Source organism: Oncorhynchus tshawytscha, linkage group LG33, assembly GCF_018296145.1.
Source record: "Oncorhynchus tshawytscha isolate Ot180627B linkage group LG33, Otsh_v2.0, whole genome shotgun sequence".
Taxonomy (NCBI): Eukaryota; Metazoa; Chordata; class Actinopteri; order Salmoniformes; family Salmonidae; genus Oncorhynchus; species Oncorhynchus tshawytscha.
The window spans coordinates 27,724,644-28,013,001 of NC_056461.1; the positions used below are offsets into that span (position 1 = coordinate 27,724,644).

The 288,358-nt window shown below is 42.5% G+C and overlaps 1 protein-coding gene across 4 annotated transcripts; it reads left to right on the forward strand.

Annotated features, from left to right (window-relative positions):
• The first annotated feature begins 5,998 nt into the window (after positions 1 to 5,998).
• On the forward strand, positions 5,999 to 140,494 carry LOC112231060 (leucine-rich repeat transmembrane neuronal protein 4-like). Of its 4 annotated transcripts, none has more exons than XM_024397589.2 (4): positions 5,999 to 6,761; positions 10,989 to 11,112; positions 18,150 to 19,711; positions 134,754 to 140,494. In XM_024397589.2, exons 3-4 carry the CDS (start codon positions 18,158 to 18,160, stop codon positions 135,054 to 135,056), a joined length of 1,857 nt encoding a protein of 618 aa, XP_024253357.1. In that variant the 5' UTR covers positions 5,999 to 6,761; positions 10,989 to 11,112; positions 18,150 to 18,157; the 3' UTR covers positions 135,057 to 140,494. The 4 variants fall into 4 exon arrangements, with proteins under 4 accessions (XP_024253357.1, XP_042167481.1, XP_024253356.1 ...); XM_042311547.1 differs by having other exon boundaries at positions 5,999 to 6,192; XM_024397588.2 differs by lacking the exon at positions 10,989 to 11,112.
• The last annotated feature ends 147,864 nt before the right edge of the window (positions 140,495 to 288,358 follow it).

The following is a 288,358-nucleotide window of genomic DNA, read 5'->3' on the forward strand; positions in this document are numbered from 1 at the left end:
AGCATGCTATCCCTAACTAGATCAACTGTGAGCTTTTGCTCGTTTTTCCCTATACAGTTACAGTCAAACCTGAAAGACTGTGATTGAGTATCATGTACATTTACAATTGAAGTTGCAAGATATACACTGAACAAAATGTAAACGCAACATGTAAAGTGTTGGTCTGGTTTCATGAGCTCAAATAAATAGTCCCAGAAATGTTCCATATGCACAAAAAGCTTATTTCTCTCAGTCTGTGCACAAATTTGTTTACTTTCCTGTTAGTGAGCATTTCTACTTTGCCAAGATAATCGCTCCACCTTACAGGTGTGGCACATCAAGAAGCTGATTAAACGGCATGATCATTACACAGGTGCACCTTGTGCTGGGGACAATAAAAGGCCATTTTAAAATGTGTAGTTTTGTCACACAACACAATGCTACAGAGCATGCAATTGGCATGCTGACTGCAGGAATGTCCAACAGAGCTGTTGCCAGATAATTTAAACTTAATTTCTCTACCTTAAGCTGCCTCCAATGCCGTTTTAGAGAATTTGGCAGTGTATCCAACCGGTTTCACAACCTCAGACTACATGTAACCACACCAGCCCAGGAATTCCACATCCGTCTTCTTCACCTGCGGGATCGTCTGAGGAGGGGTGAGGAGTATTTCTCTCCATAATAAAGTCCTTTTGTGGGGAAAAACGTATGCTGATTGGCTGAGCCTGGCTCCCCAGTGTGTGGGCCTGTCTTCCAAGTGGGTGGGCCTATTCCCATAGCTGAAACCATGGCTGCCCAGTCATGTGAAACCCATAGATTAGGGCCTAATGAATCTCTTTCAATTTGACTGATTTCCTATGAACTATAACAATATATAAAAAAGATATATAAAATCTTTGAAATTGTTGCATGTTGCATTGATATTTTTGTTCAGCATATACAGTACCAGTCAAAAGTTTGGACACACCAACTAATTCAAGAGTTTTTCTTAATTTTCTACATTGCAGAATAATAGTGAAGACATCAAAACTATGAAATAACACATATGGAATCATGTAGTAACCAAACAAGTGTTATTTAAATCCAAATTAATGTTATATTTGACATTCTTCAAAGTAGCCACCCTTTGCCTTGATGACAGCTTTGCACACTCTTGGCATTGTCTCAAGCAGTTTCACTTGGAATGCTTTTCTAACAGTCTTGAAGGAGTTCCCACATATGTTGAGCACTTGTTGGCTGCTTTTCCTTCACTCTGCGGTCCAACTCATCCCAAACCATCTCAATTGGGTTGAGGTCAGGTAATTGCAGATAATAGTAAAAATAATATACAGTTGAAATCGGAAGTTGACATACACCTTAGCCAAATACATTTAAACTCAGTTTTTCACTATTCCTGACATTTAATCAGAGTAAAAAATCTCTGTCTTAGGCTAGTTAGCATCACCACTTTATTTTAAGAATGTGAAATGTCAGAATAATAGTAGAGAATGATTTATTTCAGATTTAAAAAATTTTCATCACATTCCCAGTGGGTCAGAAGTTTACATACATACTCAGTTAGTATTAGGTAGCATTGCCTTTAAATTGTTTAACTTGGGTCAAACGTTTCGGGAAGCCTTCCACAAGCTTCCCACAATAAGTTGGGTGAATTTTGGCCCATTCCTCCTGACAGGGCAGGTGTAACTGAGTCAGGTTTGTAGGCATTCTTGCTCGCACACGCCTTTTCAGTTCTGCCCACAAATCTTCTATGTGATTGAGGTCAGGGCCATTCCAATACCTTGACTTTGTTGTCTTTAAGCCATTTTGCCACAACTTTGGAAGTATGATTGGGGTCATTTTCCATTTGGAAGACCCATTTGCGACCAAAATGTAACTTCCTGACTGATGTCTTGAGATGTTGCTTCAATATATCCATGTAATTTTCCATCCTCATGATGCCATCTATTTTGTGAAGTGCACCAGACCCTCCTGCAGCAAAGCACCCCCACAACATGATGCTGCCACCCCCGTGCTTCATGGTTGGGATGGTGTTCATTGGCTTGCAAGCCTCCCCCTTTTTCCTCCAAACATAACTATGGTCATTATGGCCAAACAGTTTTATTATTATTTCATCAGACCAGAGGATCTTTCTCCAGAAGTACGATCTTTGTACCCATGTGCAGTTGCAAACCATAATCTGTCTTTTTTATTGTGGTTTTGGAGAAGTGGCATTTTCCTTGCTGAGCGGCTTTTCAGGTTTGTCAATATAGGACTCGTTTTACTGGGGATATAGATACTTTTGTACCTGTTTCCTCCAGCGTCTTCACAAGGTCCTTTGCTGTTGTACTGGGATTGATTTGCACTTTCCGCACCAAAGTACGTTAATCTCTAGGAGACAGAACACGTCTCCTTCCTGAGCAGAATGACGGCTGCGCGGTCCCATGATGTTTATACTTGCGTACTATTGTTTGTACAGATGAACGTGGTACCTTCAGGAATTTGGAAATTGCTCCCAAGGATGAACCAGGCTTGTGGGGGGTCTACAATGTTTTTTCTGAGGTTTTGGAGGATTTCCTTTGATTTTCCCATGATGTCAAGCAAAGATGCACTGAGTTTGAAGGTAGGCCTTGAAATACATCCACAGGTACACCTCCATTTGACTCAAATGATGTCAATTAGCCTATCAGAAGCTTCTAAAGCCCTGCCATTATTTTCTGGAATTTTCCAAGCTGTTTAAAGGCACAGTCAACTTAGTATATGTAAACTTCTGACCCACTGGAATTATGATACAGTGATTTACAGGTGAAATAACCTGTCTGTAAAGAATTGTTGGAAAAATGACTTGTGTCATTCACAAAGTAGATGTCCTAACCGACTTGCCAAAACTATAGTTTGTTAACAAGAAATTTGTGGAGTGGTTGAAAGACGAGTTTTAATGACTCCAAACTATGTGTATGTAAACTTCCGACTTCAACTGTACATATATATACTCTACTGTTCTAACAAGGACGGTAGCGTATATGTCCATGTATTTGAAAGAAAAGCACATTGTTTGTCCATTAAAATAACATCAAATTGATAAGAAATACAGTGTAGACATTGCTAATTAGCTAACACTGTGTACCATTGGAACACAGGAGTGATGGTTGCTGATAATGGGCCTCTGTACGCCTGTGTAGATCAGCCGTTTCCAGCTAAAATAGTAATTTACAACACTAACAATGTCCTCACTTTATTTCTGATCAGTTTGATGTTATTTTAATGGACAATTTACAATTTCTTTCAAAAACTTGGACATTTCTAAGTAACCCCAAACTTTTGAACCGTAGTGTATATATATACACACACACACACTGGTCAAAAGTTTTAAAACACCTACTCATTCAATGGTTTTTCTTTATATTTACTATTTTCTACATTGTAGAATAATATTGAAGACATCAAAACTATGAAATAACACGTATGGAATCATGCAGTAACCAAAAAGGTGTTAGATAAATCAAATAAGATTTTATATTTTGAGATTCTTCAAATAGCCACCCTTCGCCTCAATGACAGCTTTGCACACTCTTGGCATTCTCTCAACCAGCGTCACCTGGATTGCTTTTCCAACAGATGCTGAACACTTGTTGGCTGCTTTTCCTTCACTCTGACTCATCATAAACCATCTCAATTTGGTTGAGGTTGGGGGATTGTGGAGGCCAGGTCATGTGATGCAGCACTTCATCACTCTCCTTCTTGGTCAAATAGCCCTTACACATCCTGGAGGTGTGTTGGGTCATTGTCCTGTTGAAAAACAAATGATAGTCCCATTAAGTCCAAACCAGATGGGATGGCGTATCGCTGGTTAATTGTGCCTTGAATTCTAAATAAATCACCAACAGTGTCACCAGCAAAGCACACCCACACCATAACACCTCCTCTTCCATGCTTCACGGTGGGAAATACACATGCAGAGATCGTCGTGTCTCACAAAGACACGGCGGTTGGCACCAAAAATCTCCAATTTGCATTACAGACCAAAGACAAATTTCCACAGGTCTAATGTCCATTGCTCGTGTTTCTTTGCCCAAGCAAGTGTCTTCTTCTTATTGGTGTCCTTTAGTAGTGGTTTCTTTGCTGCAATTCGATCATGAAGGCCTGATTCACGCAGTCTCCTCTGAACAGTTGATGTTGAGATGTGTCTGTTACTTGAACTCCGTGAAGCATTTATTTGGGCTGCAATTTCTGAGGCTGGTAACACTAATGAACTTATCCTCTGCAGCAGAGGGAACTCTGGGTCTTCCTTTCCTGTTGCGGTCCTCAAGAAAGTTAGTTTCATCATAGCACTTGATGGTTTTTGCGACTGCACTTGAAGACACGTTCAAAGTTCTTGAAATGTTCCATATTGACTGACCTTCATGTCTTAAAGTAATGATGTACTGTCGTTTCTCTTTGCTTATTTGAGCTGTTCTTGTCATTATATGGACTTGATCTTTTACCAAATAGGGCTATCTTTTGTATAGCCCCTCTACCTTGTCACAACACAACTGATTTACTAAAACGCATTGAGAAGGAAAGAAATTCCACAAATGAACTTTTTAGAAGGCACACCTGTGAATTGAAATGCATTCCAGGTGACTACCTCATGAAGCTGGTTGAGAGAAGGCCAAGAGTGTACAAAGGTGTCATCAAGGCAAATATAACAATTATTTTGATTTGTTTAACACTATTTTGGTTTCTACATGATTCCATGTGTGTTATTTCATAGTTTTGATATCTTCACTATTATTCTACAATGTAGAAAAATTTCATAAAATAAAGAAAAACCCTTGAATGAGCAGGCGTTCCAACATTTTTGATCTTTAGTGTTTATATAAGCATCCAGTTTATGTTTCCAGTGAGGCTCATGATTATTATCTTGTATGTAAATCAATTATCTTGTATGTGTCTAATCAGCATCACTCTGTAGTCAGTTACACATGGTTCCAGCGATAATAAATGCAACGCAGGATCTCAGTAAATTCCCTCAACGTACATTGGAGACTGGCAACAACAGCCAGCCAGTTCAGCACCTGAACAGCGATCAGGACGAGCTGCTCGTGCACTCCATTGCACTTCAATGCGCCCTGCTTCCATTTCAGCACTGGACAGCGACATCTGGTCATGCATGCTGTTTGAGTTATTTGCACAATAGTGAAACCTGATAAAACCGAGGTACGGCAAATACGCTATATTAACTTGTTTCTTTCTTTGGGTTAATGTTGTATTCCCAAAACAAAAGTGGCATACAAACTCTGCTGCAAAGGTTCAGATATGATTTGATTTAACAATCCATCAAACAAACAGCTTTACAGCACAGAGTTGTTTATTACTCTCATTGCATGAGAATACAACCAACAGCACGGGCCAACTGTAGGTTTCTGCATTAAAGGCGGGAGGTAAAGTGAACATTATCCGTAATTAGTTCTGCGACGAGGAGCCGCGAGAGACACGTCCGATAAAAATGACAGCCATGACCGGGCATCTTGTTTTATTTTAAGTGTCGTTGTGCGCAACCCCTATTTATGCTTGAAACCTTCAGAGACTAAATGCGCCGCAGCCAGCCATCCAATGTGACACGCTCAAATTAACGTCATTCCCCAACCAACCCAAGTTCTGGGTTGCTTGTTTCATCGCAAATAAAATTGAGGACTGGTGCATGCTATTTCCTGGTTTCTATTCTCTGTGGTATCTAGGCTAATGCGTTTTCTCTCTCGTACATTAGGCTACGGTAAAAACACAATCTCAAATCGCACAATCAAACAATTGAAAACGGTGAAAGTACATGTAGCCTTTCATTGGGCATAAATCTAGGCTAGTGTGCTAATTGCTATCGTGCAAGAGCGTGTCAATTGTCAGCATCAGAGAATGTCCCTTTCTCTCTGTCAATATTTTTGCTACATGCTACTTTCAACATATACACAGCCTGCAGAGACGTGTACTGTATGCTGAGGGAGAGCCGAGGGAAATATATATTTATGCGGGGGGGGTACTCTCTCACCAGAAGAGGGCATTCCGATTCTGCCTGAAAAAGTTGCCGTGATACACGCGGAAGTGTTAACTACTCAAACGCTTGCATTTATGTTCTATTTGGTTTCAGCGACGAGGAGAGATAATAGAGGTGAAAGGGGGAATGTTCATCCTGAATGATTTTGGTTTGTTTAACGAGTTAAACTACCGTTAGCAGACCCTTTTGAATTTTCCTCTGATCAGGTAAAGATTCTTTAGGTGTGAATTCCCTGTCAGTCATCGCAAGATTTATATGTCGCTTTTCACTGGGGGATCTTCTGGTGTTCACAAAGCCTCTTGGGCAAATCGTTGTTTGCGCTTTATGCGATAATGGATGGATAGAGAGTGACGAGAAAGTATCAACTGGAATCGTTCAACTGTCATGCTTATTTTTGAATTGTCATTTATGACTTGGATGTGGCATTGTTTACTCTCTGTGGCGCTGTTGATATTGGACCCAACAATTTTACGCGGGAATTATATGCACGGATATGATAGAAAACTAGATCGGGATTTTCGTCTGTCGTTGGGAATAGTGAGATATGTTCCATGGTGAAACTAAGGGATTGACACACGGATACCCCTCTGTCTCGCTTAAATTCCGGGGTCAGCGACGGGCAGGTGCGTGTTGGAATCGGCGGCTGCGCGCAGTGACTGGGGTCGTGGATTAGAACCACACCGTTTGAGGAGAGCGCGTGTCATGCGGACTCGGGTGTCGCACGCTGGAAGGCTTTAAAACCTGTGGTCAGGAGCTGACAAATAAGCGGATATGGGTAAGTAGGTTATATGTGCATGTAAATGTACCATATCTGCTTCATGTAGGGAAAACGAGAGTAAGCTAATGCGTCTTTTCCCTAAAATTCACTCACACAATGCCGGTAACACGAAAAGATCTGGGATGTTCAGATAAAAAAAACTATTATTGCAATTTCGAGATTTCACAAAATATTGTTAATTTGTAAGTGTTATGAAACAAATTCAGCACACTCTTATCGTTTTGAATAGCCATGATGTGCCCAAAACAGTCAACAATCACAGAGCTGCAATATGGTTCGTTTTTTCTATCTCCTTGCGGTATTACATGCGATGAATGTCTTTGTGAGATTAAGAATTGGACACATAACAAATATGCAAATATGCCGTTCTAGTTTAGCCTGTGATTGCATCTGAAATAACTGTTCCGTTTACAAAAAGCTCTATAGTCGAATGCATCCGTTCATTAGCTTATGTCTGGAGCCTCCTATTTCTTCTTTACTGCTTTAAGAAGCAGACTGAATCCGGATCATTGATTGGGACTGGAATGCTAATCAAGTTTTATGCTGGATGCAAGTCAACTTCACAAAGCGTGGTCCTGCATAATTATCGACAACCCGGTCATGGCTGTGTTTTCTTTCATTTAATGATCTAACGTGTCAGTGGTAGCCTATGTACAACAACACCCGAGAACAGATCATTTGAGTTTCATGAGTATATATGCGTTTTGTATTTTGTATTTACTGCTTTGCAGCAGCTACTCTGCCTGGGGTCCTGCAAAATTAAGGCAGTTATTTACAATTAAAAACATTGCATTACATTTCACAACTGATTTCACAACAGATTAAGTGTGTGCACACAGGCCGCTACTCTACCACTACATACTACAACACAAAATGCATGTACGTGTGTATAGTGCGTATGTTATCATGTGTGAGTGTGTATGCGTGTGTCTGTGTTTCTCTTCACAGTCCCCGCTGATCCATAAGGTGCATTTTTATCTGTTATAAACTGTACTTTTTTATCTGTAGTTCGATACATTAAGCTACATGCAGATTAATTACGCAGATAAACTTTACTCATGAGATCATCATTTTGCTTTGCTACATCAAATCATACATATAGGCTAGTGTCATGTGTGCACCTGCTCTTTGTTAAGCGGTGAAGACAGTCTGTTATGTTCTCTCTTGCTCTTTGGTCGTTGAGAGCCGATTGGGAAGCATTTCTGTTATTTGACCTGGCATCTACAATAGGCTTAATGAATGCAATTTGGAGCGCGAACAGACTGCAAATCGTGCATCATATTGTGTGAGCATGTTCGCTCAAGTGTGTGTGTGTGTGTGTGTGTCTATGCATGTGGTTGCTTGAGTTTCTGACTATTTAAATCATCAGTATGTTTGTGTTGACAGTTCATTTAGGCCTACGTGTTTTTCTCTCTGTCTTTGCTACCTCTGTTATTGTCGCCCGAGGTATAGCCTAATCTCCACAGCCTTTATTTAACTTACACAGATGGCCAAGTGCACTGGCTATGCAGTGCCATTAATTGTAAGGTGGCACGATGTATCGACCTACAGTAGGCTACTGCACTGCATCGATACATTGTTTACCTAAAAGAACATTGGAATCAAAGAGCCAATGAAATGTATATGGGCTCAGTTTTAAATTGTACACTTGCTCTGAAATAATAATAATTCTAAATGCTCACATATAAATATGACTGCACATTATTTAATAGTTAGTTTTGCACTAGCCTGTCCACTCTTAGGAAAAAAAAGATTTTGGATAGAACCAATAAGGGTTATATTGCTTGCTTCATATATGGCACCCCTAAAGGTTCTATATAGGACCCTTTTATAGGGTGCTTTGATCAGAACCCCAGGGGTTCCTCACTGAACCATGATTGGTTCCATATAGAAGCCTTGGGTAGCATATAGGGTTTTCTATGGAACCCATTTCAGTTCTATATTGAACCTTTAGGGGTGCCATATATGAAGCAAGCATTGAACCCTTTTTGGTTATATCTAGAATATTTTCTCTAAGAGTTTAGTCTATATAGATATAGCTTGAGCACTTGGAATTGCTAATGACAATGCAGGATGGATTGCATTGATCGTGCTTTTTCTCTCTTCCTTAGGCAACAGGCAAAATACTCGTATACTTGTATTTTAATGCATTGTTTCCTGTTTGTTTGTTTGTTTTCTTTTCTATGAATAAGCTTTTCAATACAACCTGGTCTCAGAGCATTTCATATTATTCTGTATGTAAATCCGCGACACTCCATTTAGTGTGATATGTCACGTTTCATACGGTATGTATTCATTTGTGGATGTCCATCACCCGTTTCGTATGACTTGTTACTAATTACAACTCACATTATATGTTCCGAATTTGCATAACGTACAATATTTGACACATTTGCAAAACATACTATACAAATTAGCGAAACCTTTTGATATCTTACTAATTTTAACTAGGTGGCTAACATTAGCTAGCTGGCTAACATTAGCTAGACTAGGGATTAGGGTTAGAGGTTAGGGTTAAGTTTAGGAGTTAGGTTAAGGTGTTAGGGTTAGGGGAAGGATTAGCTAAAAGGGTTAATATTAGGGTTATCTAAAAGGGTTAAGGTTAGGGTTAGGGAAAGGGTTAGCTAAAAGGGTTAAGGTTAGGGGAAGGGTTAGCTAACATGCTAAGTAATTGCAAAATAGCTAAGAAGTAGTTGAAAAGTTGCTAATTAACAAAAATGTTAAAGTTGTCCGCGATGAGATTCGACCTCGCAACCTTTATATTGCTAGACATTCCCAATATATCCCTGACCATCCACCCTACTTTCACCCTACTTTCATTTTTGACTTAAGTAACCATCTGTCTTATGTAACCATACCAAACAATCTAGTCTATGAGACCAGGCTGTTTCATCATATCCCCCATTTGCACAACATACTTGCCAGCTTGCAATACAATATTTCAACCTCTAGCAGATGCATATGTATGGTCTAAAGTTTATGGGGTGGAGAGCACATTCTCACATCAAGTACATTTTTTATCAATGCCAACTTTTGTGTGAACTGGCGCACGCACATTTTGGGGTAAATTTTGTATGTATACTCGGTTGAGGCCTCTGGGGCATCATTTATCAAAGGGGTGTGGGCACATAAAATACTCTAAAACTTGTGTGTGCCAGTTTTCCCACAAAGGTTTTGAACTTGATGGGAAGTGTGCGTATCTCCACGCAAATCTCAAACCATGAGTGCACACAACTTCTAGAAGGTTGATCTTCTGTATTGCAAGAAATAGGCTTGTTTGGGGAAATGGTAGGTGTTTGATGCACTGGAATTATAATAATGGTAGGAAAAGCATTAGATATAGACCTGATGATAAAACAGATGCATTTGCCATTGGTAAAGAGATTGCATAGCAGCATGTCATCTAATGTGTTTATTTAACTTTTATTATAGGCCTAAATCATAATCATATTGCAGGACATGTCTCTCCTTTTCTGACATAACTGGTTTAAATTATTCCCACTACAGAAATAGTAGGCTACCATTTATCAATCGCTCATTCAATAGCAAAGCATGCTCGAAAGTACTGTACACTGAACGGGAATATAAATGCAACATGTTACAATTTCAAAGTTTTAACTGAGTTACAGTTCATATAAGGAAATCAGTCAATTGGAATATATTCATTAGGCCTAAATCTATGGATTTCACATGCCTGGGACTACAGATATGCATCTGTTGGTCACAGACACCTTAAAAAAAAATAGGGGCGTAGATCAGAAAACCAGTCAGTATCTGGTGTGACCACCATTTGCCTAATGCAGCGCGACACAGCTCCTTCACATAGAGTTGATCAGGTGGTTGATTGTGGCCTGTGGAATGTTGTCCCACTCCTCTTCAATGGCTGTGTGAAGTTGCTGGATATTGACGGGAACTGGAACACGCTGTCATACATGTCAATCCAGAGCATCCCACACATGCTCAATGGGTGGCATGTGTGGTGAGTTTGCAGTGGAAGAACTGGGACATTTTCAGCTTCCAGGAATTGTGTATAGATCCTTGTGACATGCATTGTCATACTGAAACATGAGGTGACATCGGCAGATGAATGGCACGAAAATGGGTCTCAGGATCTCGTCACGGTATCTCTGTCCATTCAAAATGCCATCAATAAAATGCAATTATGTTCATTGTCCATAGCTTATGCCTTCCCATACCATAACCCGTGGGGTACTCTGTTCACAGCGATGACAGCAAACCGATCGCCCACACGACGCCATACATGCTGCCTGCCATCTGCCCAGTAAAGTTGAAACCGGAATTCATTCGTGAAGAGCACACTTCTCCAGCGTGCCAGTGGCCATCGAAGGTGAGTATTTGCCGACTGAAGTTGGTTACGATAGTCAGGTCAAGACCCTGGTGAGGACAACGAGCATGCAGATGAGATTCTCTGAGACAATTTCTGACAGTTTGTGCAGAAGTTATTAGGTTGTGCAAACTCACATTTTCATCTGCTGTCCCTCTGGCTGGTCTCAGATGATCCCGCAGTGGCCATCGAAGGTGAGCATTTGCCCACTGAAGTTGGTTACGACGCCAAACTGCAGTCAGGTCAAGACCCTGATGAGGACGATGAGCATGTAGATGAGCTTCCTTGAAATGGTTTCTGACAGTTTAGTGCAGAAATGATTCGGTTGTGCAAACCCACATTTTCTAATGCTGTCTGGGTGGCTGGTCTCAGACGATCCCACAGGAGGTCCTGGGCTTGTTACACGTGGTCTGCGGCTGTAAGGCGTGTTGGACGTACTGCCACATTCTCTAAAACAATGTTGGAGGTGGCTTATGGTAGAGAAGAAAACATTAAATTCTCTAGCAACTGCTCTGGAGGACATTCCTGCAGTGAGTATGCTAATTGAAAGCTACCTCAAAACTTGAGACATCTTTGTTCCAAGTATCTTGGCAAAGGAGAAATGCTCACTCTCAGGGATGTAATAAATTTGAGCGCAAAATATAAGAGAAATAAGCCATTTGTGCGTATGGAACATCTTTTATTTCAGCTCATGAAACATGGGACCAACACTTTACATGTTGCGTTAATATTTTTGTTCAGTGTAAATAGAACAGTAAATTGACAGTATGGGATGGCTACTGTTTTGCTGTGCGATAGGTTTAGGAGCACGACATCAAAGTCTATTTAATTTCAGAGCCTATAGGCTACAAAGGCAGTATAGAAAAACTCAATCATGTATTGATAAACAAAATGTTGAATAACAATTTGTCTTTTGCATAGAGGTGTGGGTTGTAGCATTTACTTTTAATTTGTTTGAAAGGACAATCAATCTTGTAGAATGAACAGCCACTGTTTGGAACTCGCTAAGCAGCAAGCATTTTTTATTTGGATAAGTCACTAGAACGTTCTGCCCACACCTCTACAGAAATCACATTTTCCATTTTTTTTTTTTTTGGGGGCTTTCATGGCCCAGTTCCACATCTCCAAATCATACAGCAAAGAAGTAGTTTTTTTATTAACAAAAAAGGTGAATGGAGGGCGTTTTCCAGTCGAGGTTGTAGCACTCGTTTTACGACCGCACATATAATATGGTTCTGGTTTATCAATGAAAACATGCCTGTATGTTGCATGTGACAGTTTGATAAATAACAATAATTTGTTGCGCACGCAAATCCTAGAACCTCCACGTACGCCAGAATTTAGTAAGAAATGTACGCATGGTTGATAAATGAGGCCCCTCGAGAGGGCAGCAGGGCAGGGGTGGCTCTGAGAGAGGATGTGACAGAGTCATCAATAGTGCTGGAGGTTGATTGGTTATTCTCAGTCACTCCAACCTGACGGAACCCTTCCCGCCAGGGGAAATCAGAAAACAGACACAAGGACAAAACAACTCTACACACATCTCTGTGTGCGTGCATGCGCTTTTGGATACTGGTGTATTGAGGAGAATCCACCACAAACTTTCTCTTCATCCAGTTGCCCTTGTTTGTACTGTAGACCACCTACTTCAGTAACTGCAAATAGCCAATGTATCTGCTCTGCATTTCTATGATTACACAAAGACATCTGCGTATCCTCAGAACATTGAGGCAATACACACAGGACAGGAAGTGCTGGTTCCCAAGCACCAGGGAAATTGGACTGCATCGGCTGGCTAGTACTCATCTCAATGTTAATTGGAGACTAATAGGATGGCTTAGGCTGGTCTGAGGGGACGTCCTTCCCTAAGCATTAGGCTCGTATCCAGACACAATGTGGGCATGGCTGCGCCTGATAGGAGTTTTGTTAATGGCAAAAAACACAGCAATGAGCCACTTGGGTGTTCAAAGATCATAGCGTAGTGTATATTTGCCAAGCTATGATTTATTTATCTTGACAGTGGGTCAGCTTTGTGCTCTTCCTCTCATTCTTTGTTAAAGTTTAAAAACAAAAGGATCCATATCCCTGCAATCTTAGTAGTAGTGGTAGTAGTATTGGTAGTAGGAGTAGCAGAAGCAGAGATATTCTGTTATTATAAGGGGATAAGTAGTAAATTGACTTATACAGTTAATCCTAGCATGGTAATCACAATAAAAAGCAAAGGTGTACCAAGGATATGGGGAACAAACCAATGATTGGAACATGGATGATTATGGCTATGCAGTTTAAGGGGAAACAATAAGTCTAATAACAACTGAAGTGGTAATAGGGGAGTGTTAGGAATGAAGAGGTGATATATAGTTAATCGGCTGATATGGTGACCAAATGGTAATGATTAGGGAAGTATGGTAGAGAGGTGGTAATCGATACACACAGCTCATGAGTGACACCACTGAAGGCAACCTATTTTCTTCTCTGAATAAGATAAGAGTTATATGAGGAGAGGAAGATGGCTAAGTGAATCATTAGTGCACAGGGTGCTCATTAAACCACACATAGTGTCAGTCAGGGCATAAAGGTGCCTAATGAAGAAGGCTCAAGCTAAAGTATGTATCTCACAAGCTATGTTAATAAAGCTACACATCTCTTAGGAGGATGTGTAAATGTACACTAAATCTGATGAACACACAATTTGTTTAAGCTGCCCACAATGCATCACATGAAAGACATGGAAAAACATGAAATCAGCATTTTCCTGTTAGTAATTTATCTACTAGAGACTAACTAAAGACTAACTAAAGACTAACTAAAGAAAACGAAATAATTGATGGACCTGGTTCAATCAAAAACTGTCATACATTATCTTTAGAATCCCAAGGTTTTCCACACACACACACACACACACACACACACACACACACACACACACACACACACACACACACACACACACACTCACACACACACACACACACACACACACACACACACACACACACACACACACACACACAGAGAATCAATCAATAAAATGTATTTTATAAAGCCCTTTTTACATCAGCAGTTATCACAAAGTGCTTACACTGCATTGGGAAAGTATTCAGATCCTTTTACCATATTTGATTACGTTACAGCCTTATTCAAACAAAAAGTTGTGTATCAATCTACACACAATGACCCATAAAGCCAAATAATTTTTTGGGCAAATTCATAAAAAATGTTATTTTTTAAATATCACATTTACATAAGTGTTCAGCCCCGTTACTCATTACTTTGGCAGCGATTACAGCCTTGCGTCTTCTTGGGTATGATGCTACTATGGGGAGCTTCTCCCATTCTTCTCTGCAGATCCTCTCAATCTCTGTTAGGTTGGATGTGGAGCGTTGCTGCAGGTTTCTCCAGAGATGTTCGATCGGGTTCAAGTCCGGGCTCTGGCTGGGCCACTCAAGGACATTCAGAGTCTTGTCCCGTTGTCTCGGCTGTGTGCTTAGGGTCATTGTCCTGTTGGAAGGTGAACCTTCGCCACAGTCTGAGCACTCTGGAGCAGATTTTCATCAAGGAATAAGGATGCTTGCTCTTTGGGGTTTTAAGCCGGGTATCTGTATACTGTACATTAATACTATATGCCTATGGATTCTTGAAGAGTAAATACATTATGTGTGCATCATAGGCTTAGTTCAAATGTCTTACCTCATCAGAACCCCAAATATAAGCTTGTTTTACTCCAGTGTTTGTAATAACAAACAAATGGAAACAAACACTGTAGGCTCAAAACATGGTTAAAACTATACATTTGATATCATGGATGATCATGTCTATCCATTACTCATGTCATGGATATCTCACTGATACTCTGGGTTCATAATTTGTTCAGTTTTGCAACACATCTGAAATGTTAGCATGCATACACCATCACTGTCACATTTCCCATCATAGAGGAACATCTAGGATGTTTGGAGTGTCACACTAACCACGTTTCCATCCACGGTTTTTATGTGAGTAAAGTCATACTGTGTCAAAAAAATCACAACAGCTGTAATGGAAACTTTCGCTACAGTTTGATAAATGCTGATATACACTGTAATTTGTTCTTTTGACATGGTGGGATATTTTTGTGTCAATAAAAACAATTATGCAAGAAATGGGTGTGGAAATGCCTTTATGTGCAAATATTGATATAATAACCATTATATTGAAGTTAACTTGGAGTCTAGTGATGATAGGGTTTCTGGTCCTCCTACTACGACTGGGGAAACCATGCAGTTTATTAGGCGACAGATGAAATAAATTATGATGAACTTCACAGGGTGGTGACAGTGCATGGTGATGAGCTTGATGCTCCTTTACAATAAATATATCGTAAAGATATTATTCTGGTTACATGATGATTGATGCTTAATATTCTCACTCTTATCCATAATAATTTCCTCATGTAGACTAGCCTATCCACACAGCCTACTTGCCCTGTATCTGTGAGCTGTTGTCTAGAGCACACGTGTCAAGACGAGAGTAGGCGAATTTGCTATTTTTTTTATTTAACTAGGCAACTTTTAACACAGCAGTTCCTGTGGCAAAACTATAGAGTTCAAAATGCAATGGACATGCGTTGAACTTTAGATTTTTATTAGGTACCTGAAAACTTAAGCTGAAAAGTACAATTTATGTGCATTATCTCAGCGCGCACAGATTTCTCTCCTGAACAAGTCTGTTTGGTGGAAAATTACGCATGTTTTCTTTATGCTGATTTTCTTTCATATTCGCATGGAAATCTGTCGCCAACCTAGCTTATGACACCCTAGCTTATGACACCCTAGCTTATGACACCCTAGCTTATGACACCCTAGCTTATGACACCCTAGCTTATGACATACATATGATAACCAATTTAAAAACAACTATGGGCTATATTAAACCACACATTCATCCTACCTTTGGATTAAAGGATGTTAACCAGGTATTACAGGGGTTTAGCCCAGAGAAAAGAGCATACAACCAGTGGATGCACTCCTCAAGAGGAAATCAATGCATCTTAATGACAGATCGTTAGTGACTCTGTAAGGGGAGTGCTTTTAATGGAAACAGCTCACTCTCACCTACGGACAAAGACCGATTGCACTGGGCACACACTGGTTGAATCAACGTTGTTTCCATGTCATTTCAATGAAATTACGTTGAACCCACATGGAATAGACATTGAATTGACGTCTAGGCCCAGTGGGATATCAAACCTGGCTACATACTGACCAATTCTCATTATCACCATCAGTGGTTCAATAGTCTGCATCTGCAGTATTTCTTCTGTATCATTTCTTGTCCCAAGTAGCAGTAACATTATATCTAAGGACACAGCACAGCATGATCAGATAACTGTTTTTGTCTGTACTTATATTCAAATGCTTAGTGTTCATGTACAGGTAACTACCAACATAAAGTGTCTTAATAGGGAGTTGGGCCAAAACGAGCCAGAACAGCTTCAATGCACCTTGGCATAGATACTACAAGTGTCTGGAACTATATTGGAGTGATGCAACACCATTTTTCCAGGAGGAATTCCATCATTTTGGTGTTTAGTTGATGGTGGTAGAAAACTCTGTCTAAGGGCCACTCCAGAATCTCCCATAAGTGTTCAGTTGGGTTGAGATCTGATGACTGAGAAGGCCATGGCATATGGTTTACATAATTTGAATGCTCATCAAACCATTCAGTGACCAATTGTGCCCTGTTGATGGGGGCATTGCCATGGTAGCCAAAATAATGGCCTGCCCAGCATTTTTATACATCAAATAAATTAAAACGTTATTTGTCACATGCGCCAAATACAACAGGTATAGACTTTACCGTGTAACGCTTACTTATGAGCCCTTTTCTGGAGTGGCCCTTAGACAGCGTTATACAAGGAGTACCAGTACTGAGTACTGAGTCAATGTGCATGGGTACGAGATAGTTGAGGTAATATATAGAGTACATGTACTGTAGGTAGGGGTAAAAGTGACAAGTCATTCAGGATAGATAATAATGTGAAGAGTGTGAAAGAGTGTGAAAGAGTGTGAGTGTGTGGGGCATCAATATGCACATGTCTGAGAGTATGTAGGGTGTGTGTGTGTGTGTATTGGAGTATCGGTGTGGTGTGTGTGTGTGAGTGTATGGGTAGAGTCCAGTGAGTATGCATAGAGCCAGTGCAAGTGGGTCAGTGCAAATAAAAAGGGGGTCATTGTAAATAGTCCAGATGGCCATTTGATTAACTGTTCAGCAGTCTTATTGCTTGGTAGTATAAGCTGTTCAGGAGCCTTTTGTTCCCAGACTTGGCGTTCCGGTACCGCGGTAGCAGAGAGAACAATCTATGACTTGGGTGGCTGAAGTATTTGACTTTTTCTTTTACGTGACATTTTTGTACCTTAATCATGGTGGGATGTTAAATATCTCAGGAACCACACCTGTGTGGAAGCACCTGCTTTCAATCCCCTTTGTATCCCTCAAGTGTTTCTATTATTTTGGCACTAACAGAACATTTATATATGTTGCTTGTGCACAGCAGAATTGTTTAACTCCATAGAGTTTCTAGAGAACTGACTATTTATTTGAACTTGGTGGAAGTGAACACCATGATTTACTCAGACCTCTTAACTACTCTGTTATGGTTCAATGTGAAGTGGCTAAATTCTAAATTGATACTCCTCTGGATTTGTATACACAACCGCCAGCTCCTGAATGTTAATTTGCTGGGAGCCGGGTTGCTTTTATGACTTCTCTTGTTTGCCTTAAGCACTGTGGCGGCTTGTGGGAAGACTCAATTCAGACAGAGACAGGTTGCAGTTAAAACCAAATTAAAACCACAATTTTCTTCACCTGTTGAATACATTATATCTGAACAGTAAGCAGGTAGTGGTAGTCTTGGGTGCTGAGGAATAATTGACCCACATGTTTGATAATAACATGGACCATCATTGCCACCCACATTTAACGTGACAGATGGGTTGTTGTTAGATGCTTTAAGTAAAAAGTGATATTCTCTCTCTCTCTCAATCTGTCCCTCTCTGCAGGCTCTGCTATGCGGCGCCGCTGGCTGATGGTACCGCTGCTCATGCAGGTGTGGCTGGCTGCATCTCCATCCCTCAGCGAGCGCCCATGCCCCAAAAGCTGTCGCTGCGATGGGAAAATCGTCTACTGTGAGTCAAGCGCCTTTCGTGATGTCCCCAAGAACCTCTCAGGGGGCTGCCAAGGCCTGTCCTTACGTTACAACAGTCTGGCGAGTCTCAGAGCCGGACAGTTTGTGGGCCTAAACCAGCTCATCTGGCTCTACTTGGACCACAACTACATTGCCTCTGTGGACGTACTGGCTTTCCAAGGCGTTCGGAGGCTCAAGGAGCTGATCCTGAGTTCCAACAAGATCACAATGCTCCACAACACCACTTTCCACCCTATACCCAACCTCCGCAACCTGGACCTGTCTTACAACAAACTGGCGGCCCTGCAGCCGGGCCAGTTCCAGGGCCTCCGCAAGCTCCTCAGCCTGCACATGCGCTCCAACTCCTTGAAGAGCATCCCTGTGCGTCTGTTCCAGGACTGCAGAAACCTGGAGTTCCTGGACCTGGGCTACAACCGCCTGCGCAGCATCACCCGCAACGCCTTTTCAGGCCTGCTGAAACTGACTGAGCTGCACCTGGAGCACAACCAGTTCTCCAAGATCAACTTCTCCCACTTCCCACGCCTCTACAACCTGCGGGCGCTGTACCTGCAGTGGAACCGCATCCGCTCCATGAGCCAGGGCCTAACCTGGACCTGGACCTCCCTGCAGAAGCTGGACCTGTCTGGCAATGATCTGCAAGAGGTGGATGCTACTGTCTACCAATGCCTGCCCAACCTTCAAACACTCAATCTGGATTCCAACAAACTGACCAACGTGTCCCAGGAGACCGTGTCGGCCTGGATCTCCCTGACCACCATCAGCCTGGCGGGGAATGTGTGGGACTGTGGCCCTGTGATCTGCCCCTTGGTGGTCTGGCTGAGGAACTTCAAGGGGAACAAGGAGACCACCATGATCTGCGCCGCCCCCAAGGAGGCCCAAGGTGAGAAGGTCATGGATGCCATAGACACCCACGGTGTATGTCGGGCTACCGCCATCACACCCCTCACAGCCAGCACCCGGCCCACCCCCTCTAAAGGCCCAGACCAGACAGAACACCACCCAGCCTACCCCACGCCCCACACCGGAGCTGGGAAGAGGGGAGAGGGATCTAGAGGTGGCCCTACATCTTCAGCTGTCACCCCACCCATGGAACCACCACCTGAGCATGAGTTTGAGCCTGTGTCCTTTCACAAGATTGTGGCGGGGAGCGTTGCCCTGTTTTTGTCTGTGGCGATGATCCTGTTGGTGATCTATGTGTCGTGGAAGCGCTATCCCAGCAGCGTCAAGCAGTTGCAGGAGCACTCTGCCGCGGCTCGCAAACGGCGGAAAAAAGCTAGAGAGACAGAGCACACGCTGAGCTCCCCACTGCAGGAGTACTATGTGGACTACAAGCCCACCAATTCGGAGGCCATGGACGTGCTTGTCAACGGGACTGGCTCCTGCACCTGCACCATCTCAGGCTCCAGGGAATGCGAGGTATGAACCACACCACCCGCCACCCCTTCTAAACAAATCTCTTCCACAGCGAGGCTATCTGAGGTAAATTCTTACACTGCTTTTGATAGATATTAACATCTGTGGCTTTTACTTTAGTATCTCCCCTCTTGGATTGACTGTATCGCTTTTTTAGAGGTTAGGAATGGTGTGTTGTGACGGGTAGAAGTTACGCGTCGCTTTAGGATCGCTTTGGGATTTCCTTGAGTAGTTTTCATTGTGTTCAAAGAAGAGTTTCGGTATTCGCTTACACCCTTGTCTCTGTTGAGAGGAAAACGTTGTTTGATGTAAAATTGATAAGTACAAACAAATAAGTACAAACAATTACATTTACGATCCTAAATAATATCACTAGCTCAAAGTGTGCTGCTGGCTTTTTGTGATAAGTGATAGCTTTTTTCCATGAATTCTGAGAGGTAGTTTCAATTGCTTATTTTGGTGCAGGTTTTTTTTCTCCAAAATGGCAAAGGCATTGTTTTGTGTGTGTTTACCTTTATCTCGGGTCTGTTTTTGATGAGCCACTTTCTTCGGATTCGTCCCTAGACACATGTTCGTGATGCTAATGGTCACTGTTGTGACAGCAAATAGGTTCAAACTCCATTGATGACTTCATCTTATTCCTGATATAGCAATGACTCACAATTCCACCTTTGCCTCTCTTTCTTCATCTTACATTCATAATTACAGGTGTAAGTTACACACACTCACACAGACCGTGGCCGTAGTCTTGCCTACTACTTACTAAAATGGCATGCTGTGTGCTAATGCTTTTTAAAAGGCACTGTTTAGTTTAACAAATGCAGTAAGCAACACATCTCAGCATACTGTACTAGGCTCATCTACACTGATAATGAGTCATCTAATGCACAAGTTGCGTTTATTCCAGCCGTTAGTTCATTTTGGTACAGCATGTCACCTTATGTGATTATCAGCTGTTGTCAAACACGCTTGGGTCTAGAAGGACGATTCTCTTCCTCAATAGTGAACAGCAAATTCTAGTGGATGAAAGCCGAAATGAGTATGACATCCTGGCAATTAAAGCATACAACATTTTCTAAATGTCACATACTACAAGACGTTCTATTTTCACAAACCCCACATGCCTGCTATTTAGAACACAAGTGCAGGTTTCAGACATGGCCACACACGGCCTCACAGCCACACACGGCCTCACAGCCACACACGGCCTCACAGCCACACACGGCCTCACAGCCACACACGGCCACACACACACACAGCCACACACACACACACACACACACACACACACACACACACACACACACACACACACACACACACACACACACCTCTCAAACCCCTCCCCACAAACAAACACACACACACATTATAGTGAAAACAAAAAAAGGGACCAACCCAGCTCTGAAATGTCACAAAGCATTTTAACCTTACTATAAGATGCTAACCTTATTCTAAAATGATTAGCTAGCTGCTCTATAGTATGAGTCACTAACGATGTCCAAAGTATGATGTAGGACTGCAACATTTCCATTTACAGCAACATGTCCTCTAAACAAAATAGACAAACACACACCACACACCACACAGTGGTACATGTACTACTGCAAAGATGCAGTGTCTGAAACTCCCAGAAGGAGTGCCACTGCTTGGGAATGTTTAAAATTAAAATAAACAAATGTCCAGTTCTTTTTTGACAACATGGCAGAGTCTCAACAGAGATAAACTAAGCGTATACATTTCATTGTAATGTAAAAGTTTCCATGTCCTCCTGTCTGTTTTGTCCTCTAAGTTGCACCATCTAAAAAAGGTTGGTTGATTTTTAGGATTGTATTATATATAATGTGTTGTTTCTCTCAGATACATGTAACTTGCATATGGCCTCAAATACGGATCTGAATAAACTGGTCTAAGATCAGTGTTCTCTGTGTTCAATGTGACTGTTAAGCTTTGATAATGCTAAGTGTCTTTTTGTATTCTGACTCTTGCCTTTGAAAACTGTCTGTCTGTCTGTCTGTCTGTCTGTCTGTCTGTCTGTCTGTCTGTCTGTCTGTCTGTCTGTCTGTCTGTCTGTCTGTCTGTCTGTCTGTCTGTCTGTCTGTCTGTCTGTCTGTCTGTCTGTCTGTCTGTCTGTCTGTCTGTCTGTCTGTCTGTCTGTCTGTCTGTCTGGATTTTGTGGCTTTGGTGAGTTGGCCCTCTCATATGCTTTTTTAAATACTTTGTTCCTCAAACTGTTAGCCTTACATGGAAGGTAATTGCTCAAAATGGTTCTTCAGCAAGTACAAAGGTAAAAGATACATTAATATTCCACTGCAATTTCAGGTTATTTTCCCCTTCTCCTTTTGGCAACTCTCATATTTATTCAGGCCTGAAAATGTGACAAGCAAAACAGTGTCTGCTAAAAGGATACAAAAACTTCACATTAAAATAAAATGATACTTTTTTGTAATGACATCAGGGTCTTCCCTGAGGTAATTGTATATTTATTTATTATCAATATCAAGGTCATAAAGTCAGATTGGGAATTGCTTGAAAGCCAATACACCTCAAACACTCTGAGGCTTGACGGGGGCAAAAATATTATAGAAAAACGTATAGATGCTAGTGTCTTCGGTCGACAATTAGGCATGCGTGAGACTTCAAACATTCACTGCTAGTGAGAGAACAACTCTGTCATCCTCCTAATCCTGTCTCTTACACACTGCGGTTCGGTGCGTCGCCTTTCGCAGCTCTGTTTGATCCGTTCTTAATGAGGGTGTTAGATCACCGGTATAGCAATCACATTACCTGGAAAGGAAGCAAAGACTGCTCTCCTACTTGGCACTCTGCACTTATACTCTCTACCTGGCTATCTCTCCTTCTTTATTTCTCTCCTTGTCCTGCTCATGTTATTATCTCTACATCTTCCGTTCTTATTCTCTGGCCTTATCTCCTCTTTTTCCTTTTAAAATATACTTATACTTATTTAACTTAAGCCTCTACAGTTATTTTATAACATGATTGGCCACTATTCTCTGGTAATGTATATCCAACCCCAGGGTATGTGTGTGTCCTGAATTTGTTTATTCCTACTGCGGCATAGAGAATTGTAGCATATAGGTTTACTTGTATTTCAGTATTTATAAAAGACTATGTGTGTTTTCAGGTACTTTATGTTAATGGTTGCTGTGTCAATTCATGTATGCGTTACTTGCATGTGTTAGACTTTTTGTTGCAGTTCCGTATCTGGATGCTTGCGATTGTAATGCAGACCTTTTTCTCCTACGGACAAAAATAACCTTGTCAGGTTATTGTGGCTGACGGTGCCATTAGAGGCATCCTGTGCTGGAGGCACAGCAGCCTGGAGAGCTGGGAGGCAGGCACAACAGACAGGCAGACAGGCAAGCTGGCAGGTAGGCAGATAGACAGCTGGAGATACTGGCAGAGGTAGGCTGGCAGGTAGGCAGAGAGATAGGCAGAGAGGCAGGTATAACAGTAGGCTGGCAGCAAGACAGGTGAAAGCAGATAAGTTTGCAGGGCAGGATACATAGATGGTAGGGAACGTGGACACACAGACAGAAAAGGCAGTTAGGCAGGCCGAGAAATCGGAAGCCATCCAGACTAGAAGATGGATCCACAGACGGCTGTCCATCCTGTGATCACTGCCGCATTTTTTTAGGGAGATCAGAGGTCTGTAGAGCAAAGTCCAGCAGATTGACCTGTTTTCCTCTCTGGCTGGACCAAACTGCAAGGCAAAAGTGGAAACAACAGAGAAGAAGTATCCTATCAAACCAATATCAAATCCTTTAACCTAATTAAGACCGAGTCAATTAGTATGTCTGTAACTTATTGAGGCAAGCTGTGCTGAATATATCATGATGTGACACACTACTACTCATAGATTCACTTTTGAGGAATGCACTATATATTCACAAGTGTGTGGACTTCCCTTCAAATTAGTGTATTCGGCTTTTTCAGCCACACGTGTTGCTGACACGTGTAGAAAATCAAGCACACAGCCATGCAATCTCCATAAACAAACAATGGCAGTAGAATGGCCTTACTGAAGAGCTCAGGGACTTTCAACGTGGCACCTTCATAGGATGTGGCACATTCCAACAAGTCAGTTTGTCAAATGTCTGCCCTGCTAGAGCAGCGGTCAACTGTAGGTGCTGTTATTGTGATGTGAAAACGTCTAGGAGCAACAATGGCTCAGCCGCGAAGTGGTAGGCCACGCAAGCTCACAGAACAGGACCACTGAGTGCTGAAGTGCCAAACAGCCAAACACAGGCCGAGCAGCCAAACACAGGCCTAAGATCACCATGCGCATTGCCAAGCGTCGGCTGGAGTGGTGTACGGCTCGCTGCCATTGGACTCTGGAGCAGTGGAAACGTGTTCTCTGGAGTGATGAATTACGCTTCACCATATGGCAGTCTGACAGATGAATCTGGGTTCGGCGGATATCAGGACAACGCTACCTTCCCCAATGCATAGTACCAACTGTAAAGTTTGGTGGAAGAAGAATAATAGTCTGGGGCTGTTTTTCATGGTTCGGGCTAGGCCCTTAAGTCCCAGTGAAGGGAAATCTTAATGCTACAGCACACACTTACATTCTAGGCCGATTCTGTACTTCCAACTATGTGGCAACCATTTGCGGAAGGCCCTTTCCTGTTTCAGAATGACAATGCCACCGTGCACAAAACGAGGTCCATACAGAAATGGTTTGTCGAGGGGCCTCTCGAGTGTTGCAGCGGTCTAAGGCACTGCTTCGCTGACCTCGGTCGTCAGTTGAATGGTGTTTCCTCTGACACGTTGGTGCGGCTGGCTTCTGGGTTAAGCATGTGGGTATTAAGATGCGCCGTTTGGCGGGTCATGTTTTGGAGGATGCATGCCTTGACCTTTGCCTCCCGACACCATTGAAATTGGGGGGAAATAAATAAATGGTTGGTCTAGATCGGTATGGAAGAACTTCACTGGCCTGCACAGAGCCCTGACCTCAACCCCATCGAACACCTTTCTGATGAATTCGAACGCAGACTCCGAGCCAGGCCCAATTGCCTAACATCAGTGCCCGACCTCAAGAAAGCTATTGTGGCTGAATGGAAGCAGGTCCCCGCAGCAACATCTAGTGGAAAACCTTCCCAGAAGAGTGAAGGCTGTTATAGCAGCAAAGGGGGGACCAAGTCCATATTAATGCCGATGATTTTGGAATGAGATGTTCGACAAACAGGTGCCCGCATATTTTTGGTCATGTAGTGTATATAGTTGAATTCATGCTTTCCTGCTTATGGCGTACGACACAGTTTCACAGTTCATATACCTTCTTCCTGTGCTTAAGTGCGTGTCTCTGCTTGACTGCATGTGCAGGATATGTACATGTGGGCACATACAACTAACCTTTGGCTCATGCTAGGCTATTCTTCGAGTTCTCATATATTAGTTAATTTTTTTACCCTTTTCCCATGCTTCTTCAAGCACACATCATGTTTAGTTAATTATCTATCTATCTTTAGCCTCAGCCAGGCTCCTGCTCTATGGCAGTACTGCTACTGTTGCTGCTGCATAGACTCTAATGCTGTTTGGCTGCATTCCACTGCAGGAAAATGCATGCCACTCATGATTGATGAGCTCTATTCTCCCATGCCGTGGTTTAGTATTCCACCCTCACATGTCCAGCGTACAGCCTTTTCACTTCAGAGGGACAGGATAGATTCAAACACGTGTTTGAAGTCGTTTACCGTCTCAACAACCTGTGTTTTCATCAATGTCATGCATACCAAGTGTTGACTGGCATGAATGGGTACAAGAGAGAGAGATATGGGGGAGGGAGGGAGGTAGAGAGAAGCAATGGAGGCATGACTGAGAGACAGAGCGAGAGAGAGCATGAGAGAGAGGGTTCGATGAGGGAGCGTGGGCACTCACCCACATACCTTCTCTAGAGTTATCTGGCCCATGAAGCAACCCTGAGAGCACAGCTTGCCATAAATGTTATATATACTATGTCCGTCTTTCACTTTGAAATATAATGTTCCCTTTCATCGATTAGATTAGCAAGGTAATAAAAGGTCTTCATTGACAAAATCAGCAGTGGATATGTTTGGGATTGATTGTGCCATGACGCCAGCAAGGACACTTATGGACCAGAGCCCCTACATCCAACTCATTGATCGCCTCTTGGAAGATCATAATTATTGATTACAATAAAAGAGAGGATACATAATGCAGAATTCCACTCAGCCTCTCTTCATGATTTCAATCACATATATCATTGTGGGACAGAAATGACGGTAACTATACTTGGAAATCTGTCCAGAACCAGCGATTCGTAACCATGGTTGTGACTCCACTTTCTGAGGGTGCTTCACGGGGAGGTGGGATATGCAAAAAACAGATTGTCCATTTCACACATGCATGTAATATGCACTTATACATGTGTGAAACAGGACAAATATAAGCACCCACCAAATGATGATGGTGATGATTATTATAACTCACGGGAATGTATGTGGAGATTTTCTTAAAATGAGCCTTCATACCCTCTGACCTCTATGGGGAATATATCCCACAATGCCCCTCATGGTGTCATCTGGTACTTTCTGATTGTTTTTGCATCAGTGGCCAATCAATCATGCTTCATTTCCAGTGATAGAGATATAATACCAACAGCTGTTTAGCCTTTGATGGCTGCATCTGTAGAGGGTATAGAGTTTTTAGAGTCTCAAACTGAAGGGATGGGGCTTCTGCTTTCTATTTCAGACCATTCATCAGTCCATTCAAGTTACAGTACTGCATGTCCTGTTAAGATCAGTGGACATGTTGCCTTTTGCTTTGGGTTGTTACTATCTGAAGTGGGAAGCTTTCCAAAATGCAGCGTAATCAGTGCAAAGGGGGGCTGCACTTTTAATCAGACTATGCCACACACTACTTTGAGTCCATTTCTCTTAGGCTTAAATCTCTCTCTCATTTAATGCATTTCTGAATTGCTACTGTAGCTTCTCTCCGCTGACACATTTCAGCTGACTCCCATTTTTACAAGATAGTGAGATTCATATGGTCATAATGCCTTGAGTTATGTCTTTGCACACTCAGGAGGGTAAGAGAAACGGCTATTTTCTAATGTAAGCCTGTGACTAGTGTGGATGTCCTTGTGGTTTGACCCAAGGATGTGGCCCAGTGGCAGCTACGCTGGCATTTCCATGTCAGAGCAGAGATAAACCAACCACTTTCACATTAAAGGATTAGGCAGATAATACTGTTAGTTTTTTCTATTGTTTTAATCAAGGCCCACTACTTCCATTTGCACATAATAATGGGCATGTTAAAGGCAGTAATCAACAGTCAGTGGAATACCAGATTTAGTTTGACCGCTATAGATGATGAAAGTGGATTAATCCGTGCGGTAGACAGTGCAGTGCTTGAGTGAGATTAAAACTGGCGACTTCAATCTGGCTATCAGTTGAAGCGTGAATTACATCAATAATAAATAAAAAAAACACCCCCCCAAAATACATACAGTAGGTCAGCATGGATAGAATGTAGGACAGAGAAAGGAAAATGTATTTTCATTGGTAAATGGTGAGTGCCAATAGTTTAATTAGTTAAAACCTCCTTCTTGCAAACGTTTTAAATCCTGTCTCACAGAAATACCGGTAGAACACTTTCCAAATCATTTTTTAACATGTTTTAGCTGTTGTATCTGCATTTCTGGTAAAAAAATAATAATTTAACTTTGAAAACTTTTAAAGTGATTATGTTTACCAGTTCATTCATTCTACTTCGAAGAGGAGATAAAGGAGAAGTGCAGTTAGGTAGAAGTAATACCAACTGAGCTGAAATATACACAGTTAAATAGAACTATGCAAGGGAAGGGCAAAAGCCAGAGAGCAGGGAAGAGGTGAAGAGTTATTGAAAGAGAGACAGACAGATGGATAGTTGTAGGGAGAGATGTGGACAGAGACAGGCTGCCTGGCTGCACATAGTTCTCACTCTGACCTGAGAGGTACAGCCTGCTTTATTTAGTGCCAATCACAGTTTTTATTGTCTGCGTGGCGCATCATAATTTATTAGGATTATCATAAATTTGTGCTGGGAGCCGGTGCAAGGACACTTGTGCTTCCCCCTCAAAATGAATTACTTGCTGCCAGGCCGGGCGTCAATCAGCCAGAAATGGACTTCTCCAGGTTTTTCCACTTTGTTTTTCCCCAACCTTTCCCTGGAGCTTGGCAAAGCCAAGACCCTGATGAATATTAATCTTGTCATACTCCACCATGGAGAGGGCCAAGGATGTTAGGTGGGGAAGGGCTGAAGGGGCTTGGCTGTTCTCTGTGTCTGTGTGGGGAGTAGAATGAACCAAAGGAACACTCAGCAAAGCCTTCTCCCTCTGTTTTGATTATGCAGGGTGATGCAAGAGCCATTGAAAGTGTCTTCTTGAATGCAGTGGGGAGGCTATATTCTGTCTTTACAAGTAGTAAGGGCCCCCTCTCCCTGGTACTTGCATAAACTAGATTTTGATCCATTGATAATAAATTAAATTACTTGCAGTAGGGTTGGCAGATGAGTGTGTAGGCAGGGGAACAAAGGGCAGGATTATTGAGGAAGCTTTGAAGTTTGTAACCCAAGAATACCTTTTGGAGAGACCTGAAGTATTCTTGGAGCACTCAACAAAAAGTTTTTTTTTAACCTAATAAAGGGATTTTAATTTGATTGCTTTGTCAAAGCCCTGCCCTCTGACTCATTGCACTTCACGTGGGTGTAAGTGTCTTAGCACTGCAAACACTCACCCTCAGCCTATACCCCTTCAGTGCTCAGTGAGTGAGCTCATGACTTCGTGTTTTCTTGCCTATATGATGGGTTCTGGCAGTGCATCTGGTGAGGAGAGAGTATTAAGTTAGACGTGTTTATTTCCTCTTCAAATGAAGTGCTCATTTATGTGACCTCGATTCTCCTCCTAGTCTCCCGTAGGCTGACAGCCATGCAGTTAGTGTTAACTTGTTTTTCTGCTGAGATTATTGGCCTTTACCTTGTGTTTACCTAGTGTAAAGCTCCCACGCCCCATTGTGCAAGCTAAGGCATGACGAGGAACATGCAGCACATTACAACGAATGAAGCAGGCAAATCCATGTAACAATATGCAGACGTAGGGGTGTGGGGGAGAGCTGGCACTGAGCTCAGTGGGAGTATGAGAGGCAGTCAGACTGAAAGCCTAATTAATCCAGCCTCCCTTAATTAGCCTATGTCCCCTCTCTTATGCAAGTTCCAGTGCTCTCTCTCTTTCTCTCTATGTCTCTCTGTCTCTGTCTGTTTTGCCATCTTTCTACCTCGGCCTGTGAGGACGGTGACAATATGCTGCAAGGTGATAAACAAGCTCTTTTCGCTGTGGAGGGCAGCTTAGGCGGAGGGTGTAGGTGTCTGAGCTGTCGCCTGTGTCGCGGCGAGAGGACGAGACAAAAGCCCAGCTGTAGGGCTGCGGGTGTTTTGGTCTTACATTGTTTTGGGGGAGATCTGCGGCGTGTCTTGCGAGGCAGGTGGTCATTGTGTTGCGTGATGGCACAGAGCCCCGAACACTGCACCTCCCTCCGTGTTTGTGTCGATTACTAATGCATCACTTTGGTGGACCACAGCCCATGCCATTGGTGAACACAGAGAGAGTGGCCTCCAGCTAGACTGGAATGTCAGGCTGTGGCTCTAGCTGCTGTGGCTGGTGCTGCTGCTGCTAAACCATGCCAGCTATGCTGGGAGGCAAGATGTCGGCATGACTGACGTTTCCCTCTCTATGTCCCAGGCGTTCTGTCTGTTACCAGCATAATGATGGCTTAAGTCTGTTATTCCATAGCAGCCCTCCCTGGCCTGACCAATCATTCAGAGTGTACTGCTGATCATGACTAACATTCTCTAGCGCCATGCTGCTATTTTGATGAACTTCATGATTAATTTGGGTTTTGATCCGGGTTTCTCCTTGTCAAATGTCTTCAGTGAAGTTTGATGCCAGATTAAGGATAACAAAAGTGATAAAAGTGTTGATATAAGAATGACTTGGCTATTTAATGCTAAAAGAAAAACATGTACAGGCTCACTTTAATTGAAAAGATTTTGACCTTTATCAACATGAACTCATTTATCAGCATAGCACTTCATCGTATTAATGATAATACCACATTGTGGAATTAACTTTCATCTCAGTTTATTATGACACATAACCAGTTCTTTATGGTTATTATTGAAAGTGCAGGCATTAAGGAAAAGTTTACCAATGTAAAACTTGGCTGTTCCTCAATGGTGTTTAATTGCTCACATGCATGTAAAAGACAACTCCCAACCCCCTTTGGATATATAATAAAGACTGAAAAATGATGCTGAATAGATTAAGATAATTATTTTTTCTAAAGATGGTCTATTTGCATATCAAGGTCATAGTTCTCTCCCACTGCGTTTCAACAGGACACTCGCCAGATCTTTTTCTCTTTCTCTTTTATCATCACCCACTCTTTTTCATCTGTGACCTCTCATTTCCATGGGGGAGGACACACTTTGTTGGATTATGGGTAATGGAGGAGTGGAGGTAATGGTCAAGGGATGGATAGAGGTGAAGCTCTCTCTTTGAGTCATGAAATGTAAACATCTCTTTACTTTCTGCCCTTGGATAATGTGATCATGGCATCCAATGTGTTTGATCTCTCGCATGTTGAGTCGGAATCTAAGTACAGTGGTGCAAAAAAGTATTTAGTCAGCCACCAATTGTGCAAGTTCTCCCACTTAAAAAGATGAGAGAGGCCTGTAATTTTCATCATAGGTACACTTCAACTATGACAGACAAAATGAGAAAAGAAATCCAGAAAATCACATTGTAGGATTTTTAATGAATTTATTTGCAAATTATGGTGGAAAATAAGTATTTGGTCAATAACAAAAGTTTCTCAATACTTTGTTATGTACCCTTTGTTGGCAATGACAGAGGTCAAATGTTTTCTGTAAGTCTTCACAAGGTCTTCACACACTGTTGCTGGTATTTTGGCCCATTCCTCCATGCAGATCTCCTCTAGAGCAGTGATGTTTTGGGGCTGTTGCTGGGCAACACGGACTTTCAACTCCCTCCAAAGATTTTCTATGGGGTTGAGATCTGGAGACTGGCTAGGCCACTCCAGGACCTTGAAATGCTTCTTACGAGCCACTCCTTCGTTGCCCGGGCGGTGTGTTTGGGATCATTGTCATGCTGAAAGACACAGCCACGTTTCATCTTCAATGCCCTTGCTGATGGAAGGAGGTTTTCACTCAAAATCTCACGATATATGGCCCCATTCATTCTTTCCTTTACATGGATCAGTCGTCCTGGTCCCTTTGCAGAAAAACAGCTCCAAAGCATGATGTTTCCACCCCCATGCTTCACAGTAGGTATGGTGTTCTTTGGATGCAACTGAGCATTCTTTGTCCTCCAAACACGACGAGTTGAATTTTTACCAAAAAGTTATATTTTGGTTTCATCTGACCATATGACATTCTCCCAATCTTCTTCTGGATCATCCAAATGCTCTCTAGCAAACTTCAGACGGGCCTGGACATGTACTGGCTTAAGCAGGGGGACACATCTGGCACTGCAGGATTTGAGTCCCTGGCGGCGTAGTGTGTTACTGATGGTAGGCTTTGTTACTTTGGCCCCAGCTCTCTGCAGGTCATTCACTAGGTCCCCCCTGTGTGGTTCTGGGATTTTTGCTCACCGTTCTTCTGATCAGTTTGACCCCACGGGGTACGTGGAGCCCCAGATCGAGGGAGATTGTCAGTGGTCTTTTATGTCTTCCATTTCCTAATAATTGCTCCCACAGTTGATTTCTTTAAACCAAGCTGCTTACCTATTGCAGATTCAGTCTTCCCAGCCTGGTGTAGGTCTACAATTTTGTTTCTGGTGTCCTTTGACAGCTCTTCGGTCTTGGCCATAGTGGAGTTTGGAGTGTGACTGTTTGAGGTTGTGGACAGGTGTCTTTTATACTGATAACAAGTTCAAACAGGTGCCATTAATACAGGTAACGAGTGGAGGACAGAGGAGCCTCTTAAAGAAGAAGTTACAGGTCTGTCAGAGCCAGAAATCTTGCTTGTTTGTAGGTGACCAAATATGTATTTTCCACCATAATTTGCAAATAAATTCATGAAAAATCCTACAATGTGATTTTCTGGATTTTTTTCTCTCATTTTGTCTATCATAGTTGAATTGTACCTATGATGAAAATTACAGGCCTCTCTCATCTTTTTAAGTGGGAGAACTTGCACAATTGGTGGATGACTAAATACTTTTTTGCCCCACTGTATATGCACCACTGAAATGCTTATAAGCTAGTTATTTATAATGTATACTTTAAGATGTTCATATTGAGGGTATTTTATGATGAATATGTTTCAGGTACATGCCTTTGAAAACCTTGGACCACTTTAAAGGTTTGATTGAACTTCTATACTGTGTAATGTCATGCCCATTTCGATACAGGCTAGAGTTTCACTTTGTGAAATGTTGCCTCGTCAGGCAGAGATGTCCTCAAGGTAAAGCATGGTCCTGCAAAGAGCAACCTCCAATCTCACCTCGAGCAATGACAGGTCAGGGTGTAACACTGCACCTGTACCCTGTAGAAAGCAACATGTCATGCCAGAAATAGAGCTGCTGCTTTCAGAGATGGTGTCTTTCTGCCTTACATGTTCCAGTGTTTCTTGGTTTGCTTGGTTCTCTCTAGTTGGTCTGTAAAAGCCTGGAGAGTTTGCATCTCTCCCTCCTGTGCCAGCTGACCTCCGCTCAGTCTATGAAGGCTCTACAGTATGTGAGGCTCTGTGGCTCTGCGGTGTAGCTGGTGTCAGCGGTGGTGGCTCACCGTGGTGTGGCTGCAGACTTAACGACCGTAACCCTCATGCTCCATCATAAGTCTTTAATTGGAAAACTATCTACTTTTTTCTTTTTTGTGACCAACTTATTATTTAGTTTTATAATGCCTCCAACCCCTTACCATTCCACCCAGCAAACCGAGGTTACCCATCAGTCCCCCTTCCACCTATCCATCCCCTGAGTCTCCCCCGACACCCTCCCCCATACCACTGCTTATATATTTGTCCAGGCCTGAATTCTTCCTTCACTAGCACCATTCATTCTCTCTGTGGATAATTCTGATGTTTGAACTTCTAACAGAAACTGATGGGAGAGAGTGGGGTGGTTGGCGTCTTAAAGCCAACATTTGTTTTGCAACAGTGCTGCCTGCCAGCAGTAATCTTCTCTAATTGATTGAGAGATTCAAGGGGCTATCATCATAATAGTTGCAAAGCATTGAATATTTAAATTCATGCACTTCTAAATTAGTTTTGTAACTTTTCCACAAAAGCTTTTAACTGCAGTGCAATCCCACATAATATGAAGGAATGTGCCTAACTGGTTTAGGGGACACAGTGAACAGTTTGTACTGTAGATGGGTCCAATTTCATCGTAAAATGTATCCATGGTGTTAAATACAGTTTGGATCTAACTTAAAAGGTGCTACACAAAGGATTTAATTGAATTATTGTATAGAAATTTCAGAAAAGGTCCATAATATATCTGGCGCTAATAGTGGAATGATAGCTACTTAACTACTTAACCGCCAATGTTGTGATTGGATGTGATATTTGCCTATTGATTTTTTCATCTGTTGTTATCGAGTGGAAATCGCTAATTTCCTAGTTCTACACTGTTTGCTCAATTTCAGTTTATGTGAGAAAACAAGAACTTAATAGTATAGGGAATCATTGATGCAGCACTCCATCTCTCTCCTTAGTAAAATAACCCTTACACCACCTGGAGGTATGTTGGGTCATTGTCCTGTTGAAAAACAAATATTGTCCCACTAAGCCCATACCAGATGGGATGGCTTATCACTGCAGAATGCTGTGGTAGCCATGCTGATTAAGTGTACCTTGAATACTAAATAAATCACAAACAGTGTCACCAGTAAAGCACCCCCACTCCATAACACCTCCTCCTCTATGTTTTACAGTGGGAAATACACATGTGGAGATCATCCCACACCGCGTCTCACAAAGACATAGCGGTTGGAACAAAAAAATCGCACATTTGGACTCCAGACCAAAGGACAAATTTCCACCAGTCTAATGTTCATTGCTCGTGTTTCTTTGCCCAAGCAAGTCTCTTCTTATTATTGGAGTCCTTCAGTAGTGGTTTCTTTGCAGCAGGGGATCGGGGTTCAATAGTCCGGGTGGCCATTTGATGAATTTTTTCGTAGTCTCATATAAGGGGTAGAAGCTGTTAAAGAGCCTTTTGGAACCAGACTTGAAACTCCTGTACCGCTTGCCATGCAGTAGCAGAGAGAACAGTCTATGACTTCGGTTAGTGGAGTCCTTGATAATTTTTTGGGCCTTCCTCTGACACCGCCTAGTATATAGGTCCTGGATCAAATCAAATTTTATTTGTCACATACACATGGTTAGCAGATGTTAATGCGAGTGTAGCGAAATGCTTGTGCTTCTAGTTCCGACCATGCAGTAATATCTAACAAGTAATCTAATATTTTCATAACAACTACCTAATACACACAAGTGTAAAGGAATGAATAAGAAAATGTACATAAAATTATATGGGTGAGCGATGGCCGAACGGCATAGGCAAGATGCAGTAGATGGTGTAGAGTACAGTATATACGTATGAGATGAGTAATGTCGGGTATGTAAACATTATATAAAGTGGCATTGTTTAAAGTGGATAGTGATACATCTATTACATCCTATTTTTAATTATTAAAGTGGCTAGAGATGAGTCAGCATGTTGGCAGCAGCCACTCAATGTTAGTGATGGCTGTTTGACAGTCTGATGGCCTTGAGATAGAAGCTGTTTTCAGTCTTTCGGTCCCCGCTTTGATGCACCTGTACTGACCTCGCCTTCTGGATGATAGCGGGGTGAACAGGCAGTGGCTTAGGTGGTTGTTGTTCTTGATTATCTTTTTGGCCTTCCTGTGACATCGGGTGGTGTAGGTGTCCTGGAGGGCAGGTAGTTTGCCCCCGGTGATGCGTTGTGCAGATCTCACTACCCTCTGGAGAGCCTTACGGCTGTGGGCGGAGCATTTGCCATACCAGGCATTGATTCAGCCCGACAGGATGCTCCCGATCGTGCATCTGTAGAAGTTTGGGAGTGTTTTTGGTGACAAGCCAAATTTCTTCAGCCTCCTGAGGTTGAAGAGGCGCTACTTTCCCGTCGATGTGGATAGGGGGGTGCTCCATCTGCTGTTTCCCGAAGTCCACGATCATCTCCTTTGTTTTGTTGAAATTGAGTGTGAAGTTATTTTCCTGACACCACACAGAGGGCACTCACCTCCTCCCTGTAGGCTGTCTCGTTGTTGTTGTTAATCAAGCCTACAACTGTAGTGCCGCCTGCAAACTTGATGATTGAGTTGGAGGCGTGCATGGCCATGCAGTCATTGGTGAACAGGGAGTACAGCAGAAGAAACCAGGTGGCTGTATCCAGTTGCAGAGGGAGGTGTGTGGTCACAGGTTCCTTAGCTTAGTGATGAGCTTTGTGGGCACTATGGTGTTGAACGCTGAGCTGTAGTCAATGAACAGCATTCTCACGTATGTGCTCCTTTTGTCCAGGTGGGAAAGGGAAGTGAGGAGTGCGATTGAGATTGCATCATCTGTGGATCTGTTAGGGCGGTATGTGAATTGGAGTGGGTCTAGGTTTTCCCGGGATGATGGTGTTGATGTAACCAGCCATAACCAGCCTTTCAAAGAACTTCATGGCTACCGACGTGAGTGCTACAGGACTGTAGTCATGTAGGTAGGTTACTTTCACTTTCTTGGGCACAGGCACAATGGTGGTTTGCTTGAAACATGTAGGTATTACAGACTCGGTTAGGGAGAGGTTGAAAATGTCATTGAAGACACTTGCCAGTTGGTTAGCGCATGCTCTGATTACACGTTCTAGTGATCCGTCTGGCCACACGGCCTTGTGAATGTTGACCTGTTTAAAGGTCTTGCTTACATTGGCTACGGAGAGCGTGATCACATAGTCGTCCGGAACAGCTGGTGCTCTCATGCATGCGTCAGTGTTGCTTGCATCGAACGGAGCATAAAAGGCATTTAGCTCGTCTGGTGGGCTCGTGTCACTGGGCAGCTCACAGCTGGGTTTGCCTTTGTAGTCCATAGTGGTTTGCAAGCCCTGCCTCATCCGTCAAAGCCAGTGTAGTAGGATTCACTCCTAGTCCTGTATTGACGCTTTGCCTGTTTGATGTTTCGTCTGAGGGCGTAGCGTAATTTCTTTATAAGTGTCTGGATTAGTGTCCCACTCGTTGAATGCCACAGCTCTAGCGTTTAGCTCAGTGCGGATGTTACCTGTAACCCATGGCCTCTGGTTGGGGTATGTACGTACGGTCAATTTGGGGATGGCGTCGTCGATGCAGTTATTGATGAAGCCGGTGACTGATGTGGTATACTCCGCAATACCATTGGATGAATCCCGGAACATATTCCAGTCTGTGCTAGCAAAACAGTTCTGTAGCGTGGCATCCGCATCATCTGACCACTTCTGTATTGAGCGAGTCACTGATACTTCCTGCTTGAGTTTTTGCTTGTATACAGGAATCAGGAGGTTAGAATTATGGTCAGATTTGCCAAGTGGAGGTTGAGGGAAAGCTTTGTATCTGTCTCTGTGTGTGGAGTAAAGGTGGTCCAGAGTTTTTTTCCCCCTCTGGTTGGACATGTGACATGCTGGTAGAAATGATTTAAAACGGATTTAAGTTTACCTGCATTAAAGTCCCCAGCCACTAGGAGCTCCATTCCTGGATTAGCATTTTCTTGTTTGCTTATGGCCTTTTACAGCTTGTTGAGTTCTGTCTTAATGCCAGCATCGGTTTGTGGTGGTAAACAGACGACTATGAAAATTATAAATTGAAACACTTGGTAAATAGTGTGGTCTGTAGCTTATCATGTACTCGATCTCTATTGTGCAATACCTCGAGATGTCCTTAATATTAGACATCGTACACCAGGTGTTATTGACAAATATACACACACCCACACCCCTTGTCCTACCAGATGTAGCTGTTCTGTCCTGCCGCTGCACGAAAAAAAATGAATATTACAGTTAATGTTCTGTTGGTAGGATAGTCTCGAAAGGATATCATCCAGTTTATTCTCCAGTGATTACACATTGGCCAATAGAACGGATGGTAGAGGCGTGTTACCCACTCACTGACGAATTCTCACAAGGCACCCCGATCTCCGCCCCCTGTATTTCCGTCTTTTCTTCACACAAATTACAGGGATTTGGGCCTGGTCTCAGAGAAGCAGTATTTCCTTCACGTTGGACTCATTAAAGATTAAAGTGTGAGGTGAGTAATCGCTGTTCTGCTATCCAGAAGCTCTTTTCGGCCGTAAGAGATGGTCGCAGCACTTTTTGTACAAAATAAGTTACAAACAATGCCGTTTTCAGGATGCCATATTCTGTTCCAGGTAGCCCATTCCTGCAGTCAAATGACCAACTCGCCCTCTAGGGGTCTCATGGGTGAAATGTAATTCATATGTGTATTAACTATATAATTTCATATTTAAAAAAATGCTGAAAATAAAGTGTTTCTATGTCAAACGGTTTGGTTATATTTCAGTCTTCTGTGGTGTATTTAAAGTGTATTATTGGGATGCAAACTAAAAATGGAATACATCTTACATTTTTTTAAGCCCATAACGATGTGTGAGGGGTATACTTTTGTTTCAAAGTAGATTTGTTTTAAATCTACCAATAAACACTCTGTGTGACCATGATTTAGCCCACTGCAGTAAAAGGTTATAGGGTTGTTCAGATTCAATTTGATCTATTGACCATACTTTAATGGCTAGCTTAGAATATGAGCTTTCCAAAAAATATATATATATTATAGAGCTCAGTCCTTTCGGGAATCCAGATAATTTATAAATCCCATAATTGGAGGGCTCACTAGTTGGGTTTCCCACGGGACTCCATAGGCCAGCATAACTGACCTAAATTGTAAAAATACAGTTGAAGTCGGAAGTTTACATACACCTTAGCCAAATACATTTACACTCAGTTTTTCACAATTCCTGACATTTCATCCTCGTAAATTTTAATCCTGTTTTAAACCTAAGTGTATGTAAACTTCTGACATCAACTGTAGCTACAAGGGTAAGCCATGGAAAACATTTAACTACAGAAATGTAGTCGTGACAATATATACATTTTGACAAGAGGTATTCTGCCAGATATTAGTTCATCAACTGAGGTCAGATTGAATTGATTTGTGCGTTCTGTTAAGGTTTCCGGCTATTGTTTTATCTCAGGAAGGAAATATATAACCTGCCCTTGTGCTTGTCTCCACCCCCCTCCAGTTGTCACCCCTGTTTTCAATTATCCCCTGTATATGTAATACCTGTGTTCTGTCTGTTTGTTTCCAGTTCGTCTTGTTCATTCAAGCTAACCAGCGTTTTCCCTGTCAGCTCCTATCGTTTTCCAGCCTCTCTTTCCTCGTCTTTCTGGTTTTGACCTTTGCCTGTCCTGACACTGTACCCGCCCACCTGATCTCTCTGCCTGACTCTGAGCCTGTCTGCCGTCCTGTACCTTTGCTCCACCCCTGGATTATTGAACTCTGCCTGTCCCTGAGTTTGCCTGCCATCCTGTACCTTTGTTACACCTCTGGATTACTGAACTCTGCTTGTCCCTGACCCTGAGTCCGCCTGCCATCCTGTACCTTTGAATGGCCTGGATTTTTGACCCCTGCCTGCCTTGACCTGTCTTGCCTGCCCGGTTGCTACAATAAACATTGTTACTTCGACAGTCTTCATCTGGGTCTTACCTTGATCACTGATAGATGTTGTCCTCCATCGGGGTCTTGCGATGCAGTAAGGCTGATTTTGAAATTAGTGCTGTATTCACATCTCTTTGTGAATGGCTGTATTATTCATTTTTAGTAATAGTGGACCTAATTGATTCCAAAATGTTAAATAGGCCAAGAAGAATACCTCACGTCCAGGTGATTTGCCTTTATTCATGCTATCCAATGCCCTTTTGAGTGCATTGAGAGAGATTTGGAAAGGACTTAGTCTGGCTTGATTTACAATCAGTGGTGTATAGTTCTTTATCGAAGTGGGAAAATCTTTGATTGATTCATTTGGTGTCTGATAACTCCCCTGTTTCAGATTCCATAGTTGCTATATCTGCTAATTGACAATTACTGCATAGCTTTTTGGCCAGTAAAAGACTGGGACGATTACCATGGAAGTAATGGTTAAGTCTTACTCGATGGATGGCAAATTCTGCTCTCTGTCTTATCAATAAATTAAGTTCTGTCTTGACTTAAGAGCAATAGCTACCTGGTCTGATAAGAGTGTTTGTTGAGAACACTAACACAGTTAACAAGAATTCTTTAATTGTGAGAACGGTCTACTTTTTATGTACTTGTTCATTCATTTTTTGTTTATCTTCTACATTTTTGCACTCTATCTTTTTCTTTCTCTCTTGTTCTCTCTCTTGCTCTCTCACCCCCTCTGTTCGTTCACCTATTTACTTTTTGATGACTTGCATCTTACTTTGTTCTGTCTCTTCCTGTATTGTTCAATCTTCTCTCACTCCTCTTGCTCCTCTAAAACTCATGAACTCAATGTGTTTGTCCCTGTTCTCGCATGTTCCTTGTATTGTGTTGTTAGGTTGGATAAAGCTCCCAGCCACTCTTCCTCTGCTCTGGTGAACAAATCCATTTCTTCCGTGTGATTCTGTCTGCACTCCCTTTCCCTCTTCCCAAGCCTCTCCCTCTCCCCAATCCTCTCCTTTCCCTCTCAGTCCGTGCTTGGTATGATTTGCATGGCCTACTTTCTGTTCTGTGTGGGGTTCAGTTAATACCCCCATCGAGGGGCTCCTGAGCAGTAAACACTTTACATGCTGTGAGTGCCAGCGGGCCCTCCCCAATGAAATGATACACTTAAGGCCCACTTGGCCTGTGCCCTCCGCATCCTCAGGAGCCAAATTCCTCCCACCCGTTTCTCTCGGAGCCAATCACACATCTGTGTGTCCAGATAATGCTGGGCTCTAGCCCTCTAAGCCAATCAATCACCAGTATGAGCCGATAGTAAATTCACCACAGACAATCATGTGTAGTACCCTTAGGTTTGTCCTCAATATCATAGATTAATGTCTTTCTCACACAAACAAACTATTCGGCAGCTATTTCACTCTTCTTTCCACATATTGCATTGACAAACTTATAGCTGAGAGTACGGTACACTATTGAATTTCTGAGAAGTTTGTTGTGTCAGTCTTCCATCATCTCGCCGTAGACACTATATTTAGGTTGGAGTTGTGTGCGTGCATGTGTGCTCATCAAGAACAAAGAATGTCGGAAAGTTAATCTCCCTCTACGTAGCATTTTGCAAGGCATTCTGGGACAGGAGTTCCCCATGAGGGAACGACTGCCCTATAAACAACTTCTCCGAGTTTTGTGTCTGATTTTATTTGAAGGAACAGAAGAGAGACAGAACATGGTTAACCTAGATAGGGGAGGAGATTCACATAATGAAACCTCCCCCCAAAAAATAAAATAATGGAGAAGTCGAGAGAGATGAAGTAGGGAGAGAAGGGGAAGTCTAGTTAACGGGAGACTGACAAAGAAAGACAAGAGAGTTCTTGTTTCACCTGTCACTGGTGCCGGATTGCCTGTCACAACAAGGGCAATTTCACCATGACCCAGGTGTTGCCATGGCAACACAGTCCTTCCCCTTTCGTTTCGTCGTTACTATAGGGACCCTCGCTGTGACTGCCCCTCGCTGAACTAACTCAACTGAAAAGTGGAATACGGCCTTGTTCTCCCTGTGCTGCGAGGGCCTTGTTTTATTACTCCGTCTCATTCCCCCTTCAGATTTTTATTTTTTTATTTGCGTTTTATCTTTGTCTAATCAAACCGCTCCTCTTGATTGCCAAGCGACTTTATCCCACATCAAATGATGCCGGAGGGAGTCAATTCATAATCAGGCGAGCCCCGCCCATCTAATGTCATATTTTTCATCCTGACCAAAGTCAAACAATCAAGTCATCATCTCTGAAAGCCTACACTCTTCGAAAAAAGGGTTCCAAAAGGGTTCTTGACTGTCCCCATAGGTTCCATGTAGAGCTCTCTGTGGAAAGAGTTCTACATGGAACTCAAAAGAGTTCTACCTGGAACCAAAAATGTTTCTTCAAAGGGTTCTCCTATGGGGACAGCCGAAGAACCCTTATAGGACATTTTTTTCTAAGAGTGTAGGCTTTGCTAGCCGCCCACTAAGCCAGAAGAAGGATTGCAGATCAGAAAGAACAAAGAGTTCACAGGTTTAGATCCCAAGGTGAATGTATCCTTGAGCAGGGTGCTTGTCCTGGATCTCCTTAGTGATACTCTTTATCTATCGACATTGATGGATACTGTGTGAAAATATAAAATAGCCTATGTATATTGTATCGTCCTATGGAGAATGTATAGGTTATTATCTAGTGGAAGACTTTATATATTCAGTGTAATAAACACACAAATGTTGCCATATCATTATACGATCCTTGAACCTACCAACAGTAAATGGTAATGATTATTTGGCAAGATAAATGTTTTGGCCATCAACACATTTAACCAAATCCCTTAAATCAGAGAGGTGGTTTGAAAAGTTGCATATTTTACTGAAGAAAAGTATAGAGCACTTCTAAGCAGTGAGATGGTGAGCCACTCTCTCCCATGCATGCAGAGAGGTCTCCTGCGGACTGATCTGTAGGCAGGTCATTGATGTGCTATTCGATCTGTCCAGCGTCTATGTGACCGTTTCTTTATTATTAGAGCAGCAGGTGGGCCACACTCTGGGCTGACTCTGACTATCCAATGTTCTCCAGACAACTGAGTCATTGTCACAAACAGAAGGTGTTGGCTTCAAAGTGCACTTAGGTAACCTGACCTGCATAGAACGTGAATGATTTGCTCCCATCTGATTTTGTGTGTTGAGGTTCTCTCTGTAGCATTGGCCCCTAGTGTCTTAAATGCACTATTTATTTATTATTTCTTTCTTTTTTATTTAACCTCTATTTTACAATGACGACCTGGTCACTACCAGGGGAGTTTATCATCATGAATTATGGGCCTATTAAATGCCAATATGTCCATGTTAGTTTCATGGTGTGGTGAACCTCATAGAAACACAAGATGAGACATTGGCCTTCAGAATGAGTGTCAGGGGTGAAACATGAGTCTAAATTAGTCCTTCTGGAGGGAACATTAGCACAGCGAGTCCCTCAGTTCAGTTTGATGGAAGCGCATTGAAAAGTGTGCATTGATTTTCCCATCATGTGAAGAGTTTCAGCACCGCCAAAGTCCTCCCCAGTCATCCCCAATTAGCTTTCAGCCCGGGGAGCTCTGTCCATCCCCATCTGCTCATCTGCCTATCAGTGGCTTCACTCCACTAAAAAAGGGGAGCGAGTGAGGGACGGCAGAGAGGGAGTGAGTGAGGGATAAGTCTCAGTTTGACTCTATGGACGAGGAGCTTGGCAGAGCAGGGTCAGGTAAAAGCCAGTAAGGGGGTATGGGAAGCGGATGCCCTCCCTCTGGGAAAGAGGGACATTTGGATGATAGAGCGAGGAACGAATCCCACTCCCTCTCCCTGCACCCGTTTATCAATGAAAACACAGGACTCGTTTCCATACCCACTCTGCCAAGTTGGGATGCAGTTTGAATTTTTCCTCTGGCAGCAAGACTTTCTGGGTGTCTGTCTGTGTGTTTGTATTTCTGTCCGTTGGGCTGTGATGTCACCACAGTGCCCTGGAGGTGCAGGATCCCATTCCAGATAAGGGTCTGCACTGAGGGGAACCATCCTAGTCCTCCAGAATCCCAGAAGGCCTTGGCGTCTCGACCATTCAGAGCCAGATGGACTGTGTGTATGATCGCTGTGTCTTCTTCCCAGTCTCTTCTCCCTGCCATTTCCCCTCTATATGAGATATGATGTACTTGGCCTATGTTTTTGGATAGAGGAGATTGGACCCTCTCAATAATAGAACAAATTTAATCTTACCCTGTATGAATGTAGCCCCTCTCCAACTCAAATAGCCATGAAATGCCACTGTTGTCAACTGGGAAAAACAGAAGGAGAAATCCAGAGTCAGTAGATAAAGTACACATTATATTTGACAACCAGTGTGCTCCTTCTGAGGGTCGCTTCCACTCTGTTTTCCATTCTTTACTTTGTAATTGAATTTCTATGGAATAGCTGTTATATGCCATCCCCAGCGAGTGGTGTCATCCATCCGTAGTAGTGGCCCCGTGCTTCAGAGGAGGAAGCTGAGGCCATGAATGGATGAATGAGTGTATATGCTGTCACGGCTGCTTTGTTGTCCTCCCTCCCTCTGTCTCATGTTGGTATTCGTCTGTGAGGCTCCATCCTGATGGGTGGTGTAATTACTAAACCACAGGGAAGCCAGGGAGGTTTGCACGGGTTAGAGGGCCTGCTGGGTGATGCTCACTAGTGGTGAGGCAGAGAAGTACACTAACCTAATGCTCTTGCTACTCTCAGTACAAAAATCACATCAGACAACTGACACATGCATATAAAGACAAGGCATGTGCATGGACACATGCATTGATGCATCGACACAGGTACACATGCTTTGACAGTGATATCAGCACACACACACACACACACACACACACACAACACCAATACTAGGAAACTCATATATATTCACCCTCACGCAGCGGGGACTTACACACACTCTGTCAAAATGGACCTGTCCGCCCCTGTGCACAAACACATAAAGTCACCATGGGCCAAGCTCAGAGCCTATTAATTTCCCACATCCTTTTATGATTTGTGCTTTTATTTTGCAGCACTGTTTTATATGAGGGTATATGAGCTGCATCCACACAGCCCAGCCATCCCTGGGCACTGCAGGGACTTCGCCCACAGTGCTTTAGCTCTCACAAGAAGGATGAGTTCTGTGATGAAATGACCCACCACTCACATTCCTTATGGAACACAACCCATCGAGACGGGTTTACCCACAAAGATCTAATCCACTGGAGGGAGGGAGAGAGGGAGCGAGAGACAGAGATCTGACTTCAGAGTCTGGAAAGGCTGTTTTGATGTTGTCGGCATGATGCATTGATAATGAAGGGGGCTGTGCTTTTACTGGTTTGTTCTCCTCCATGTCGTTCTCATTCAAACACCCACACACAAAGCCACACACCACCCCCTTCCATTACAGCTGTTGGATTTTCAAGTCCAAACAACGATAGGTCTCAACCCCCCAGGAAAAAAATACTTTTGAGAGAACCAATCACTGCATAGTCGCAATATCTGAACGAATACTGGTACCGTGGCCTCCTGTCCAGACCAGTGTGTCACAGTTCTCCCTGCGATGTAAGTAGGGGCAGCTAGGCTAGATGATAGGGGGGACAGAGAACGAAAGATACATTCAGAGACAGTGAAAGGGATCTCCATTAGAGAGAGAGAGAGAGAGAGAGAGAGAGAGAGCGAGAGAGAGCGAGAGAGAGTGTGTGTGTGTGTGTGTGTGTTTTTTGCAGGTCTGTGTAGGTCTGTGTATATCTAGATCACCCAGCTTGCAGGTATAGAATCTGGCCCCAGGGAGGAGGATTATGTGGCCTGGCAGGGCAATGGAGTGTGCTGTATATGTGTAGTGTTGTGCTGTGTGTGAGGTTTGCCTGGCAGGTAAATAACTTGTTGCATAGAGAAAAAGTGAGAACAAACATCAATAACACCAGTAGCAGTAGTGGTCAACTGCCTTCTGCTTCTACATATAACCCCAGCAGTGGTCCCAGTGAAGATATGGAGGCTGCATTCATGTGCATGTGAGTGAGTCACTGGAGGGCCATAATGACCACCGACGACCATTAGATTAGCAAGGTGTAAGGTGAACTGTGGTGAGCTATGGTGAGCTGTGGGCTCCCAGTTTTGTGGAGGTGTACACTGCCCAGCTTTGACAGATTCAAACCTGATGTTCGTCTAATGAGCCCCCTGGTAAATATTGTTGCTGTATTGCTGCTTCCCTCCTCTTCACCTCCACGTCTGTTGGAGATAGGAGGAGTATGGATGCTGCGGAAAACACCCCAGGACCAGTCAACAACCTGCATGGGAAGTCTCACAAATCTACATTTCACAAATCCTCAATCCACTTCTTCGTCTTTGGTACTTAGCTCCTTCCCCGGTACACAGGTGTGGTCCAACATGATAACCTAGACTGCCATTCAATCCTCAGGGATGTGAAGAGCTACAAAAAAATCACTTTGGAAATCAGCTAATACTGTATTTTATCAAAGAGGCATGTAAGGTAACTTGAGTCGGAAAATGCTGCAGTTTCTGGCAGTTTATTTATTTTAAACACATACTGCACTGTAATTGCAGATGAGACAGTCTTGGGTCTACCTGTGGTTTCAGACAAACAACAATCCAGCAATTATACCCCTGGCCTCTCTTACTATTTATCTTTCCATATCGCTCTCTCACATTCTCTCTCTCAGCATCGTCTGAAATCTAGTTTATTTCAAGCAGCCTCCTCCCTCTCCCCTTCCTCCCCCTCTCCTCCACCCTTCACTTCTTCCTCCTCCTCCCCTACCTGTCGTTATGCTTGGAGAGGTTTACTGTGCCACCCTGGCATGGCGGGGCCCACCTCGGAAGAGCTCTTATTCCCCCAGTGCTAGCTCTGTCTCTGTTTGACTGGAGGGAGAACCACTAAGCCCCTCTCCTGGGGAAAGGGTGCTCAGAAGCAGAGGGAGACCGAAGACTGTGGAAATGAGCTTCACTGGTCCTCTATCCCTCTCTCTCTATTTTCTACCCCCCTCCTTGTTTCTCTTCCCCTTTCTTCCTCTCTAAGCTGGTTTAGATTCCATCACAGCTAAGCTGAACAAATCCGCCAATATTTCCCAGAAAATTGCCTAGTGGAAGTAGGGGCTGCGAATCAGCTTCTTATTTAAAAAAGGATGTCGTAGAAGGAGAGGAGGAGACTATTATAGAACATGAAGTTAAAATGGTGTATTAATGTGTTTGTTTACCTTTTATTTACATGGAGTGTTTCTCACCCAGCCCAGATCTGTAGGACTTGTGGTCCTGTGTGCTTCGCAGGTGGGAGATGAAGCGTGTGTGTGTGTGTGGACCAAAAGCCTTAGCGTTATCATTTTACTTACCTAAAGCAGAATTTTGTTTGTTTATCCTCTCTTAATTACAATTTGTGTTGTGTAAAGATAAGTAAAGTTAACCTAACTTTAGGTTTTCATCATTTTAAACACACTTTATCCTTTGGATTCTTCTATCGATCAGTAATCTCAGCCGAAACAAACTTCTTATCTCTGAGCCTGCTTCTTTGTGGCCAGGTCTTGAGTGTCCTTTATGGTTCTTCACGGTCCTGCATGGTGGATCAGGCAAGTGATGGGGCAGCTTTAGTTGGGCTCAGCTGGTGGTCATCTCCCAACCCTCTCTCTAAAGTGGCCGAACAGAGGACAGGCTGAGGCAGGGACGTCTGCAGCACAGCTGGAGAAAATGAATGAAAGGGCGACCAAATCGAATTTAGCAGAGCTGACTGTGAATCAGCTGAGCTGTGGGCTGTGGTGGGCTGTGGGCTAGCCAGAAACCACCAGGCATCAGACCCTGGCCCTAGACATGCCGCCACAGTGCCACTCCATTTCAGACCGGTCACACTTGCTTGAACCCAGCGGGGCTTCTATGGCACTTTCTTTATTTTTCATTGACTCTCTATATGATTGACAGGTATCTGCATTGATTGATGCTTTGCCTCAGACCCTCTTGGCAGGGTGGAGAGAGGGGAGGGTGGGGGCTAATTGACTGTCCTCCAGCTGGTCGATGTATGACTGCATTCAGAAGAAACTGCAGACCAGGGGGCATCCAACGACCAACGCCATGTTTCCCTGCAGCCGCAAATGACAAATTCATTGTTTCACTGGAGACCAATGAATTACGGTAGTCTATTATCACTTTGTCTGTTTCAATAGCATACATATGGATATGTAGAGGTGAGTCATCGTTGTCCAGGGTTTGGGTATTTTTCCTAGCCGTTATAGATATCGTTGTCGTGCCTCTCCAGAGACAGAAATATGAATTAGACAGAGCCAGGGGGTCTACTAAATAAGGCATTTGGGCGGTTGAATTATTGAACAAACAGAGATGTATACCTGCAGCGAAATAGCAGTTCCTTACGGTCTTTCTGAGCACAGTGGCAGAGGCAGCCATGTATTAAATTACGTGTTCCAATGCGGTGCTCCAGCCTCCCCACTGCACTGAAGTGTTAGATTTTTCTGAACAAACCTGTGATTTGTAAATAATGTATATGACTTAGCTAGCTACCTAAAACATAAGCCGGTTCCCCAAAATGAAAAGCCCGACTCTGCCAGCTCCAACAGATAGACTGTAGGCCAGTTCCACATCAACTAATGGAGGGGGAAGAACATGTATACTGTAATGTATGATTTAAATGGTCGTATATAAACATGGAGGCACACGCTCAGTTATTTAACTTTGGATGCAACCTAAAGTACGCATACCTTTTCTATCATGCAAACATACAGGCTACATTACCATTCACAATTCATTTACCATTTTATGTACTTATGTACAAAGTTACATTTGAAATATAATAGCTTCATTAAAAAGCTGAAATGGGAACATGGAAATCTGATTGATCCGTATCTCGCATTGAACCTGTTAGCTAACACTTTCCTTTTTGAGTGAAGCAAAAAACAGTTTTAGGTCATGTAAGCAAAAAACAGTTTTAGGTCATGTAAGCAAAAGCTTGGTGCTCCTTTGCCACACTAACTTGACATTACAAACACCAAAGCATACATTGTCTGATTCACATCCAAATAGAAACCACTACTTATGACGATAAACACCTATTGTTTTTATCACTCTCTTTGACATTTTTCCTACTGCTCAAACATGATTTAGCTGTTGCCATGAAAGGTTATGTGATGAAGCAAAGGACTGGTGAACAATACAAAAGGTTCTTATCAGCCGTTATGAGTTTCACTTGTCATTGTAATTATCAACTCAAGAGTGACAGGGCCTTTACTGTAGGCTATAGAGAGACCTCTTTGAATACGGGAAAGTGGCCAGTGTGGAATTTGGATTGGCTATTAATACATTTTCCGCTTCAGTAGGTGCATGTGTGTGGAGGTGATCATGTGTGTAGAAGGTTTGGGTGGTTACCCTAGACTAGAGAAATCCAGAGCTCTCAGCGAGTCACGTAAATACACTGCTCAAAAAAATAAAGGGAACACTTAAACAACACAATGTAACTCCAAGTCAATCACACTTCTGTGAAATCAAACTGTCCACTTAGGAAGCAACACTGATTGACAATAAATGTTGCATGCTGTTGTGCAAATGGAATAGACAACAGGTGGAAATTATAGGCAATTAGCAAGACACCCCCAATAAAGGAGTGGTTCTGCAGGTGGTGACCACAGACCACTTCTCAGTTCCTATGCTTCCTGGCTGATGTTTTGGTCACTTTTGCATGCTGGCTGTGTTTTGATGCTATGGACTGGCCCGCCCGTTCCCCAGACCTGAATCCAATTGAGCACATCTGGGACATCATGTCTCGCTCCATTCACCACAGACTGTGCAGGAGTTGGCGGATGCTTTAGTCCAGGTCTGGGAGGAGATCCCTCAGGAGACCATCCGCCACCTCATCAGGAGCATGCCCAGGCGTTGTAGGGAGGTCATACAGGCATGTGGAGGCCACACACACTACTGAGCCTCATTTTGACTTGTTTTAAGGACATTACATCAAAGTTGGATCAGCCTGTAGTGTGGTTTTCCACTTTAATTTTGAGTGTGACTCCAAATCCAGGCTTCCATGGGTTGATAAATTTGATTTCCATTGATAATTTGTGATTTTGTTGTCAGCACATTCAACTATGTAAAGAAAAATGTATTTAATGAGTGTTTCATTCATTCAGATCTAGGATGTGTTATTTTAGTGTTCCCTTTATTTTTTTGAGCAGTGTACATAAATATAAATATATAAATATATATATATAATATATATATATATATATATATATATATATATATATACACACATATGGAAATTAATACATAAATAATTAAATACTTATAATAAAATATTAATGTAACTGCAGGTAACTGCCAAAATAAAAAATAAACAACATACCAGCCAGAACAGCTTCAATACACCTTGGCTTTGATTCTACAAGTGTCTGGAATTTGTGGAAGCCCTGAAGCCCAAGGCAAAAACACACACAAAAAAACAGATTCTTTGAAGTATCTCGTTTGAACAACTTAGCATCTTATATATACACACATTTATTTTACTAAGTCGTTCAAACGAGATAAGACATTCAAAATAAATACTAAGCTTTTTGAATGACTTATCTCCTTTGAACAGCTTAATTGTTCTTTTGTCTAATTAGGCTTAATTTGTGATGCAACTTGACAGACCATGTAATGGTCACTGCAGCCATTCATTCACTGATGCCATCCATTTATATTATTATGCATTGAGAGTTTGTCACATTCGTTGAATGGAGGAGAGCAAGGCGCAGCGTGATATGAATATATCTTTGATAAGACAAAGAACACTTATACAAACTCTACAAAACAACCGTGAAGCTAAACATTGTGTTGACACAGGCAACTAACACAGACAATAACCCACAAAATACCCAAAGAAGATGGCTGCCTAAATATGGTTCCCAATCAGAAACAACAATAAACAGCTGCCTCTAATTGAGAACAAATCTAGGCAACCATAGACATACATAAACACCTAGATGGTAAACAACCCCATAAACTTACAAAACCCCTAGACAGTGCAAAAAAACACATACATCACCCATGTCACACCCTGACCTAACCAAAACAATAAAGAAAACAAAGAATACTAAGGTCAGGGCGTGACAGAGTTATTTGATAGCCTAAAACAAGGCTGCTTTTAAATGCTAGAGCATGTAAGTGAGCAAGTGTGGAGTGAGGAGCAGATTTAAAAAACAATGTCTCTCTCCCGCTCCAATTTCGCTCTGGTACTGCTTCGCCACAAGCTCTGGGCATGCTCTGCCTTTTCATTTCCTTTATCACTATTCATTTAATTACTGTGACCCCACCCACATTAGTCTCGATTCGTTCTTATGTAGCAACATTTTGAAATGGTGACTTATAGATAATGTAGTCTTGTACAGTAACAGCGTCTCCCTTGTCCGCTGGGCAGATGACTATAGAGGTGTCATTCTGGAGATTTAAGGGCTTGTTTCTCAGACCGGGCGACGTTATTCCTGACATAGGGGATAGAGGGCTCTAGCTTGGATATGTCTTTATGCACCAGTCTGTAGTACGTATCCACTGCTCGGTCAATAGACCCAGGTGGAATGAACATACAGTAGATGGAGCCGTAGACACACTTTGATTTGCTCCTGTATGTCTTTTGTCTATATTTTCTGTAAATAGTTCAAAGTTTATTGCGCCGTACTGACTGCCTAATTGTTTTCTTTCGACAATCAATATTAAATAAATGACTACAATAGACACTAAGAATTATTGTTTTTTAAATGAAAACCATCCACATATGGGGGCAGTTTCATTTCAATGTATTATAAAATGTTTGGCTTTTCAAAAATATTCCATTCTCTTTCTCTTGTTTATATTATGGCTATAATATACCTTTATGTAACTAAGCTTTAACATATGTATGTTTGTCTTTATAATAAATGTTTAATTTGTTGAGCACATTTTCCAAGTTTAATGCACATCTGCAAAATGTTTATGCTTGCTTCTGTGCGCAGATCATTTGACCGTGTCACGTTGGCATGAAGGATCGGGAGACAGATGCAGGAATGCGTAATATTTTTTTTTTAAATGACCCAAATTACGGCGTGCCATGAAAAAGCACGGGGACGAAGACCAAACAAACACGTAACAAAAACACAGGGTTGAAATCCAAACAAAAGAGCGAGGAGTATCTCGAATAAATAACACACGTGCACAATGATTAACACACGGGACGAGACCCATAATCATCTGTGCAATCCACAATGGCACAATAGCCAAAACACACAGCACAGGTACTCATGGCCCAATGGAAACCAAAGGGCACATTTATACAAATACTAATCAGTGGGAATAGGGGACAGGTGTGCGTAATGAAAGTTTTGGAGGGATCCGGGACAGACTACTGAAGGTTTCCTTTTCCGATTTTGCATGTGCTTAGCTATATTCTGTTACTTTTTATCCCCCCCCAAAAAACTCCTTGCCGATGACAAGCATAACATGATGCAGCCACCACCATTCTTGAACACATGAATAGTGGTATGCAGTGATGTTGTTACTGTTGTGTTGGATTTTCTCCAAACATAACGCTTTGTATTCAGGATTTTTTTTGCAGTATTACTTTAGTGCTTATTACAAACAGGATGCATGTTGTGAAGTAACTACAATGTTCTTGATCCATCCTCGGTTATCTCCTATCCCAGCCATTTAAAAAACTGTGACTATATTAAAATCACCATTGGCCTCGAGGTGAAATCCCTGAGCAGTTTCCTACCTTTCCGGCAACTTAGGAAGGAATCCCATATCTTTGTCGTGACTGGGTGCATTGACTCACCATCCAAAGTGTAATTAAAAGGGATATTCAATGTCAGCTTTTTTTTACCCATCTACCAATAAGTGCCCTTCTTTGTGAATGATTGTAAAACCTCCCTGGTCTTTGTGTTCTTTGTGTCTTTGTGAATCTGTGTTTGCAATGTACTGCTTCAATGAGATACCTTACAGATAGTTATAGTGGGGTACAGATATAAGGTAGTCATTCAAAAATCACGTTAAACACTATTATTGCACACATAGTGATCCATGCAACTTATTATGTGACCTGTTAACTTCTTGACGCTACCCATCCCTGTCGCTGGATCATTTTCGTCAGCAACCGCTGAATAGCATAGCGAAACAGTCAAATAATATTACAAAAAAATATTAATATTCATGAAATCACAAGTGCAATATTGCAAAACACAGCTTAGACTTTTGTTAATCCACCTGTCGTCTCAGATTTTGAAATTATGCTTTACAGCGAAAGCAATCCAAGCATTTGTGTAAGTTTATCGATAGCCTAGCATAGCATTATGTACACTTAGCATCAGGAAGCTTGGTCACGAAAATCAAAAAAGCAATCAAATGAACCGTTTACCTTTGATGATCTTCGGATGTTTTCACTCACGAGACTCCCAGTTACACAACAAATGTTCCTTTTGTTCCATAAAGATTATTTTTATACCCAAAATACCGACGTTTGTTTGTCGCGTTATGTTCAGAAATCCACAGGAAAGAGTGGTCACGACAACGCAGACGGAAATTCCAAATAGTCTTCATAATGTCCACAGAAACATGTCAAACGTTTTTTTATAATCAATCCTCAGGTAGTTTAAAATTATATGTATATTCGATAATATATCAACCGAGTGTGTAGGTGTTTCAGTAACAGCGGGAGAAACAATGGTGGCTTTACTCTGTAGCGCAAAAACTCACTCTGAGAGCCCCCACCTATCCACTTATGCAATGTGATCTTTCACGCTCATTTTTCAAAATAAAAGCCTGAAAGTATGTCTAAAGACTGACACCTTAGGGAAGCCAGAGAAAAATCTAGTTGAATCTGGTTGATATCCCTTTAAATGGAGGATAGGCATGTAAAGGAACAGAAGGGTTTCAAAATAAGAGGCACTTCCTGATTGGATTTTCCTCTGTGTTTCACCTGCAATATCAGTTTTGTTATACTCACAGACAATATTTGGACAGTTTTGGAAACTTTAGTGTTTTCTATCCTAATCTGTCAATTATATGCATATTCTAGCATCTGGTTCTGAGAAATAGGCCGTTTACTTTGGGAACGTTATTTTTCCAAACATAAAATAGTGCCCCCTAGCTTCAAGAGGTTAAGCAAATCTTTACTTCTGAATTAATTTAGGCTTGCCTTAACAAATAGTTTGAATACTTATTGTCTCAAGACATTTCTTTTTTTTATCCCTTTTTCTCCCCAATTTCATGGTATCCAATTGTTAGTAGCTACTATCTTGTCTCATCGCTACAACTCCCGTACGGGCTCGGGATAGACAAAGGTTGAAAGTCATGTGTCCTCCGATACACAACCCAACCAAACCGCACTGCTTCTTAACACAGCGCGCATCCAACCCAGAAGCCAGGTGCACCAATGTGTCAGAGGAAACACCGTGCACTTGGCAAACTTGGTTAGCGCGCACTGCGCCCGGCACAGGAGTTGCTGGTGCGCGATGAGACAAGGATATCCCTACTGGCCAAACCCTCCCTAACCCGGATGACGCTAGGCCAATTGTGCGTCGCCGGATGGACCTCCCAGTCGCGGCCGGTTACGACAGAGCCTGGGCGCGAATCCAGAGTATCTGGTGGCACAGCTGGCGCTGCAGTACAGCGCCCTTAGCCACTGCGCCACCCAGGAGGCCCGACTCAAGACATTTCAGTTTTTCATTTTTCATTAATTCAAAAAATTCTACAAATAATTCTAAAAATAATTCCACTTTGATAATATGGGGAATTGTGTGTAGGCCAGTGACACAACTAATCAAATGTAATACATTTTAAATTCAGGCTGTAAGGCAAGAAGATTTGAAAAATTCAAGGGGTGTACTTCTGAAGGCACTGTATATTTTTCTATGTCATTCAAACAAGATACTAAGCTATTGAAATGAGATACTATGTTGTTCAAACGAGATAATTCCAAGAGTTTACCTTTCAAGTTTGCCTTGGGCTTCAGGGCTTCCGTAGGAACTCTATTGAAGATATTCCATCATTTGGTGTTTTGTTGAGGAAGGTGTCTCAGGAGCCGCTCCAATCTCTGAAAAAAATATTAATTTGGGTTGAGATTTGGTGACTAAGACGTCCATGACAAATGGTTAACATCGTTTTCATGCTCATCAAACTCTTCAGTGACCACTGGTGCCCTATGGATGGGGGCATTTTCATCCTATGGGGACAGCCATTGCAGCCAAAATAATGGCCTGCCCAGCATTTTGTTACGTTTATTATTATTATTTTTATTTAACCTTTATTTCATGAGGCAAGTCAGTTAAGAACAAATTCTTATTTACAATGGCAAAAGGCCTCCTGCGGGGACCGGGGCCTGGGTTAAAAAAATATAATAAATACAATATCAATAGAAGATAAAACAAACATCACAACAAGACAGACATCACAACACCACATAAAGAGAAACCTAAGACAACAATATAGCAAGGCAGCAACACATGACAACACAGCATGGTAGCAACATGGTTGCAGCACAACACATGGTACAAATATTACTGGGCACAGACAACAGCACAAAGGGCAAGAAGGTAGAGACAACAATACAACACGCAAAGCAGCCACAACTGTCAGTAAGATTGTCCATGATTGAGTCCTTGAATTAATAGATTGAGATAAAACTTCCAGATTGAGTGTTTGTTACAGCTCGTTCCAGTCGCTAGCTGCAGCAAACTGAAAAGAGGAGCAACTCAGGGATGTGTGCGCTTTGGGGACCTTTAACAAAATGTGACTAGCATTGTTGTATGTGGAGGATGAGGGCTGCAGTAGATATCTCAGATAGGGGTGAGTGAGTCCAAAGAGGGTTTTATAAATAAGCATTGTGACCCTAAGCGTGATGGCATGTTAATTGCTTAATTAATTAACTCAAGAATCACACCTGTGTGGAAGCACCTGCTTTCAATATACCGTACACTGAACAAAAAATATAGACGCAACATGTAAAGTGTTTCATGAGCTGAAATGAAAGATCCCTGAAATGTTTCATACGCACACAAATCTTATTCTTCTCAAATTTTGTTCACAAATGTAGTTACATCCCTGTTAGTGAGCATTTCTCCTTTGCCAAGATAATCCATCCACCTGACAGATGGATGGAAGAAGCTTAATAAACAGCATGATCATTACACAGGTGCACCTTGTTCCGGAGACAATAAAAGCCACTCTAAAATGTGCCGTTTAGTCACACAACACAATGCAACAGATGTCTCAAGTTTGAGGGCGTGTGCAATTGGCATACTGATTATAGAAATGTCAACCAGAGCTGTTTCATATGCCTTTCTCTACCATAAGTTTTAGCGAATTTGGCAGTATGTCCAACCAGCCTCACAACGGCAGTGGTGTCGTGTGGGTGAGCTGTTTACTGATGTCAACATTGTGAACAGAGTGCCCCATGGTGGCGGTGGGGTTATGGTATGGACAGACATAAGCTACGGACAACGAACACAATTGCATTTTAAAAGTGAAAATTTGAATGCACATAGATACCATGACGAGATCCTGAGGCCCATTGTCATGTCATTCATCCTCCGCCATCACCTCATATTTCAGCATGATGGGACAACATTCCACAGGCCACAATCAACAGCCTGATCAACTCTATTCAAAGTAGATGTGTCGCGCTGCATGAGGCAAATGGTGGTCAAACCAGATACTTACTGGTTTTCTGATACACACCTCTACCTTTTTTATTTTAGTTATCTGTGACAGATGTATTCCCAGTCATGTGAAATATATAGATTTGGTCCTAATGAATTTATTTCAATTGACTGATTTCCTTATATGAACTGTAACAGTAAAAGCTTTGAAATTGTTGCATGTCGCATTTATATTTTTGTTCAGTATGTAATGTGTACAAAACATTAAGAACACCTTCCTAATATTGAGGTGCACCCCCACCTTTTGCACTCTGAACAGCTTCAATTCGTTGGAGCATGGACTCTACAAGGTGTTGAAAGCGTGCTACAGGGATGCTGGACCATGTTGACTCCAATGCTTCCCATAGTTGTGACACAAACTGGCACCTACTACCATACCCCGTTAAAGACACTTAAACATTTTGTCTTGTCCATTTCTCTCTCTGAATGAAACACATACGCAATCCATGTCTCAAGGCTTAAAAATCATTCTTTAACCTGTTTCCTCCCCTACATCTATACTGATTGAAGTGGATTTAACTAGTGACATCAATAAGGGATCATAACAACACCTGGATTCACCTGGTTGTCTTTGTCATGGAAAGAGCAGGTGTCCTTAATGTTTTGTACACTCAGTGTTTCAATTATTTTGGCAGTTACCTGTATATATAGAGGTAGAAATAAATACATAGTGGTCCAGAGATTTAGAGTATGGCACTGACATGGCCGACCTAATGAAAGGAGTGTGGTGTTTTTCCAGAGCAAGGGCCCTGGCCTTGGCATTGACAAGCTGTCCACATTGCACTGTAATTTAGAGACCTTCCCCCAGAGAGCAGGCCTGAGTTATAACATTTCTTTCCATCCTCCTCCCTCCCTCCTGACTCTACCCGTTACCTCTCCCTCTCCCACCATCCACTCACTCTATCACAACCTCTACCTTTTCTTACACTCCCTCTCTCAGATTTTTGGTTTACCCCCTCTCCCCTAATTCCTTACAGTGTTCCATTCTCTTTCTCATTCTCTCACCCATTCTATTTTATTTTCTATCTCTCGTCTCCCTGCCCTCCCTCCCCACTCCCCGGTGCTTTCCCATCTCCCTCTCTTCCTCTTATTCAGACTGCTCATGACTCACCCCTGGCCTCTATTACCCCCTGCATGTGGCCACGACCCATGGCTCCCTAGCTGGCTTCAGGCCACTCTACTGGCTCTAGGACAAGCCTGCAGGGAGGCCTATTGGGAGGCCTGCCACAAACCCACAGAGCACGTAGACCAGGCCTTCCATAGACCTACAGAGCACGAATGCCTAGCCTGCCACAGACCCACAGGATATAGCCTCAAAGGGGCTGCTCTGATCGATAACAAGATGGAGCCATATAGATGTGTGTGTCTATATTATTACATTCAACAGATGCTCTCTGTACTATATGTGTTGTTTGTTGCACAGTTAGAGAGTTGTATAGGATTTTATTGCACAGTACTGTATTATACTGCCATTGTGCATACTGCCATTATGCAACTAGCCATATGTTCCAAAACAGTTATTTGCTTATAACAAAGAGGATGTCTCCAACCAGAGCCAGTCCTTGATCTGACGCCCCAGCAGAGTGGTTACCAGTGTGTTCCTCTATACATGAGTGATAAACAATTACAGCCAATTAAATCGGCCATCCCTGTGGACATTCAAAGGGTAGTCTCCCATCCAATCTCCCATCCAATTTTTATCTCCCATCCAATTTTGCACAGCCAAATTACACTTGCACAACAGATGCTTCTGATTGGGCTTTAGAAAGATACCAAAATCTACAAAATAGCAGAAGAGTGCTCAGCGTACCAAAGAGAAGCGTTTTCTCTAGAGGAGGGTCTTTTACCTCAACGATGTTGTTATTTCCCTCCGATTTGTGGAAATTAAGACTGCCAGCTTTAGATGCTAATTTAACGGCTTGGCTCATGATTTCCCCTTCCAACTCAAGCCGGCTTCTTCCCAAAAACCCGTGGATATGTGTTCACTTAAACAAAATATGTTAAAAAACACTGCAGAACTCAATACCCACTCCAAGAGGCATGACCGCCTTCATTACGTTGGGTTTTAATCACTTAATTTCCGCTCTAATATATAAGTAAACAAATCAAACATCTAAATAAATTATTGGTTGGAGTCGTTCTGTAATAGCATGTCAATCTTTCAAAGCTAATAATCAGCTACTCTCTCCATCGGGCTTGGGAAGCAAAAATCGAGAGCCGAATGTGTCATGCCCTGATCTGTTTCACCTGTCCTTGTGATTGTATCCCTGTGTTTCCTGTCTCTCTGTGCCAGTTTGTCTTGTTTGTTTCCAAGTCAACCAGCGGTTTACCCGGTCTCCTGCTTTTTGCATTTTCCTTTTTCTAGTCCTCCTGGTTTTGACCCTTGACTATTTCTGGACTTTGTACCCGCCTGCCTGACCATTCTGCCTGCCTTGATCATGAGCCTGTCTGCCACTTTGTACCTCCTGGACTCTGATTTGGTTTTAACCTTTTTGCCTGTCCACGAGCATTCTCTTGCCTACCCCTTTGTATTAATAAACATTGTAAGACTCCATCCATCTGCCTCCTGTGTCTGCATTTGGGTCTCGCCTTGTGCCTTTATAGAAGGCATAACAACGCAGTCTCTGACTTCCAACTCGAATGAGGTGCCATAGAGAAGCTAGGAGAATTGGAGGTTTTGTTTGGTAGAGTTGTGTTAATCCATCTGTACGTCATAGTCCCCTTGCTCCCGTGCAAATTAAGGAATAGTCTTTCTTTTTTTCCCTTTCAAATTTAAGTTGAATGTGTTTTTTCTAAGTCTCATGAAGTCCTTTCAATATCTTTTCTGCCACAGTCAGTCACAAAAAGCCATGTCAGAAGGACGCAAAAGAAAGCATAAAAACTGCAGTTAAAAAAACTCCTCAAAAGCAATCATACTCCGTTATGTCCTTGACTTCATCTTGCTGTTGACCAGAGCACCGAGTTCATCTTTTCACTGCATCTGAAATCATCCATTTGAATTCAAACAATAAGGGTCGTTTAGCTGACTGACTGTCCCTGCATGGTCTCTAGGCAACAAGAAAATCCACATTCCAATAGCCGCCCTCTCGATCCCCCCCTCTCCCACCCTTAAATACACTCATTTGAGAACAAGTTGTGAAGATGTTTTTGAAATCCACATCTTTTGTGGGCTTTGCTCTTGGATATCAAACTATGAGCCCCTCATCACAGGGCTAGGGGGTTAGTGAAGGGAAGGCAGGCAGGTAGGCTGCCTCACTCCCACAGAGAAAGAGCAGGGATTGAGGGATGGAGACTGCAGAGGAGGGGGGATATATGGAGGTGGAGTTCAGTGTCAGCTAGTCACCACACCTTTTATATAAATCAAAGAAGAGAGCGAGGTTAGTTAGAGTGAAGTGTGTACGTGTGCGTGTATGTGTGTAAGAGAGCGAGAGGGAAAAATAGTGTGTGAGAGAGAGCGAGAGAGATAGAGAAGGTGTGTTTCATTTGCAATTGGATTGCATGTTTGCATCATGATCTGTATTTGCTATAGTGTAAACCATGTCAATTACTTCTAAAGGTAAATGTTACCAGTCCATAACCAGTCCACTCATTTCATAGCATTAATGGCAGAGTTAGCACGGAAATGCTTTGGTGTCATTTTCCCCAAAGAATAGTGATGAGGAAACTTTACAACCCACTAATTCTTTATTCAGCAGAGAGCAATTAATAGTGCAGAACATTATGATATGTAATAGATAACCCTGGTAATAACTAATAGCCATACATTAGCAATTTGCCTTATCAAAGTGGACTGGAAAGGGTGAGGAGAATTACTCTTGAAGTCATATATGCATTTAAATACTTTTCAATTAAACAGATGATTTATAGCCTTGCATTTTTAATTGAGGACCATATCAACATTTGTCTTAATTTATACTCTTAAGAAGCAGTCTTTGCTGAACCCCAAAGCTCAATGAAGACTTCATAACAAAATAAAGCATTAGGACTCTCTCTGGCTTCTGTCTTTTAAAACGTATTGGATTTTCTGGGATCTTACAAGCTGAGGCTGATGCCCAAAACGAAATAAAGGTTAGAGAACACATTTTTCAGTACTAGAGTTTAATTTCCTTCTTTTTAAAAAAGTAAGAAAATCTCGTTGAAAGGCTTTCTCAAAGAAAGGCGTTTTAGCTTGCTTGCAACAGTGCAGATGTGCCTTTTAAAGGTTCTGCTTTGATGTACAGGCTAAATTAGGCGATTGCAGAGTTAGCTGTGGTCTGTCTTGACTTGGGGATGTAGTTCAGAGCGCTCACCAGGGTAGGCCCGTAATGTACTTCCAATTCCACATCCAACTGAAACAGTACCACAGTGTTTCATCCCGTTAATCTGTTCCAGTGAAATGAGAATGGGACACACAGTGAAGCAACATAATGCTAGTCTAGGTCAGATAGTGTGACTCGGGTATACACTGAGTGTATAAAACATTAGGAACACCTGCTCTTTCCATGTCACAGACTGACCGACACCTTCCGACACTTTGTAGAGACCATGCCCCGATGAATTGAGGCTGTTCTGAGGGTTGAAGGGGCTGCAACTCAATATTAGGAAGGTATACACTCAGTGTACGTTGCTATCAGTAAGCATCACAAAAGTGTCACAGTAAGCAATCACAGTTTCAATTTCCAGGTGGTGGACATGCATATTTCCAAGCAAAGCATTTGGTGGAAGAGTAAACATTGGCATGACTTTCCATTAATTGTTACAACACACCTAGCATTATGTCAAAAGACACGCATACCCAGGCAACAGTCAGGAGAGTGGAAGTTCAATATTGCTGTGTAACCTTATGGGCTATGAAGTCCCTCAGCTTCTCAAATCATCAAATCAAATTGTATTTGTGACATGCTTTGTCACAACAAATGCTTTGTCTACAACAAATGTAGATGAACAGTGAAATGCTTCGCAACAATGCAGAGGGGAAAAAAATGAAAGAATAGAAAAAGAATAGCACTAGGAATAAATACACAATGAGTAAGGATAACTTGACTATATACACGGGGTACCAGTACTGAGTCGATGTGCAGAGGTACGAGGTAATTGAGGTAGATATGTACATATACTGTAGGTAGGGATAAAGTGACTAGGCAACAGGATACATAGTAAACAGTAGCAGCAGCGTATGTGATAAGTCAAAAGAGTTAGTGCAAAAAGGGTCAAGTCATATAGTTAAATAGATAACCAATAGCTAGATGGACTAACTATTTAGCAGACTTGTGGCGTGGGGGTAGAAGATGTCCAGGGTCCTGTTGGTTCCAGACTTGATGCATCAGTACGGCTTCCCGTGCTGTAGCAGAAAGAACAGTCTATGACTTGGGTGGCTGTAGTCTTTTACAATTTCTACGGCCTTCCTCTGACACCACCTGGCACAGAGGTCCTGGATGACAGGGAACTAGGCCCGCCAGAGTGCTGTACTGGGTCGTATGCACTACTGTAGCACTTTGCAGTCGGATGCCAAGCAGTTGCCATATCAAGCGGTGATGCAGCCAGTCAAAATGCTCTCAATGGTGCAGCTGTAGAACTTTGAGGATCTGAGGGCCCGTGACAAATCTTTTCAGCCTCCTGAGGGGGAAGATGCGTTGTCGTGCCTTCTTCACGACTGTGTTGATGTGGACACAGAGGAACTTGAAGCTCTCGACTCGCTCCCCTACGACCCCGTTGAAGTACATAGGGCATGCTCGACCCTCCGTTTCCTGTAGTCCACGATCAGCTCCTTTGTCTTGCTGATGTTGAGGGAGAGGTTGTTGTCCTGGCAACACACTGCCAGGTCACTGACCTCCTTCCTATAGGCTGTCTCATCGTCGCCGTTATCCCATCTGGTCATGATAAAACTGAGGGTGTAAATCCCTTGTGGATGAACCAAGGAACATGGATATAGCTGGAGGGGTGAGATACTGGAAAACGTTGATGACTGCGGGCTCACTGGTGACAATTCACAATGACCTCTCCAGTGACATTGCCCTGCTTTCTGCACAGAGCCGTCAACCTCAAGCCCTCCATTGGGATGCTGCTGTACCATCCACCTACATCACACTACTTTGCACTTTCCCACCACGACCTCCACCACATGACTCAACAGTGTAACTGCTGAATGAGTGGGAAGACGTTGAAATGTCTTTTCCCCATGTGTTTTATGTTTTATTTTGATTGAACCTTTATTTAACTAGGCAAGTCAGTCAAGAACAAATTCTTATTTACAATGACTGCCTACCCCGGCCAAACCCGGATGACGCTGGGCCAATTGTGCGCCGCCCTATGGGACTCCCAATCACAGACGGATGTGATACAGCCTGATATAGTGGGCTGGCCCATGGGTTCATTCTATTTCATTATTGCTTGGTGGAGTGGAGCTCCTGGCAGGATGTGAGAAGAGAGATGTGTTGCTGCTCTTACTGCTGCTGCTGGGCCAGCTGTTAATTAGGTGCATGGAGACTGTCAGGGCGTCTGTCTGTATGAGTCTCTATGAGCCATGCTTTTCAGAATCGCTAGTGAGAGCTGCACTCTAATCCACTAGCTATATATGGGCACCTGAAGTGGAGTACTACTGTGTACAGCTCATACCCTCGGTCAAACTGAAGAGAATGTCATATGCATTTTGCACTCTGTTATTATTCTCACCCACACTCTGACTCACACACAGAAAACATATGTGCATCTACATCATAAAAAAACAAAACACGTCTGAGTTTTGAAGCATGAATAAAATTTCTATGCTGTAATTTACACCTGATCAATGCTTAGAAGAAGAGAATAGTGCCAGTGGGGAAAATAAACGTAGCTTTTGTTGCGGTTTGTGTTGTTTTTTCCAGAAGGACTTCTTATCTTAATCCCCTTCTCCTCGGGGGGCAAGGAACATCTGAGCCACGAAACATCCTCTCTTCTTTTCCCTGCTCTTTAATACCTCTTTCTACTACTATTATAGCCACAAAGCTAATTGCTTTTTTTCTTTCATGGAGGATATGCAGGAAATCAAGCAGTGCAGTTACCCCTTTTCAATTTTCCCTCTTTATAAATTGTTCTTTTTTCCTCCTCGTTCCAATATAATGGCAAATTAGAATTCATTGAATTCCAATGTGTTCATTAGCTTCTGAAGTTTAGCTCTCTTCCAGAGAATGGGATTCTTTAGTCACCTTGTCAGTTCCTGGATGAGAGAGAGAGAGAGAGAGAGAGAGAGAGAGAGAGAGAGAACAATGGCAAGATAGAAGGCATATCTGGAAAGTTAAGCGCATATCCCTTGGGTTGAACATTTTAATTTTGGGAAATTTCAGTTATGCTATAGTGAAATATAGTCCGAATGTTTATTTTTCATGTAAACGAATAAAGAGTAACATACAAAGACAGTGTGATCTTCAGAGTGTTTGTTAGATACAGAGAAATGAAGAAGTCCTTTAGAAGTCATAGAAGAAGAAGTCACCCTGCAACAACAATGAGTTGTTAGGACGTCCCCAGTATGTCACGAAATGGTTGCCCACGTACAGGGAATTAGACAAAGGTCCCTCAGAGAATGTTGCCTTGGGACCATCACGTGACATTCTTAGAACGTTCTCAGAATGTCAGTGGGATAACATCGCACATTAAAGAGTGATTGCCTTTAAAAAACAATTCATCCCTTTGAAAACAGCCAATGTGGCATCAAGATGAGTCAGAAACAGTTGACTTCAAAGTGTAAACAGGATACATTTTGGTCATAAAGTCAGTCTCATCTAAAACGAGTTTGGAACATCTGTGTGTTACTACGGGTAAATGGAGGTTGGATTTTGATTTTGACCACTAATATGGGGTGAACAGCTGTGGTGATTACTCTCTATCCAATAGCCTAGACAGTGAGACAGACCTGCCCAGCAGTGCCGACTTGGTCTACATAAGACAACACGTCGTACATTTAAAAAAATATATGTACATCTTAGTTAGATGTAAAATGTATCAAATAAAATATCTTCTGCAAAAGGTCAAAATTACAGATTTCTTGAGTAATCTGAGATTCATTCATGGGATTTTGACAAAGTAAAATTGGCTTCCGTGTCTGCAGTGTCTCATTCGGAACAAACATAATTAATCAAATGTGGAATCGGTCAGGAAACACACCTCCAAGACTGATGTCTCATTGTGGGTCATGTTCAGCAAGGGAGAGGAGGCCTTGGGCTAACTAGCCGTGCTGCTTGGAGTAAGGCCACTGCACCCGAGCGGCGGAAGATGGTAGTGCAGGAAGTACGCCATCAGGAGGAGGCTGCAAGGTGGGCCAAGGCAGTCTCTCTTGCCAAACAGGGACAGTGGACTCGATGGGATAGTGTGGAGAAGAGGAAGATCAGCTGGAAGGATCTGTGGGCCATGGAAGCGAGGCAGTTGAGCTTTTCCATCAGAGCAACATATGACGTCCTTCCAACACCAGTTAATCTTCACCAATGGTATGGTGAAGATCCGGACTGTGCCCTCTGTTCCATGCCAGCCAACCTCAGGGACATTCTCACAGGGTGTAAAACAAGCCTCACCCAAGGACGTTACACTTGGCGTCACAACCAAGTCCTTAAAAACCTTGCGTCCGCCCTGGAGGACAAGCGAGCTGCCACCAACTCCCTACCACCCACAGCAGCATCACACTCCTTACGGACAAACTTTGTCCGCGAAGGGGCTAAATCACCGAAGAGCGGCTCTACACCATTAGAGCGAGACCAGCTGTGCTTGGCCCGCGACTGGAAAATGCTAGCTGACATTGGCCGGCAACTTGTGTTTCCTCCGGAGATCGCAACCACCACCCTAAGACCTGACATGGTGCTCTGGTCCCGTTCGCTCAATAAGGGCTTCATCATTGAGCTCACAGTACCCTGGGAGGACTCAGTAGATGAGGCTTATGAGCGAAAACATCTGCGCTATGCTGATCTAGCTGCCGAAGCACGGCATCATGGCTGGAACACAGAAGTCCGACCAGTGGAGGTTGGCTGCAGAGGTTTTGTGGCAACATCTACAACCAGACTGCTTAGAGACCTGGGAATTAAGGGCCAGAGCCAGCGTTCAGCAATCAAAGCTGTATCGGAGGCGGCAGAAGGCAGCAGTCAGTGGCTCTGGATGAAGAGGAAAGACCCCAGCTGGGCCCCGAAGTGAGAGGGCCAGGAGGTATGCGGTCAACAATGCTTGACTCAGGGAGGAGGATGCCCCTGCCATGCATAGTCCCATGGGATGTTGGCTATCAACAACAAGGCAACTCCTATGACTAATTGGGAATGGGACGCAAGCATAGGATTGATCACCCTGTCGCTGGCCGCCTTTGGGGAGGGTGTATAGTGTGAAAGGCCGAAACACCCTAGGAACCAAAGGTACACTACTGACTATGCGCTCCCCAAATTTCCCCACGCTCACTGTTCATTAACTCTTGGAAGTGCTTGCACAAAGGATAGTAACATCTCATCCTGTGTTCTTGGAATCTAATCAAATGTGGAATCGGTCAGGAAACACACCTCCAAGACTGATGTCTCCTTTGTGTAATGAGCAACAGAAAAACACAAGTTCCAATTGCAGTTTTTAGTCGCTCTTTAAGGGACCTAATGGAAACGTCGCTGAATGCCCTCAGGGTGTCCCAAGTTTGCTGGGGAGCCTCAAAGGGATGAGTAAATAGCAGTCCCTTCTGTGTTGAGGGCTCCTTTTGAAAACACTAGTCATGAAACAGTCATGCAGTGCCATGGACACGCATAGCAACACTCCATGCCCTCCAATTAGCCTGCCACTCTGTTGTATTGGGTGGTGGTTAGAATAGTCTGTGTGCTTAGTTTTGCTCTTCCAATTGCAAGACAAAGTTAAATCCTCTGTCTAAACTGATAGATAAACAATGTTAATTATTACTGCCTCCATAGACAGTAATGGATTTATAAATACCCAAAACATACAGTAGGGTAGTCTATATAGCATGCATTAAAAAAGACAGTCTACTGCCTCATTTGACTGTGGTGGCTGTGTAATTATGTAAAGTCCCTCCTTCTAGTCTTCTCATCCTGTCTTTAGGCAGCCTTCAAAGAGGGAGAGGGAGGGATGAGAGACAGCGAGAGAGAGAGAGGAAGAGAGAATTCAGCAGGTCTTGGGCTGCAGTTCAGGGTGGTAAAGCAAGGACAGCTATCTCTGCCTTCCCTCCCGGACTCTGTGAAACCAGGTCAGGACTGGCATTTTAATGCCCTTGTGAGTAGCACTGCTTCATCCCACAGGGGTCAGCCACATACCACACACACAGACATTAACACGCCACACGCAGACTGCATGTGCCCACACACGCAGACTACACTTGTTTTTCAGTCCTTCTATCCCTAACCCATAACCCTAACCTTAACCCAGAACTCCAATCCAAACCCAAACCTAAAATGAAACTTAACTCTAACCCCTAATTCTAACCCTAACACTAAATGATTTCTGCAACTGTTAGCTTACCTGTGAAATATTGAACCAGTTGTGTATCAATTGCTGTGCTGATCAATGGACAGTTCATTACCTCTATCAAAATAATATGTAGTTTAAAGTTATGTTTGTTTTTATTTTTGCAATAAAGATGGCGACGCGATGCATAATTTTAATAGCAAGACACAATAAAGTCCATTATCCCTCTGAAGAATATGAATTAGGCTGTTTGAGAAGTTTTGAATCCTAAGCAACCTGCCTACACATAGTTTGAACTACAATACCAACATAGCTACTGTAGTAGGTCAAAGCTGTGTGCTGGAAAACCTTGGTAAAACATGGGTGGAATAGGCATTGTGGTGCTCATGTGAATTTCCTTTCTTCTTCATCTTCAGACCAATGCCTATTCCTTATTCTAAAATGTATTAAATTAAAACATTTTCCTTATCAATCTACACACAATACCCCATAATGACTAAGCGGAAACAGAAATTAAAGCAAATGTATATATGTTTAAAATTTTACTAGGCAAGTCAGTTAAGAACAAATTCTTATTTTCAATGATGGCCTAGGAACAGTGGATTAATAAATCCTCTCTGGGATAGGCATCCCGCTAGCGGGACACTTGTAATAAATATTATACATTTTTTTAATACATTAAACATTTTGGTACATACAAGTATCTTATATCACTTAAAAGCTTAAATTATTGTTAATCTAACTGTATTATCCGATTTACAATAGGCTTTTCAGCGAAAGCATACCATGCGATTGTTTGAGGGAGGCGCCCCACATCAACATATTTTTCAACCAGCACAGGCTTCATAAAATCACAAATAGCGATGAAATAATCACTTACTTTTTGAAAATCTTCCTCAGTTTGCAATCCAAAGGGTCCCAGTTACAACATGCATGGTCGTTTTGTTAGATAAAATCCTTATTTATATCCTAAAAAGTCAGTTTAGTTGGCCACTTGTTCAACTTGAAGACAAAGGAATCCAAAAAGCTACCGCTAAACTTTGTTAAAACAAGTCAAACTACATTTCTATTCAATCCTCAGGTACCCTAAAATGCAATTAAACTATAATATTTCATACGGAAAGAATGTTCAATAGAAAACTAAAATTAGCAGGCGCACTGACTGTTTCCAAATTCTTCCTTGTTTGGGAAGAAACAAGCCTGAAACCTTGAACAAAGACTGTTGACATCTAGTGGAAGCCATTGGAATTGTAATCAGGGAGCCGGATTTAACATTTTCCCAACACGTTTTAATGGAAGAGCATTGGATCTCCCCAAAAAATGTATTCTGGTTGGCTTTTGTCCTACCATATCAATTGTGTTATAGTCTAATGCATTATTTAAAACATTTCTATAAACTTCAAAGTGTTTCCTATCCAATTATATGCATATCCTGGCTTCTGGGCCTGAGTAACAGGCAGTTTACTTTGGGCACGTCAGTCAGACAGGAAGTGGAGAAAATAGGGGCCTAGCCCTAAGAATGCCTTGTTCAGGGGCAGAACAACAGCTTTTTATCTTGTTAGCTCAGGGATTTGATCTTGCAACCTTTCGGTTACTAGGCTACACTGTAACCACTAGGCTACCTGCTGCCCATATGTATAAAAAAAATGAAATACCTTATTGACATAAGTATTCAGATCCTATAATATGAGACTCAAAATTTAGCTTAGGTGCATCCTGTTTTCACTGATTATCCTTGAGATGTTTCTACATCTTGAATGGAGTCCACCTGTGGTAAATGCAATTGATTGGACATGATTTGTAAAGGCACACACCTGGCTATAGAAGGTCCTACAGTCAACATTGCATGTCAGAGCAAAAACCAAGCCATGAGATCGAAGGAATTGTCCATAGAGCTCCGAGACAGGATTGTGTCAAGGCACAGATCTGGGGAAGGGTACTTTAAAATATATGCAACATTGAAGGTCCCCGAGAACACAGTGGCCTCTATCATTCTTAAATGGAAGAAGCTTGTAACCACCAACACTCTTCCTAGAGCTGGCCTCCCGGCCAAACTGAGCATTCAGGGGAGAAGGGCATTGGTCAGGGAGGTGACCAAGAACCCAATGGTCACTCTGACAGAGCTCCAGACTTCCTCTATGGAGATAGGATAACTTTCCAGAAGGACAATCATCTCTGCAGCACTCCATAAATCAGGCCTTTATGGTACAGTGGCCAGATGGAAAAAACTCATCGGTAAAAGGCACATGACAGCCCTCTTGGAGTTTGCAAAAATACACCTAAATGACTCTCAGACCATGAGAAACAAGAATCTCTGGTCTGATGAAACCAAGATTGAACTCTTTGGCTCTTCTGGATGAAACCTGGCACTATCCCTACGGTGAAACATGTTGGCGTCAGCATCAATGTGTGGGGATGTTTTTCAGGTGCAGGGACTTGGAGACTAGTCAGGATTGAGGGAAAGATGAACGGAGAAAAGTACAGAGAGATCCTTAATGAAAACATGCTCCAGAGTGCTTAGGACCTCAGACTGGGGCAAAGGTTCACCTTCCAACATGACAACGACCTTAAGCACACAACCAAGACAACACAGGAGTGGCTTCGGGACAAGTCTCTGAATGTTCTTGAGTGGCCCAGCCAGAGTCTGGACTTGAACCTGATCGAACATCTATGGATAAACCTGAAAATAGCTGTGCAGAGCTTGAGAGGATCTGCAGAGAAGAAACTCCCCAAATACAGGTGTGCTATGCTTGTAGCGTCATACACAAGAAGATTCAAGGCTGTATTCGCTGCCAAAGGTGCTTCAGCAAAGTACTGAGTAAAGGGTCTGAATACTTATGTAAATATGATATTTCAGTTTTTATTTCTAAAAACCTGTATATATACACATACTGAACAAAAATATAAATGCAACATGCAACAATTTCAAAGTTTTTCTGAGTTACAGTTCATATGAGGAAATCAGTAATTTAAATAAATTAATTGAGCCCTAATCTATGGATTTCACATGACTGGTCACAGATCCCTTAAAAACAAAAGGGGCCTCACAATGGGCATCAGGATCTTATCACGGTATTTCTGTACATTCAAATTGCCATCGATAAAATGCAATTGTGTTTGTTGTCCGTAGCTTATTGCTACCCATACCATAACCCCCACCGCCACCATGGGGCTGTTCACAGCGTTGACATCAGCAAACCGCTCGCCCACATGACGCCATACGGTTGGGAGGCCAGTTGGACGTACTGCCAAATTCTCTAAAACAGTGGTTCCCAAACTTTGTATAGTCCCATACCCCTTCAAACATTCAACCTCCAGCTGAGTACTCCCTCTAGAATTAGGGTCAGCGCACTCTCAAATGTCAAATGTTGTTTTTTGCCATCATTGTAAGCCTGCCACACACACACTATATGATACATTAATTAATCATAGCCTCAATTTTGTCCTTCACATTGAATATTGTTGCGGAGAGTCCCTGTAATCCTAGATTCAGTTTATTCAGGCGAGAAAAAACATCACCTAGATAGGCCAGTCGTTTGAGAAACTCGTCATCATGCAAGCAGTCAGAAAAGTAAAGAAAACTTTAATCTCGTCTCTCAGTTAGCTTGGCTAACAGAATTACTGATGCTAGCATTGGATGTGGTCATGGACAGTTGCAGGTGTAGTACTGCTGGTGGTAGCATTATTACTTGTAGAGCTGGTATGTGTCTCTATGGACACAGGCCTTTCTTTTTTTTAACCATTTATCAATTTTCGAGCAAACGGAATGAGCAGCAGCTACATTTGGCTACATAAGGACCGTTAGTGGAATTCCAGCGAGAGAGTAACGGTTAATGTGATTGGATGTTAATTATTTGACTAGGCTACCTGTATTTGACATTGTTGTTATTTTGCTGAACACTAGATGGTTTCATTTTATTTTTGGCAGTCAAACGAGGCCACTCAAATGAGAGAAAAAACTCATCCAAAATGTATAGCCCAGTTGGAAAATATAAATGGACTTGTCACGTGTCCTCCCTCTTCTGCCTCTAGGTCATCAGGCTGCTCATTATGGTGCACACCTGTCACCATTGTTACACGCACCTGCGCTTCATCAGACTCTCCTGAACTCCATCACCTCCCTGATTACCTTCCCTATATACAGTTGAAGTTTTAAGTTTACATAAACTTTGGTTGGAGTCATTTAAAATCACTCCAGAAATGTCTTGCTAACAAACTATATTTATGGCAAGTCTGTTAAAATATTACAGTCTACAGTCTACTTTGTGCATGACACAAGGAATTTTTCCAACAATTGTTTACAGACATATTATTTTACTTATAATTCACTGTATCACAATTCCAGTAGGTCAAACGTTTACATACATAAGTTTTTATTTTATACATGTATTTTACATACACTAAGTTGACTGTGCCTATAAACAGCTTGGAAAATTCCAGAAAAGGATGTCATGGCTTTAGAAGCTTCTGATAGACTAATTGACATAATTTGAGGCAATTGGAGGTGTACCTGTGGATGTATTTCAAGGCCTACCTTCAAACTCAGTGCCTCTATGCTTGACATCATGGGAAAATCAAAAGAAAGCAGCCAAGACCTCAGAAAATAAATTGTAGACCTCCACAAGTCTGGTTCATCCTTGGGAGCAATTTCCAAATGCCTGATGGTACCACGTTCATCTGTACAAACAATAGTACGCAAGTATAAACACCAAGGGACCACGTAGCTCTCATAACGTTCAGGAAGGAGACGTGTTCTGTCTCCTAGAGATTAACGTACTTTGGTGTGAAAAGTGCAAATCAATCCCAGAACAACAGCCAAGGACATTGTGAAGATGCTGGAGGAAACAGGTACAGAAGTATCTATATCCACACTAAAACGAGTCCTATATTGACATAACCTGAAAGGCCGCTCAGCAAGGAAGAAGCCACTGCTCCAAAACCACATTAAAAAGCCTGACTACGGTTTGTAAATGCACATGGGGGACAAATAGAACTGTTTGGCCATAATGACCATCGTTATGTTTGGAAGAAAAAGGGGGAGGCTTGCAAGCCAAAGAACACCATCCCGACCGTGAAGCATGGGGTGGCAGCATCATGTTGTGGGGGTGCTTCACAAAATAGACAGCATCATGAGGCAGGAAAATTATGGTGATATATTGAAGCAACATCTCATGACATCAGTCAGGAAGTTAATGCTTAGTGGCAAATTGGTCTTCCAAATGGACAATGACCCCAAGCATACTTCCGAAGTTATGGCTTAAGGACAACAAAGTCGAGGTATTGGAGTGGCCATCAAAAAGCCCTGAGCTCAATCCAATAGAAAGTTTGTGGGAAGACCTGAAAAAGCAAGGAGGCCTACAAACCTGACTCAGTTATACCAGCTCTGTCAGGAGGAATGGGCCAAAATTCACCCAACTTATTGTGGGAAGCTTCCTGAAATCTTTGACCCAAGTTAAACAATTTAAAGGCAATGCTACCAAATACTAATTGAGTGCATGTAAACTTCTGACCCACTGGGAATGTGATGAAAGAAATAAAAGCTGAAATAAATCTTTCTCTCTACTATTATTCTGACGTTTCACATTCTTAAAATGAAGTGGTTATCCTACCTGACCTAAGACAGGGAATTTTTACTTGGATTAAATGTCAGGAATAGTGAAAAACTGAGTTTAAATGTATTTGTCTAAGGTGTATGTAAACATCCAACTGTATGTCACTCCCTTTGGTTCCTTCCCCAGGCGTTGTTGTTTCTGTTCCTGTGTCTTGTCTGTGCGTTGTTCGTGATTATTATGTTTTGTTTATTTATTAAAACACTCACTCCCTGAACTTGCTTCCCAACTCTCAACGCACATCGTTACAGAATAACGCCTCACCTAAGGGAAGCATCAGGGTGTTTTTATTTGTTATTTTTGGGGGGTTTTGGTGGGAATGTCTTCGGGTCCGGGAGCCGCTACAGGCTCTTACGCCTCAGACAGATTGCCAGGCTCCCCTGCAACCGGATTGCCAGGCCCCCCTGCCTCAGCCGGTCTGTCTGGTTCCCGCGCCCCAGCCGGCGACAGATTCCCGCGCATCAGCAGGGTTGACCGGTCCGCTCCTGATCCCTGGGATTGTCATTTTGGTCTACCTCCTGCGGCTGGAGCCGTGCGTTGGAGAGGGGGTACTGTCACTTCTGCTCCCTCTCCCCGGCCTCTAGGTCACCAGACTGCTCATTATTGCGCACACCTGTCACCATCGCTACGTTCACCTGCGCGTCATCAGACTCACCTGGACTCCATTGCCTCCCTGATTACCTTCTCTATATATGTCACTTCCTTTGGTTCCTTCTCCAGGGGTTATTGTTTATATTCCTGTGTCATGTCTGTGTGTTGTTCTTGTTTCTTATTTTGTATAATGTTTTGTTTATTTATTAAAACACTCACTCCCTGAAATTGCATCCCAACACATCGTTACAGGACTGTTGGTGGTACGCACAATTTGGGAATACCTGCTCTATAACAACGTTGGAGTCGGATTATGGTAGAGAAATGAATATAAAATTATTTGGCAACTGCTCTGCTGAACATTCCTGCAGTCAGCATGCCAATTGCACACTCCCTAAAACGTGAGATATCTGTGGCATTGTGTTGTGTGACAAAACTGCAGTTTTGTGTGACAAAACTTCTAGAGTGGTCTTTTATTGTCCCCAGCACAAGGGGAACCTGTGTAATGATCATGTTGTTTATCCAGCTTCTTGATATGCCACACATGTAAGGTGGATGGATTATCCTGGCAAGGGGAAATGCTCACTAACAGGGATATAAACAAATTTCTGCACAGAATTTGAGAGAAATAATCTTCTAGTGCTTCTGGAAAAATTCTGTGATACATTAATTCAGCTCATGAAACATGGGACCGACACGTTACATGTTGCATTTCTACTTTTTTGTCAGTGTATATAAACATATTTTAGGCAGGGACACACGTCTGCAGAAGCCTGGCAGAGATGTTTCTGTGGGCAGATGATTAAATTACTGCCGTGGTTAAACTATAAACTGCAAATGAAGTGGCTGGCAGAGGCTGCCACAAGGGAAGGCCCTCACCAGCAGCCAAATGCCATTCCTGTCCAGGCCCAAGCAGGAGCAGCACAGGAGGGCATAGAGGAGTGTACACGAGGAGAGAGGAGAGGAGCATACAGGAAGCTTCACATTCCATCTAGCCAAGCAGCCACACATCTGGGTGACAATGACGAGTAGGAGGGAATTGTGGGATTGCATTGATTGCAATACACTGCATTGGAATAGGATTAAATATTCTCTGCCTATAGAACATAGGGATGTATCATGCAGAGCTAGCTAGTGCAGCAGAGACTGGAGAGTATCTGTGAGGAGTGAACAGAATTGGATAGATGGGAGCTGCTAGCAACTAATGCAGATGGGCTTACAATGCACACAAACACCCAGTGCAGGTTTAAGTTATTAACCAAAGCTCTCAGTGTGGATATTTTTTTATTTTTTTTAGTCATTAGGGTAAAGTGCCTTGCTCGAGCACATCTACAAATGTTTCACCTAGTCAGCTCTGGGATTCATTCAATCCAGCAATCTTTTGGTCACTGGTCCGACACTCTTAACAGCTAGTCTACTTGCCTAGAGTAGATCAGTGCGGATGCAGTGGAGTAGATCCGTGTGGATTCAGTCAAGTGTCCTCCCTCTGTGTTGGATGGTTGAAGTCCCGATTCCTCATTCACACATATCCGTCTATGTAGGTTTGTCACATTGGTCTGTGGCTATCCGCTTGGATGCATATGGCCACATTATAATATCATCCTCTACTCATATTCACTCAGACCACTGGGGATAAAGAGAGGAAGTAGGATGTGATCCAATCGTTTATACACTGAAACGTTCTTCCCTTCGCTGTCCTTTTTCCTCTTCAGAGACATGTTCAGTTATTTTTTCTCCTTTTCGTAACAAGAGCGGAACATTTTGTGTAAGATGGGGCGAGTATAGAAACAGCAGCTGGAGAAGAGACCAAACTAATATGTTGACCTTTTAAACTGACAAGTGTATAATATGATTGCATTCACAGAGCCCCAGCGTTTTCTGGATATTCTTTCTTCACACTGCAGGATAAGGGCTTGAGAGGGGGATCATGGCGATTTGGATATCTTTCACCCTTTAAGCAGGCCAGAGATTGAACAGTCCAATGTCTCATTGCAGATAAATCCATTCTGATTAGCTTTGCTGTCTACATGTGGCAGTTTTCACATATTCCCTGTTTCTGGTCTCTGTTGCCATCCTCTCTGAAGTGTATGTAATAGAATGCTGGTTGGTTGAGGAGGTGTGTGGAATTGATTTACAGATGTAGGATATCAATTTGATCACCCTGTTGCAGGAGAACTTTCCTGCAATGCAGGACATTTACATTTTGTATTTTAGTTTTTTAAATGTCTCTCCACCTGGCACTGCCAGAAGAGGACTGGCCAACCCTGAAAGCCTGGTTCCTCTCCAAGTTTCATCCTAGGTTCCTGCCTTTCTAGGGTGTTTTTCCTAGCCACCGTGCTTCTACAGCTGCATTGCTTGCCATTTGGGGTTTTAGGCTGGGTTTCTGTATAAGCACTTTGTGGCATCTGATAATATAAATAGGACTTCATCAATACATTTTATTTTATTTCAGAATTTAGATATTTCCATTTAGAAATTTCAGACTTCATTTTCCTTACGAAAAATATATCAACCCCTACGTAAATGTCAATTAATTAAAAATCCACATAATAATTCCCATTTCCTGTTGCTGCAGGATTCTTTTCCTGCTGTAGCAAACTGAATCAAATTAAGATCCTACATCTATACATCATTTTACATCAAAGGAAATGTGATGAGCCTCTTTGTGTATTCATTTAGCATGTCATGTCTCATCATATACCTCCACAAGCACTTACAGATTCACACACACATACACACACCCACACAAACATTAAACCACACAAATAGAGAAAATCTATCTGTTTATCTTCATCTCTTCTGTCGTTAATTACATTCAATTTGATAAGCATAAGGTTTTGATAGCCCATTTACAATTATATCATTATACCGCATATACTCATTATCCAAAAAATGTCTGATTCACAAATAATTAGATTGAGCATAATTTATTCAAAACCAAAATTATTTCCCCATTTTATACCAGTATTGGAACTCTCAGAGTATCCTTTTTCACTGTACATGTAACCACTGATACAATAAAGTATTTATTTTCCCCCTCGTATCCAGTATTTGCCCACACGTATCCAGTGGGCAAAACCTGTTTGAAAATACGTGTTTTTATGAAGTCAAATTCTGGTGGCAAACTGATTGAAAACATTTTTTTTTTTACTGATCAGAATATGACTTAGATAGATCATATGACTTTGAAATAGTTCATGCAATGGCAAAAACATATTCATGTCAGGTAAAATAACAACCCAATGTTCATTTCCCAGGACAAACTTGCTAACAACAGTTAGCTAGCTAAATGTCCATTTCCCAGGACAAACTAGCTAACAACAGTTAGCTAGCTAAATGTCCATGAATGTCTCGTGTGTTTCAACCTGCCCCCAAATTGATATAGCTGGTTCACAATTGGTTTTAATATTTTAACCTGCATGTCATGATCGCGTCTGGTGTGGATGGACAAAATCTTTGAGTGAGCAACAGAGAGAGTGAGCAAGACAGAAATGGGAGAAACTTTACATGACTTACAAAGACAAGTTAAAGTAGGATTTGATTTGCTTAACAAACTTATATTTTTAGAAGTGGTGCTCTTTCAATTAGTTCTACTAAGATCTGGCGATCAGGGGCAGCTAAAAAACATATCTCTTGGGGAATCCAGTCTCAGTGGGACCTGATGCAGAGAAAAGACGTTCATGATCGTCAGCATACCTAGTACGAATCAATACACATTGAAAATCTAAGTATCAAAGTTTTAAAAAATACAACATTTAGCACACAAAACTTATTGTCAATAGTCATGTTTCCATCCACAGTTTGTAAATATAAAATCATGACAGCTTTGACGGAAACAGGACGTTTCGGTAAAAAATGATAAATGCAGACAGATCATTTCTTTGCACGACATGGTAGGATAACATTATGCAAAAATGGCAGTGACAATGCCTTTATGGGCAAATATTGATATAATAACCATGATATTGAAGTAAACTTGGAGTCATGAAATGATATGTTGTGTGGTCCACCCACTACGACTCAGGAAACCATGCAGTTTTTTTGGGCTACAGATGAAATAAATGATGATGTACTTCGCAGGGTGGTAAAAGTGTATGGTGATGAGCTTGATGCGGCATTCCAATAAATAATGAGGGTCTTATTCTGGTGACATTATGATCGATGCTTGACTACCATTTGACAAATAAAAATGTTCTCGCTCTTTTCCATAATAATCTCATCATGTAGATTTGCTGTTTAACACAACAGTTTTTGTGACAAAACTATCTCTAGAGTAGAAAATGCAATGGAAAGTCATTGGGACTTAAAAAAATAAAAACATTTTGTGTGCACTATGTCATCATGCACTGAAGACAGTTTGGTGGAAACACACCGCTGGTGGGAAAATATGTATATTTTCTTTATGAGGATTGTTTTATATTCACATGAAAATCTGTTGCCAAATGGATGAAAACCTAGCTAATGACTATGGATTCAAGGAAGGATGGTTCTGCTCTCTCCTTTCCCTGGTATTCGGCAGAATAGGTCACTGGTAAATGAGTGGGTGGCCAAGCACTGCTGTAGAGACCATGCATCAAGTCATTGATGTGTTTGAGGAACAGTAAAGACAGAGACAAGTCATGATTAACAGTTAGCTAAGGTCTTCACTAACTTAGACTTAGCCTAGCCAAGTACATTGACTATGTTTCCCCTCAGTAATCTGGCAGTCAGGTATACAGAGATAGACTGCAAAATGGTTTGTGTAAATAACTGCAATGCTGATTGGTTGGAATGCTTTCAACACCTTGTAGAATTGAGTCTGTTTATGAGGGCAAAATGAAGGAGGGTGTTCAATATTAGGAAGGTGTTCTTAATGTTTGGTACACTCAGTGTACTGTAAATGTATTAATCTCTCTCTCTCTCTCTCTCTCTCTCTCTCTCTCTCTCTCTCTCTCTCTCTCTCTCTCTCTCTCTCTCTCTCTCTCTCTCTCTCTCTCTCATTAACTGAACAAATATCAATATGACAAAACATTAGCTTGCCAACAGGTAAAAATGCTACAACAGGTAAAAATGAAAATGTACCATTTCGATGGAGGAGTAGCCAGAGCTAACTTTAGCTAGCTAGCAAATCTTTCCTTGACGTTCTTCTCCCCAACAAACTGCCGCTTTACTTACAAAAGTAAAACAAGAATTGGGGAGAACAGTCAAATCTTCTGAAATGTTTGTGTGTAAATTTAGAGAAACTTTACCAGCTGTGTTGTTGTGTAGCCTACTGGGCGCTCTGTCTCAATGGCAGCATGGAATGTTGATGCTCGAGCAAGCAGGCAACCTGCGCGTAGAGATCTATTTCTGTGCACAAGGCACATATTCCATTCCAAGTTTTAGCTGGAACTGATATGCAGTGCCTCCCTATTTAGCTACTGAAATTAAAATAAAATGAATGCACACATTATGTTAATTGCATAAAAGCTTTAAGTGAAAATATAATAGTCGTATTTTCAGGGTCAAATTCAGGTTGGGGCGGCAGGTAGCCTAGTGGTTAGAGCTTTGGTTACCGGAAGGTTGCAAATTCAAATCCCTGAGCTGACAAGGTACAAGTCTGTCATTCTGCCCCTGAACAAGGCACTGTTCCTAGGCTGTCATTGAAAGCGAGAATTTGTTCTTAACTGACTTGCCTAGTTAAATAAAAGGTGCAATAATGTTTTACTCATTATAGATGGAAAATAAATTTGATTAGGATATTGAAATAATCTACATAGGCCTACGTGATATTTGTTAAATTCTGAAAACCTGACTTTGCATATTCAATGACTTAGAGGTGAAATATAGCACATTTCTTTGTTTTTAAAAATGGCCATTTAATCACCTGTGGAATAAAAACCTCAAATGGCCCTACTCCTGAAAAAGTCAAATCGGGCTGGATGAGCTGAAGTGGACTCGCTGAAGCACCATTAACTCGAGCCCAAAGTAGTATGATTCTGCCTGACTCTGGAAGAGCTCAGCAAGCATGATGCCCCCCCAAGTCCAATTCCATGCCTAGTCTCCTGAGTCTCTAATGGAATAGGCCCGAGCCCAGCGGTTTTACTGGATACAGTATGCCATGAGAGCCTGAGCCACTTTGATGCGCTCTGCCAGCTGTTGTTTGCCAATTGTGCTAAGCTGAGTCATGCAAACCTTGCTGAAAAATCAAATGTATTCTATTTTAATAATTTTAATGGTTCTAGTTTCTTATATCCAAATGGGTGCATGGCCCACAAACACTATGCACTTGTTTATCTAGACGAGTGACTATTAAGGGCAAGGGAAAGGATTAATTGAGTAGCATTTAGATAACTAGTCAGTAGTCATCCAAAAAACAGATATCAACCAAAATAAGACAGATTTTTCATGATGTCTATAGACGGCATGAAAAACAAGTGTTCATCTAGTTGTGTCACACAGCCAAGAGTGGTGGGTGCAAGCGCAGTCAAGCGAGTCAAGCGCAGTGATCAGAGGAAAACGGGGGAAACCAAACTTTATTGTGGTATCCACAATTAACTGAGAAGACAAAAGTGTCCAACCCAAAACTGGGCACAAACAGACAGGAAACACCACACGCAACCAACCTAGACTAACAGAAAACAAGCCCACGCAAAAGCAGGCGGGCCTAACAGGCTTAAATAGTCCTGAACCAAAACTCAAACAAGAAACAGGTGCAACCAATAAGACATAACAAACAGAAAAGGGGATCGGTGGCAGCTAGTAGACCAGCGCGCCGCCGCCAGCCTCGAGGGCGATCCGGATGGAGGCGGTGGAACTCCCTCAGTAGTAATGGATCCAATATGTCCTCCACTGGTACCCAGCACCTCTCCTCCAGACCATACACCTCCCAGTCCACGGGGTACTGTAGGCCCCTCACCTGGCGTCTAGAGTCCAGAATGGAACGTACAGTGTACACCGGGAACCCCTCGATGTCCAGAGGGGGCGGAGGGACCTCTGGACTTTAAATGGCCCCACACACACTGATCTCTGCTTCCGGCAGGGCAGGCGGAGGGGCAGGTTTTGGGTCGAGAGCCAGACCCGGTCCCCAGGTGCGAACACGGGGGCCTCACTGCAGTGACGGTCAGCGCTCCTCTTCTGTCGTCCACCAGCTTGTTTAAGTGATTCCTGGACTGCTCTCCAGGTCTCCTTTGAGTGCTGCACCCACTCATCCGCCGCAGGAGCTTCGGTCTGGCTCTGATGCCATGGGGCAAGGACCGGCCGGTAGCCCAACACGCACTGGAAAGGTGACATGTTAATGGAGGAGTGGCGGTGTGAATTCTGAGCCTTCTCCGCCCATGGGACGTACCTCGCCCATTCACCTGGCCGGTCCTGGCAATACAAGCGCTGCACCCACTCCTCCGCCGCAGGAGCTTCGGTCTGGCTCTGATGCCATGGGACCAGGACCGGCTGGTAGCCCAACACGCACTGGAAAGGTGACATGTTAGTGGAGCAGTGGCGGAGTGAATTCTGAGCCACCTCCGCCCATGGGACGTACCTTGCCCATTCACCTGGTCGGTTCTGGCAATACGACCACAGAAACCTACCCACATCCTGCTTCACTCTCTCCATTACTCTCGGGGTGAAAACCCGAGGTCAGGCTGATCGAGACCCCCAGACACTCCATAAATGCCCTCCAAACTCTGGACGTGAACTGGGGACCCCGATCAGAAACAATGTCCTCAGGCACCCCGTAGTGCCGGAAGACGTGGGTAAACATGGCCTCCGCAGTCTGTAGGGCCGTAGGGAGACCGGGCAACGGGATGAGATGGCAGGACTTTGAAAACCGATCCACAACGACCAGGATCGTGGTGTTCCCCTGAGACGGGGGATGGTCGATGAGACCGACAAATGAGACCACGGCCATTGTGGAACGGGGAGGGGATGTAACTTCCCTCTAGGCAGGTGTCTAGTAGCCTTGCTCTGAGCGCACACCGAGCAGGAGGAGACATAAAACCTCACATCCTTGGCCAAAGTGGGCCACCAGTACCTCCCCCTAAGACCCCGCACTGTCCTCTCAATACAAGGATGACCCGAAAAGAGTAACGTATGGGCCCATCAAATCAAACGATCACGAACACCAAGCGGCACGTACTGAACACCCGCTGGACACTGAGGAGGTGCAGGTTCCAACCGTAACACAGGCTCGATTTCCGCATCCACCTCCCATACCACCGGTGCTACCTGACATGAAGCTGGAAGGATGGGAGTAGGATCGATGGACCGCTCCTCTGTGTCATAGAGACGGGACAGTTCATTGGCCTTAGTATTAAGGGAGCCTGGCCTATAGGAGATTGTGAACCGAAATCTGGTAAAAAACATGGCCCACCTTCCTGACGAGGATTCAATCTCCTTGCTGCCCGGATATACTCCAGATTACGATGGTCAGTCCAGATGAGGAAAGGGTGCTTGGCCCCCTCAAGCCAATGTCTCCACACCTTCAGAGCTTTGACCACAGCTAACAACTCCCGGTCCCCCACGTCGTAGTTCCGCTCCGCCGGACCTTGCTTCCTCAAAAAGAAAGCGCAGGGGCGGAGCTTCGGTGGCGTGTCCGAGCGCTGTGACAGCACGGCTCCAACCCCAGCCTCGGACGCGTCCACCTCCACTATGAACGCCAAAGAGGGGTCCGGATGAGCCAGCACGGGAGCGTCAGTGAACAGCTCCTTCAGATGGTTGAAGGCTCTGTCCGCTGACCACCTCAAACGCGCCAGCCCCCACTTCAGCAGTGAGGTAATGGGAGCAGCCACCTGACCAAAACCCCGGATATAAAAACCGCTGCACCTCCTTTACCGTGGTCGGAGTCGGCCAATTACGCATGGCTGTAACGCAGTCACACTCCATTACCACCCCAGAGGTGGAAATGCGATAACCCAGGAAGGAAACGGCTTGTTTGGAGAACACACATTTCTTAGCCTTGACGTACAGGTCATGCTCCAGCAGTCGCCCAAGTACTTTACTCACCAGAGACACATGCGCGACGTGTGTGGCAGAATAGATCAGTATATCATCGATATACACCACCACACCCTGCCCGTGTAGGTCTCTGAGAATCTCTCCTACGAAAGAATGAAAGACGGCTGGAGCATTTTCAACCCCATACGGCATGACGAGGTACTCATAATGGCCAGATGTGGTACTAAACGCGGTCTTCCACTCATCTCCCTCCCAGATATGCACCAAATTATACGCACTCCTAAGGTCCAATTTTGTGAAAAAACACACTCTCTGAAATGATTCTACCGCCGTGGCGATGAGAGGTAGGGGGTAACTAAACCCCACTGTGAGGGAATTTAGACCTCTATAATCAATGCACGGACACAGACCTCCCTCCCTTTTCTTCACAAAAAATAAACTTGAGGAGATGGGTGACGTAGAGGGCCGAATGTACCCGTCCCAGAGATTCAGTGACATATGTCTCCATAGCCACTGTCTCCTCCTGGGACAACGGGTACACGTGACTCCTGGGAAGTGAAGCATTTACCAAGAGGTTTATCGCGCAATCCCCTCGTCGATGAGGTGGTAATTGCGTCGCCTTCTTTTTACAGAAAGCGACAGCCAAATCAGCATATTCAGAGGGAATGCGCATAGTGGAAACATGGTCTGGACTCTCCACCATCGTCGCACCGATGGAAACTCCTCTGCACATACCTGAACATTCCTCTGACCACCCTTGGAGACCCCTTGTTTCCATGAAATCTCAGGATTGTGATTAGCCAGCCAGGGAATCCCCAGCACCACTGGAAACGCAGGTGAATCAATAAGGAAGAGACTAATCCGCTCCTTATGATCCCCCTGCGTTACCATGTCCAGTGGAACCGTGGCCTGCCTGACCAGCCCTGACCCTAATGGTCTGCTATCTAAGGAGTGCACGGGGAAGGGTTGGTCTAGCGGCACCAGCGGAATCCCTAGCCTTAATGCGAGTCCACGATCCACAAATTTCCCAGCTGCGCCTGAATAGCCTCCTCCTCAGGTCCCCCTCGATTCGCCCACACTAACTCCATAGGGATTGGAGTGGGAGGGCCAGGAGGTGGAACTAACAGGGCCCGTTCTGGACGCCTGCGGGCAGCCAGCAGGTTGTCCAGTCGGAACGACATGTCAATGAGTTCGTCGAGGGAGAGGGTGGCGTCCCGACAAGCTACTGCTCCCTGTGGACGTCCTCCCGGAGGCTACATCAGTAGTGGTCCATCAGAGCCCTGTTGTTCCACCCCACTCCAACGGCCAAGGTCCGGAACTCCAGCGCGAAGTCCTGCGCACTCTTCGTCTCCTGTCGAAGGTCAAACAGCCGTTCACCCGCCGCTCGGCCCTCTGGTGGGTGGTGGAACACGGCCCGGAACCGGTGGGTGAACTCTGGATAGTGGTCCCTCGCAGAGTCTGGGCCATTCCACACTGCATTGGCCCACTCCAGGGCTCGAGGGAGTTAGACGAACGGTAGCCAGGTACAGCTCAAGCTGTAGTAAAAACCCCTGGCACCCAGCCGCCGTTCCATCTTACTCCCTGGGGAGCGCCAGACGCAGAGCACTGGATCCGGACGCCGCCGGAGGAGTAGGTTGAGCCGGCGGAGGAGGAGCTGGGGGTGAGGTAGGGAGACCACTCCTCTCCCATCTGTCCATTCTCTCCATAATTTGATCCATTGCTGACCCCATTCGGTGGAGAATGGCCGTATGATGGAAGACACGCTCTTCCCTGGATGGGAGAGGGGATGCAGCTGCTCTTGCTGACTCCATGGGTAATGGTGCGGGCTTCTGTCACACAACCAGGAGTGGTGGGTGCGGAGTCAAGCATAGAGAGCAGAGGAAAATGGGGGAAACCAAACTTTATTACGGTATCCACAATTAACGGCAAAAACAACAGGCGAAGACAAAAGTGTCCAACCCAAAAACTGGGCACAAACAGACAGGGAACACCACACGCAACCAACCTAGACTAACAGAAAACAAGCTCGCACAAAAGCAGGTGGGCCTAAAAGGCTTAAATAGTCCTGAACCAAAACTCAAACAAGAAACAGGTGCAACCAATAAGACATAACAAACAGAAAAGGAAAAGGGGATCGGTGGAAGCTAGTAGACCAGCGACAACGACCGCCGAGCTCCACCCGAACAGGTAGGGGAGCCACCTTCGGTGGAAGTTGTGACAAGTTGTGATCTGGTTATGACTTCCCGACCAGATTTCAACCAGAAAAATAAGTCTTTATCACGTCGTATGCCCACTGGGTATACATTAAACCCCTATGTGTGTAGGCTCTGGCTCGTCCCCTTAGATTATTGGAATTGCCCAAGGGGCATTGACAGAGGAGGTTTAATGAATTAAAGTGGACATAGCTGACTCAGTGCAATCGATACCTGGTCCGCCGTGGAGCCCTCTACTCACTGTGCCAACAGCAGTAGCAGGAGACAGAGGAGGAGAGAGGGATGAGAAGAGAAGGATGTGGAGAGATAGGGGTAAAGGTAGAGGGGGCTAAGAGGAGATGAATGAGAAGAGCGGGTTGAAGAAGAGCGTTGTGAAGAATGAAGAAAACAAGTGGGGAAATGAGACCAAGGAAATGAAAGGGTGGAGAGGAGGAGAGAGGAGGAGAGAGGAGGAGAGGAGTAGTTAACCACCTCTATGACTGATGGAGTTTATACTCCAGGGATGTTCACTAGATCCCAGGGGATCCTAACTAATAACACAGGATTCTATTCGCCTGGAAACAATAAGGCCTTTGAGACACATGGCCCTATTCAATCTAAACTGGTTATAAATAACATATGTATTACTCTCCAAGATAGCATATGTGAATTAAAATGATGTCTTAAACCGTAAACTCTATTTTAACTGAGTCCTTGAATCCAAACATGTATTCCCGCATCTGAAGAGCATAATGTTTTCTTATACCCCAGAAACCAAGTAAATGGTTTCTATTGAGTTGGGGCCACAGTTTATGAAAAATACTGAGAAAGAACAGCATCTCAAGGAGCATCCCTAAATCGTCAATTCTCAACTCGTGGGTTTTATGAGAAAATACTCCAGCTTGAACTTAAATGATTTAAACCAGGTAGAAAGTGCGTAGAAATTATAATGAATTTACATTTTCAAATAATTGAATCTCGGAAAATTGTTTATTAAATCACAGTATTTTCAATGAAGAGCTATTAGCAGCACCATTTTGGTTGATTTTGTCGTCTTGCTATGCTGAGGTCAAAGCTTCATTCTAGAGGGGGCAGGTGAGCCTGGTCAAGGTTGCAGCTCTCTGCTCCGTTTGACGCAAGACCACAGTGAAGTGAGGATTCATTGTGGCGATGGATGTCATGTGAGACAGAATGTCAGAATAGGGTAAACAGAATCATACAGTTCAAGATGGGGCTCTTCTCTCTGGTGTTCTCCTTCTCCCTCCTCTATCCTTCTGTCTCACTCTCTCTCTCTATTCACCCCACCCCGTACCTTGTGTCTGTTTTTTTCTGCTGAGACGATGAGAGTGGTTTTAGCTGTCATGTCACACGTGTCTGCGTGTGTGATGGATGGTACTATATGCAGGTTTACGCTCGCATCTGTTTAAGGTTGCACAGCATGGCTCCATCTCGTCTCCCTCCCGCCTGTCACTCGACTCACCATCACCATATTCACGTCTACCTGCATTACCTAGTCTCACTCGATCTTTTCCTCTCTCAAGCCCAACCTTTTTATGTTTCCCCACCTTTCATTTCCTTGACCTATCTGCCCTGTCGGTTTATTTCAATATTTCCCTTTTAACATACCATTCAGTTCCATTTATACCTTACCATATATTTGTCTTACGATAAGGGCATTGTAATGTATTGATGCCCCTACTCTTTGCTTTTTTCACTCTCCGTCCATACTCTCCCTCCTCCTCATTCTCTTTCTCCCTGCAGCCGCCTTTCACTTAGCAGGCTAATCACACTCCATGTCAATGACAAAGTGTTGAAATTGTGTTATGCCAACAAGGAAGAGGAAGGAAAAAGCAGGCTTTTTATAAAATGTTTCCGTAATGGGCCCTTGATTGATTGACAGGCTCATTCTCTGCCTCCTCTGAGTGACAAGTCCACAGTCACCGTGGCGATACAGGAAATGAGAGTGGAATTCTCCAACCCTGTCACCTCCTCAGGGGACAGGAGAAAAGGGAAATACAATCACACTCTCCAACAAAAACCCACACCCACAAACGCACAGGAACACACTCTGTCGCAGCATTTGTACCTGTTATTCTACCGCTGCCTCCATCCGGCTTTAATCTGTTGTCTTACATGGCCTCCACAGCACCTATTATGGAAATATAAAGGACTTGTGCAGTTGAATGCCTCAATGTAGGAAATTACTGAATGCTGCTTTTTGGCAGTGAACCTTCAACCCGTGGGTCAAGACTGGTTTTATTCACTTTGCGTAAGAAAGCCTCTGCACACTTAGTGTCCATGTAAATTCAGATTTATTGTGCAAAGCTTTCAGTCGATGTGACCTTTGTCAGAGCTTACAAAACACAGTGAAAGGCTACATAACAGGCCAGAGTGTAAAGGTGCAACTAAGGCACAGAACATACGTGCGTGCGTCAGTGTGTGTGTGTGTGTGTGTGTGTGTGTGTGTGTGTGTGTGTGTGTGTGTGTGTGTGTGTGTGTGTGTGTGTGTGTGTGTGTGTTGAGGTGGAAGCACTCTTTGTTTCCTCAGGAGATTAGTCTGCCCTGACCCTGGCCTGTAGAAAGGTGACAGAATCCACAGTGTCAATCTTCCCCAAATTAACCAGTAGGCACCAACAGCACTGCTATTGTCCAAGCTCAACACCACGTCACTTCTCCTTCTCTATACCACGTGTCTTGTGTCCTCACAGTCTTTACTAGGCCTGTTTAATAGGATGCTTGGATAGATTAAGGTCTAAGAGGGGACATTTTCCATTAAAACACTTCTATTATACATGTTTTTACTTGCAGATAGCTAGTGTTCCAGCTTGTGTTTGTGCCGCGTTTACTGCCGCAATTCACCTCCTTCCAGCCTTCTTTTTAATGCTTGCGGTGCTAGTGGGGGTGTTTACGAGTTTATAAAGACTCATGACGCATCATCTCCCTTTTATAAATTCGGGTATGAACCCCCCCCCCCACGCCCACCGCCTCATACCACCACCGCCACTGCACACTCATTTAACCTTGTTAAACCCTTTAAAGTGGGCCGCTCAAGGGCTGTTACACGCCACAGTAATCCCGAACAGGAGATTAATTTCCTGTGCCATTAAAGGCAAAAGGTTTACATCAGCCCTATATAGTTCTCAGGGCCCATGGATCCATTGTAGTGGCGTTTGATGAGGCTGTGGCCTGGGGAGTCAATGACAGAGGCACATAGAGGCAGCCAAGCTGAGGCAGCTTAGAGATAGCAGGGAGAATACATGGCAGAGTTAACTGTTAAAAGTAGCCCAGGCTGTAGCAGTGTCAGGAGAGGACAGCCAGGGTACTTGGGGCTGTTGAAGGGAGAAGGCAGCTAGGGTACTTGGAGTTGTAGAAGGGAGAGGACAGGGCCATATTAGTAGTAGCCCATGCTGCAGTGTCAGCAGAACGAAAGAGAAACCAGGTGGTTAGGCCTGTAGGAGAGCAGGGGACATGGCATTGAGGGCAGAGAAGACATCCAGCTCCATGTCTTTAAGGTTGAAGAGGGCAGCTGCTGGGGCACTGGCACTGGCCACTCTGATAAACTCTATTGATGTTTTGCAGAAGGGGAGGCAGGTGGCTGGTGGCTGGCCATTCACACGTGGCTCAAAAGCAATCAGCTCTGTGGCATTGTGTGGAAGGGAATCAGTTGGAGGATGGAATTGGGTACATCATGGAGTGATCCTTTCAAGAGGGTTGGAGTGCTGCTGGTGGATTGGATGGTATTGTACTGTAGGCTTCACAGAAGCTATTTGAAAAGCCCCCACTGTCTTCATTATAGTTAGAATAGGGCTTTGGTGTTGTTTTGTAAAAAAAAAAACTTCAGTAATTCTATTCTGACAATTGACGGCTTGAAACCCAGGTAGTCTTTGTCAAATTATATGTCCGTGGTTGAGGAAAAATGGTTATAGAAAATGGTTTCAATAAAGGCATATGTTTTTTCTCCACTCTTGTACATCTTGTACACCAACAGTTGTACAAGTTCCCATCCTGACAGACACCTCATCAAGTTCGCTAATGACACTCCCTTGCTCAGCCTGTTGCATGATGATGAGGAAGACCGTGGGCCAGTCCTAAATTACTTTGTAGAGTGGTGTGATGAATCCCACTTGGTCTTCATTACCAACAAGACCAAAGAGATGTGCATAGGCCTCAGGAAGCGAACAACAGCCACCTCTGCAACATCTATCAGAGGGCAGAATATAGAGACTAGTCAAGGATCATATCACCTGTCACCCTAGATCCACTTTCATTTGCTTACCGCCCCAATAGGTCCAGAGACGATGCAATTGCCATCACACTGCACACTGCCCTATCCCACCTGGACAAGAGGAATACCTATGTAATAATGCTAGTCATTGACTATAGCTCAGCATTCAACACCATAATACCCTCCAAACTCATCATTAGGCTTGAGGCCCTGGGTCTCAACCGCGACCTGTGCAATTGGGTCCTGGACTTCCTGGTGGGCTGCCCCCAGGTGGTGAAGGTAGGAAACAACATCTCCACTTCGCTGATCCTCGACACTGGGGCCCCACAAGGGAGACAGCCTACAGGGAAGAGGTGGGGGCACTCATAGTGTGGTGTCAGGACACCAACCTCTCACTCAACGTCAACAAAACAAAGGAAATTATCGTGAACTTCAGGAAACAGCAGAGAGAGCACCCACCAATCCACATCGATGGAACAACAGTGGAGAATTTGGAACGTTTTAAGTTCCTCGGCGTACACATCACAGACAAACTGAAATGGTCCACCCACACAGACAGTATAATGAAGAAGGAGCAACAGTGCTTCTTCAACCTCAGGAGGCTGAAGAAATTTGGCTTGTCACCTAAAACCCTCACAAACTTTAACTTCTTCGATATAGGGGGCGCTCTTTTAATTTTTGGATAAAAAAACGTTCCTGTTTTAAACAAGATATTTTGTCACGAAAAGATGCTCGACTATGCATATAATTGACACCCTTGGAAAGAAAACATTCTGACGTTTCCAAAACTGCAAAGATATTTTCTGTGAGTGCCACAGAACTGATGCTACAGGCGAAACCAAGATGAAATTTCAAACAGGAAATGCCCCAGATTTTGAAGGCGCTGAGTTCCAATGTCTCCTTATATGGCTGTGAATGCGCCAGGAATGAGCTTACACTTTATGTCGTTTCCCCAAGGTGTCTGCAGCATAGTGACGTATTTGTAGGCATATCATTGGAAGATTGACCATAAGAGACTACATTTACCAGGTGCTCGCTTGGTGTCCTCCGTCGAAATTATTGCGTAATCTCCAGCTGCGTGTATTTTTCCATTTGCGTCAGAGGAGAAACCAAACTGCCACGAATGATTTATCATCGAATAGATATGTGAAAAACACCTTGAGGATTGATTCTAAACAACGTTTGCCATGTTTCTGTCGATATTATGGAGTTAATTTGGAAAAAAGTTCGGCATTGTAATGACTGAATTTTCGTTTTTTTTTCTTAGCCAAACGTGATGAACAAAACGGAGCGATTTCTCCTACACAAATAATATTTTTGGAAAAACGGAACATTTGCTATCTAACTGAGAGTCTCCTCATTGAAAACATCCGAAGTTCTTCAAAGGTAAATGATTTTATTTGAATGCTTTTCTTGTTTTTGTGAAAATGATGCCTGCTGAATGCTAGGCTTAATGCTATGCTAGCTATCAATACTCTTACACAAATGCTTGTGTAGCTATGGTTGAAAAGCATATTTTGAAAATCTGAGATGACAGTGTTGTTAACAAAAGGCTAAGCTTGTGAGTGAATATATTTCTTTCATTTCATTTGCGATTTTCATGAATAGTTAACGTTGCGTTATGGTAATGAGCTTGAGGCTATGATTACGCTCCCGGATACGGGATTGCTCGATGCAAGAAGTTAACAGATGCACAATTGACAGCATCCTGTTGGGCTGTATCACCGCCTGGTATGGCAATTGCACCACCCACAATCACAAGGCTCTCCAGAGGGTGATGCGGTCTGCACAACGCGTCCCCGGGGGAACACTACCTGTCCTCTAGGACACCTACAGCACCCGATGTCACAGGAAGGCCAAACAGATCATCAAGGACAACAACCACCCGAGCCACTGCCTGTTCACCCCGCTACCATCCATAAGGCGAGGTGCATCAAAACTGGGACGAGAGACTGAAAAACAGCTTCTATCTCCAGGCCATCAGACTGTTAAACAGCCATCACTAACACAGAGAGGCTGCTGCCTACATACCGACTTGAAATCATTGGCCACTTTATTAAATGGATCACTAGTCACTTTTATAATGCCACTAATAATGTTTAAATATTTTGCATTACTCATCTCATACTGTATATATATACTGTATTTTATGCCATCTATTGCATCTTGCCTATGCCGCTCTGTCATTACTCATCCATATATTTAAATGCATATATTCTCATTCCATTCCTTTACTTAGATCTGTGTGTATTAGGTAGTTCTTGTGGAATTGTTAGATTATATTTTAGATATTGCTGCACTGTCGGAACTAGAAGCACAAGCATTTCACTACACTCGCAATAACATCTGCTAACCATGTGACCAATAATATTGTATTTCTGGGTGTCCTCTTGGACAATAAAACTTCAGTGGATTAAATGCACAGACGTAATCTACAAAAAGGGTCAGCAGAGACTGTATTTTCTGAAAAAGGTGGGATCTATTCATGTTAAGTACCATACACAGTCTGTTAATCATATACTGCAGTTTAGGTGCAATGGGAAAATAATTCTGCTTTGAAAGTGGATAAACTTGTTATCCCACTTTTGAGAAAATGGCCTGTTTTGGTACACCTACTGGGGAGCTCTTTTTTGTCCACACCCATTCAGCTTCACCCTCGTAAGCCTTAGCCCCACCCATCTTTTTAAGGATTCACAGAGTAGTAACAAAACTAAGATTTCAAGACTAAATGTGGTGAAAGTAGTAGCAAAAAGTAGTAGTAAAAATATGCTTAATCTAGTCCTTGACCTATATCCTAATTTGATTTTGGTGCAGGTCATGTAGTTCTTCATATTACTGTCTCTAGCAAACACACCCTATAACAAATAAATCAACGATTATTTGTCACATGCACAGGATACAGAAGGTGTAAACGGTACAGTGAAATAGTCACATTCTTTTGTTTAGACATGTATCACTGATGTCATGATTTGACCTTCTATTTTTCTGACTTCCCAGTTGTTTTGAAAGCGGCAATACTACCATGCATGAATCTGCAGGTAGTTAAAGTGAACCAACTAGGTTCAATGTCAGATAACTAGCTAATATTAGGCTATAACCAGCATTGCAAATGACTTTCTGAGATACAAGTAATATTATTACACAGACCATACACGTAATGTTAGCTAGCTAGCCAGCCAGCTAACATTAGCTACCTAGCTAAAAGTATGCTTTAACTTGCAATGAAAACTTATTTCTGCCAAAATTAGAAATGTATAATATCTGAAAATGTAGCTACTCTTACCCGTATACATGAATTAATGTTTCTCCCGCTCTGGCATGGATGCCATGGTTGCCCTTAATTTGAAGATGTAAACCGGTGACAGGTGCGTTATACAGTAGCATTCTTTCTATGTTCTATTTTTGGACTCTACGCATTTGGCAATCCTCTCTTTTCATCCACTGGGCATTCCAGTGATTTTAAAACTCGGTCAACTTTTTTTCCGTGACAAAGACACTGTTTCTTCCCCACCATTGTCATCAGAAGACTCTACAATGTCTAGTTCAATGAATATGTTTTTACCTAAATCAGGGATTTCCTCATTGTCTGGTTCATTTTCAGAGTCCGAGAGAGTCAGCATGGCACAATCATCCTCTAGAAAGTTGTCAAACACAACGTTTTCCCACGATAGCGCTACAAACTTCAGGGCAGCAATACTGAGAGCAGTAGCAAACCTTTTTCAGTTCTCCATGACATATTTAAAAAAAAGCTGTGTTAGACAGGATTATCCACACATTCTGAGGAGCTCATTTTATAGACAGAAACATGCTACAGTACAGGGCAGACCAATCCAAACTCATCTCTTGGCATGTCCAGCTCATCCATTACCTCAGCCACTCATGGCTAGCGGGAAGGTTCCTGTACTTTTCCATCGCTAAACCAACTAGGCTCATAATTTAACAGTTTTATTCATATTTACAGATGACATACACATTTGTTATTAAGGCACATGAAAGTTTACATGTTCCAGAAGGCATTTCTGCCAAAAGAATATATATAAAATACATTTAAATGTCTCTCCTGTGAGGTAGAGACGTGCAACATAAGCCTCGTTTCTTGAAACGGTTCACAAATATTCTGAGAAGGATTATCGCCACAGCAAAAAAGGTGGATGAGATCTTTAAGGTCAGGGCCCTCAGCAAGGCTCACAAAATCCTTTTAGACGCAAGCCACCCCATGTACCTGGACTTTGATCTATTCCCCTCTGGGTGCAAGTGTGATATCCCTCCTAAACAGCTCAGGTTAATGTTTCTATCCACCCACTAATATCAGGCTGGTGGGTGTAGCTGGTGTAGAAAGTCAGGCGCAGGAGAGCAGACATGAGTGAAACAACGCACTTTACTTGACAGCACAAAGTAAACAATTTACAAAGTGCAAAAAGAACGGTTGCCACAAAACATGGGTGATAAACAGCACCCGGTACAAACCAGCCGGAACATTCCGACCAAATAACAATCACACACAAAGACATGGGGGAAACAGAGGGTTAAATACATGACCAGTAATTGGGAAATGTAAACCAGGTGTGTGGAAAAACGAGACAAAAACAAATGGAAAATGACAAATGGATTGGCGATGGCTAGAAGACCGGTGACGTCAACCGCCGAACACCACCCGAACAGGGAAAGGCATCAACTTCGGCCGAAGTCGTGATAACTAAGGCCACCAGGCTGGTGTATATACTGTATATACAGTATGTAACTGATATCAATTTTGTGTTGTCAATTTGTTGTCTACTGTATTTAAATGGCACTTTAAACATTCACGTAATACCACAGAAAAAGTGGTATTAAAGTTAAAGCTTCCAATCTACAATAAGGATTCTTATATTTAATTGTACTCAGTAAGACCAACTCTCCTGTAGAGTATAGATACTGGCTTACCTGTGCAACTATATGAACAAGGAGTGTGAGTCTCTATGTCATGCTGATTAGGAGTATAATGTAGGTGTAAAATGGAAAAGTAATGGTTCCACCTAGATATGTACTCCTAAACACTCCCAACATGCAGTCTGTATTCTAGGTAAAGCTCCAGATGTTTGAGCGTCGTAAAAAACACGAATAAATCTCCTCAACTTCAGCAACAACCGAGGAAGCTAGCATGAGAGCACAGTCAAATAGCACTTTGTAATGGCAACCCACGATTTTGCTATCTTAATGAGCCCCATTGATTATTACCCTTCCCCTCTCTCCTCCATCTAATTCCAATGCCGCTCACTTTCAGCTCCTATCGAAGGCAGCTATATTTCAAACTGCATTGCTTCCCAGTGCTAATGCATTTAGTATCAATGGCTAATTAGAACTGTGAGATGGCTTTGGCAAAACATCTGTTCCACTCTAAACAGGCAGGGTTGTCTTGAAGCGTTAAGTGTCATTAAGTACTGATCAAACGATGCTGGCCGGTGAATGGCGGTAAACGCCACTGACTGCTGAGGAGTGCGTGCCCTGAATGGTAATACATCCACAAAGAACACACACACCATCCCATTACCCACTATCCGCTAGCCGAATCCAATGACCTCCTGTCTTTTTCATCTTTTCCTTTTTAGACTTCATCCGGTCTCCAAGTATCAAATTCAACTGACTGTTGCATTTATTGTTTAATCATTTATTTTATGGCGCAATGTAAGCTAATTTAAGATAATTCATGTTGAATTTGTCCTCTTTTGCATGATTTGGGCGTATACAGACTGGTTTCATAGACTAGTAAATGTAACATAGTAACTGTAAATCCAGGACACTCAAATTTCTATAATATGCTATGTTTGGTATGGTTATTTAAGGCAAAAACAAAAGTAGGGTGGTTGGCCAGAGTGGATGAGTGGGCGTATAACACGAATGTCTAGCCACCCAAAGGTTGCGTGTTCAAATCTCATCATGGACAACAATTAGAAACTAAGCTAAACTAAACTACCCTAAGCCCTAATCTTTAGCCTAGCTAATGTTAGCCACCTAGCCACCTAGCTAGAATTTGTAACATATCATAAGTTTAGCAAATTCTTAATATATTGTATGTTTTGCAAATTCGTAACATATAATATGAATCATAATTCATAATATATCATACGAAATGGGTGATGGACATCCACAAATTAAAACATACTACACAAAATGTAACATATCATATTAATTGGAGTGTCTTGGATTTATATACCGAATAATACGAAATTCTCTGAGACCAGGTGGGCGTATAAAATTACAGGTACTACCCAGTCAACAACAAATGTTCCCACGTTTTCATAGGAATGTTCCAGTGAAGTGCAAGGACTGTTTCCAAGAGATAATTCCCTTAATGCCAAACAGAACTTACCTAGAACATGGTTACCATGTTCTCAGAATATTCCAGATGAATGTTCTAGGCACGTTTCATGGGAATGTTGAAGAACGTTTTTGTTCTGGAGAACATGGCAAATTTGGTGGGACATTGATGGAATATTCTCCTAATCATCAGAAAACAGGACACAAGAATGTTCATGCAACGTTCTCATGAAAAGTTGTGAGTGGTTGTTATGATGGTATGTAAGCATCAGGTTATTGCATGATTGTGCCGGTTATGGGCATACCTGATCGACTAAGCTAACTTAATTTTGTCGTCTTCGTTTTCATGACAAGCAGTTAAGATGATGGCTTTAATGTCCATGGTTGACTCTCTCCGGCGGGATGAAAATGACTACATCGACCATGATCCTTTGCTAGTTATGGCCCTTTTCACCATGATCCTTAGTGACTTTTTTTTGTTGCCATTCAGCCCCATTAAGCAATATGGTGCGCATCAAATTCGAATTATTCCGGCTTCATGCGCCATCAGGAGTTTGCATTAGGAATATGTGGATGACGTCAGCGCTATCACTATCTAACGTTACTGGTTTTAATGTCTATGCATGAAACGTGTCGAGAACATTAATATCTATTCTGAGAACATGGCAAGTTGAAATAATATTCTCCTAACCTTCAGAAAACTGGACGCGAACGTTCCCATGTAACGTGTATAGAACATTAATGTTGTATATTCTGAGAAAAAGGTAACCACGTTCTGGGTTTGTTCTGTTTGACATTAATGGATGTTCTCCTAACTCTTTAATGCAAAAACATGCTAAAAAGATTTTCGAAAGGTTTTGCTAAACATAGATAGAATGTTCCCGTAACTGATGGAAAACTGGACACTCAAACATTAGAGGAATATTACAAAAAAGTTCTCTCACCCTAGAAATGTTAGCTGGGTACCGAACACTATATATCTGTTTATCTCAATTACCATGAATAGAGAAACTCAGTCAAGTTTTGTTAGCTTTGTAAGTACATATCTGCAGATACAGCAGCGCTAGCTTTCGAAGCTTTTCTCCTTGTTATCTAGTGTACCCATTTACATACAGACAAAAAGAAGGGGAAGAAAAGAAAAGAGCGATACATGGAAATGATCACTTTTAAAGTCAGAAAAAGGAAGCAGGAGAGCCTTGAGAGGGAGGGTTGTTGAGAGAGACTGATAACACGTTCCTTAACTAGCTCACAGAGGGCAAACACAGAGATCTGACTCACCTTAATGGAGCATTCGTTAGCCTCATAGAAAACACTTCTAACTTTGTCGAGCTCTTGTTAATCTGCTCCAGAGGCCTGGTAACGACAGGAATCAAAGGAAATGAGGGGAGTAGTCATAGGTCTTGAGGTTGACAAATTGTCCACGCCAGCAGCCTCACCAGGTTTAAACGATATGATGGACGAGAGAGGACATTAGTCAAGGCTGTGGCCTCTAAAATACAGTAGGCTAGACAGTCAGTGCACAGCACATTTCTGGACAGCATGACTGTGCCTTTTGACTGTGAAAGTGTCAAGTCACAAGTGTATGACTACAGGAATTGCTCTTGTTAATATGTTGAATACATTTAAAAAATATATATATGAGGAATTGTGAGGCTTTCTGTTGAATAATGGTCTCTGTGCATAGGGGAGCCTTAGTTCAAAGGCCTCTGAATTCACTCTGCTTCCAGAGAGAGCCCAAGGTGCATAGAGAAACAAAATCTATATTTGATACATACGATTATCCATTCAGATACTATAACGTTTCCTCTAAAGAGTGTCTGGAGGCTAGCTTGATGCCCTTTGTTTGATAATAAAAACTAAAGAGAGAATGTTGTCAATATATATGGAGTCCATGTCAAGTTTACTGGCCTTACAATGGACCTTTATTAAAAGTTAATGGGTTGGCTTTGCCAGACAAATGTCTGAGCTTCTTGTTTCAAACCATTCTCTATTTTTCACTAGACATTTTGTTTTTTCCTCCTTCCCTTTACCCCTCTGTCCTCTTTCTGGCTCCCCATTCCTTTCATTTACCTATTCCTATTCTATTTTTGTTTGTAGTTCATCCCCACATCTAGTCTAAGGGGGAGTCTCGACAGTTATATTGAGTAAAGCATTGGTGTGCATTGCTGAACTAATAGCTTTTAAGATGTCAAAAATGAAATGTAGTGAAAGAAAAAAAAATCCTTGGCCTCTGTGGGTTTTCAACCGGAATTGGTTTATGTAGAATACTGGATGACTGACATTTACGGCACTATGACTATTCTCTGTTCTCTCCGAGGGTATTTATTAGCAGGCACCTGCAATGTCAAGTCAGGTCTGTACATACATATTCTAGCCTTTTAAGCCTACTGTATATGAACAAAGCCTTTCAGACACACCCACGGGCACATAAATGCATGCACTACATACAACATGTGAATTTCAATCTACACATGTAACTGTCTTTGTTTAATCTCTGGTGCCTCGTCAAAAGAGGACCATCACATTCTCCCAAAAGTTTGGTTTGCACACAGAGAATATTGGGCCAAGACGCTAGCCTGCTGCTGCAATTTCACAGGCAAACAGACCAGGGCAACCATGCACTAACCAAACTTTTGGGAGAATGTGACGGTCCTCTTTTGACAAGTCACCAGAGATTATTCTGAATTATTTGTTCATATACAGTAGGCTTAAAAGGCTAGAATATGTATGTACAGACCTGACTTGACATTGCAGGTGACTGCTAATAACTACCCTCGGAGAGAACAGAGAATGGTCATAGTGCTATAAATGTGAGCCCAATCCATTCTTAGGTGTGGAAGGACATTTTCCATAATAAATCGGTGCTCCATCAGCTGTCTCATATAGATTGTTACTTTGCTCATGCAATCTTTTAATCGACAAATCAACGTCTGGATTAGAATTGTATAATTTTATCAACTCCACCATCCCCAGACTCTGATTAGGCAATATGGTGGAGAGTGGTTGTGGTATAGGTCTGTGCTCTGTCTGCTGTTGCTACGGACAACACAACATGTTCTGTTCTGGATGCTTCCTCTCAGGATATGGAGCAGGACGAGAGTGTTTCTATGCGTCGGATGATGTAGTTGAACACATTGGGGTATTACCCTCTGATAGATTCAGAATAAGACATCTGCCAAACTGTTTAGAGAGTCACTTCTCTCTCCGGTGCTTCACAGGAGAGTGGAAGCTATTTGATGCCTAGATCGGTATGGTTAGGAAGTTACTGTTCTCGTGCTTTTATCAGAGCAATGTAGTAAAATGGGTTACAGTTGTACAAGAAAGCCATTCACAGAGGCAATTGATGATAAAAGGCTAGGGGGAAAAGCAATACAACAGGTTTTGTCCTATATACTGTACCAGTGGAGGCTGGTGGGTGAAGCAATAGGAGGATGGCCTCATTGTAATGGCTTGAATGGAATAAATGGAATGGTATCAAAGACATCATGCATATAGAAACCACATTTGACTCCGCTCCATTTATTGCATTCCAGCCATTACAATGACCCTGTCCTCCCATAGCTCCTCCCACCAGCCTCCACTGTATTGTACACAGGATAAAGTCATAAGTAAAGGATTCAAACTCTGTTGTTGAGGGGTATAAAGTCACAGATGCTAGAAGTTGATGGAATATATTCCTTTATTCGGGAAAAACAAGCATTAACAGCAGCGTCAAGGTCATGAGCCTAGTGGTGTAGCTAAAGGGAATTTCTATTCATGCCTGTTAAAAAAGTTAATTATTTTAAAGAATGTTGCATGATTTGGGCTTGAGTCAATGAGCTACAGGCTTCTCGTCTTCAACTAAGTGTTAATGATTTAACTGGGTAGGCTACCTCTCGCGTGCATTACTTGCATGTCAATTATTCAACTATGTTCCCTTACACGCAGTACCGTACTCACTAACGAGAGGCAGGTAGCCTATCGGTTAGAGTGTGGGGCCAGTAACCAAAAGGTTACATGTTTGAATCCCTGAGCCGACAAGGTCGATGTGCCCTTAAGCAAGGCACTTAACCCTAATTGCTCCAGGGTAGCCAATGATAATAGTTTGACCCTGGCTGTGTGACCCCACTCTCCGAGGGTGTCTTGAGGATATGCAAAAAAAACATGACCAATAATACCACAAATTCAAGCACCCACCATATTATTATTTTAAATCACAGTGTGAATAAACTCTTCTCTTAAATGCGCTAATCATTCTTATATCTTTGTTATTAGTGATATTAAGGCTGTTCTCTTCTGGACCAATGTCTCTGCTTTTTCAAAAGATGTCCTTCAGTCGACTATATGCTAATGAAGTTCATTTTGAAAATCAACCTGCAGGCTTTGAAGCTCTTCTTCTCGCTCCATTTCGTGTGCTTTGTTTGTTTGTTTGCCTTTTTTTTTTTTACAGAGTCTTCAGTGAGATGTTTCCTGAAGCTTTCTCTTTTTTTCTCCCCTCCTATTTCCCCAGACATTGCCGCTGTAAATAGCTTTGCCTTTCCCGATAGCAAAGTCCTTCCTGCATCTTTTCGCTGCTCCGCAATCCACACTTTCATCCGTGACTTTAGCACTCGCTCTCTCTCTCTTCATGCCCCACTGTGAACTCTACAGATGGGACGGATAGATTCAAGGTTTCACGTTAATAACAGCCCCCCTCTGCCATTCCCACATTAACCACAAGAAGATAGCTTCATTAATTTTTACTTCCCAAATCAGCGTGCATATGGCGTAGTGTTTACTTTGTCCCTAGTCAATTGCTCACTCTTTTCCATCTTATTGAAAAGAAAGTATATAGATCAATATTAAAATGTGAAATGTGTCCTTGGGCAGAATATTTCAACTTTGGAAATTCTCTTATTGAGAATACCTGTTTGTCCTGCTGCTGAGAATACCTGTTTGTCATAAACACACTAAAACAGCCCACCCTGCTGGGTCTACATAACATCTTGGTCTACATAACATCTAGGTCTACATAGCATCTTGGTCTACATAACATTGTTATACCCATGACATTGTGCGTCCCTCCCTAGCAAGCCCATTGTTGTTTGTCTATATCCTCCTCCCTGTGACCTCTTCACATATATGCCATTAGAAGGAGGAGCTATATGGTGAAAACAACAGTAGCTACAGTAATAAATCCTCTCAGTGATTGCTCTAACCACCTCAGTGTCTTTACTTCCAGTGGCAGACAACATGACGCAGTGTGACAGATGTCATACATAAGTCATCCTTGTCGGCAGTCGTGAGATGTTATGCATCTTTAATAATGTCTCCGTCAGGCTTCAGGAAACCCTGTCGTATCATGATGGCGGCAACATGTTGCTCGTCTACCACAATGTCTCTCCAAAACAAATACAACATCAATTTCATGCCGAGAAAAAGATGCAAGTCTTAGAGCTGTTAAATGCACAGGGTGACTAAACCTGACATTTTTAATTCTTAATCTTTTCCATTGATATTCATACACAGTATCTCATTAAAACAGCAAAGCCCTCTAGTATCTCACAGTGTCTGGTTCACCCTGGCTAAATGCCAATCTCCAACAATTCCCACCCTCTGTGTTCAGGGTGATGTCTCACGCTGTGCCACGTTGCCCATGGTTACCCCGGTCCATGTCCAACGGTAGGCGGGAAAACACGCGGCTCGTTTGTCCACAGTGTTTCCTTTTCCACATGGTTTCTGCCGAGCCACTGAGATATACAGGGTCTTGCAAAGGTATTCACCCCCTTGGCATTTTTCCTATTTTGTTACATTATAACCTGTAATTTAAATTGATTTTATTTGGATTTCAAGCAATGGGCATACACAAAATAGTCCAAAATTGTCCAAAATTCTAAAACGGAAAAGTGGTGCATGCATATGTATTCACCCCCTTTGATATGAAGCCCCTAAATATGATCTGGAGTAACCAAATACCTTCAGAAGTCTCATAATTAGTTCAATAAAGTCCACTTTTGAGCAATCTAAGTGTCACATGATCTCATATATACACCTGTTCTGAAAGGCCCCAGAGTCTGCAACGTCACTAAGCAAGGGGCACCACCAAGCAAGCGGCACTATGAAGACCAAGAAGCTCTCCAAACAGGTCAGGGATGAAGTTGTGGAGAAGTACAGATCAGGGTTGGGTTATAAAAAATATCAGAAACTTTGAACATCCCACGGAGCACCATTATATCCATTATTTAAAAAATTAAGAATATGGCACCACAACAAACCTGCCTAGAGAGAGCACAGCCCACCAAAACTCATGGACCAAGCAAGGAGGGCATTAATCAGAGAGACCAAAGATAACCCTGAAGGAGCTGCAAAGCTCCACAGCGGCGATTGGAGTATCTGTCCATAGGACCACTTTAAGCCATACACCCCACAGAGCTGGGCTTTACAGAAGAGTGGCCAGATAAAAATAAGCACACATGTTTGGTGTTCACCAAAAGGAATATGGGAGACTACCCAAACATATGAAAGAAAGGACGCTGGTCAGATGAGACTAAAATTAAAAGCTTTTTGGCCATCAAGGAAAATGCTATGTCTGGCAGAAACCCAACAGCTCTCATCACCCTGAGAACACCATCCCCACAGTGAAGCATGGTGGTGGCAGCATTATTCTGTGGGGATGTTATTCATCGGCAGGGACTGGGAAACTAGTCAGAATTGAAGGAATGATGGATGGCGCTAAAGACAGGGAAATTCTTGAGGGAAATCTGTTTCAGTCTTCCAGAGATTTGAGACTGGGACAGAGATTCACCTTCCAGAAGGACAATGACCCTAAGCAGAATGCTAAAGCAACAGTTGAGTGGTTTAAGGGGAAATATTTAATTGTCTTGGAATGGCCAAGTCAAAGCCCATACCTCAATCCAACTGGGAGTCTGTAGTATGACTTAAAGTTTGCTGTACACCAGAATAACCCATCCAACTTGAAGGAGCTGCAGCAGTTTTGCCTTGAAGAATGGGCAAAAATCACAGTGGCTAGATGTGCCAAGCTTACAGAGACATACCCCAAGAGACTTGCAGCTGTAATTGCTGCAACAGATGGCTCTACAAAGTATTGACTTTGAGGGGGTGAATGCACGCTCCAAAAACATGTTTTTGTCTAATTTCTTCTGCTTCACAAGAAAAAATATTTTGTATCTTCAAAGTGGTAGGCATATTGTGTAAATCAAATGATACAACCCCCCCCAAAATCAATTATAATTCCTGGTTGTAAAGGCAACAAAATAGGGAAATTCCAAGGGGAGTGAATACTTTTGCAAGCCACTGTAATCCCATGCCTTGCTCAACAGTGCGCTGCGAGTGCCGGAAACTCCTTCCAAACAGTCTAGAGGAAAAAAGAGGAGGGAAGGGAAGGAGAGAAAATGGAAGACAAGACAAAGTAATTCTCTTTGAGGATGATCTGGCTTCTGAACTCGCTGAGCAAATATCGGCTGCCAAAATCCACTAAAATGAAATGCAGCCTAATGAATGGGAATAGAGAGCGAGGGACTGGCATACACAAACACAGGGCGTCTGAATTATTCCATTAGAAAACAGTCAATGTTCATTTGGACTATAATAAGGGCCTCTCTCCCAAAGACATGCTGGACTGATTGATAGTCAAATTGAGGCAGATTGGATTTGCTCTTTCATCCTTTCTTTGCAGGTTTTTCTCTTGTCCTCTCCTTCATTCTTCTCCTCCCCCTATCGTCTGTTTCTTCATGAATAAACCAACAGAAGGGCCGGAAGTTTTGAAACAGGAATCAAAATTACCGGAAACTCAAGGTACAACTCTCCAAAGGAAGCGTGGAGAGGCTGTGGAAGATGTGCCTTATCATGCTGGCAGCATGCCCAAACATGTTTAGCTTAACATTGTGTTTTTGTTTGTCTGTGAAAGAGATAGTGAAAGTGAGAGTAGGAAAGACTGTCGCACAAACACATTCTGTAAGCCACACGCTCTCAGAGCCATTCGTTGAGAGTGGAGTGGATAGTGGCATAGTAGGGCCAGCCCAGAGTTGGGAATATGCCTTGGCATCAGTCTGATCTGATGTCACCCCAGCTACCCAGAATGTGGCAGACATACAGCTGCTGATGCTTCTTCTGCTGCAGCATGGCACAGCTCTCAAGCACTGGGTCACAAGTCCTCCATCCCCTGCATTTCATTAATCTCCCTTCCATCCCAGCTCAATACAATCCTACATGGGTATACAATGAACTGTTGTATGGTCAACAACCTGAAGAGGGCACCTTTCCCCTGTACTGTACAACAAAGCTGCATATACTCTACAGTTGAAGTCGGAAGTTTATATACACTTAGGTTAAAACTCGTTTTTCAACCACTCCACAAATGTCTTGTTAACAAACTACAGTCTACTTTGTGCATGACACAAGTCATTTTTCCAACAATTTTTTACAGACAGATTATTTCACTTATAATTCACTGTATCACAATTCCAGTGGGTCAGAAGTTTACATACACTAAGTTGACTGTGCCTTTAAACAGCTTGGAAAACTCCAGAAAATGATGTCATGGCTTTAGAAGCTTTTGATAGGCTAATTAACATAATTTGAGTTAATTGAAGGTGTACCTGTGGATGTATTTCAAGGCCTACCTTTAAACTCTGTGCCCCTTTGCTTGACATCATGGGAAAATCAAAAGAAATCCGCCAAGACCTCAGAAAAAAAATGTAGACCTCCACAAGTCTGGTTCATCCTTGGGAGCAATTTCCAAATGCCTGAAGCTACCGCGTTCATCTGTACAAACAATAGTATGCAAGTATAAACACCATGGGACCATGCAGCCATCATACCGCTTAGCAAGGAGATGTGTTCTGTCTCCTAGAGATGAAGGTACTTTGGTGCGAAAAGTACAATGCAATCCCAGATCAACAGCAAAGGACCTTGTGAAGATGCTGGAGGAAACAGGTACAGAAATGTCTATATCCACAGTAAAACGAGTCCTATATCGACATAACCTGAAAGGCTGCTCAGCAAGGAAGAAGCCACTGCTCCAAACCCGCCATATAAAAGCCAGACTATGGTTTGCAACTACACATAGGGATAAAAATCGTACTTTTTGGAGAAATGTCCTCTGGTCTGATGAAACAAAAATAGAACTGTTTGGCCGTAATGACCATCGATATGTTTGGAGGAAAAAAGGGGGATGCTTGCAAGCCGAAATACACCATCCCAACTGTGAAGCACGGGGGTGGCAGCATCATGTTGTCGGGATGCTTTGCTGCAGGAGGGGCTGTTGCACTTCACAAAATAGATGGCTTCATGAGGCAGGAAAATGATGTGGATATATTGAAGCAACATCTCAAGACATCAGTCAGGAAGTTAAAGCTTGGTCGCAAATGGGTCTTCCAAATGGACAATGACCCCAAGTATACTTCCAAAGTTGTGGAAAATGGCTTAAGGATAACAAAGTCAAGGTTTTGGAGTGGCCATCACAAAGCCCTGACCTTCATCCTGTAGAAGATTTGTGGGCAGAACTGAAAAAGTGTGTGTGAGCAAGGATGCCTACAAACCTGACTCAGTTACACCAGCTCTGTCAGGAGGAATGGGCCAAAATTATTGTGGGAAGCTTGTGGAAGGCTACCCAAAACATTTGACCCAAGTTAAACAATTTAAAGGCAATGCTACCAAATACTAATTGAGTGTAAGTACACGTCTGACCCACTGGGAATGTGATGAAAGAAATAAAAGCTGAAATAAATCATTCTCTCTACTATTATTCTGACATTTCACATTCTTTTTCATTTTTAATTTGTAAAAATTGTACCCCTTTTTCTCCCCAATTTCGTGGTATCCAATTGTTAGTAGCTACTATCTTGTCTCATCGCTACAACTCCTGTACGGGCTCAGGAGAGACGAAGGTCAAAAGCCATGCGTCCTCCGAAACACAACACAACCCAACCAAGCCGCACTGCTTCTTTAACACAGCGCGCATCCAACCCGGAAGCCAGCTGCACCAATGTGTCGGAGGAAACACTGTGCACCTGGTTAGCGCGCACTGAACCCGGTCTCCCACAGGAGTCGCTGGTGCTCGATGAAACAAGGATATCTCTACCAGCCAAACCCTCCCTAACCCGGACGACGGTAGGCCAATTGTGCATCGCCCCACGGTCCTCCCGGACGGGGCCAACTGCGAACCCAGAGTCTCTGGTGGCACAGCCCTAGACCACTGCGCCACCTGGGAGGACATTTCACGTTCTTAAAATAAAGTGGTGATCCTAACTGAGAGAGGGATTTTTTACTAGGATTAAATGTCAGGAATTGTGAAAAACTGAGTTTAAATGTATTTGGCTAAGGTGTATGTAAACTTCCGACTTCAACTGTATCTCTGAACTATACTTTCAGTTCAGAAAATAGAATAGAAACATCACAAAGACCATGGATACATGATAGTGTACAAGAGTGCAATGTCTCTCTGTTAAACTACACTTCTATTACAATAGTATTTGCCTTGAACTCCCCCCTGACAATTGAATATAATTTGTGAGCATTTTTAATGGGTGCTTTTCTAATAATTGGGGTTGAAATGAATAAGACATCTCATAGACATTATTAAGATGGACTAGGACTATCAACAACCCGCTGTCATTATCAGAGTCAGACCAATTGCTCCCAGTCTTTAATGAGTCCAGAAAGAGACGTCAGCCCCACAGAGCATCAGTGATGAGACACATAGTCTGTACGGCCCTGTTCTGTCTCCAATCACTCAAACACACTATGTGTTGATGTTTAATTGACTTGGCCCCTACTGGAATAACTCCTCTGTGTTTCTGAGGCTAAAGCTGCTTGTCAGTATCATAAGTGCGACCTGTGAGACCTCAGGATAGAACAATGTTCTCAGACAAAGATTCCGGGGAGGAATTATTGTTCCCAGGAGCTGACTCCCAGTCCCAGCTCAGCATAGCCATAGGCAGACGAAGGAACATTTGGATGATTAAAAGGATTTGGTGGTGCGCTGTGTCATGTTCCTATAATCTCAGTCAGATAAAGGATTAGGGGTTTGCCGTGTCATACTCCCCTAATCTGCCTGGATGGGATGACATCTCCATGAGGAGTCCCGGTCCCAACCCGGCCTTGCCCCAACCCCGGACTCGTTGCCCACGCCGCCCTACCAGCAGCCCTTGCTGCCTCCTGAGAGGCAGCGGAAGTAAGACCCAGTCAACCATGTCACACCACAATGGAGGGCCATGAGCTGCCAACTGTCACAGAGCATCTTAATCTAGAGCATTTATCTCAGCCAGCCGTGTGCCTGTGGTAAATCGGCCGTGTGCCGGTGGCAAATCGGCCGTGTGTGCCGCTGGTAAATCGTCCGTGTGCCGCTGGTAAATCGGCCTTGTGTGCCAGTGGGAACCGGCCGTGTGCCGGTGGTAACACAGTGGACTGTAATGCACAGATTGTTTTTTGAAAATTACACAAGGCCTGTGAGGGTTGAATTGATGTCTTTGCTCTTGATGTTGATCTCCTGGGAAACGCCTAATCTTTCATATGTAAATGAGCACTCATGTTAAAGACAGCAGGGTTTTATAAGGCCCCAGAAATATGCACCGTGATTTGTCACTTATACTCTTAATTTGCAGAGGATCGCACTGTCTATTTCCCCAGATAATAAGGAGTTTATTTTGCAGTGTGGGAGGGGTGTGGGGGCGCAATGAGATACCAAATGGTTGCCTGTCTCATCATAAGTAAGGAAATGAGTATATGGATGGGCATGGAGAGAGAAGAGGTGTATATATATTCGGGGGAATTACACATTCTGCATTCCAGGGGCACATACTGCAAAGCCGAAGGGATTTGTCATCCTTACTATCTGACATAATACCCATTCTCACCTGCTATCCGTACCATCATGATTGTCTCACATTACCCTGTGAGATTTGGAATATATGGAAGTTTGACTATTGCAATAATACTATTAGGAAAGGTGAAAAGAGAACAAGTGTGTTCCTTGCCGCTTTATTCATGGCCTGGATAGCAGGAATAGCAAGAGGTCACTGACTCAACACCTGAGAGAAAGTAGACACCTGTCTTTATCTGGCTGTCTTCATGCATATAATGAAGAGCGAAAAGGGATAAAAGGGTCCAGGGAGGTACTGGAGATGGGCACCCAACAGTCGTCATGTCACCCCTCTCAAAAGAGCAGACGGCCTAGTGACATCTCAAGTGAAATGTCAGGGGGAAAATAATTATCCCGTCCAATTTGTGAGGTAGGTGAACTTTAAACTTGCTCTCGATGACAAAGGGGAACAGAAAATCACTGACAGGTCTATGTGGAGATATTCTTTCTTACCTCCTTGACATTACATTTTTTATTTACTGGTCCTGAGGATGCACTCAGCCGAATCAGGAGGAAAAGCAGAAAATAAACTAACCTGTGCAAATATCATTTGGAGAAGTGGCTGCATAGGGCAGTGCACAATTGGCCCAGCGTTGTCCAGGTTTGCCCGATGTAGGTAATCATTATAAATAATAATGTGTTCTTAACTGACTTGCCTAGTTAAATAAAGGTTAAATAAAAACAATTTAAAAGTGTGAAATGTATAATTTTAAAACCTAGCTCAAAGGCCTGCTGATCAGCTTCCTGTGTTTTGAAGCAGGATTCTATGAAAGGACAGCTGTAAATACTCCTTTGAGCGGCTGGAACAGAAAGCTGCATTACCTATTTGCTGAACAAACACCCGACCCAGCACACCCCTTTTCCATTACACACATCTGCAGCACACAGTGTGACATTTACCACAACCACGCAGGAGGTATGGGGACGATGAGGGCCCTCGGCACCGAGGGTAGCAAATTAGAAGTGGTGATGAAGGTTACTGCTCTACTGTTAGTCACTGGAATATATTCTACACAAAACCATCAAGACACTGTATAAGCCATCAAGTCACCCAGTACCCAGTACAGCATGTTCTTACACTGTAATACCAGCCTAGCAGGCACGAAGAATCTGTTGTTCATGAGTTCTATAGTGACTCCGGGATATAGAAAAAAACACATTTTAACACATGGGGTTAAAAAACATCATGATTCAGTCAATCAAGCACCAGAATAAGTACCTCTCCTTTTATATACCCCCAAAAGGAGCTGGAACGTAGGCAGAAGTGGAGGCTGGTGGGAGGAGCTATAGGAGGATGGGCTCATTGTAAATGCCTGAAATTGAATAAATGGAACGGAGTCAAACGTGGTTTCCAAATGTTTGATGTGTTTTGTACAGTTCCATTTATTCCATTACAGCAATTACAATGAACCTGTCTTCTTGTAGCTCCTCCCACCAGCCTCCAGTGGTAGGCAGGGACAAAGAATATGGGATCTAGCGCATGTGTCACCTATTGACGTTTCACTTAATGCCAAACAAAGCCATTAACACCCTTCAAAGGATCTGAAGAAATAACCTGAAATCCAACACAAGCAATTACTGCTGAGCAGGATAAGGGAGAGAGCAAGACCACAGAAAGCCTCCACATCTAGCCTGCCTTTCATACTTATCCATGTCTCTCTCCCTGTAGCTCCTTGTTTGTGTGTGTGTGTGTGTGTGTGTGTGTGTTGGAAGGGGGGATTGGAAGGTGCAGTGCAGTTACACAGCATTTCAAGCCTTGTCTTTCTGCGGTTGTAATTATAGCTGAGTGGTTCACACTGAAGGAGGGATCACCTACTAGTTTGATTGCTATCTGACCCCCATTCTGATGACTTGTAGACAGTGGATGGAAGCTGTGATGCTTAGCGTGCAAACAGCTTGAAATGTTTAGATTGTAATTCTCATTTATTGGTATAAATAGGAAAGCAAATGTCAAATCAGTATATATACTGTATGACATTCTGTTTCATTTTGAAAGTACATATGGGAGTTAAAGCTGCAATATGTAACTTTCTGGGCAACCTGACCAAATTCACATAGAAAAGGACATTATAGATCTGTCATTTTCATTGAAAACAAGTCTATGTGGGCTATTTCTATGACTTCCATTCTTAGGTTTCGTTTTTACGTCTTTTACTTTCGGTTTTGTACACCAGCTTCAAACAGCTGACAATACAATATTTGTGGTTATGGAAGATAGATGGTACAATGATTCTCTACACTATACTTGCTTGTTTTGTTAGGAACTGAAACTATTTGAATTTTAGCAACCAGGAAATGGCGGAGCGATCTTTAACACAGATCTTTATGACAGAGGTTCAAAGTTCACAGCGGGTCCATGTGTTGTAAACATCCCATTCGTGTTCATCTTCTCCCGTGCCCTCTCTCAGACTCAGCCTTGCTGTATGTAGTTTCCCTGCCCTGCCCCAGGGAGCATGCCCAGTAACATCATGGCAGTAGCACATTCAGTGTGTTGGATCTGCAGTGCCAGTCCAAGTCTATTTGGGTCTGTGTTATTGCACTGTGTTTTTAGGCCTGTCCTCAGCTTGATGACAGCCAAAGCTGGCTAGTGTTGGAGAGCAGCTACGATGGCAGCTGCCAGGGCTTATAGCAGGCAGCCTATTCTCTTCAGTCTAATGAGACTCCACAGCCACATCACCTACCTGTACCAGCTCAGCACATCACTATGCGCATAAAACATAAGGTTGCATCACTATACAAATGGTATGCTGTCCCTCCAACTGAGGTGGAATTATTATGTGCATATATTTTACTAAGAATTGATACTGATGTATTCTATGCATACCGCGAGCACACTCAGGGGCGGACTAGGACAAGAATTTGGCCCTGGCATTTTATCTACACCAGCCTATGTCACTGCGCACCGCCAAGTTAATGACTCACATGGAACTCAAACCAGCTGCGCGTGTGCGCCATCGTGCATAAATGTATTTTGTCCGCCCACACCAAACGCGATCATGACACGTAGGTTAAAATATCAAAACAAACTCTCAACCAAATATAATAATTTGGGGACTTGAAAAGCATTAAACATTTATGGCAATTTAGCTAGCTGGCTTGCACTTGCTAGCTAATTTGTCCTATTTAGCTAGCTTGCTGTTGCTAGCTAATTTGTCCTGGGATATAAACATTGAATTGTTATTTTACCTGAAATGCACAAGGTCCTCTACTCCGCCAATTAATCCACACATAAAATGGTCAACCGAATCGTTTCTGGTCATCTCTCCTCCTTCCAGGCATTTTCTTCTCTGGACTTTATATTGCGATTGGCACCTTTCATAAATTAGGTGCATTACTACTACCACCGACCTTGTTCGTCTTTCAGTCACCCACGTGGGTATAACCAATGACGAGATGGCACGTGGGTACCTGCTTCTATAAACCAATGAAGAGATGGGAGAGGCAGGACTTGCAGCGCGATCTGCGTCACAAATAGAACTGACTTCTATTTTAGCCCTTGACAACGCAGACGCTTGTTGGCCCGCCCGAGCAGTGTGGGTGCAATAATTGAATAATATAGATTTTGAAATGTATTTTGTAACACTCGCTTCCCCTGAATCTACACCTACCCTACAGTAGGTGTTAAATACTATTACATGGCTCCAGACTAACATTTTCACCATGTGTCACTAACTTTAAGAGTTGTGTTGCACAAGCTCATGATTTGGTCGAACCCAAATCATGAGTAATCATCTTATAAAGTCATTCATAGTGCTTTACTAAATGTCCAATGCTGCCGTTTTTATCTTATTATCAAATCATTTCTCGATATCAATCAAAGTACCTTACTGTGATTGTTTTCAATAAAATGGTTTAAAAAAATAGCAATTTCTCAAGCAATCATTTTTCTGGGACTGTCTGGGAGGGGTTTGAGTATGGAAGGGAAAACTGGCTGTTGTTTGCAACTCTCTTTCTTATTTATTTAACTAGGCAAGTCAGTTAAGAACAGATTCTTATTTACAAGGACAGCCTACACCAGCCAAACCCTGACGAAGCTGGGCCAATTGTGCGCCGCCCTATGGGACTCCCAATCACGGCCAGTTGTGATACAGCCTGGATTCGAACCAGGTTGTCTGTAGTGATGCCTCTAGCACTGAGATGCAGTGGCTTAGACCGCTGCGCCACTCGGTTATCCCTTTAACCGCCTATATGCACATATTGACTGATTTACTGCATGATGATGATGTCACCATGTAAGGCCAAAACCCACTCCCACCAAAACAAGCAGACATTTCAGGCAGTATTTTCCAACAGCTCTTACACTAAAAGGGTATTATAATCAATGTCACACTATTATTCCGACATTATAGTGTGGAAATACACTGAGTGTACAAAACATTAAGGATACCTGCTCTTTCCATGACATAGACTGACCAGGTGAATCCAGGTGTTGCTATGATCCCTTATTGATGTTAAATCCACCTCAATTAGTGTAGATGACAGGCACACTGCCAACTGGTTTGAGTGTGTCAAGAACTGCAATGCTGCAGGGTTTTTCATGCTCAACAGTTTCCCTTGTGCATCAAGAATGGTCCACCAACCAAAGGACATCCAGCCAACTTTAGCTCAACTGTGGGAAGTGTTGGAGTCAACATGGGGCCAGCATCCTCGTGGAATGCTTTCAACACCTTGTAGTCCATGCCCTGACTCAATATGAGGAAGGTGTTCCGATTGTTTTGTATGCTCAGTGTATTTTTAAAACCCAGGAGAATATTGTTTTTGGCTGCACTGGACCTTTATAATCAATAGACTGGTGTAATCAATAGACTGGTGTAATCAATAGACTGGTGTAATCAATAGACTGCTAAGGTATTACAGAAAAAAGTTGTCCAAGCAGGAATACATAATTCAAGATATTTTGATGTGCATACTAATCCAGTGGTTGTCATGAATTGTCGGTTAACAATTGGACTATAGTTGTTATTTTACTGTCAAACTAGGACTCCAGAATTACCTTTTTTGTGTTCAATAGATATGAATTACATACATCTTTATGTGCAACTAATATCATAGTCCAATTAATTTGGGGTTCAACACCTGAGGAAGTGGAAACTCAAAACACATTAAATAGACCACTAACTCTAAATGTAATTCCCCAACGCTTTTAGCAATATAAAACGTAGCATATAATGCTCAGGAAGTTGATTTAGAAGACACTTCGTTATTTTACCTTCTGTTATTCGTGACAAAGACACTCAAGGAACTGTCCTGTTACACAGGCTGACATAAATGTCAGTAAGCAGTGAGCACTTTTCTTTGCCAAAGCACATACTGTACATCCCCCTTAAGTTCCCCATAGGTGAACATGTATATGCAGCACAGTGTTGAGTTTTGGCATTGTGGGATTTTGTTTCAACTCTAAGAGATTTAGATTGCTTTAGATGGAGACAAACAGTCATCATGGGCACAGGCTGACATCGCTATGGAAACAGAGGATAAGTAAGGAGAAGGTTGATGGCAGGCGGGCGGTTGGGGGTGACATCCTGGAGCAACGGGGACCGATGGATGGTGTGACGGCGTGACACTCAGATGCAGCTGGGGTTTTCATGAAGTCGCAGCGAAAGCTCAGTGGCACGTCACCGTAACTGGCTTTCAAAGAGTGGAAATGACACTGCCTGTGGGCTGCCAGACACCGAGAGAAAGACTAAGAGAGAGAGACCCACTGTTGAGCATCAGCCTATGTTAGTCTCAAACAGAGGGGAAAGGCTGGTTAGTAATGCAGTCATTTCAGTTTGTCCCAACTAAAACCAAGCTGGGGGAAAAAAAACATGAACGCTCACTTGACAGCCCATGTCATTGGTCCTAACTGGCCTAACATGCATTGTTCATGTTTCATAGCATGATACAGATATAAGAATCAAAGCAACATACAAAAAGGAAATCTAACATTCCGCTCACAGCATAATGATATTGTTCTGTTATTGTTCTCCCCATAGCCTGTAGCAGAGCGCTAGATTAAGCTCCCCTCTTACTGCTGAGTGGGTTCTGCAGCCACAGAGCCCTTGGCTTCACAGAGTCTTTGACTTCTCTGATTAGGCCTGCACCCTGAGTCACAGTTAAATTAAAATGATTATAGAGTTAGCCTTGAAAAACGTCCGCAGAAGCCATTCAATTATGCACCAATCAGCCAAAAGGAGCCCTGCTTTTAGCCCAGCTGATTTGTATCCCACTAGCAGGAAGTGGAGAGGCCAGTAGACACACACCCCCTCCATCCAACAAAGAGTTTGATGCAACTTAAATAGTTTCCCTGCTTTTATATTGTTAGTGTGGATGGTTTAGGGAATCATACAGTACACCAGTATAATGCAATTTTTGTTTTAACACAAAAACACAGCAAACTACTCCGGAGGTGTAGAATCTGAAAGGACCTGTTGGCTGGAACCTGTCTCTGATGTTTATAGGAATAAATATGTGCAGCTAACTGTGGTGACAAATCATAGCTAATATGTTAGGAAATATCACAGCACTCTCCTAGATACAGTACATGTACCAACAGTGGCTAGAAGCAGTGGTTAGAAGGAGAAAGTACTTCCTATAATAGGCCTAGAGTGACACACAGGAACAGTTGTGTCCTTTCAGACATCTGACTTGCTGTGAATAAACACACTGATAATGATGCCTGCCCCTGTGAGCCTTCCTTAATGACTCCAAATAGTCTCCAACAGCTACAAAGGAGATACATCAACTTAGCATAATGGAAGTATAAGGCAACTTTTGCTGCACATGCGAAGCAGGACAACAAGAGACTACATTTCTGAAAGCTATAATGAGAAAACATGCATGGAATATTTTTATTTTCTCCTCATACTCTCCTAATGCATGTGCTGCATGCTGATTTTTGTTTCACTGTCCTGTCACTTGAAATTCAGTCTCATTACATTTATTATGTCATGTTTAGGACAATATATTATGGTACTTTTATGACGTATACTTCAAGTAAAGTGTTACCGGTTTTATAACTAAGCAGCCTCCCTGTGAGAGGTTTTGAACCAGCTTTTTTGAACCAGCAGTTGCGACCTGTTCCCATTTGTCAGTGCCAGATGTTCACAATGTATTGACATATTCAGATCACTTATATCGGGGAGCATAAAGGAGTACTGTGAATCTGGGCTTCCTTTGATATCAACTTTTTCTTATTATACCGAACAAAAATATAATCGCTACATGCAACAATTTCAAGATTTTATTGAGTTACAGTTCGAATAAGGAAATCAGTTCATTTAAATACGTTCATGGGGTCCTAATCTATGGATCTCACATGACTGGCAATACAAATATGCATCTGTTGGTCACAGACTCCTAAAAAGAAAGGTACCGAAAACCAGTCAGTATCTGGTGTGACCACTATTTGCCTCATGTAGCGCAGCAGATCTCCTTCACATAGGCTTGATCAGGCTGTTGATTGTGGCCTGTAGAATGTTGTCCCACTCCTCTTCAATAGCAGTGTGAAGTTGCTGGATATTGGCGGGAACTGGAACATGCTGTTGTACACGTCAATCCAGAGCATCCCAAACGTGCTCAATGGGAGACCATGGGGCACTCTGTTCATAACGTTGACATCAGCAAACAGCTCACCCACATGATGCCATACATGTGGTCTGCGGTTGTGAAGCCGCTTGGGCGGACTGCCAAGTTCTCTAAAATGACGTTGGAGGTGGCTTATGGTAGAGAAATGGACATTTAGACATCTGTTGCATTGTTGTGTGAAAAAAAATCACATTTTAGAGTGGCTTTTTATTATCCCCAGCACAAGGTGCACTTAGGTAATGATCATGCTGGTTAATCAGCTTCTTGATATGCCTCACCTGTCAAGTGGATGGATTATCTTGGCAAAGGAGAAAGGGTCACTAACAGGGATATAAACAAATGTGCACAAAAGTGTAGAGAAATAAACGGTTTGTGCATATGGAACATTTCTAGGATATTGTATTTCAGCTCATGAAACATGGGACTAACATGTTGTGTTTATATTTTGATTCAAGCAGTTTCCTCTGAAACTTATCTTCCGTAGCAGAGGTAACTCTGGGTCTTCCTTTCCTGTGGCGATCCTCATGAGAGCCAGTTTCATCATAGTTATCTCCATCATGGTTTTGCGACTGCACTTGAAGAAACTTTCAAAGTTCTTGAAATGTTCTGGATTGACTGACCTTCATATCTTAAAGTAATGATGGACTGTCATTTCTCTTTGCTTATTTGTGCTGTTCTTGCCATAATATGGACTTGGTATTTTACCAAATAGGGCTATCTTCTGTATAACACCCCTACCTTATGACAACACAACTGATTGGCTCAAACGCATTAAGAAGGAAAGAAATTCCACAAATGAACTTTTAACAAGGTGCACCTGTTAATTGAAATGCATGCCAGGTTACTTCCTCATGAAGATGGTTGAGAGAATGCTAAGAGTTTGCAAAGCAGTCATCAAGGCAAAGGGTGTCTACTTTGAAGAATCTCAAATCTAAAATACATTTTGATTTGTTTAATACTTTTTTGGTTACTACTACTTTTTGGTTACTACATAATTCCATATGTGTTACTTCATAGTTTCATAGATGTCTTCACTATTTTTCTACAATGTAGAACAGAATAAAACCAAAGAAAAAACCTTGAATGATTAGGTGTGTGCAAACTGTTGACTGTATATAGACGGTGCTGCTTGGGTTACCTCAAGGCTGTCATTTAGCTCAGGCAGCCTGACTGAGGAACTATCACAGACACCAGGAAACAGCAATTACCTCAGGAAGATGGCAACATGGGAGAACCACCGACCCTCTTTTAAGTCTTAACTGAAACTGTATGTGCTACATGATTGAAGGGGAGAAGTGAGGAAAAGAGGTCTCCAATCTTCAAGGTCTCCAATGTCTCACCTTTCAGAAGAATTCAGATCTTCATATTTTAGACATGTGAATACTTCTTAGTCCTAATCTGCATATGCTAATATTTACATATTCTGATCTTCTATTCCCTTTATTCATAACCTATTCTGGGATGTGGTGGAATGTGTTGGTGCGTGTTGCTATACAGCCAGCAAGGTTGTTATTTGGCAACAAGGCCATTCCTTATTGGTATGTAAACACATCTTTGTGTGTGTGTGCCTGTGTGTGTTTAATATGTCTGTTGTTATGTCCAGCACAAGCATGTGTCATTACTGTTGTGAGCAAGTATTTCATACAGTGGTTTCAGAAAGTGTTCATACCCCATGACTTATGTCACATTTTGTTGGGTTTCAGCCTGAATTCAAAATGGATTAAATATTTTTTTCACCTATCTACACACAATATCCCATAATGAAAACATGTTTTTAGATTTTTTTGCAAATGTATTGAAAATTGCATATAGAAATATCTAATTTACATAGGTTTTCACACCCCTTTGCTATAACACTCTAAATTGAGCTCAGGTATATCCAATTTCCTTTTGATCATCCTTGAGATGTCACTACTACTTGATTGGATTCAATTATTTGGACATGATTTTGAAAGAAAGACATCTGACTATATAAGGTCCCACAGTTGACAGAGCATGTCAGAGCAGAAACTAAACCATGTCCAAGGAACTGTCTGTAGATCACAGATAATTGTGATGAGGTATATATCTAGGGAAAACCATTTCTAGAGTGTTAAAGTTTCCAAGAGCACAGTGGTTTCCATCATTGGAAAATGGAAGGAACTACCCAGACTCTGCCTAGAGCTGGCCGACTAACCAAACTGAGCCACCGGGCAAGAAGGACCTTGGTCAGTGTGGTGACCAAGAACCCAATGACCACTCTGACAGAACTACAGAGTGACTTGGCAGAGATAGGAGAACCTGCCAGGATACCATTCTATACAGTACTTCACCAATCTGGGCTTTATAGGAGAGTGGCGAGAGGGAAGCTGCTCCTGAGAAAAAGGCACATGTCAGCACGACTGGAGTTTGCAAAAAAGTAAGGCAAAATATTCTATGGTCTGATGACTAGGGGCGGTGATTGTCAAGAAATTAACTGCCAGTCTCACGGTAATTGACCGTTAATGAACATAAACATGTTTAGCATCTTCTGGCTTCCACACAGCCTACAAACCACTGATGCAGACCTTTGGAACACCTACATTTAAAAAAGTCTGATAAATCCATTTAATATAGTCTACACCATTACAATAAATGCATTTATTGTAGACCACTCTAAAGAAACATGATATGAAGAAAATGTAGTCTATTTCAGAAGAACGGAATAGCATACTCTGAGTTGTCCCTATGTTAGGCCCTGATATGGATATGCCATATGGCTGTAGGCTACACTAGTTATTTTACCAGACCAGATTTGCTCAGAATTCCGTGGCATTATTTTTTATTATTATTTTATAGTATGAAGAATTCAATTGAACAAAGCTTAATGAAATAGAAAGGATATTTTCTCTGAACGATTTCAAAGGAAGTGTGCACGTGGCTATTCTGTGTTAAGCGGCTTAGAAAGAATCAGTTCTTCCTATATGCTTAATTTAGAGTTATTTATGCATCTTTAGTTGTGATAAACATTGGGCTATATGTTTATATTTTTAATACATTCTCAGGCTGCATGATGGAACTCTAATGATGAAGTCTCAAGCTGCACACACTTCATCAGTCTTTCATTCACAATTTGACAAGCACTTGACAATATTCTCACTAGGCCTCGAATTTTCCGGCATCCCCCTTGTGTGGCTGTAATGCCCACTAAAAATCCATGCCTTTTGCGGCCGAAATGGCCGTTGTGCCCTTGGGCTGAATATAATGATTATAATTCCCTTCTCCCGGCTGCCGTGCTATGAAGCACCAATCACTCACATGGCTGTCTCAGATGTAGCCAATACCCGTCATGTGATTGGGTCCTTATCACAGTCATTTCAGCAAAGAAGTAGGCTACAAGTTAATGAAGACGGACAGATGTTGGAACTGTCCACATTTAACCTACTTTTTGTCTGCCAACAAGATGAGTAGGCCTTACGAACAGCAAAAGCACTAGCCTGTCAAGAGAGAGAGAGAGAGAGAGAGAGAGAGAGAGAGAGAGAGAGAGAGAGAGATGAGTGGAAGAGAGAGAGATGAGAGAGAGAAAGTAAAGCCCTTAAATTGAACTGAGAGAGTAAAAGTAATTGTAAGGAAAAGCTTTATATGGGAGACGGCTGTGCCATTTCCATCTGCTGCATTGTGTTATCTAGGTCTAGGGATGTTGCATTGTGGTATCTACGTCTAGGGATGTTGCATTGTGGTATCTAGGTCTAGGGATGTTGCATTGTGGTATCTACGTCTAGGGATGTTGCATTGTGGTATCTAGGTCTAGGGATGTTGCATTGTGGTATCTACGTCTAGGGATGTTGCATTGTGGTATCTAGGTCTAGGGATGTTGCATTGTGGTATCTACGTCTAGGGATGTTGCATTGTGTTATCTAGGTCTAGGGATGTTGCATTGTGTTATCTAGGTCTAGGGATGTTGCATTGTGTTATCTAGGTCTAGGGATGTTGCATTGTGGTATCTACGTCTAGGGATGTTGCATTGTGGTATCTAGGTCTAGGGATGTTTCCCAGTTTGTTCACTAATTACCTGGCCCTACACTGTCTGAATAGAGCCTAACTCTTCCTGCCTAGCAGTCCTGGCCTGTATGCATCACCTCTGATTGATATTCAGTGCTGTGATGCACACGCCTCAGAGCTGCTGCCTGGTCAAGGTTTCTCAGTGAAAGGTTATGTTTGATTGTGAGCTGTGATCACGATGTAAGCTGCGTGTATGCAAACAACATGTCTCTTTAGGGACTGTTTGTAACTACCTGGGTTATTGTTTCCCCCATTACTTTAGCCCCCATGGTTAATTATTTTTGCAGATGAAAACATACGCCCCCTCATTAATTCCACACTCCACAATCTATCATAATTACAGCCAAATATGTTGTTGTTATCGCTTTCATTTAAATTAGTGGCTGTGATGCTCACTCATAAGAACACCCAGTATCATGCATGCACACCTTCACACACACACTCACATACACACACACTCATTCAAACACATACAGCCTAATCACACAAAGAAAACTAAGTAAAACTAAACGATACCACACACACCGACATACTGTACACACGCACACACTATCAAATAAGCTACCCATCGTTGCACCGAGGCTGCTTCACACACTGAGGTACATTCTCGCTAATGCAATCACACAGAGAGTGGTGGGTGATGAGAGAGGAGTGGCATTACATCAAACTAATTACAGCCTGGCATTTCACAGAAAACTCCCCATCTCATCTGTGTAAGCCCTAAACGAAATTCTGTTGATCCAGGAAATCAACGTTAAGAGTAAAAACACTGTTGAATCTGCTGCACCTGCATTATACTAGAGAAAATAGCGACGACAGATAGAGCTGCCATGCTTCTAGCTCTTAGGAAACTCTGCAGTATTTAGTTTTTTTGTGTGTTATTTCTAGCCCAGAAAATGTTTTGTGTTGTTACATACAGTCGGGAAGAACATTGGATATCAGAACGGTGGTAACTCACTAGCATTACCAGCATTATGACCAGAATTACAACTTTCCCAAATCGGATCCTTTGTTCGTACCCCCCAGGGCAATTGATCTGATTCCAGAGGCTGACCCAAAACACAGCGGGTGGAGGAGAGGTACTCGGAGTGGACTACAAGTCCAACTCAGGAGGCGCACACACCACCCACCGCTTCCGAAGACACATTTTATTGTACCTGGGGATTTTAACGAAGCACATTTCTATCAACACATTGACTGTAGTTCTCACGGTGCTAAAACACTCAACCACTGCTACTCCAACTTCCGGGATGCCTACAAGGCCCTTCCCCGCCCTCCATTCGGCATATCTGATCACGACTCCATTTTGCTCCTCCCTTCCAATAGACAGAAATTCAAAAAGAAGTACCCATGCTGAGGATTATTCAATGCTGGTCTGACCAATCGGAATCCATGCTTCAAGATTGTTTTTATCACGTGGACTGGGATATGTTCCGAGTAGCCTCCGAGAATAACATTGACAACTGTGTTTTTCAGGAAGTGTATAGGAGATGTTGTACCCACTGTGACTATTAAACCTACCCTGACCAGAGACCTTGGATAGATGGCAGCATTTGCACAAAACTGAAAGCCCGAAACATTGCATTTAAACATGGTAAGGTGACAGAGAATATGGCCGAAAACAAACAGTGTTGTTAATCCCTCAGTAAAGCAATCAAACAGGCAAAACGTAAGTATACAGACAAAGTGGAGTCGCAATTCAACGGCTCAGACATAAGACGTATGTGGCAGGGTCTACAGACAATCACAGACTACAAAGGGAAATTAGCCACATCGTGGACACCTTCTTCGCCTGCATTGAGGATAGCACAGTGCCACTGACGCAGGCCACTACTAAGGACTGTGGGCTCTCCTTTTTCGTGGCCATCGTGAGAAAGACATTAAAGCGTATTAATTAACCCTTGCAAGGCTGCCGGCCCAGACGGCATCCCTAGCCGCATCCTCAGAGCATGCGCAGACCAGCTGGCTGGAGTGTTTACGGACATATTCAATCTCTCCCTATCAGTCTGCTGTCCCCCTTTGATTTCTTGGGTACAGAAAGCAAAGGTAACTGAAGTAAATGACTATCGCCCCGTAACACTCACTTCTGTCATCGTGAAGTGCTTTGAGAGACTGGTCAAGGATTATATCACCTCTACCTTACCTGACACCCTAGACCAGTGGTCACCAACCTTTTCTGAGTCAAGATCACTTTCGTAGTCAAAAAGAGGGCTGAGATTTACTGCTCAGATTGTTTTAATTTTAAATGAACCTGACACAAACAGTTTTGTAGGAATGAGGTTTGGGCAGTTGGCCTAATATATTATCACAGCATATTGGCTATATGATCGGCCTGCCAATATTGTTAATCAGACAATAATCTATTTAAAAACGAGCTTTGATAACAAAATAGGTCAGTTGGTTTAACACTTGTGAGGCACTGTGGAGCATGCATTGAAATAATTAGCTTTTTTATTTTACTGGACTGATGGTCAGCAAGGTCAAATCACGACGTCAGTGATCTTCAGGTCGATAAGTCGGAGCTCTAGAAAGATGCCCAACTTGGAATTCAGAGTTGGATGACTGTTCAACACCATTTTTCCCAACCGCCTCTCACGGTCCCTGCTCTCTTCTTTCTTTCCTCTGGTGAGACTGACCAGGGAGAGGGGACACCGTCTTCCACCTGATGGTGAAACCCGAGTCGCGCTGCATCTGCCTCATGCACAAATTCATGTTGTTCCTATGACCAGAGAAAGTTAAATATTCCTTAATATTAAAATGGACACGTTGAGCTGCTAATAATAGTAAAATGCAGGGCTATCAATACTACTCATTCATTGCAGATACAGCCTGAGCGGAAGTACGGAGAAGCGCGTTTTGTAATAGTGTTGAATAAAAACAGTGACAGTGCTGAATATTAACTTAAACATGAACTCATAAAAACAGCAGCTATTTTTTGTATTCATTGACAGTCTCTCTGTGGTCATGGTTTTAAAAGTTATTAAATCTTACGTAGGCAAGTAGCCTATTAAACTTGGCTGTGGCCAGGGTCATGGAAGCTCTGTAACCACGGTGATTTGAGCTATCCGATTGGGCAGCTCAGTAGGTGCACTCGATTTAGTCACAGATTTGTCTCATGGCAACACTTTGCTTACCCGGTGCGCAGGACTTTGAAGTCAAGTGCACCTACTGGCAACAGCTCAACATGATTTTAAAAAAAGGGCGACCACTGCCCTAGACCCACTTCAATTTGCTTACCGCCCCAATAGATCCACAGACGATGCAATCATCATCGCACTGCACACTGCCCTATCCCATCTGGACAAAAGGATGACCTATTTAAGAATGCTGTTCATAGCTCAGCATTCAACACCATAGTACCCTCCAAGCTCATCATTAAGCTCGAGGCCCTCGGTGAGAAGCCACCCTGTGCAACTGGGTCCTGGACTTCCTGACAGCCGACCAAAGCTTCAAGTTCCATGGCATACACATCACTGACAAACGGAAATGGTCCACCTACACAGACAGCGTGGTGAAGAAGGCTGAAGGATGAAGAAATTTGGCTTGGCACCTAAAACCTTCACAAACCTTTACAGATGCACAATTGAGAGCTTCCTGTGGGGCTGTATCCCCCCCTGGTTTGGCAACTGCACCCCCCGCAACCGCAGGGCTCTCCAGAGGGTGCTGCGGTCTGCCCAACACATCATCACTACCTGCCCTCCAGGACACCTACAGCACCCGATGTCACAGAAAGATAAAAAATATCATCAAGGACAACAACCACCCGAGCCACTGTCTGTTCACCTCGCTATCATTCAGAAGGCGAGGTCAGTACAGGTGCATCAAAGCTGGGCTCGAGAGACTGAAAAACAGCTTCTATCTCAAGGCCATCAAACCGTTAAATAGCCATCACTAGCACATTAGAGGCTGCTGCTCTATATACATAGACTTGAAATCACTGGCCACTTTAATAATGGAACACTAGTCCCTTTAACTTGTTATGGCTGCAATCCCACTATCGGGATAAGTGTCATCAACAACCGCTGAATAGCATAGCGCTAATTTCAATAAATATTACTACAAATATTTTTATTCGTGAAATCACACGTGCAATATAGGAAAACACAGCTTAGCCTTTTGTTAACCCACCTGTCAAATCAGATTTTGAAATTATGCTTTACAGCGAAAGCAATCCAAGCGTTTGTGTAAGTTTATCGATTGCACGACAAAACAGTAAGTACACTTAGCATCAGGAAGCTTGGTCACGAAAATCAGAAAAACAATCAAATTAATCATTTACCTTTGATCTTCAGATGTTTTCACTCACGAGACTCCCAGTTACACCACAAATGTTCCTTTTGTTCCATAAAGAGTATTTTTATATCCAAAATACCTCCGTTAGTTTGTCTCGTTATGTTCAGAAATCCACAGGAAAGAGCGGTCACAACAACGCAGACGAAAATTCCAAATAGTTTCCGTAATGTCCACAGAAACATGTCAAACGCTTTTTTATAATCAATCCTCAGGTTGTTTTTAAAATATATAATCGATAATATATCAACTGCAAATGTCTGTCACAGTGGGAGACGGAAAAGCAATACCTATCCAAACTCTGTTGCGCAAGCAAAACTCATGTGACCACTTGACACAATGTTATCGTTCTAGCTCATTTTTCAAAATAAAAGCCTGAAACTATGTCTGAAGACTGACACCTTGAGGAAGCGATAGGAAAGGGAATCTGGTTCATATCCCTTTAAATCCAGCAAAGGGAGGCTATGGAACATGGAGTTTTCAAAATAGAAGCCACTTCCTGTTTAGATGTTCCTCAGGGTTTCGCCTGCAATATCAGTTCTGTTATACTCACAGACAATATTTTGACAGTTTGAAACTTTAGAGTGTTTTCTATCCAATACTAATAATAATATGCATATATTAGCAACTGAGACTGAGGAGCTGGCTGTTTACAATGGGCACCTTTTCATCCAAGCTACTGAATACTGCCCCTGCAGCCATATGAAGTTAATAATGTTTACATATTTTGCATTACTCTGTATTCTATCCTGTTCTACTGTGTCTTAGTCCATGTTGCTCTGACACTGCTCGCCCAAATATTTATATACTCTTAATTTATTCCATTATTTTACTTTAGATTTGTGTGTATTGTTGTGGAATTATTAGATATTACTTGTTAGGTATTACTGCACTGTTGGAACTTGAGAAAAAAGCATTTTGCTACACCAGTAATAACATCTGCTAAACACATGTGACAAATAAAATTTGATTTGTACACTTACCTTTTGTCTGGTACTTACCAGCAAAAGCACCCAATGCTTTTACTGTCTAAGAACGGCATGTCTGAAAATTAAGTGAACTCAAAGTTCTGCCCATCTTTTAAATTATTTTTGTTCGTATTACCTTTGGAGAGAAGAAGAGACAGGGATGGAAAGAGCTATGGTAAAGGTATATATTGGGCTGGTCTTCACCCAGGGCGTCCTGACATGTGTTATTAGTCAGGTCTTTAAAGCCTGGGCCTGGGTACACAGACAGGCACACTCCTTCCCAATATCTTTGATTAAAGTCAGACAGATGCAGCCCAGCATCGAGCCAAGACTGGCCACACAGCGCTTAATTTGGGCTGCGCTCATCACTCAGACACACAGCCAATGGTCCTCCTTGACAGAGCACCACAAGAGACAGCCATTTTAGGCCAAGTGAAAAGTGAAAACTGGAAAGTTTCAATTCACAAAGAACAGCAGAAAAATATGAAAAAGAATGGTATCCCTTTGACACAAAAAGCACCTCACGGTAACATTTTTTTATGCATCTTAGTGCATTGCCACAGACACACCTGATTCAGAGCGGAGGTTTTTAGCTGTTGCTGTTAGTGTTTGCATCAGATTAAGACAGTCAAAAACAGCGTTTTACTCCTAATTAAAGTACGTGAAAGATGTGTTTACAGCCTTTAGTCAATATAGCATTAGCACGATGAACTATAGATGACTCACTCTACAAGGTATAGCCCCATGCTGTAGTGATGGGAAGTTCGGGTCTTTTCTCTACTCATTCAGTCAAAAGAACAAATCTTTCAACTCATTTTGTTCAATTCAGTCAGTAATGCATGCAGGACTCCCTACCGGCGAACGAAGAACAGAGCATTTGAAAGAGTCGTCATGTTTCTACAATCCTCTAGTTCACGTCATTCACCATAGGGGGCTTATTGAAGCTGAAAGTGTGCTTTAAACAATGTACATTTGTTGATTGCTAGGCATACAAATAAGATTATTTCTTGATACATTTGAAATGAGGTCTAGATGTGGCCGCAACCGGACTAGATTGTGAATGACTCTTGGGGAGTGCATTGCTTGACTACCTTGAGGGTGATAAGCATAATATCATTGCAAACATCAGCCCCCTAAATTGTACATTTTTGTTGAGCAGAGGGTGTGTATGTTTTGGTTCTACAAAGCTGTGTCATTCATCACATTCAATAATACATTAATTGCAGTCATTCTTTCACCATGCAATCAATTATCAGTTATATACATCTATTTTTCTTCTCTATGCTGCCTGCCTGCAGCATTGTCTATTTTTCTGTGCACATTTCTGATAGACAGTTGTAGGTTGGAGCACGTCTCTGGGGCCGCTGATCCAGAGGAGCGTGTATCAATCCTGCTGTAGGACTAATTGCGGCCAGCGAGTCAAACAAACAACTCAAATGAAGAAGTCACTCAGAAAAATGAATCATGAAATAATCACTACCATGCTGACTTCAACTAAATGAAAGCCGTATGAAGTATAGTACCCACAAAGACACTCTGTTGTCTTTTTATGGTCATTCTCATCCACTTTGTTTGAGTTAACTGAATAAGCCCCATCCGCTGCCTTATTCATGAGGGATGCTTGGTGATGACCTTGAATGAGCAAATACGCTAAGCTCTCCTATTGACTAAAAAAAGACACCATAAAGGAGTTTATGGACAGATTCCCTGATGAATATATCTAAGGTCTTCGACCCCTATGTCATGTCAGTGCAGACAGAGATTTGTCCTTGAACGATGCAGGGAACTATGGACTGAGAGAGCAGCAGATTAAATGTTACAACACAATCTCTTATTCCCACTCGGAGTACAGGAAAAGCAAAGGTTTTATATTCCTTAACAGCAGCAAGGTGTGAGACAGCTGGAGCCTGTCAGACTGCGAGAGATGGGTTAGAGTTGTTTGCCATCTTAGACTTACCTTTTCTATAGGCAGCTGCAGAAAGTCAGCAGAGAAATCATTAGCACCGGTAATTATGCACTGTGTTGAACGTGTAAGAAAAATACTTCGGCATGCCGCACAGGAAAGCGACTTGGGCAGGCAGTACAGGAGAACTAGTGTTGAGCATTGAGTAACATTTCACGTCCCATTTGCTGTCTGTCTGTAGAACCTCCTCTGGTGTCTGTACAGTGTGAGAGCAGAGTGATAAGCCAACGGTGGGCAGGCGCTGGAGCGTGAAGGGGGCAACGCTCCAATTTTTTTGAATTGGGCGTATGAGTGTGCACGCGTGCGTGCGTGTGTGCAAACGACGAGCGTGTGTGTGTACTTGTGTGTGTGTGTCTATGTAGAATGGAGTGAGGCAGGATTATCGGTGGGGTGTCAGAGACCTGTAATCAACACTGCAGTGCATATAAAGGGAGGGGCGGTCATTAAGGAATTAGCAGGAGGGTAGCAGCTTGTTTAGAGAAACAGGTGGATAACACACTCAGGGCTCGATTTTAACAAACTTAACACCATGGTAAATCTAAGGTAGCGCTATAGGTACATCATTGCGGCGCGTGTACAGAGCGAAGCTCGGCATCTACCCAGATTTTGCGAATTAGCTGTAATTTACTTAATAGTTCTTAGTTTATTCACTCAGTACAGCCTGACGTACACTTTATATAGCTGACAAGAACTCCTGGATATTGGAACACAATGCACAAAGAGAGTTTTTGACAACTTACAACTTCCACTGGAGATCGCAAAGACGCCCCGAGAGACTGAAACATCGCCAAGAGGAAGTGCCCGGAAGCGGCGTAGAGATCGCAAACAAAGGCGAGGGGAGTGGGTTGGCCTCCAGGCTAGGCAAAAGCTAACCACACATCATCTTCCACTACCTAGCTTTTTCCTTGCTAAAATCCGGTCACTGATGAACAAAATGGACGAAATACGACCAAGAATCATCTCACAAAAAAGGATTATGGATTGCAGCGGCATGATTTTTGACGGAAACGTGTCTAAACAACAGCATACCCGACAATGCTATTGGGCTAGAGGGGCGCGACGTCTTCAGGGCTGATCGTACGGCAGAGGACTCTGGTAAGACCTGAGGAGGTGGTTTGTGCATTTATGTAAACAAAGCATGGTGTACAGACAGTAACATAACCGGGAGTCACTGCTCAACCAATCTGGAGTACCTGATGATTTGGTGCAGGCCTTTCTACTTGCCTCTGGAGCTTACATCCATTGTTGTTACTGCAGGCTACGTACCTCTGGATGCTAATGCTAAACTAGCAATGAAAGACCTGCAGGTTGCTATTAGCAAACAGCAAACTGCACATCCTGATGGAGCTTCTGTTGCAGGGGATTTTAACCACTCAATCCTGAAAACAGTTTTTCCCAGATTCCACCAAAATGTCTCCTGCCCCACTAGAGGAGACAATACACTAGACCACGTCTATACAAACATTCCGGAGGCTTACAAAGCCATTCCCCTCCCCCACATGGGACAGTCTGATCACCTTTCACTCTTCCTACTCCCCAAGTATTTACTCCTCATTAAACACATGAAACCATCAGTGAGGACAGTCAAAGTGTGTCCAGAGGGGTCAGACTCATTACTACAGCACCAGTTTCAACACACAGACTGGAGATTGTTTGCCCCTCAACCACGCTTGACTCCCAGAAGGACATTGAAACATATGGTTCTTCCATTCTGGATTACATCAACATCTGCATCAACAATGTCACCACCCATAACCTAATAAAGACCTTCCCCAACCGGAAGCCTTGGATGAACCGAGAGGTCCGACTACTACTAAAGACACGCAAAGCTGCATTCAGATCTGGCGATGCAGAAGCCTACAGCTCATCCAGGGCTAACCTGAAAAAGGGCATCAAGATGGCTAAACATGACCAAAAACTGACGATTGAGGAGCACTTCAACAACTCCGACCCTCGACACATGTGGCAGGGCATCCAAGCCATCACAGACTACCCTGCCCCCACAGCCAACGATATCTCCATTGCCGACGAGTTAAACAGGTTCTATGCTCGCTTCGATAGGGACAACAAAGGTCCAGCCATCAAAGCTGAGCTCCCCCCAGACGACTTCCCTCTCAGACTATCCATCGCAGATGTGTTGCCTGCACTGAGCAGGGTGAATGCACGCAAGGCTGTTGGTCCTGATGACGTCCCCGGTCGTGTGATCTGAGCATGTGCTGGGCAGCTGGCCGAGGTCTTCACTGACATTTTCAACCTGTCATTGGCCCAGGCCTGTCATTGGCCCAAACTCTATGACCTAGGGATAATCCCTTCTCTCTGTAACTGGATTTTGTACTTCCTAACCAACAGACCCCAGTCTGTCAGGTTAGGCAACTTCACCTCCTCAACCCTGAACCTGAACACCTGTGTGCCACAGGGCTGCATGCTGAGCCCCCTCCTTAACTCCCTCTTCACCTACAACTGCATTCCTATACACGGTTCCAACACCATCGTCAAGTTCACAAACGACACCACGGTGGTAGGCTTGATCAGTGACAATGACGAGTCAGCCTGCAGGGAGGTCAAGCATCTGGTTGCATGGTGCGCTGACAACATCCTGGCCCTCAATGCAAAGAAAACCAAGGAGCTCATTGAGGATTACAGGAAGTCTAAAAGCTGCAGCCAAGCCCCAGTTCTCATTGATGGCACTGAGGTGGAGCGTTTGCCCAGATTCAAATTCCTGGGTGTCTACATCCCCGAGGACCTCTCCTGGACCCTCAACACCTCAACCCTGATCAAAAAGGCGCAGCAGCGCCTGTTCTTTTTGAGGAGGCTGAAGAAGGCCCGCCTGTCTCCCAAGATCCTGGTGAACTTCTACCGCTGCCCGGTCGAGAGCATTCTGACAAACTACGCCACAGTATGGTTTGGTAGATGCTCCGTGGCCGAAAGGAAGACCCTGCAACGGTTGGTGAAAACCGCCCAGCACATCATTGGTGACCAGCTCCCTCTCATCGTAGACCTCCAGCGCAAGCGGTGTCTGCATAGGGCGTGGCATCATCAGGGACCCTTCACATCCATGCCACAAACTGTCCTCCTACCATCAGGCAGGCGGTACAGGTCTCTACGTTCCTGCATTAGCAGGCTCAAGAGTTTCTTTCCAGCTACTGTAACCCTGCTGAACTCTGTGGCACCGCACTAGCCATATCCACCTGCCCTCCGCTTAGTACTGCCTCTCAGGGACCTTGTTGTATTACTCTCTTTGCACTCCTCATGGTACTACTGGACTCTGATATTGCTTTGCAAAATCTGATGAAGGACATTATTCAGTTGTACATGTACATGTCTACCTTGGTAACCTCATTGCTGCTATTCCTGCATTTCAGTTGTGTGCCCCCTTGCACTTTCAATTTGCCTTCACTAAACATTTGTACTTCCCATTTAATAACATACATTGTACTTAATTGTTTCACTTGTACATTTTTTGCACTCTTTTATTTGCACTTCTGTTTAGATGCTAACTGCATTTCATTGTACTGTACTTGTACTTGTTCAATGACAAAGTTGAATCTAATCTAGGTTCAGGGGTGTGTCAGAAATATTTTTTGTATTTGCACGATCTCAGTTATCGGTGGACTTGCTGGGGTTTGTACGGAAGGGTTGGGTTTTGATGAATAAACAAGTTGTTGGTGTCTCCAGGTTTGGCCCCTCACTGGCCAATCAGAATGTTCTCCTTGGCAAAATATGTGATTGCTTCAAGTTGTGTATTTGGGGTCTTTTATGTATTGCCTTGGAATTAACTCCAATTCCAATGTTAGTCCGTTATAGTTTGTTAAATAGCTTACAGAAACAAAATAACAAAATATAGACCTATCTTTGCTAAATACCGTTAACGTAAACCCATTTGCAGTCCACATTGTTCAAAGTAATTGCATGGGTTCAATAGCCTTCGCACTGATATAGGGGCTAGCCGAACATTGTCAATAAGCAAGATTACATTAATTATTGATAAGGCCTAAAAAGAGAAATAATAATTAAAACAAATTCTAATCAAAATGAAACTACAAATAGACCATGTCACATTTTCAGGACCCATAATTAAAACATACAATATTAAAACAATGCAGACTATGGAGAGTTTTTTTTAACGCACATCCATACTTTTCACAGTAGCTGGAAAAAGATCATATACAAATAGAAAGGGAGAATGTCCACTCACTGTTATACTGCTCCCAAATAGGCCTTTGTTTTATGAACATAATCGGAACCATCTTACAGATCAGATAGCATTCATTCACACATCTCCAGAAGTTGCATTGCCAGCGTGCCACAGATGTTGTCACTTAAAACCAGGAAGGTGAATCATTCTAATCAGGTTGGCTGTAATCAAATTGAACGAAATTGAAAACCGTTTCTTTGAAATTGTTGCAAATGTATTAAAAATAAAAAAGGTATTCAGACCCTTTGCTATCAGACTCGAAATTGAGCTCAGGTGCATCCTGTTTCCATTGATCATCCTTGACATGTTTTTCAACTTGATTGGAGTCCAGGTGAAGGTGACCAATGGTAGGACTTGAGATCAGCTGTGCGGGCGGATTTAGCACGCAATGATGGTTTAATGAGACTCGCTGATGATAATCTAGTGCCAGCAATGACTGCAACAGGCCCCTGTTATCAAATTAAATTTTATTGGTCACATACACATGGTTAGCAGATGTTAATGCGAGTGTAGCGAAATGTTTGTCCTTCTAGTTCCGACCATGCAGTAATATCTAACAAGTAATCTAACAATTTCACAACAACTACCTTATACACACAAGTGTAAAGGAATGAATATGATTATGTACATATAACTATATGAATGAGCGATGGCCGAACGGCATAGGCAAGATGCGGTAGATGGTATAGAGTACAGTATATACATATGAGATGAGTAATGTAGGGTATGTAAACATTATATAAAGTGGCATTGTTTAAAGTGACGAGTGATACATTTATTTAATCCAATGTATTATTATTTATTATTAAAGTGGCTAGAGATTTGAGTCAGTATGTTGGCAGCAGCTACTCAATGTTAGTGATGGCTGTTTAACAGTCTGATGGCCTTGAGATAGAAGCTGTTATTCAGCCTCTCGGTCCCAGCTTTGATGCACCTGTACTGACCTCGCCTTCTGGATGATAGCGGGGTGAACATGCAGTGGTTCGGGTGGTTGTTGTCCTTGATGATCTTATTGGCCTTCCTGTGACATCGGGTGGTATAGGTGTCCTGGAGGGCAGGTAGTTTGCCCCCGGTGATGCGATGGGCAGACCTCACTACCCTCTGGAGAGTATTGCGGATGTGGGCTGAGCAGTTGCTGTACCAGGCTGTGATACAGCCCAACAGGATGTTCTCGATTATGCATCTGTAAAGGTTTGAGTGTTTTTAGTGACAAGACAAATTTGTTCAGCCTCCTGAGGTTGTAGAGGCGCTGTTGCGCCTTCTTCACCACGCTGTCTGTGTGGGTGGACCATTTCAGTTTGTCCATGATGTGTACGCCGAGGAACTTAAAACTTTCCACCTTCTCCACTACTGTCCCGTCGATGTGGAAAGGGGGGTGCTCCCTCTGCTGTTTCCTGAAGTCCACAATCATCTCCTTTGATTTGTTGACGTCGAGTGTGAGGATATTTTCCTGACACCACATTCCGAGGACCTTCACCTCCTCCCTGTAGGCCGTCTCATTGTTCTTGGTAATCAAGCCTACCACTGTAGTGTCATCTGCAAACTTGATGATTGATTTGGAGGCGTGCATGGGAACACAGTCATGGGTGAACAGGGAGTACAGGAGAGGTCTGAGAACGCACCCTTGTGGGGTCCCAGTGTTCAGGATCAGCAGGGTGGAGATGTTGTTTCCTATCCTCACCACCTGGGGGTGGCCCGTCAGAATGTCCAGGACCCAGTTGCACAGGGTGGGGTCGAGACCCAGGGTCTCAAGCTTAATGACGAGTTTGGAGGGTACTATAGTGTTAAATGCTGAGCTGTAGTTGATGAACAGCATTCTTGTATAGGTATTCCTCTTGTCCAGATGGGTCAGGGCAGTGTGATTGCGATTGCGTCGTCTGTGGACCTATTGGGGCAGTAAGAAAATTGGAGTGGGATCTAGGGTTTCAGGTAGGGTGGAGGTGATATGAACCTTGTCAAGTTTTCAAAACACTTCATGATGACGAAGTGAGTGCTACGGGGCGGTAGTCGTTTAGCTCAGTTACCTTAGCTTTCTCTGCATCTGGTAAGACAAGGGGCGGCGGTGCACGTGTTATTTGATTATATTCCAATAGGCTACATTCCGTAGGCTTCCCAATTAGCCTATCCATTGTCACAAAGTTAAAGCTGTGGGAACTGATAATAGGCTACAGATTTGTGTTTCCCTGACTGAGTTGATGAGCTGATTTGGGCCATCAGTTGACTGACAGATGTAGGCCTACTGTAAAACAATAAACTTTCCTCCAGTTTGGATGCTCGTCCACGTTTTATAGTTAGGCTATGTATAATCTGTCAATATAGTTACGATCTTTGGTGTGGATGGCCCTTACAGTGGGTAAGATTTTCATTGCTAAATTGTGCGCCGGCTAAAGTAGCATCGGCCTACTGTACTTTCATTTTGATGCCAACATTTGAAGTCATCTTTGTTGTCAGTGTTGGGGAGTAGTGAACTCCATGTAGCTCATAGGTACCAGAGCACCAAGTCTAGGTCCAAGAGGCAGCTTCTACCCCCAAGCCATAAGACTGCTGAATATCTAGTCAAATGGCTACCCAGACTATTTGCAGTGCCTCCCCCCCACCCCCTCTTTACACCACTGCTACTCTCTGTTGTCGTCTATGCATAGTCACTTTAATAACTCTACCTACATACTACCTCAGCTAACCGGTGCCACCGCACATTGACTCTGTATCGGTAACCACCTGTATATAGTCTTGCTATTGTTATTTTACTGCTGCTCTTTAATTACTTGTTACTTTTATCTCTTATTCTTATCCATATTTTTAAATGTTTTATTAACTGCATTGTTGGTTAGGGGCTTGTTAGTAAGCAGTACACTGTAAGGTCTACACCTGTTTTATTAACTGCACTGTTGGTTAGGGGCTTGTTAGTAAGCAGTTCACTGTAAGGACACCTGTTTTATTCGGCGCATGTAACTGATACAATTGCATTTGATTTTCAGTAGTTAATTACTTGCTTGCCATGTCACGGTGTAGCTAACTATTAGAACTACTCTACACACTACTTTTTGTGCAAAAATGTTTATAAAATATGGGCGAAGAAGGCAAGAATTTCCTTTTATTATTATTTATTTTTTACAAAAGACCTCCCTAATTCTCACTTGATGCATTATTTTTGTGTTTAATAGGCTAAATTACACATTATGTTACCATATGATGCCAATGTGATGTCGTGCAATTTGTAGTCTACAACATTTCAGATTTACATATGATATTTTTAGTTTGGATGATTTACAACATTTTCTAAAAAATTACAATTTTCACAAACGAAAAATAAGTCTAAACCCCAACAAATATGTCAATTGATTACAATAATTCACATGAGACGTGCTGTAGCCTTTACGTAGCCTAAAGAGGCGACTTTAACTGGTGCCTAAGGTAAAATTTGGGATGGCAGGTAGGCTAGTGGTTAGAGCGTTGGGCCAGTAATTGAAACTTTGCTTGATCGCATCCTTGAGCTGACAAGGTAAAAAAATATATAATTCTGCCCCTGAACAAGGCAGTTAGAACCCACTGTTCCTAGGCTGTCATTGTAAATAAGAATTAGTTCTTAACTGACTTGCCTAGTTAAATAAAGGTTAAATAAATAATGTAGGTAATGTACTGCATTGTATTCAAACACTACTTTTAGCTGCCCCCTGACAGAGATTCTAAATATTTTTCAGATATTCAAATTTTCGGGTCATATTAAGATGGAACCTGGTTCGCTTTCCTCTGGGGCCATGCTTTGTTTTTGTAAATCTGATGTAAATTTGGCTAAACTCCCCCTCAGACAGTTCTGTGTGTTTTCTCTGGGCTGAATGCTTGTCTGGTGGGCTCCATGTGATGGATGCCCCCAGTTCGATATCTGTGCCCGACTACGCATGCACGCTAGGAAAGGACAACATTCAATATGAAGACTCACGGACAAACAAAGTGAAACACACATGGCAGTATAAGTACTCTACCAAAACAGTTCTCTGGGACACAATGCTTAACTATTTCCATGACAAGTGAATACCATTGCATTAAATATAGAAATCCTGTTTAAATACATTATGGTAATGTATTCCACACTGTATTGTATTCTAGCAGTTGTAAATGACAGTGTGTTTCTGTTCTCCACAGCACAGAGTATAAGAGGCCCTGAATGCCTCTCACCTCCAGCTTCCTGAGAGACTAACTGGAAACATAAGGTCACATTGCCCATGTATGAGTGTGGGTATGCTCTCCTCCTCTCCCCTTTGCTACAGTATCCTAGTGCCCAGACAGACCGACGAGGCAGAGCTGAGAGGACAAACTGAAGTTTTTTTGTCAAAGTGATCCAAGTTTCCCTAAAGCCAAGGAGAAACATTTCCCAGAAAAGAAACACCACGTCCCAGCTGCAGAGAAACTCAGTAAAACTGCATTTTATGGAGTGTGTGACTGGGGATTTATTGCGTGGGGCACTGGCGGCTCCTCATAGCTATATCTCTGTGGGATTATGTACAGGGTAAGAACATAATGTTGCTACAGTGAAAATATATTTCTGACAAATCTTGAATATCAATTAATGGGGATTTTTTTAACCTCCTTAGAGACAGACAAAAATAACAATGTAAGCCTATTAATCTGGTTCATCACACCAAATGTATCAGTCTGAGATTTACACCTAATTCTATTAAAATCCACCTCTCTGAGGAGACAATTCAATCACAAAACGCTGAGGCCAGAGACTACTGTGGATATGCTGCTAGACCGCCAGGTGTGTGTTATGTCCTCTCTCTCTCACGCACACACTCATTCCTACACACACACACACGTTCCCAGCACACGGGCCAGATGAATGCCCCAGCACTAGGACAGAATCCGCTGAAACTGTTAGGAGTTAATATCCGTTAATTAATTCGTAGGACCTGGGCAAGCAGGGAGCTGTGAGTAGCAGAGGGGTCAGGGGGAAGGGTGGGGGGCTCAACAGAGAGGGAGGGGAGTAATCCGCTGAGTGCCCATAATGTAATGAATAGAGGTCTAGCTTAATGGAGTCCATTTGAGAGAGAGGGGGGAGGGTCTATTATAAGGGAGAGGGACACATTTGTGAAAAGAGGTCTGATATAAAGAGTATCTTTATCCTACTTTTTCGGTAGTGTGTACAGTGTTTGTTTGTTAGCTGTATTTATTGACATAGCCCAATATGTTCCCAGTCAGGTTAGTGTATTGATACTTTACAACCTAGCCAGGAATGGGAACCCATAACACCTCACTCCTTAGCAACCATATTAACTTAGCTCAGCGGGACAATATTTTATGTACTCTATGTTCTCTTTAACCTTCCTCAAGGTTACATATAGATTGTTCTTCTAGACATAGGGGTTATTTTGCTTGTGGCAAGTCTTCTGTCTGAACGACTGATCTTACTCCACTGACTGGGTCCATGAATTCTACTCTTGCATAGACCTTGAATCTCGGGTACCCAAAGTGGAGCCTTGTTTCGTTTTTGCTCTGTCAGCCAACAGACTATAGCCTATAGGAGGGCTGAATTGATGAGCCGTGCCCAGTTCCCATCATCCACCCAGACAGCACCCTTGTCGTTATTTATCTCTCCGTTTTCTTTCTTGGTCTCCTATTTGTTGTTTGTTTTTTTGTTTTTTCTTATCTTGAGCGCCATTGTAAGATCTGATTGTCTGTCAACCCTGTCAAGCACTTCATTCCCGACGACTGCCATCTCTCCCCACTTTTTTCTGGGCCCCTTTCAACCTTCGCTAATTGGTCTTTGTTAAGGCAATGAACTCAGGTAGTGAGTTGGGGAAAACGCCTGGAAGTCGCTCATCTGTTTGTTTGGAAAAGCGGTGTGTGTATGTGTGTGTGTGTGTGTGTGTGGGAGGGTGGGTGATTTAGTCTCATCGTGGTTGTCTAGACTCTATGGAACTCTGCTTAAGTTTACACTGATCCTCCCTTTATACTAGTAAATGGACACATTTATATACGTGCACGGCTGCACGCCTATTTGAACATGTGAATGAGCATGTTGTAGTGCATTGCGCAATTTGAGTGTGTATTATGAGTCACTGGCAAGTGGAGTTCACACTGTATGACCAGACAGGCGTACGCTCACGTTGGGTAGAAATATCTCTGTTGTCTTATTGCATACATATCCATGAACCTGGCACTGAGATGACAGCCCAGTGGTAATGGTTGGATTAGTGGGTACATTTTAACATCACATTTAGGCAGTTGATACACATTGCTGTTGTTTTTCTGACAAAATAATCACTGTTTGACAAAAACATTTGTTTTAATTGCAGATATTAGTTTAATTATTGATGATTATTTGTTCCCATCTGCTAGTTGGTATCTAGAGGGCTTATCAGAACAATCAACAGATTGAGATTGACATCTCTAATGTATATTTCTCTGTTTTTTTTCTCCCCCTCTCCCTCTCCCACCTACATATAAATTCCCTTAATTACTCACACATTCTCTCTCCCTCTGTCACTCTCATTCCCTGTCACCCTCCATCCCTCCCTGCTCGACACAGGTCCCGCACCAGATGGGCACGCTGGCGTATTACCGGTACGAGCAGCCTATCGTGGACTACTGCCAGGCCCATCAGCCCCTGCGGCTCAACATGGGTTATGAGGGTCCCCCGCAGGGCCTGGAGGAGCTGGGGCCACGTGAGAGAACCACCATACAGACTGTATCGCTGCCCTCTGTGCCCTCTGCTGCCACAGTGGGGGCCGGGCCCCGCTCACCGCCCTCTATCCTCAGAGCCCCGTCCCAGGTCCCCGGTGGCTCCTTCCCTCCCCAAGAGCGCACCACCACGCTCACCTTTGGACGCTAACAACTGGAGCGAGAGTCTGTCGTTTGAGGTGGGGGGGATGCCACAGATCCACCATGACTCTTGAATAGAGGGCAAGGGAGCAGGGGGGTTCTGTGGGGCCTTTTTCGGCACATTGGCATGGGATGGCCACAAGGGGGCAGAGGTAAAAAGAGGAGAACAAAAATGATACATTTAAAAACATGGCTAGAGGCCATTGGCAACTGGAATGTGACCATTATGAAGGCTGATGCATCCTGGGAGTTCTGCTATTATCTCTTTTTCTTTTTCCAAACACTTCAAAGTGGACCTGCTGCTCCCCTCCTCTTGGCTCCTGGGAAATAGAAACGTGATGCAACGTGCATGACACGTTAAAGCATCCATTTGGTTATAGCTCTGGCCAATGTGGCGACAATGCTGTATGGTGCCTGTTCCAAGGAATGGATCATGGCGGTTCTCTCATGTTGTGTTAGGAGTGAGAAAGGAATGTGCAATAAACTATGTGTCTGGAGGACAAGAAAAGAAAGAGAGCAACGTCATGAAACAAAATAATGTTTACCAGAACTCAAAGGCTCGCTCTTTTTCCCATTCAAATTGCCAGTCAAGGGTCATAATGCCATGGAAATCATTATTTCATTCAAATGAGTAAATTCTCAAAAAAGAAGAATGTTGTTGTGAGAGAACAAGTAGATTATTGTATTGTTTCCATACTGTGTTGTCAGTATGTTCAACTATGGAGGTCAAGGTCTGAGTTTTATTCATGTGCTCATGTCGTACCAAAGATGTATTATTTTTATGTACAATAATACCATTTGTTTTCTTTATACTTTTTGTTTCTGAAAACATAACTGGTACACATTAAATACATGCATTAGATGGTTTACCTTTTTATAAATGTACGTCTGCCATCTACATACGGTATGTACAACCAAACCACATAATAATCTACAGAGGCTGCCGAGTCCTGTGTCTGTAAATGGATGAGAGAGCCTACTCAGTTATCATTACAAAAATACAATTTTATGGAGTCCGATAGAAAATGTAGAAAGCATGTGCAATGGGGTGTCAAGATTTGGCAGCTGGCTCGTGTTGGCCCACCAGATTATACTATCTATGGTCTGACTAATTCATGAGATGTATATCTATTTCATTAAATACTTTTAAATGGAATTGCTGGATGTGAAGTGTTTGGGCAGAATTAAGGTATTTTACATGCTGATGCTTTGTAATGCTCAATTTGATCAAATTGGGCAAAGCAATGAACAAGGAGGTATGTAGGTCCTTCGAGGGCCGAACTAAAGGCCGAACTAACCATTTTATATATTTGATTTCTAAAAACAATGCTTGATTTTCTTGTAACTGGCCTGTCTGTGAGGTGAGCGGCAGGTATGCCGGTGGATTGGTGATGCACTGCTCCTGTGCTGCCCTCTCCTCTCTACTCCCTTAGAAACACAGCAGACAAAGAGCCCAGTGCCTCACGGGGGCTTGTTGGGCTGACTGACTGGCACGTTGGTGCGTCTTTGACATCCAGAAAAACTCATTGACTGTGGTGGACTACCACTTGGGATGGATATTGCCTGTTAATAATACAGCCCTTTGCCAGTAAGTGTGCCTGACTGTGTTTGAACTCCAACCAGATGAATGTGGACACTGTCTCTGTTACCCATGAGCACTATTGGACATCCTTTACCGTCAATTGATGGAGTTGAAGATGGACTGGATCCTTTGTTGTGGTGGCTTTTCAACGGAGATTCCCCACCCCTCACTCCCCATGTCCAAATCAATCAAACACACTGCGGTCCTTTTTTATCTGTCAAGTTCAACACCCTGAGGTCTGTATAATGGAGGAGGGAGCACATCAAGCCACCTATGTATATGACTCCCCATGAAGGAGAAAGCCTGAGAGGGCAAAGAGAAGGGAGGGCCAGGAGACTGCCGGCCGGGGGGGGGGTGTGCTTTTTTTGTATGTTTCTTGATCGGAAGCAAAAGTGTACATTTTTGAGATGATCAATGATGTCAAGCAATTCTATAAAAAGGACAAAATCCTTTGGGACTTATTTATCTTGTAAATAGAGAATCTTTAAAAAGGAAAAAGTTACGTATTTTGCTTCTTCTGAAACACAAACTGCTTGTGGCCAGAAGAGGAGCCTTATCCACGAGCCGGAGTGAGGGAGGGAGTCTGTCCAGAAGATGGCTTTGGGAGGGCGATGATGATGATTCCCACCATATCCTCTCCTCTCCTTGTTTTAATTCTAAATATTTTTCTACCTGCTCCCACCTCCCTCCAGCATGTCACTATTCCTGCAAACATTGTCCATCACTGAGGTTTTTACTAATGTCTTAAAGACACACCCCTACCAGAACCACACATGATAAGGAATTTGGTCGTAAAATCATTAAGATTTGAAGTGTCAAAGGTACAAAGGGATAGTATATTATTCAATTCTGGCCTGTAGTAGAGTATTTCAAATAAATCAAATGAATAGAATTTTATTGGTCACATGCACCCCCCCAAAAAAGTATTGTTCACATTACAGTGAAATGCTTACGAGCCTATTCCCAATAGTGAGGAATTTTAAAGTCAGACAAATATTTGCTAAATAAAAAAAGGAAATAGTAACACAATAAAAAGAATAATGAAGCTACAAGGACTACCAGTACCAAGTCAATGTGCAGGGGTACAAGGTAGTTGAGGTAATACAGTATGTACATGTGGGTAGGAGTAAAAGTGACTAGGCAATCAGGATATATAATAAACAGAGTAGCAGCTGTTCAGGCCGCTGTTACTATTATTATTATTTTTATCAACCCATGTTCTTGTGTATGACTCGTTTTCAGTATGAGATACAGTATGTTGAGATACAGTATGTTATTTCTACTAAAGCCGTGATAACTTAGTTTCATTGAATAATTGACCAACCCCCAAGCAAAAACACACCGATATTGCTCTGATAATTATATCATGATCTAGAAGAGTTTTGAGATACTGTATGCCCCACATATTACATACAAACTGTTGGTTTACTCGAAATGGTTTCTGACTACAGTGCTGGTTTTAGTTGACCTTGTAATAAATGTTGTGCCAATGTCTTCACAAATGGGACATCCCACTCTCAGTTCTAGCAATGTCTTGTCTTGCCTTGCTCTTTAAACCTCCCCTGCCCCCTGCCATCTCCTGGCCTGGATATCATGTCTGCCTTTGGTGACCCTTTTTTATAATGTTCTATTTCTGTCCGCATGCTGACGATTGGGCAAACCACGTCAAAATATAAGGGTGTGCACTGAACGAGAAACAGATAGTATAGAGCTAGACTATTTCCTGTCTGACATGCCCTAGAACCACAAGCATGTGTTTCCACACACACGCTGGCTACTTTGGTGTCTCTCAAGCAAGCTGTTCACTGACCCCTCTGTAGCCCATCCTCTCCAGAGTAGATGTCTCCCGCCCCATGGGCCCTCCAGTCTCCATGCTGTCTTTATGCACATTGCAGAAAGAGATGCTTGTGTTGGACGAGGCTATTACTCCAGAGAGAGGCTTCCCTTTTCTATTATGGTAACACATTTCCAGACTAATTATCATTATTTAGTTTCTTCATTAATATGTTTCCTTGAGCAGTAATCACTCAACAGCAGTCCAACAACGATCAAAACAATATGTAATTGGAAGTTTAAATGGAGTCATGGTGAACACAATTAAATTAGCAGCTAATAAGTCATTGGTTTACCATGATCTACATCCCTGATAAGGCCATTGGAATAAAGGGACCCTGCTGTCTTCCATGAACAAGTCTTTTGTCCCATTTTTATAATGTTGTACTGTACGGGGCTTTCAGCACAGAGGATTCATACAACTTGTGCAAGTTTAAGCTGAAATTCAGGAACGTCTGTGCTAGCCCAGAAACGCCGGCAGGCTTTGTTTTTTTCCTCGGCCTTGTTTGTTTTGGGATCTGTTCCCCCCTCTACCCCAATCCTCTGAGTTTGGGATCAAATCCCTTTTGGGAACAGATTTAGCTGAAGGGAGGGTGAATGAAGGTCTGAAGTATTGCAAGAAAGCCTTTCATATTTCCGTGTCTATGCTCAGAGGAATGGCTAAATGCAAATCTCTAGGGGAAAGAGAGATGAGGCAAGAGAGATGGGGGGGAAGAGAAATCGAGAAAATGGGAAACAAATAACAGAAATGAAGAAAAGGGGTAAGAACAAGAGAATTGCATTGTATTTGCTTAAAACAAAGGTTTTGCATCCCATGCACACCAAGGGATGCTATCCTAACACCTTGGTAGACATGTACAGTACCTCATTAACACATTGAATGGGGCACACAGACACCTGCATCCTCCTAAATCTCCCAAATCCTACTTCCACACCCTGGCTGTATGCAGTCTGATCACACCTAATGCACATGGCTGAGGATGCAGGAGGGTATAGTGAGTGAACACATCATCGTGAACTGCATCCCCCCCACAGGGTGTAACATCTGCTGCTGATGAATCGTGGCTTTTGTTGTCTAGGCTCTGTCACTGCTGGTGCACACCTAGTTTATGCTGTCTCAAACCTGGCCCTTACATCTCACCACGGCTCTGGACTCTGCAGCGCCTCACCTCCCTGCCATCAACACAACACATTTCTCCTTCCAGTTCACCTGAAGCCAACCGCAGAGATTCAATGACTATGTCATTACCTGATAAATACGTTTGACAAATTAATTCCCAGCCAGATGTGGCTTTGCGTCATCTTCTCTATTCCCTCCTGAACTGAGGCATTATACAGTTACAGTATAGGGCCTCTGTAGGGCCCAGAGCATGTGGAGACCTGAGGCATACAGGACAGTAGGAGAAGCTCTAACATCATTAGCTGGAGGTTTTTGCCCTTTGGCATGAGCAATGGTTACAAACCAGGGTCAAGACAATAGGGGTTCTAAGCATAACCATGAACCTCTGTCAGAGATATAAACTATTCTGGTCTAACAAAGCATGTTTAAACCACTAATTGGATTTATGTGAACAGAATAAGAAAAGGAACACTAATTTCATATAGAATCAATTTTGCTGCTAGAGGCGATGTAGAGATGTGAACAAGCAGTAAAACTGACAGAAAGCAATATTATCATATTCTTTAAGAATTCCTTATTTGATCCAAGCTTCTCCACATTCTCCCCTCCCACCAATACCACTTGTTCTTTCCCATGATATTTCCATGTGAATTTCTGCTTTTCCCTCATCTATCTCCTACTGACGGCATTGATTTCTGTGGGATGTAAATATGAGCTGCATTGTTTATTCTGTAGTTGGTTTGTTGTTGTTTTTGGTTTTAATTCTTATTTTCTGTGCTCAGACCTAAAGCGGTGTTGTGGAAACCTGGTCCAAACGCAAAATATGGCTTCTCTTTGAGTATATTATTGTCAGAAAATGTTTTGTAAAAATTTTGACGACGAAATCAAAAATAAAGAAATTTAAAGGTTAATATTTGTGATGCCATGTTCCTCTGTGTTGTTATTGTTGTGTAACTGCAAGTTGTTGTGTAACTCCAAATCATATAACCAACCACTGTCTCAATACCATGTTCTATACAGTAGAAGTCAGAGGTTTACATACACCTCAGGCAAATACATTTAAACTCAGTTTTTCACAATTCCTGACATAATTTTTTTTTTATCCATTATTTTACCAGGTAAGTTGACTGAGAACACATTCTCATTTACAGCAACAACCTGGGGAATAGTTGCAGGGGAGAGGAATGAGCCAATTGTAAACTGGGGATTCTTAGGTGACTATGATGGTTACAGGGCCAGATTGGGAATTTAGCCAGGCCACCAGGGTTAACACCCCTACTCTTACAATAAGTGCCATGGGATCTTCAATGACCTCAGAGAGTCAGGACACCTGTTTAATGTCCCATCTGAAAGACAGCACCATATCCAGGGCAGTGTCCCCAATCACTGCCCTGGGGCACTGGGATATTTTTTAGACCAGAGGAAAGAGTGCCTCCTACTGGCCCTCCAACACCACTTCCAGCAGCATCTGGTCTCCCATCGAGGGACTGACCAGGACCAACCCTGCTTAACTTCAGAAGCAAACCAGCAGTGGTATGCAGGGTGGTATGCCACTGGCTCATATGCTGCTGGCTCATTTAATCCTAGTAAAGGTTACCTGTCTTAGGTCAGTTAAGATCACCACTTTATTTTAAGAATGTGAAATGTCAGAATAATTAATAGAGAGAATGATTTATTTGAGCTTTCATCACATTCCCAGTGGGTCAGAAGTTTACATACACTCAATTAGTATTTTGTAGAGTTGTGTTTAAATTGTTTAAATTGGGTCAAGAGTTTCAGGTAGCCTTCCACAAGCTTCCCACAAGAAGTTGGGTGAATTTTGGCCCATTCCTCCTGACAGAGCTGGTGTAACTGAGTCAGGTTTGTAGGCCTCGTTGCTCCCACACGCTTTTTCAGTTCTGCCCACAAATCTTCAATCGGATTGAGCTCAGGGCTTTGTGATGGCCACTCCAATACCTTGACTTTGTAGTCCTTAAGCCATTTTGCCACAACTTTGGAAGTATGCTTGGGGTCATTGTCCATTTGGAAGACCCATTTGTGACCAAGCTTTAACTTTAAGCTTTAACTGATGTCTTGAGATGTTGCTTCAATATACCCACATAATTTTCCTGTCTCATGAGGCCATCTATTTTGTGAAGTGCACCAGTCCCTCCTTCAGCAAAGCACCCCCACAACATGATGCTGCCAACCCCGTGCTTCCTGGTTGGGATGGTGTTCTTTGGCTGGCAAGCCTTCCCCATCAGACCAGAGGACATTTCTCAAAAAAGTACGATCTTTGTCCCCATGTGCAGTTGCAAACCGTAGTCTGGCTTTTATATGGTGGTTTTGGAGCAGTGGCTTCTTCCTTGCTGAGCGGCCTTTCGGGTTATGTCAATATATGGACTAATTTTACTGTGGATATAGATACCTTTGTTTCCACCAGACTTGTGGAGGTCTACAATTTTTTTTCTCAGGTCTTGGCTGAGTTCTTTTGATTTTCCCATGATGCCAAGCGAAGAGGCACTGAGTTTGAAGGTAGGCGTTCATCCACAGCTACACCTCCAATGGACTCAAATGATGTCAATTAGCCTATCAGAAGCTTCTAAAGCCATGACATCATTTTCTGGATTTTTCCAATCTGTTTAAAGGCACAGTCAACTTAGTGTATGTAAACTTCTGACCCATTGGAATTGTGGAATTGTGGAATTATAAGTAAAGTAATCTGTCTGTAAACAATTGTTGGAAAAAGGACTTGAGTCATGCACAATGTAGATGTCCTAACCGACTTGCCAAAACTATTGTTTGTTAATTAACAAGAAATGTCTGGAGTGGTTGAAAAACAAGTTTTAATGACTCCAACCTAAGTGTATGTAAACTTCCAACTTCAACTGTTTCTCAGTCATAGTAAGTACATTTTTCTTCAATAAAAATGTGTCAGGACAAAGAACAGCTTTGACTAGGCTGAGGACAGCAAATAGCGTCAGTTCCAATACCCTGACAGTGCATTACTAAAACTAGACCCAGGCATAGGGTTCTATGAATCAAAGGCTGAACTGAAATATAACAATACCGCTCCAAGTATCATCTTATTAACCATTTATTTTACCCATTTAACCGTTACTTTTACACTTCCATTCTGACCTTGAAAACGTTGTGTGAAAAAAAATAAACACCTATGCAAGACAAACCTTGTGGTCATGTGATTAGCCAAATTCCAATGATCACAAGAATTCAATAGGAGTTTCACTTTTCCTTATCCCATGATTGACCAGGCCACTTTGCCCTAAAGAGTGGATATGGAAGCAGGTCCATGCCAGATCCCCCAAATACATGTCCTCAAAGATGGAACGCAGGCGGGAGAAGGCAAGATCAGGTGGGACCAATCTAGCCAATGAGAGGGCAGATATGCATGTGAACAAGAAGCTCTGAACTCTGATATAAAGATGAGGGGTGTTGTCGTCAACTGCCTGAATTCTATGGCGAAAGTTTTTGAAATTCATCGACCTCATGAATATGCATAGCCCATCTTGAATTGCAACAGGAACAATTCTGATATAAAGTGTTTCATCTCAATGTTTCTGGGATGTTACATGCATCACTCGTAATAACCTAAGACTCACGTATCGAAATAGCAATTCATGTTCATCTTGATTAAATGAAATACTCTCATTGCCCCCCATACAAAAACTGTTCACCTAATTATTAAGGATCTGCTTAATGTGGACATATATGGCTCTCGATTCACCTCCCTCTCTCTGGTATGGTTCAGTTCATTCTACAACTCAGTTCCCAGCAAGCAGGGAATGTCCTAAGGACATTTGATAACATTCCCATTAGGTCCCTTTAAGGGTTTCAGCAAGAAGTTATCCCAGTCTAGGAACATTAAAACATGATGTTAACCTCAGAACCATAAGAGGACACTCAGGACAGGTCCCGGTTTGGTCGCAGCATAACATTATAATAAGATATTTTGATGTCCATTAAGGAACGTTTCCAGTTGGTTCTGATAGAACGTTATCAATGGACATTCAATGACCACAGTTTTCTGTAAGTTACCAGGACATCACTGAGGACCATATCAGAACCATGTCAGGATCTTTGTAGGACGTTCTCAGATTTTTTATGTTACTAGTCATTATCCCAAGGGAACGTCTTTGCAAACAACAATGTGTCTTTAGGAAGTCCCCGACACGTCACAAATTGGTTGCCTAAAGTGGACAAACATATAATAGTTATTCTTGAGTATTTTTAATGGAGCTGAGATTTACTTTGAAGTGCAAAGTGTAGGAATACAAGACATTGACACAGACATTGAAGATCGGAAGAGGTTGTGACTTGAAATCCCAGGTGAGGACATGTAATAATTACTGTATGAATAAGTAACAATGATTACACAATGTAATCATGTACAGTATGTCAAAGTGTGCCAAATATGTACTTTTAAAAAGCACTGTGTGTGTGCATGTGTGTTTTTGTGTGTCTGTCTAACTAACATTGCCAAAAGACAAAGAGCTGTGAAAGGATCAGTGGTTCACCAATCAGGGCCTTGGCAACAGTAACAAGGGGTGATGTGTAATGAAACTAGGCTGTGTGTGTCCTGGTAGATAGTAATTATTTAGGATTAAACTATTTCATTATGACCATCAGGTGTCGACCATCAGGTGTTGTCCCTGGAACAATCCGGGTACCAGACAAAAACCTTCAGGTGGACCGTGACACAACTTCCCAAGACTGTCCTAAAAACATCCTACGGGACGCCACAAGACAAACCGGGAACTACACAAAAAACCTCCAAGGGACCATGAAACAACGTCCCAAGAATGACCTACAAAATGTTCTGGGGGACATCCAATACTTCCAGTGCTGCTTCTGGATTCACTTCCTCATATACATCAGACCAAAATTTTAAAAAATGACATCTTCAAACAAAGAGTGCTGAGAACCTTTGTATGATCTCTTAGAAGCAACCTTTGGGACTTTGGCTTTTCTTGTTATTGCCACAATGTTAAACTAGTCACTCATTTATGTAATCCCTTCTGTAATCCCTTGAGCCACAATATACTGTCAGAGAGGGACACGGTCCTGCTTGAGAGGCCTGTCAGTTCATATGCACACATCAACATATCAGCATGTTGGAGGAATATGACAGCACCGTTTACAGTGTAGCTTGCAGTGGCTGTCATGGCACGAGGCATGACATCTTTTGCCTCTCAATCCAATGATCTTACCCTGAGAGATGTTAAAATGCTTTAAATATGGAGTAATTGCATGGTTAATACGTCATTCACAAGAGGGCTGATGTATTTTTTTGTCACATTAAAGCTATTCAGGCATTATCAATAGAATGACAACATAACCACCAAAACAGGTGTTAATAACATTGGCAGCACTTTCAAACAACTTTTAACAGCCTATGTGAATGTATATCCCAGTAAATGCATCTATAATGCACTGCCTAGAATCTGATATACACTACATTACCAAAAGTATGTGGACAAATTAGTGGACTCCGGTAATTTCAACCACAGCCGTAGCTGACAGGTGTATATAATCGTGCACACAGCCATGTAATCTCAAAAGACAAACATTGGCAGTAGAATGGCATTGCTGAAGAGCTCAATGACTTTTAACGTGGCACCGTCATAAGATACTACCTTTCTAACAAGTCAGTTCGTAAAATTTCTGTCCTGCTAGAGCTGCCCCGGTCCACTGTAGGTGCTGTTATTGTGAAGTGGAAAGGTCTAGGAGCAACAACCGCTCAGTCGTGAAGTGGTAGGCCACACAAGCTCACAGAACGGGACTGCTGAGTGCTGAAGTTAGTAGCGCACACAAGCTTAAGATCACCATGCGCAATGGCAAGCATCGGCTGGTGGGGTGTAAAGCTTGCCGTCATTGGACTCTGGAGCAGTGGAAACATGTTGTCTGGAGTGATGATTCACACTTCACCATCTGGCAGTCCAACAGACAAATCTGGGTTGGGAGGATGCCAGGAGAACGCTACCTGCCCCAATGCATAATGCCAACTGTAAAGTTTGGAAGAGGAGGAATAATGGTCTGGGGCTGTTTTTCATGGTTAAGGCTAGGCCCCTTAGTTCCAGTGAAGGGAAATCTTAATGCTACACCATACAATGACATTTTAGATAATTATGTGCTTCCAACATTGTGGCAACAGTTTGGGGAAGGCCCTTTCCTGTTTCATCATGACAATGCCCCCGTGCACAAAGCGAGGTTCATACAGAAATGGTTAATTGAGATCGGTGTGGAAGAATTTGACTGGCCTGCAAAAAGCCCTGACCTTAACCCCTTCAAACACCTTTTGATTAGTTGGAACGGAGTGGCATTAAAAGTTTGCCAGGCCTAATTGCCCAACGTCAGTGCCCGACCTCACTAATGCTCCTGTGGCTGAATGGAAGCCAGTCCCCGCAGCAATGTTCCAACAGTATGAAATGGTCCACCCACACAGTCAGTGTGGTGAAGAAGGCACATCTTGGCACCTAAGACCCTGACAAACTTTTACAAATGCACAATTGAGAGCATTCTGTATCAACGTCTGGTAAGGCACCTGCACCGCCCGTAACCGCAGGGCTCCCCAGAGGGTGGTGCGGTCCAGCCAACGCATCACCGGGGGCACACTGCCTGCCCTCCAGGACACCTACAGCACCTGATATCACAGGAAGGTTAAAAAGATCATCAAGGACATCGACCAGCCGAGCCAAGCCCTGTTCACACCGATATCCTCCAGAAGGTGAGGTCAATACAGGTGCATCAAAGCTAGGAACAAAAGACTGAAAACAGCTTCTATCTCAAGGCTCAAGACTGTTAAATAGTCATCACTAGCCGGCTACCACACTGTTACTCAACCCTGTACATAGAGATGGAATCACTGGTCACTAATGGAACACAAGTAACTTTAATAATGTTTGCATAATGCTTTACTCATTTCATTTGTGTATGTACTGTATTTTAGTCAATGCCACTCCGACATTGCTCGTCCTAATATTTATATATTTCTTAATTCCATTATTTTACTTGTAGATTTGTGGGTATTGCTGTGGAGCTAGGAACACAAGCATTTCGCTACACCCGCAATAACATCTGCTAATATGGGTATGTGAACAAATACATTTTCAGTTGACTTGATCTAGTGGAAAGCCTTCCCAGAAGAGTGGAGGCTTTTATAGCAGCAAAGGCGTGACCAACTCCATATTAATGCCCCTGATTTTGGAATTAGATTTTCGATGAGCAGGTGTCCACATAGTTTTGGTCATGTAGTGTATGTGTAGGCCTGCTTACAGTAAAATTATTTTAAAGTCACCATGAGATTTACCAGTCTGTTTGGCCTTCAATTACCCACACAAACAAATCAAAATACTTTTAGCAGAAGAAAAATATTAATTTCACATTAATTCCAATTAAGTTTTGAGGTGTGTGTCTGATTCTATTGAAACCCAGCACTGGATATGGCCTCCAAAACAATGAAGTCATTAAATTCCTAGCACTAAACAGACTGTAAACCCCAAAACATAAAAGGGTATTGTTTAGCCGCCTGCAGTTGCCTGCCAGGTCAGTCTCTCTCACCTGACACCTTCTTCATTTTAATCTGGAGCAAATGGCACACAGCTTGTGGCTGATTGGTCAGATGCCTCCTCTGTATTTGGAGAGTGATTTTCTCCTGACCTTTTCCTCTGTGTGATGCTGCTGAGAGGCAAAAAAACAAGAGGAGAAAGTGCTGGGGTGGAGAGTTGAGCGGTTAGGGATGCTCTCTTGCATACATGGTGATTTATTGTGTTGTCCAGGTTTTAAACAACTGGCAATGCAGTCAATTATTCTGTTGCAACATGGTAACATCAGGTCAAGTAATGAATTGAATGTGCAGGGAGAGAGGAAACTATTGTACATGGTTAGGGCCACCATCACACTACTGTTTGAACCTCTTATATATCTCAGTACAGTCTGAACCTCTTGTATTAACCATCTCAGTACAGTCTGAACCTCTTATATATCTCAATACCAGTGGTGGTCAGTGCCGTTTAAGATGAGGAAGGACAAAAACATTTTTTATTTATGAGCATGGCCTTATTTCTATTACAACATATTGGATTACTGTCATTCATATTCCATTCACCCAGTTCAATGTAACATAGATAGGTTCAGGCTACTACATCATACTCCAATTTTTCCTATACCCATCATGAGGTTGCTACAACCTAGCCTAAGAATGAAATTTTACAACTTAGATGCACAAAGGTAGAGAGAAAAATTTGAGGTGACAGAGTGACACATGGACAGACAGTAACACATTCAATACTGCCTTGCACACTCTTGCCTGCATCTACAGTAGCTGATATGGGGTGTAATCATTTATCCATCACTTGCAATTGAGAGTTTTTAATGGACAAATTAAGATGTTTTGTTTCGTCTAAGATACATTTTTCAACAGATTCAGCAGAATGAATACAACCCTGATCACACGTAAAAACAGTTCACTCACAACAGCCACATTGTATTCCTTCTCACATCTATGCGCTCTCCTCCTCTCACCTTTTCCCTTCATCGCTTGTGGATGTCAATGAACAACACATCAGATGTATGTGACCAGGCAAAAAAAAAAATATTTCCAAGCTAAACCATATCATAATTGCCACTCACGGCCTCCATCGCTGTCACCATATCAGCTAAAGTAACATAATTGTCAACATAGCTAATAGAATAACTGCGTTAGTAAACCTAATACAATCATACAGTAACGTTACAGTGTACAGTCAGTGAGCAGTTTAGTACTTACACCGGAGGGCCCCCGGTGGCAATAAATTAATAAAACCAATAGCTTTCCTTGACTTCCAATGTTGTGTTGGATAGTCAGCTAGCTATAACATAGCATCCCTCTGTTTGAGTAGGCTGGACAATGGAACGAATAAAAATTCACCCAAGGCTGAAAATTGCCCAAAAATGTTGGCTAAGCTGGAACACCTGCGCAGAGGCTGTTTTGACTGGAGTGATGCTTTAGAATTACATTTTGCCTAAATGGAACCAAAAAATGTATCCCTTTTTTATTTTACCACTACAATCTGTTCTTAGGACGAAACTGAAAAATAACAACTTGTGTAGAAAGTTAACATCCGCACCTCAATGGTGCCAGGTGTGCTTATGTCTGCATAACGAGGAATTAGGAAAAAAAGTCAAATTCGGAATATTTCTGGTCTAGCATTTGATGAAGGCGAGATACACTGCCCAGCCTTACATAATTAGAGATAGGAGATTCTCATGATTAAAATGGTGTCCGAAATGGAAAAAAAAGAAATCGAAATATACACATTGCGAGATATTTTGGCAAAATATACCAGCATGCTTCACCATAGGAAAACAATGGGGGGAGATCAGCGTTCCAAGGGCAAAAGGTATTTTGGGGCTAGCGTTTGATGACAGCGAGATACACTGCACAGCCTTACATAATTAGAAAGAGGAGATTCTCCTGATTAAAATGGTGTCCAATTGAGAAAAAAAATGTAAATGTACACATTGCGAGATATTTGGCAAAATAGACAGACAGACCTATATTTTTGTTAAGGTTTTCTGTTGAAAGAGAGGAGAACCAAAATGCAGCGTGGTTATCTTATACATCTTTAATAAAAGATGAACAATGTGCAAAACAAGTGAAAACCCAAAACAGCCCTATTTGGTGCAACAAACACAAAGACAGGAACAATCACCCACGAAACACTCAAAGAATATGGCTGCCTAAATATGGTTCCCAATCAGAGACAACGATAAACACCTGCCTCTGATTGAGAACCACTCTAGGCAACCATAGACTTACCTAGACTACTTCACCACAATCCCATAACCTACAAAAAAAACCTAGACAAAACACACCACATAAATACCCATGTCACACCCTGGCCTGACCAACATAATAAAGAAAACACGAAATACTAAGGCCAGGGCATGACAATTTTCATTTAGTAAGCAATGGGATGACCTCAGAGTTCCATGAGTGATTTTTTGTTGTTTACATTTTAACTATAAACAACACTGTGGCACCAACAATAGCAAAGCGGGCGTTGTGACATTGTACAATAAACTGGGATCGGAATGTTCGGAAGGTGAGTTGGTGCCAGTGTGTTCAATAGAACTAATATGAGCTGGCAGGGTGAAAAAGGCCCTAAAATAAGGCTTGTTTTTGTGTGATTACTTCAAAACTACGTCAGGCAACTGGGACATATGGTAATATTATGAAACTGGGCACCACCGTGGACGCAATAAACTAGTTTGTATTAGAAAAACATTGTTAAAAATGTAATGTGCCAACTTAGCTTGAGCATGGTGTTTTAGTAGGCTAAACTAGCTAGCTGCATAGGCTAGATAAGTAAGTGAAACTGAAAGTGAAAAAAATGAAATCTCTATCTCTCTCTTGCTTCTCCTTCATTTTGGAAGAAATTAACTTGTTAAAAACTGTTTAACTATTGTTTTTCTCTCTCTTTGAGTCAACTACTTACCACATTGTATGCACTGCAGTGCTAACTAGCTGTATCTTATGCTTTCAGTACAAAATTCATTCTCTGATCCTTTAATTGGGTGGACAACATGTCTGTTCATGCTGCAACAGCTCTGATAGGTTGGAAGATGTCCTCCGGAAGTTGTCATAATTACTAAGTAAGTCTATGGAAGGAGGTGAGAACCATGACCCTCCTAAGTTTTGTATTGAAGTCTATGCATCCAAAGGAGGACGGAAGCTAGCTGTCCTCCGTCTACACCATTGTGCTACCTTACAGAGTGCTGTTGAGGCAACTGTAGATCTTCAGCCAAAATATGATGTTTTAATGAATTATTTGGTGCCGTGATTATATTTATACACAGTTTTATTTAAAAATGATAACTTTTTAAATGTTGAACTTTTTTTCTGAAAATCACTGATGAGGATGGTCCTCCCCTTCCCCCTCCGAGGAGCCTTCACTGCTCAATACAGTCTGAACTTGTTGTATTCACCATCTCAGTACAGTCTGAACCTCTTGTACTCACCATCTCAATACTGTCTGAACCTTGTGTATTTGAGGAGCTGAGGAGCTGGCTCTTCTCCATGTTCCCCTCGGCAGAATCCTCCAACATCCCATGTCCTCCTGCTGACCCTATGTTCACACACACAAACTACTACTGTATATCAGAGGTTGGCCACAAGGGCCATTTATTTCCAGGTCAACATTTAATATTGCACAGTGTTGTTCTGGTTTATATTGTCTCTTCTTTTACTCTCTCGCTCTCTGTTTCTCTCCGGATGTTTACCCAATGCAAATGGCTTTTTGTAATTGCCTTAGAGGATTCTCGGTGGTAAATAATACAGGATTATAGTATGCTTACCGGTATGAACTCTTACTGCAGTACATAATGGATTACAGACTCAGGATGTAAGAGCAAAACCAATGAGGATGGGGAGAATATGGTGAGATTGCAGTCAATCACATGTCATGTACTGTGCAAAATTGGAAAATAAAAATAGATTGAAAACTAACAACCCCAATGTCAATTATTTTAGTTGACAATATACTGTAAGTGCCCTCACGATGGAATCCACATTTTGCATACAATACAAAATGACATATTTTTTATTTAATTAATAGACTACACATGATGAGAGGCAGTGTGAATGAAATAAACAGAAGGCAGGCAGAAGGAAATTCATAATACTCTTTTTTATCCCATATGGATAGTGAAAATAAATGGCACCCTGCTTGGTAAAGTCTTGCAGGATGTAACGTTACAGTCTTGCAAGTGTATTTCCTATTTTTCACATCTCATATCAACATATCCAATGTCCATGTCAGCATATGGCTGCGGATGTCAATCTGATTTACTCTGTAAATGTTGTTTTATCTTCCCTTGCTATTTTATGTTTAGATAAAATGGCTTTTAGTTGGGCTAATGAAAGGCGCCTTGACCCCAGTCACCAGTAACAGAGCACTGCAGAAAGCTTAGACGAGACAGCAATTTATCAAAATAATAGGGCAAATTTATCAAGCCACATTGGTCTCTGCAGGGTTTGGAATGAGCTGGCAGGAGTCTAATGGCTGGAGGGGGAAATAATAATCATCAAGGTGAAGAGAGACGGCCAAAGAATAGGAGGGATCCATAACCTTCGACCTCCAGCTCCTGCAAATTTGGGAGAGAGAAGGATTATGGGAGATGCAGGGAAGCAACGTTTTGTAGCGGGGTATTATTTGGCTTTGGTCCCTGGGAGGAGAGCAGGTGGCACAGTTAGAAGTCTCATTTATATACAGTACCAGTCAAAAGTTTGGACACACCTACTCATTCAATGGTTTTTCTTTATTGTTACTATTTTCTACATTGTAGAATAATAGTGAAGACATCAAAACTATGAAATAACACATATGGAATCATGCAGCAACCCAAAAATGTGTAAAAAAAAAAATAGATATATATGAGATTCTTCAAAATAGCCTCCCTTTGCCTTGATGACAGCCTTGCACACTCTTGGCATTCTCTCAACCAGCTTCATAAGGTAGTCACTTGGAATGCATTTCAATTAACAGGTGTGCCTTGTTAAAAGTTCATTTGTGGAATGTCTTAATGCGTTTGAGCTAATTAGCTGTGTTGTGAAAAGATAGGGATAGAATACAGAAGATAGCCCTATTTAGTAAAATACCAAGTCGATAGTATGGCAAGAACAGCTCAAATAAGCAAAGAGAAATTACAATCCGTCATTTCTTTAAGACATGAAGGTCAGTCAATTCAGAAAATTTCAAGAACTTTGAAAGTTTCTTGAAGGGCAGTCGCAAAAACCATCAAGCGCTATGATGAAATTGGCTCTCATGAGGACCGCCACAGGAAAGGAAGACCCAATGTTACCTCTGCTACAGAGGATAAGTTCCTTAGAGTTAACTGCACCTCAGATTGCAATCCAAACAAATGCTTCACAGAGTTCAAGTAACAGACACTTCTCAATATCAATTGTTCAGAGAAGAATGCGTGAATCAGGCCTTCATAGACAAATTGCTGCAAAGAAACCATTACTGAAGGACACCAATAAGAGATTTTTGGTTCCAACCACCATGTCTTTGTGAGACGCAGAGAAGGTGAACGGATGATCCCCGCATGTGTGGTTCCCACCGTGAAGAATGGAGGAGGAGTTGTAATGGTTTGGGGGTGCTTTGCTGGTGATACTGTCGGGGATTTATTTTAATGATTTATTTTGATGCACACTTGACCAGTATGGCTACCACAGCATTCTGCAGTGATACACCATCCCATCTGGTTTGCGCATAGTGGAACTATAATTTGCTTTTTTTTACAGGACAATGACCCAAAACACACCTCCAGGCTGTGTTCTCTCTGCTACCGCACCGCAAGTGGTACCGGAGCACCAAGTCTATGTACAAGAGGCTTCTTAACAGCTTCTACCCCCAAGCCATAAGACTCCTGAACAGCTAATCAAAAGCCTACCCAGACCCCTCTTTTACACTGCTGCTACTCTCTGTTTATTATCTATGCATAGTCACTTTAATACTACCTACATGTACAGTACATATTACCTCAATTACCTCGACAAACCGATGCTCCCCGCACATTGACTCTGTACCGGTACCCCCTGTATATTGCCTGCTATTGTTGTTTTACTGCTGCTGTTTATTACTTTTTTACTTTAATTTTCTATTTTTTACTCATCTATTTTTTACTTAACACTTATTTTTCTTAAAACTTCTTAAAGCATTGTTGACTAAAGGCTTGTAAGTAAGCATTTCACTGTTGTATTCGGCACATGTGACAAATACAATTTGATTTGACCAAGAAGGAGAGTGATGGATTGCTGCATCAGATGACCGGGCCTCCACAATCACCCGACCTCAAAAGATGGTTTGGAATGAGTTGGACCGCAGAGTTAAGGGAAAGCAGCCAACAAGCGTTCAGCATATGTGGGAACTCTTTCAAGACTGTTCCAGGTGAAGCTGGTTGAGAGAATTCCAAGACTGTGCAAAGCTGTCATCAAAAGGCAAAGGTAGGCTACTTTGAAGAATCTATAATATTTTTTGTTTACTACATGATTCCATTTGTGTTATTTCATAGTGTTGATGTCTTCACTATTATGCTACAATGTATCCAGACTTTTGACTGGTACTATATGTTTGAACTTTGCCTATGAGGAAAGGGTTGAAGCTCTATGGGTATATTGTGTTTGGGTTTGCGGTAAATCATTATAGTAAGTAGCTAATGGAATAAGTCTGAGAGTCATTGATGTTTGAAGAGAAACAGTTAAACCTTTTGTCACCAGCCTGTAGACATACAGTACTTTGACCATCACATTCATTCAAAGACAAATAAGTAAACAGTTCTGCTGTTTTGAAATCCTTCCTCTCAGACTCCCAACTTCAATCTCTAACTCTACCTGTGGTCATCTGTAATGTCAGGGAGTCCAAACCTTATCGTCCCGAATCTGTCTCAGCCAGAGAGCTCAACAGTATAAAAAAAAAAGAAAAATACAAAAATAACTGTATTTTCCAGCATCAACAACAACAAAACAGGAACAATATTTATCCTACATTTCGTCTTTGAAAATGTCTTGCGTGTTATTTTTAGTTGGCATCAATGCTGCTGTCTCGTAAAGAGATGCATTGCACCACAGCGATAAGAGCAACAGGCATAAACCAGCTCCCATCACTCTGTCCTTTACAACACTTTGATAGAGCATCATCCTGAGACAGGGCTTGTCCTAGACGACACAATTTGTCCTGTTCAAAAAGACATAACGCTTTAAAAAAAAACTATACCTGCTCATAGAAAATAGGTATTACACTTTTATCTAGGTTTATTGTATTCCTGGAGAAAATATAAAATATAGTAAAGCACAGAAGAGTCATTTCGGCATCTCTGAAAACATTACGTGAATAATTTATACTAGTTATTTTAACTAAGGCAATAACTCCCTTGGAGGAGCAACAGAGGAACCCAACCGTCCATAATGCCCTCTCTTGGAAATCACTCCTCCTGCCAGCTCCATGGAAGAGCACAGAATGTGTACTCAGCTAGTAGCACACTGTTCCGTTACAGCTTAAAGATAAGTCATCCTGATTCCTATTACAATACAATCACTGCTGTTTCTTATTTATTACTCTGTTTGAGGTATCTAGGCAATGTAAGCCCTTAAGCTATGTTGTGTACATGTGTATTCTGTTCATTTGCATAATCATGTATTTACTTTGATTTAACTAGGCAGACATCAAGCTTTACTTAGAAGGTTTCCCAAGGAAATAAATATGATTCTCCTTATCTGAACATGTGTGTATGTTCAAACAAATTTGCCTAACTATGGTATGGTATGCAGCAGCTATAACACTTAACTCCCTGAAGGAAAAGAAGGATGAAGAGAGATCCTGTGAAGGTGAGTATTAAACTTCTTTACAAAGAGCTGCGAAAACATTTCTCAATCAACCCGTAATGCTTCAATGGCAACCACATCAATGCCAGCATTTAATGAAAAGCCTTTTGAGTTGTAATGGCCTTGCTCTGAAACAATACATCAATAAGTAGGCCGCTTCTATGCAGAATACAATGTTGAAAACACAATTTGTTTATTTGTTTTGTTTCAAAGATGATAAATATAACGTATTAGCAGTCTAGCTACCTCAGAAGGAGCCAGCAATGACAGATATTCTTGTGTATCCATCTTAATTTACGTAATTTTCTGTCTGACTTCTGTCTCTGTGTAACAGCAAAAATACTCAGACAGAGTGTAGAGTAGATGACAGAGTAAATGAGCTATCTGACAGTTTGAATAATTGGTTCTCAAAAATACATAGCTGTGCTTCAATAAGTGTTGTGGTGAGGCATCGTTGGCCGGAAGTTGTTCTTTGCCACTCTTTGCCTGAGAAGTGAGCGAATGTGAGAGATCTATAGGGAATGGAGGAAGACTAAGACACCCAGCTGTTGGCTTTGAATCCAAACACAATGCAAGGACTGGAAAAGTGTTCATTTGAACAAAGATGCGAGGTCAGCAGTATATAATGATTGTTGAACATAATGATTTTTATACATTTTAAACATTGTACCTGTACATAATTAAAATGTAGCCCGCATACACATTGCTGTGCACTTCAAGAACAATAAATATTGATATAATGTCCTATCACCCACTGTTTGGCCTTACTTTTGATGTTTCTTCCATGTTGAAATGATCAATAATCATTCATTTAACCCTTTAGAATTCATAGCGGCCGTCAACTGGCTTTCTTTAATTTACTATAGCGGCCGCGAACGAGCTTATTTAAAAAATATATATATCTTTGTCAATATTGAAAAATGAACCTGCTAACAACCTGTTGTCATATTTGCGTGGCTGTTGTCATCAACCAGAAACCAGGAAAACAGGGTATGCTGTCAGTTCAATTCAGTATTCAAAATCAAAGTGGTAAAACAGACATGACTTTTCACTGTGAAAGAGGCTTTATCTATGTTGGTTGGTGATACAGATTCACATATGTTCTTGTACTTGACAATGATGTCTAGGTTAGTGAAATCAGTAAACAGCAGATATTGATTGATTGCTCTCTGTCTCATGGAAATAGTTGCAGTGTTATTTTTATTTTTGTATTTTTTAGGGGTTATATCAGCTTTAATATTGCATATAGATTGTAGCTTCCATCAATGTAATTGTCTGCATCATTTCCAATTCCCCATATATTTTTTGATAAATTTTATATATATATATATATATATATATATATATATATATATATATATATATATATATATATATATATTTACACAGTACCAGTCAAAATTTTGGACACACCTACTCATTCAAGTGTTTTTCTTTATTTGTTCTATTTTCTACATTGCTGTGGCAGCCATGCTGGTTAAGTGTGCCTTTAAATTCTAAATAAATCACAGACAGTGTCACCAGCATAGCACACCCACACCATCACTCCTCCTCCATGCTTCAAGATGGGAACCACACATGCGGTGATCATCTGTTCACCATCTGTTCATCTGACACAGCGGTTTGAACCAAACATCTCAAATTTGGACTCATCAGATCAAAGGACATATTTCCACTGGTCTAATGTCCATTGCTCGTGTTTCTTGGCCCAAGCAAGTCTCTTCTTATTATTGGTGTCCTTTAGTAGTGGTTTCATTGAAGCAATTCGACCATAAAGGCCTGATTCATGCAGTCTCCTCTGAACAGTTGATGTTGAGATGTGTCTTTTACTTGTACTCTGTGATTCATTTATTTTGGCTGCAATTTCTGACGCTGGTAACTCTAATGAACTTATACTCCGCAATAGAGGTAACTCTGGGTTTTCCTTTCCTGTGATGGTCCTCATAAGAGACAGTTTCATCATTGCGCTTGATGGTTTTTGCCACAGCAACTTTCAAAGTACTTGAAATATTTTCCAGATATTATATAAACAATCAAACAAAACAAACACATGTATCAATATAAAAATCCCTAGCCTTTCTCCTAAACTGGCCCAGAGACAACAACACATCCAAATTAAACATTACTTGGAGATCATTCCACATGATTAGGGCCTGGTAGGAAAAGGCAGGTTTACACAACCTGTGAATACATGTGGAGTCTCCATCATTCACCAATCCTATGAGATAGCGTTGTAATCTGAGTTTCTATATTTCAACAATGATGTTAAGTAAATTGGCAGTTTATTGAGTTAGGCTTTATAAACAAAAACACAATAATGAAGTGACCTGTGTGTTTTTATCGACGTCCAACCAACTTTATGATAAAGGATTCAGTGGTGAGTGGAGTGTCAAAACTGTCAGATGTTATAAAACAAACATAATCTGTCACAGGAATGAATGTAGACGGAATGATCTGTTTTATACTATTTAATGAAAGACAAGCCCTATTCCTATAGAAGAAGACCAATTTAATTCTTAATTTCTAGACTAACTTGTCACCACGCTTTTTAAAAGATAGCTTTTCATCTTCGGCTTTTCGTCCAGATGCCCAAATATTTCTAGGCGGGGACACGATCAATGAGGGCACCATCTAACGTACTTATGCACAAATCATTAGTTACATTATTACATGATTTGGAAAATAACATGTACTTGGTTTTACCAGCATTTAGTACCAACTTCACGTTAACCAAGGCTTTCTGCAAGGTTGTAAAAGCAGACTGAAGAGGCACCAGAGACTGAGCAGCCGTAGGGGCAGTAGCATATACAAAAGTGGCATCTGAGTCCAGATGAAAGTTGCAGTTTTGTACAAATAGACCAATGCTATTAATATATATATAGTGAAAAGTACTGGACCAAGAACCGAACCCTGTGCGACACCTTTTGTTTTGTCTAGAAATCCTGATTTAACGCCACCAGTAAGTGCACACTGTGTTCTGTCTTTTAAATCATTATCAAACCAGCTACAAGCAGCCCGATCTAAATCAACCGTAGAGAGTTTCTGAATAAGTAAGGTGTGATCCACAGTGTCGAATGCCTTGGACATGTCAATGACTCGGGCAGGACAGTGTTTCTTCGTATCTAAACAATTTATGACATCATTTAAAACCATACAAGTAGCAGAGATGGTACTATGACCTGGTCTGAACCCTGACTGTTTTACATTCAGAAAAGATGTAGCAGTTAAAAGGGATCTAAGCTGAGTATTAATCAATGATTCCAGGAGTTTTGCTAGGCAAGAGTGTTTGAAAATGGGACGGTAATTTTTTAGATCACTTGGGTCGACACCTTTATGTAGAGGAAGTACATGGGCAGCTTTCCAAAGTCTAGGGATAGTACTTGATATAATTGTCAAGTTAAAAATATGTGTTAATGCTTCCACAGTCAATGGAGCAGAAAGCTGTAATAAGAAGGGATCAAGCATATCAGCCCCAGTAGATTGTTTTTACATCAGTCATAAGTAGTTGTTCCAATACATCAGAAGTAGACAGTTGCTCCATAAAGTACAAGGATTCACTGGGGGTTCACTGTATTAAACCAAGATTTCTTTCAAACAAAAAACCAGTGGACATAAAATGTTGATTAAAAGCATGACTAATCCATGTTTTTTTTAAATAATGATGTCAGAGTTCAGTATAACTTGCTTGGGTAGGGAATGAGAGGAATTTCCACACTCTAGCGGCATTAACTGTTTTCTAAAATGTAGATGGATCACCAGCAGTGTCAGCGATAGAACTTTGGAAGTAACTTGATTTAGCCTTTTTAACTAAGGACATGCATTTATTTCTCAGTTGCCTGAAAATCTGCCAGTCCACAACAGCATCAGTTAGTCTAGCTCTTGCCCAGGCATGTTTACTTGTTCTAAAGGTATCTGAAAGTTCTATAAAATACAGGGATTTTTATCAATTTTTTTGTCTATAGCATTTTAAAGAAGCATGTTTATCTGCCAGTGATATAAAAATAGATGAGAAATGCTCAAGAGCTAATTTAGGGTCAGGTATACACTTGGAGGAAAGTTCAGAAAAGTAGAAGTCATGCATAAATGCTTGGAGAGACGTTTTAAAAAATCTCTCCCTAATACAGTTTCTCAATTGCCTAGACACAATTCCTGGAACAACTCACCATTTTCTCAAATCTTCACACCCAATGGCATAAACATCTAACTTCTGTGTCCCAATTAAAACGTTGTCCACAGACAACACACACAAGCTGTCAAACACAGACTACATGACTGTTAGTTACACACTGGAGGGATTCATTCAAACCACTGCTACCAAAATGTTTAGAATAGGTTTTCAGAGAAATGATTTGGAACTTTGTAAAATCACAGCACTGTCTATCCAGATTTCCCTTTCAGGAAACCCTGGTGAGAGAAATTCACAACAGTACGGTAATAAATACCTCTTACATTAGTGGATGAAGAGAATACTACTGTAAATGTTGTTTTGGTCAAAAGCCTGACCTTTGAAATATCACACTGACAAAACATGTAAGGAAGAGTCTATGCATGGTAAAATACCCAATTTCCAAAAGTTTTAATTCCAAATCAGCAAATGTACAGATTACTCAGCATCAGCATTCTTATCATCTCATCTCAGGTCTGGGTTAGGCCATAATATCTCATCAACGTCACACATTATGTTTGCTCTTGCCAGGCAGCGTGGGAAAAATGCCCCTGTGTGCCTTAGAAAACTCTAGATAGACTCCACAGACACATCACCACAGGCGTCCATCATTGCCTCAGGAAGTGTTGATGTGCGTAGGGGTTGAGGTCATACACTCTCCACTGCAATGCTGAGAATCGGATTTAGAAATGGGGAATATGCTGGCAAAAAAGAACGGTGAACCTGGGATGGTCATTGAACCAGGCACAAACCAGAGCAGCCCGATGGAAACTCACGTTATCCCAAATGACAACAGTGAAGAGGCGACTCCGGGATGCTGCCTTCTAGGTAGAGTTCCCCTGTCTAGTGTCTGTGTTATTTCGCCCATCTTTTCCTTTTCTTGGACAGTCCGAGATATGGCTTTTTCTTTGCAACACCCGGAGTTGCGTCTTCACTGTTGACGTCATTATTTTCCACTAACCCTTTCACCTGTCCTCTAATTGGAGTAAAATAATGAATAACAGCACTTAGGCTTCTACTTCCAGCTTATACATACTAAATACATTTTACGGACAGAATCTATTTTACAATAGTTACATTTTCTTTGTTTTTGGTCCTGTCCTTCCTCTGACCTCAAACTCTCCCATCTATTTCTAATGTCCATCCAATTTGATTTCTATTTGCCATATAGTTTTAGCTCTGCTGTTTCACAAACATTCTGAACGCATGTACATTTTACAGACAAAGTATATTTTACATTAGTTATCTTGCAGATATTAGTCCCACCCCTCAGCTCAATTCAACCCCTCCCATCAATCTCTTAACATTATCCATATTGGATTTCTATTTGCCATATATTTTTCCACTGTGCTGTGAGGTTTCACAAAAGTACTGAACCTTTCTACTGTCATAGTTTCAACAGGTTGTTAATTAAAGGTAAACATTTTTGCTAAAAGTATTATTATATTATTGATCGATTGTGTATGACTTTTCAAATCACCCATTAGTGCTTTCTGCAGAGTGAGCTGCAGGTAAATGTTGCAATTCTTCAACCAATCCTGGACCTGTGAACAAAAACAAGCTACTTATTGACAGTTCCAAAATGAATGATCTAATGACTCTGTCTCTTCAGCTGCAAACTCTGCAGAGCTGGGAAGGTTGTATCCCCCATATAAACTCAGCGAAAATGAAACGTCCCTTTTTGAGGACCCTGTCTTTCAAAGAGAATTAGTAAAAATCCAAATAACTTCACAGATCTTCATTGTAAAGGGTTCAAACACTGTTTCCCATGCTTGTTCAATGAATAATAAACAATTAATGAACATGCACCTGTGGAACGGTCGTTAAACCTCTTGATCCTACTTGAGACGCAGACGTCCCAACTAGAGCTCTGGAAATGCAAATGCGCTACGCTAAACGCTAATAGTATTAGTTAAAACGCAAACGTTCATTAAAATACACATGCTTGGTATTGAAATAAAGCTACACTCGTTGTGAATCTAGCCACCGAGTCAGATTTTTAAAATGCTTTTCGGCGAAAGCATGAGAAGCTATTATCTGATAGCATGCAACACCCCAAAAGACCCGTAGGGGATGTAAACAAAATAATTAGCATAGTCGGCGCTACACAAACCGCACAATAAAATATAAAACATTCATTACCTTTGACCATCTTCTTTCTTGGCACACCTTGATGTCCCATAATCAATACTGGGTCTTTTTTGGATTAAATCGGTCCATATATAGCCTAGATATCGATCTATGAAGACTGTGTGATAAACGGAAAAAAATAGCGTTTCATAACGTAACGTCATTTTTTAAAAGTTAAAAAGTCGACGATAAACTTTCACAAAACACTTCGAAATACCTTTCTAATGCAACTTTAGGTATTACTACACGTTAATAAGCTATAAAAATCATCAGGAGGCGATGTAAATTCGATAGCTGGTCGTGTGGAAAAAATGTCCGGAAAAACACAGAGACAATGCATCAAGTTGGTGGTCGGAGGGAATCGGTTCCCTTTGGTCGGATCTACCAAGAATCAAATCAGAATCAAATGAGAAGACTCTATACATCCTGTGGAAGCTGTAGGTACTGCAACCTCGGCCTCATTTAATACGGTTCACCTTTAACAATGGGTTGAAGTGGCGCATGGATATTTTTTTCCATCTCCAGTGATCAGATTTTCCTGCGCTTTTCGATGAAACAGACGTTCTGTTATAGTCACAGCCGTGATTTAAACAGTTTTGGAAACGTCTGAGTGTTTTCTATCCACACATACTAATCATATGCATATACTATATTCCTGGCCTGAGTAGCAGGACGTCAAAATGTTGCGCGATTTTTAACAGAATTTTCGAAAAAGTAGGGGGGAGGCTTAACAGGTTTTAAGACACTAACAGCTTACAAACGGTAGGCAATTAAGGTCACAGTTATGAAAACTTAGGACACTAAAGAGGCCTTTCTAATCACTCTGAAAAACACCAAAAGAAAGATGCCCACGGTCCCTGCTCATCTGCATGCTGCAAGGAGGCATGAGGACTGCAGATGTGGCCAGGGCAATACATTGCAATGTCCATACCATGAGAAGCCTAAGACATCGCTACAGGGAGACAGGACGGACAGCTGATTGTCCTCGCAGTGGCAGACGACGTGTAACAACACCTGCACAGGATCTGTGCAGCCGAACATCACACCTGTGAGACAGGTACAGGATGGCAACAACAACTGCCCAAGTTACACCAGGAATGCACAATCCCTCCATCAGTGCTCAGACTGTCCTCAATAGACTGAGGTCTTGTAGGCCTGTTGTAAAACAAGTCCTTACCAGATATCACCGGCAATGACGTCACCTATGGGCACAAACCCAAACTCGCTTGACCCGACAGGACTGGCAAATAGTGCTCTTCACTGGCGAGTCGCGGTCTTGTTTCACCGGGGGTGATGGTCAGATTCACGTTTATTGTCGAAGGAATGAGCGTTACACCGAAGCCTGTACTCTGGAGCGGGATCGATTTGGAGGTGGAGAGTCCGTCATGGTCTGGAGCAGTGTGTCACACCATCATCGGACTGAGCTTGTTGTTATTGCAGGCAATCTCAACGCTGTGTGTCACAGGCAAGACATCCTCCTCCCTCATGTGGTACCCTTCCTGCAGGCTCATCCTGACATGACCCTCCAGCATGACAATGCCAACAGCCATACTGCTCATTTTGTGCATGATTTCCTGCAAGACAGGAATGTCAGTGTTCTGCCATGGCCAGTGAAGAGCCCGGATCTCAATCCCATTAAGCACGTCTGGGACCTGTTGGGTCGGAGGGTGAGGGCTAGGGCCATTCGACCCAGAAATGTCCGGAAACTTGCAGGAACCTTGGTGGAAGAGTGGGGTAACATCTCACAGCATGAACTGGCAAATCTAGTGCAGTCCATGAGAAGGAGATACACTGCAGTACTTAATGCAGCTGGTGACCACACCAGATACTGACTGTTACTTTTGATTTTGACCCCTCCTTTGTTCAGGGACACATTATTCCATTTCTTTTAATCTCTGTGGAACTTGTTCAGTTTATGTCTCAATTGTCGAATCTTGTAATGTTCATACAAATATTTACACATGTTTGCTGAAAATAAAGTTTATTTAACATTTTATTGGTTGCTAGAATTTTGTATAATCATTTTAATTGAGAAATCGTTTTATTTATCAGTTCATAAACCACGTGACACAGAATAGATAGATTGAAAACCTGTTCCCAACTATTTTGCAATCTATATGGAACAGCGGCCAATTTTTGGGTCGTTAAGTGAAGCTGGTATACTTTTTTATTTATCACAATTTAAAAAAAATCAATTTTGGTGTTCAATGCAGGGCCTACCGACACGTTCCTCTACTTTTTCCCACTTCCACTTCCATTTTTGTGGCAAATATTTGGTTATAATTTTGGGTGGAACAGACATTTCCATTTATTTTTGTTAGCTGCATGTGTGACATAACTCCACCAGTCCTATTTATGATAGAATTTACAAAGATTATACCCTTTTAATGTTTTTTTAATCAATTAGTATATTTGAGTTTAACAATAATATTTGTTGTATTATTTGTTCTGTCTTTTCTGGTGGATTAAAATGAAATTGTAACCAACCTTCTATGGCTTGTTGAAAAAATAGCAAGAGTTTGGAGATTATTTCATTTTCAAATATCTGAAAGTGAGAGGTTGAAGTCTGAATAAAGGGAAAAAGGCCATTCTGAACATGGGGTGAGACATTCTTACTAATTTGCTAGAGAACCAGTTCGGAATTAAGTATAACTTTTGTATGACTGATGCCTTTAGTGAGAGGTCTAATGCTTTAATATTTAATAATTTCTGCATCCAAATTCATTTTCACTATGTAAATAGGCCTTTTTCATTTTGTCTGGCTTGCCATTCTAAATAAAATTGAATATTTTTTCATTATATAATTTTTTAAAAACTGTTCACTAGGTGTAGGCAAGACCATAATCAAATAGGTAAACTGGGATATGACCAAAGAGTTAATCAGGGGAATTTTTCCACAAATAGGCAGGTATTTTCCTTTCCATGGTAGCATGATCTTATCTATTTTCACTAAATTTCTATTAAAATGAATCAGAGTGAAATAATTTCTCTCTTTTGGGAGTGTTTAGCTTTATATAGTCAGATAACTTGTTAGTTATTTAGTCTTGTTACCTCTGATGCAATTCATACTGAAACGGCCCAAGCTGCTTGATACTGCTAGCTAGCTAACTAGTTAGTCTATCAGGCAACAAAAGTTGTGTGTTGCGGTAAATTTGGGTAGTGCTTACGAAGCCTCAACCTCAGCTGTCACTTTCACTAGCCAGCTATACAAACAACCTGCTAACTAGCCACCGAAATGAAGGCTAGAGTACTTCATGTTAATCGGTTACGGTTTGTCATGTTTGCTAGGTGCAGAAATTCATAGGCTATACATTGTCTAATTTTCCTATTATTTGACAGCTTAGATGTTGTGTTATGGTAGTAGATGCCCGCTCTGTGGAGCTTATATGATGATTTGAATATTTGTTTGCATAGCTAGCTAACAAGTGTGTGTGTGTGTGTGTGTGTGTGTGTGTGTGTGGAATAGGATGCGTGTAACTGTATCACACAATTTATTATGGAAACCTCTTATTAGGAAGAGAGTATGTGTATGGTTGAGAAAAGAAAGAGGAAGGAAGAGAGAGTGTGTGCGAGAGAGAGAGAGAGAGAGAGAGAGAGAGAGATTATGTTCCTGACTACAACTAGCCTATCTGTTGCTCCTCTCCCTCTGTTACTCTGTTCCTCTAGGTCAGTGAAAACGAAGGAAGTGATGTGGAGAGTCAGGACTCAGCAGCAAAAGGCAGGGAGGAAGAGGAGTTAGAGATGATTGGAGGGATAGAGATGTGGAGCGAGGAGGGAGGAGTGGAGTGAGAGGAGAATGAAGGGAGAGAGGAAGAGGAGAGTGAAGAGGAGGGAGAGGGAGAGGGGAAGGAGGAGGAGGAAGAGGAGGGAGAGGACAAAGCAGAGGGAGAGGACAAAGCAGAGGGAGAGGACGAAGCAGAGGGAGAGGACAATGCAAAGGGAGAGGACGAAGCAGAGGGAGAGGACAAAGCAGAGGGAGAGGACGATGCAAAGGGAGAGGACGAAGCAGAGGGAGAGGACAATGCAAAGGGAGAGGACGAAGCAGAGGGAGAGGACAATGCAAAGGGAGAGGACGAAGCAGAGGGAGAGGACAAAGCAGAGGGAGAGGACAAAGCAGAGGGAGAGGACAAAGCAGAGGGAGAGGACAAAGCAGAGGGAGAGGACAATGCAAAGGGAGAGGAAGAAGGAGAGCACACCTGAGAGGGGAGCCTACGTTTCCTTGGCGTGAGTCTTCCCTAAGTCCTACCATTCACTGTTGTATCACACAACCTGGGCCTAAAATGACAGCGGCAGTTGTTTCTAGAAGTGGTAGGAACATGATCTATTCCAGAGCTTGTAATGGATTACACCAAGAGAATGTGTGGGGTTGACCATCTTGACCAACTGAGGAGCTATTACAATGTTGGACGCACAGGCATAATATGGTGGGAGTGTGTGTTTTCGGGGATGCTCTGGTGGTTAGATCGTTGGACTTGTAACCAAAGCTTGCCAGATCCAATCCCTGAGCTGACAAGGTAAAAATCTGTCGTTCTACCCCTGAATAAGGCAGTTAACACACTATTCCTAGGCTGCCATTGAAAATATGAATTTGTTAAATGACTTGCCTAGTTGAGTAAAGGTAAAAACAAATGTGTACATTGTGTTGGGGTCCCTTCGCAGAAATTCCAGGCGCTGTTCCCTGAAGGCACTCATTTGAATGCAGGTGAAGTTTGAAGGGTATGAGAGTGTGTGTGGTGTGCATCTGGAGTCGAGGCAGGACAAAGAGTGAGGGATGAGTAGAAACTTCCTTTGGGTGCTCTATGTGTTCTGTGCCACTTTGCAGGAAGGGGCCATGCTTCCAGAAGTTCCATGACATGCTGTAGTTTAAATGCATACACTCGTACACAGTGTGAAATATGAATTTGTACTACAATGCTTTTATTTTCTCTGAATAGTTATGGAGTTTGTATGTGGTGTCATTAAAGAAGAGGTTGTGCTCAAAACTAAGTTGTCATTTGTTCTTTGTTTTTGAGCTACAGTTGAAGTCGGAAGTTTAAATACACCTTAGACAAATACATTTAAACTCAGTTTTTCACAATTCCTGATATTTAATCTGAGTAAAAATCCCTGTCTTAGGTCAGTTAGGATCACCACTTTATTTTAAGAATGTGAAATGTCAGAATAATAGTAGACAGAATGATTTATTCAGCTTGTATTTCTTTCATCACATTCCCAGTGGGTCAGAAGTTTACAAAAACACAATTGGTATTTGGTAGCATTGCCTTTAAATTGTTTAACTTGGGTCAAACGTTTTGGGTAACCTTCCACAAGCTTCCCACAATAAGTTGGGGGAATTTTGGCCCATTCCTCCCGACAGAGCTGTTGTAACTGCGTCAGGTTTGTAGGCCTCCTTGCTCGCACATGCTTTTCAGTTCTGCTCACAAATGTTCTATAGGTTTGAGGTCAGGGCTTTGTTATGGCCACTCCAATAACTTGACTTTGTTGTCCTTCAGCCATTTTGCTACAACTTTGGAAGTATGCTTGGGGTCATTGTCCATTTGGAAGACCCATTTGCAACCAAGCTTTAACTTGGCCTTGACTGGCCAAGGCTTTCGACTCTGTCAATCACCACATTCTTATTGGCAGACTCGACAGCCTTGGTTTCTCAAATGATTGCCTAGCCTGGTTTACCAAATAATTATCTGATAGAGTTCAGTGTGACTGTAACGGGCGTCGCATGAAGGAGAGGACCAAAGCGCAGCATGGTAAGTGTTCATCTTGGTTTTTAATAAGAATAGTGAACACTGAAACAAAAACAATAAAACGACAAACGAACAATCCTGAACGGTGAAATAAAACACAGAACAGAAAATAATCACCCACAACTCAAAAGTGAAACCAGGCTACCTAATTATGGTTCTCAATCAGGGACAACGATTGACAGCTGCCTCTGATTGAGAAACATACAGGCCAAACACAGAAATCCCAAATTATAGAAAAAAGAACATAGACAACCCACCCTACTCACACCCTGACCATAGTAAAACAATGACATAACAAAAGAACTAAGGTCAGAACGTGACAGTGTCAAATCGGAGGGCCTGTTGTCTGGACCTCTAGCAGTCTCTATGGGGGTGCCACAGGGTTAGATTCTCGGGCCGACTCTCTTCTCTGTATACATCAATGATGTCGCTCTTGCTGCTCTTAAATGCAAGTAAAACTAAATGCATGCTATTCAATCGATCGCTGCTCGCACCTGCTCGCCCGTCCAGCATCACTACTCTGGACGGCTCTGACTTAGAATTCGTGGACAACTACAAATACCTAGGTGTCTGGCTAGACTGTAAACTCTCCTTCCTGACTCACATTAAGCATCTCCAATCCAAAATTAAATCTAGAATCGGCTTCCTATATCGCAAAAAAGCATCCTTCACTCATGGTGAAAAACATACCTCGTAAAACTGACCATCCTACTGAGCCTCGACTTCGGCGATGTCATCTATAAAACAGCCTCTGACGCTCTACTCAACAAATTGGCTGCAGTCTATCACAGTGCCATCCGTTTTGTCACCAAAGACCCATATACTACCCACCACTGCGACCTGTACGCTCTCGTTGGTTGGACCTCGCTTCATACTCGTCGCCAAACCCACTGGCTACAGGTTATCTACAAGTCTCTGCTAGGTAAAGCCCCGCCTTATCTCAGCTCACTTGTCACCATAGCAGCACTCACCCAAAGCACGCGCTCCAGCAGGTACAGTATATCTCACTGGTCACCCCCAAAGCCAATTCCTGTTTGGTCGCCTTTCCTTCCAGTTCTCTGCTGCCAATGACTGGAACGAATTGTTAAAATCACTGGAGACTCATATCTCCCTCACTCTCTTTAAGCACCAGCTGTCAGAGCAGCTCACAGATCACTGCACCTGTACATAGCCCATCTGTAAACAGCCCATCTATCTACCTCATCCGCATACTGTATTTATTTATTTAACTTGCTCCTTTGCACCTCAGTATCTCTACTTACACAGTCATCTTCTGAACATCTACCATTCCAGTGTTTAGTTGCCATATTGTAATTACTTCACCACCATGGCCTATTTATTGCCTTAACTCCCTTATCTTACCTCATTTGCACTCACTGTATATAGACTTTCTGTTTACTTTTCTCTACTGTATTATTGACTGTGTTTTGTTTATTCCTTGTGTAACTCTGTGTTGTTGTATGTGTCAAACTTCTATGCTTTACCTTGGCCAGGTCGCAGTTGCAAATGAGAACTTGTTCTCAACTAGCTTACCTGGTTAAATAAAGGTGAAATAAATGAAAAAAATTCAAATATCTTGAGATGTTGCTTCAATATATCCACATCATTTTCCTCAGTCATGATGCCATCTATTTTGTGATGTGCACCAGTCCCTCCTGCAGCAAAGCACCCCCACAACATGATGCTGCCACCCCCGTGCTTCACGGTTGGAATGGTGTTCTTCAGCTTGCAAGCCTCCCCATAATGATGGTCATTATGGCCAAGCAGTTCTATTTTCGCATCATCAATCCAGAGGACATTTATCCAAAAAGTATGATCTTTGTCCCCATGTGCAGTTGCAAACCATACCTTTTTAATGGCAGTTTTGGAGCAGTGGCATCTTCCTTGCCGAGTGGCCTTTCAGGTTATGTTGATATAAGACTCGTTTTACTGTGGATATAGATACATTTGTACCTGTTTCCTCCAGCATCTTCACAAGGTCCTTTGCTGTTGTTCTGGGATTATTTGCACTTTTCGCACCAAAGTAAGTTCATCTCTAGGAGACAGAATGCGTCTCCTTCCTGAGCAGTATAACGGCTGCATGGTCCCATGGTGTTTATACTTGCATACTATTGTTTGTACAGATGAACGTGGTACCTTCAGGTGTTTGGAAATTGATTCCAAGAATAAACCAGACTTGTGGAGATCTACAATTGTTTTGCTGAGGTCTTGGCTGATTTCTTTTGATTTTCTCATGTCAAGCAAAGAGGCACTGAGTTTGAAGGTAGGCCTTGAAATACATCTACAGGTCCACCTCAAATTATGTCAATTAGCCTATCAGAAGCTTCTAAAGCCATGACATCATTTTCTGGAATTCTCCAAGCTTTTTAAAGGCACAGTCAACTTAGTGTATGTAAACTTCTGACCCACTGGAATTGTGATCCAGTGAAATATAAGTAATATAATCTGTCTGTTAACAATTGTTGGAAAAATTACTTGTCATGCGCAAAGTAGATGTCGTAACCAAACTATAGTTTGTTAACAAGACATTTGTGGAGTTGTTGAAAAAAATAGTTTTATTGACTCCAACCTAAGTGTATGTAAACTTCCAACTTCAACTGTGTGTCTGTTTGTTTGATATGTATGAGAACATTTTCTTTATCTTGAAAATTCTCAGTAATCTACTGCAGCATTCTATAACTCTATTCGGATCTAAATTAGTTGATAGTGAAAGATACACTTTAAAAAGAGTCAGATGCATTGCACAATCATATAGCTTACGCTGATTCCCAACATCAGTCCTTAGAACTAACAATTTGACATGCAATTAATAGGGATATGAATGGCAGACAAACAACGTAGCTGTAGCAGCAAGGGTGTACTGTGAATATATTATAATGCACACAAAGCTAAATGGACATTAAACCAGGCTCCAGTTCAAAGCCAATGCTTTGATCATATCATTGTGCATATATCTGTTTGGTGTAGGTGTCTTCTGAAGGGAGAGATATAGGGAGAGGGTGTATACCAGGCACATGATACCTGTCTCCACCTAATTGCAAGATCAGTATCTTAATTACCATCTGTAATCAGCCAGCGGGATTACTGTTCTTTCTGCACATTACATGAAGTGCTAGTGTCACAATAGACTTCCCATGGCTGCAACAGCTATTTGGCTATGCCAAATTAAATCTACGTCAATTTCCCTTGCTTAGGTAAACTTCAACTGTAACTTGAAATAGCCCTGCGCGAGGGGAAGGAGTAGAAGAGAAGAGTTAGCTAGAGCGAAATAAACTAATTGGCAAATTGCTTTGAGATGAAGCTGACACAAATCATTTAGATGAGCTGTCGGTGGATGTGTCCTGTCTGTTTACGTTTCAGTAGTGACTGTCGTGTTTCTCCATCAGTAGGCCTGAGGCCTGGGGCTAGGTTAGGGAAGGAAGGCACTCTGGTCCTAGATGACTGACAGCAAGCCCTCAGGCTGGAGAACATGTATAGGCTACAAACACTTACCACCTGGGGTCATGAGATGAGAGGACTGGACTGAACACATGTTAGAGTGAGCAGCTTTGGTCATGTTTCTGTTCCTCTCACATGTGGTCTCTCTGGTGCCTAGTCTCTTGATGTAGAACAGACTGCTGTCCACAGTAGAAGACTTCACAGGTCTATCCGAATCCGATTACCCGGGTCCGCCCTGAAACTTTAGTAGATGACTCTCGGATCCAGGTCGGTTCTGATTTGATTGTCACTGGTCTCAGGTATGTGTAATTATAACTTATTTGCCGGGAAGGACACGTGCAGACCCAATGCGACTGCTGCAGTAGAGAGAGTGCGAGAGAGTGAGAGAGAGAGAGAAATGTCTCATTCATGCTGGTTTTCAGGCTTTTCACGAGAGTGACACGTGTAGTTTGTTGTTGTCGGCCAATCACAAAACATCAAAGCTGCACTAACTTCATGGCTCTGTGTGTGCTGCGGCAAGCAAGTTAGGACATCAATGGAAGATGGAATGAAAATTATGGAATTAAAAGTTAAATGAGGTGGATAGCCCCCATAAAAAAACTTAAGCAATAAGGCATGAGTGGCGTGGCATATGGCCAATATACCACGGCTAAGGGCTAGTCTTATGAATGACGCAATGCGGAGGTATATTGCCTATATACCACAAAACCCAGAGCTGCCTTATTGCTATTATAAACTGGTTACCAACATAATTAGAACAATAAAGAAATGTTTGGTCATACCCGTGGTATGTGGTCTGATATACCATGGCTTAACCACCCAGTTAATAATATTGTATAAAAACTATAGTATTCACTGTAGTATTTAGCTAATTTTACTGCAGTATTCACCATAATGTTTACTCTAGTATACTGTACTATAAATACTAAATAAATAAAAGATAACTGTAGTATATACTATAGCAATTAATGTAGTTTATTTGCGGATTGTAGTATACTGTAGTATTTACAGTGGTGTTTTTGCAGACATTACTGTAGTATTTACTATAGTGTTTTTGTTTTATTATCTTTGACATAGCAGTGGGGGCTTATGGACTAGGGTAGTTCAGAGCTTCTTCTCTTTTCGATAACCTGTAGGGAACACAATATATGGTCTATACTTGGCATGAGGGTTTCTCACTTATGGGTGTCACATATTATGGTATGGGGAGGGGAATGGGCATGGTATATGTTATTAAAATAATTTGTGTGTTTTTGGGGACAATACTGTAGTGTTTAATACAGTTCTTTTTTTACGTATAACACCAAAGATTTTACTATTGTATTCTACAACATTCTATAGTGAGTACTGCACATGATCGAGGCATACTAACGTGTGTAGTATAGTATTCCACAGTATACTACAGTTTTCTATTGAATTATACAGTAAGTACTGTAGAATTTTTTTATTATAATTTATTTTTTATTTCACCTTTATTTAACCAGGTAGGCCAGTTGAGAACAAGTTCTCATTTACAACTGCGACCTGGCCAAGATAAAGCAAAGCAATGCAACACAAACAACAGAGTTACACATGGGATAAACAAACATAGAGTTAATAACACAATAGAAAATCTACACACAGTGTGTGCAAATGTAGTAAAATTAATGGGGTAAGGCAATAAATAGGCCATGGTGGCGAAATAATTACAATTTAGCAATTAAATACTGGAGTGACAGATGTGTAGAAGATGAAGAATATGCATGTAGAGATACTGGGGTGCAAAGGACCAAAAAAATAAATAATAATATGGGGATGAGGTCGTTGGGTGGGCTATTTACATATTGGCTATGTACAGGTGCAATGATCGGTAAGCTGCTCTGACAGCTGATTCTTAAATTAGTGAGGGAGATATAAGACTCCAGCTTCAGTGATTTTTGCAATTCCTTCCAGTCATTGGCAGCAGAGAACTGGAAGGAAAGGCGGCCAAATGAGGACTTGGCTTTGGAGATGACCAGTGAAATTTATCTGCTGGAGCGCGTGCTATGGATGGGTGCTGCTATGGTGACCAGTGAGCTGAGATAAGGCGGGGCTTTACCTAGTAAATACTTATAGATGACCTGGAGCCAGTGCATTTGGCGACGAATATGAAGTGAGGGCCAACCAACGAGAGCATACAGTTCGCAGTGGCTGGGTATTATATGGGGCTTTGGTGACAAAACGGATGGCACTGTGATAGACTACATCTAATTTAATGAGTAGAGTGTTGGAAATAGGATGCTAATTCTATATTTAATTTTGGATTGGAGATGCTTAATGTGAGTCTGGAAGGAGAGTTTACAGTCTAGCCAGACACCTAGGTATTTGTAGTTGTCCACATGTTCTAAGTCAGAGCCGTCCAGAGTAGTGTTGCTAGACGGGCAGGCAGGTGCGGGCAGCGATCGGTTGAAGAACATGCAGTTTTACTTGCATTTAAGAGCAGTTGGAGGCCACGAAAGGAGTGTTGTATGGCATTGATGCTCATCAGGAGGTTAGTTAACACAGTGTCCAAAGAAGGGCCAGAAGTATACGGGATGGTGTAGAGGTGGATCAGAGAATCACCAGCAGCATGAGTGACATCATTGATGTATACAGAGAAAAGAGTCGGCCTGAGAATTGAACCCTGTGGCACACCCATAAAGACTGCCAGAGGTCCGGACAACTGACCCTCAGATTTGACATATTGAACTCTATCTGAGAAGTAGTTGGTGAACCAGGCGAGGCAGTCATTTGAGAAACCAAGGCTTTTGAGTCTGCCGATAAGAATGCAGGGATTGACAGAGTCGATGAAGAAGGCTGCACAGTATTGTCTTTTATCGATGGCGGTTATGATATAATTTAGTACCTTGAACGTGGCTGAGGTGCACCCATGACCAGCTCGGAAACCAGATTGCATAGCAGAGAAGGAATGGTGGGATTCGAAATAGTCGGTGATCTGTTTGTTAACTTTAGAAAAGTTCAAAGTTAATTTTAGAATAGAAGGGCAGGATGGATATATAGGTCTGTAACAGTTTGAGTCTGGAGTGTATCCCCCTTTGTAAAGGGGGATGACCGCAGCAGCTTTCCAATCTTTGGGGATCTCAGATGATACGAAAGAGAGGTTGAACAGATTAGTAATAGGGGTTGCAATGATTTCAACTGATAATTTTAGAAAGAGAGGGTCCAGATTGTCTAGCCCAGCTTATTTGTAGGGATCCAGATTTTTCAGCTCTTTCAGAACATCAGTTTTCTGGATTTGGGTGAAGGAGAAGAGAAGTGGAGGGGACTTGGGCAAGTTTCTGCGGGGGTGCAGAGCTGTTGGCCGGGGTAGGGGTTGCCAGGTGGAATGCATGGCCAGCCATAGAAAAATGCTTCTTGATATGATCAATTAACATAGATTTATCGGTGGTGACAGTGTTTCCTAGCCTCAGTGCAGTGGGCAACTTGGAGGAGGTGCTCTTATTCTCCATGGACTTCACAGTGTCCCAAAACTTTTTGGAATTAGTGCTACAGGATGCAAATTTATGTTTGAATAAGCTAACCTTAGCTTTCCTAACTTCCCTGAAAAGTTGCATATCGCGGGGGCTATTCGATGTTAATGCAGTATGCCAAAGGATGTTTTTGTGCTGGTCCAGGGCAGTCAAGTTTGGGGTGAACCAAGGGCTATATCTGTTCTTAGTTGGGCATGCTTATTTAAGATGGTGAGGAAAGCACTTTAAAAGAGCAACCAGGCATCCTGTACTGAAAGTAATGTGGTCAATATCCTTCCAGGATAACCGGGCCAGGTCTATTAGAAAGTATTTTAGGGAGCGTTTGACAGTGATGAGGGGTGGTCATTTGACAGCGGACCCATTACGGATGCAGGCAATGAGGCAGTGATCCTTGAGATCCTGGTTGAAGACAGCAAAGGTGTATTTAGAGGGCAAGTTGGTCAGGATAATATCTATGAGGGTGCCCATGGTTACTGATTTAGGGTTGTACCTGGTAGATTCCTTGATCATTTGTGTGAGATTGAGGGCATCTAGCTTAGATTTTAGGATGGCCGGGGTGTTAAGCATATCCCAGTTTTGTTCACCAGTACGAACTCTGAAGACAGATGGCGGGGCAATCAATTCACATATGGTATCCAAGGCACAGCTGGGTGCTGAGTGGGGTCTATAACAAGCGGCATCAGTGAGAGACATATTTCTGAAAAGGTGGATTTTTAAAAGTAGACGCTCAAATTGTTTGGGCACAGACCTGGATAGTATAACAGAACTCTGCAGGCTATCTCTGCAGTAGATTGACACTCCACCCCCTTTGGCATTTCTATCTTGTCGGGAAATTGTTGTAGTTGGGGTGGATTTTTGGTAGCTTTCCTAATCCAGGATTCAGACATGGCTAGGACATCAGGGTTGGCGGAGGGTGCTAAAACAGTGAATAAAACAAACTTATGGAGGAGGTTCCCTATGTTAACATGCATGAAACCAAAGCTTTTATGTTTACAGAAGTCAACAAATGAGAGTGCCTGGGGAATAGGTGTGGTGCGGGAGGATACAGGGCCTTGGTTAATATCTGCATCACCAGAGGAACAGAGGAGTAGGATAAGGGTACGACTAAAGGCTATAAGAACTGGTCGTCTAGTGCGTTGGGACCAGAGAATAAAATGAGCAGATTTCTGGGCATGGTAGAATAGATTCAGGGCATAACGGACAGACAAGATTATGGTAGGATGAGCTAAACCTAGGCATTGAGTAATGATGAGAGCGGTTGTGTCACTTGAGACACCAGTTAAGCCAGGTGAGGTCTCCGCATGTGTGGGGGGTGGGACAAAAGAGCTATCTAAGGCATTTTGGGCCGGGCTGGGGGCTCTACATTGAAATAAAACAATAATAACTAACCTAAACAACAGTAGACAAGGCATATTGACATTAGGGAGAGGCATGTGTAGCCGAGTGATCATAGGGTCCAATAAACAGCAATAGGTGTGTCAGGGAGCTTTTCGGTAGTTGCTACTATGCTAGGCGTGCTGGAGTTACGGCGATTCAGAAAGCTAGCAGGCCGGGGCTAGCAGATTGTCTTTGGCGACGGAAAAGCCTTTTGAAACATTCTTGGACGATTATGTTGGCAGACCAGACATGATGGATCGGCGGGGCTCTGTGTCGGCAATAAAGGGTCCAGGCCAATTGGCAAAAGAGGTATTGTAGCCCAAGAATTAGCTGGTAGACCTCTTCGGCTAGCCGGGAGATGGGCCTAGCTCGGGGCTAGCTCAAGGCTAACTGGTGCTTGCTTCGGGACAGAGGCGTTAGCGAGCAGTTGCAGCTAGCTAAATGCTATGATCCGGTGTAATGGTCCAGAGCTTGCGGTAGGAATCCGGTGATGTGGTAGAGAAAAAAGCAGTCCGATATGCTCTGGGTTGATATCGCGCTGTTCAGACTGGCAGGTATTGACCGAGCTGAAGCTGGCTGGTGTTCGAGTTAACGGTGAAGACCGCTAGCAGTGGCTAACTGACTACTAGCAAGTAGCTAGTTAGCTGGCTAGCTTCTGATGGGGGATTCCGGTTCTAAACTATAAAAATAGAAGATCCGTACCACGTTGGATGAGGCGGGTTGCATGAAAGTATATTCAGTCCGTAGATGGAAAGTGAGATTAAAATATACACTAAATATATACCAGAAAACGAGGAGAATGACTATTTACATGGGACAAGACGGGACAAGACAAACACACATTGGACTGCTACGCAATCTTGGATATATGAATTCTATAGTAAACTGTAATATTTATTTATGTGGGAGGCTACAATGACCAAGATGCAACAGGTAGGCTGCCACTTAAAACTCTGAATGGAGTTTGAGTTGTTGTTATGATTGTCTAACACAGCGTAAAGCAAAACCTATGTAGCATTAATTAGCCTACCAAGCTAGCATTCAAAACAGGTACTATGAAATCAGATTGGATGATAAGCTAGCTTTGGCAGCTAGAAGTTAGTAACTGGTGGGAGTCTGTTTGGTTGCTGCTGTCGCTCTCTCCCTCCTTACCGCAAGTCACACACCGCACAGCCCCTCCACCTGCAGCTAGAGCTCCTTTGTGTCTTTCTTCCTCAGCTTGTGCAAAAACAGCTTCAGTTAATAGCATAGTTAAAAAATGGCTTTCGGCTGCTTCCCTCACATGGATCAGATCAGACCGGGTCTGGACGCGAATGGGTCTATGCGGGAAATGGTCTCTTTGTACAGTGCCTTGCGAAAGTATTCGGCCCCCTTGAACTTTGCGACCTTTTGCCACATTTCAGGCTTCAAACATAAAGATATAAAACTGTATTTTTTTGTGAAGAATCAACAACAAGTGGGACACAATCATGAAGTGGAACGACATTTATTGGATATTTCAAACTTTTTTAACAAATCAAAAACTGAAAAATTGGGCGTGCAAAATTATTCAGCCCCCTTAAGTTAATACTTTGTAGCGCCACCTTTTGCTGCGATTACAGCTGTAAGTCGCTTGGGGTATGTCTCTATCAGTTTTGCACATCGAGAGACTGAAATTTTTTCCTATTCCTCCTTGCAAAACAGCTCGAGCTCAGTGAGGTTGGATGGAGAGCATTTGTGAACAGCAGTTTTCAGTTCTTTCCACAGATTCTCGATTGGATTCAGGTCTGGACTTTGACTTGGCCATTCTAACACCTGGATATGTTTATTTTTGAACCATTCCATTGTAGATTTTGCTTTATGTTTTGGATCATTGTCTTGTTGGAAGACAAATCTCCGTCCCAGTCTCAGGTCTTTTGCAGACTCCATCAGGTTTTCTTCCAGAATGGTCCTGTATTTGGCTCCATCCATCTTCCCATCAATTTTAACCATCATCCCTGTCCCTGCTGAAGGAAAGCAGGCCCAAACCACGATGCTGCCACCACCATGTTTGACAGTGGGGATGGTGTATTCAGGGTGATGAGCTGTGTTGCTTTTACGCCAAACATAACGTTTTGCATTGTTGCCAAAAAGTTCCATTTTGGTTTCATCTGACCAGAGCACCTTCTTCCACATGTTTGGTGTGTCTCCCAGGTGGCTTGTGGCAAACTTTAAACGACACTTTTATGGATATCTTTAAGAAATGGCTTTCTTCTTGCCACTCTTCCATAAAGGCCAGATTTGTGCAATATACGACTGATTGTTGTCCTATGGACAGAGTCTCCCACCTCAGCTGTAGATCTCTGCAGTTCATCCAGAGTGATCATGGGCCTCTTGGCTGCATCTCTGATCAGTCTTCTCCTTGTATGAGCTGAAAGTTTACAGGGACGGCCAGGTCTTGGTAGATTTGCAGTGGTCTGATACTCCTTCCATTTCAATATTATCGCTTGCACAGTGCTCCTTGGGATGTTTAAAGCTTGAGAAATCTTTTTGTATCCAAATCCGTCTTTAAACTTCTTCACAACAGTATCTCGGACCTGCCTGGTGTGTTCCTTGTTCTTCATGATGCTCTCTGCGCTTTTAACGGACCTCTGAGACTATAACAGTGCAGGTGCATTTATACGGAGACTTGATTACACACAGGTGGATTGTATTTATCATCATTAGTCATTTAGGTCAACATTGGATCATTCAGAGATCCTCACTGAACTTCTGGAGAGAGTTTGCTGCACTGAAAGTAAAGGGGCTGAATAAATTTGCACGCCCAATTTTTCAGTTTTTGATTTGTTAAAAAAGTTTGAAATATCCAATAAATGTCGTTCCACTTCATGATTGTGTCCCACTTGTTGTTGATTCTTCACAAAAAAATACAGTTTTATATCTTTATGTTTGAAGCCTGAAATGTGGCAAAAGGTCGCAAAGTTCAAGGGGGCCGAATACTTTCGCAAGGCACTGTACTTGCGTCCGTTTGGACCTGGGTCTCCATATTAAAACAATTGGAGATACAGGGTGAATGGGTAGGATCTGGGGAGGAAAGCCCCGGGTCCATTTCAGAGAAGACCTCTAGTCCATAGGGAACCTCACAGGCTTTAGTAGCCATTACAAGGTGCTGCAGTCATGACCTTTTGTTTTAGAGTGACCGCTTTTGTCAGAGCTTGTCGCCCCACTAGCCTGTTGCTGTGGGCTTATTCTCCACCTTAGCAACAGATCCATGCCCACGCTGCACAAAGACAATAGAGAACAGTCATCCAGGACACAACGCCACCGCAACTGCCGCTGCCACCATGCCAAGCTGCACAGTTAATTACCTTCGCTTTGTTGCCGTGGCACCCAAATGATATATCCAGCCAACTGTAGAATTCAGTCACTGTAACATTCATCCTCCTTCACTTCCATCAATAAATCAAACAGTCAAATGTGTCTTTACTTGAATCACAGCAATTCGAAAACATACTTTTGACGATCTATAAAAACATGTGTATATATACAGTTTTGAAACATGAAATGGATGTATTTGATTGCTGAGGGAGCAGTAAGGTGTGCACACAATTCCCCTCCTTATGATTCCCTAGGTAAACAATTACATATCATATTTTGGACTCCTAGCACTGTTTAATTTTCTGTGAACATGGCTGTTTAGGAACAAAATAATAGAGACATTTTGCAAATTGAGTACCCATGGGAGGAAGTGCGAGAGGAATAACGAAAGTGGGCCCATTATTTTCCATTTGCAATTATTTCAGATACAAGACCAAAAGCAATTTCTGTCTCATTTTAAGTGCTACACAAAACCAACTTTCCCATGAACAAAATGTTTCCCCATCCTCTCCCACACACGACTCATGTTCTATTTGCTATTCAAAGTCATACAGTGGAGAGAGGAAAACACCTGTTCAAACCTTCAGTGGTCAGGTAGACATGCAGGGGCCTTAGAGGCATAACTAAGGGCCAACTTGTGTTTGGAATCTTTAACAATGTTGGCTGTTTTTGTCTCTTCTCCATGGTTCTCGTGGATTTGGGTAATTAGTTGCAGACAGGTGTTAATTAGCCCATGCGAGGGGGGATTCAGGGGATTTGATTCTGATCCATCCTCTACTGTATATCTTCAGGAGCTCAGTGTTTCTTTGATCTCACCTGCAGGGCTGAATGCGCCACAGCGCTTGTCATTTCCAATTAGGATGTTAAACAGATCTCCCAATGATATCCTAAATGTTTCTATCTTTTTCCCTTCCCAATCAGGTGGGAGGAACAGTATAGACGAAACATCTGTGAAGAGCTGGGGGGTTTCTGCTAGCATATTTCTCTTTCAGCTTTCCGGCGGGAAACTGTAGCTGGTGGTTGGAGAGACACAGGAGCTTCATGGTGAAGAAGAGAAAGCAAAGTCAAAGAGGCCTGGAAACACTATTCATCTGGGTTGGAATATACTATATGAGTGCATAAATTATATTTGTCATTGCTGCTATTTCAATGACAGCTTTGAGAGGGCCTAATAAAGTTCTACTGGCCTACTTTGTCAGCTGCTCTTGATATGTAATTCAATGCCTCCTATTAAAATGCGTTTTGAGAAAGAACTTCAACACAGCCCTCTCTTAACCTTGGGAATAGCAATGGCATACCTTTTCCAATAGATCTGTATTGAGAAAGACATTTTGGATAACATTGGTAGTTTATTATGAAAACAATCATCTAAATATAGTATTATTCTAAACATACATTCTATCTCTCTGCAGCTCTCTGACATAGCCCTGAGGAATCATGGTTCCTACATTTCTTTCTCACATAGTGCCTTCAGAAAGTATTCACACTCCTTAACCTTTTTTAAAAAATTTGGTTTTACCACCTGTATACGAAATGGATTCAATTGAGATTTTGTGTCACTGGCCTTACATAATACCCCATAATGTCATTATATATATATATATATATTCATTTTTTTTGTTTTTTTTTGTATAAATTAATAAAAAATGGAAAGTTGAAATGTCTTGAGTCAATAAGTATTCAACCCCTTTGTTATGGCAAACCTAAATAAGTTCAAGAGTAAAAATATGCTTTACAAGTCACATAATAAGTTGCATTTACTCACTCTGTGTGCAATAATAGTGTTTAACATGATTTTTGAATGACTACCTCATCTCTGTACACCACACATACAATTATCTGTAAGGTCCCTCAGTCGAGCACTGAATTTCAAACACCGATTCAACCACAAAGACCAGGGAGATTTTCCAATGCCTCGGAAAGGAGGGCACCTATTGGTAGATGTGTAAAAAAAAAAAAAAGCAGACATTGAATATCCCTTTGAGCATGGTGAACGTGTTAATTACACTTTGGATGGTGTATCAATACACCCAGTCACTACAAAGATACAGGCTTCCATCCTAACTCAGTTGCCAGAGAGGAAGGAAACCGCTCAGGGATTTCACCATGAGGCCAACGTTGACTTTAAAACAGTTTCAAGGTTTGATTCACTAAAGTAAAACTGCAAGAAATGTGGCAAAGAAGTTAACTTTATGTCCTGAAAACAAAGCTTTATGTTTGTGGCAAATCCAACTCAACACATCACTGAGTACCACTCTTTATATTTTCGAACATGGTGGTGGATGCATGCTTGTCATCGGTAAGAACTAGGTGTTTTTTTGTTGATTAAAAATTAACGGAATTGAGCTAAGCACAGGCAAAATCTTAAAGGAAAACCAGTGTCTGCTTTCCAACAGACACTGGGATTCAAATTCACCTTTCAGCAGGACAACAACCTAAAACACAAGGCCAAATGTACACTGGAGTTGCTTAACAAAACTAGATTGAATGTTCCTGAGTAGCCTAATTACAGTTTGACTTAAATCATCTTGAAAATATATTGCAAGACTTGAAAATGGCTGTCTAGCAATGATGAACATCCGAATTGACAGAGCTTGAAGAATTTAAAAATAATAATGTGTAAATATTGTACATTCTAGGTGTGCAAACTCTCAGAGACTTACCCAGAAAGACTCACAGCTGTAATCGCTGCCAATAACAGTCAGGGGTGTGAATACTTATGTAAATTATATATTTCTGTATTTCAATTTCAATCAAGTAGAAAAAAAATCTAAAAACGTGTTTTCACTTTGTCATTATGGGTTATTTTGTGTAGATGGGTGAGAAAAAAATAAATATTTAATCCATTTTTGAATTCAGGCTGTAACACAACAAATAAGTCAAGGGGTATGAATACTTTCTGAAGGCACTGTAATTTTCCCTAATGAAATTGTGATTTATGAAAGAGACTACTCCATGGGAAGTAAGGCCTGGAAATAGATTAGAGGTTACAGTCTCATTTGCATGTGCACAGACTCAAGTCATGTTCCTCATTTGCTACAGTGAATCATGTAAGGACCTTTGTTTTGTAAGTGATGAGGGATAGGTAGGGCGTTCCCAAATCCTCTGAAGCGCATGTAAATAGAGAATAATGGAGGATTAAAGAGTAGAATTTGCATATGAACTAGCAATTACCTTATGGGAAGTGCTTGCCTTGAAACTGTAATGTCTGAACACTACAGCCAGTAATGTGCCTTGTGCATGAACATGTGCAGAAATAGCTCATATTTTTTGCCCTCATTAAGGTCCTATTGATGGGTTTAAACAGAATTATCAGGTCTTTGCAATATAGCATTTGGCATTACTGAAATGTTGACAGGTCACTTAGCAGCTGTTGCCATGCTCTGGAGTAATGTGATCAATGTTTGTTTATGTAAATTTGAGTCTCTATGTGCAGTTCGGCACCATTTCAACAGCAAAATTATATTAACAATTCACATAGGAAAGGGCCACATAACAAATGTCCTACTATTTAGCTGAATGACTCTGTAATGTACTGTCAGGGGTAACAAAACATTTTATAAGTAACAGAACAAAGTAACGTGTTACTTTTTCAAATTGGGAAATATTATTAGTTACTTTGTCAACTAACGTGTGTGTTACTTTCAGAATCAAATCTCTACAGTGTTTCCATAATCCAATCGTAACTTGTTTCCTCATTTAGTTCTCAAGCAAGTGTCACACCCTGATCGGTTTCACCTGTCTTTGTGCTTGTCTCTACACCCCTCCTTCCCCATTATCCCCAGTGTATTTATACCTGTGTTCTCTAGGCAGAGCTAGGCTGTCTCCAGCTGAACTGCTATACAGGACTCACACTAAGTGTTGCCTGTACTGCAGGACTAATGGTCATTTCGTCTCCACCTGTCCACTAAAAAACCAGGCTCACCGGTAGGAGGGAATACTCTGGTGGGCCATACGGAGAACTTTTCCTCTCCCCTTACTCGATCCCTTTTCATGCCATTTTGTTGTGGGGAAACCAGTCGAAATCTCTCCGTGTACTCATCAACTCTGGCGCCGATGAGAGCTTCATGGACCATACCCTGGCACCCGAAGTAGGCATCCCCACTCAGCCCCTCTCCATTCCCATGGACTTAGAGAGCTGGATGGGTGCTCTATAGGCTGGGTCACCCACTCCTCCAGGCTTGCCTCCCACCTGGGCTCCGTCAGTCCCTGGCCTTTGTGCGACAATGCTTTTGGTGGTCTTTCATGATTCCTGATGTCTCCGCATTCGTTTCCGCATGCATGGTCTGTGCGCAGAACAAGACTCCTTGACAAGCTCCAACCTCTGCCTGTCCCTCACCGTCCCTGGTCTCACATATCCCTGGACTTTGTCACGGGTCTCCCCCATCTGATGGCAACACCGCTATCCTGAGAGTAGTGGATCGGTTTTCCAAAGCCGCTCACTTCATTCCTCTCCCAGAGCTACCCTCTGCCAAAGAGACAGCCCAGCTCATGGTGCAGCACATCTTCCGGATCCATGGACCCAGGTGACATGGTCTCCGATCGGGGTCCTCAGTTCTCGTCCCGATTCTGGAAGGTGTTCTGCACTCTCATTGGGTTGTCGGCCATCCTGTCCCCCGGGTTCCATCCCCAGTCTAATGGCCAGTTGGAGTGAGACAAGCAAGACTTGAAAACGACTCTTCGCTGACAGGTCCCCACAAACCCCACCACCTGTAGCCAGCAACTAGTGTGGGTCGAATACTCCCGCAACACCCTTCCTTGCTCTGCCACGGGTCTCTCGCCCTTTGAGTGTTCCCTGGGCTATCGATGGCCAACCGACATACACAGTGAGGCATCTCCTGAACGTTCGGCCTCTGGGCATGGGATTCCAGTACCTGGTTGACTGGTAGGGTTATGGCCTGGAGGAGAGGTGCTGGGTCCCTGCTAAGAACATCCTGGACCCAGGCCTCATTGCTGATTTCCAACGCCGGCACCCCGGTCAACCAGATATGTGCCCAGGTAGGACGCCAGGTGGCGCCCCTAAGGTGGAGGTACTGTCACACCCTGATTTGTTTCACTTGTCTTTGTGCTTGTATCCACCCCCCTCCAGGTGTCGCCTATCTTCCCCATTATACCCAGTGTATTCGTGCCTGTGTTCTCTGTTTCTGTTGACAGTTTGTTTTGTCCGTCAAGCCTATCAGCATTTTTCCCCTTGCTTCTGTCTTTTTCTTTAGTTCCTGTTTTCTAGTTTTCCTTGTTTTGACCATTCTGCCTGCCTTGACCCTGAGACTGCCTGCCGTTCTGTACTTTTTGACTCGATCTGGATTACTGACCTCTGCCTGTCCTTGACCTGTCATTTTGCCTGCCGCTGTTCTAGTAATAAACTTGTGTTACTTCGACACTGTCTGCATCTGGGTCTTCCCTAAAACGTGATAGTGAGGGGAGAAATGTTGTTGGGAAAAATATCATGACAGCTGTCTCCATAGACATGTATGGAGGGCACACCTCTGATCTTTGGCATTGAAAGCTTCTGTGATAGCAAAGTCCGTAGCGGTCTTTCCCTTCTAGTGTCAAGGTCTGTGTACGTTCAGTCTATAACCAGAACTGGTGGCTCTAGAGAAAGATTTTTAATTAAAAGATAGGAAATCTATACAGATATTTGATTTACAGTATAGCTAATTAAGCAACCCATACGATAGATTAGCACAGGAAAGGAGAAGGTTGTAATTGTGACGCACAATTCAGGACATTCCTGCATGTGGGCATTCCGGGCATCTGCAGGAACCCCTCTTTATACTTCTATTGGTCCATTTTTAAGCTAGGACTCTGCTACCCAGGCAAGAGGCGGGTAAGCTCGAGTACAGTAGGTGGCGGTAATGCACCATAACGTTGGATACCATCTGCCAATAAACCCCACAGAAGAAGAAGAAGATGTGGTTTCACAACGTTAGTAACCAATGGCGTGCAAGGGGGGGGGCACATGCAGGAATGCCTTGAATTGCCGGCTGCAATCACACAGTATTGCAGGAAAGCAACACCACAGATGAAATGAGAAACTAGTGATCAAACCTGAGTTAGTAAGTACTCGCCTTGCTCCCTCCAATAGTCAAATGGTGAGATGTTTTCATGAAGGTAATGTAGAGTAATATAACATGTTACTTTCCACACAAAGTAATTTTGCAAAGTAACATGTCAGAGAGAGAGAGAATGGTTGGATGAGAGGGGGAAATCCATCAGAGACAAAGAGACATGTCACTCAACAGACAAAATCAGACAGCTTTATTCCCGGAGAGAGAGAGAGAGAGAGAGAGAGAGAGAGAGAGAGAGAGAGAGAGAGAGAGAGAGAGAGTGAGAGAGTGAGCAGGAGAAAGAGGAATCAAAAGAGGCGGGTGGAAGAGGGGTAGAGAGACAGGGCTAGACGAAGGTTTTAAAATAAAGATCTTCAAATAAAGAAAAGAGAGAAGTGGGGTGCAAAGAGAGACAGTGAGAGAGGTTGCCAAGACTACTGCAGAGTGTTGAAAGAAAGACTTACACAAGAGAAGAGAAAAATATGAAATTGCTTTAATTGAGAGTAACATATAACGTCCCTGGAGGATTTTTATCGCCATAGGTTTGTTTGTTTCCGCTTTCAACCCTACTCAAGTTCAGTGTTACATATTTGAAGCAAATACTTTCAGTAAAGTACAAAAGAAAACATATGAGAGAGCATACACACAGTAAAGTCAGCATCTGTGTCACCCTTCCCCATGGCCCCCAACTCCATATGGTCCCACCATACTATGCATCCTGCTTGAACCCTATACTCGTCTGCATGTGAGGGCCTATTCATTTTTTATTTATCTTTTATTTAACCAGGAAAGTCAGTTAAGAACAAATTCTTATATACAATGGCGGCCTAACCCGGCCGAACACTAACCCAGAAGATGCTGGGCCAATTGTGCACCGCCTTATGGGACTTCCAATCACAGCCATATGATACAGCCTAGAATCAAACCAGAGTCTGTAGTGATGCCTCTAGCATTGAGATACAGTGCCTTAGACTGCTACACCACTCGGGAGTCCATGTGATGTCTTTGCCACTTCATGACCCCTCTCTGTCAAACACAGCCTGTCAGTCTTAGGAGACTTTATGTGAATGCAAAAGCCATTTTGGTTAAGCAAAGCATAGATAGCATTTTAGCACCATCTCAGACCACTGGCGCTCTCTGCCAATAGAATGGCACCCGCCTCAAAGCATGCACGCAAGCTCTGTCCAAAACCTGTCTTCTGGAGTGGTCATGGCAACATGACGGCTTTTTTCAATCAATTTTCTCTGCAGAAAAAATTATGCCGAGATCCACTTCTAAACCCAAATAATCTCGATGCGTCGTCTTCATGGAAATGTTAAGTGGCAAGGCTGCCATTCAATGGCAGAAATTGAAAAACACGCTGCCGCGCGTGAAGGACGGTTGAATGGATTTGATAACAGAGGACCGGAAAATACTTTATTTCTACCACTCACATCATCTGCACATCAGCTAATTGAGATGGGCTGAAATGTTCTCGATATAAAACACTAAAGATTTCTCTCCACAAAAGAACTTTCAATGATACATGAGATGAGTGTATGTGTATGAGACCCTGAAATAATATATCTCCCATGGGTTTAATTCCAAGTGGTTAATAAGCATAGGGCATTTCTCTCGCTCCCGCTCTCGCTGAAAATAACATGGATTCCTCTATATCATTCTCCCCACTTCATTCACTCCCTCCATTCCTTCATCCCTTCTTTCCTTCCTCCCTCCCTCCTTCTCTTCCTTCCTCCATTTCTCCTTTCCTCTCCTCAATATGCAGTGGAAATCAAAGAGTGCTGAGCCAGGGAGAAACGATTCCATCAATCTCAACTTGTCGCTAACAGTCACATTTGCCTGACAGAGTTAGACAGCAGTCTCAGAGATGCGGATCTCTCCTCCCTTCCCAAGCCTTGAATTGTTAGCCTCTGTTAGGAACCTTCTCATGTTATCCAGCACTTTCAATTTAAACACACACCATTGATGGGAGAACTCACACAGCGGCCTTATCTTTACATAACCCTTATCTGTGTATACCATGACTGACTCATATTTGACATAATAGAAACCATGTGAAAATGTATTAATACACTCCAGTTGCTGAATCACATATGGGAGGAATTGTGTGAGTAAAGATGTCTTTTTTGCAGGGACTCTCCAAAGTTGGAAAAAAATCTGTTGTCATTGTTCTATTACGACATACTGTTCCCCCTATGACAGATCAGTCTGCAAAGCAGATCTTAGCCTCTCTGATAGGCTTAAATAACATGTTTTTTCACCCTGCTAGTAGAAGTGTCATGCCCATAGGGGTTACAGGTGTCATGACGTGGCCCTCTTTGGGTATAGCTAGTGGCTTCCCGCTCTCTCCCTCCTACACCCAGGTTCTGTTATCTCAGGTCTTAAATACCTGGAGGAGACGCTCTCCTCCTGAGCATGCAGTATATAGAGAGAGAGTTTCACAGTAGAACAAAGGAACTTCTTCTACATCACAGAACTTGAGAACTGAACAATATCCATGTTTTGGAGAATGTGTAAACGGTCAGTGGAGAAGCCAGCTACGACCTGGTCCGTTTTGTTTCATGTATGTGACCTCATGAAAGACAATACAGCCACATTACCATAACTCTGTTTATACAGGTGCCTCTGTTATGAGGTTTGCATCTAATTATTGTATAAAATGAATGAGTAAAGATGAAACTATTTGTGAAATGACATAATGCTAGGTTTAACCGTTAAAGTGAGAGAATTGTATTCCCTTTCAAGTTTAACTAAGTCATTGGCCCGCCCCCATGAGCACAGACATGATCTGGCTCATGGGACAGCCCTTTTCTACGATTACGAATAAATAACCCTCCTGAAGAAATCATCTTCAGACCACGCATACCTCGATGGACACCGAGGGGGCACAGATTGAGTTCAGACCACAAAAACCTCAGTATAAGCTAAGGTTGTAATGGTTGTTGAATTCCTAACCATACCACGTGGAGCATCGGCTACATGGCGGAAAATGGTTCAACTCTGAGACTATCGATCCCGACAGAATAAGAGCAAATCTTAGATACTAATTACTAGTCTGCAGCTAGAAATGATGTCAACCTGGGATGCGAAGACTGACAACATCTATTCTATAAAAACATTTCTGAATGGTACTCTGAAGTATCCATACTAACCACGAAAGATTTCAGGGAAGCAGAGAGAGATGCTCAGATGAACTTTCCAACAGAGAGAAGGATGATTCCAACAGAGATCACGATGACACACTGACCGTAAATATATATTGATTGCAATTATTCCTGAATGAGTGTGCGCTCATGTGGAAAGGATTAGCATTTCAATTAATGTAATTATCAACTGTGTAGTGACTCCTTTTTGTCTTTCCCACCCTTCTCAGTCCACACCCACTTCCCTTTGTCCACCAAGCCGTCATATTTGCTTAGCCCACTAGGTAACCTCTCCTATCATTTCCTTTTAACCACATCTACTGTTTGTTTGTTAATGCATTTCTGTGATTATTGATTTCGCTAATGATTAAGACAATTGGTGTATGGATGATTCATAGTAAAGGCTGGGTTTGTGTAGATAACCAACAAATTACAAATGACATTTGGAATGAGACTAACCTGAGATAAAGATTCATTAATGAATTAGAAGACCCTTTGATCAGATATTAAAATATCTGAAGAGCTATATTAGGAAAATGATAACTTTGTAATCTGAAGATTTTCCTTGGTGTCCCAACTTCCCAGTTAATTACATTTACATGATTAGTTTAATCACATAATAATAATTACAGAGAATTGATTTGATAAAATATGTCTTCAATTTAATGATGCCAAAGACATGACATATTATGACGCCCCATGCGAGGAATCTAAGATAGAATTAGACTTTGCTGTTGAATTATATATATATCAATTGTGCAAACAGAATTGTACAAACAGACTGCTTTGTATACAAATTGGTTGTGTGTGTTTCAGTTTCAACTGTTCTGCCTGCGGCTATGATATCCTGACCTGTTCACCGGACGTGCTACCTGTCCCAGCAGGAGTGGTACAGATACTCTTAATGATCGGCTATGAAAAGCCAACTGACATTTACTCCTGAGGTGCTGACTTGCTGCACCCTCGACAACTACTGTGATTATTATTATTTGACCATGCTGGTCATTTATGAACATTTGAACATCTTGGCCATGTTCTGTTATAATCTCCACCCGGCACAGGCAGAAGAGGACTGTCCACCCCTCATAGCCTGGTTCCTCTCTAGGTTTCTTCTTAGGTTTTGGCCTTTCTAGGGAGTTTTTCCTAACCACTGTGCTTCTACACCTGCATTGCGTGCTGTTTGGGGTTATAGGCTGGGTTTCTGTACAGCACTTTGAGATATCAGGAGATGTACAAAGGGCTATATGAATCAATTTGATTTGATTTGATTTGTGTGTGTTTCCATTTGAACAAGGTACAGAGAGTGCCTCCGGATTCCAGATTTAGTCTGTTAGGCCAAACGGTACGATTTCTGTTGGTCAATACTAATTTCTAGAGCAAGGGCATTGAGCCAGTAAGGTTAGAAATTAGAGGATAGATCTGTTCGGTGACCGAGCCAAAGTATTCTGTCCGCCTACTGCGCTAAGCCAGTGTGGGTAGGCCAGTGTGGGTATCTGTATTTATGTACCGTGTTGCTCCGGTCAACGTAATACTAGCAAAGTATGCAGAATGGTTTAATGTGAGACGTTACTTGTAAAACCCCCCTTTCCATGGTGAAGCGGACCCTATTTTGTGCTTGGAAGTTAGATTTCTGAACGAAGTAGGATTAGCTTGCCTGAGATGCTAAGCTAACAAAGGGAAACTGTATTTTTCCTTTTCCTGTGTCCCGTTGAAATTCCTCTGCCTTGCGCGGCGGAAGTCCCGCCCTTTGTACTTCTGTTTGATTTCAGCTTCCTGCGATTGCTGATGGTGTAGAATTGCCAGTACATTTCTTGAAAAATAATTAGGTGACACCCAAACGTGGATCACGTTAAGATATTTTGCTAATTGCAATTGACTGGATATCGATGTCTCGTTCAATTTAACTAACAAGTAAAATTGCCAGATTTACTTTTCAAGTGGAATCTTTTAAATAATATCCAAATTGATTGGTTTTCTGCAATGTGAGAATTTAAACTTTTCACATTAACCTAGATCAACAAGGTTCAGGTTAATTTAACATTTAATACCCAAATCGCCTATACAGGTTTGATTAATCAGCAAAATGTGCTTTTGCAAAGCACATTCAGTAAACCCCAGCACTGACGGAAGTCCTGCCTCCAGCGAGAATCGTATGTGGTGTCGTGTCTTTGGCTATACCGGATTACTTGATAAAAGATGCTATTCTATAAAATCATTTCTCCGTAATTAATATCACCTGATTGAGCTAATCATGTAAATGTAATTAAACAGAGAGTCGGGCACCACAAAGGAATATTAATAGAGCAGTTATCTTCCAAATAAACTCTTAAAGAACTAGCAATATTTTACGTCAATAGCAATCAACATTAATCTTAATCTTACTTCAGTCTCTTGGTTCAGTTCTTGGTTATCTGCAAGAACCCTGGCTAACAATTTTGAATCACCAATACAAAATTGGGTTTAATTATTCATTTACTAAATACCTAACCAATCACACAGAACTACATATACAAAGAATGAATTATACCTGGATAATTCTTTCCGTCATAAAGGAAAAAGTCCCTAGCGGGTGGAGCAGACATGACAGCTTGTTACACAAAGGAAAAGGGGCTGGGTTGAGTGAAAGAGCGGGAAGACAGGAACAAAGGTGAAGCTGTGCTATTGTAAATACAGTATCTTATGCATTCTAAATTACCGCCCGTTTGGAAAAGGAAAATGCTATAAATATTTACTCTGAGCTGCACTTCAGTAGGTTGGTGGTAGATGGAAGACCTTGTTGGCAAACCAAGTCCTCTGTCCTTTGAAGAATGTCTCTGGTGGTCACTTGGATAAGTTGTAGTAATGTCGTTGTGTGGTAGATGGGATACTCTGTCTGTTCCTTCCTAACCTGCGTTCGCAGCTGCGGTCGCTAACTCAACGGCTAGGAGGTATCACTTTTGTCGTGAATAAGAGTTCAAAGTTCATACCATTCACAACCAAAGTTCATGCTTATGTTGGCTTGGTTCTGTAGTTTTATCTGAACCATTCTGACATAGGATCGTCATCCTACCTCATTGAAACAGGAAGTTATGTTGTCGTCAAGGCTTAATATAGGAAGGGAGAGGAGGGTGTGTTTTATAGCCCTTGTCCCTTCACAGAGGCGGGCCACTGAGTGAGCAGCCCTAAATTATAAAAACCCACATCTCACATTTTAGAAGCTAAAATCACATTTCATCCCGTCACAAATAATTTAATATTCAAAAATTTAAATTGACAACAATTCCATGTGAATCCGATAACTCTGATGTGTAGATTGTAGAGTTTATGTCATCTTATCATTGATGAGAACGTCTCAGATGACAACCAAACTGACATCATATTCATTAAGTACCACTGCATATGTTCAATTGTTCGGATTACCAGAATATAGTTCATTTCCCCCCACATTCTGACGTTCCCAGAATCTCTATGTTAACCAAGGGTTATGCAAGTGTAACCTTAGTAGGGTAGAGAGAGGAAAAAGGGTGGAAGAGGTATTTATGACTGTCATAAACCAACCCCCCAAGCCAACGTCATGACAGTGGCTTTGGTCTTAGCGAGAAGTGAACCTAGTGGTGAATTTACCCTAACATTTAAAATACTGCTTACTTTTATGATAATCCAAGCAATCCCACTTGTTTGGATATCATTTCCACATTCAATTTAATAAGTTAAATTGTCGAACATAACTTTCCAGGTTCTTCCAATGAAATAAGACATTTTCAACTATGCAATAGTAACCTAGATGAACCAACTTCCCAGGTTAAGTAAAGTTTAATTCCCAGATAGCCTATCCAGGTATGATTAATCATTGATTAATTAATTCTATTTGCTTTTGAAAATTCATTCACGTCCAGCTCCCACGGTACTGGTACAGTACTGATGGTTCATTAACATCTATAAATAGTTTAAAATCATCTTTGCAGCTAACAAGGTATTCCAAAACCAAACTTTAGTAAACCTAGTAAAGGTTCTCTCCAGTCTAGCCCTGATATCTTGCCATCCGAGATCCGTCAGCATCTGTCCAATATCGCAGTGCACAGCTGAAGCACGAGCAGGTAATGGTAGACAAAAAGGGACAGGTGGAGAGAACTGGGAAACCAATGACAAATGCAGAAAAGGGGAAAATTCTGCTAGCTATGGAACTGCTTTTGAAACTGAACAATTAAATGTCATTGCAAAAAATTATGACAATGAACAAGCACAAAGTCTACAAACAAAATCATAAGCTACAGGAACAACACGATTTAGCCAAAACTAAATATGATTATGTCCACGCCAAACTAGATCATTTTGACGAGTTATCTACGAACAGGAGCTCAACTTGATAACATGCATGCAGTTTTGTTGAACGTTACTCAAAGTAACACGGTTCTACTCAAAATGCTGCAGACCAAAGACGATAAGTTAACCTCTCTTAGGTAGGGCAGTATTTAGCCAGTATTTTCACGTCCGGATGAAAACCATCCCCAAAGTAAACTGCCTGTTACTCAGGCCCAGAAGCGAGGATATGCATATAATTGGATAGAAAGCACTCCAAAGATTCTAAAACTGTTAAAATCATGTCTGTGAGTATAACAGAACTGATATTGCAGGCGAAACCCAGAGGACATACCATCCCTTCCAACAACAACAAAAAATCAGCCTACCACTGTTTTCAATGGCTGTCACTTTTATTAAGGCGAAATCATCCCAGATTGCAGTTCCTAGGGCTTCCACTAGATGTCAACAGTCTTTAGAAAGAGTTTCATGCTGATTTTTGGAAAAATGAGCCACAAATTGTAGTTTTTCTAGGTTTCCATTTTGGCTGTAGTGTTTCCAAGCGAGTGGAAGGGAGCCTGTTCTTTGGTATTTTTCTCCAGTAAAGACAATAACGATTCTCCGTGTTAAATGTTATCTTATATGTACGTATTAGTGTACCTAAGGATTGATTAGAAACGTTGTTTGACTTGTTTGGAAAAGTTTCTTAGTAACGTTTGGGATTTATTTTGTATGCAATTTTGATGGAGAGAAACTGGGTGGATTATTAACTGAAGTGCCCTAGCTAAACTGAGTTTTTATGGATATAAAGAAGGACATTATCGAACAAAAGGACCATTTGTGATGTATCTGGGACCTTTTGGAGTGCCAACAGACGAAGATCATTAAAGGTAAGGCATTTATTATATCGCTATTTCTGACATTCGTGGCGCACCTGCCTGGTTGAAATATGTTTTTCATGCTTTTGTATGCGGGGCGCTGTCCTCAGATAATCGCATGGTGTGCTTTTGCCATAAAGTCTTTTTGAAATCTGACACAGTGGCTGGATTAACAAGAAGTTAAGCTTTATGTTGATGTATTACACTTGTGATTTTAAATATTTATAATTCTGTAGTTTGAATTTCACCGGATGTTGTCCAGGTGGGACGTTACCGTAAGAAGCTAATGAACACAATGACTAAGTTTGATGACAAATCAGCAGAACTCATTGAAGTCGCTGACCAAATGAATGATTAGAGAACACAGGTGATGAAGATGGAAATATTGATTTCTAAGCAAGCGGAGGAAATCTCATCACTGAATACCTCTATCTGCAAACCATGACAGATAAGTTTGAGACCGAAAGGAGCAAGTGCGACACTCACTTGTCCAAAATCAGTACTCTAAGTGTTCAAGTGGACTTTGCAATGCAGCAGAATACTACCCTTTGGGTACCATCTGGAGGAAGTCCAGAATGGTCACGCTCTACAGGGTGACTACCTATCCAAGCAACCAGAGCCCTGTACTCATGGGAGTAAAGACGATAGGTTTCAGACTTTGCCTCCCTCATGTGTCCCTCAGTCTTCTCCTCTTGTAATATGGCGCCTCTTGGCCAACAAAGCCAAAGCTTGGCTTCTCCTCTTGGCCTTTCGGCCCCAATTTCTCAATAGGATGAAGCCAACCCTCTCCGCCCGCTTGGCGCGGAATACCTTGACAAACTTGTCAAGAATTTCCCCACCTTTGGACGCATTGGAGTGCTACCCGAATGCTACTGGTTCTGACAGGGTTTACCTGTTGAAGCAAATGTCAAATAGACACGTGATGAGGTTCATTCATCTACAACAGCAACGTGCTAAATGACTACGCTAAACTTGCCACAGCTTTGAAATTAGAATTCAGTGGTCCTGCGACTCGGAAACACGATAGCTCACTGGCTAACACTGTCAAACAAGCTCGCAATGAACACCCACAAGCTTACTACCGTAGGCTTTGTTCATCTTACTTTGGCCTACTCACTGAAACAGGAATGGAAGAGCTGTTACCATTCAAACAAATGTTTCTGTCGAACATTTATCCCACCTTCATTGCCTACTTGGGCCCTGCAGCCCACATCTTGGGCCCTGCAGCCCACATTGGCTTGCCTATCTTACAACTCAGAGAGCTTGCAAGCACAGCTTTTGAGGCATCAAAAGTTCACAACGCTAAGAGCCCTGACCACTCGGTTTTGAAGTTTGACCAGGAGCACTCACTCCAGTTAGACGGTGCATTATCAGGTATTGGAACATTAAGAGATGACGTACAACAACGGTTTCCCACTGAACCACGATTCCAATAACCTCCGCGGTCTAAATAACTGTAAAGTACGTCTCCAACAAAACGACTACCGCTACAATCGACCTGTTCGCTGTGTTCCTACACCCAATCCACAAAAAGTGTCAGAGCACAAGGGTAACAAAGGGTTGAAGGATGATCAAAACGTAGACCAATGTTCTCCAGAAGTTCCACTAAGTAAAGAACTAAAGTGAGACATTTTTGAGAAAAGGGTAAAAGATAAATCAGAAGGACTAGACAGGGAATTACCGGACACCAGGTCTGCAGGAATTAACGCCCATAGCAAGGATGTTAAAATTTTAATTACTCCCGCTATCACTTGAGACCCTATCCAGAGCCCACTTGATCAAGAAACAAGCCCACGGGCTTTGTCTATAGACTCTGATACAAAGGTTGCGAAGAAAAAGGTCAAACGCTTCGTTAAAGCCAACCCCACTCAAAATCCGAAAAGTCGACCTTGAACAGAAATGGCACATCATGTCATTTCGAACGACCACTCCACTTTGTGGGGAATATGTCCACTAAACACAAATCTAAATGCCTATACCTGGAAACAGTCCTGGAGGATTGCTTAACTTGACTTGCGCTAATTTGGTTTGGGTGCGACAATATCACTCATCTCTCAAACGGGCTTTGAAGCCAACATTTCGTTGGTTAAAAGTGGAACGATGCAACACTACACTTTGAGGGGTCACTCAGACTACCTTGCCTCTCACATTGAGAGTCATGCTGAAACTACACTTCCAGGACGTATCGCTCGTTCACCCTGTGTATGTTACCAGCCTCGAATCTGTACCCCTGCTACTTGGAGCAGACATGGATCGGTTACTCCCACTGATGGATTGGAAAACAAAGCAGTTATGGTCACAGGCCACAGTGCCTTCTCCACTGACCACACTGTCTTCCTCTAATGCTAGCTGCAACGCAATCATTCACGAAGCGTGTCTGTCGAAAGCACCCACTGGAAAAAATACGTTTAGAAACCTCTTGGGGCAGAATCCGATCCAAGAAGATATTACTACGATCCAAGAAGATATCCCGACACATTCTATGAGCAAACCTGATTGACCATTCTTTTCATGATTTCGAGCCTGCTATCTCTGTGAATGAACAACTTCCCTCCTCCTTGCAGTCGTGCAATATGGTAGTTGAGATGAACATCTCTTGCCCTTCAGACACTTCCACCAGCACTGCGGCTGTCTCAGCAAGAAAAACATTGATGCACAGAGTGCACTCTGCTTCCGATGATACACCTTCCGCTTTGTGGGGAACTGTCACCCCTTACAATGACACTAATGGCATCAGTCCAGCAACTGACCCAATGACTCCCACTGGTGAAACACTCTGCAATATCACAGACCGATATCCTTGTCTCAGTTCGCAGATAATGAATAGGTTGCCACACACGGACGGTGTGGTGACTGACAGCCCTCAACAGCCACTGAGCGTTTTGAAGCACAAACACCAGTAGATTTGGTTGAAAGGTTACAACCATTCTCATAACAATGCGGCCACTGACAACTCGTACATAGGGTCCTACCTTTTCGTTTGAGCCTCGGTGACCAACACCACACCCTGGTGGGGGAGTCCCTAGACACATCGGGGGGAATAGTAGCCCAGACCCAGCCTCGATGAGGCTCATCGAGACTACAGGCAACACCGTACAAAGCCGCCAGAGCATAAAACAAATCTAGTTGTAAACTCCCGTATGAGAACAGTGAGGAGCAGACAAGCCCCTCGATGGGGGTAATCTTAAAACACATCTAAGATATTACTGAGGTGGACCACACTGGTCGTAGAAGTCCAGTGGACTTCCACCTCAAACAAATGGCAAGGCATGACAATAAAAACATTTTTCTGCCATGTGTAGGTTCAACTGCAATACAACTAGTAAAATGCTCTAATCATGTGTTCTGGTAAGATAATTTTTCAGAATAAATCGGTAGGATAACTGGTCCCCTTGGGTACCAGTACCAATACCAGCAACAGTCAGTCCAGCTATAATCAGTAAGAAGGTCAGAGACCTAAACAATCAAATTACCCTTGACAAAAGCGTGATAGGAGTCCCTCAGAGTGCAACACGGGAAAGGGAATCTCCAGTGCACTCTTCCAATGGTTAATGAATTATTTTTTACCTCAAGCTAGTCTCGACACATTCCGTCAGCAAACCTAATTGACCATTCTTTTCATGATTTTGAGCCTTCTATCTCTGTGCTGACGTCCAAACGACGTAAATTGTTGGTTATCTGCACAAACCCAGCCTTTACTATGAATCATCCATACACCAATTGTCTTAATCATTTTTTACTAACTAAATAAATAATCACAGAAATGCATAAACAAACAAACAGTAGATATGGTTACAAGGAAATTATAGGGGGGGTTCCCTAGTGGGCTAAGCTGATATGACGGCTTGGTGGACAAAGGGAAGTAGGTGTGGACTTAGAAGGACGGGAAAGACAAAAAGGAGTCACTTAACAGTTGATAATTATATTAATTGAAATGCTAATCCTTTGCACATGAGCGCACACTCATTCGGGAATAATTGCAATCAATATATATTTATGTTCAGTGTGTCATCGTGATATCTGTTGGAATCATCCGTCTTTCTGTTGGAAAGTTCATCTGAGCGTCTCTCTCTGCTTCCCTGAAGTCTGTCGTGGTTAGAATGGATACTTCAGAGTACTATTCAGAAATGTTCAAATAGAATAGATGTTTCGGCAGTTGTCAGTCTTCGCATCCCAGGTTGACATCATTTCTAGCTGCAGAATAGTAATTAGTATCTAAGATTTGCTCTTATTCTGTCGGGATCGATAGTCTCAGAGTTGAACCATTTCCCATTGTGTACCCAATGCTCCACATGGTATGGTTAGGAATTCAACAACCATTACAACCTTAGCTTATACTGAGGTTTTTGTGGTCTGAACTCAACCTGTGCCCCCTCGGTGTCCATCGAGGTACGCGTGGTCTGAAGAGGATTTCTTCAGGAGGGGTTTTTGTTCATAACAGTAGAAAAGGGCTGTCCCATGAGCCAGATCATACAGATCATACAGTTCCCTCACATTAACGGTTAAACCTAGTATTACGTCATTTCACAAATAGTTTCATCTTTACTCATTCATTTTATACAATAATTATAAGCAAACTTCACAACTGAGGTACCTGTATAAACAGAGTTATGGTCATCTGTCTGTATTGTCTTTCATGAAGTCACAAACATGAAACAAAATGGACCGTGTTGTAGCTGGCTTCTCCACCGACCATTTACACATTCTCCAAAACATGGATATTGTTCAGTTCTCAACTTCTGTGACGTAGAAGTGTCTTTGTTCTACTGTGAAACTCTCTAGCTCTATACTGCATGGCCAGAAGGAGAGATTCTCCTCCAGGAATAACAGAACCTGGGTGTAGGAGGGAGAGAAGGAGAAGCCACTAGCTATACCCAAAGAGGGCCACATGATGACAGTCCCCCCTGGTGGTTTGGATCTTGTGATTATTCTGCAAGTTACAAATCAACAAAAAAAATATTACCACATGATGTCCTGTTTGTAGATCATCATTGCAGTCCCCCTCTGGTGGTTGAACCTGGTAGACTCTCTGATAGCGGAGCAGTACACTACAAGGATAGACAGTTGATGTCCGTTTGGAGATCGTCGTTGCGGTCCCCCTCTAGTGGTTTACCTTGGTAGGTTTCCTGGAAGCTACAAAGTACCACAGTAAGGGCCAGGGGATGTCCTTGTTGGTGATCGCCATTGCGGTCCCTCACTCTGGTGGTTTACCTTGGTAGGCTTTCTGACAGCGGGGCAGTCCACCACAAGGATGGCCAGTGGGTGTACGGAATTGGAATCGCCGTTTCGGACCCGTCGTCTGACCGTCCAGACTGGAAGATCTGGGCAGTAACTTAGGCAGATGTTAACAATGCAGCCACACTCACAAACTATATGTATAATTACATTAATTCCCCAATGAGCGGCGTTGTGGCACTAAGTGATGGTTGTATGGGGACTTTGTTTATGGCTCTATCACTTACTAAGTGTCAAAGGAACTGAACCGAAAGGAATGAAAGCATACACAAAATATAGATCTCCCACCAAAATCATCTAATTGGACGGTATTCTATATATGTCCAATGTCCTTGCTAAATGACTATCATGGCATTGTCTCTAAAGTCATGTCTAGGATTTTCCGACTTGGTGTGTTGCTTAGGCACTCTCTTAAGTTGATAACTACAGTGGGGCAAAAAAGTATTTAGTCAGTCACCAATTGTGCAAGTTCTCCCACTAAAAAAGATGAGAGAGGCCTGGGGTGCGTGCTCAGTCCCCTCCTGTACTCCCTGTTCACCCACGACTGCATTTCCAGGCACAACTCCAACACCATCATTGAGTTTGCTGACGACACAACAGTGGTAGGCCTGATCACCGTCAACGACGAGACAGCCTACAGGGAGGAGGTCAGAGACCTGGCCGGGTGGTGCCAGAATAACAACCTATCCCTCAACTTAACCAAGACTACGGAGGAAATTATTGTGGACTACAGGAAAAGGAGCACCGAGCAATTCCCCATTCTCATCGACGGGGCTGTAGTGGAGCAGGTTGAGAGCTTGAAATTCCTTGGTGTCCACATCAACAACAAACTAGAATGGTCCAAACAAACCAAGACAGTCGTGAAGATGGCACAACAAAGCCTATTCCCACTCAGGAAACTAAAAAGATTTGCCATGGGTCCTGAGATCCTCCAAAGGTTCTACAGCTGCAACATCGAGAGCATCCTGACCGGTTGCATCACTGCTTGGTACTGGCAATTGCTCGGCCTCTGACCGCAAGGCACTTCAGAGGGTAGTGCGTACGGCCCAGTACATCACTGGGGCAAAGCTGCCTGCCATCCAGGACCTCTACAGCAGGCGATGTCAGAGGAAGGCCCTGAAAATTGTCAAAGACCCCGCCACCCCAGTCATAGACTGTTCTCTCTACTACCTCATAGCAAGAGGTACCAGAGTGCCAAGTCTAGGACAAAAAGGCTTCTCAACAGTTTTTACCCCCAAGCCATAAGACTCCTGAACAGGTAACCAAATGGTTACCCGGATTATTTGCATTGTGTGCCCCCCCAACCCCTCTTTTACGCTGCTGCTACTCTCTGTTTATCTTATATGCATAGTCACTTTAACTCTACATTCATGTACATACTACCTCAATTGGCCAGACCAACCAGTGCTCCCGCACATTGGCTGTTCGAGCTATCTGCATTGAGTCCCACCACCCACCAACCCCTCTTTTTACGCTACTGCTACTCTCTGTTCATCATATATGCATAGTCACTTTAACCATACCCACATGTACATACTACCTCAATAAGCCTGACTAACCGGTGTCTGTATATAGCCTTGCTACTCTTATTTTCAAATGTCTTTTTGCTGTTGTTTTATTTCTTTACTTACCTACACACACACACACACATTTTTTTTCTTTCTCCGCACTGTTGGTTAGAGCCTGTAAGTAAGCATTTCACTGTAAGGTGAACCTGTTGTATTCGGTGCACGTGACAAATACACTTTGATTTGATTTGAATACCAGCTGACTGCTTTTTCCCTAAATAGTTATTGCATAGTTTGGAGCTGTGCTTTGGGTCATTGTCCTGTTGTAGGAGGAAATTGGCTCCAATTAAGCGCTGTCCACAGGGTGTGGCATGGCAGTGCAAAATGGAGTGATAGCCTTCCTGCTTCAAGATCCATTTTACCCTGTACAAATCTCCCACTTTACCACCACCAAAGCACCCCAGACCATCACAAAGCCTCCACCATGCTTGACAGATGGCATCAAGCACTCCTCTTGCATATTTTCATTGTTTCTGCATCTCACAAATGTTCTTCCATGTGGTCTGAACAGCGCAAATTTAGATTTGTCTGTCCATAACACTTTTTTCCAATCTTCCTCTGTCCAGTGTCTGTTATTTTGCCCATCTTAGTCTTTTTTTTGGACGGTTTGAGAAATAGCTTTTTCTTTGCAACTCTGCCTAGAAGAAAAGAATAGCATCCCGGAGTTGCCTCTTCACTGTTGACGTTGAGACTGGTGTTTTGTGGGTACTATTTAATGAAGCTGCCAGTTGAGGACTTGTGAGGCGTCTGTTTCTCAAACAAGACACTCTAATGTACTTGTTCTCTTGCTCAGTTGTGCACCGGAGCCTCCCACTCCTCTTTCTATTCTGGTTAAAGCCAGTTTGTGCTGTTCTGAGAAGAGAGTTGTACACAGTATTGTACGAGATCTTCAGTTTCTTGGCAATTTCTCGCATGGAATAGCCTTCATTTCTCAGAACAAGAATAGACTGACAAGTTTCAGAAGAAAGTTATTTGTTTCTGGCCATTTTGATTCTGTAATCGAATCAACAAATGCTGATGCTCCAGATACCAAACTAGTCTAAAGAAGGCCCATTTTATTGTTTCTTTAATCAGGACAACAGTGTTCAGCTAGCTGTACTAACATCATTTCAAAAGGGTTTACTAATGATCAATTAGCCTTTTAAAATTATAAACTTGGATTAGCTAACACAATATTTCATTGGAACACAGAGGAGTGATGGTTGCTGATAATGGGCCTCTGTGTGCCTATGTAGATATTCCATTAAAAAAATTGCTGTTTCCAGCTACAATAGTCATTTACAACATTAACAATATCTACACTGTATTTCTGATCAATTTGACGTTATTTTAATGGACAAAAAAAGTTATTTTCTTTCAAAAACGAGGAGATTTCTAAGTGACCCCAAACTTTTGAATCGTGGTGTAAATATACATATTTGTTACGAATATTTTTAAGATATGAAAAAATATGGACATTTTTTTACATAGAATTAAGCATAATGACTATGGCTCTAGATTACAGGAAAAAGCTGTTTCAGGTGTTAGAAAAAGGCAAAATTCTCCAACTTCCCAATGCCATCCTCACATACTTTGTGCCCCCTCTGATTTTTGAGGTACATGACACCCATGCCTGCTAGGGTAATGCTATTTCAGATATTTTATGATGATCTTTATAAGTATAGAGAGTGTATTTGCAGAAAGAATTGCTTCTGTGCCACATGGCAGGACTGTCCAGGACAGGTGTATGTTGGGCCGAGACACAAATTATGCATTTTATTGACCAGATACTCAAGACGCCGCTAACAATGAAAATACATTTCTTTGAAAATGGAAGGCAGTCGGGGGGAGGCAAGATCAGGTGGGAACATTCTAGCCAATGAGAGAACAGATACATGTGTGAATAACCTTTACTCCTGCTATGTTAGGTTAGTGAGCAACTAGGCACAACTCCGATATAAAAATAAAAAAATCTGAAAATTGCTGTGATGTCAAGTGTCCTAATTATATCAGTACACTCATAACAACTTAAGCATTACGAAGCTTCTAACTGATCAAATAAACCTCACGTAGCAAATAAGCCCTTGAAAATGATGCTGACCAACTTCGACACTCTCATTGACCTCCATACAAAAACTCCTCACTTGGTGAGGAGGTGGAATTGATTTTGAACCATCAAATTGCTGAGCAGCTGCTCTTGCGATAATTGTCAGGAAGCCACACCGTCCCTCTCAGGTTAGAAGTTCAGAACGAGAAATAATGATGCTCAAATTTGAAAATTATTAAACTAAATAATGAATATTTCTGTCATCCCACATTCCAGTGTTCAAACTTATAGACAAGGCTGCATGGGATTTATTTTAATTCGACTCTGTGTAGCCAATGGCAATGTCCGCTGTAGGTATAATGCCAGGAGACGCTTGTGGTTTTGACAGCTCTAACGCAGTTCCACCTCCGACACGGCCAAAACAACCACTATGCGGATGTCAGCTAAAGCAGATCTGATTGAATAGAGACCTTGCTCGTAAAATTATGTAACATCAGGAGTCTGCCGAGCAGAACATTGCAAGTCTAGCATAGCTATGGTCTGTTGGGCATTTGAAATATCCCCCTCTCGCTGTGGCTCTAGGCGGGATGAGACACAGTTGTTTTGTGTAGGTGTTTCTGTCATGAGATGACTGGAGCTGGCTGAGGCACTTCTTGTGTTTACAAAGAGATTAGCGGTATTTTCCACACAACTGCACATAGGTGATAAAAGCCAGTTAGTTTGATGAGCAACATCTATTTTAATCACAATAGCCCATCTTAATATTGAAGGAAACAACTATGTTGCCTAGAAACAGTATATCAACCGATTTGGAAAGACTGGCAGGGTCTAATGGTGTTCCCAAGTCCCATTAATAGATTATGAACACAGTTCAAAGTGTGATTATGATAGATTGACAAAACCTGTGAACCTCTGGGGAGAAAACTGAAAAAGCACTTTCTGATATCTGTACGGTACTTATTTTCTGAAGTTGTTAAAAGATTGAGGCTACTCAAAGGGCTTTGTGTGAAAAGCTCATGGCAGACTCCTTGTCTCCAAGGCCCTCCTCTATTCTTCCTCATTGTGAGCTTCAATGGCAACGCCTTTACTCTAACCACAACCAAGGAACAGTGAGAGACTGAGAAGAGAGAAATTACATGTGAAATGAGCTATTTGAGATGGGAGACCAACTACAGCCATTATCATCATGGGTTGTGAGGGGCATGAGAGAGAGAGAGAGAGAGAGAGAGAGAGAGAGAGAGAGAGAGAGAGAGAGAGAGAGAGAGAGTGTGTCACGCCCTGACCTTAGAGAGCCTTTTTTTTCTCTATTTTGGTTTGGTCAGGGTTTGATTTGGGTGGGCAGTCTATGTTCTGATTTCTATGTTTTGTGTTTCTATGTTTTGGCCGGGTATGGTTCTCAATCAGGGACAGCTATCAGTCTATCGTTGTCTCTGATTGGGAATCATACTTAGGCAGCCTTTTTCCCTTTTGCTATTGTGGGAAGTTGTCTTTGTTAGTGGCACTATAGCCCTCGTATGCTTCATGGTCGTTTCTTTGTTTCTTGTTTTGTTGGTGACATTTATATAAATAAAGTAATGTACGCTCAACACGCTGCGCTTTGGTCCACTTCTTCAGACGACCGTGACAGAGAGAGACTGAGAGAGACTGAGACTGAGAGAGAGAGAGACTGAGAGAAAGAGAAAGTAAAAGTGAGGTTGGCACTGGCCCTCTGCAACTTCTGTGGTAAATTATAATGCATTAGGAGAAGTGGCCTCTTTTTCCAAATGAGAACATAAACAAATGATGGACAGTAGTAGTCTGAGCAGTCAGCAGAGCACATTGAAAGTCTCAGCGCCCACACGGCCATGTTGAGGGAGGAGATAGACGGGGAGGGAACCAGGGAACCAAATTGGATGTTAAAAATAGCCCCTCTTCCAGGGTCAACATTAGAATCCCTCCAGTATTCCAAACAGAGCAATGACACTGAAGACATGCCACAGCCTCTGAGCTTAAATACAGTATGCATATACAGCTGCGAGCTGAGAGGAAATGTTTTCACTGCAGCTCTGTTCAAATGCTAACCATGCCATGTAGTACTCTGGGCCAACAGTGAGTGTGAAGCAGAAAGGTTAGATCTATTCCCCCTCAGTGTCTATCCATACAACAGAACACAACAGAACTTAACCTTACCCGCTCCCTCACCTTGGTATGACCGGACCATGTGTACTGTGATGTACTGTGTGGTTTCAGAAAGTTTAAGCCATGTCAGCTGGCTTAAATAATGCCATCACCCATACAAGTAGGCATCAGCAGTGCAGTGCAGTGGGGGAGGATTAGCCATGTGGATGCTGGCTGCTTCTTGTCTCGCCTGCTGAAGGGCAGATGGAAATTGCTTCTGGGAAAAATAATTTTATCACCAATGTCAATATTAATATTAATCACTCTGAGAGCAATTGTGTGAACAAAACGCAGCCCAGGGTTGGCGAGGCAAAAAGACACCACACAAGAACCTCCTCACACACACACACACACAAACATATTGTCTTGCTAGAAGATCCACTTGAGGCCAAGTCTCAGCCTCCTAGCAGAGGCAACCAGGTTTTTGGCAAAAATATTGTCCAAAGTTCATGATGCCGTTGATCTTAACAAGGGCCAAAGAGCTCTATTTTCCTGTCGTCTGACCAAAGCACCATTTCCAGTTCAAGTACCAATGGTGTTTATCAAACCAGGCATTTACATTTTTTGGATGATATGAAAATTGATCTTTTTGGCCATGGAGACCAGTGGTGGGTTTGTCTTTGAAATGAGAATGCATGGGCAGGAAGGACCCCATAGCTACTGTAAAATATGGTGGTGGATCTATAATGTTATGGGGCTATGTTGATTCTACTGGTCCTGAGGCCCTTGTTAAGGTCAACAGCATCATGAACTTTACCCAGGACCAGAATATGTTTGCCAAAAAACCTGGTTGCCTGCCAGGAGGCCCGAAACGTAGCTGCAAGTGGATCTTCTAGCAAGACAATAACACCAAATGCACATCAAAATGCTTAATAGGCCATCTCAGTTTCCGGACTTGAAACCCATTGAAACCCTGTGGGCATTCCATAAGCACAGGTGAAGGATGTCAAAGATCTGGAGGATTCTGTATGGAGGAATGGTCTAAGATCCCTCACAATGTGTTCTCCAACTCATAAAACATTTTAGTAGACGGTTCAGTACCTTTATCCTCGGCAAGGTTTTGAAAGGTTTTGAAAACAGAAAAAAATATTTTACTTGTTAAAGAAAATCTCTTTCTCTGAGCGACTGTATTAGTATAAAATAATTGTAATTTCCCAAAAATGCTTAGCATACTATATAGTTATAGTATTTCAATTAGTTATTTTATTCCAAACATTTTGCTCATCTTTATCAAGGGTTTCAATAATCTTGTACCCCACCGTACCTTTCACCTTCAGTGTGTCAGTGCAAGTCATTTATGCATGACCACCCCAAACAAATATAGCCAGGAAAGCTCCTACACTTTCTGTCACAATTGCATTTTGAACTTCTGTTGACAGTATTCTACAAGTAACTGCCAAAATAAAGGAAACACTTGAGTAAATTAGGGATGCAAAGTATAGTGAAAGCAGGTGCTTCCACGCAGGTGTGATTCCTGAGTTAAATTAAGCAATTAACATCCCATCATGCATGCATAAAAATGGCCAGTCACCCATTATTTTGACTACTATGGCTAGAAGAAGAGATGTCAGTGACTCTGAAAGAGGGGTCTCAAATGAGTTAGGGGGTTTAAAGGGTGTGTGTGTGTGTGTGTGTGTGTGTGTGTGTGTGTGTGTGTGTGTGTGTGTGTGTGTGTGTGTGTGTGTGTGTGTGTGTGTGTGCGTGCGTGCGTGCGCATGTGGGTGCGCGCATGTGGGTGTGCGTGTGCATGTGTCTCAGTCACCAGATCTCAACACAACTGAGGGTCTCAATCTCAACCCAATGCGCCTGAGACAGCATTTTCCACCACCATCAAAAAAATACGAAATGATGGAATTTCTCATGGAAGAAGGGTGTTGCATACCTCCAACAGAGTTCCAGACACTTATAGAATCTATGACAAGGTGCATTGAAGCTGTTCTGGCTCGTGGTGGCCCAACAATACCCTATTAAGACACTTTATGTCGGTGTTTCCTTTACTTTGACAGTCACCTGTATATTCTATACAAACAGTATATTCTATTCAAACAGTATATTCTATACAAACAGTATATTCCATACAAACACTATATTCTATACAAACAGTGAGTCAGTTTCCAGGACATGGTATAAAAAAAAGACAGCATGTTTGAATTCATGCATTTGTTTCCTGCAGTAGACATTTTATATCTGGGCTATCTAAAGGGATGAAGAGATCTAATGCATTGGGACATTACCATTGTTTGGTCCAGTACATGGCCACCGGTATGTACAGTAGAGGGGATGGTAAAAGCACAGTTTTAAAATAAAATGTATCTCATTACCCCCTGGCTGTTGTTGTGGTAAACGGACAGGGAGGCGGCATAATCTCCAAAGATATATGGCAGATGGCAGGATGTCTGAGAGGGCTGCTTTGGGGGGAGAGGGAACTAAGGAGTGGGAGAGGGAGAGACTCTCCCTCCCCTATCTCTTCTCCTCTTCTCGCGCCTCAAAGGATCCATCAGTAAGTTAAAATCAATTCAGCACTCTGTGGCACATTAGAATGCAAGTCATCTGAATCCATCCATTCATTTGGCCTCTCGATATTCCAACAGGGGTCAGGCCAGAGAATGAGTCAGCGTGGAGGAAAGGAGATGAGAGAAGAGGGGCTTCTCCATTTGAATGTGCAGAGAGAACAGTTACACCTGCTGCTGGATACACTTTCCCTTTACTTTTTGTTACTCATCATCTCCCTACTCTCTCAGTTGCTGTACTGTATAACTTACATGTAGAATTCAGAATAACAGTTTTAACATAGCTACATTTCTTCAAATCACAACCAACATCACAATTGATTTCTGCCTGTAATGACAAATTCTCTGGGTAGGAGAGGTTGCTTGAGTAATAACTTGTGTAGTAACCCCTATAATATGGTAGTAGTAAACAGTATTGCTACTCTAGCTCTCTTTTTCTTTCAAGTGTAATGTTTTCTTGAAATATGATATTACATTCTTGTCCTTGTCATAACAAACAAAACCAGGTAGGAGACTTTATTGCTTCAACTCAGCAATTGTAACCATCAAAGCAGCCCTCGTAATGTCTCTGAATCTCCTCTCCTTCATGCTCTCTCTTTTTCTTTTTCTCTCTATTTTTCCTCTTTCTCCATATGTCTTCTCCTCACATTCTATAAGCCTCTGTCTGAAAAGCAGTACTGATGGGCAGTAGAATCACCCCCCACACTTGTTGTTGTTGTTATTGTTATTAGTTAGATGTCTCTTTCTGACCCTTGTACTCCCGTCTGTCAACCGGCGCTGTGCCTGCAGGACACAAGAGAAAAGGACTGGCATCCTCAATGAGGAGGAAGCAGCAAGTCGCCCTCACGCTCCACTGCCCACACAAAACCAGGGGAGCACAAGGAGAGGGGAAGGTGGAGATTGACAGGCCCCTATAACACTCTGCTTTCGCTTTCACAAACGTATCATGTGTGCACACATGCACGCATAAATGTGCACATACACGCTCGCACACAAGCAAGCACACACGTGCGTGCATGCGCACACACACGCACACATACATACACGCACACAGAACATGCAAAGAATATTCTGCAGTTTACATTTGGAGGGATGAAGCCTGACCAATGCTCAATGCATATTGCTTATTTTGAGTCATGAGCAATATGTCCAGTCCAGTTCCTTACATAATCCTGTTTGAAACCTAGCTTTTTCCATGGACATCAAGCCAACCTCACAGATTGACGAGGTGTCACATTTCTCAAGGAAGACATGTTGTGAGCAAATGAACAGATTGCTGTTGCCCATCACAGCAAGTTGCCCCTTTGGTTCTCATTGCTGTAATTCTGGCTCAGTGAAGTGAAAAACATGATGACAAATGGTTAGGAACAAATTAACAGAGGTGTAGGGTCCTTTTAACATACAATTACTTCAGCAGATTGTGGATTATGATATATACAGGAAGAATCATACTCTAGGATAGATGGAATATGTTAAAAAGGAGATGTGTGCGCAGGAGGAACCAGAAATAAAGCAAGAATGACCTCAGGATATGAAAAGAGGTGTCAGCTCCAGGAGGGGGAGCAGGAGAGGGGACAGTGTCTCTTGCGCTTGACTGCGTCCCGCCATTTTACAGGAGAGAAGGCGCAGGGTGGACATCCTCTCTCTTCCCCTCTCCCCCTCCTCTCTCTCCCTCTCACTCTGTGCCATGTCTTCCAGGCCTATTCCAAGCTGCTCTCTTCCTGTCAGGCACTGTTAGACTCAGAGACATTCCAGGTATTTTTCCCCTGCAGAAAACCATTCCGTGCTGCTGCCTCCAACCCCCCAGTCTGACATCCCACCCACTTTATGATGCTGCAATTTAACTATGGGCCATATAAACTCAGCAAAAAAAGAAACATCCCCTTTTCAGGACCCTGTCTTTCAAATATAATTTGTAATAATCCAAATAACTTCACAGATATTCGTTGTAAAGGGTTCAAACACTGTTTCCCAAGCTTGAATCATAAACAATTAATGAACATGCACCTGTGGAACAGTCGTTAAGACACTAACAGCTTACAGACGATAGGCAATTAAGGTCACATTTATGAAAACATAGGACACTAAAAGATGGCAAGGGTCCCTGCTCATCTGCGTGAACGTGCCTTAGGCATGCCGCAAGGAGGCATGAGGACTGCAGATGTGGCCAGGGCAAAGAATTGCAATGTCTGTACTGTGAGACGCCTAAGACAGCGCTACAGGGAGACAGGACTGCCAGCTGATCGTTCTCGCAGTGGCAGACCACGTGTAACAACATCTGCACAGCATCGGTACATCCGAACATCACCCGCGGGACAGGTGCAGGATGGCAACAACAACTGCCCGAGTTACACCAGGAACGCACAATCCCTCCATCAGTGCTCAGACTGTCCGCAATAGGCTGAGAGAGGCTGGACTGAGGGCTTGTAGGCCTGTTATAAGGCTGGTCCTCACCAGAAATCACCGGCAACAACGTAGCCTATGGGCACAAACCCACTGTCGCTTGACCAGACAGGACTGGCAAAAAATGCTCTCCACTGACAAGTCACGGTTTTGTCTCACCAGGGGTGATGGTCGGATTCACGTTTATCGTCGAAGCGTTACACCGAGGCCTGTACTCTGGAGCGGGATCGATTTGGAGGTGGAGAGTCCGTCATGGTCAGGGGCGGTGTGTCATAGCATCATCAGACTGAGCTTGTTGTCATTGCAGGCAATCTCAACGCTGTGCGTCACAAGGAAGACATCCTCCCTCATGTGGTACCCTTCCTGCAGGTTCATCCTGACATGACCCTCCAGCATGACAATGCCACCAGCCATGTTCTGTGCATTATTTCCTGCAAGACAGGAATGTCAGTGTTCTGCCATGGCCAGTGAAGAGTCCGGATCTCAACCCCATTGAGCACATCTGGGACCGGTTGGATCGGAGGGTGAGGGCTAGGGCCATTCGCCCCAGAAATGTCCGGGAACTTGCAGGTGCCTTGGTGGAAGAATGGGGTAACATCTCACAGCAAGAACTGGCAAATCTGGTGAAGTCCATGAGGAGGAGATGCACTGCAGTACTTAATGCAGCTGGTGACCACACCAGATACTGACTGTTACTTTTGATTTTGACCCCCCCTTTTTTCAGGGACACATTATTCATTTTCTGTTAGTCACATGTCTGTGGAACTTGTTCAGTTTATGTCTCAGTTGTTGAATCTTGTTATGTTCATACAAATATTTACACATAATAAGTTTGCTGAAAATAAACGCAGTTGACAGCGAGAGGACGTTTCTTTTTATGCTGAGTTTAGTATGTACTGTATATATAAAGTCTCACAGTTATCCTATTTATCATATGCACCTCCATACTATTTCAGAGCCATGATTAACTACCAATCTTCCAGCTGCCTACATACTGTACATAGACCTGCAATGAAGCACCCTACATTCATATGCTGTTTTAGTGATTGAGATATTATGCATTTGGCAAACTGTGATTATGTCGTCTACTTTTCCTCAGGCAGGTTTTTCCATATGGGAAATATACTTCTTGCTGAATGTTATTTTTGATCTTGCATAGTGAGATTGCTAGGTGTTTCTGCTGCAAATCCATACTGTGTGTGTACCCTGGCAGCTGGTATCAGTGAATAGCAGCGTCCTTTCTCAGCATGGTGAAATGACTGGCTCACAAGCCCCTGTGCCAGACTCCGTTCTCTCCAGACGCTAGTTAAAAAAGCAATGTTGACCTGTGCATGGCTCCAGGACTGTATATCTCAGACAGAACAGTACAGAGGAAATAATCTGCCTATTTTGAATTATTATGTATTGCTGAGTCCCTACATGGAATTTCTTTTGAGCAACGTACTGTAGCTGTGGCAGTAGGACATCAGAGTATTTTGCATTGATTTAGTATTGTAGCTATACTTCCATGATACCACACATTTAATTGGATTTCTGTACAGTTTTTCTTTGATATAGGAAAAAAATGACTAATCTGATTTGGACATACAGTATGTTGGAGATGAATTAGGCACGTATTTAGACTCTAACAATGGGATGCTTCGTATGCACATTCAAGGGAAAAGGTTAACCTTTTTTATTTCAACAACCTACATGAGTTTAATTTCACTGCCATACAGTGTCTGTCTGACTCGAGGGTATTTGTTTTGTTGAGTGACCACGGTTAGGGTTTCTGAGTGTGTTTTATGACTGAAGCTTTAATTTGTGAGTATAATCTGATACAGACATGACATTTCCAGATGTAGCCTTCTCATTTCAAGAGCTCCATGTTTCAAAGGTATATTGGGCTCTGGGAAACAGGTGATAGTGTGTCTGGTCACATCCTCCCAATCTCTCAAAGGTCAGGCTGGACATCGCTCAGGCTCTCATTATGTCTCTGTGAAAACTAGTGTCTGGGGAGCAACAGTTGAGCTTTTCTTTCATTGCAGCACTATCAGGGTATTAGTTTCTGTTGGGGTTGTGGGTGGGAGTTCACCGCTAAAATTGCATCACTCTCTCTGTGGTCAAGAAGTGACCCCACTCCTCCGACAGACAGAATGCCTTGAGAGTACATGTTTGATTGCCTCCCTCTATCTTGTGCCTCTTCCAATTGATGGTATCAATTGTTGCCTGCTGTGATGGATAAACTTTCATCAAATATACAACTTTGAAAAAGCTTTAAAATCCTGAAAGCTGCTTTTTTATATACCTCTCTTTGCTTTTGATGTCTTGTTGTCTCCCCATTGGAAAATATGAAAGTGTCTCCTCTTCTCCCTGAAGGCAAGGCAGCCACAAAAAAAGCAAAAGCACCAAGAAAATCAATATAGAAATGCTTCAAAGAGGACACCTGGGAGACAAAGGAGGAAAAGCTCAAAATACGTCTAAAAAAAAGTCTGAGATTGATCGTCCATAATCTTCCTCTTTACTTCAATTTTTCATAATTGGGGGAGGGTCAGAAGACTTCAGCTATGTTCTGCTGATCGAGGTCACCTCCAAATACTTTGCGTATCGCAATTAAACTTTACAACGTTGAACAACTACGGTAAACAACACCTGTGGATGTAGTGTAGAATCAAACCAGCAACACCTCATGTATGTCTAGCAACTCTTTTCAATAAATAATAGATATCCATACTATCTCGCATGCATACACTCACACACAAGGATCTGTTTACAGATTTGATAGGTAAGAGCGGGGGATGGAGATATATAGTTAGAGAGAGGCATCTATTCACATTCAATCCTCTGTAGCTCAGAGCATGGTGCTTACAACACCAGGATAGTGGGTTCAATTCATGGGACCAGCTGATTCTAAAATGTATTAATGCATGACTGTAAGTCACTTTGGATAAAAGTGTCTACTAAACACTTCTATGAAATCTGAGTAAATAAGTGAGTGAAAGAGGGTAAGCAAAGGAGAGTATGATCATCTTGAAACGTTTTTTTTTGTCAAAAGACCATCCTAAAATCCTTAGAAGCCTACTGTCAGACCAACTTCAGTGACGAATGTCTGGCAGCCTCTATCCCCAACATGGTAATGGCAGGGAAGGTGACCTCCACTCAACAAGTGTCTGAACTCCGGCTTACCTTACCTGCATCTCTCTACTTCCACATGGGCAATCAGGGAGCCAGGCACAATCCTCCATATCTAAATTGCTCTCCCTTAATGGAACACTTTGACTTCCTCCCCACATATATATAAATAGCTCTGGGGAAATGAGCCCCTCAAACATCAGTGACAGCGGTGGAAAATTGGACTCGTCAAACAACACTTTTCCAGAATTGCTTGACAGATGCTTTCTCCTGGAAATCTTTGCTGAGAGGAAAATTAAGTTACCTGTTTGACATGGGGTGTAATAGTACCTCGTCTTTCACAGTCTTTTCCAGACAATGTGTATGTCAACAGTTTCTGTAGCATTGCTCTTCAGGGGAGCTAAGGAGGCTCCTGTGTCTTGTTTCATAACTATTATTAACTGCTTCTCAGTTAACTCCGGTAAGACCTGTAGGCATTTTTTTTCCTTTTCCCTTTTCCAAGAGCAAGCCTATACAGTATATCCTCCTTACAATAACTGGTTTTATGGAATTGAACAACAATTGAACAATTCCGCAGGCACTCTTGTTGCAATTTCCAGCAGGTGGTCTGTAGGCGCTGAAAGCACACATATCCCTTCAGATTAAAGAAAGGCCTGAGTCAATCTGATAAAGCTGCACAATTCAAAAAAAGCTGCACAAATCAGAGACATTGGAAGAAATAACATTTGAAACTCTCATGGAGACCAAGTCATGATATAGCTGGCCAAATACGGGCCAATGAAACTGTATAAGGGTACATATGAGGGGTAAGAGGGGGATATACAGGTTACATTAGTCACACTTTTACCACTTTATATTTATAGAATAGGTATTTAACTTTCCTTAAAATACTTAAAATATAGCTATTTTCTACTTTTTCACTGATTTCTGACGCAATCCATACTGTTAGAGAAGGGAACTCTTCATTTAGTTTTGTAGAAGAGTAGGGCAAGCAGGAGATTGTATATAGCAAGCATTAGGGATTGGCTAAATAGCAGAAAATGAAGGCTAAGTATTATCAATGCCTTCATCTGACTGACCTGCCATGAGATTTGTATGCTATCCATGTCCCCAAATGACATGATGGGATGTACATTCAATGCACACTAGTCCCGCCAAGTTCAGTTGGAAAACCTGAGAGAGCACTGAGCACTGTAAGGCTTCCACCCACACTAAATCATGCCAGATAGAATCTAATTAATAATGATCGCTGACTTTAGTGACAACTTATGCGACACAGAGGGACATATTTGCCAAATGCAGGGAGATTAAATACATTAGGATTAGGAATCATTCCCATCAGCTGGCTCAGTGGCAAAAGTCACCTTAATTAGCAATAATAAGTATTTGACAAGTAGATATTTAACTACATTTTTTACATCATAATATCCCAAATGACTCTTAGGTAATGGGAATATGGCCTCCCAATGCATCATGGGCCTGATTCAGACTTAGGAAATCAGATAAAATCCTATTTTATTTGTCACGTGCCGAATACAACCGTGAAAAGCTTTACTTACAAGCAATGCAGTTTTAAGGGGTGGGGGGTGGGGTCAATGCAAATAGTCCGGGTAGCCATTTGATGAGCTGTTCAGCAGTCTTATGGCTTGGAAGGGGAAGCTGTTAAGAAGACCCAGAATTGGCACTCCTGTACCGCTTGCCATGCGGTAAATGAGAAAATAGTCTATTACTAGGGTGGCTGGAGTCTTTGGCAATATTTAGGCCATTTTTAGGCCCGTACATTCCCTCTTCACAACCGTCTTGGTATGTTTGGACCATGATAGTTTGTTGGTGACATGGACAAATAGGAACTTTAAGCTCTCAACATGCTCCACTACAGCCCCGTCGATGAGAATGGGGGCGTGCTCGGCCCTCCTTTTCCTGTAGACCACTGTAGACCACGATCATCTCTTTTGTCTTGATCACGTTGAGGAAGAGGTTGTTGTCCTAGCACCACACTTCTATGTCTCCAACCTCCTTTCTACAGGCTGTGTCATCGCTGTCGGTGATCAGGCCTATCACCGTTGTTTTGTCGGCAAACTTAACGATGGTGTTGGAGCCGTGCTTGGCCACGCAGTGATGGGTGAACAGAAAGTACAGGGGGGACTAAGCACACACCCGTGTTGAGGATCAGCCTGGCAGATGTGTTGTTGCCTAGCCTTACCAACTTGGTGAGGCCCGTCAGGTAGTCCAGGATCCAGATGCAGAGGGAGGAGTTTAGTACCAGGGTCCTTAACTTAGTGATGAGCTTTGAGGGCACTATGGTGTTGAACACTGAGCTGTAGTCAATGAACAGCGTTATCACGTAGGTGTTCCTTTTGTCGAAGTGGGAAAGTGCAGTGTTGAGTGCAATAGAGATTGCGTCATCTGTGGATCTGTTGGGGCGGTATGCAAATTGGAATGGATCTAGGGTTTCTGGAATGATGGTGTTGATGTGAGCCATCACCAGCCTTTCAAAGCACTTCATGGCTACAGACGTGAGTGCTACGGGTCTGTAGTCATTTAGGCAGGTTCCCTTGTTGTTCTTGGGCACAGGGACTATGGTGGTGTGCTTGAAACATGTTGGTATTACAGACTCAGTCAGGGACAAGTTGAAAATGACAGTGAAGACACTTGCCAGTAGATCAGTCCGTGCTAGGAGTACACATTCTGCTAATCCTCCTGGCCCTGCGGCCATGTGAATGTTGACCTGTTTAAATTTCTTGCTAACATCGGCTATGGCGAGTGTGATCACACAGTCGTCCGGAACAGCTGGTGCTCTCATGCATGCTTCAGTGTTGCTTGCCCGAAGCGTGCATAGTCATTTAGCTCGTCTGGTAGGCTTGTGTCCCTGGGCAGCTCGTGGCTGGGCATCCCATTGTAGTCGGTAATAGTTTGCAAGCCCTGCCACATCCAACGAGCGTCGGAGCCAGTGCAGTAGGATTCAATTACAGTCCTGTATTTACGCTTTGCCTGTTTGATGGTCCGTCTGAGGGCATAGCAGGATTTCTTATAAGCTTCAGGGTTACAGTCCCGCTCCTTGAAAGTGGCAGCTCTACCCTTTAGCTCAGTGAGATGTTCCCTATAATCCATGGCTTCTGGTTGGTGTATGTACGTATGATCATTGTGGGGACAACATCATCGATACACTTATTGATGAAGCCGATGACTGATGTGGTATACTCCTCAATGCCAGTCTGTGCCAGTCAATGCCAATTCCAGTCTGTGTTAGCAAAACAGTCCTGTAGCTTGCATCTACGTCATCTGACCACTTCCGTATGAAGTGAGTCACTGGTACTTCCTGCTTTTGTTTTTGTTTTTGCTTGTAAGCAGGAATCAGGAGAATAGAAATTTGGTCAGATTTGCCAAATAGAGGGTGAAATGTATGCCTTTCCTAAGCACACCTTCCTTACGCACTTCTCAGTAGTTGGTATTCAGATATACCTTATGCAGGTGCATAACAGGCCTCGCAGGTATGGTTCATTGCTCACGCTGAATACATTTTATTAATCCTCTGAAAACACTTGCTGGCCAAAATATTTTCTTGCAGCTTTTTCATTCAATAAGGGTTTCAGTACATTTATCTAAAGCCATCCCTTTAAATGTGGTGTACCTTTATTTACCATTTTCTTCTCGACAGACTCACTATAATATATGGAGAGAATGGTTCAGAATATTAGGGATCAATTTAAGAAAGCCATGTAAATACACGCATAGGCCTTATTCGTCTACTTTTAAGAATATTTATTTCCTTTTCAGTATATTTTTATAATAGACAGAAATACTTCTCAGATTAATCAGCTGTCCGGGTGGCTGGTCTCAGAGGATCTTGCAGGTGAAGAAATCGGATGTGGAGGTCCTGGGCTGGTGTAGTAACACTTGGTCTGTGGTTGTGAGGCCGGTTGGGCGTGCTGCAAAGTTCTCTAAAATGAAGTTGGAGGCGACTTATGGTAGAGAAATTAACATTTCATTCTCTGGCAACACGCTCTGGTGGACATTCCTGCAATCAGCATGCCAATTGCACACCCCCTCATCTGTGGCATTGTGTTGTGTGACAAAACTGCACATATTATTTCCCCAGCACAAGGTGCACCTGTGTAATTATCATGTTTTATCAGCTTCTTGATATGCCACACCTGTCAGGTGGATGGATTGTCTTGGCAAAGGAGAAATGCTCACTAACAGGGATGTGAACACATTTGTTGACAAGCGTATGGAACATTTTGTGCGTATGGAACATTTGTGGGATCTTTTATTTCAGCTCATGAAACCAACACTTTACTTAATGTTGTGAAACCAACACTTTACTTAATGTTGTGAAACCAACACTTTACTTAATGTTGTGAAACCAACACTTTATACTTTATGTTGTGTTTATATTTTTGTTCACTGTAGTTTACTCATTTACCTAGCTCTTATCAATAGCTATTATCAATTTATAAATTACAGTGTATGGAGAATGGTGTTATTTATATAGGAAAAAAATAAAGTAGATTTTGCCCCACTTGGAACTGACAGGCTGCTTGACCTTGTTTATTCATTGTTTCATCGTGAGCGTAAATTTGGTAGAATTATGAGGGAATTAAGTGAATAGCATGCTATTCTCATGCTTAAGTTCAAGGTCAGAATACGTGTAGAGAGAAAAGTGCATAAAAGGGAATTACATTCCATTTACGCACACTTAACTCGGGTCAGAATCTGCCCTTCATGTGCAGAAACTAAACCAATAGCTGTTCCCCAAAGATAGCTACCGTCTCTATACATTCTTGCAGTGACAAGAGTCTAGTAAACTGAAAAGCATGTCAGTTTTCTCCTCTTTTCTATTTTCCATGTGCTGTAACTATCTTTCTAAACTTCTACCAAACCATAATTTCTGCCTTAAAAGCATCCCACTCTCATAAGAAGTTCAATTTCCCCTCTCATCCATTGTTGATGGGTTACCTCACCTTTCCCCATCAGGATTAGATTTCAGCAGAAAGCATGCGTGTAGTGGGATCTGCCAGGGCCCGCAGCATCCGTAATATATTTCTAAGAAGTCCTTCAGACCCTCTCTAATGTTGGCCCCAGTAGCTAACTGCATGGCACTTTCATCTCGTCTGGAGTTCTCTCGCCTGCTGAGTTGATTCTGATTCACATAGTGAAAGAGCTGAGAGAACCATCCTAGGCCCAAAGGACCAGCAGAGCACCAAGCAGGATTAGCCTCAGACCAACAGCAAGACCACCAACCAGCCAGTCCCGGGGTGTAAAAAGGAAAACATGTCGACCTTGACTCATCAGAGTAGACGCTGCATGGTCATCTGTTTGGTGATGCTGACTTTCATGATCTGTGTCCAGTCACAGACACCATACCCACACTGTTGATTTTACCCAGGGCCAACCAGGCTGTGAGTGTTATCCAGTAGCAGTCATTTCAAAGGGGACATCATTTTACTTGATGCCCTCATCAAAATACCTGGTGAAGGACAGATATCAAGGTTCAATTCTATTCTTTTCCATTGTGTTATTGACTGTACGTTTGTTAATCCCATGTGTAACTCTGTGTTGTTGTTTTTGTCGCACTGCTTCGCTTTATCTTGGCCAGGTCGCAGTTGTAAATGAGAACTTGTTCACAACTGGCCTACCTGGTTAAATAAAGGTTAAATAAATAAAATAAAATAACGCTTTCGGTTTCCATGTAGAACCCTTTCCACAGAGGGTTTTACATGGAACCAAAAAGGGTTATCCTTTGGGGACACCCGAAGAACCCTTTTGGAACCCCTCTTTGTAAGAGAATAGTTTATGACGAACACAATTGATGTAGTGTTGAAAGTAATAAACTACAGTACTGTAAATTACAGTAGATTACACAGACTTCACATTAAAACCTGTTAAAGATAGGGCTGATTACTGCCCCCTTTGGGGTGATTGGGTGCCCATAGTAAACAGAAAGAAAATCTGTCAAAAATTGCTAATATATGCATATAAAAATTATTATTGAATAGAAAACACTCTAAAGCTTCTAAAACCGTTTAAATTATGTATCTATGTAAAGCAGAACTCTCAGGGCACTCATTCTCCCAAACTCTCTCTTGTCATCATAAAAGTTGGCCCAACTTTGACGTCATCGCCCCCACCCTTCCCAAGCACTACAGTCCTGGGAACAGTTTCTATCTCTTCAGCGCGATGTCTGCTTTCAATGGGGCTTCTCATTGTGAGAATCGCGTGCTCACGAGGGTTTTGGCGGCCGAAACCTTTCGGTCACGCGAGAAAACAGGCTACTCTCATGCGCGCTCTGTCTTTGTTCCAAGATTGATTAAACGACTCGTGTGTTTCTCTTCGTCCTGAGAATTGCTGTGAAGCTAGATAACATGCTAATGCTGTGTTCTGAACATAGTTTGACAAGTTTAGTCGACATATAATATGTCATTTCGACGTTTTGGTGCGCACCCACTTGACTTTTTGGCTGCATTTCAACCGAAATGTGTCGTGTTTGATCACCGAAAGACACAGACTTCCAAACTAAAGCTGTTTTTGGTAAGTATAAACCCTTCCAGGTCTACTGATGGAAGAACAGCAAAGGTAAGGGAATATTTATGTGTTTATTATGGGTTTCTGTGGACTCCGAAGTAGAGGAGCCAAAATGCTAATTCCTGAGCGCCGACTCATATTATAGCCTATTGAACGAAATCTGTAACGTTAAAAATAAATGTAACAAAGCGATTGCATTTAGAAGAAGTGTATCTTTCTATATATATGTAGAACATGCATATTTAGTGTAAGTTTATGTTGTGTATTCCATGTTAGCTGACGGCATATGCTGGAGCTATCGTCATTTCTCCGGACATTTGAGTAGCATTTTTTTGAACATGCCGTCATTGTAAACAGATTTATGGATATATATATATAGTATATTATTGAAAAAAATGAACTGTGTAACATGTTATATTACTGTAATTTGATGAAGATTTCAAAAGGTTAGTGAAATTATTTTTATTTTAATCCTGCGTTTGGTGATTGCTTATTTTGTTGAATTTGGCTATGGAAATTAGCTTGGTCTTCGGTGTGTCTTCGGTGGTGGTTTGACATAAATATGTGCTATGTTTTCGCCGTAAAACATTTTAGAAATCTGACTTGCTGGCTAGATAAACAAGTTGTTTATCTTTCATTTGAGCTATTGGACTTGTTAATGTGTGGAGGTTAAATATTTTTAAGAATATTTTTTTGCGTTCCATGCGCCACATTCCAGCTGACGGTGGGAGGGCTGGTTCCCAGTTGGGAACCAAGATCCTCAACAGGTTTTAAGCAATACACTTACTGTACATGACCCAATAAAATTGACCGAAAATCTACAATTTCCATAATCTCTATCCAATGTGTAATCAACGGTATGATCAATTAAGACATCATCTACAATCTCTTTTTCTGATATAATTTCAACATAGGTGTGCTGTCTGTAATCAAATGTAATAAATTAAAAGAAACAAATTAAATTAATGAAAATAAAACATAACGTTTAGCACGCAATAATTTGAATCAAGCCTGTCTGAGCATTTGGCATTCAATTTTCATCCACGTCACAGTGAATGTCCTAATTGTTCATGTACCGCAGAAGAAAAGAAAAATTCTGCATCCCACTGCTGGCTTGCCTTTGAAGCTAATCAGGGTTGGTCCCTGGATGGGAGACCAGATGCTGCTGGAAGTGGTGTTGGAGGGCCAGTAGAAGGCACTTTCCTCTGGTCTTAAAAAATATCCCAATGCCCCAGGGCAGTGATTGGGGACATTGCCCTGTGTAGGGTGTCATCATTCAGATGGGACATTAAACTGGTGTCCTGACTCTTTGTGGTCACTAAAGATCCCATGGCACTTGTCGTAAGAGTAGAGGTGTTAACCCCGGTGTCCTGACTAAATTCCTGATCTGGCCCTCATACCGTCATGGTCACCTAATCATCCTGAGCTTCCATTTGGCTGATTCATCTCTCCTGTCTCATTGATCTTCTCCAAGTCGTTGCTGTAAATGAGAATCTGTTCTCAGTCAACTTACCTAGCAAAATCAGGGTTGAATAAAAACCAAATAAAATTGGCTAATCTTAGCTTGACATTGATCTGCATTGATGTCGTCACATGCCTCAGCCATGGCCAGAAGGAGGGTTTTACGCTCATGGGGATGTTGATCGTACACCTTCCACCTCCATGCTGAAAGAAATTCCTCAATAGGGTTGAGGAAAGGAGTGTATGGGGGCAGGTATAGGGTCAAAAATCGGGGATGGGTCCGAAACCATGCCTGAACCACCTCTGTATGGTGGAACCTGACATTGTCACACACAATGACATAGGTGACCCATTCACCTTGACAGGCCTGCTCAATTTCTCCCACTTGGACAGGCACCTGTTGGCTAGATTGAAGCACGCTTCATCAACAAAGATGTACGTACTTGTGATGGTTCACAGCAGCATCAACCCTCTAAAAATACTGTATATATTGGTTAGTTCTTTTTACAGGTATAGTTCCAATATGATATTGTGAAGTAGAATGTGCATCAAATAGTAACAGTAATACAGTATATAGTGCTCTCAAAAGGCACCAGGTAAGTGTGTTTCATAGATACCGTGTGCCTTTTCAAAAGCCCGCTGATTGTTGGTAGGCTGATGGATGCCACATTGGCAAAGGTGTCATCGGTCTCATCAATGGCCTGCTTTATTTCAGACAGCCGTGTGTCCTTCCTGGCCCTCACCGTTTCCACCACGGCCACATCCGGCTGATTGGTCAACACACAGCCACGGCCACTACCATGGGGTCTTCTGTCAATTCTGAGGGTAGAACAGAGTATACTGCCAACAGATCATACTGTAAGAATACTGTAACATGTTATGTGAATTTACATGCATTACAATATGTAATTTGCAGTAAATGTAATGGCAAAGCATAGTGCATAACCTACAGACTCGGTTTCCTTGGAGAAATGTTCTCATGATCAAATTGAAAGTAGATTTTTTCAGATTGCGATGAACTAATCTGGCAGCCTGTGCCATGGTAAGGCCTCTGTTTACCACATGGTCAACGACGATGGCCCAGACTTTATTCTGCACAACAGTTCCTTGCCGTCTGCCTCCCTCTCTCTGATGTCCAACTCTTTGATGGGGCCCATGCCCACCTCTCTGACAGGCCCCTTGTCTAGAAGCTCTTTGATTTCTTCCTTTCCCTTGCTGTCTATCCTGCTCCATGTTGAAAGAAATTGCAAGTGTTCACACACACCCTAAATGGTGACCACTTGTGGTTACCACTATGTGAAATCAATTAGCAATAACGAGGAGTCATTATGTATGTTTATCATGTACCATACATATCATGTTTATACTTCACAAACACATTTTATATCTGTAGTTCTCAAAATGCATATATAGTAGACAAACCAGTTTAAAACTATAGGTTTACCCAACGGTTAAGTCATTAACCATTAAGCGCAGTTGGATTATATGATGGTCAAATGTATTTAAACAGATGAGAAGAGAATCATGTGAAAGGTGTTGTAAGCACTGCATTGTGAATGGCAATTACTTTATATGAAAGGTATTTCTAGACTAAACACTGATTAGGTTTGGTGAAAAAGTTACTGTGTGATTTTGTGTGTTGTACTGTGTGAAAAATGCTAATGTCAGTCCCATGACTTGAATGGGATTTGCACCACAAATGCAAAAATGTTAGCATGTGGAAACGATGACAAGGAAAATAAACCAAGCCATGGATTTCTCTCATATCTTCTCCATTGACTGCTTACAGGGCAGGGAAACAATTTTGTCATTTGTGTGAACTATCCCTCTAAATGACCAATACATCATTTATTTGTAAGTTTGCACATGATGTTTGATGCATTGCAAAACAAAATACACTCAACAGCAAAGGCTGCAGTAAAACGTAGCGTTTCTAATACATGGTAACTGTCATGCCCTGATCTGCTTTCACCTGTCCTTGTGCTTGTCTCCACCCCATCCAGGTGTCACCCATTTTCCCCTCTTATCCTCTGGGTATTTATACCTACTGTATATGTGTGTATATATATATATAGGATCTTCCACCCACACCTGGGATATGGATGCCTGATAAAGACCTAAGGATCGAAACGTCGTTAATAAATATCACCTGGGAGCATGAGCAGCAGTGTGCTGCGTTTTCCTTTCTGTTTTCCATGAGTTTATTTATTTAACCTTTGTTTAACTAGGAAAGTCGGTTAAGAAGTCAGTTATTGACTATGATGGCCTACCCCGTCCAAACCCGGATGATACATGGCCAATTGTGCCCCCAATGGGACTCCCAATCATGGCCGGATGTGACACAGCCTGGGTTTGACCATATCTAATGTTTGCACTCATTAAGTATGTCTGGCTCCAAGACGTAATAAAAATGATTCAGAGCCTGAGTTTGTATAGCACTGTGTTGCTGTTCTTCTTATTTACATTGACATGTCACAGGAAAAACATAAGAACTCATCAGATCAAACACGGACTGAAAGGTCAGCCATCAGCCTACCAGTAATCAAATCAAACACATTTCAGCTTCCATCCTCTCCCTAGTCCAGAGTCAATCAACTGTAAAATTAATATCCCCCAATACCAAGAACATGTAGTTGACAAGCCAAGATTTGACTAGGAGACAGAGCCAAGCCTGCCGGTGGCACCCTGCTGTAATTAAATCCTAACTCAGTCATGGAGTTAGCACTTTTTCACTTCATGCATAGGGAAGGAAATCTATAACTCATCCCATAAATGAAGCTGGCACCATACCACTGTGTGGGAATTCAACACCACTGTCATCCCCAGGGCGCTCTGTCCATCCACTCAATATCCACGACTCATCAGGAGAGATTGCGAGAGGGAGGTAGGGGGCAGAGCGAGAGAGATGCTGTGACAACATTGAGGCAGAGAGAGGGAGGTGAAAGAATGGAAGAATGGGAGGGGCACAGAAACAGTCACCTAGGTAACCAGGTGCAGGTCAGTGTCACACCAAGTAGACTTTAATTCCATTCTCCCTCTGAGGTCAGTCAGTCAGCAGACCCACTTACTCAGGGACCTGCCTGGGAAACAACAGGAGTATAAGTGTTACTATCCCTGTTACTATCAGGTATCAAGGTAAGACTCAAGTGCAGACTGTGTGAAGTAACAATGTTTATAGTAACAGGCAAATGACAGGTCAAGGCAGGCAGGGGTTGATAATCCAGAGTAGGAGCAAAGGTACAGGATGGCAGGCAGGCTCAGGGACAGGCGGAGTGGTCAGGCGAGCAGGTACTGTCACGTTCATCTGAATGAATGGACCAAGACGCAGCGTACTTAGAGTTCCACATGTTTAATAAATATGCAACTCACCGAAAACAAACAGAAGAAAACGAAACGTGACGTTCTGGGCTGCTCACAGGCAGCTACACAAAAACAAGATCCCACAAAAAAACAGTTGGAAAAGGCTGCGTAAGTATGATCCCCAATCAGACAAAGATAGACAGCTGCCTCTGATTGGGAACCATACCAGGCCAACAAAGAAATAGAAAACATAGATTGCCATCTTAGTCACATCCGGACCTAACCAAAATAGAGAATAAAAAGGATCTCTAAGGTCAGTGCGTGACAGGCAAGGGTCAAAAACGAGGAGGACGAGAAAAAGAGAGGCTGGGAAAAGACAGGTGCTGAAAGGACACTCTGGTAAGCTTCACAAAACAAGACGAACTGGCACAGATACACAGTGCCTTGCAAAAGTATTCGGCCCCCTTGAACTTTGCGACCTTTTGCCACATTTCAGGCTTCAAACATAAAGATATAAAACTGTATTTTTTTGTGAAGAATCAACAACAAGTGGGACACAATCATGAAGTGGAACGACATTTATTGGATATTTCAAACTTTTTTAACAAATCAAAAACTGAAAAATTGGGCGTGCAAAATTATTCAGCCCCTTTACTTTCAGTGCAGCAAACTCTCTCCAGAAGTTCAGTGAGGATCTCTGAATGATCCAATGTTGACCTAAATGACTAATGATGATAAATACAATCCACCTGTGTGTAATCAAGTCTCCGTATAAATGCACCTGCACTGTGATAGTCTCAGAGGTCCGTTAAAAGCGCAGAGAGCATCATGAAGAACATGGAACACACCAGGCAGGTCCGAGATACTGTTGTGAAGAAGTTTAAAGCCGGATTTGGATACAAAAAGATTTCCCAAGCTTTAAACATCCCAAGGAGCACTGTGCAAGCAATAATATTGAAATGGAAGGAGTATCAGACCACTGCAAATCTACCAAGACCTGGCCGTCCCTCTAAACTTTCAGCTCATACAAGGAGAAGACTGATCAGAGATGCAGCCAAGAGGCCCATGATCACTCTGGATGAACTGCAGAGATCTACAACTGAGGTGGGAGACTCTGTCCATAGGACAACAATCAGTCATATATTGCACAAATCTGGCCTTTATGGAAGAGTGGCAAGAAGAAAGCCATTTCTTAAAGATATCCATAAAAAGTGTTGTTTAAAGTTTGCCACAAGCCACCTGGGAGACACACCAAACATGTGGAAGAAGGTGCTCTGGTCAGATGAAACCAAAATTGAACTTTTTGGCAACAATGCAAAACGTTATGTTTGGCGTAAAAGCAACACAGCTCATCACCCTGAACACACCATCCCCACTGTCAAACATGGTGGTGGCAGCATCATGGTTTGGGCCTGCTTTTCTTCAGCGGGGACAGGGAAGATGGTTAAAATTGATGGGAAGATGGATGGGCCCTAGGACCTGAGCTCCAGGACTACCTGACATGATGACTCCTTGCTGTCCCCAGTCCACCTGGCCATGCTGCTGTTCCAGTTTCAACTGACCTGAGCCCTAGGACCATGCCCCAGGACTACCTGACATGATGACTCCTTGCTGTCCCCAGTCCACCTGGCCATGCTGCTGCTCCAGTTTCAACTTCCACCTGACTGTGCTGCTGCTCCAGTTTCAACTGTTCTGCCTTATTATTATTGGACCATGCTGGTCATTTATGAACATTTGAACATCTTGGCCATGTTCTGTTATAATCTCCACCCGGCACAGCCAGAAGAGGACTGGCCACCCCACATATGCTCTCTCTAATTCTCTCTTTCTTTCTCTCTCTCGGAGGACCTGAGCCCTAGGACCATGCCCCAGGACTACCTGACATGATGACTCCTTGCTGTCCCCAGTCCACCTGACCGTGCTGCTGCTCCAGTTTCAACTGTTCTGCCTTATTATTATTCAACCATACTGGTCATTTATGAACATTTGAACATCTTGGCCATGTTCTGTTATAATCTCCACCCGGCACAGCCAGAAGAGGACTGGCCACCCCACATAGCCTGGTTCCTCTCAGGTTTCTTCCTAGGTTTTGGGGGAGTTTTTCCTAGCCACCGTGCTTCTACACCTGCATTGCTTGCTGTTTGGGGTTTTATGGGTTTCTGTACAGCACTTTGAGATATCAGCTGATGTACGAAGGGCTATATAAATAAATTTGATTTGATTTGATTTGATGGAGCCAAATACAGGACCATTCTGGAGGAAAACCTGATGGAGTCTGCAAAAGACCTGAGACTGGGACGGAGATTTGTCTTCCAACAAGACAATGATCCAAAACATAAAGCAAAATCTACAATGGAATGGTTCAAAAATAAACATATCCAGGTGTTAGAATGGCCAAGTCAAAGTCCAGACCTGAATCCAATCGAGAATCTGTGGAAAGAACTGTGCTCTCCATCCAACCTCACTGAGCTCGAGCGGTTTTGCAAGGAGGAATGGGAAAAAATTTCAGTCTCTCAATGGTGCAAAACTGATAGATACATACCCCAAGCGACTTACAGCTGTAATCGCAGCAAAAGGTGGCGCTACAAAGTATTAACTTAAGGGGGCTGAATAATTTTGCACGCACAATTTTTCAGTTTTTGATTTGTTAAAAAAGTTTGAAATATCCAATAAATGTCGTTCCACTTCATGATTGTGTCCCACTTGTTGTTGATTCTTCACAAAAAAATAGTTTTATATCTTTATGTTTGAAGCCTGAAATGTGGCAAAAGGTTGCAAAGTTCAAGGGGGCCGAATACTTTCGCAAGGCACTGTATACGGTTGAAGTATGAAGTTACATTGGTGTAAGGGATTTCCTCCTCTTCTTCCGAAGAGGAGAGGCGAAAAGGATCAGAGGACCAATATGCAGCGTGGTAAGTGTCCATGGTTCTTTTAATACGTAAATGTACACATGAACAACTGACTACAAAAACAAGAAACGTGAAAACCCAAAACAGTCCTATCTGGTGCAAACACAGAGACAGGAACAATCACCCACAAACACACAGTGAAACCCAGGCTACCTAAGTATGATTCTCAATCAGAGACAACTAATGACACCTGCCTCTGATTGAGAACCATACTAGGCCGAAACATAGAAATACCCAAATCATAGAAAAACAAACAGACTGCCCACCCCAACTCACGCCCTGACCATACTCAATAAAAAACAAAGGAAATTAAGGTCAGAACGTGACAATTGGAGTCAATAAAACTCGTTTTCAACCACTCCACAAATTTCTTGTTACCAAACTATACTTTTGGCAAGTCACCTAGGACATCTACTTTGTGCATGACACAAGTCATTTTTCCAACAATTGTTTACAGATAGATTAATTCACTGTATCACAATTCCAGTGGGTCAGAAGTTTACATACACTAAGTTGACTGTGACTTTAAACAGCTTGGGAAAAAAAACTGAAAATAATGTCATGGCTTTAGAGGTTCCTGACAGGCTAATTGACATAATTTGAGTCAATTGGAGGTGTACCTGTGGATGTATTTCAAGGCCTACTTTCCAACTCAGTGCCTCTTTGCTTGACATCATGGGAAAATCAAAAGATATCAGCCAAGACCTCAGAAAAAAACCTGTAGACCTGCACAAGTCGGGTTCATCTTATGGGGCAATTTCTCAATGCCTGAAGGTACCATGTTCATCTGTACAAACAATAGTACGCAAGTAGAAACACCATGAGACCACAAAGCCATCATACCGCTCAGGAAGGAGACGCATTCTGTCTCCTAGAGATGAACGCACTTTGGCGCGAAAAGTGCAAATCAATCCCAGAACAACAGCCAAGGACCTTGTGAAGATGCTGGAGGAAACCGGTACAAAAGTGTCTATAAATGGGGAGGCTTGTAATGCCGAAGAACACCATCCCAAACGTGAAGTGTGGGGGTGCTTTGCTGCAGGAGGGAATGGTGCACTTCACAAAATAGATGGCATCATGAGGAAAGAAAATTATGTGGATATATTGAAGCAACATCACAAGACATCAGTCAGGAAGTTAAAGCTTGGTCGCAAATGGGTCTTCCAAATGAACAATGACCCCAAGCATACTTCCAAAGTTGTGGAAAAATGGCTTAAAAGGACAGCATAGTTAAGGTATTGGAGTGGCCATCACAAAGCCCTGACCTCAAACCTATAGAACATTTGTGGTCAGAACTGAAAAAGTGTGTGCGAGCAAGGAGGCCTTACAAACCTGTCTCAGTTACACCAGCTCTGTCAGGAAGAATGGGCCAAAATTCACCTAACTTATTGTGGGAAGCTTGTGGAAGGCTACCCAAAACGTTTGACCCAAGTTAAACAATTTAAAGGCAGTGCTACTAAACACTAATTGAGTGTATGTAAACTTCTGACCCACTGGGAATGTGATGAAAGAAATAAAAGCTGAAATAAATCATTCTCTCTACTATTATTCTCAGATTAAACTTTTTTCTTAAAATAAAGTAGTGATCCTAACTGACCTATGACAGGCAATTTTTACTAGGATTAAATGTTTTTAAATGTATTTATCTAAGGTGTATGTAAACTTCCGACTTTATCTGCATATATACAGTATATATATAGATAGGGGCAGAACTCAGTGATATCCCTTCCTGAAACAAGAAGTAAAATAATATTTATAACATAGTTTCACAATATTAATGTTCAATGTATCAAAATATATCATCATACACAGGGATTGTGACCAATGTTTACAGTAATATACATACAATATTCAATTAGGATTAAAAACAACACAATTTAGAAATATTAAACTATATGAAACGGTTTCAATTCAAACTCTGCATTAAGGCCAAGAGGAGACAGTGTGTTGAGCCTGTGGATCCAGAAAGATTCCTCTCATGGTCTCCTCCCCTGCGTGACATCTTGACCATTTCTATTCCAATGTATCTCAGAGAACTAATAGGAAGTCCAGCTGGTACAAAATGAGCAGCAACCAGATGTTTTGTCTCACCTGTCTGTATATTGCTGCGGTGCTCACTGATCTGTGTCTGAAGACTTCTGCGGGTTTTCTCTATGTAAGACAGACCATAGGGACATTTCAACATGCAAATAACATTGGTGGACATGCAAGTAATCAGGCCCTTGATCTTAAATCGTTGTTTTGTGCGGGGGTGGGTAAATGAGTTGCATTTGTACGTTAAGCTGCATTTAAAAGTCTCTCATTCAAAATAGCAATTCCTCTTTGAAAAAGGCATCTTGCATAATAATCCACCAAACATTCATCTTCATTTCCAACAGTCTATACTCATTCACATGTAGTCGAGTCTGCCCGTGACGTCAGTTCTTCCACTTTTAGTTAGGAGAAAAGGCCTAAGCTCTCCATTAAATCTCTTTCTCTCCACAGGTTCCAGTGTCTGTGAAGGGAGGGTGCAGGTCCGTCCTTGGGAAGAAGGAGACAGTGTAAGTGTCCGAGTCAGGTGGTTATCACAATTTCCCCATATTGATTCCATTTTACTTCTGTATCTTTAACAAAATATTAGCTCCTATCCTGTATAATCCGTAGATCCGTAGATGATAACTTTGAGGGCAAGAGAAAAATATTACTTCACTTAGGTTGTGTTGGGCACGACGAGTGCTCAGGGGTAGGCGTGGATACGAGCTCTGCATCCTAGGCCCAGGCAGCCACCGGAGAGCTGTGTCCCCACCATTGGGAGCGAGGCACACTCACTTGCTGTGCACTTCTGTTTTTTAGGGAGTCTCGTTCATTTCCCTGTGCACAATCAAGAATGCAAGAATGTCGCCTCTGAATTTAGGTTTGAGCATATCACTGGCGAACGAGCTTGGCTGTGTTTACAAAGGCAGCACAATTCTGATCTTTTTCCACCAATTTGTCTTTTGACTAAACAGATCAGCTCTGAAAAATATCTAATGTGAAAAGATTTGATGTGATTGGTCAAAAGACCAATTAGTGGAAAAAATATCTGAGGTAGGCTGCCAGTTTAAACACAGCCATAGAGAGTAGGCTTGAGAATGTAGGACACACATATTGGTAGAACTTGTGAGAAGTTAGGACATGCATTTTTGGTAGAACACATGAGATTTCACACTTCAATTCTGAATCACACAACACATTTACATATTTATTCAGACCCATAACTCAGTACTTTGTTGAAGCACCTTTGGCAGTGATTACAGCCTAGAGTCTTCTTGGGTATGATGCTTAGTACATCTGTATTTGGGGAGTTTCTTCCATTCTTCTCTGCAGATCCTCTCAAGCTCTGTCAGGTTGCATGCGGAGCACCTCTCCAGAGATCTTCCATTAGGTTCAAGTCCGCGCTCTGGCTGGGCATCTCATGGACATTCAGAGACTTGTCCCGATGCCACTCCTGCGTTGGCTTGACTGTGTGGTTAGAGTCGTTGTCCTGTTGGAATGTGAACCTCAAATCAAATTTGATTTGTCACATGCACTGAATATAATCTGTGAAATGCTTACTTACAAGCCCTTAATTAACGAACAATGCAGTTTAAGAAATAGGGTTAAGAAATGATGAACTCATTAGATCATTTATTTTGGCAATGTCCATATGTAGCTCGTTTTTGGTCACAGGTCCAGGAATGGCTGAAGAATTGCAACATTTACCTTGAATTAACGCTGCAGATAGCAATAATGGGTGGTTTGAAAAGTCATAGTCCATCGATCAATTATATAATTATTTTAGCAAAAAAATGTTTCATTAATATACAATCTGTAGAAACTACTGTAGGAGGATAGAAAGGTTCAGTACTTTTGTGAAGCATCACAGCACAGTTGAAAAATATAGAGATAGATGGGAGGGGTTGAATAGAGCTGAAGGGTGGGACTAATAACAACAAGATAACCAATGTAAAACATACTGGGTCTGTAAAATGTATATAGGTTCAGAACTGTTGTAAAATAGCACAGTTACACATATATGGCAAATAGAAATCAAACTGGGTGGACATCAGGAATAGAGGAAGGCCAGTACTAAAAACAAACTAAATAGATTGTGTCTGTAAAAAGTATGTATAAGCTGGAAGTAGAAGCCAAAGTGTTATTGTTTATTAGTTTACTCCAATTAGGGGAGTGGTGGTAGGGTTTGTGGGAAATAATAAAGGAAGGTATATAAAAAAAGTGTACACACAAACATTCACACATATATAATATGTGTGTATAGTAGTCCTCCGGTGGCTAGCTAGCTAACTAGCAATTTCTTTATTTATTTGACCTTTATATTGATGGAGAAGACATTGAGATCTAGGTGTCTTATCCAAATGTGAATATATACTGTATATATAAACATTCATACATATAAACATGAATTCATATATTTATCAAAAAATATATGGGGGATTGGAAAAGATGTAGAAAATTGCATTGATGGACGCAATAATCTATCCGCAATATTAAAGCTGATCCACCCCCTAAAATGTAAAAAAAGAAAAATTAACAAAATAAACTAAAGTAAACCAAATAAAAAGTAAGGGGTACATTGACCGGTATCGAGTCAATGTGCGGGGGTAGAGGTTAGTCAAACCTTCACCCCAGTCTGCGGTCCTGAGCACTCTGGAGCAGGTTTCATCAAGGATCTCTCTGCAATTTGCAATTTGCTCTGTTCACCTTTCCCTTTCCCTTGATCCTGACTAGTGTCCCAGTCCAAGCCTCTGAAAAACACCCCCACAGCTGCCACTAATATGTTTCAACGTAGGGATGATGCCAGGTTTCCTCCAGACGTGACATTTAGCAGGGGCTTCCGAGTGGCGCAGCGGCCTGAGACACTGCATCTCAGTGCTAGAGGCATCACTACAGACTCTGGTTCGATTCCAGGCTGTATCACAACCAGCCGTGATTGGGAGTCCCATAGAGCGGCGTACAATTGGCCCAGCGTCGTCCTGGTTTCCCCGGGGTAGGCCATCATTCTAAATAAGAATTTGTGTGACTTAACAGATTAAATAACATTTTAAAATAAACTGCAAAAAGGCCAAAGACTTCAATCTTGGTTTCATCAGACCAGATAATCTTGTTTCTCATTGTCTGAGAGTCCTTTAGGTGCCTTTCAGCAAACTCCAAGTTTGGGGAGTGGCTTCCGTCTGGCCACTCTACCATAAAGGCCTGATTGGTGGAGTGCTGCAGAGATGGTTGTCCTTCTGGAAGGTTCTCCCATCTCCACAGAGGAACTCTGGACCTCTGTTAGAGTAACCATCAAGTCTTTGGTCACCTCCATGACCAAGGCCCTTCTTCCCTGATTGCTCAGTTTGACCGGGCGGCCAGCTCTCAGAAGAGTCTTAGTGGTTCCAAATGTCTTCCATTTAAGAATGATGGAGGCCACTGTGTTCTTTGGGACCTTCAATGCTGCAGACATTTTTTGGCACCCTTCCCCATATCTGTGCCTCGACACAATCCTGTCTCTTTGCTCTACGGACAATTCCTTCAACCTCATAGCTTGGTTTTTGCTCTGACATGAACTGTCAACTATGGGACCTTATACAGTATAGACAGATGTGTTCCTTTCCCAATCATGTCCAATCAATTTAATTTAACACAGGTGGACTCCAAGTTGTAGAAATTTCTAATGGATGATCAACGGAAACAGGATGCACATGAGCTCAATTTCGATTCTCATAGCAAAGGGTCTGAATACTTACGTAAATAAGGTATTTCTGTTATTGTTTTCTTTTACAAAAATGTGCAACAATTTCTAAAATTATGTTTTTTTGCTTTGTCATTATGGGGTATTGAGAGTAGATTGATGAGGAAAAAATGTAATAACAAAATGTATAAAATGTCAAATGGTCTGAATACTTTCCGAATGCACTGTATATAATACATAGCATTTTTGAGGTGTATGTATGTGTCATTCTCTCGAGTGTATTGTCTCACATCAATGTTGACGGATGAGCTGCTCTGACCCTCTATCTACACATGCCTAGAGTCGATGGAGAGGATGATCGATGCTCCAAGTGACTTTTCTCTGGCAATAGCCTCTTATCCTGTTGATCCCTTAACAGATATCCTGCTCTTCTGTTTTTCAACTAAATCGATTTTTAGTCCCTTGCTATCTTTTTTTTCATTTTCTTTTTTCATGTTATTTTCAAATGTATTTTTAAAATGGGACTGAAGGACCTTTTTTGTCTCTTACCCCATGTCAGGCATCCCCCTGGCAAATTAAGGTCACAAATTTAAACCGTTTATTTATTTTAGGCACCCACTTCAAAAGTCACCCAGTAGTCTGCCTGGAGGAATAACTGTAACATTAGAAGTCATTGCAGCAGCCAGTTGAAAGAGGCCTCTTCCAAAAATGTGGCCGCGGGGTGTAAGGATCAATGCAGTGCTCTGCAGAAGAGAGGGCCGCAGCAGACCTCCCTCGCCAAGGCACAACTGAGATAGCTTTAACCTCAGACCTACATGTATCTTAATTCAAACCTGTGGGCTTACCGGCTCCTCCTCCCTCTCACCTACCATCCTTTCTCTTTCCAATAGGACAGCCGCTCTTTCATTCATGTTCTCTCCATCTCCCTTTCTCTCTCTCTCTCCCTTTTTCTCTCTCTCTCACCCCATCTGCCCTCCCGGTTCATTGTGGCAGAACGTGACACCTAACCCGTTCCACCCACCCAACCACCCATGTCAGATCTGGGTTGCCCTCCCCCACCGGCCCTTGTGTCACTCGAAAGCAGCAGAAGGCCAGAATGTGTGAGAGCGATTACAGTGGACTGATTGCTCTTTTGGCCTTGTTAATCTCACTAATTGTACACTTCATACAAGAGGGGGCAGCACCCCCAGGGGTTTCTCTGGGTATAAGAGCCCCACTGTTGAGAACACAGCCGGAAGGAGACACACAATGCTGAGAGAGTTAAGGAGAGAGCGAGAAAAGAAGAGAGAAAGAGAGATAGAGATAATAAAATCAATGTAATGCACAACACCATTCTCTGCACAGCACCACTGCTAAGAGAGAGAGGCAGAGAGATTGAAGCCAATGTTCTGCCCTCTCCTTCCCTGCATAACACCACTAAGATAGTGAGCACAGCACTGTTCAAGCCAGCCTTTCTCTTAATTAGGTGGTTGTATAAAACTGTCAAAAACTCAGCTTCAAACTTCTGAGAGGAGAGGTTGGCGTAGTCTGCTGTTTTTTTTTGTTTGATTTGGGTGTACAGAAATGAGCTACTATGCACTTCAGTGAGTATCAGTATCAGTATAAGCATCTTCTTGCTGAAGCTTTGATTATTCAACGTATTTGAAGTGCTTTATTCTCCTAATAATCTACTAATACACAATTCAATTAAATGCATAAAACAACTTTTGTCACTGATATGTTTGTTTATTGGGGGGGTTGTTTCAGGGTCACTTTGTTGTGAGATGTTCAGGTAGGTAGTTAATCTACTTAGAGGAGTGTGATGATGACTTTGTTGATGTCAGTTTGTTCACCAACACACCATAATGTGTGAGAGGTGTGCTAAGTGTGCATAGGTAAAGGAAATAAAACAGGAGGATGAACTTATATAGTAGGTTAGTATTGTAGAGCAACTACAATGTTGTTGATCCATCCTCAGTTTTCTCCTATCACAGCCGTTAAACTCTGTAACTGTTTTAAAGTCACCATTGGCCTCATGGTGAAATCCCTGAGCAGTTTCCATCCTCTCCGGCAACTGAGTTAGGAAGAACGCCTGTATATTTGTAGTGACTGAGTGTATTGATGCACCATGCAAAGTGTAATTAATACTGTAACTTCAACATGCTCAAAGGGATATTCAATGTCTGCTTTTTAAATGTTTACCCATCTACCAATAGGTGGCCTTCTTTCCCGAGGCATTGGAAAACCTCCCTGGTCTTTGAGGTTGAATCAGTGTTTGAAATTCACAGCTTGACTGAGGGACCTTACAGAAAATTGTATGTGTGGGGTAAAGAGATGAGGTCATTCAAATAATACTAAAAAATATTATTGCAATGAGTCCATTCAACTTATTATGTGACTTGTTACTACTGAACTTATTTAGGCGTGTCATAACAAAGGGGTTGAATACTTATTGACTCAAGACATTTCAACTTTTCATTTTTATTAATTTGTACAAATTTTGCCAAACATAATTCCACTTTGACATTATGGGGTATTGTGTGTAGGCCAGTGGAATAAAAAAAATCTAACTTTAATACATTTTTCATTCATGATGTAAAACAACAACATTTTGAAAAAGTCAAGGGTGTGAATACTGTACTTTCTGAAGGCACTGTATTGTTGCTTTGGCTGGTTAGCCTCAGCATAGGGTCACTGAAGGTTGGATTCCTGCCACACGTCAGACAGTTGCTCTGTGTGTGGCCACAAGAGGTCTAATCTAATCTTATTATTTTGAATAAATGATGGGTGCTGGCCAGTCTTGTATTTCCTACCTGTGGATTGCTGCTGCATTTAGATGGACTGCTGAACATATTGGTTAGTCAACTTTTGACCTCTTGCTAGTCATCAGGGTGGTTTAACCCATTATTAAAATATAATGCAAATAATGAGGGAAAAACAAGTCCAATGGACCATTAACACATAAAACAGAAGGCATCTATAAATGGGAAAGGACATAGCAAGTTAAGCATGTCGTGACCCGTCTAGTATGAAACACACATATCATGTGCATCTGATAGAAATTAAGTAATTTGATGAATAAAGGATGCTTCATTTGAAAAGCAACCATGCAAACCTCATCATTACAGGCCTGTGGAAACATGTTTTATGCATTAGTGTAGCTATCTGAAACTGATTATGACATGTTCAACAAAGTATAATTTCCTTAAATGAGCTGTTGCCACCCCCGCCCCTCACACACACACGCTGGCGCGCACACACACTGCCTTTTGCCCTGTGATATACAGTACTTTGTTGTAGATCTACATATCTACGTTTAACACTGTACAGAGGTTACTGTGTTTATGAACTTTTATTGTGTATTGTTAAATATTCATTATCCATTCATTTCCTGTGTTATTTCCAAGGAGAAGTGATAATTTGGAAGAGAGAAAACAAGAAAGGACGAGAAAGAGATGACAAGGATGGAGAGAGAGCATCTCCCAAAAAGAAAGCCAACATCCTGTCTTCTGTGTCCCGGAGCACTTCATGCTTCTGCTTCCATTAACCTCCAACGTGACGGGAGGAAAACAAGCTGGTATTTCCCCCTCTTTCTTCCACATAGTGTGTGAAGCTGAAATGTGCCGCATACACCAGAGGTGCGGGACGGATCACAGGCGACACAGATTAGGAGTCAACGGGGGTTCCCTTCCTCTGATGGGGCGCTGCTGGAGAGACCATTAGAGAACCAGAGCTTGGGCACGGAAGGGGAGGCCCAACGCTATCAAAGCATTTCAAACAGAATTTCTATCAGGCAGCTCTGCAGACGGTAATGAAATCGATCAGGCCCCCTTGTCCTGATCTCAAAGTATGTGAGAGTGGTGTGTGAGGGAAGGGAAATTAGCATAACTGCCATTCCCACAAGGAAGTGTCGAGAGTGTTCAGACGGCTGCCAAAGAGTTTAGGAGAATTTAAAGTGCTTGACCTAATGCCCTGTCTCCCTCAGTCTCGCTTGATTTATATTCTAAATAGACACACCTTTGATAAGTTAACCGATAAAATCAGAGGCCAGAGCATCCATCCACAGGTGCACAGCTTACACCCAGCGTTCCACCAATGGAGAAGTATTTTCCCTGAGAGAAAACAGAAAATGTTTTCATTGCCCTTATTCACCTGTGTTCTATTTTCAGGGTGTGTCTCCCTCGGTGATGTCCCACATAGACAGCAGATATGATCTTCCATTCCGAGACCGAGGGAGCGATATGCATCTCTCGGGTCGGAGTTTAGCATTTGGCGGAAGAGATTACCTGCCATGTCAGAAAAGCTCTCAGCCTCCTCAAAGCGATCTCCTGCCTAATCGTCCAAATTGAAAAAGTATTTATAGGCAATCTGCCGTGCCTATCTGAAATGGCCTAATCGGATCTCAGGGCTAGCTAGCTTGGTCCTGGTTGGTTTGTTTGGAGTTGGAGACTGGAGTGTGCTCTCTTTTCCCCTCTTATTTCCCCTCTTTATCCTGCTTTTGGGATTAGGCTTTAAAAGCCCAGTGCAGTAGAAATTCAGTTTTCCTGTGTTTTGTATCATATTGTGCAACAGCTGATGAAACAAACAATGTAAAAGTGTGATTTAAAAAAAATCTGTGTTATTTCCGGATAGTTCCGGGTTGAAATAAAAATCTACACAGGACCTTCTAATAGACCTTTGGCTTGCCTGATGACACTGAACCACCCATCCCGGATCCGGTATAATTGTCATCAGCAACGCTAAATAGCATAGCGCCACAGTCAAATAATATTACTAGAAAATATTCATATTCATGAAATCACAAGTGCAATATTGCAAAACACAGTTTAGCCTTTTGTTAATCCACCTGTCGTCTCAGATTTTGAAATGATGCTTTACAGCGAAAGCAATACAAGCGTTTGTGTAAGTTTATCGATCGCTCGACAAAACAATAAGTACACTTAGCATCAGGTAACTTGGTCACGAAAATCAGAAAAGCAATCAAATTATTTGTTTACCTTTGATGATCTTCGGATGTTTTCACTCACGAGACTCCCAGTTAGACAACAAATGTTCCGTTTGTTCCATAAAGATATTTTTTATATCCAAATACCTCCGTTAGTTTGGTGCGTTATATCTATTCGATAATATTCGATAATATATCAACCGGAACAGTTGGCTTTTCACTAGGACCGGGAGTAACAATGGCCGCCTTTTTCTTTTGCGCACAACTCACTCTGAGAGCCCCCACCTATCCACTTACGCAATGTGGCCGTTCACGCTCATTTTTAAAAATAAAAGCCTGAAACTATGTCTGAAGGCTGTTGACACCTCAGGGAAGCCATAGAAAAAGGAATCTGGTTGATATCCCTTTAAATGGGCAATAGGGATGCATAACAACAGAGAGGTTTCAAAAACAGGGGCACTTCCTGATTGGATTTTCCTCAGGTTTTAGCCTGCAATATCAGTTCTGTTTAACACACAGGCATGCATATTCTAGCATCTGGGAATGTTATTTTACCAAACATAAAAATAGTGCCCCCTAGCTTCAAGAAGTTAATATGACAATAACAAAGAGAGTTCCAAACGCTTCTGCCAATAGCAGCTAGTTCAAAGTGTTCCCCTCCTCACTCACACCACTACCAGATAGGCTTGAGCAAAGTTCTTGCTTGAGAAAATATGTTTTGCTAAAAAGCCATTTTTGTCCATATTAATGGAAAACTATTCCAATACAATACTTAATTGTTACCCAGAAATTATTTGACCTTGATATAAAAACAGCTGCATTGTGCCTTTAACTTTGTCTCCCCTGTCAGTCACTTAGCCCAAATGGGTGAGCAGAGGTGACTTATCCTTTGTCAAACACACCTCTCTACTAAAGGGACATGGCAGATAAGACATATTGCAAGGCACCGTGCAGCTTTGTTGTTCCCTAATCCAGACCAAATCTATATGCTACCCAATTTCCATTATGACTCTATAGCTTTAGAGCACACCAAGGGCAGATACCATAGAAAATCCTGACAGTCAGGAGGTGAGAGTCACTAAATACCGTATTATTTTACTTAAGACCCTGATTTGATGTTTGGGCTGAACTCTGCAGTCATACATTAGAGACGAGATGGATGCAGAGACATGTTACTTGTAGTCATAAACTGTCAATCATTCAGGTAAAACCACAGGGAGATGTCTGCTGCAGTGGAGACTCCTCAGAGAAGGAAGAGCAGGACCATCCGCTTAGTGAAAATCATAATAATAAAAATTGTGAAAAATATCATTTTTCAATAAAACTATGCTAAATATATTCACATAAGCAAGTAATTGATTAAAACACACTGGTAACATTTGAGTATCATGTAGTAGCCTAAACCTATCACTGTTACATTGAGCTGGGTGAATGGAATATGAATGACAGTCACCCAATATGCTGTAATATAAATTTTTCTAAATCCTCCTCCCTCATCTTAAACGTCACCGACCACCACTGGTCTGCTGACTTGAACACTGTTGTATATTTAGCAAAACTGCAAAGTCAATGGGTGTAGTGTATGATATATGGATGAAGCTTACGTACATGATATACTTGAAACACTTGATATACTTACTGTCCTTTCCCTCCATGCAGGCCATCCAGGTTTGTGCCCACGAGGTTGGGAATTGAGAAGGACCTATTGAGGATGAACCCTTGAAAAGGGTCGTTTTGGAGTGTACAGTCCTATGCCCAAGTGTATTTGCATGTGAATGTAGCTGAATGTGTCTGGGTTCGAGTCGGCTGGGCAATGCCCCTAAAAATTCTCAGTCTCAGTAGAGATGCAGCTTCTCTTACTCGTCATTTACATAACCCAATAAAGGGATAATGAGCCGTCACTGAGCTGTCAGTTAAAGGCCCACTTATCTTCTCTATAGCCTGTTTGTTGTGTAGCTCGACAGACCATTGTTTCAGGTCTCTTTGAAGGTGGTGGTCCTCCAGAGGATACTAAGCTGTACTGAGGCTTGCTAGGCTGCTAAGAATAGAAAACCATGTTACCAACCTAATCAACAACCCTCTTCCCTCGCCACCCACAGACTGTCTGTTTCAGTATATCTATGTGTTCTTAGCACTGGTTGAAGGGCATTAGAGGGTTAGTTTATGTTGCCATGACGATTAGTTACGGGGCACTAGAAAAAGGAAAAAGAGGTCTGTGGACTTCTTTCCACTATGACAGGTCCTTTGCTTTGTCCCAGGGATATTTTCTCGATTACTCATCAGTCTCTGGCATTGAAACCTGGTGAATGACAGCCACCCTGACAAGCGGGGTTTAATTAAGCAAGTAGAAGCTCATTAGGTAAGCAGGCTGAAGTAATTGAAAGGAGCTGAAAAGTGTCGGGAGTCTTGGATCCATATTCATCCATTCACTTTGCAAAGTGTTTCTGCTTCTGGTTTCACATTAGCCTTACCCCCGACTGGCCCCTAAGTGAAGGCTTAACCCCTCCCTTCCCCCCTCCCTCCCACGCACACACACGTACAGGGGATATTAGTGAACAGGCTGCAACTAATGAACTGGATATGTAGTTGAAGATATATAGGGCATTGTCAATTAGGATGATGGTCTGACTCAATGTTCTGTGTTTGCTTTATGAACCATTCCAAACCAGTGTGATATTTAGAAAACTCATCAGCATACACAGTATATGTTTCCATCACACTAACTTATACAAAGCTGTTGTGCTCTGTGTCTCACCAGGCTATGCTCTGTGTCTCACCAGGCCTAGGCAGCAGACTGGGCAAGGCTGAGCTCCGCTGTGTGTGGTGATTAATCACGGTGTGACTTTGTGTCTTGGAGGCCTGTCAAACACACAGTCCACATGGGGTCTGGGGACGTCTGGGGACATCTGGGATGACCGTGGCCATACGTCTCCCGGGGACAGCGGCCAGACAGTCCTTCTCACGTCCATGTCTCATGTCGCCCAGGGTCCCCGTCTCCAGCAGACCATTCATGGACAATAGATGTCCACATGAATTACATCAAATATAACAGTGGTCCAACTGTGAAAGAATCCTCTGGAGGTAGGGGTTATGTCTTTTAAGAGCATATCAGCAACAACAACAGATCCAGGCTGGTAGTGTGCCTCTGGATGACAACATACAACAACACATAAAGCACAACCTGCTGGGGAATAAGCCCTTAAATAACATTCTGGGAGAAAAAACTAAAGACATGGATAGGGCTTAAAATAACTCTTAAAAAGGAGGCGCAGAGAAGTAGACTGATGTTGAAGTGTACACTTCAAAGTAATGCTTAAAGCAGCACATCAGTGGCCTGATACTGACAATATGCAGCTCTTGAAGAGGCAACAAAAGCTAGGGAGAAAACAGAGTGGTGTTGGAGGCTTCTTTCTCCTTGCAGGGCCGTAGAGAGGGATCAGTGTTGCTGCTCGAAATAACTCCACACAGTCTAACAATACTGCTTAAAAGGAGTTCAACCAACACCGTGTCAATCCATCTGACCAATAGAGCATGATGTTCTCTGATAAACAACACTTCCTCCATTGTATTGTCTTACCCACCTTACAGTATATGACGTTTTCCATATTTCGTTGAGTTACAGCCTGAATTTTAAATGGATGAAATAGAGATGTTTTGTGGCACTGGCCCACACACAATACCCCATAATGTTGAAGTGAAATTATGTTTTTTGACATTTTTACAAATTAATACAAAATTAAAAGATTACATTTCTTGAGTCAATAAGTATTCAACCCTTTGGTTATGGGAAGCCTAAATAAGTTCACGCATAAAAATGTCACATAATAAGTTGTATTGACTCACTCTGTGTGCAACAATGGAGGTTCCTCAGAGGAGGAAGAGGAGGACCATCCTCATCAGTGAATTTCATAAAAAATGAAAATAGTGAAACGTTAAAAAAGTTATCCTTTTTAGATGAAACTATACTAAACCAATTTCACAGAGCTTGAATAATTGCCCAGAAAGACACACAGCTGTAATCACTGCCAAAGGTGCTACAAAGTATTGACAGGGGTATGAATAGTAGAATAAGTCAAGGGGTATGAATACTTTCTGAAGGCACTGTAACTACTGCTGTACACTTCTTTCCTATTCATATACTGTCCATATTGTTTATACACACCATTATACTGTACTCTGACATTGCTCATTCTGGTATTTATTCATGTATTTATTTTTTATTTGTGGATTGTGCGTATTGTTTTGTACTGCTAAGCATTACGCCACTGTTGAGCTAGAAACACAAGCATTTCGCTCCACTTGCAATAACATCTGCAAATCTGTGTATGCAACCAATAAACGTAGACTTAAATTACATTTTGATTTGATCATCCCCTCGTCTCTGTCTATAGCAACTCTGTTAAAGTGGCATGAGACACTCCACTTTTAGCACCGTTCTTACTACTGCAACATATAGGTTATGCTAAATACCCATAAAGGAGATCACTAGAATAAATAAAAATCATGCTCAATATAAGAATATGTAAACACAGCTTTTACAGAGTAAAATTACTGCCTAAAATGCTTTGTAAATGTTTTACATATATGATTTTTAAATTAAGACATTGCCATCGCAATGTTCTTTCAGATCGGTATAAGTATACCAGTGATTCACAGTCAATGAATTCAATAGATTTGTATGGGCTTCAAAGCATTTGATGCATATTAGATAGTGTATCTCATGTATAAAAAACCATGCTCATTATACAGTCATTCCTGTGCTTGTTCCAGGAGCTGTAAAGGCAGAGAAGTGTATGTTGTGCTCTCTGTGGTCTGGTCACTGATAGGACGGTATGATGAATGACGGCCGGGGGGGATAACTCAGAGAGACAGTGCCAGGGCAGGTCTGACAGACGATCCGTGGCTTTGTCTCAGAGAGCATGCTCGTCTTTGTCCATCTGTCCCAGCGGCTGCCGGTGGCACCAACGCAGGGCCTGTCGAGAGCCACAACGTATTTCAAGAGCCTCCCGCCGGTGTGACTTTTGGCAGGTGGTGGCTTCAGAAAGCATTGTTTTCTCGGGGGGAGGGGTGTCTGCAGTAAAACCCTGCCATGCTTACTGTTGTTGGACTGGCTGGACATACACACTGAGGCTAGGAGAGAACATCGGATTACAGAGGAACTCCAGGCTAACTGTACCACAATCCATACTGTTTCAGAGTTATTTTGTGAATATCAATATTTCATTGCCACCCCCACATATATACAGTACACTCACAAAGACAGAGCAACATATGTGAGATTTCAGAAGTGTTGAAGTCTAACTTCTCTGTTGATTACTCTTGGAGCTATGGAGATTACATGCACTGTCCTTGCTGTTGAAAACGGCATGTGTGGTTCAAGGACAAGATGGTCGCTGTCCAGGCCTGAATTGTATGTAGGTTCTTGAAAATGTGAAGCTAACGTTTATCTGCTATTTCTGATCCCCAAGGCTGCAGTGTTCTACACTGAATTCATTCTATACTGGTATCAGTATGAAGACTGTAAGTGCCCTCTGTACTTTTGTCTCTATGTGCTTATGGAAATGTTCTTTGTTCTAAACTCTGCGTACACAAACACACACATGCAGGTATGCACTCACACTCACACACACACACACACACACACACACACACACACACACACACACACACACACACACACACACACACACACACACACACACACACACACACACACACACACACACACACACACACACACACACACACACACACTATCACACAACCCGACTGACTTTGTTTGCTTAGTTTGGCAGTGCTTCTGTCAGGTTGAGAGACCTCTTGTCTCCAGGCGCCAGTGGAGTGAGTGGCCTTTCATTAATCTGCCTGTCTGCACTGGAGACCTCCCCTAATTAAAGGCAGTGTTTACCTTTGAGCTGGCACGCCTGCTGAATTATTGATAATTAGCCTGTCCTGGTCACTCCTCTGGGTCTTCCACTGAGAACACACAGGCCAGTGGACGGATAGATGCCAACACATACCCTACGTCTGTTGTATAGCCCAGGGTATATGGACATTTACAGAATGCATATGTAGCGTGATATGTTTTCTTATTTTAACCACAATTCTGTAAACTAGAACAAAATGATGTAGTTAGCAAGGCCATGGTTATGTGTCTTGTTATTTGGGCTGGGAATTTGCCAGGGACCTCACAATATGATATTATCATGATACTTAAGGGCCGATACAATATGTATTGCGATTCTCACTATTTTCATGATTCTATATGTATGACGATTTGATACTGAGCAAACATATTGCTCACCATATTTCTTCTGCAGAGGGACAAGAGAGAGTCATGAGAAAACGAGTTTTGATCAGTAGCTAGGTTTCCATCCAATTGGCAACAGATTCTCATGCAAATATTGTAAAATCAGTGCATGATGACATAGTTCACACAAAATTGACTTTTTCATTTTAATTTGGCCATCCCCTCATCTCTGTCTATAGCAACTGCCAAACGGCAGTAAAGCATTGATCGTCATGTCTCCAGAATAAGACCCTCGATATTTATTGGAAAGGAGCATCAAGATCACTGTGCACTTTTACCACCCTGTGAAGTTCATCGTAACTTATTTAATCTATAGCCTAATAAACTGTATTGGTATCCCAAGCAGCGGTAGGAGGACCACACACCATATCATTGCGTGACTCCAAGTTTACTTTGAAATTATGGTTATTATATTTCTGTATAAAAGGTGTTTCCACCACTTTTCTTGCATAATTAATAGTCATCACATTTCTTGCATAGTTAATTTTACCGACGCAAAAAGATCCCACCATATCAAACAAACAAATTATCTGTCAGAATGTATAATATTGTACCAAAATTACCTGTTTCCATCACAGCTGATGTTTATACGGTATGACTTTAATTGAAGCGAGGTTAGAAATTAAAGTTCTGAAAAAAAATGGCTCCCTATTTAAAAAGAAGATGGAGATCAAGATATGAAGGAAAAATACTGGAGTTTTGGTGCAGGTACAGGCAACTAGCGCAAGAAATAATATTGCAATGTTGTCAAAATGATACAATATATCGTCAAAAAAATGATATCCCTATATGTACCTGTATCAATCTCTCCCCTCATCGCTACATGTTATGTAAGCATGTCACGCCCTGGCCTTAGTATTTTGTGTTTTCTTTATTATTTTGGTCAGGCCAGGGTGTGACATGGGTTATTTATGTGGTGTGTTTTGTCTTGGGGTTTTTGTAGGTAATGGGATTGTGGTATAGTAGAGTGGTTCTCAATCAGAGGCAGGTGTTTATCGTTGTCTCTGATTGGGAACCATATTTAGGCAGCCATATTCTTTGAGTGTTTCGTGGGTGATTGTTCCTGTCTCTGTGTTTGTTTGCACCAGATAGGGCTGTTTTGGGTTTTCACAGTACGTTTAGTGGTTTTGTATTGTTCGTCTTTATTAAAGATGTATGAAGATAACCACGCTGCATTTTGGTCTGATCCCTGCTACACCTCCTCTTCAGAGGAAGAGGAAGAAAACCTTAACAAAGCATGCATTGTTATAGTTATTAGGATGATAATGAGTCTGAACGCTTGCTCCAGATGCAAGACAGTACTGTTCCATGGCACTGATGAAATATATTCTTTATAATCTAATTACTGTAAAACTTGACCTCTGATAGCCAAAACTAAGAAATCTTATTTCTATGTATTGTTCAATGTCAATTAATCTGGTACATAATATTTAAAACTCTGCTGATCAAGGACAAGATGGTTGCTACTGTATCTAGAGTTGAATTGAAAAGTTCATGGAACATGAACGCTGTCCTTAGTACTGAATGACTACTGAATAAAACCGTTATTGGGCATACCTTTAAACCTATTGAATTTTTTTTTAATCCACAGAACAAAAATTCAATTTTCAGAAATCCCACAGTTGTACTGCGAGACGGCATTTCGAAGCTCATGAGGATTTGGACTTAAGACGATTTAGAGGTGATTTATGCAGTAAACCAAATGGCTATGCTGGGAGGAGAGGAGATAAAAACGAGAGCGAGTCCCCGTCAGCCTTAAAGAGGAACTGCCTCTAAAAGCTACTAATCCCTTTGACATGATCATTTGATAATAGCTAGCTAGCTAACGTTAGACTACAAGTTGGATTTGCAAATTAGTTCATAGCTCATGCAAGTATTTTCTGTATTGTCTAGGGCAAAACTAAATAATGGATTCAACTATGACATTAGCTAACTCATGTCTGACGCTGAATAATACAGTGAACTAGGAGCAACAAATCGTAATCTGGAGCTACAGTCAGTCTGTACAGAGAATTAGGGTTTCCAATAGTTACCACATCGGCAAATAAAAAATTGGCTATATTGTAAAGATTGATGAAAACAAAAATCTGCTTTTTGGTATGAATTTAAGGTTAGGGTTAGGCATGAGGTTAGTAATGTTGTTAAGGTTAAGGTTAGGTTTAAAATAACGTTTTAAGAAGAGAAATTGTAGAAATAGGTGGGCTTTATGACTGTGGCTGTGGTAATTACTGACGACATAGATTTAGCTTGACCCGAGTTACTGCACTAATTACACAGACAGGTTCATCAACGGTAATGTGTGTTATGTGAAAAGTTGTATTAAAAAATACCCAGTTTGATAAACTAGTAGGTTAATTACCCAGCCACGCAATTACAAGTAGTAGAGTCATTTTGGTTGTGAAGTGCATTATGAAAAAGCTTCTTTATAACAAAATGCAATTTACCACCCCGCTGTCTATTGTATCACCCTGTCACAGGCCCTGCCAGTCAACACCACCTCATAAGAGGAGGAAGTACATTGTTTATGAGGTTTGCCTGCTGCAGTTGTTCGAGAGATGTCCAGTTTGCAGCCGAACATCCAACATAGAGAAGACCAGCAAGGGGACCCTTAGCATCACGAAGACATGCCCTCACTGTGAGCATTCCTATAAAAGGGACATCGATGGGGAGACCAGAATTAGGTAGGTTTAGTCTGACCTGTTCAAACTTCAACATATTACCTGTTTGTGTGTCAGATATGACCTATCCTAACTGCCATTGGTAATAGAACAGTGACTATGTGTGTATGTGTACACAGAAACATTTATGGAGCCAGCACATGGAGACTTGCAAGATGATGAAGTCCAAACTGACAGACAGGCTTGATGGAGAGAGACCCGGCACTCTGCATTTGTCGCGCTCTGACCATAGAGAGCCTTTTTTATTCTGTATTTTGGTTTGGTCGGGGTGTAACTAGGGGGATTGTTCCTATCTAGGTGTTTTGTTTTCTATCTTGGCCAGGTATGGTTCCCAATCAGAGGCAGCTGTTTATCATTGTCTCTGATCGGGGATCATATTTAGGCAGCCATTTCCCCACTGGTTTTTGTGGGATCTTGTTTTTGTGTAGTGCCTGTGAGCTCTACATTTGCTTCACGTTTCGTTACTCTTTATTGTTTTTGTGAGTTTCATTGAATAAACATGTGGAACTCTACACACGCTGCACCTTGGTCCATTTATTCCAACGATGGTGACAGCATTAACATTTTACTAGACAACTTTTACTTGTATTACCTTTTTTTATTATTGAATGGAATGGTATCGGTCAATATGGGGAGGGAGAAACCCTGTGTATTCGTAACCAGGATCAGGGAAGTCCTGTTGTATACGGGACAGCGCAGGAAGGTACGACCACTCTGACATGTTTGCCAAGGTAGCCCCATTACCACCAGACAAAATTCCGATCGGCACAGTGTCTGTATCGGCTGGGAAGACAATGAAAGTTGAAAGGAGCACATTGTTATATTAGCAGAAAACAGCTTCTGTGGAATTATGTAAAGGGTTGCTTATTCTACATGGAGCCGTTGCTACATTTGAAAGTTATCAAAACACTTAGTTTAGAATATCTATATAAATTCAGCAATTGCATTCTTCTCATATTATTCTGTAGGCTGCTGACCTATTCAAAGCTTCCTCCGGCATCTCAATCTGCCTGTAGTTATTGAACACAACATGCAGGAGATTTGTTTGTTGTGATTGAGTGGGGGGAAACAGCGGCGGGCAAAGTTCTGACAGATGGGAGTGTCTTGGTGGTGGCAAGGACACCACCAAGAAACACCCACTACAAACCACACCCCCAAGCCAACTCATGCTTGACTTCTGTCGTGGCTGCCAGCATTTCTTGAGGAGCAAGCCCAAAAATTAGGTCAAATCAGCAAGCGCAGTTTCCTTTTAAAGAGAGAGCCTGTCTCTGTGTCATGACTCAAGCAATGCGTTGTATGACAAGCAGACATGCCAGCGAGCATCAGGATGCGTTCCAGTGGGCGCTTCCAGTGTCTATTCCCCTCTAAATCAACGCTTACCTCCTACCATCCGTCATCAGACACCAGTTGGCGCCTGTGAAAGTATAATGGTGTAGGTTAAAGTGTCAAACTGCTTATCCATGCCCACTGGGCATGACCATTCCAAATGTATCTGACAAAAACTTTTACAGTCATGTTTGAGTTTACTCACAACTGTGAATGAAATAGTATTTTACAGTTAAAACATTTCTATAAAGAGAGCAGAACACAGCATGAATGAAAGTATTAGAGGGCCGATATACAACCTGCTGCTCATGATCTTGTCCTTCAGAGTATAAAGAGACGAATAAGAGGTTGAACCTCTGAGATCTGTATGTAACGCAAAGGAATTGTGAAGAGCATTAATTGATTGGCTTGGTTGATAGTTGGAATAAAAGAAGCTGCCTTAGGATATTGGAGAGCGTGGAGGCACATAGGTTGATGGATAGGATATATATGCAGAAGGATATGACAGATTGGGAGTGAGGGTATGTATAGAGAGATGGATGTTTATGCTTGATGGGTGGTGATAATTGCCCTCTTTAAATCGTGTTGAAGTAGAGCTGGATGGGAAGGGAGATTGGAAGGGTCCTTTCCACCGTGTGGAGTGCTCCTGCTGAGAGAGGCAAGAGAGAGGGCAAATGAGAGTTGAAGGAGTGAGACCCAAAAATGGTCCTCTTATCCTGCCGCGCTATTAGCAGCCAGCGCTATCAGGCTCCCACATCCGCCAGGAGAGGTCAGAGCCTGATGCAGGAAGTCTTTCTAGGAGCCGCTGCTGCAGTATGGGCAGAGTGGGCGAATATCAACCAGGGTTCTGGAGAGGCTGTACTCAAGTGCCAGCTAAACTATGCCATTCACATTTACAATGCAAATTAAGGTAATGCGATTTGTTAAAAGCATCTGATGGAAAGTTACTGAATCGTGGGCTTTGGTTTCTTGATTGTGTTGCTTTGGTAGCAGTTGCACATATTGCTGGTTTAAAGGTGATTGCATACACAGTAGCAGTTTGTTCATTCAATGTTGTTTTGTTTGAAAATGTTCTGATGGAGATCAGTTGGTTGGTGAAGCAGAAAAAGATGCATTATCAACCATATGAACAAAACACTCTGTATCACGTTTAAGGTAAACCCAAAAGCAGACTGTCGAAGTAACAATGTTTATTACAACAGGGGCAGGCAAATGACAGTTCAACGCAGGCAGAGGTCAATAATCCAGAGAGGGTGTAAGGCACTGGAACAGCAGGCGGGCTCAGGTCAGGCAGAGGTCGGTAATCCAGAGTAGTGGGGCAAAGGTACAGGATGACAGGCAGGCTCAGGGTCAAGGCAGGCAGAACGTTCAGAACCGGGAAACTAGAAAACAGGAGCAAGGAAACAGGCGGGAGCAGGGAAACAAAACGCTGGTAGGTTCTACGAACAAAGTGAACTGGCAACAGACAAACAGAGAACACAGGTATAAATACACAGGGGATAATGAGGAAGATGGGTGACACCTGGGGGGGTGGAGACAAGCACAAAGACAGGTGAAACAGATCAGGGTGTGAAACTCTGTACTGTTATGATATTTATAATTTTGGTACATTGCCAGTGGTAATCAAGTGGAAATCAAAGTCTTAAAGTAACTGCCTAGTGAACTGTGAAAAAGTTCATATTCTGTTTTCTCATATCCAGATAATGTTGTTGACTCGTCCTAAAAAAAAACACTTAAAAAAACTCAAAAATGCTTGCTATTTCCTCATAGAACTTGATGTCATCTCCCTGAGGAGGATGAGCTGGCCAATCAGTGGTGTAGAGGAGGATGAGTGGGCCAATCATTGCATTAAAATGTTTCATGACCTGTATACACCTCCACCATTCTGCTGTTGGGGTATGGCCACACAATTCTGACACAGAAAAACTGCTTTTTAACATACTTAATTACCTTTTTTTGGAAGGAAAACTATTTCACTGATATTATAAGTAATTATAGGTCATATTTCATAGAAATCTGGAAACACTAGGCAGTCACTTTAAGCTGTCAATTCTGGATCCCACCGACTCCAGTTGCTCTCTTGGCACAGAGATACACAAAAAAAGTCTGTGGTAATTTAATGCAGCCAGCCCAGCCGCCCAGGCCTCTGCATGATCCTGTGGGAGTGCCGGTGCCCGTGTAAGTGAGGCTGAACACTTTATCCAGTGGCATTAGCCCTCATTGTTTGAGTTAATACCACAGAGTAGAGCCTCTATCCTCCAGCATTAGCGTCTGCCACTCCCCCGCAGAGCAGGGAGGGGGGAGATAACACTTTCACTACTACCAGCACTAGCACACTATCTACTATGTTTCCTCACTATGGGTCGTTCCACCAATTTGTGACTTTTGAGAATTGTTACTTGGTCAAATTTTTTTTTTTGATTTCACCAATTGTAACTGTAAATCAATCTACCAAAGACAAATATTAACTTGGTCACTGTCCCCTGAGTGTTTTGGGTTTATCCATGTGGTCACTCAAGTGTCCATAATCACTATACTTAACACTGGTGCTATTTTAGCCTTTTCTTACAGACCAATCAGCCCTTCTCTTCATACCATTAACAATCTTCTAGACCCCCTCTGATGTGGTTTCCATGGGATGGCAATGTGACATTACTGGCCTGTGTCCTCTGTGCTGGAAGAGCGATGTCATCCCTGAATTAGACCTGACAGGGTTGTTTAATTTGTGCTCGGTGGGTGGACCAATAAAAAGAGCAGGAACAAATTAATAGAGGAGATTAAGGGGAATTTTCATTCAGGAACGCACTTTCATTAGCAGGAGGGGAAGATGAACAAAACCACCTGAAATTAAGAAGGAATGTGTGTGTGAAATTAAGAAGGAATGTGTGTATGTGGGGGGTGGGGGGTGCATGCAGTGGTGTAAATATTTAAGTAAAAATACTTGAAAGTATTACTTAAGTCGTTTTTGGGGTATCTGTACTTTACTATTTATATTTTTGACAACTTTTACTTCACTACATTCCTAAAGAAAATTATGTACTTTTTACTCCATACATTTTCCCTGACGACAAAAAGTACTTGTTACATTTTGAATGCTTAGCAGGACAGGAAAATTGTCTAATTCACACACACACACAAGAGCACATCCCTGCTCATCCCTACTGCCTATGATTTGGCGGACTCACTAAACACATGCTTTGTTTGTATATTATGTCTGAGCTTTGGACCATGCCCCTGGCTATCCATAACTTTTAAAAAAACAAGAAAATTATGCTGTCTGGTTTACTGTATATAAGGAGTTTTAAAGTTTAAAATTATTTATACTTTGAAACTTAAGTATATTTTAGCAATTACATTTACTTTTGATACTTAAGTACATTTTAAACCATATGCTTTTAGACTTTTACTCAAGTATTATTTTACTTGGTGACTTTTCTATTAAGGTATCATTACTTTTACTCAAATATGACAATTGGGTACTATTTTCACCACTGTGTGTGTGTGTGTGTGTATGTGTTTAACTATTCTTGTGTGGACCAGAATACCACAGTTTGACCAACTCGGGACATTTTGTTAGTCCCCACAAGGTCAAATAGGGGTTAGAATTACATTAAGGGTTAGGAGCTAGGGTTAGTTTTAGGGTTAGGGTTAGGAGCTAGGGTTAGGTGTAGGGTTATGGTTAGGTTTTTGGATTAAGGTTAAGGTTAGGGTAAGAGTATGGGTTAGGGTTAGAGTAATGGAAAATAGGATTTTGAATGGGACTGAATTGTGTGTCCCCACAAGGTTAGCTGTGCAAGACCGAAAGTGCGTGGGTGCGTGCGTGTCCACAATGTCAAGCAAATGTCTAACTCAGTCCTCCTCCAATTATTGACCATCTTAATTATTTCCATCCAAAATGTCACGATATTGAGCAGAACATCGAGCAACACTTCTAAATTTTTCCAGTAGAAGTGTTGCTCGGATTCTCTCCTCTTTACATTTTGTCTGCTTAGGGATACTTGTATCAGTCCCCTCGGCAACTACCTAACTTGCTGTTGTTTTAGCATTAGTCTGTAAGGTCCCCCCACAAATGAAATACTCGGTGGGTGTAATGTGTTATGGGTGTCTGGGTGGGCGTAATGGGGGTGGGATTCGCTGGGAGTTAGCATCAACTGGCAGTTAGCTTGTACATTCAACAAGAAATTCATCCATAGCTCCCAGCTAATGGCTATATAAATGAGTCCTGTTTAGAAATACTAGATCAATAATTAGGTGATTTCCCTCGTAGTCAAGAGATACCTAGTCAGTTGTACAACTGAATGCCTTCAACTGAAATGTGTCTTCTGCATTTTACCCAAACCCTCTGAATCAGAGTGGTGCAGGGGGCTGCCTTAATCGACATCCAGGGCTTCACCGCCTGGGGAACAACGGGTTAACTTCCTTGCTCAGGGTAGAACGACAGATTTTGACCTTGTTCGGTTACTGGGCCAACGCTCTAAACACTAGGCAACCTACAACCTACAGAGAATGCTATGAACTTTGTATATAAAAACTTTTAAGGTCAACTGCGACAACTGCCATCTCTTTCCTTGTCCTTCATTCGTTTTCCTGTCCATGTCTTCCACCTTTCTCCCTCCTTTAGCCTCAGTGTGTGTCTGCTCCATAGATCTACAGTCTGGACAGGTGCTGTTTGACCTGCTGTACTCTGCAGCTGGCCAAGAGTTTCCTGTCTGTTTGACCTGCTGTACTCTGCAGCTGGCCAAGAGGTTCCTTTCTGTTTGACCGGCTGTAAGCAAAACAAGATAGAGACTTCACCTCACCCTTCAGATCTACAACAGCTCTACAATAGGCCACCGATCTCCAGCTTTTAAGCATTATCTGATGTCTTGTCACAATCTACCACAGAATCATCAGCTCTTGACCAATACAATGAAGCCAGACACAGAGAGAGAAATTATTCTGAAGCAAAGATATAACAGGTGGTATGACAGGTCTCAGTCATCACCGTGATACTATTGTGAGGCATGATGGCAACCTGGATGTGGTCATTTACTGCAACAGATTAAATAGTATAACAGAGGAAAGGTATCTGTTGGTGTGTGTGTGTGTGGGGGGGGGGTTACTTATTCTTGTTTTATTTCTCCTTTATGCAACAGTGGACATGGATGAGTGGTCACCATCCAGTCTGATGTATGAAAAAGAGATGTGCTGCTAAAAAGCCTCAGACACATGTTTCTCCTCCCTCGTCACTCCATGTTGTCTTTCAGATCTGTCTCCTGTCACAGCACTTATATTTACAGGGTGGAAATCTGAGCTGAAGGGCTTTCATAGCAAACACTGCTCAGGTCAGGATGAACAGAGAGAAGGGAGGGGAGGGGGAAGTGAGAGAGAGAGAAAGATCGAGAGAGACAGACAGAGAGAGAGAGAGAGAGAGAGAGAGAGAGAGAGAGAGAATCCAAATGAGAATGAGAATTATAAAAATAATGGGAGGAAAAAGAAGGAGAGAGCAGGCAGTGTGTGGCTGGGAAACCCCCTAGGGATGGGTGAACTCAGTGCATCCCAATTTTAATTTCTCGCTGTACAACCCCAGATGATTATAGTGTAATGATGGTTATTTTAATTGGACCTTTGTTTCCTTCAGTTTTCATATTGCTGAAACCCTTGGGAACTTAAACATCTTCACGCCACACACACACACACTCACGCATGCAAACACACACACATTCAAGTCATAGCCTCACGGTGGCTATTGGACCTATTAGGCCTTCCTTCAGTGGGGGAAGATATCTTCCACTAACACAGATACAGCTCCCATACTACCAGTAACAACAACCACACTGCTTACACAACCTATGGTAGCCTAACGCCATCACTATCACACTATTACCAAAAACAGTGACATATCAAAGGATATGAGTTTGACAGGCTCGTGGTGCTGAAAGGACAGCGACCATAATACATGCACACTCAATTTTTTATTTTATTTATATGTAACCTTTATTTAACTAGGCAAGTCAGTTAAGAACAAATTCTTATTTAGAATTACAGCCTACCGGGGAACAGTGAGTTAATTGCCTTGTTCAGAATGACAGATTTTTACCTTGTCAACTCTGGGATTTAATCCAACAACCTTACTGTTACTGGCCCAACACTCTAACCACTAGGCTACCTGTCACTCCCAAATACAGATGTAGGATCTTCATATGAGCCGGGGGGCTCTGGACCGTCGCCGGACACTCCGGACCGGGGACCGTCGCCGGATCCTCTGGACCGCGGACCATCTCAGGAGGTTCCGGACTGTGGACCGTCGTAGGAGTTTCCGGACCGTGGACCGTCTCAGGAGGTTCCGGACCGTGGACCGTCCCAGGAGGTTCCGGACTGTGGACCGTCGTAGGAGGTTCCGGACTGTGAAACGTCACCGGAAGCTCTGGACTGGGAACTGTCCCTGGAAGCTCCGGACTGGGAACTGTCGCCGGAAGCTCTGGACTGTGGAGGTGCACTGGAGGCCTGATGCATGGGACCGGTACAGATGGCATGACATGCACAGGACGTACTGGACTGTGGAGGCGCACTGGAGATCTGGAGCTTAGAGCTTGCACATCCCGTCCTGGCTTGATGCTCACTTTAGCCTGGCAAGTGAGGGCCCCTGGCACAGGACGCACTGGGAGACACGTTGCGTAGAACCGCATAACATGGTGCCTGTACAGTCCCACGCTTAAGGCTGCGATCCCTGTACACGGCTATGTAGCCAGGTGATCATAGGGTCCAGCCCATGTCAGGCCTGGTCTGTAATAAATCTTATTGAGAGAGGTTACCTACATTTTAAAGCGAGTGCGTGAAGGAGACACAGGACGTACCGGACGGGGGAGGCGCACCGGAGGCCAGATGCGTGGCACTGGGGCACATGACACCGGACTGGTGTCACGCTACTCCGTATGCCCGCTCTGCAGCGCTCTCAATGCCAGCACCTCTCTCCGGAATCTTGCATCGAACTCCTCACTCGACTCCCTGACTGGCTCTGGTTCAACCAGGAAATGTGAATTATTATGTAGATTATAATTACATTTCTGTATGTGTTGATACATTTTTAAGAAGGGAAAATCAAGTCTGAAATTTCAAAGTGGAACTTACAAACTTCAGAAGCCTTTTTGAATCTAAAACTCACTACAAGTTGAAATTGTCCTGGATTGCAGGAAGGTTCTCCTGCAACATGGTGTTCTAAGTAAGAGAGAGCACACTTCTTGTAAAACACATGATGTGACAGATAGACAGTAGCATGCTCAGCATGATGTTAATTCTTGCGTCTAGCCATCCCGGATCCGGGATCGTGAATACAGCCTCAAGCTCATTACCATAACGCAACATTAACTATTCATGAAAATCGCAAATGAAATGAAATAAATATGCTAGCTCTCAAGCTTAGCCTTTTGTTAACAACACTGTCATCTCAGATTTTCAAAATATGCTTCTCAACCATAGGAAAACAAGCATTTGTGTAACAGTATTCATAGCTATTCATAGCTAGCGTAGCATTTAGCGTTAGCAATTCAGCAGGAAACATTTTCACAAAAAACAGAAAAGCATTCAAATAAAATCATTTACCTTTGAAGAACTTCAGATGTTTTCAATGAGGAGACTCTGTTAAGATAGCAAATGTTCAGTTTTTCCAAAAATATTATTTGTTTAGGAGAAATCGCTCCGTTTGGTGCGTCACGTTTGGCTACCAAAAAAAATAAAAAATTCAGTCATCTAAACGTCAAACTTTTTTCCAAATTAACTCCATAATATCGACTGAAACATGGCAAACGTTGTTTAGAACCAATCCTCAAGGTGTTTTTCACATATCTCTTCTTTCACATATCTCATATCTCTGGTATATCGTTCGTGGAAGTGTGCTTTCCCCTCTGAATCCCAGGAGAAAATGCCTGCGGCTGAAGATTACGCACCAATTTACACAAAGGACACCGTGCGGACCCCTGGTAAGACGGATGCCTACTTCCGGCGCCGACAGAGATGGCCGCCTCGCTTCGCGTTCCTAGGAAACTATGCAGTTTTTTGTTTTTTTTACGTGTTATTTCTTACACTAGTACCCCAGGTCATCTTAGGTTTCATTACATACAGCCGAGAAGAACTACTGAATATAAGATCAGCGTCAACTCACCATCAGTACGACCAAGAATATGTTTTTCGCGATGCGGATCCTGTGTTCTGCCTTACAAACAGGACAACGGAGTGGATCCCATGCAGCGACCCGAAAAAACGACTCAGAAAAAGAGGGAAACGAAGCGGTCTTCTGGTCAGACTCCGGAGACGGGCACATCGTGCACCTCTCCCTAGCATTCTTCTCGCCAATGTCCAGTCTCTTGACAACAAGGTTGATGAAATCCGAGCAAGGGTAGCATTCCAGAGGGACATCAGAGACTGCAACGTTCTCTGCTTCACGGAAACATGGCTAACTGGAGAGACGCAATCCGAAGCGGTGCAGCCAGCGGGTTTCTCCACGCATCGCGCCGACAGAAACAAACATCTTTCTGGTAAGAAGAGGAGCGGGGGCGTATGCCTTATGACTAACGTGACATGGTGTGATGAAAGAAACATACAGGAACTCAAATCCTTCTGTTCACCTGAATTAGAATTCCTCACAATCAAATGTAGACCGCATTATCTACCAAGAGAATTCTCTTCGATTATAATCACAGCCGTATATATCCCCCCCCCAAGCAGACACATCGATGGCTCTGAACGAACTTTATTTAACTCTCTGCAAACTGGAAACGATTTATCCGGAGGCTGCATTCATTGTAGCTGGGGATTTTAACAAGGCTAATCTGAAAACAAGACTCCCTAAATTTTATCAGCATATCGATTGCGCAACCAGGGGTGGAAAGACCTTGGATCATTGTTACTCTAACTTCCGCGACGCATATAAGGCCCTGCCCCGCCCCCCTTTCGGAAAAGCTGACCACGACTCCATTTTGTTGATCCCTGCCTACAGACAGAAACTAAAACAAGAGGTCTGTCCAACGCTGGTCCGACCAAGCTGACTCCACACTCCAAGACTGCTTCCATCACGTGGACTGGGAGATGTTTCGTATTGCGTCAGACAACAACACTGACGAATACGCTGATTCGGTGTGCGAGTTCATTAGAACGTGCGTTGAAGATGTCGTTCCCATAGCAACGATTAAAACATTCCCTAACCAGAAACCTTGGATTGATTGCAGCATTCGTGTGAAACTGAAGGCACGAACCACTGCTTTTAATCAGGGCAAGGTGTCTGGTAACATGACTGAATACAAACAGTGCAGCTATTCCCTCCGCAAGGCTATCAAATAAGCTAAGCGCCAGTACAGAGACAAAGTAGAATCTCAATTCAACGGCTCAGACACAAGAGGCATGTGGCAGGGTCTACAGTCAATCACGGACTACAGGAAGAAACCCAGCCCAGTCACGGACCAGGATGTCTTGCTCCCAGGCAGACTAAATAACTTTTTGCCCGCTTTGAGGACAATACAGTGCCACTGACACGGCCTGCAACGAAAACATGCGGTCTCTCCTTCACTGCAGCCGAAGTGAGTAAGACATTTAAACGTGTTAACCCTCGCAAGGCTGCAGGCCCAGACGGCATCCCCAGCCGCGCCCTCAGAGCATGCGCAGACCAGCTGGCCGGTGTGTTTACGGACATATTCAATCAATCCCTATACCAGTCTGCTGTTCCCACATGCTTCAAGAGGGCCACCATTGTTCCTGTTCCCAAGAAAGCTAAGGTAACTGAGCTAAACGACTACCGCCCCGTAGCACTCACATCCGTCATCATGAAGTGCTTTGAGAGACTAGTCAAGGACCATATCACCTCCACCCTACCTGACACCCTAGACCCACTCCAATTTGCTTACCGCCCAAATAGGTCCACAGACGATGCAATCTCAACCACACTGCACACTGCCCTAACCCATCTGGACAAGAGGAATACCTATGTGAGAATGCTGTTCATCGACTACAGCTCGGCATTCAACACCATAGTACCCTCCAAGCTCGTCATCAAGCTCGAGACCCTGGGTCTCGACCCCGCCCTGTGCAACTGGGTTCTGGACTTCCTGACGGGCCGCCCCAGGTGGTGAGGGTAGGCAACAACATCTCCTCCCCGCTGATCCTCAACACTGGGGCCCCACAAGGGTGCGTTCTGAGCCCTCTCCTGTACTCCCTGTTCACCCACGACTGCGTGGCCATGCACGCCTCCAACTCAATCATCAAGTTTGCGGACGACACAACAGTGGTAGGCTTGATTACCAACAACGACGAGACGGCCTACAGGGAGGAGGTGAGGGCCCTCGGAGTGTGGTGTCAGGAAAATAACCTCACACTCAACGTCAACAAAACTAAGGAGATGATTGTGGACTTCAGGAAACAGCAGAGGGAACACCCCCATCCACATCGATGGAACAGTAGTGGAGAGGGTAGCAAGTTTTAAGTTCCTCGGCATACACATCACAGACAAACTGAATTGGTCCACTCACACAGACAGCATTGTGAGGAAGGCGCAGCAGCGCCTCTTCAACCTCAGGAGGCTGAAGAAATTCGGCTTGTCACCAAAAGCACTCACAAACTTCTACAGATGCACAATCGAGAGCATCCTGGCGGGCTGTATCACCGCCTGGTATGGCAACTGCACCGCCCTCAACCGTAAGGCTCTCCAGAGGGTAGTGAGGTCTGCACAACGCATCACCGGGGGCAAACTACCTGCCCTCCAGGACACCTACACCACCCGATGCTACAGGAAGGCCATAAAGATCATCAAGGACATCAACCACCCGAGCCACTGCCTGTTCACCCCGCTGTCATCCAGAAGGCGAGGTCAGTACAGGTGCATCAAAGCTGGGACCGAGAGACTGAAAAACAGCTTCTATCTCAAGGCCATCAGACTGTTAAACAGCCACCACTAACATTGAGTGGCTACTGCCAACACACTGTCAATGACACTGACTCTACTCCAGCCACTTTAATAATGGGAATTGATGGGAAATGATGTAAATATATCACTAGCCACTTTAAACAATGCTACCTTATATAATGTTACTTACCCTACATTATTCATCTCATATGCATACGTAGATACTGTACTCTATATCATCGACTGCATCCTTATGTAATACATGTATCACTAGCCACTTTAACTATGCCACTTGGTTTACATACTCATCTCATATGTATATACTGTACTCGATATCATCTACTGTATCTTGCCTATGCTGCTCTGTACCATCACTCATTCATATATCCTTATGTACATATTCTTTATCCCCTTACACTGTGTATAAGACAGTAGTTTTTTTTTTTTTGAATTGTTAGTTAGATTACTTGTTCGTTATTACTGCATTGTCGGAACTAGAAGCACAAGCATTTCGCTACACTCGCATTAACATCTGCTAACCATGTGTATGTGACAAATAAAATTTGATTTGATTTGATTTGATTGATGTAGTCTCTTATGGCCAATCTTCCAATGATATGCCTACAAATACGTCACAATGCTGCAGACACCTTGGACAAACGGCACAAAGCTTAAGCTCGTTCATGGCACATTCACAGCCATATAAGGAGACAATGGAAAACAGAGCCTCCGAAATTCTGCTCATTTCCTGTTTGAGGTTTCATCTTGGTTTCGCCTGTAACATGAGTTCTGTGGCACTCACAGATAATATCTTTGCAGTTCTGGAAACGTAAGAGTGTTTTCTTTCCAAAGCTGTCAATTATATGCATAGTCGAGCATCTTTTCGTGACAAAATATTGCGCTTAAAACGGGCACGTTTTTTTATCCAATAATGAAATAGCGCCCCCATAGTTTCAAGAGGTTAAAGAATTTAAGCAGCCCATTCACTCAGACATAATAAACCAGTGGCCAAGGTACCAATCATACAATTTTCTTTTTTACCTTTTTTTAACTATGCAAGACAGTTAAGAACTTAGAATTCTTATTTTCAATGATGGCCTAGGAACAGTGGGTTAACTGCCTGTTCAGGGGCAGAACAACAGATTTGTACCTTGTCAGCTCAGGGGTTTGAACTTGCAACCTTCTGGGTATTAGTCCAACACTCTAACCACTAGGCTATCCTGCCAATAACACAACGATCAGGCTAAGCATTTCCAAATCAACATTTACAACTATTACTTTCCATTGTAAACATCTTGATCATGTTCAGCACACAAAGTAACCGGTGATCTAAAGTTTAAATGTAACAATATTTTGCACAGATAACGCATTATTTTCAAAGAGCTAACAGCAAGACTTTATCTACAAGTCTCTGCTAGGTAAAGCCCCGCCCTATCTCAGCTCGCTGGTCACCATAGCAGCACCCACTCGTAGCACGCGCTCCAGCAGGTATATCTCACTGGTTACCCCCAAAGCCAATTCCTCCTTTGGTCGCCTTTCCTCCCAGTTCTCTGCTGCCACTGACTGGAACGAACTGCAAAAAATCACTGAAGCTGGAGATTCCCATCTCCCTCACTAGCTTTAAGAACCAGATGTCAGAGCAGCTCACAGATCACTGCACCTGTTCATAGCCCATCTGAATATCTCATCCCCATACTGTATTTATTTATTTTGCTTATTTTGCACCACAGTATCTCTACTTGCACATCCATCTTTTGCACATCTACCATTCCAGTGTTTAATTGCCATATTGTAATTACTTCGCTACCATGGCCTATTTATTGCCTTAACTCCCTTATTTGACCTAATTTGCACTAACTGTATATAGACTTTGTTTTCTTTTTTTCTACTGTATTATTGACTGTATGTTTTGTTCATTCCATGTGTAACTCTGTGTTGTTGTATGTGTCGAACTGCTATGCTTTATCTTGGCCAGGTCACAGTTGCAAATGAGAACTTGTTCTCAACTAGCCTACCTGGTTAAATAAATTAAAATTAAAATAAAAAGTGTTCCAGATTATGATAATTTAAAAGGCAAAGTCTTGTTTGAAGCTCATCTAGAAAAGGGCAGCCGCAAACTACCCTACAACAAAAAAATAGCTTGCTTAGATCTTGGGAAAACTGGATTGGTTGAACAGCGCAAAAGAGAACCTCCCCTGACAGTTTTTTTTAATCCTACCATTGCAGGAGCGAAAAAAGAATATGCCCGAGTGGAATTTGCACATCCAGTTTTCAGCCGAAAAGGAAGCTAGGTTGAATTAGCTGTATCCCTGAAAACTGGATGCATCCAGTTGTTGGCAACTCTGCTAAGGGTGCTAAGAGACCACCAAAGAAAATTCCTTATTGGATATTTTTTTCTCCTCATTTTCTACCCTCTCTTCACAAACTGAAGAGATGAAAACAGAAATTAACTGAAATATTATTGAAAAGATGAAATAGGAATTTAAAATACATTTATATTTTAACCCTTGGACGGTACGATCACATATTTGTGATCATTGTTGAGTGGTCCCTGCAGCGTACCATCGCAAATATGTGATTGGAACAGTAGCAACAGAATGTATGACGCAACAAACATGTTTAAATTAAGGTCTTCACAACTTTATTCCTCAAATTCACCTTTTATTGTTAAAGATAAATGCGAACTTCCTCAATCCAAGCATCACACGGAACACATCCACAGTGAAACTCATTCCATAAACCAGTCTAAATAACAGTTTGCGCTGACAGGAAACAAAACATAAGTTTGCGACCTAACAACTGGACTTGTTTACAATGTACCACATCTCAGGTGAGCACAAGGCAGAAATATAATATTGTTTAGAAAAGAACTGCGTGTCAGCTTAGCTAACAGCAGCTACATTTGTTATGATGGAAGCCATGTTTGTTTATGTTTGACAAACAAAGACTCCCTTATCCCAGAATGCTATTCACTGCAAGATGCAAATAAACAAAGTCAAAGTCAAAGATGGCTGCGCCCATTGCCCGAAAAATATTTACTTAGTTTGGCCACTTTTCAACATTACAAATCTTCAATGTACTTGTTACAGTGTATATAAGAACCGGATCACTTGACATGACAAGTCTTTTACAATTTTTGACAAATCACAAAGAACATCAAATGTTAGCACCTCACAGATCATCACTCCAAATACAAGCCTATTGCCTAGCCTAACTGTAGTGCGAAAGCTAAACAGTTTTGCCAGACTTGAGTGAATCCATTTTATGGGGGTTTGTGGGGGGGTTCATTTCATTTGTGGTTGATTTCCAGTCCATGGGGTGTAAAAATGGAGGAAGGTATTGTAGAGGGATATAATGTAGGACATATTACTATGACGGGAATTTTATCAATAAATGGGGGGAAAACACAGGAGTTTATAAGCTGAATAAAAATAAAACCCCTGGAAGCAGGGGTCTGAGCTGGCAAACCAGAGTAAGAATAGTTACAACCTAAGTCGGTCGAGTGAACCATCCCTTCACCTCATTTTGTATAACATCTTTGGATTTGTCATCAGTACTTGAAAACATGTAAATAAAACAGTAAATAAATGATGCTCCATACATGCATACGGTGTGCTACAGTAGAAACTACAATGATAATGTAATAAGGCACTTACTTTAATAGGAATGCACACATGTCCAAATGTATTATTAATAAGGAAAACAACAATGAAAGCAATGATGTTATTTTCTGCTGGTTCTATTCTGACTGGAGATGCGCAAATGTCTGCATGCTTAATCTGTGAAAACACTAGGGAAATGCTTGGGCTCTTGTAGAAGAGAGAAGTTTGTCAGGCTCAGTAATTCCTCAAACGAAAAGGGCTACTTTCTACGTGAATTAATGAGGAGGGGGAACACACCTCAATTCAAATTGTTGTTAGAAAATAAAACTTATTAGAAATTCATTTGAAATTGACAAGTTGATACATATCCTGTAGATAATTAGCAGGCAGTGTGCATTGGTTTGAGGGCAGTGCAGGTTAAATGTCCTGTTGCATAACAATCACATTTTGGAACAGTGAGTGCGTTCTGACATCACGGGCATAACAAAACTCACACTAGGGCAACCATTACAGAACTCACACGTGAAAAGGTTAAAAATGAAAAAAATATTTTATAAATTATCAGGCCTTCTATGAAGGCCAAGAAGGCCTTGATGGTTTGTTCCCCACTTCCCACAAGCCTCCATTTAAATATTCATCCACAAGGTCATCCATGTGTGTAGTGTGTGAGGCTGGAGAGAAAGCCTTGATCTATTTATTTTGGAGATTTCCAGAGTTTTCCTTTGGAGATGGCCTAACATCCAACCATCCATTTTGAATCACATCTGAGACGATAAGTGGAGGGCTGCTGTTATCCAATCACCACTCACCTCAAGATCAAAACAAAAGTATGTCTGTCTGTCTTTGCCTCAATCTCTCTGATATAAGGCTACTTGTGCATTTATGTCGACTGCGCACATCTTCCTCAACCAACCATAAACATACAGAAACAAAGAGCCAGGCATGCAGCATGACTAGGTCTACTCATTCAGATGCCGCCTGTTGAAAGCCAGTTAATCCCTATCTTCCCATCATCGTGGCATGGTGTCATGTGCATGCACACAATGTAATGGACACTAGCTTCTATGCCTCAACTCATTCAAGAAATTCAGGTCTGCTCTCCTGGGACCTCGTTATGCAGAGCATTCTATAGAGAAGCATACAGCTACTGTACAGGGCTGACTGAACAGGATATGAGGGTATTTTAATGTATTTCATTCCCCCATTTCAATGCAATTTGTGTTTTTGAGAAGAACTTACATAAAGTACCGGAAGGGTTTTCAACAGCAGCTGCTTCTTTTTTAGATTCTGTCCATATTTGATGGTGAAGATTAAAACCAATCACCCATGCAGAGTTGAAGTGAGCGTAGCTGTGGCTGCTGGGTTGTTCTGTGCTGTGCTGGGTTGTGCTGTGCCATGCTGTGACGTGCGGCGAGGCAGGCCTGTGCTGAGAGGGCGGTCATCTCTGTGATGTCTTCTGATCCCTCCCAGTCCTTCATCATCCACAAGGGAGCAGAACTGGCGAGCTGTTTGGAAAGGAAGGCTATCATCAGAGGACACGTTTAATTTCAATGAAGACGACTTTGTTTCCTAATTAATCTCCTGGCTCCGGCTCCCTGCTCCACTCCTGTCACTTCCTCGGAATTAAACACGGCCGGCAATTTGTTAAATCAATTATCAAGAGAGGAAGCGGCTTTCAGTTAGCATGCACACACAGAGAGGCTACGCCGCACACATACATGAGATAGCTAGACGGTAGAAGAGAAATGCTGCTGTGGAGAAGCATGGAGGCCTTCAGGAGAAAGGTGGAGTGTGTTGCTGGAATGACCAACTGACAAGCAGGAAAACAGGAGAAAGAAGGAGCTTGTCCTTATTGACATGGTGGAGAGCTTTGAAAACAAGTGTCTGATGAGGACTCTCCAACAAAACAGAATGGCGGCTCCCCAGGAGACATGATCCACAGAGAGAGATGAGTAGAGGGGGAAAGAGTGGGGGCAAGAGAGACGAGATGAGGCAGAGGGAACGTACATTGGAATGCTTAGAATGTTTTGTCCTGTGAAACACATTAAACAATGCCCACGTTAGTTTCTACTCCCGTCTCATGTCCTGTCCTTATGTTAGCTGTATAAGTTATACAGTGTGCCATACAACACTTGTGAATTCAAGATAGTCCTCTCTCTCTTTCTCTCTTACTGTATGTTTCTAAACCATCTAAATATAATAGCTCTGACTTGAATAGAATGACTGAAGAAAGGAGAGGAGAGGGACAGGCCTGAACACAAAACACATTTGTAGATTCTGTTTGACTCAGAGTTGATCCAAAACCACGAAAAATGAACACTATTCATTTTAGAGACGAGAGATACCTGAGGGGTGCAAAATGAAAAACCTGAGTTTCAAATTGAAAGACAAACAGTAGAGGAAGAGAGGCTGATGGCTGTTCTTTCAGGCTGTATTAGAGGAAAGAAGAATAGACATTGCATGATGTGTTTAAATCACGGCATTCCATCTTCCAGTGGGACACATTTCATTAAGCCTAGCAGCTGGGGCCAGGGCTCCATGCGTCCACTCATCTATCATAGAAATCCATCAGCCCTGTCCTCTTCCTGCTCCGACAGCATGTATGCGACTGGACCCTGTCCATCTGATCAGATGACTGACTGCCCACACTTATTCATTTTCTCTTTCCATCTTTCTTTTCCTTTTTCTCTCTCTCCCTCCGTTGCAACCCCTGGCCTCCTCCCTCCATTTCTCATTCCTCTTTCTCCCTCACGCCTTCTCTGACTGACCTTAACGACCACTGCATATTATTCTGATTCACGACCCTGCTTCTTTCTTTGTCTTTGCTTTTTCTGCAGCCTCTCTCTCTCTTTCTTTCTTTCTCTCTCCCTCTCTCACTTTCTTTCTCTCTTTTTCTCCCTCTCTCTGTCTCTCTTTCTCTCTCGCTTTCTTTCTCTTTCTCTGTCTCTCTCTCTGTGTTTCTCTCCCTCTCTTTCTCTCTTTCTCCCGCTCTCTCACACACTACTGTAATTGGTATGGGAATGTAATCTGAAGCGATCAAAGAATGACCTCAACTGGAGCATTCAGGTTAAAGGTCACAGTGATGACGGGCCAAGATGATTTGAGAAGAGGTGGTTTTGCTCATTTTCGTAATATTTATGATGTCATTGTTGTTACTCTTGAAAGGAAACAATGGCTCTGTCATCTATTAACAAACTCAAAGATGCAGAGTCCCACGGGAGCAAAGACCAGGGTCATCCCAACATCTCCACAGGTACTCGATGCAGACAGATGTAGGTAAAGAAATAAGCTGGGTGGATGAAAGAGTTAAATCAACAAAAGGTAGGAGGAAAAAAACAAGAATAAAAAAGATACAACATTTCAAAGGATTGAAAAGGGTTTGAAGGGACCCGGGAGAGATGTGGAGAAAGGTAGAGAGATGACATAGAAGTGGAAAATGAAATTGCAAGTAAATCCCTGGTTCAGTCTGCCTAGGCTGGTTAGAGGGGTGAAGGTTGAGCTGTGTGTGAGTACCGGTGTATACATGTGGGTATATGTGTGTGTGTGTGTGTGTGCATGCATGTGTGCATGTGTGGCATGTGTCCATGCGTGTGTGCGTGCGTTTGGCTCGTGGCAGGAGAAGTCAGAGGATGGGTTCTTTGTATTGGCTGGAATAGAATGAATAGAAAAGTATCAAACACATCAACTAAATGGAAATACACACACATGATGGTGCAATCATTCCATTCCAGCCATAACAATGAACCCGTCCTCCAATTTAAAGTGACACCAGCCTCCACTGGTGTGCACGTGCATAAATATGCAAATGTGACACAAGCTGATCAAAATCACCCAACGAACAGACTGCTGTATTAATAGGACTCAGAAATATGGTCATAGTTGTACATAACTGTCCTCCTCACTGCTGTCCCAAAACAAGGCCGGGCTGTCTGGCCTTAGCCTTTTGGATATCAGAGTGTCATTAACTCACCAGCATTACCAGCATTACGAAAAGGAATACGTCTTTCCCGAATTTGACCCTTTGTTCGTACCCCCCAGGACAATTGAACTGATTCCAGAGGCTGCTCCAAAACACCGCCTGCGGAGAAGAGTGGTATTCGGAGTGGACTTCTAGTCCGACTCAGGAGGCGCGCCTACCACCCACTGCTTCTGAGTATTTTACTTGCGAATGTTCAGTCTCTGGATAATAAATTTGACGAGCTCAGGGTGAGTATTGCCTTCCAGAGAGACATCAGGGATTGTAATATACTCTGTTTCACGGAAACATGGCTCTCTCGGGATATACTGTCTGAGTCCGTACAGACAGTTGGGTTCTAAGTTCATCGAGCAGACAGGAATAAAAATCTCTCCGTGATGGGGGCGCACATTTGAAGTCAGAAGTTTACATACACCTTAGCCAAATACATTTAAACTCAGCTTTTCACAAATCCTGACATTTAGTCCAAGTAAAAAATTCTTGGGTCAGTTAGGATCACCACTTTCTTTTAAGAATGTGAAATGTCAGAATAATAGTAGAGAGAATGATTTCTTTCTTTCGTCACATTCCCAGTGGGTCAGAAGTTGACATACACTCAATTAGTATTTGGTAGCATTGCCTTTAAATTGTTTAACTTGGGTCAAACATTTTGGGCAGCCTTCCACAAGCTTCCCACAATAAGTTGGATGAATTTTGTCCCATTCCTCCTGACAGAGCTTGTGTAACTGAGTCAGGTTTGTAGGCCTCCTTGCTTGCACACGCTTTTTCAGTTCTGACCACAAATGTTCTATAGGGTTGAGGTCAGGGCTTTGTGATGGCCACTCCAATACCTTGACTTTGTTGTCCTTAAGCCATTTTGCCACAACTTTGGAAGTATGCTTGGGGTCATTGTTCATTTGGAAGACCCATTTGCGACCAAGCTTTAACTTCTTGACTGATGTCTTGAAATGTTGCTTCAATATATCCGCGTAATTTTCCTCCCTCATGATGCCATCTATTTTGTGAAGTGCCCCAGTCCCTCCAGCAGCAAAGCATCCCCACAACATGATTCTGCCACCCCCGTGCATCATGGTTGGGATGGTGTTCTTCAGCTTGCAAGCATTCCCCCTTTTTCCTCCAAACATAACGATGGTCATTATGGCCAAACAGTTCTATTTTTGTTTCATCAGACCAGAGGACATTTCTCCAAAAAGTACTATATTTGTCCCCATGTGCAGTTTCAAACCATAGTCTGGCTTTTAAATGGCAGTTTTGGAGCAGTGGCTTCTTCATTGCTGAGAGGCCTTTCAGGTTATGTCGATATTGGACTCGTTTTTACTGTATATGTCACGCCCTGACCTTAGTTATCTTTGTTTTCTTTATTATTTTAGTTATGACAGGGTGTGACAAGGGTGGTTGGTTTAGATTTTGGATTGTCTAGGTGTTTTCGGCCTGTCTAGGGTTTTTGTATATCTATGGGGTTTTAGTATATCTAGGTATATGTAGGTCTATGGTGGCCTGAATTGGTTACCAATCAGAGACAGCTGTTTATCATTGATCCCTCTGATCCTATTTAGGTTGCTATTTTCCATTTTGGTTTTGTGGGTGATTGTCTATGTGTAGTTGCCTGTGTCAGCACTCAGTTTATCATAGCGGCACGTTAGTTTGTTTAAGTGTTCTTCGTTAATTAAAGAAGAATGTATTCCTATCACGCTGCGCCTTGGTCTCATGAATACGACAAAAGTGACAATATAGATACTTTTGTACCTGTTTCCTCCAGCATCTTCACAAGGTCCTTTGCTGTTGTTCTGGGATTGTTTGCACTTTTCGCACCGAAGTCCGTTAATCTCTAGGAGACAGAACGTGTCTCCTTCCTGAGCGGTATGACGGATTCGTGGTCTCATGGTGTTTATACTTGCGTACTATTGTTTTTACAGATTAACGTGGTACCTTCAGGCATATGGAAATTGCTCTCACGGATGAACCAGATTTGTGCAGGACTACCATTTTTTTCTGAGATCTTGGCTGATTTCTTTTGATTTTAAGCAAAGAGACACTGAGTTTGAAGGTAGGCCTTGAAATACATCCATAGGTACACGTCCCATTGACTTAAATGATGTGAGAAGCTTCTAATGCCATGGCATCATTTTCTGGAATTTTCCAAGCTGTTTAAAAGCACAGTCAATTTAGTGTATGTAAACTTCTGACCCACTAGAATTGTGATACAGTGAATTAATCGGTCTGTAAACAATTGTTGGAAAAATGACTTGTGGTTTGCACAAAGTAGATGTTCTAACTGACTTGCCAAAACTATAGTTTGTTAACAAGAAATTTGCGGGGGTGGTTTGAAAATTAGTTAAGTGTATGTAAACTTCTGACTTCAACTGTATGTTTTATTAATAACTTTTCATGGTGTGATTTTGATAACATACAGGAACTTAAGTCCTTCTGTTCACCCGACCTAGAATACCTTAAAATCAAATGCCGACTGAAGAGAATTCTCTTCAGTTATAGTCACAGCAATGTATATTCCCCCTCAAGCGGATACCACGGCGGCCCTCAAATAACTTCACTGGACTTTATGCAAACTGGAAACCACATATCATCAATCTGCATTTATTGAAGCTGGGGATTTTAACAAAGACAAACCTTCGGCAAATCTGTTCGTGACTCCATTTTGCTCCTCCCTTCCTAAAGGTAGAAACACAAACAGGATGTACCCGTGCAAAGGACTATTCAATGCTAGTCTGACCAATCGGAATCCACGCTTCAAGACTGTGACTGAGTTTATCAAGAAGTGTATAGGAGATGTTGTACCCACTGTGACTTCTTCTTGCGACTATCAAACCCGTATCCGGGAGCGTAATCATAGCCTCAAGCCATAACGCAACGTTAACTATTCATGAAAATCGCAAATGAAATGAAAGAAATATATTCAAGCACAAGCTTAGCCTTTTGCTAACAACACTGTCATCTCAGATTTTCAAAATATGCCTTTCAACCATAGCTACACAAGCATTTGTGTAAGAGTATTGATAGCCTAGCATAGCATTAAGCCTTGCATTCAGCAGGCAACATTTTCACAAAAACAAGAAAAGCATTCAAATAAAATAATTTACCTTTGAAGAACTTCGGATGTTTTCAATGACGAGACTCAGTTAGATAGCAAATGTTCATTTTTTCCAAAAAGATTATTTGTGTAGGAGAAATCGTTCCGTTTTGTTCATCACGTTTGGCTAAGAAAAAAATCTGAAAATGCAGTCACTACAACACCAAACTTTTTACCAAATTAACTCCATAATATCGACAGAAACATGGCAAACGTTGTTTAGAATCAATCCTCAAGGTGTTTTTCACATATCTATTCCATGATAAATCATTCGTGGCAGTTGGGTTTCTCCTCAGAAGCAAACGGAAAAATACTGCAGCTGGAGATTACGCAATAATTGCGACGGAGGACACCAAGCGACCACCTGGTAGATGTAGTCTAAAATGGTAAATCTTCCAATGATGTGCCTCCAAATACGTCACAATGCTGTCGACACTGGGGAAATGACAGAAAGTCTAAGCTCATTCGTGGCCCATTCACAGCCATATAAGTAGTCATTGGAACACAGCGCCTTCAAAATCAGGGGCACTTCCTGTTTGAAATTTCATCTTGGTTTCGCCTGTAGCATCAGTTCTGTGGCACTCACAGACAATATATTTGCAGTTTTGGAAACGTTAGAGTGTTTTCTATACAAAGCTGTCACTTATATGCATAGTCGAGCATCTTGTCGTGACAAAATATCGTGTTTAAAACGGGAACGTTTTTTATCCAAAAATGAAATACCGCCCCTAGAGTTCCAAGAGACCCTATCCTAACCTGAAACCATGGATAGATGGCAGCATTAAATGCGAACCACTGCATTAAATGATGGCAAGGTTACTGGGAATACAAACAGTTATTCCCTCCGTGAGGAAATCAAACAGGCGTGCTCAGCCCCCTCCTGTACTCTTTGTTCACCCATGATTGTGTGGCACATGCCTCCAACTCAATCATCAAGTATGCAGACGACACAACAGTAGTAGGCCTGATTACAATGACGAAACAGCGTACAGGGAGGAAGAGGGCCCTGGGTGTGTGGTGCCAGGAAAATAACCTCTCACTCAACATCAATAAAACAAAGGAGCTAGTCATGAACTTCAGGACACAGCAAAGGGAGTACAGGAGGGGGCTGAGCACGCACCACCCTATCCACATTGATGGGACCGCAGTGGAGAAGGTGGAAAGCTTCAAGATCTTCTGCGTACACATCACTGACAAACTGAAATGATCCACCCACACAGACAGTGTGGTGAAGAAGGTGCAACAGTGCCTATTCAACCTCAGGAGGCAGAAGAAATTTGGCTTGTCACCTATAACCCTGACAAACCTTTACAGATGCACAATTGAGAGCATCCTGTCGGGCTGTATTGCTGCCTTCTATGGCAAGTGCACCGCCAGCAACCGCAGGGCACTTCAGAGGGTGGTGCGGTCTGCCCACCACATCACTAGGGACAAACTAGCTACCCTCCAGGACACCTACAGCACCCGACGTCACAGGAAGGCCAAAAAGATCATCAAGAACCACCCGAGCCACTGCCTGCTCACTCCACTATCACCCAGAGGTCAGTACAGGTGCCTCAAAGCTGGGACCCAAGGACTGAAAAACATATAAAATAGCCATCACTAGCACATTAGAGCCTGCTGCCCAATATACAAAGACTTGAAATCACTGGCCACTTTAATATTGGACCGCTAGTCACTTTAATAATGTTTACATATTTTGCATTACTCATCTAATATGTACAGTCGTTTGAAAAAGTTTGGGCACCCCTGACAATTTCCATGATTTCCATTTATAAATAATTGGGTGTTTGGATCAGCAATTTCATTTTGATCTGTCAAATAACTGATCTACACAGTAATATTTCAGTAGTGAAATTAGGTTTATTGGATTAACAGAAAATGTGCAATATGCATCAAAACAAAATTAGACAGGTGCATACATTTGGGCACCCCAATAGAAAAAAATCACATCAATATTTAGTAGATTCTCCTTTTGCTAAAATAACAGCATCTAGACGCTTCCCATAGCCTCTAATGAGTGTCTGGATTCTAGATGAAGGTATTTTGGACCATTCCTCCTTACAAAACATCTCCAGTTCAGTTAGGTTTGATGGTTGCCGAGCATGGACAGCCCGCTTCAAATCATCCCACAGATTCTCAATGATATTCAGGTCTGGGGTCTGGGATGACCATTCCAGAACATTGTACTTGTTCCTCTGCATAAATGACCAGGTAGATTTTGTGCAGTGTTTTGGGTCATTGTCTTGTTGAAACATCCAGCCCCAGCGTAACTTCAACTTTGTGACTGATTCTTCAACATTATTCATAACAATCTGTTGATTGAGTGGAATCCATGCGACCCTCAACTTTAACAAGATTCCCAGTACCGGCACTGGCCACACAGCCCCAAAGCATGATGGAACCCCCACCAAATTTTACTGTGGGTAGCAAGTGTTTTTCTTGGAATGCTGTGTTCTTTTGCCGCCATGCATAACGTCCCTTGTTATGACCAAATAACTCAATCTTTGTTTAATCAGTCCACAGTACCTTATTCCAAAATGAAGCTGACTTGTCCAAATGTGCGTTTGCATACCTCAAGCGACTCTGTTTGTGGCGTGTGTGCAGAAAAGGCTTCTTCCTCATCACTCTCCCACACAGCTTCTCCTTGTGCAAAGTGCACTGAATTGTTGAACAATTCACAGTGACACCATCTGCAGCAAGATGATGTTGTAGGTCTTTGGAGGTGGTCTGTGGGCTGTTTTTGACCGTTCTCACCATCCTTCGCCTTTGCCTCTCCGATATTTTACTTGGCCTGCCACTTCTGGCCTTAACAAGAACTGTGCCTGTGGTCTTCCATTTCCTCACTATGTTCCTCACAGTGGACACTGACAGCTTAAATCTCTGCGATAGCATTTTGTAGCCTTCCTCTAAACCATAATGTTGAACAATCTTTGTTTTCAGGTCATTTGAGAGTTGTTTTGAGGCCCCCATGTTGCCACTCTTCAGAGTTGGATGCACTTGTCTATGAAGTTCAAGGCTTAATGAGCTCACCAAACCAATTGTGTGTTACAATTAATCAGTGCTAAGTAGTTACAGGTATTCAAATCAACAGAATGACAAGGGTGCCCACATTTTTGCATAGCCTATTTTTCACATCTGATTTAATTTCATACAACTTAATATTGCCCACACTAAAAATCATTGTCTGGACAATACCCCAGTACTCAGTTTTTATTAGAAAATGAATAGCATGCCACTGTGATCATTTTCTGTGACCACAGAGTAAATTATTATGTAGCCTCAGAGGGGTGCCCAAACTTTTTCATACGACTGTATATACTGTATTCTATTTTATTCTACCGTATCTTAGTCTATGCCGCTCTGACAATTCTCGTCCGAATATTTATAAAATTCTTAATTCCATTCCTTTCCTTAGATTTGTGCGTATTGTGTGTATTGTTGTGTAATTGTTAGATATTACTTGTTAGCTATTACTGCACTGTTGGAGCTAGAGACACAAGCATTTCGCTACGCCCGCAATAGCATCTGCTAAACACGTGTATGTGACCAAGGAAATTTGATTTGATTCGATTAGGAATGGCATGCTGCTTTCTCTCATACCTTCAGGTCAACCGAGCTCCGCTCTGTGTTTGAGCAGGATAACCTCGTCCCTCTTCGTCACTGTGTAATCCCTCACCGGCTGTTCTTCTATATTCCTTGTGAATGGCAGACGTGTGCTCATCTCAGACAGGGCTGATATGGTCTCTGATTCCATCTGTCTCAAAAACCTCTCTCTCCTTGTGAGCTGCTGCTGCTGCTCTATCATAAACATCATGAGCACTTGGAGGAGTATTAGTACTATTTTATTCACTGTAGTCTTTTTATGGATTAAAGTCAGCAAAAACACTACAATGTATACTGCAGTATATAGTAAAAAATAAATATACTGAGCAAAAATGCGACCGCAACAATTTCAAAGAAATCAGTAAATTTTTAGGCCCTAATCTATGGATTTCACATGACTGGGCAGGGGTGTAGTGGGGCACATCCACCCACTGGGGAGCCAGGTCCAGAAAATCAGATTTCGTTATTCCCCACTAAAGGGCTTATTACATATAGAAATACTCCCCCTCCCCCCTCCTCAGACGATCTTACAGGTGAAGAAGCCGGATGTGGAGGTCCTGGGCTGGTGTGATTACACGTGGTCTGCAGTTTTGAGGCCGTTTGGACGTACTGCCAAATTCTCTAAGATGATGTTGGAGTCGGCTTATGGTAGAGAAATTAACATTACATTCTCTGACAACAGCTCTGTTGGACATTCGTGCAGTCAGCATGCTAATTGAATGCTCCCTCAACTTGAGACATCTGTGGCATTCTGTTGTGTGACAAAACTGCACAGTTTAGAGGGCCTGTTATTGTCCTTAGCACAAGGTGCACCTGTGTAATGATCATGCTATTTAATCAGCTTCTTGATATGCCACACCTGTCAGGTCAATGGTCCCATGCGGCTCAGCTGGTAGCACATGGTGTTTGCAACGCTAAAGTTGTGGGTTCAATTCACATGGGGACTAGTATGGAGAAAAAAATGCTTGAAAAAAAATCTGTAAGTCACTATGTATAAGAGTGTCTGATAAATGACTAAAATGTTTAAAAATAATAATAATAATAATGAAATAATATTTTGGTGCGTGTGGAACATTTCTGGGATTTTAGCTCATGAAACATGGGACCAACACTACATGTTGCATTTATAGTTTTGTTCAGTATGATATATACTAAAGTAATTCATGTAGGTTCTTTGCAAACTGAAATATACTGTAGTATTTACTGTAGTGTTTTTGTGGACTGGGGTATTTACTCCTGTGTTTTTGTGAACGTTACCGAGTATTTAAAGTTGTTTTTTTTGTTGTATTATCATTGACATAGAAGGGGAGGCTTTCTCCTTGAGAACCTACTGAAGAAATACTAAAATAGCAAATGTTCCATGACCTGTATGTAGGTAGGTAGGTATTTTCTGTAAAGTGAGGGGAACACAATATAAGGTCTATATTTAGCATGAAGTTTCCTTACTTACAGTATGGGTGGCACAAAATGGGCTATGGAGGAGGGGAATGGGCAGGTTATATGCAAGACGTGTAGTTTTCTTGCAGACATTGCTGTAATATTTACTACAGTGTTTTGGGGGGGATAATCTATTCTACAACATTCTATAGTAACTAATACACATGATTGTGGGATACTACAATTTGTAGTATAATATTCTACAGTTTACTACAGAATTGTATAGTAAGCACTGTAGTATTCTATAGTAAACTAATATTTGTTAGTGTGTGTCACGTTGTATAAATGATTGGAGACAGGCGCAGGAATACGTAATAGCGGGGTTGTAATACTTCATCCAAATTACACAACATGCCATGAAAGGCAAAACAAGCACGTATACAAAACACACAGGGATGTAACTCAAACAAAAGAGCGAGGTTAAACCTCTAATAAATACAGTGGACGAGTTGCCCCGTAATAACATTTTGTGCAAATGTTATTATCTAGGTGGCTAACGCTAGGTGATGGGTTAGGGGATGGGTTAGCTAATATGCTAAGTAGTTGCAATGTAGCAAAAATTTGTAAGAAATAACAAAGTTGCTAAATTCCTAAAGTAGTCTGTGATGAGGCTCGAACATGCAACCTTTGGATTGCTAGACGTTCACGTTATACACCCATCCATCCTCTTTGAAAGACATACACAACTGGAGAGCAGAGTGGTCAGTCCTTACAGTGAAGGGCAGTCAATACAGGTAGTATTTGAAGTGTTTGATAGACTCCACTATAGTGCGGAGCTCTCGCTGGGTGTCACAGTAGCGGCGCTCGTGTTTGTTGAATCCTTTTCTGAAGTACGCCACCACTCTCATCCCCTCTGGCCCCACCTGGGCCAGCACTCCACCCATGCCCACATTGCTCGCATCTGTGTCCAGGATAAAGAGTAAGGTGAGGTCAGAGGGGACGAGCACAGGGGCCTCAATCAGTACATGCTTGAGGGTGTTGAAGGCCTCCTTGCACTCTGCTGTCCATGTGTAGGCCTGGTCCTTTGGCAGCAGGCGGAAATGCTGAAGAAGCCCTGTACAAACATCCTGTAGTTTGAGGCCAGCGGGATACGGCGGGGATGCATTTTGATGGGTCTGACCCATATCCTCCTCACTCAGAGGAAAGATGTCTCTGAACTCAAACAGCAACTGTCACAGCTGTTCCTGCTGCTAGGGGTCAAGACCATCACAGTTCCTCCCCATTATCTCGCTCACTACTGTGTCCCCTCCTGGGTCTCTGCTGCCTTGACAGCCTGAGTAAGGGGGTTCTTGGCCAGTGTGAATGTCACATTAAGGGGGGCCATGGAGACCGCAGGCCAGCTCAGTGTGTGCCCGTCTAGGTCTAGCTGGCAGCCTGTTCTCCTAACCAAGTCCACCCCAGGACACAGAGGTCCTGCACAGGTGCAACACACACAAGATTACACATAATCCTGCCCCTACTGTAAGTGTAATTACCCTGTTCATTTTCATGGGTTCCAGCTCAACTGTGACTGTGCAGAGCCACACAGTTCTAATTCAGTCCAACCTGGTACAATATCTGGCCTCACCAAGGTTACTGTGGACCAAGTGTACACCAAGGCAGAGCAGGGCACCCCTTCCACAGTGACAGGGACGTGACAAAAGATCCTAACACAGGTCCAGCCCACCACTATAACAGGCTCCATCCGCATGCAGTCGTCTGCTTCTGGGGGAACTGGAGCCTTGCTCCCCCGTCTGTGCCGTTGTACTACTCATGGTGATGGTGGGGTTTGGGAAAGAGAGCCAGGGTTCAGCACTGCCCCGTCTATGTGGACCCCAAGCCATTTCCCTGAGCTCTGGGAGACATGGGGCCACCCCTGAGCAAATATCCTGGCTGGCCACACCCCCAACAAACTATGGAGCTAGAGTGCTTGTTGCGTGCTGTCTGTAGTGTTACTGCATGAATGAGTTCAGTAATTTCAGCCACCCATGCTCTGCACCACAGCCAGAACAGTGGGTGTATCTCCACACGCCCCCACTGAAGCCCCAGTACACAGAATCTCCCTCTCCAAAGCCATCTCCAAGGCTTTCTGTAATGACGCAGGATGAGCCACCCGGGTCTGTGTACGAAGCACCCATAGCAGTTCTCCAAGCTGCCTGTGTCTATTACTCAGTTCGGAGCGTAGCAGCACAGGTTGTAAACAATGTCAAAAGTGCCTCTCCAGTGCCCCAACTCAAGTCCCATAACCACGTCTGTCCTCTGAGCTAATCAATATCAAACATCTGTGAGGCACAAACTAGCTGAAGTGCCTTATCTTCATCCGACCATCCCCCTGAATAAGCTAAAAGTTCAAACTGGGCAAGAAAAGCTCCCCAATCCGCTTTAACGAAGTACTTTGGGGTCTGAACAGCTACGGATGCGACCGGGGACTGGGCGTACCATGTTTGTTTACATTCTGAGCCCCAGCCTTCCCGTCATGCAGCATCGAAATCACAACTTCGTTTCGCCCACCAGAATCTGCGCGAAGAGACGACGAAGATGCACCCATGCCCGTTTCAGCTGCCATCCGTATAGCGGCCACTCTCAAGTGGGTCTTGTGCCCCGATGCCCTCGCAAAACTCCTCGACCTGATCCTCCGATGTCCATCCATAAGCACTCCCATTTCCGTGATCGTCCTCTACAGCTTCCTTTGCTCAAAGCATTTTCAGTCCCCTTTCAATGCTAGGCTAATCTGCGTAGCTAGCCACGGTAGTCAGCCAACTAGCTCAATTTTACTTTTTACTTCTGACAACTATGGAATGACCTCAAAAGATCATGAATAAACAAATGTCCAGGGCATAGGATCAAGCTCTTGAATCAAACGGTTTATTCCTAAACCCTTAACAGGCTACTGTAGGGACGTAGCCTGCCACAAAGCAATCTGTAAAATACACACTCAACAGTTATCTAACACACTTTCGTGGACAACGGAGAGAGAACAAAATAAAAAGCCTGGTCTTATAGCTTGCGGTGCCCGACCCCTCTCACAGTGATGTGGGGAGCAAGTAAATACCCTCCCTCTGACTAGACACTAATTTTGAAAATCACAGTTTTTCTTACTTGTAATCCTACCCTGTAATGTCACAGAGAAATATTTTTTAGGACCTTTATCTTTTTAACCACAAATAATACAAAAGTGCCATTTTCACATACAGTGGGGCAAAAAAGTATTTAGTCAGTCACCAATTGTATAAGTTCTCCCACTTAAAAAGATGAGAGGCCTGTAATTTTCATCATAGGTACACTTCAACTATGACAGACAAAATGAGAAAAAAAAATCCAGAAAATGTCACGTTCTTTCAAAATCGAACCCAGAAGCAGACCAGGACAAGGAGAGTAGGAAGAAGGTGAGTATTTATTTACAAGTGAATGTGAATGGGTAGATATATCCAGGTGGCGTAGCGGGCAGCGGTGGTGAGTTGATGGGAGTAAATAGGTGGATCCAATGGGGTAGCGGAATCCTCCGACGACCAGGCGGGAATGATCCGGGTGAGTAACTGAAGACAGAAGAAACGGAGGTAAGTTTAAGGCAAGCAATACGTAAAAAACAACAAAACAAATTCTATCCAACTTGAGGCTGATACTATGGCACAACATACTGTTCATGGCTAACGATCCGGCAGGGAATGGATGTCAGGTCAGAGCTTTTGAAGGGGAGAGGTGATGATCAGGACAGGTGTGCAGATTACTGATGGGATACAGGTGCGGGTGAACATCGATCTCCCAACAAGCTAATTCGCCCGGCAACCAGACAGGGTGCGTTCCAGGACACCGGAAACACACTCCAGGACAGAAACACAGGCAAACACAGACTCAGGAAGCGGGATTCGTGACAGAAAATCGCATTGTAGGATTTTTAATGAATTTATTTGCAAATTATGGTGGAAAATAAGTATTTGGTCACCTACAAACAAGCAAGATTTCTGTCTCTCACAGACCTGTAACTTCTACTTTAAGAGGCTTCTCTGTCCTCCACTCGTTACCTGTATTAATGGCACCTGTTTGAACTTGTTATCAGTATAAAAGACACCTGTCCACAACCTCAAACAGTCACACTCCAAACTCCACAATGGCCAAGACCAACGAGCTGTCAAAGGGCACCAGTATCAAAATTGTAGACGTGCACCAGGCTCGGAAGACTGAATCTGCAATAGGTAAGCAGCTTGGTTTGAAGAAATCAACTGTGGGAGCAATTATTAGGAAATGGAAGACATACAAGACCACTGATAATCTCCCTCGATCTGGGGCTCCACGCAAGATTTCACCCCGTGGGGTCAAAATGATCACAAGAACGGTGAGCAAAAATCCCAGAACCACATGGGGGGACTTAGTGAATGACCTGCAGAGAGCTGGGACCAAAGTAACAAAGCCTACCATCAGTAACACACTATGCCGCCAGGGACTCAAATCCTGCAGTGCCAGACGTGTCCCCCTGCTTAAGCCAGTACATGTCCAGGCCCATCTGAAGTTTGCTAGAGAGCATTTGGATGATCCAGAAGAAGATTGGGAGAATGTCATATGGTCAGATGAAAACAAAATATAACTTTTTGGTAAAAATTCAACTCGTCGTGTTTGGAGGACAAAGAATGCTGAGTTGCATCCAAAGAACACCATACCTACTGTGAAGCATGGGGGTGGAAACATCATGCTTTGGAGCTGTTTTTCTGCAAAGGGACCAGGACGACTGATCCGTGTAAAGGAAAGAATGAATGGGGCCATGTATCGTGAGATTTTGAGTGAAAACCTCCTTCCATCAGCAAGGGCATTGAAGATGAAACGTGGCTGGGTCTTTCAGCATGACAATGATCCCAAACACACCGCCCGGGCAACGAAGGAGTGGCTCGTAAGAAGCATTTCAAGGTCCTGGAGTGGCCTAGCCAGTCTCCAGATCTCAACCCCATAGAAAATCTTTGGAGGGAGTTGATATTCCGTGTTGCCCAGCAACAGCCCCAAAACATCACTGCTCTAAAGGAGATCTGCATGGAGGAATGGTCCAAAATACCAGTGTGTAAACCTCGTGAAGACTTACAGAAAACGTTTGACCTCTGTCATTGCCAACAAAGAGTATATAACAAAGTATTGAGATAAAATTTTGTCATTGACCAAATACTTATTTTCCACCATAATCTGCAAATAAATTCATTAAAAATTAAATTTTTTCTTATTTTGTCTGTCATAGTTAATTAAAGTGTACCTATGATGAAAATTACAGGCCTCATCTTTTTAAGTGGGAGAACTTGCACAATTGGTGGCTGACTAAATACTTTTTTGCCCCACTGTATGTCGACACTGGTATGGTGCTGGAGGTAATGAATATGAGTTTGAAAAGTGAAGGAATTGCCCTCTATGTCACCTTCTGTCTTATGTAATTTGAGTGTAATGTAATATGTTACATCTAGTCTACGAGACCAGGCTGGCCTCTGTCTCTCCCTCCCGCCTCTCCCTCTATCTATCTCTATTCTTTCCTCTCGCCCTCTATCTCTCTATTCCTCCCTCCATCATATGATTGAGGGGGTGCAGCCTTGTAAGATCACAGCACTCTTGGAGAGAGGATAACCAAATCCCAGCCGGAGGTGCTTGACTAAATGACCGTGGGAAATTGTGTTCTTTATATGCTGCAGCAATACCAGGGACATGTGGGGAGCCTTGTACACTAAATCCCCGCTTTAACCCTGTCTGAGTCTTCACCCCAAGTGCCATATCACTCCCGATCTGGAGTTCTGGCTCTCCTGAAAACCCCATTGCAGGCGCTAATCCCCAGCAGTGCTCCCTGCACGCTTTTTCGCTCCTCCCCGCTCATGGAGACCCAGGGTGGGCTAAATAATTCAGGTACCGTTGTTGCAGCCTGTCCAAATCTTTAGAGCACTCTGCATCAAAATGTATTTGTATGCTTTTTTTGTCTACCTCCATCTCCTGTTATCCTCCTGTCTTTATCATCTGTGGTAAAGAATGGCATTGAGAGGCTTAGGAATCTTGTTTGCAGTGGGAGTGAGGCATACTGAGAAGCATACTGAGAAGCAGCAGGGGGCCACATATGACACTTTCAAGCTAAGCATGTGTATCGATGTGGAGAATGAGAAAGAAAGCATCAGATATGTTTGATTCTTAAGACTGCGCCAAATGAGTAACGTTACTGCTACCAGTAATGTGTCTATGTTGTGTTTGTGTTGGGCTCTCATTAAACCACTGTCTTTTTCCACAAAGTGAGGGGAAGGAGAGCGAAAGGAGAGAGTGATGGAGCCAGGTTCCCTTGGGGGCCGTGCCAGACTGACTCATTTCTGCAAGATCGATCTAAATGGATCTGGTGTGTAAAATAGCCTCGGTCTGATGGGAGTTGGGAGGCACAAAGAGGAGAAGAAAAAACATAAATACAGACAACATATCGGTGTTGAGGCTGAAAACTAGGCTGACTGAGATGATCCTAACAGATGAAAGACACTGATCCGACTGAAATGCAAAGACGTTGTCAGAGTCAATGCTGCTGCAGATGAAAACAGTGCAGTGAAAAATTGTTTGCCCCCTTTAAAATGTTCTCTACTTTTGCACATTTTTGATACTGAATGTTATCAGATCTTCAACCAAAACCTAATATTAGATAACCTGAGAGAACAGAACGCAACAATTACATACTTATTTCATAAACAAAGTTATGCAACACCCAATGCCCCTGTGTGAAAAAATAATTGCCCCCTTACACTGAATAACTGGTTGTGCCACCTTTAGCTGCAATGACTCCAACCAAACGTTTCCTGTAGTTGTTGATCATTCTCTCACGTCGCTGTGGAGGAATTTTGGCCCACTCCTCTATGCAGAACTACTTTAACTCAGCAATATTTGTGGGTGGGTCCTGAGGCAGCAAAACATCCCCAAACCATCACACTACCACCACCATGCTTGACCGTTCACATGAGGTTTTTACTATGGAATGTAGTGTCAGGTTTCCTTTATCTAATTTTAGGTTTTGGTTGAAGATTTGATAACATTAAATATCAAAAATGTGCAAAAATAGAGAAAATCAGAAAGGGGGCAAATACCTTTTCACAGCTCTGCATTACTGGTACTGACATGAACTGCTGGGCTTTTTAATATAATACAAATTTGTATTTATAATGACGACCTAACCCGGACGACGCTGGGCCAATTGTGCGCCTCCCTATGGGACTCCCAATCACGGCTGGATGTGATACAACCTGGATTCGAACCAGGGACTGTAGTGACACTCTTACACTGAGATGCAGTGCCTTAGACTGCTGCACCACTCTGGAGCCAACTAGACCTATCTGGCCATATAACGTACTGTATATAGTAGCTGCCTTGGTACATCACAGTTTGGTACAGTATCTGAGCTCGGGTATAATTGTCTTGCTGTTAGGGAGAAAAAAAAATCAACAATAGCATGTCGACTTCTCTGGAAACATGCTGAGCTATTATATTTTCATTTGCTCTTTAAACTAGCACTAAATGTCAAGGGAGATGGTATTCAGATCTTAGTGTAAGGCTATGAGTTCACATCTCGGTCACTCATCACACACATAGAACCACAGAAGAGTACAAGTACTCAAGAATAATGAGTTATTATTAAAGAAATAACCAATTGGAAACATTGTTAATGGTTGACCAAGCATGGCGAATACAATATGAAGAGTGCTGGGTTCTCAGAAATGGGGGGATATATAATACCTGATCTGTTTTTCTGATGTAAAGAGGGAACTAACTTGTTCTTAGTAACAAAGCATATTTACAGTAAATATTGTGTTTCTGATGTATTCATCAAATATTGATATATGCAAATACCAGCAGAGGAATAAAGGGGGTATGGCTGGCTTCTGGCAAGGGTTATTGCTAAGGGAATGAGTCATACAATTGCTTTGAACTGAGAACATGAATGGTCTGAAAAAGCTCTCTAAACATCAGAGCCACCCTATGTGCTGTGAATGAAACTGACTGACACACATTCACGCCAAAGCCGTTAGAGGCTGGCCAAAACATGAATGCAAGACTTCTCCTCACCTAGGCCTATTACTAATTACAGTCTCTCTCCTCCAGGATCTCCACCAGGCATGTATTGAGCTGTACAACAGACCTGCTGCCACAGCAACTGTTTTGGAAAAGACACATTATTGCAAAGCCTCATAGGATAGGGACCCATCTGAAAATAGGTGTCCAGATCCATAAATGAATAATGAATGGCATGAAAGTATCAATAATTCGTTTTCTTACAAGATTAGGGCCACACAGAATGAAAGGTGTGATTGAGTAGCAGACGTGGCAAGGTCTGTGGGCACATTGTGAGCACCATCTCTTCCTGCATTCCGCTTTACAGCCTCCTCAGGGGGCCCTTAATGGAACAACAGCTGTGCCGGCACTATTTCTCATTTAGTTCACTTACTGTAGAGGCTGTTTCCTTATCAGCAGCTCAGAACAACACAAGGTTGCCCTTCCTGCGCTCCTCTCTTTCTCTAAGGCTCCCCTAAGGTGATAGTAAACTTTTTAAATCACAAATTTGATCAAATCCTCTCGAAATCTAATGCAGCGGTATCTTTGAGGCAGCCCCCTGATCGCCCCAAACCAACAGCCCCAAACCAGCACACAAATAAGCACACACGCAATCATACACACACACATCCAAGAGGACACTAATATAAGTAGGTGCAAGGAAATTATTCAAGCACTTAGTTATGTGTCAAACTGCTTGTCAGTCTTTCCCACATGTATTCCCCAGGTTGCATCAGTGATGCTACAATTTGCTCTCCGTTTGCTCTCAACGGGGATTTAAGTCATCATCACACATTGCCGACCTCACCGTCTCTTTAATCATTCAACTTTTAGCCATAGCAGAGGACCTGGAGGAAAGAGGTCAAAAGTTCTGCTGATGACAGATTTATTACAAGGGGCATTGGGATGGCTGTATTATACTGTATGTCTGTAAAGTTTCCCATTGTCAATTAGAATGCATGTCTGCATGACTAAGAGCAGTACAGAAGAAAAGATGAGAAATAGATAGTGGAGTTTGAAACCAGGACAGCAATTTTGGAAACAAATAGACGGGGAATGTAGGTGGGAAAATACACTGAGTGTATCGAGTTGTACCCCCTTTTGCCCACAGCCTCAATTCTTTGGGGCATGAACTCCACAAGGTGTCAAAAGTGTTCCACAGGGATGCTGGCCCATGTTGACTCCAATGCATCCCACAGTGTCAAGTTGGCTGGATGTCCTTTGTATGGTGGACCATGATACACACAGGAAACTTGTAGAGCGTTAAAAACCCAGCAGTGTTGCAGTTCTTGACACACTCAAACCGATGAGGCTGGCACCTACTACCATACCTCATTCAAAGGAACTGAAATCTTTTGTCTTTCCCATTCACCTCTGAATGGCACACATACACAATCCATGTCTCAATTGTCTTAAGGCTAAAAAAATCCTTCTTTAACCTGGCTACTCCTCTACCCTGATTGAAGTGGATTTACAAGTGACATCAATAAGGGATCATAGCTTTCACCTGGATTCACCGGGTCAGTCTATATCATGGAAAGAGTATGTGTTCCTAATGTTTTGTACATTCAGTGTGTATTGGGAAGATATAGATATGGAGGATATATCTGAATTGGGAGACAGAGATATAAAAGGGTGGGAAGTGTGAGTAGAGACAGAGAGAGATGCAGGAAGCAGGTTGAATAGTAGAGAACATGACATGACTAGAGTTTAGTTCTCCCACGCATGGCATTTCCCTTTGACTGTGGAGCAGCTCAGTCCTGACTCTGTGAAAGGAAGTTATCCCCTGGTTACATGACCCTTGCCTTATGCTGAGCGATAAACCAAAATGTTAGTTATTTTTCGTTTTTTAAACAATTAGTTGGCCGAGGTCAGTTCAATTATTTGAATTCCATTTCATATCCGTGAGATGGATGCAGTTTCCATAGAGATAAATCAGATCAAGCCTGAAATGTGCAATGTAGCAGGGAGTTGTAGTTTCCAACAGGCCAATATTCTACATACTTTAGCGCAGAAAATGTGACAAATAACTACAATAACAATAATTAATTGAGTGCCCGCCTATTTTTGCAAAATGTGTGGAGCAGACACCGAGATCCCATAATCAATTGTGCTATTGTGTATGTTTTTTTTGCCTTACATGTAACTTATTTTGTACATAATGTTTCTGCCACTGTGTCTTATGACCGCAAGAGCTTCAAGATATCAGGAAAGCGATTACTCACCCCGTACTGGAGGAATACTTTTTCTTCATAGAGTCGGATGGGAAGGATTTACTTCAGACGCCCGACAAGGTCCTCATCCCCATCATTCGCAGGAGAAAGATATGGAGGTATCGAGGATGAAGGTCCGGGTGCCTTGTCAGGATCCGTCGCCGAGAGGTTAATCTACCTTTACCATCGGTCCAATTAGCCAACGTACAATCAATCGATAATAAAATAGATTAAATACGATCACTTAAATCCTACCAACGGGACATTAAAAACTATAACATCTTATGATTCACGAGTCGTGGCTGATGGACAACATGAATAACATACAGCTGGCAGGTTTTAAGCTTTTTCGGCAGGGTAGAACAGCGGCCTCTGGTTAAACAAGGGATGTCTATGTATATTTGTAAACAACAGCTGGTGCACAAAATCTAAGGAAGACTCAAGGTTTTCCTCGCCTGAGGTAGAGTATCTCATGATAAGCTGTAGACCACACTATTTACCAAGAGAGTTTTCATCTGTATTTTTCGTAGCTGTCTACATACCACCACAAACCGATACTGGCACTAAGACCATACTCAATGAGCTGTATACGGCCATAAGCAAACAGGAAAACGCTCATCCATAGGCGGCGCTCTAGGGGTCGGGGACTTTAATGCAGACAAACTTAAATAAGTTTTACCTAATTTCTACCAGCATGTTAAATGTGCAACCAGAGTGAAAAAACTCTAGACCACCTTTACTCCACACACAGAGACCCGTACAAAGCTCTCCCTCACCCTCCATTTGGAAAATCTGACCATAATTCTATCCTCTTGATTCCTGCTTACAAGCAAAAACAAAAGCAGGAAGCACCAGTGACTCAGTCAAAAAGCAAGTGTTCAGAGGAAGCAGATGCTAAGCTACAGAACTGTTTTGCTAGCACAGACTGGAATATGTTCAGGAATTCTTTTGATTGCATTGAGGAGTGCACCACATCAATCACTGGCTTCATCAATTAGTGCATCGATGACGTCGTCCCCACAGTGACCGTACGTAAATACCCCAACCAGAAGTCATGGATTACAGGCAACATCCGCACTGGGCTAAAGGGTAGAGCTGCCACTTTCAAGGAGAAGCTTATAAGAAATCCCGCTATGCCCTCCGTCAAACCATCAAACAGGCAAAGCGTCAATACAGGACTAAGATTGAATTGTACTACACCGGCTCCGACGCTCGTCGGATGTGGCAGGGCTTGCAAACTATTACAGACTACAAAGGGAAGCATAGCCTTGAGCTGCCCAGTGACTTCGAGGCAAGCAACACTGAAGCATTCATGAGAGCATCAGCTGTTCCGGACGACTCTGTATTCACGCTCTCCGTAGCCGATGTGAGTAAGACCTTTAAACAGGTCAACATTCACAAGGCCTCAGGGCCAGGATGTGTACTCCGAGCATGTGCTGACCAACTGGCAAGTGTTTCCACTGACATTTTCAACCTGTCCCTGACTGAGTCTGTAATACCAACATGTTTCAAGCAGAGCACCATAGTCACTAAGGTAACCTGCCTAAATGACTACCGACTGTAGCCATGAAGTGCTTTGAAAGGCTTGTCATGGCTCACATCAACACCATTATCCCAGAAACCCTAGACCCACTCAAATGTGCATACCACCCCAAAAGATCCACAGATGATGCAATCTCTATTGCACTCCACACTGCCCTTTCCGACCTGGACAATAGGAATACCTATTTGAGACTGCTTTTCATTGACGACAGCTCAGGGTTCAACACCATAGTGCCCTCAAAGCTCATCACTAAGTTTTGGACCCTGGGACTAAACACCTCCCTCTGCACCTGGATCCTGCACTTCCTGATGGGCCGCCCCCAGGTAGTAAGGGTAGGTAACAACACATCCGCCACGCTGATCCTCAACATGGGGACCCTCAGGGGTGCGTGCTCAGTTTGTGGATTGTGGACTACAGGAAAAGGAGAACCAAGCACGCCCCCATTCTCATTGACGGGGCTGTAGTGGAGCAGGTTGAGGGCTTCAAGTTCCTTGGTGTCCACATCACCAACAAACTATCATAGTCCAAACACTCTAAGACAGTCATGAAGAGGGCATGACAAAGCCTATTCCCCCTCAGGAGACTGAAAAGATTTGGCATGGGTCCTCTAATCCTCAAAAGGTTCTACAGCTGCACTATAGAGAGTATCCTGACTGGTTGCATCACTGCCTGGTACTGCACGGCCACCGACCGCAAGACACTACAGAGGGTAGTGCGTATGGCCCAGTACATTACCGAGGCCAAGCTTCCTGCTATTCAGGACCTCTATACCAGGTGGTGTTAGAGGAAGGCCCTAAGAGGAAGAGGAAGGCCCTGTCAGTCTCCAGCCAGCCTAATCATGGACTGTTCTCTTTGCTACGGCGCGGCAAGCGGTACCGGAGTGCAAAGTCTAGGTCCAAAAGGCTTCTTAACAGCTTCTACTCCCATGCCATAAGACTCCTGAACAGCTAATCAAAGGGCTATCCAGACCCCTCTTTTACACTGCTGCTACTCTTTGTTTATTATCTATGCATAGTAACTTTAACTCTACCTACATGAACATATTACCTCAATTACAGTGCCTTGCAAAAGTATTCATCCCCCTTTGCATTTTTCATTTTTTTTTGCAATACAACCTGTAATTTAAATACATTTTTATTTGGGTTTCATGTAATGGACATACACAAAATTGTCCAAATTGGTGAATATTTTGCCTCTTCAAAGTGGTAGGCATGTTGCGTAAATCAAATGATACAAACCCCCCCAAAAAATCTATTTTAATTCCAGGTTGTAAGGCAACAAAATAGGAAAAATGCCAATGGGGGTGAATACTTTCGCAAGCCATTGTGAGCAGTAATGGGTGGTCACTATCATCATGGAACTTGTATTATTTGTTTTATTGTGGTGTTACAGCATTCAACGTACAATATGCAAGGTGCATTTAATGAAAAAAATAATAATTCAAAAACCATGATTATTTTTTCATAATCGAACTGAAACCGATCCGTCCTCCAAAAGCACTAATCGTGAGCACTACCCTTGCCAAGTCTTTATTACAGAAGAGTGTGCTTTTGGACGGAAAGTCTATGCCATTATTTTATCCAGCTCCCACTGAGTGTGGCCCTCAATAACCAGTCAATTGCTGGTTACCCAGGAGAAAAGCAGAAACTGCCATTAAAAATAACTTTTCCCTTCATCTTAGACGATGACTCAGCCACAGTACGGTGAACCTGGCTTTACCCACTCTGTTTTTTTCTTTCTTTTTCTTTTTTTCTCAAATTTTATGGGTCTGAATGTTTTGCAACCTTCTCTGAACATTTGAAAAAAGCAATATGTCTTCATACTTGAGGTGAACATCAACATTTCTACTCATTACCAGGATTTAAAAGTTCTGAGAGAGGTTGGTGGCTTGAGGAACCTGAAAGATTTTCTGAGTGCAATTACAAAGAAAATTAGATGTAAAGTAGCCTGAATTTATTTCCCATGATTTATTCAATTTCACTCGAAAGCGGACAACCACATACATTACATGGCCAAAACTATGTGGACAACTTAGTCGATTTGTCTATTTCACCACAACCATTGCTGACAGGTGAATAAAATCGAGCACACCGCAATGCAATCTCCATAGACAAACAATGGCATTAGAATGGCCCGTGTTGAAGAGCTCAGTGACTTTCAACGTGGCACTGTCATAGGAAGCCACCTTTCCAACAAGTCTGTTCGTCAAATTTCTGTCCTGCTAGAGCTGCCCCTGTCAACTGTAAGTGCTGTTATTGTGAAGTGGAAACGTCTAGGAGCAGCAAAGGCTCCGCCGAAAAGTGGTAGTCCACACAAGCTCACAGAACGGGACCACCGAATGCTGAAGCACTTAGCATGTAAAAATTGTTTTCCCGAGGTTGTAGCACTCACTACCAAGTTCCAATCTGCCTATGGAAGCAATTTCAGCACAAGAGCTGTTCGTCCGGAGCTTCATGAAATGGGTTTCCATGGCTGAGCAGCAGCACACAAGCCTAAGATCACCATGCCCAATACCAATAATCGGCTGGAGTGGTGTAAAGCTCACTGCCATTGGACTCTGGAGCACTGAAAACTTGCTAATTCTCACTAATTCTCTTGTGGCTGAATGGAAGAAAGTCCCTGCAACAATGTTCCCACATCTTGTGCAAGGGTGGGCAATTCCAGTCCTCGAGGGCCTGATTGGTGTCACAGTTTGGCCCCAGCTCCAGCTATCACACCTGACAATAATCACCTAATCATGATCTTCAGTTTAGAATGCAATTTGATTAATCAGCTGTGTTTGCTAGGGATGGAGAAAAAGTGTGACACCAATCAGGCCCTTGAAGACTGGAGTTTCCCACCCCTGATCTAGTGGGACGTCTTCCCAGAAGAGTGGGGACTGTTATAGCAGCAAAGGGGGTACCAACTCCTTA

Coding starts and splice junctions, on each gene's coding strand:
- LOC112231060 (XM_024397588.2), top strand. Junction 19,712..134,753: donor CAGGCTCCAGGGAATGCGAG/GTATGAACCACA, acceptor TGCTCGACACAG/GTCCCGCACCAGATGGGCAC.